Raw genomic sequence first — 288,358 nt, forward strand, 5'->3', positions numbered from 1 at the left:
TTATCTCAATAGATGTAGAGAAAGCATTTGATAAAATACAAAACTGTTTCATGATGAAAATTTAAGCAAATTGGGTATAGAAGGAACATTTCTCAACACAATCAAGTCAATTTTTGGGAAACCTATGGCCAGCGTCCTATTGAATGGGAAAAGTTGGAAGCATTCCCACTGAGATCTGCAACCAGAAAAGGATGCCCACTGTCACCATTGCTATTCAGTACAGTCCTGGAAGTTTTGGTCAGAGCCATTAGGCCAGAAAAAGAAATCAAAGGGATACAAATTGGGAAGGAGTAAGTCAAAGTATCCCTATTTGCAGATGACATGATTCTTTATATAAGGAATCTAAAAGACTATTAAGACTTGGAACTCATAGAAGAGTTTGGTAAGGTCAAAAATACAAAATCAATACAAAAAATAAACAACCTTTGAATACACAGACAATATCATGGCTGAGAAAGAACTTCTAAAATCAATCCCATTCACAATAGCTACAAAAAAAATCAAATACTTTGGTATAAATTTAACCAAGGATGTCAAAGATCTCTATGATGAGAATTACAAAGCATTAAAGAAAGAATTAGAAGAAGATACAAAAAAAAAAAAAAAAGGAACAAACTCCCATGTTAATGGATTGGAAGAATGAATATCATCACAATGTCCAGTCTTCCAAAAACAATTTACAGATTCAATGCAATACCAATTAAAATGCCAAAGACATTCTTCTCAGATATAGAAAAAATGATGTTGAATTTTATATTGAAACAGAGGAGAGCCCAAATAGCTAAAGCAATCTTATATAACAAAAACAAAGCTGGAGTCATCAAAATACCATATTTCAAGACATTCTACAGGGAAGTTATAAGCAAAACAGCCTGGTAATAGTACAAAAACAGATTGATAGATTAATAGAACATAATAGAAATGCTAGAAATCAATCCAAGCATCTATAACCAACTTATATTTGACAAAGAGCTAAAATCAATCCCAGGAACAAGGACAGTCTCTTCAACAAATGGTGCTGTGAAAACTGGATTTCCACATGCAGAAGTATGAAGCAAGACCCCTACCTTACACATTACACAAAATCTACTCAAAATGGATTAAAGACCTAACTCTATGACTTGACACCATCAAATTATTAGAGACCATTGTGGAAACTTGGAATGACATTGGCAAGGCAAAGACTTCTTGGAAAAGACTCCAGAGGCACAAGCAATCAAAGCAAAAATTCACAATTGGGATTATATCAAATTGAGAAGCTTCTGTACTGCAAAAGAAAATACTCGGGAAAGTGAAGAGGCAACTGATATAATGGGAGAAATTATTTGCAAATAATGCAACTGATAAAGATTAATAATCAGAATATATAAAGAGATCAAGAAACTTCACAACAAGAAAACAAACAACCCACTTACGAGATGGGCAAAGGACTTAACACGCATTTTTCAAAAGAGGAAATCCAAATAGCCAACAGACACATGAAAAAATGTTCAGGATCACTAGTCATCAAGAAAATGCAAGTAAAAACCACACTGAGTTTTCACTTCACCCCAGTTAGAATGGCTTTCATACAGAAATCAAGAAACAACAAATCCAGGAGAGGCTATGGGGAAAAAGGTACCCTAATCCATTGTTGGGGGCAATATAAACTAGTAAAGCCACTAAGGGAGACAGTATGGAGATACCTCAGAAATCTGAACATAGACTTACCATATGGCAAAGCCATCTCACTTCTGAGAATTTACCCAAGGGAAATGAAATCAGCATATGAAAAAGTTATCCGCAGCCCATGTTTATTGCAGCTCAATTACAATAGCTAAGAAATGAAATGAACCCAAATGCCTGTCAACTGAAGACTGGTTAAAGAAATTATGGGGTATGTACACAATAGAATACTACTCAGTGATAAAAAATGAAAATCAGTCATTTACAACAAAATGGATTTATCTGGAAAACATCATACTTAGTGAAATAAGCCAGTCCCAAAGGGAGAAATACCACATGATCTCCCTGACCTGTGATAACTAACAGAGCACCTAAAAGGCAATCTGTAGAAGTGAAATTGACACTTTGAGAAACAATGACTTGAAATGCCCTTGTCTTGACTGTTGAGGAACATTTTTTATACTATTTGTTGAACTCTTTAATTAACATGCAATTAAACATATGTGTATGTAGTCAATTGAAAATAGATCTCAGTAGAAAATAAAGTCAGAATAAGAGAGAGAGGAGGAAGAGGGGTTGGGAGTTTGGGTGGGTGGGTGGGCATAGTGGGAAGAATCACCATTTTCCTAAAGTTGTAATTATGAAGTGTATGAAGTTTGTAACTATAAAGCTGTATAATTCTGCATACATTCCTATAGACTTACTTCTAAGGGTACAGTTAAAAAAGTTGCCATGGAACCTCAAATCCCCTTAAGTTGGGTGGTAAAAATACCATCTTAAGTGTTAAAGTGATCATATGTATTCATTTGACAGGATTAAGGGTCTGGTAATAATAATAGATAGAATTAAATAGGAGTGAATGCTCCAACATGGGAAGAAGTCCACACAGTCAACTCATAGGATGACAATCATGTTAAACAGCACTCTAACCTCAGAATCAGTCCTTCAGGCATTCTAGTCTGGCTGAAAAGCCCACAAGAGCATTTCAGGCATGAAAAGCCAAGACATTGAGGCAAAAAATGTCCTGCATGAAGAATCTTGATGGGTGAGACCCCAGTGGAAAGAAATGGTCATCAAAGAAGGAAGTGCTTTTCTCCGAAGGGAGGAGAGAACTTCCACTATGCTTATGGCTCTGTCTAAATACTGATGTAGTTTGTGCATTTAAAAGGCTTCCACAGCCTAGGCAGCTCATATCAAGAACCTCAGGTGATCACTGATGTCATACATAGCAGTATTAAATGTTACATTAACAACAAGAGTCATTGTGCACTAGGTTCCCATGCAGGACCTCTATTCTCAGAGTTGTATTATTACTGTGTCTAAGTGTTCCCAAAAGATGTATCATTCTCAGGTGTTTCATTAATGTTAATTCAGCTTCTTAAAAAAAAAGAAGTGAAATTAACTTGAAAATGCAATGACTTTGAACAGCCCTTGTCTCTACTGCTTAGGTTTTTTTTTTTTTTAAACTAAGCAAATTGTTGAACTCTTTACTAGTACAGAGTAGGTCTTCTGTGTATAAAGTTAATCAAAAATTGATCTTAGAGGAGAATGGGACTGTGAATGGGAGAGGGAGGAGGAGAACATGTGGGAGAGTGAGTGGGAGGGCGGGTATGGTGGAAAGAATCACTATATTCCTAAAGTTTTACTTGCGAAATGCATGAAGTCTGTATTCCTTAAATAAAAGGTTTCTTTGGTGGGAAAAATAAATAAAAAATAAATAATAAAAAAGAACATCCAATCAAATGTGTGCAGATAACCATATAAGGGAGACAAAGAGGCTAAAACCATATATAAGGGAAAACCCTTTTTTGTTCAGGGCTCAGAGTTTTGGATAAGTAATTCCACCTGTGCCTTATGCCAGCATAATAAAAGACTACATCCTGTTAAAAAACAAAACAAAAACACCATGTCAAGGTGGGGGAGGGAGTCTCATCTCCACAGGGAGCAGGGAGGTGACTGCTTTCTCAATTCAGCTACACAGAGCAGGCACCTGTTTGAACCACAAAGTGTCTACACTATGTGTCTTAGCAACAGAAAATCACAAATCTATAAATTATTAACAAAGCTCCTTTCATTCAGGCCACTGTCCTCTTATGATGCCTGGGTTTTACCTGTGTCTACCAATTTAGCATTCTCTTTTGAATTTAAGTCAAATGGTAGTGGTCGCGCCACATCAAGTCGTAAATGTTGTGTGCTACAAGGTAGCCCAGGTATTTCTCTTTGTCTTCTAAATGGTTTCAACTCGAAGGAAGGTCTGGGGAAATATTTTGACCTCTTTCTTTTCCACAGGTATTCTTCCCTTGATGGTGATACTCTGGGTGCAACTCTGACCTGCCTCCCTTCCTTTGGTTTGAGTCTTAATCTGTCCAGTGATCTTCTCTCCTACCTTTTGCCACTTTTGAGTGATTCTCATCTAAACTCTTAGGTTGTCATCCTAAAATCCCAAATGGCTCCTTAGGCTATTGGGAATGCAGTCTTCAAAGATGATTTTCCAGCTTCCCTTGGGGCAGGGCACTGGCTTAGTTGAATGAGAGAGGGAATCAGTACCATGCAAATGGAATTATACTGGCTTTGTTCTTGATTATTTCTTTTCCTTGTTAAGTCCACTAGACTAAGTCTGGTTTGGGACATTTTCCCTAAAATCAGGGGCCTCTGGGGGTGATTGTGAGTTTGTGCCAGGGATATTTTCTCGCTACCGTCAAAATCCTGGTGGAGCTGGTTGTGACTCTTCCCTTCCCTGGCTCCCTTTCCCTGACTTCCCAAAGGACAGGAACTCTCCTAGCAGCTGGGAGATTTCTTATCACACAAGGCTGTTTCCTTTCTCTTCTATGGTGAAGATTGGTCAAACTGTGCATTTCTGTGGCTACTCACCTTTTTATTATAATATGATCATTTCTGTCCCAGGCTTAGAAATGCTGGAAGAGCAGGATTTGTTTTCCTTCCACTCTGATTTTTTTTTTTTTGGTATTTTGATATTTTCTTGGGATTATCCTTCAATAACTGTATGAGGCTGTCTTTCATTTCCTTTTGGTATTAAATAATGGTGGCTTCATATTACAAATATAATGTTATAATAAACCAAATAATCATTGACTTAGGTATGGGTTGCATAAGGGAAACCAGTCAATCTTGGCAGTAAGGACCAGATTAGTTGATTCAGCCACACTGATGCAGCTGAGCAGGGTTTCCAAACTATAGCAGAGTTTAGTCACCATGCTTCCTAGGACAAAGGATCAGCCTCCAAATGGGGCGTTTCCTCTAAATACAGTTCACATTGTCCCTGGAAGGTTTCTGGATTATCTGTATACTTCACAACTGTTGGGCAGGTACTTGAAGCCTACCAGTAGATTTCACTTAGGAGTGGTAAGTTTTTTACCACCGGTATCAGGGTGGTGTCAGGAGCACATGTCCCAATCTGAGGCTTGCATAAGCTCAAGGTTCTAGAACCAGGGTGAAAATAACCGACATTAATCACACACTATAGGAATTCTGTAATTTTAGTGCAAGTAGAAATTAAAGAACATACCACAATAGCTAGGCTATTTGAACACTTACATTTATATGAGTTTTATTTATATTAAAAGTGGTATATTTTGAAGGGAAAACAGGTGTCTTTATGAAACATGAATAGTAGAAAGAGTTATTTTAGACATGGATTTAAGACCGACTTGCTTCAAAGTATTTGCATAGTTAGATTCCCAGGAACAAACTTCAATATTCAGCAAATATGCAGTAACTTAGTAAATACATGAAAAAACCAATCTTTGTTAGTTTTTGAAGAATTCCCATGGGAAAATCGCAAAACCTATTAAGTTCTGCAAATAATTCCATTACACACAGATATGTCACTCAATGGCTTGATAAATATAAACTTAGGAAATGTTAAGGAGAACACTTGGGAAGGAAGCAGGCACTTGACACATCTATAAAACACACAAGTCCTTGTCTAGAATAAAGTTCTCTTTTATACACAAATGGGCTGTAAAAATATCTTGCCAAAAACTTGAAATCCTGGAATCACAGGGAATGGTTGTGCTTTGTACGACTTTTTGTAATGTGCTTTGTTTTGGCCCTTATAGAAATCATCTTTTATTCTTACCAGGGATTATCTTTCTGTAGTTCAAGATATTTTTATTATAATGTCTTTTATTTTGAATATTAGTTTAAGAAATTAATTTTTTTTCAAGGCACAGAACATTTGAAAAAAATATCCATAGCAGAAATTCACTTGGTCTGTTTGATAATGTAATCAGCATAGTCACCATCTGGCTAATAGAAAAAGAGCACTATACATTTAATAATGAGAATTTTAAAACTTCAATACTGTTAACATTTTGACAACTTATTTTGCCTATTTATTTCATTGCAAGGAATGTAATCCTCCCAAAGAACTTTATATATATATATATTTACATATATATATATATAAAATCTTTGACTTTTTATTCTTAACTCAACTAGATCCTTAAAGGTATTTTTAAAAATACTTTAACTGCCAATGTTGACTCTCCACTGAGAAAAAAATTAAGGTCCATCCTGTTATATTCTTCAATATGGTGTTTTCTGTCTTTTGTAGGAAACTCATTTTTCTTTCATTCCAAAACCTTAACTTGTTATACAAAACGGATAGTTCTCCAATGCTGCATGAACTCACCAACTTTCAGATGAATGTGAATGCTAATTGCATAGTGAAAGTGGTAATGGTTTCAAAAGAAAGCAGGGGGTATTGCTGGAAGAATGAAAAACAAATCCCAGAGATTAAAAATCCTAGTCCATTAAATTAAAAGAAAGAGAAAGAAAGCAAGCAAGAGTAGATGTCATGGCAGGAGTTTTATGTTTGTTTGTTTTCTTAGCAAAGCAACTATTGGAAAAAAGCACACATGAAAAGGAATATCTTGGGGAAGATAAAAAGAGAAAATAAAAAAATAAAAAAAAACAAAAACAAACAAAAAAACTAAAAAAAAAGAAATATCTGGGGAGACAAACTAAATGTACTTGGAAGATAGGTGAGAAAACAAAACTGAAAATTTTATTCTGTGATTTTTCTCCCAATAAAATTAAATCAAAAAACAATCACTAGTATGTTTTATTTGAGCAACTTTTGTTCAAGAGTGAGAATTGACTTTCTTTCCTTAGATAAATGCTTTCTATGTAATATTTCTGGGAGAAACTGAAGGAAAATATCATGTTTTTCCATTATATGCAGTACGCAAAGTCTTTTGTTACTTATCATGAAATGATATGGAAAAGGATAGAAAGAGATGGATTGGGAGGGGAGCATATTGTGGCCCTATGGATAATAGTTCTTGAAACTTTATGTCATTATGAAAACATCTTAAGGAAATACAATAACCTTTGAACTAACTCCCACGATAGTATATTTCTGTAATTGACCTTTCTGCTGACTTTCTTAAAAAAAATCTTCATATGAGTCATTTGAGTTAGAACTCTGTGCCTTTAGGGTCATCTCTTTCTGGAAATGAGATGTCTGGTTGTTTTTATATGCTGTGTGTGTGTGTGTGTGTTAACATTGTTTTTATAATGTTCTGTGAAAGTACACATTTCTGAACCTTGGCAAGTCACATTAATTGGCAATTGAGTCTTGTTTATTTGTTACTCGGTTGTTGAAGACATTTGTTTGTATCCTTGTATCGGCATCATGGCTAGAAAAATGAGTTTCAAGGAGTAGTAACATGCTTGTTTTCAATTTAACACAATTACGAAAACTTCAAATCTGTAAAATATTTGTGTCCTTAAAATTATTTTTTCATTATCTTATTTATTCAAGTCAGTATTAAAGAAATAATTTCAAAACAGAGTTTCCAACTTTTAAAATCTAAATGTTATTATATTTCACCCTACAACTGATATTTTAACATTGGCTAACATGGGACTATTTTAACTCTTAGCATTTATTTGTATGAGAAAAGACTGTCATTTTCATACAGATCCATTTTCATTTTTAATGCTGACCTTGGAGGTGGAACCCTGGAAAATAATTAGAGATAAAATGACCTGTTAAGAATGCTCTTTTGCTGCTCACAGAAGATTCTCTTCACGTTGAGCCTGGAGTTGGTCCTTCTTATTAACCCACTCTCCAGTGGTGTGGCAGCAGGATTCTGGTGGACCTGTACACACACAGTTCCAGCATTGTGGACACTTGAGAGAGGTGGACTTCAGGGGTCTCTGGACATTAAAGGGCTAGAAGGAGAGTTTGTGTACTGAGGGAAGTGGCCCCTCTCCTACTAAGAGAAAAGAAGCTGCAGGGGCACCCACAGTGATACAGTAAGCTTCCTGTCTGAGGGTTTGTGAAGATCAAGTCCACTAAATTATGGGTTTGAAATATTTTGTATTAAGTCAGTGATCTGTAATATGTGAAGTCTTTTAGATGCAGGGTGAACTCTACTCCTGGTGTTCCAGAGAGATTTTAAAACTAGAGTTTACAAATATACCTGGTGTATTTTGGCTTCAGGAAAGAACCTAACACAAGTCCTGACTATTTATTTATTGATTTTAAAATTTTTCCTTATTTGAGAAAGATTGAGAGAGTGAGAGTGCGCAAGGGAGACGCTAGAAAGGGCTTGCCTCTACTGGTTCACTCCCCCAAATGCCCACAATGGCCAGTATTGGGCCCAGCCTGAAGTCAGGAACCAGGAATGCAATCCAGATGTTCCATGTGGGTGATGGGAACACAATTACTTGAGTCATCATCGGGGCTTCCAGGGTCTGCATTAGCAGGAATCTAGAATCAAGTAATGCAGGTGTCTTAATGGGCAACTTAACTGCTCAACCAAAATGCTCACTATATCCTGACACTTTAATTCAAAGAAAGAGCCAAATTCAATTAAATCTGCATGAGGACAGGAAAAGCAGCTTGGTTTGTACATAATTACAGAATGGCTAATTCTGGATGAGCATTTGGTAAATTAACTGAGGGAAATATGCATATAAATTGGACCATCATATGTATTTTAATGCTTCATGGTTCATATGCTTAGAAGAGCCAAGCATGGTAATATTTACTTTTAGTGTTTGGTTTACTATGTAATATCAGCAGGCTCTTGTTTGAGGTCAGAAGCTACTGAATATCTAAGGAGATATTATTGCTTACATCCTGTTTTTTACGGGAAGTTATTTTATGTGTTTGTTCAGATACCAGAATAGATCTCTAAAAACAAAATATTGCAAATAAGGGTTTGTTTTGCTTAACAAATTTTTCCCACTGAAAAGAGTTTTTGAATAAATGATGTATGTTGAACCACATATTTAGTGAATAGGTAGTAAGAAAATGATGCAAAGAATCTAAGTACCTTATACTTAAAAAAAAGCCATATCTACATATTAGCTACAGATACTCTCTTTTTTTTCAAGGGAATAAAAGGAAGGAAGGTTGGAGAAAGATAAGAGATGGGCAGAGAGGGAGAAATTTCTCCTGATTTGGTAAGGATATACATGTTCTGTACTTTATAAGCTCTTCAATTTATAGACAATAACCTCATTAGAACAACGCATTATAGAGTGATATTTTGTACAAAACTATTCTGACCCAAAGGTTCAAAATAGACCATGGTAATGATGCTCTGTATTCAGTGACAGACATACAAAGATTGCATAACAGTCACGATCTGAAGTTCTTAACTGCTAAAGCATCAGAAAGACTATAGGGAATAGCTGCTCTAATAGTCTGCATACATTGAACCCAAATCTAAGTAGAAAAAAGTCCATGTACTATTTGCCGTCACTTAATTCCCACGTAAATGATGAGGTAGCCAAAGAAGTAACTAAATCTCTGACAGAAGGTAAAGCAGAAGAAAGGCTAATTAAGAAAGTACCACTCTATTTTGATGGATGAACTCCTGGGTTATACAGTACTTTCTATTCATATGAGTCTTTGAGGAAGGACTTTGAGATATAGGTGACATGTATAAATCATCCAAAAGGAAGGATACTACAGTTTATTCTTTTAAGAGATTTTGAGAAAATGTGGAGTTGCCTCAAAGAAGAGAGGCAAGTATTAAACACTTCTGACCTTTTTCCCAGTGCCTGTGCACTCCCTTCCTTTACTCAATGAAGAGATGGCTTGTCCTCACAGACCAAATCAAGATATGCAGAGATGATCTGAGAAAGCTTGTCTTCTGAAATACCTCCCCTGCACCAGGATATCCAGCATGGCTAGGTTATGTCTTGAAGTGAAAAAGGATTTCACATAGCACTTGAGGGTTCATCTTTAGGCATATTCTAACTGTATTTTGGTTTTCTATACATTTAAATGCTTTTGGAAGACTTGGCATTCACCTAACAATGTTTCCGCTTTCCAACTCAAATTCCTGCCATTTGGTAAAGATATATTTGTTCAGAAAGGCAATGGAAGCCACACTCAAGTTCTCTGGTTTTGTGAGGTGAATGATATAAATTATATTTTTAGATACTGTGAAGTCCCAGATTATGGACTGAACAAGACCATAGAGGGATGTTTATTACATGACCAGTGATGCCGGCCACCTCCAAGACCATGTCTGGAGTGACAGTTTTAGGAATTCTTAAGGTTTGGACCAAAGACTGATTAAATGGGTAATAAAATGCCCATGGCCAATTTAAGCTCTCAACATTATTGTGTGACTGCTAGTCTGAGGGCTAACCTCATCTGTCATGTAAAAATGCTCTATTATTCCATACTGTATACATAAGAAGCACTGTGGTTATACATACTATATTATAAATACCACTTTTTCCCTTCACCATCTGTAATGATCTTTCTCATTATCATTTATAGGTTCAATACTGCAAATATCTAGGCTCAGTTCTCAGAGAACATTGTCTTGTAGTGAATCTAATTTTAACGAACTTCTTTGTCATTAACCAATCCTCACATTTCCCATGGATATTGAACATCAAGAAGGTATATTATCATGCAAAAGCGATACTGTTACTCAGTACATGCCAGAACAGGGCAGTCTCTCTTAAAAATCTCTTCCAGAATTAAAATACTCTTTGGTTTAATTTAATATTAAATAAACAAATAAAGCAAGGAGGGTTTGATGAGAGTGTGAATCCATTAAAATCCAGGTGTGTGAATTTCCTTTCCTCTAGCTTTCCTTCCATTTGCTTCGAAATAGTAGAAAAGGTTACGTGTGGGTTGAGCTACCCCTTGTCATAATCCTATGCTGTCTTCATCCATTAGAAAACTTGTTATAATAAGCAGTGTGTTCATCACTTTTCCGAACTACCAATTAGCATTTTTCTACTGATAATCTGTAACACAAAGAGTCTTCAGAAAGTTAATGGAAAATGTGTATTATGAAAAGCTCTGTGTGGATTTCAAAGTTTTTTGCACCAAAGCCAACTTATCTTTTAATTCTATTCTTTCCATAAACTTTTTGAAGTACCCCTATACAGTAGATAAAAAAATGTGATAATTGCACCTTCGACATTCTGGGATAACAACAGACTCCTTTTAAACTGCTGAGAGAGTCTTTAGCACCGTGGAACAGGTTCATTTCAGTGGGGAGATAATGGGTCTCCAAGGTGAGGCCCATTGCTCGCTGTTCATCTATGGCTCTATGAATGCATGAATACATAATTGCTGCCCTCTGGGCAAGAGGGAAGATATGGTCTGGAAGTGTCCTTTGATACATGAAAGAGTATATTAGTACAGCAGGTCCTCTGAGCAGCTTCATCACAAAGTCACCCATTATCTGTGGTTTACCAGAAGTACTGGGCATTCTATTGTCTTTTTTGAGGCACTTGTGAAATTAGAATTCCACCTGTGGCCATCACACCTCTGAGCTGTCGTTGTGTTGGCTCTGTGGGAGCACCATGGGCTCTCTGCTGCTGGAGCCCTTTGGGTCATTCTTCTCCCTGCTGTTCTTCTTACTCTTGCACATCACCGCCGCAATGACAGTGAGGCAGATGGTGAGTAATCCCACTGCGATGCCTCCAACGACAGTGATTAGGCTGACTTCAGAGCTGGGGCTGTTAAGCTCCCATGGGAGGCTGCCATCGGGAGGGACTCGCCCATGGGAGGTCTGCCTCTTGTGGGTGCGGTCCAGGGCAATATGCTGGATGTTTGTTCCCCGGTTGTTTTCAGCACCAATTTCCCGTGCCAGTGGGGGTGTGCTCTGGATCTCCCTCTTTCTCCTGCTGGTGGTAGCTGCCTGGGGCTTCCCCTGATGCACCAGAGAGTGGTACTGGTTCTCCACACTTCTTTTGCCAATGCCTCGATTGACATTGTCTTTTGATCTTACTGTATAGATTGTGTGTATGTACCACTCTCGACCCAGAGCGACCTGGAAAACACAACCCTTATTTGTTAGGGGATCAGATATCATGGCAATAAACTCATGATTATTTCCAAGTGAAATTAATACCAGAGATAACAACATGACAGTTTGACTTAGTCTGTGACATTAACTTAACACTTTTGAGGATGTAGTGTATGCAAGGCTTTGTAGGAAGCATTCCATAACCTAGTCTGTACAACTGTTAAGGGAGCATGTGCCAGTAAATATCTGGCACTTATAGTTACAGAGTGTGAGTGCTTCAAAGAATTTAGATATTACACAATCTACTTTATCCATTAAACAAATGAGTAAATAACACATCACAGTTTAGTGCCTGGTGAAAGTCATTTAACTACGTAGAAGAAAAGACAGGACTATAGCCTAAAACTTCTGAAGTTCAGGACTTTTCCAGTATGTCTTTCTACTTATGTACATATAAATTTTTTAAAATTATTTACTTGAAAGGCAAACTGACAGAGAGAAAGGGAGAGACAGAAAAAGAGAGAGATCTTTCATCTGTTTGTTTACTCCCCAAATACCTGCAACAACCCGGGCTAGACCAGGCCAAACCAGAAGCCAGGAACTCAGTCTGAGACTTCTATTTGGGTGGTGGGAATTCAAGTACTTGCCTCATCATCTACTGCCTCTCAGACACATTAAAAATAAGTTGGCATGGAAGCATGTAATAGCCAGCACTTGAACCAGACACTCAGATTTGGCATCCCGAGTGGTGACTTAACCCACAGTGTCACAACACCCACCTAAAGGAGACATTTTTGATAACTCTTTGTAGTATTCAGGATTCAGGAAGCTCAGATGTTTCAAGAGTTAAAGGTAAAACTCAAAACAACAAATACGATACTTTATCACTTTGTTTGAAAATATCCAGAATAAGAAATATACTCTCTTAATCATCTTCCTTAGGTTTAACAAGAGTAACACATTTTTCCAGTCTACTATCTCTGGACAGTTTTCAGTAAATATCCTAAAGGGCACATTTGCTCATGCAAGGATTCACAATGTAAACAACATTTCCATATTTGTAGTGTTTGCTGCTCAGTGTTGTCATGGCTTCCCATGACCCTCCCTGCCTCTGTCTCTGAGTCACAGAATTTCTCTCTTGGTTTACAGTGTCTTTGAGAGTGGAGGTTTTATGTGCTGTGCACAATTGTTTTCTGAGTCCAGCAGTTCACACACTATCACTCTAAAAAAATGCTCATAAAAAGTCTACAGGAAATTTTAGAAAAAAGAGCAAACTAACCAATGGTCACATTTATATTCATACATTATTTTAAAATAATATTAATACAAATAATAATAGCTAGAGTTTATTATCTTCTTACTATGTGCCCAGAATGGTGCCTTGTGGTCTACAGACATTCCTGTATTCAATGTTCCTGTTAACTACATGCAATTTTACTCTTATTGCCATTTATATGTGAGATATCTGCGGTATAGAAATGTGAAGAAACTAGCTTGTTTTTGGCCTACCTGAAAGAGTGGTGTTGAGTCTACTTTAAATCCATCAGATCCAGGTTGATTCACCAGGAGAATGGCCTCTGGGTCATCTGCTGCCAGTTTGGCATTGAACAGGACATTTCCGAAGCTGGTAGCTTGAGTCTCTGGCTGAGCTTTGTCCTTTAGGCAATAAGCAAAATGATAATTACTGCAGATAATTCCAACTTTCAAAGAGGGTACCCTGTTTTCCTATTAGTTTTGCACATTGACAAATTACTATAAAATGCCACCATTTGGTTTAATTTCAAATGACGATGTTGTTTTCACCATCATGTTCAAGGTTTGAGCTTGAAAATCAGTCTAGTTCACTGTTTGGATTGAAGCACTCACCACAATTTTAAATCTATATAAGAGTGAAGGAGAATCAGCTAAGCAGCCATATTCCGCGTTCATTGGACTGTATTTGGGAACATAGCCATCGGCTCCAGTGCATAGGAACACCTTCTCAATGCTGCAGTAAAAGGAGTCACCTAGATTCTGGACAGGATCTACCATGACACGACCATAAATTATGTCACCTGAAACAGATGAGGAAATGTTATTTCTGTTGTGTGATATGGTGTGCCAACATAGTGCTGCAAATAGGTATGACAACAATGACACATATTATTTACTTTGCTCCCTAATCTGCTATCAAATGTTGAAAACCTGTCTGTTGTTAGCTTTAGGATCTGTTCCCCTTCTAGGCCTCAGAAAAGATGACTTTAAAAATGGACCACAAAATGACTAATGATTTATTGAGCCTCAGGTGCTCATCCACTGTTGGGAATAATCTCAAGGTCTGGGGTTTAATTTGACATTTGCAGCATCCAATTGTGGTTCAAGTTCAATTTCCATTAATAAATTAATTTGTAAGTTGTAGGCTTGCTAATACAATCACACTAAAAAGAAAACATCAATAAAAAAGGCCAAATTAACTTTATTTGCTGTTAAAAGAAGGCTTAATGAAACCCTCTGGTTCTTGATCACTTGTTTCATAGCTGTTACTAAACCCATACCATGTATGCTGGGTCTTTTGCTGGGTGCTGAGTTACACACCATTGGTTAAGATAGGGAAAATCTTTGCCTGCAAGGCATTTACAGTCTCATGTCACTGCAGCATTTGAGTCCATGAAAAGTGAAAAAAATCTAAGAAAAAAAATCCAGACTTAATTCAAAAGCTATTGAAGTGAGGGAGATAGAGAATAAAAATCTGAATTAAAAAAAAGTCCAGTACCATATACCTAGTTTCAAGGACTCCTCACATCTGCCAAAGTGAATCTCGGTCATATCTTCAAAACTAAAGAAGTAGTTATACTTTCCTCCCTCAAACTCAATTCTAATAAAGCAAAGTATAGCATATATACATAAAAACCAAATCACTGGTGAAGTGATACCTTCTGCAAAAGCAACATCACTCTCTTGCCCGAATCCCATGGATCCATCAGACAGCCAGAGACTCTTCTTGGAGAGCAGGTACATTTGGGTGTTCAAGCTAAACTCAGCTGCCACCGGATCACTGACCTAAAACCAAGTGTGAAAGCTCTGTTATGTGTAGATAGTTCTGATGGTACACAAACATACTTTCATGATACACACATGTATTGTATACTGATGTGTGGAAGAATAGATACTGGACTGTGATTTTCATATCTAATCAAGCCAATGTAAGGAATTATAACATTGGTTTTGTCCTTCTTGAAAAAGTAAAAGGGGCTGTTTATTTATTTATTTGAGACAGGGGTGGGGAGAGTAAGAAGGAAAGAGGGAGGTGGGGGCTCTCTTCTACTGGTTCATTCTCCAAATGACTGCAATAACCAGGACAGGGCTGGACCAAAGGCAGGAGATGGGAACTGAATCCAGGTCTCCCACATGGGTAGCAGGAACCCAATTACTTGAGTCATCACTGCTCTCTTCCAGGGTATGCATTAGTTTGAAGTGTGTATCAGGAGCTGAAGCCAGGTGTCAAATCTAGGTTCTCTAATATGGTACTCAGACAACTTAACCAGCATTTTAGCCACTGAGCAAATGCCTGCCCCTAATTATTTTTTGAATGGAACTAAATAACATTGCTTGAGCTTATTTTCTCTACTTTATAGGGATATATTAAGTATTTATAAATATCATGGTCAGTGGAAAGCCAACATTTAGTGTAAGTTCTGGGACAAAAGGTGCTATCCTATTTCTTTTAATATACCATGGCAATTAGGAATTTTGGGGTGACTTGAACTACAGAATTTTTATTCTTCTTGATGAGTAGTAATAAGACAAATATTCCCAAATCTCCAAGGCAGTAAACTCCAGGAGACAAGAGCAGATAAGGAAATAACAATTACAGAAAGTTAACAACAGATAAAGGGCAATTCTTAGTCTTTCCTCCCTTGTTTCCTTTCTCTCTGGACCTCCTTCGCTCAGTCATATGTGCGTGAGGAGAAATTGTATTTTCTTTGCTAAAAATAAGCCATAACTTTAGCAAAGTGGTATGATAATTCTGTGAGACACACCTGTTGGAATCGGATGTCAAGGTCAAAGGTGACAGGCTCTCTGGGGTTGCAGAGGACTGGCAGGTGGTACTCCTGATTGGATGGGGTGGTGCATGGCACAAGTTTTACAGTATAGGTCCCTGAGTAGTCCCGCACCTTTGAAAAGAAAAACAGCACGTACAGTTTTCATTGAAAAATTGAAGGTGCAGTGCTTACACAGCAGAAAAAAAAGCTAAGTCAGAGTCTTGGTCACTTACTGCAAAGTCAGAGACAAAACTCCATTGCTGGATGGGCTGGTTATAGGTCGGCTCGCTCCTGATGAGGCGTAGAGAGAAGGTCAGGCCCGGATGGTCAGCTGACATGACCATGGAACTTGTAAAGGATGCTGCAGAGGAGCCCATCGGAACAAACGAATGATGGTAAAATTTCAAAAGTATCTTACAGCTTAAGACTTTACAAGGTACCTTATCACATGTTATTTGTGTTCATTCTTATAATAAGCCTGTAGAGTATGCATGCTGGTATAATCATCTCCATTTTACAGAGGAAGGAACAGGACTGAGAGTGACTCTGCCAAGACCACATGGATTGGATGTGGGACTTTTAGTTTCTAACTCAGCGCCTTTTCCACTCTAAAATTCTGTCAAAAGATAACTGCAGAAATGCTCAAACTGTGCAGAGCTCCTTTGCAGGGAGTCAGAGCAGTACAATAAAGACTGATGTGAATGCATTTATTGTACACCAAAGCTGTTGAACTTAAAACAGTCTGTTAGCATCTACACAGCTGGGCAAACTCAATTTATGAATGGAATCTAATTTTAATTTGACTGCCTGTAATTGTGGCTAAACAATGATCCAGTGTACTGGCAAGGTAGACATGTGGTAGAGTACTATAAAGACCAGGAAATCCTTGTTTTCCAAACGTGTTAATTACAATAAAGCAAAACATTTCTTTCTGGTTCTCTAGTTCTTGTATCTCAGTCTCATAAAAATACAATGAACCCTTTTTCTTTCCTAAATCTTCAGCTTTTATCTCCTTTGTTAGAGCTCATACCCTAAATAGAAATGGCACGGAGATAGGGAGTGACAATTTGGCATTCTGCTGAAACCTGCAAACCAGTTTATTATTATGGGAATTAAAATAAAAATAAACTATTTTAATGAAGTAGCCTTCATAATAAAAGCAAAGTTAGACATGGGGAATTAAGGACCGTTGCTTCAACGCACAGTCCATCACAGTAAAATTGCCTAGCCAATACTTACTACACATAATTAGTTAACATTTGAAATGTAAGTATGAGAATGAAGTGCCACTTCTGACTCTATTATAAAGGTTTCTCAAAGTACCCAGAAAGCAGTTGTGAATACAGAAGTGTTTATTGAATGCACCTCCTGAAATTAATCTTTTCTGAACAAGGGAAGCAAAGCACAGGAAGGAATTATGATTCCCAGGCTTTCAATCTAAAAAAAAACTCCACTTAAATGAACTCTATAGAGACTTTAGAACATCTTCCTCTAATTATTTTGCATCTTCTCTAAAGGTCTTCTACTGGTGATTTTAATGAATTATATGAGATGAAGCTGAACAATAATACCGCCCTCATGGCGATAACTGCATAATGCACTTTGAACATCAGGGCATCAGAACTAATAGGGAAGTAAGACAGGACATGCGTGAATATGGAAAAACTATACACTTTTTGTGTGTGGGGAGTCTGTTAATGGCTACGTGGGCTTACCTGGATGTGACAGTACAAATAAGCCATGGAACTGAGCCTCTGTCTTGAAGTTCACTGCCAAACGCCCCTCCTCACCAATGCGCATGCTGGTTGGGTAAAGAGAGCCTACATTGGGGAGAGCACACAAGGTGGAAATGTAAGTGGTCAGAGACTCATCATGTACAGATTCCTTCCACAAATTAGTTTTGATTTGCATTGTCTGAAACTATTCTAGGCCAAAGGTATTATCAATTGAATTCTGAATAAGAGAGGCGGAGTTTCTTTGTTTTCTTTTTTAAGGAGAAAGATGTCTTAAACGCAGGCAAAATGAATTATGAAATACACAGATTTACTGTAATAGTTCAACTTTCTTTTTTTTTTTTTAAAGTTTTCAACTGGAAGAATAAAACAGTAAGTTGAGAGACATGATAAATGAATGTGTCAAAATTGTGGCAATTTGGACACTTAATTGGAAATGGGTTTGAGTCCTCCAGAATGATCCAAAATTTGATAGGTGTATAAAAACCTTTGAAGCCTTCCCAAGAATTATAACAGTTTGACAAAATTTGGCTACAGATGTAAGAAAGAAGTAACCAATCTTTCCATGGAAGTTAAAAACACCAAGGACCACAGGAAAGATCCTCACTCAGATTCACTTAAATATTCACCTAAGGCAGGATACGGAATGAAAACATTTAAAATAAGCTGAAATTGTTATTCAGAGTGACAGCATAACCCATCACATAGCTCTAAGGTAATTTTACTCTGCTTAAGATAGTGGATCTTTATCAGAGATGTACTGTTAATTCTATCTTCTATCTGGCCGGTAAAACGTAGTGCTGGCATGAAACTACAGACATGCATAGTATCAGAATGGTAAGGAATGTCTGAAAGCAAAAAGCACTAATTTTATGAATGGATGAATGAGCTCCGTGCTGTGGACTGTGACTATGACTGACATGGAGACTGAAAGGTGTTGTAGATGCTGATGTGCCGGACAATCGCATTCACTACCAGTCTCCCAAGTTTCCAGTAAAGTAGAAGACTAAGAAGTTTAAAATGGAAAGAGATATTACTTTTATCTGTCATCAGAGGAAATTAAATCCTAGAATGATTAAACAACATGCTTGAGATCACACAGCCAGTTGGTTGTAGAATCAAAATTAGAATCCAGAGCATGACTTATACTGGACTTGATAATGCACCTCTCATTTTAGGAAACCAAAATGAGAGTTTTCCCCTTGAGTTCACTCCTTATTTTCAATTGGAACTTCCTTTAGGAAGAACTCAGAGAAATTAATATTTTGTACTGCATGGCACATAATGATCAATTACCCAAGACAGACTGTAAGACAGAAGGAACCATGGAATGTAGAATTATATTTAATAGTCACATATTATGCAAAATTTGAGGCACTAGTATGCTTTTGTTAAAATAGTTTTTCCATTACAAAGCTGAAATGATATGATTGCATAGAAAAACAAAAGAGATCAAAAGTTTCTTCTTTTATTTTTAGCTGCAGTAAAAAAAAAAATCCTCCTATGCAGATAGGTAAGAAAATTAGTATTTTCCAAGTCTGATAAACCTACCTTGGAGTTCGGCCTCTGGTGGACTGCCAATCCCATCATTCCACAAGATGGCAGTGTCATACACAAAAGTTAGACGGAGCTCCGACTTCAAGTCAAAATGCTGCCAGCCTCCTACCCCCACAGGTGAATGGAACACATATGAAACATACAGAGGGACTCGAAGGGTCACATAGGACTGTACTAGGTTCAGCACCTAAAACGATAACATTATATTTATTAATACTATTGAGTATTAACTAAACAAGCCTAATTTTGTACAAACTATTTTTTCCTTTGACTTAACTGAAGATTTTGAGTAATTATTGAGGAAAGAAAATGATAGTGTTTTACACTATTTCCTCCTCTGCATTTAATTTGGGATCAATTAAATACTTGTAAATACTACCCCCATTTGCAACAAAGGATATTTACTAGAAATTAAGATAAACCGTATTACTTGGAGCATACTATACTCAGTTCTTTTTATTTTATTGCAGCTTTATTAAGATATATATATATATAAATGTCATGATAGATATATATTTTGAATTATATATATATGTAGTTCATAAACCTTATAATTCACCTATTTAAAGTGGACTATTTGAAGGTTCTTAGTATTTTTAAGTACTTGTACAACCATCATCATAATCAATTTTAGAACATTGTCATCACCTCTAAAAGGAACTCCATACTATTAACAGTCTCCTCCTACTTCCCACGTCCACCAGTCCCTGACAATCACTCGACATACTTGCATATTCTGCACATTTCATATCGTTAGCATTATACAATATGTAATCTTTTGTGATGGACTTTTTCAGTTAGCATAATATTTTCAATGAGTAGCCATGTTGTATTATGCTTCAATATTCCATTCTCTTTTACTACTGAACAGCAGCCATTGTATGGATGTATTACATTTTATTTATCTACTTAATTGTTGATGGACATTTGAGTTGTTTCTAGTTTTTGACTATTATTGAATAATGAGGAAGATTAAAATAGGAAAGTCCAGAGCAAGTAGGTTTAGTAATTACATGTAACATTGAACAAATTTCAGGAATAATTAGCTGAAGTAAAGTGTCTTATTTTGAATTCTGTATGTTCCTTCTTTAGGCATTCAACAGATGGACTTATGGTAGTACAGAATATACTAAAGTTTATTTACTAAATACCTACACTTTTCAGACATGGCACTAAGTTACCAGTAATTTAATGTTTTCACTCTCCTCCATAATTATACTTACAGGTACAAGGGTAGTTCATAAAGTTCATGAAAAAAATGGAATAAACTTATTTGGGTACAAAGTCATTTCAAAATCCATGCAGAGTCTTTTCATAACACAGCTTTTCCATGAACTTTTTGTAGACCCATCTATGTATGGATTTAAATTTTTTTGTGTTAAAATCTTTTCTCTTTTAATCCCATTTTCTAGGAGTCTAGAAAATGGATGGATGGATGGATGGATGGATAGATGCTGGATAGAAAAAAAATACATTTCAGAGAAATAAAGCAAATTTCTCGTAGAATTCTTTACACCTTCTGACTGCCAATATTAGAACCCAGCTTTGGCCTATGTCTTTCTCTCTCTCACAGTTCATCATATTCTAAATAAAAGTGAGGGCAGTTTTAAGATCATTGAACAAAGGCTATATTTAATTCTCATAGCTCTGCAGAATAGAAGTGCAATTAAAATTAGCTGCTTTTACACAGGAGGAAAAAAACTTAGCTCAGAACACCCACACTCCTCAGTTGCCTGAGTTGGGCTATCTCAGTTTTCTAGTTCTCTTTACACACTGAGCTGAAAACTAGAATAATAAATATGAGTTAATGGCCGGCACCGTGACTTAACAGGCTAATCCTCCGCCTTGCGGCGCCAGCACACCAGGTTCTAGTCCTGGTTGGGGCACCGGATTCTATCCCGGTTGCCCCTCTTCCAGGCCAGCTCTCTGCTATGGCCCGGGAAGGCAGTGGAGGATGGCCCAAGTCCTTGGGCCCTGCACCCACATGGGAGACCAGGAGGAAGCACCTGGCTCCTGGCTTCGGATCAGCACGATGTGCCGGCCGTGATGGCCATTGGAGGGTGAACCAACGGCAAAAAGGAAGACCTTTCTCTCTGTCTCTCTCTCTCACTATCCACTCTGCCTTGTCAAAAAAAAAATGAGTTAGTAAAATATTTAAATCATGAAAATTCTAATTTATATTACCATGGAATTAAAGGTTAACTCCTTTTCCATTTCTTGGCTTTCCTGAATAGTGTTGCAATAAATGCAGTAGTGCACGTACCTCTTTGACAGCTGATTTAATTTCACTTAGGTATAAAACCAATAATGGGGTTGAGCTGTATCTATTTTTAGGTTTTTTTTTTTTTTGAGCAACGTTCATAATTTTTCCACAATGGCTGAACTAATTTATATTCTCACATGTGGAAGAAATATAAGTGCCCATCCACCGATGAATGGATGAAGAAAATGTGGTATATAGACACAATGGAATTTTACTTAGCCAGAAAATAGATGAAATCTTGTCATTTACAACAACATGGATGCAACTTGAAGTCATAATGTCATGTGAAATAAACAAAGCACAGACAGACAAATCACATGATGTCAGTTATATGAGGAGTCTGAAAATGGTTGATTTTTTTGAAGTTAAAAGTATAATTGTGGCCGGCGCCGCGGCTCAATAGGCTAATCCTCCTCCTGCGGCATCGGCACACCGGGTTCTAGTCCCAGTAGGAGCGTCAGATTCTGTCCCAGTTGCTCCTCTTCCAGTCCAGCTCTCTGCTGTGCCCTGGAAGTGCAGTGAAGGATGGCCCAAGTGCTTGGGCCCTGTACCTGCATGGGAGACCAGGAGGAAGCACCTGGCTCCTGCCTTTGGATCAGTGCGGTGTGCCGGCTGCAGCACGCTGGTCGCAGAGGCCACTGAGGAGTAAACCAATGGCAAAGGAAGACCTTTCTCTCTGTCTCTCTCTCTCTCTCACTGTCCACTCTGCCTGTCCAAAAAAAAAAAAAAAAAAAAAAAAAAAGAGTATAATGGTGGCAACAGGAGCTAGAGAGAAAAGGACAAAAATAGGGAGGAAGAAAGTTTGATTAAGGGGTATTATAGGAGTAAGAAGTTCTGGAATACTATTTCACAGTAGTGTCACTATAGCTAATACTGATGTACTGAATATTTCTTTATATAAAAAAGTAGGAGGTAATATTTTGAATGTTTTCACTATAAATACATATTTGAGGAGACAGATATAATACCCTGGATAGACATTACTGAATGTATACATTTTTTTTTTTTTGACAGGCAGAGTGGACAGTGAGAGAGAGAGACAGAGAGAAAGGTCTTCCTTTTCCATTGGTTCAACCCCCAATGGCCGTTGTGGCCAGTGCACTGCGCTGATCTGAAGCCTGGAGCCAGATGCTTCTCCTAGTCTCCCATGCGGGTGCAGGGCCCAAGCACTTGGGCCATCCTCCACTGTACTTCCAGGCCACAGCAGAGAGCTGGACTGGAAGAGGAGCAACCGGGATAGAATCTGGCACCCCGACTGGGACTAGAACCCAGTGTGCTGGCGCCACAGGCGGAGGATTAGCCTATTGAGCTGCGGCACTGGCCTAATGTATACATTTAATGAAATGTCACACGGTACCCCATAAATGTGTATGTATAAATATGTAAAATTTTTATGTGTCAAGTTTTACTTAAAATAAGCAATTCATAAAAATGGTGACCTGAATCACTGACAAAAAATGTGCATGATGAGAAACATCAACTAAACTAGTTATTTAATTCCAAGCTATGTAATAGCAATCATTTCCCTTTACCTGCTAACCTGGCCAGCAGAAGAGCCTTGCAATAAAATTCCATTGAGATAATATTTTCCAAGGTTGGTAATTATTCCTGTCATTGAAGAATTGGTTTTAAAGTGTAGTGTTAATACTCTGGCAGTGTCATAGAGAGTAATTATGTCAATCCATATGTCACTGGTAATTGATATTAATATTTCATCCTGTGATTTTAAGAAACCATTATTTTTTAAAAGAAAATTAAGCTTCAGGAATAAATTTCCAGTTAAATTTTTACGAATGAAGAGCAATTTTTGCCAATGTTATTCTCTATTTATCAAATGTTATAGAGTATACTATATTCACATCTTACAAATAAGTTACTTGCTGTATATTTCCCTCACCAATTTTTATTTGAATTCATTTGATTTTTGGAGTAGAATCTAATCATTCCTGAGGAAAGAGACAGCATCTTATAATATTTTCTTATTATGCAGGGCCAGGTCTTTTTCTGTCTGCCTAGAATCTCTGTCTAGAAGACTGAGTCTAAATGGAACTAACTAAATCATCCTGCTCACGTACCTGTATATTCCTCCCAAACTGAAGAATGAAATGTAATAGATTTAACACCTAGATGTCATCTTAAAGAGCACTTGATTTTCTTTCCACCTGGGACACAAGACTTTTTAAGGTATTTATTTACACTAGAGTAAATTTATGCCAAAAAGAAACAGAGACACAATGCATGACTTCACATGTCCTTATTCATGTTTGAAATTTCAGCAACAAAAGAAAACAATACGTTAAATTCCATATTTAATGGGAAAGTGTAAAATGCAAATGTCCTGGAAAAGGTGACACAAAATTACATTAGTACTACCAGTGGCAAGTATATATTTAGGAAGGGTATTATCTGCCCAAGGGACATGAGATTTGCTTAAGGGACATATGAAAACCTGCTAATTTGTGTGTGACATAGGTTGAAAGAGAATAAACAGGAAGAAAGATGAGTATTTCAAAAGAACAATTTTACTCTTTGGTGATAACTAGTGTTTAGGAAAATTCCAGTAGATTCATTTCTTTACTTATTTGGGGCATGCACTTGTAACTATCCAATTTACATATTATGTTATTGAAACTTTAAAATTCATATAGAAGTAGGCTATATAAATTCACACACACATATATGTATAAACAAATCTAGATTTACCTTGTTCTTTTATAACTTTCACTTGACTAATGGTATATTTTACAATTGGGGAACTTAAGCCAGGGAGAATGTAATTGACTTGCCCAAGATTATTCAGTATAATCAAGATTAATGTCCAATTATCTAGTCCACTGCTGCTCAATAAATATAATGCGAGTCACATATATAATTTTAAATTTTCTCTTAGCCACAGTTAAGGAAGTAAAGAAAAACAAGTGAAATACATTTTGATAATATAGTTCACTTCATCCAGAATATCGCACATTACTTTTTTTTAAAAAATTTTTTTGACAGGCAGAGTGGACAGTGAGAGAGAGAGACAGAGAGAAAGGTCTTCCTTTGCCGTTGGTTCACCCTCCAATGGCCGCCGTGGCCGGCGCGCTGCGGCCGGCGCACCGCGCTGATCCGAAGGCAGGAGCCAGGTGCTTCCTCCTGGTCTCCCATGGGGTGCAGGGCCCAAGCACTTGGGCCATCCTCCACTGCCTTCCCGGGCCACAGCAGAGAGCTGGCCTGGAAGAGGGGCAACTGGGACAGAATCCGGTGCCCCGACCGGAACTAGAACCTGGTATGCCGGCGCCGCTAGGTGGAGGATTAGCCCGTTGAGCCATGGTGCTGGCCCACACATTACATTTTAATATGTAATCAATATAAGCTAATTTTGAAAAGATATATTCAGTTTAAGTCTTTGAAATCTGGTATGTATTTTATATTTATACCTCATCTCAATTCTGCCTAGCCCCATTTGGAGTGCTCAATAGCCACTATTAAATGGAAGACCATATATTAAGACTTCCATACCAAAGATCTTTCAAGTAGACTAAGCATATTGAAACCAACAATCACTTAAAAATATTTTACCAAAACATGTATACCCTACTTTATGTGGAATATGTGGTTGGTGCTTATATCACAGATTGAAAACTGATCCAGAGCGGTCAGAATTTTAGCGGAGGGCTCCCACTAGTGTATGTGTCCTTTTGTTGCAACATTTGTTGCCAGAAGCATGCTTATGTCATCAAGATAGTAGTGTTTGTGAAGGTGGTATTTGCAAAGATGGCTCATTGATCTCAATAGTTCAAGATCTCAATAAAATGTTTACTTTGCCACTTAGTTGAAGTTGTTTTAATAAGTGAGAATTCTTAGTCAAGTGTTCTGAAAAACAGCAGGCTACATATCCAGGAACATGTGCAGAAAAGAGAACTTCTGAGGGTCTGTGGCTTAAACAGGGGTCAATATTAGCTCACATAGTCATTATAATTAAGGTTAACTCCATGGGGGTATTTTACAAATATATAAATAATCTAAATAATCAATAATAGACGGAGGATTAAAGTAATTATGATAGTATGCTCACAAGGGGATCTTATATAAAGATCAAAAGTCATGTACTTCAAGAATATTTCTTGGACAGAAGCAGCCAAGAGACAGAGCAGACAGCAATTTGGAGATGGAGGTGAGACCAGACTGCAGCAATCCATGGTGATACAGACAAAGGCAGAGCATGGTGTGAGTAAGGCCTGGAGCCCTAGGGGCTAGTGTTAACTGCAGACCCAGTGGAAGTAAAAGGAGCACATTTATCTCACCCCATCCTCTTCACAATGGCACCTACTGCCCAGCTGGGAAAGAACAAGAGCTATTTTGGGCTTGGGAAGCAGCTGCAGAAGCCTTTGTGCATGTGCACAGCTACTGGCTGAGACAGGACGCCGTCTTCTTGGTAGTACTGGTGGCAGTGGTGGGTAGAGGGCAACATTTGGCTGTTCACTCCTGTGTATGCGTGTGATCCAGAGATCCTAGTTGAGGGAAAAATTCATAGTCTCCACTGACTTTGAGTTGGCTGGGAGGATTGACAGGTATCTGGGCACATACATAGAACTGTGAGGTGTCCCCAGCCTCCTAACTTACCATAGGCTCTGGGGCTCAAGCTGCCTAGGTGGAGCTGGCTCAGGGAACATTTGACTCTCTGTGGACAGGACAGGATGGCAGGGCAGAACAGAACCTCCATATCCAGCAACTCTGGGAGCCTTGTCTGCTAAGACTGAGGGGACTGGGTGGCTGCACAAGAGGATTCAGGGTCTAGATGGGTCTCCAGACAACCACTGGGTATGGCTCCACATACTTGGAGCTCCTTTGTTGCCTGGGGTGGGTCACTGAAGGGGGAACCATGCTCAGAGTGAGGACTGTGTAGATCATTTATGTGGTTCACACAGCAGCATGGATGAGTGCTGAATCCACTGGGGATTAAGACTCAGGCACTGCTTAGCTTGGAGGAGAGGAGGTGAGAGGATGTTCACACCAACAGAGATGACCATTACCCTCCTTCTGTTAACAAGAAGAAGTCGATCAGGCCAATTTGGGTGTTATCCTGGATACTCACCCCACCCTGACCAGAGCTCCCTGGCCACATTCACCACACACCTCTTGGTATTCATTGAAAGTGCAGACATTCCACTGAGCCACAATGGAATAGTTCAAAGATAAAAACCATCAGAGGAAAAAAGCTAAGAAGTAACTCAACAAATGCCTAAAAGTAAATGAAGAAATTAAAGAAATAAAAATAAGGAAGACATCATGACACCCACCCCCAAAAGGAACACAATGACATTTCAATATTAGAAGGTGAAGATGAAGAGATTGATGAAATGCTGGAAATGGAATTCAGAAGATTAATCATAGGATTACTCAAAAGCATTCAGGAGCAAATTCACAAACTAGAGAGAACTGTACATGATATGAATGAAAAATTTTCCCATGGAGTTGAGATTTTAAAGAGAAATCAAAATGAAATATTACAAATGAAGAATTCAATAGATAAGAAAAAATGGGTGGAAAGCCTTAAAAACTGAGTTGATGAGGCAGAAGAAAGAATTTCTGAGCTGAAGACAAGTCTTTGGAAATCATACAGTCAGACCAAAAGAAAAAAAAAAAAGAAATTAGAAAATTAAAAATAGTGTTGGAGATTTATGGGATACTATCAAATGACTCAATGTGTGGGTCTTAGGAGTTCTTAAAGGTGTGGAAAGAGAGAATTGTCTAGAAGGCCTATTTAGTGAAATAATTATAGAAAACTTCCCCAATTTGGAGAAAGAAAGGGACATTCAACTACAGGAAGCAAATAGAACTCCTAATAGACATGTTTAGAAAAGAACTTCACCACAACACATTTAGTAAAACTTTCAAGAGTGAACCAGTCATTTTGAATGTAAATTGCTTCAACTCTCCAGTTAAAAGATATAGACTGGCTGAAAGGATTAAAAAACAAGACCTATCTATTTGCTCACCAACAAAGAAACCTGCAGAACAAAAGTGAACGGATGGAAAAAGATATTCCATGCTAATGGAAAGTAAAAGTGGGAAGATGTAGCGATACTAATATCAGACAAAATAGACTTTAACACAAAAACTGTTAAAAGAGAAGAAGGGCACTGTGTAATGATTAAGGGATCAATTTAACAGGAAGATGTGAATATAAAAAATGTATATGCACCCAATTACAGGTGCCTGGCTATTTAAAAGAAATGTTAGTAGATCTAAGGGAGACATAGACTCCATTACAGTAGTAATGGGGGACTACAATACCCCACTTTCATAAATGGACATTTCAAATAGAGATAAAATCAACAAAGAACTAAGCTAATCAACACTTTGGACCAAATGGAACTAACTGATATCTACAGAACTCATCAACCACAGTTGCAGAATACACATTCTTCTCATCAATGCATGGAACTTTCTCTACAATAGGTCACATGATAGACTACAATGGAATTAAGCTTGAAATCAACAATTCAACAATGTCTAGCTCATATGCAAACATATGGAGACTGAACAGCACGCTCCTGAATGAACAGTGAGTCATGGGAGAAATCTAAAAAGAAATCAAAAAACTTCTGGAAATGAATGAAGTAGGCAATACATTATATCAAAACTTATGGGATATAGCAAAAGCAGTGTTAAGAGGCAAGTTTATAGCAATTGGTGCCTACATGAAAAAAAAATTGGGAAGGTACCAAATAAATGAGCTATTAGTGCATCTCAAGGACCTATAAAAATTACAACAAACCAAATCCCTAGTCAGTAAGAGGAAAGAAATAATTAAAATCAGAGAAAAAATAAACAAGATTGAAACATCACCTAAACCAGAAGAAGCTATAATAGAGAAAAAAACTATAGATCAATATTCCTGATGAACATTTGTAAAAATCCTCAACAAAATATTAGCTAATTGAATCCAACAACACATCAGAAAGATAATTTACCTGAACCACATGGGATTTATCCCTGGTATGCAGGGAAGTTTCAACATTCGAAAATCAATGTGAGACATCACATTAATATACACTGAAGAACAAAAACCATATGGTTATCCCAGTAGATGTAGAGAAAGCATTTGATAAAATAAAACATCCTTTCATGATGAAAGGTAGAGAAGGGTATAGAAGGAACATTCCTTTACACAATAAAAGCAATTTATGACAACCCATGGCCAATATCCTGTTGAATGGGGAAAAGCTGAAAGCATTATCCCCTAACATCCAGAACCAGAGAAGGATGTCTACTCTCATCATTGCATTTAATATAGTCCTGAAACTTTTAGCCACAGCCATTAGGCAAGAAAAAGAAATTAAAGGGATATAAATAGGAAAGGAGGAAGTCAAACTATTCCTATTTACAGATGACATGATTCTACATATAGGGGATCCAAAAGACTCCACTAACAGACTATAGTGGCTTACATATAAAAGAGAAGTAGTGTAGTGAGTGTACAATAATGGGATAAAAGAGATGACATCTAAGTATATTCTACTTCAAATATCCATGTTTCTAAATAACAAACAGTAAAAGGGAGGCAATTTTTTTCCTCAAAGCAACTATAATAATACGTTTACTTTTCCAAAAGCATACAGTGCCTCCTCACAAACAGATTGCGATTTCAAGTTTAGTTAATTTTTTAAGTTTAAGTCTCACTGTTGTCTCCTAGGGTCTGCATTCACAGAAAGCTGGAGTCAGGAACCTGGTCTAGGAATGGACTCAGGCAATCCACTGTGGGATGTGGGCATCTTAACCAGCACCTTTAGCTCCAGGTCAAATGTCCTCCTCATAATTTCATGTTTCAAGTGCAAACTGTAATTAGGGCTGCAGTTTATTCATGCACATGGAAAACCGTTATCAGTTGCTGTTTATTTAACAAGGTGAGAGTTGGGATTCAGACTTTGCAATACAGCAAGTGAGGCTGATGAATGGTGACATGAACTGCAGTCTTGTTTTCCAAGATTGTTTTCAAAAGAAAAACTAACAAAACTACCCAGTGTATTTTTTATCTTTTTCCCCAATGGTTCCAAAAACTTAGTTTACCTTCAATAACCACTTTTACACCAAAAGTATTTTTATTGCATACCCAAACAACTTTAAATTTTATTTACAAGACATGTTGTGCATAAAGGTGGAGTAAAATAATTTATTTAATCTATTTTTCTTTTCCTTCTATTTATCTGCATTTCTATTTCAGAAGCCAAATATTTAAAATGATTTTAGAGTTGAATATCATTTAGATAAATTCCAAACGTCTTTTACTTGGTAAGAAAAGCTCTTAACTTCCTGAGAGTGATTTGACTTGTAAAACTCTACTTTGTTGGCATACAGAGTTCATGTCTGTTGTCCATGTTATGATTCCTGGCATGGAGTGTTTATTAAATATTTCTTAAATGAATGAATGTACAAATGAGTAAGAGGGTAAAAGCAGATATATCTCAATACCAACCAATGCTAACTGGTCAAACTGTATAAAACCTTATCAAACTTCATTGCTGGTAATAGATAACTCCTGGATTGTTCAGGTGATTCTTTCCTCTGAGAGTTCTTTCTTACATATTAGATAATCTGAATTGAGAGACTGGGGAAGACATAAAACTCTTTTAGGATGTCAGAAACATCTGCATTCACACACACACACACGCACACACACTAGCAACGACCTGGCAATATTGGATGGAGCTACAAAGAACACATAGAGAAAAACATCAGTCTCCATCATGTTGTTCCTGGCAGAAGCAATTAGCAGCTAATAAAATTTGTTTGCACAGGGATTACATGCCAAGTCTAGGAACTCACTAGTGGAGGCACAGGGCTCTGTGGAATTGCAGAAATCTTCAAGCTGGGGCCGACAGCAGCTCCTGCAGGTGCAGTAGACTGGAGTGGTCAATGAAACCACAAAGCTGCTCTGAAGCACAGATAGCCCGTGCTGATGATTCATCTGTAATTTTTCCCATTTTCTCATTTAAATGCATAGTTGTGAATGTTTGTAAGACTCTCACGAAATTCTAAAGTTGAATCAATTTACCAAGCATTTGGTTTGCTTTTCTTCAGTTGCCATCTCATGACATACACATACCTTTAAAACTGATCTGCTGGGGTGCCATGGGTTAAGCTACCACCTGAAATGCTGACATCCCAATATGGGTACCGATTTGAGCTCTGGCTGCTCCACTTTGATTCCAGCTCCCTGCTAATGCACCTGAGAAAGCAACAGAAGATGTCCCAAGTGCTATGACACCTGCACCCATGTGGGAGACCCAGATGGAGTTCCTGGCTCCTAGCTTTGGAGCTCCTAGCCATTTAGGGAGTGAACCAGAGGATGGAAGATGTTTCTGTCCCTCTTTCTGTAATTCTGCCTTTCAAATAGATAAACAAATACTTAAACAAAACCGAACTGCTGTACCTAGATGAAGCTATAGACTCCTGCTATTGGGATTTGAGTCTTCACTGCTTTACCAACAGTGGATATGGATGCCATCTGACACATATTTTCTTTTTCTTTCTTTTTTTTTACAGGCAGAGTGGATAGTGAGAGAGAGACAGAGAGAAAGGTCTTCCTTTTTGCCGTTGGTTCACCCTCCAATGGCCATCACGGCCGGCACATCGTGCTGATCCGAAGCCAGGACCCAGGCGCTTCTCCCGGTCTCCCATGTGGGTGCAGGGCCCAAGGACTTGGGCCATCCTCCACTGCCTTCCCGGGCCATAGCAGAGAGCTGGCCTGGAAGAGGGGCAACCGGGATAGAATCCGGCGCCCCAACCAGGACTAGAACCCGGTGTGCTGGCGCCGCAAGGCGGAGGATTAGCCTGTTAAGTCACGGCGCCTGCCTGACACATATTTTCACTACTGCTGTTGTGTAGCATTCTTGTAGGAGAGCATCAACAGCCATGGGGAGAATCAATGTTTAAGCTACAGGAAGCTCATAGGAGAAAATGGGATGGACGTTTCCCTAGCTTAAGTTTCACTCCAAGAGAATAAGCAGTATGTTTCATTAGCTTGTAGTATCATTTAGATTATACTGAGGGTTTTAACATTTATAACAAGATCCTGAAATCTCAACAACTGTGAATTTTGTTACCTTTGTGCTATTGGTTATCATGATTATGCTATTCAACTAATTTTCAAGAATGCAAAACGAGAAAAATTATTTTAAAAGGAACTCATGGAATGAGTTGGCCATTGCTGTTCACCAAGAAGGCACGGAAGGCGAAGGACACTCCTGCCCCCTCCCAAAGCCGAAGTCAAAGCAAAGGCTTTGAACGTCAAGAAGGCATTGCTGAAAGGTGTTTACAACCATACTAAAAAGAAGATCCACATCTCACTCACATTCCAGCAGCCCAAGATACTATGCCTCTGGTGGAAACCCCAAATATCCTCAGAAGAGCTTCCCCAGGAGAAATAAGCTTGACTACTATGCCATCATCAAGTTTCCCTTGACCACATAGTCCGCTATGAAGAAAACAGAAGACAACACCATGCTTGTGTTCATTGTGGATGTCAAGGCAAACAAGCACTAGATCAAAAACAGGCTAAATATATATCTTTTCACCATAAAACTAAGAAAATGAGCTGGCCATCTACTTAAGAACGTAATACAAACTACTAAAGAATTAAATTGTTCTTAATACTCTCTCTTAATTTAGTGTCATGTAACATAAGGCCTTTGGGCAATGAGATTTAACTGAAATCTGCAGTTGCCAGTTTTTAGCTAATGGAGCAGAATTGTTGGCAGCTCAGCTACAGTAGCCAAGCAATGACATCCCTGCTAGCAGAGGTCATGGGAAGAACAAAAATAATTTAATAGTCCTCTAAAATAAAAGGGTGCAGCCACATATGGTCAGTTTTGCTGAACATTTTATATTCACATTTAGTCTGAGGAGTTAACACTTTAAAGAGCAAGCTTTGCATGCAAAATGACCTTGACACATTGGAAAAGGGGACAGGTATAATAGGATAAAGCTGAGAGAGAGCAAGAGAATGAGAGAGAGAAATCTTTTATCATCAGTTTATTCCCCAGATTCTCACAACAGCTGGGACTAGGCCAGGATGATGCCAGTAGGATGGGACTCAGTCTGAGTCTCTCACATGCATGGCATGGACTTGAGCACTGGAGCCATTACTGCTGCCTCCCCGGGTACACATCAGGAGGAGACTAGAATCAGCAGGGGAGTGAGAACGCACACCCAGCCACTCCAATTTGAGATGTGGGCATCCCAAGCAGCATCTTTGCAGCTAGGCTAGCTGCTTGCCCTCAGAAATGTTCTTTATAATGACAATGGGCCATAAACTACACAGACCCACAGAAGAGCTCCTCTGCATGATATGATTCCAATAAAGGAGAATTGAACTATAATGTGATCCTATTTATATATCCAATGTAGTTTATGACAAACAGATTGTGAGACTTGGGAAAGTCCCTGAAAGAAGAGCAAGCAGAAAGAAAATACATATGATTTAACAATGGATTGAAAACAGGCTCTGTGAGGGAGCACTAAAAAACGAGTGACATTTGATCCATAAAGGAAAAGACTGAGGGTGATTTTTCATAAAGTCTTTATTTTAATTCTGGGGATAGGATGCTTATTTTTCTGATGTTTCTTTCATGTAGCAGAGACAGGTTGGGGAGGAAGGGCATGAAGAGTTAATGTCATGAGGGCTTCGCAAGTTGGTCAAGGACACATTGCTAGAAAATATCACAACAAAACTTGCGTCTGTATTTGCCCGATTCTAGTATGCAGAAATGTGCCAGGGGATTCCAACACAATCCCATCAAGATGGCATGTACCAATGCCATCGCACTAGTCCAAGTGATCAATTTCAGCTCACAATTGATAGTTCTGATAGGTCTAAGAGTCAAAGAGATCACACAAACAAGACAAGTATCTGCTAATACTAACTGATAGAATCAAAAAGGGAGAGAAAGATCCAACATGGGAAGTGGGATACACAGCAGACTCATAGGATGGCAGATGTCCTAAACAACACTCCAGCCTCAGAATCAGCCCTCAAGGCATTCAGATCTGGCTGAAGAGCCCATGAGAGTATAGCAGGCATGGAAAGCCAAGATATCATGGGAAAAAAAAAAAAGACCTAAATGAATGATCTCTGTGAGTGAGATCCCAGTGGAAAGAACGGGGCCATCAAAGAAGGAGGTACCCTTCTCCGAAGGGAGGAGAGAACTTCCACTTTGACTATGACCCTATCGGAATAAGATCGAAGTCAGCGAACTCTAAAGGCTTCCATAGCCCTGGCAACTCATGACTAGAGCCTAGGGAGATTACTGACGCCATGAACAGGAGTGTCAAATTGTTAAATCAGCAACAGGAGTCACTGTGTACTTACACCCCATGCGGGATCTGTCCCTAATGTGTCGTCTAAAGCGAAGTGATGCTATAACTAGTACTGAAACAGTATTTTTATACTTTGCGTTTCTGTGTGGGCACAAACTGATGAGGTCTTTACTAATTATATACTGAATTGATCTTCTGTATATAAAGAGAATTGGAAATGAAAAAAAAAAACAACCTGGTGTTAAAATGGAAATGGCATAGAAAATTAATTAATTTGAAAAAAAAATTATGTAGGATCTCTGTCTTTAATGTGCTGTACATTGCTATTTAATGCTATAATTAGTAATCCAATGGTAGTTTTTTCACTTTGTGTTGCTATATGGGCAAAATGTTGAAATCTTTACCTAATATATACTAAACTGATCTTCTGTATACAAAGAGAATTGAAAATGAATCTTTACATGAATGGAAGGGGAAAGGGAGCGGGAAGGGGGAGGATTGCGGGCGGGAGGGAAGTTATGGGAGGGGGGAAGCCATTGTAACCCATGGGCTATACTTTGGAAATTTATATTCATTAAATAAAAGTTAAAAAAAAAAAGAAAATGGAAAGTATAAAAAAAAATATCACAACAAAACTTGCGTCTGTATTTGCCCGATTCTAGTATGCAGGCTCTTTCTACCATTTCACATTGTCTTTTTGTTGGCATTTCTTGGGGGATTTTTACTAATTTGTGCAAATTACTGAATATTGCTGTCTTTAGAGGAAGCTGTTAAGATAATGCCTCATGACATAAGCGTCCTATAGTTTCTGGAGAAAATGTGTCTGCTCATTCAACATCAACACCAACTGAACTTTTGATGTTTCAGAGCTTTGCTGTGGGGTTAAACTGATAATTGATTATCATCTACCTTTCTCCTGTAATTGTTTTATATTTTGACTACTAGGAATATAGCACAAATTGCTGATTATGCTGATTTGCTCCATACACATTGCATACATTTATTGAATAATGACACTGCATTCAATAAACATGTATAATTATTGCCAATCAAAAAAAAAAAAAAGGAATATAGCACAGAAAAAAAGATTTGCTTCACCTTGGAAAAATCTTGAAAGATGTGATGTTTCTGCATGCCATTCAATGATTTAATGCACGAGCCTACTTAGATAATTCCTTATTTAGTCAAGGTAAGAAAGACTTGCTTTTTAGTTGAAATGCTTATTATAGTTTTATACTATAACATATATGTTTTAGATTCTCTAATATAACCCCAAATGAATACTTTGCTTTCTTATCATTACAACAATTTTTTTGTGATGACGATAGTAACAGGACAATTTTTTTATGTGTGTGTCTTTTATATGTAAATATCTGTGCAGTATGAACAAGAATTAGTAACTGTAGTGAGGAAATAAAAATAAAAAGTCTGTATATACAAGATGTATTATATTTAAAAATATAAGCTATTCGGCCAGCGCCGCGGCTCACTAGGCTAATCCTCCGCCTTGCGGCGCCGGCACACCGGGTTCTAGTCCCGGTCGGGGCACCGATCCTGTCCCGGTTGCTCCTCTTCCAGGCCAGCTCTCTGCTGTGGCCAGGGAGTGCAGTGGAGGATGGCCCAAGTCCTTGGGCCCTGCACTCCATGGGAGACCAGGAGAAGCACCTGGCTCCTGCCATCGGATCAGCGCGGTGCGCCGGCCGCAGTGTGCCTACCGTGGCGGCCATTGGAGGGTGAACCAACGGCAAAAGGAATAACCTTTCTCTCTGTCTCTCTCTCACTGTCCACTCTGCCTGTCAAAAATAAATTAAAAAAAAAAAGCTATTAACAAAAATACTTTCAATGTTGGCGATGAAGGAGAAAAAACAAAGGGATCAAAAGAGGAGAAAACTAGAAAAGAAAATGATGAAAGAGAAACAAGGATGTAGAAGGGGAGAAGGAGGTTAGGGAAAGATGAAAGTATGGAGGCAGAAAACCTAAACTGGTGCTCAATCTCATAAATCCTTACTTGCTATGGTGCATAACACACTATCACATGCATCTGGGCCCAAATAGAAGAAATAATGGCATATATTTTAAAGGGAAATCAGTATTTGCATTTTTAAATCACAATAGATTTGGAGTTTAAGGCAATAATTATATAATGTCTTCTTTTTTTCTTTTTTAAAAAGATTCATGTATTTATTTGAAAGGCAGAGTTACAGAGAAGCAGAGGCAGAGAGAGAAATCTTCCACCCTAGTTCACTCCCCAAATGGCTGCAATGGCTGGAGCTGGGCTGACCTGAAGCCAGGAGCCAGGAGTTTCTTCCAGGTCTCCCATGCAGGGGCCATCTTCTACAGCTTTCCCAGACTACAGCAGAGAGTTGGATTGGAAGTGGAGCAGCCAGGACTTGAACTGGCATCCATATGGGATACTGACCCTGCAGGCAGTGGCTTTACCTGCTATACCACAGTGCCGGCCCCTGTAAAGTCCTCTTAATACGAAGACAGAGTTACCCACTGTTCAAAAATTTTTATATTTTGAGACAATATTCTAGAAGTAGGCATGGATTCTCACCCCTCCATGTCAATCATCTGGTTCCTTTTGTTACCTACATTGCTGAAATTGGAGGTAGGATTCAATATAAATCTAGGTAACAGAACAAACTCATTGGTTTATGTGGTGAAGAAAGCTCAGATGTGAAAAACCTGTACCTGTCCGTCTGTTCCAATGGAGCCTCCGCAGTCGGTGAGGAGTTCTGACATGTCGTAGTAGCTGACAAACTCCCACAAACAGGCCTCCAGGTTTAGGTTTCGGTAAAAGCGCAAGGTACTGGAGCCTCGGATGGATGAGCTGTACTGGTAAGGAAATGTCTCTCCAATCACTTCTGGATTTTTGGTAGCATCCGTCAAGAAACCATGGTGGGTTTTCACTTCAGTATAATCTAGGAGGTTGGAACACCTGTGGTTCCCAACTCTTGTACCATCAGGGCTGAGGGTCAACTCAAAGTTGGAGAGCTCTCTGGTAGAGATCACAGGGAGCATGCCTGTGGGGAAAGGGAAGTGCTGTTACCTTCTTTCAGGCAGTCAAGACCTTTGAAGTCATTAGAATGACTTAATCTTTTGAGAAAACAGTGTTACAAAGTATCGCACAGCAGTGATGATCAAAATGGTGTTTGGGAATCCTGGGGTTCCCCAGGATTTTTTACAAGATTCATGATATTAAAGTTATTTTCATATGCTGTTATTTGGATTTTCCACCTGCATTCTCTTACAAGTACATAGTAGAGTTCTTCAGAGGCTATTAGATGTGACAGACTGCTATAGGTTGAACACAGAATCAGATATGAGAATTCAGTTACCTTCTTTTGAGACATTAATGATGCCTTCAAAATATAAAATGATGCCAACCCTTTTTATTTCATAAATTATAGTTATTTTTCTTACAAACTTTTTATATCAATATGTAATAAATTTTCAGTTTTTAATGAATGAGTAGATAAATATTTAACAACTCCTTAGTTTTAACTTCAAATTTAGCATATATTTTTAGATAGAACCCACAAACACAAAATGTCTTTGAGATCCTCGATAATTTTTAAGGTTATGCTAAAATCAAAAATTTGAAAATTGCCCATATAGACTAAGCATTGGCAAACTATGCGAGGACTTGTGGACCCTGAGGTTCCATGTCAAAGCTATTCAATGCTGCCACTCTAGAGAGAAAGTCTCTACTACATAAAAGAATGGATATAACCATGTGCAATAAAGCTTTATTATGGACAATGAACTTGAATTTCCTCTAAAACCCATAAAACCCATTCCTAGCTTGCAGACCACACAAGAACAGGCAGCAGATTTCCTGTGGGCCATAGTTTGCTGACTCCGCAAAAGTCTACACCAGAGCTTTTGAGCTGTCCCATCACTCCCTTGCAGATTTCCTCGGAGCAGAACTATGGCCCTGCAAAGGACTGGTCAACCCCTACCTTGCTCCTGGGAGAGCTGTTGTATAGAACATCACAGAAAATGCAAAGTCAAACTCTGTTGGTGGTAAAAGGGATCCCTTCTCTATTAGGAAGAAACTGTTAGAAGTCTGGTTTCTCCTCATGGGTCCCTTGTCAGCCGTTTGAGTCTTAGAGTCACACTCACACCTGGGCTTATAGAAAGCATGGTCAGATGTGGGAGCAATGCTTTGCTGTAAAGAGATGCAGAATCTGATCTACCTTTCTCCTCTCTCAGAAATACTAGCTTGGGTTTGTTAATGAGCAGACAAAGCAGGGTGTTCTTGTTCTTGGAGAGGAGGGTTCTACCTTGCCATTCCTAATGTTGCCTAATGCTTCCATTTGCTCAGATGCATAAAATATAAGATCATGTAGTAAAATTAATATTAGCCATTTATTTCATGTACAGAGTGAATTGAACGGAAAACAACTTGAAAATGCCTTTTGATACATGGGAAAATGTTCATAAAGCAACGTTTCTTTACTTGTAGAAAATGAACACAAAATATGACCCCTATTAGTATCACATTTTATTATATTTTAATGTATAAGACATATCTTAGTTATAGGATCAATGTTGAGAGACTTATAAAACCCCAGTTATGAAAGTCAGTACATGTTGAAGTTAAACGTTGATAAATCAAGTCCAAGTTCAAGTCTGAAGACATATCTGTGCTCTTTCACAGTAAACTAGCAAATAAAGAAAGTTTGATTCGTTGTCTTTGGACACAGTTAGACTTATCTAATTTGAAAGACTATTTCAAGGGTCAGAACTTTAAAAACTGAGTAGAAAGAAAGTAGAAACAGTTGAAAGACATAGGGCTTTAATTTCTAGTTGCAAATGGAGCACTGATCTAAACATTGTTTTTCAGAAGATTAAGCAAAATAAACCATACCATGAGGAACCCAAACATGTCCATGGACTGGCTTACCCAAGTCACCTACCATCTATGTGTGGCATTGTGACAGTGAGTTTGATGAGGTTTGCGAAGTCTGGATCCTCAGGGCCTGTGTAGCGCAATTTAGCTGAGAACGGCTCTGCTCCCACTACCCCTGGCACACGCGGCTGACAAAGACCTCAAGGAAAAAAAATGAATATTTATGCTAAAAGAAGATAATAGAGGTCACCTACAGAGTATTTTAAAAGTAGGTGCTATTATTTTTCTATGTACTTTAAATTATCTGTGGATTGGGCAAAGCTGAGTGTGTACTACAAGGAAGCAGGCAGCACAGTGTGGAAAGTCATTCCAGCAGACGGCTCAGTAGCCGTCAGAGATGTTTCAGAGATTGAGAAAGAGTTATTACTCAATGTGATTTCATATGCACTGGTCATTCTAGGTTATGATCGTATTCACAAAATCATTTTAATTTAACTGTGAGCAGATATGGTAAAAAATGACCGAAAGTCAATATGGAAATTTAAATATAATTTTATTACATGAATTTAATTTTTACCCTAGAATGATATACTTGAGTAGTTTAAAAATATGCATTATTTATTAGTGTGTAAAACTAAAAGTGCACTAATTTTAAAAGCAAAAACTAAATCCAACAACAAAATGTAGATAGTAGATTTTTCTCTGTTTCTTAACAGAGAAACAGTCATGTTTCTTTTTATTTATTTCCTTCCCTCCCTCCTCCATCCCTCCTTTTCTCTCTCTCATTCTTTTCATTTCCCCTCCATTTTTCCTGCCTTCCTTTTCTCCTTCCTTCCTTCCTTCCTTCCTTCCTTCCTTCCTTCCTTCCTTCCTATCATCTATCTAAAAGATATCTCTCAATAACTTCTAATAATTTTGAAATGAAACTCCTCCTCCAACATTTTCTTTAATAGAATGTTGATATCTTAATTTATCATCATGGAAAGGAACAATATGCTGGATTATAATTTTAAATATTGGGAAATGTGTAATTTCTATTTGCACAAAATAGAAGAAATAGGTATTTATTAGAACAATAAAGTCAAAAGCAGGCCCCAGCATCTTAGTTGTCTGCTTTACTAATAGGAGGACTCATTTTAGGGCATTGTTTAATAGCTTAGGTTTCACCAGAAACTAAAAAATCATATATTTTAATTCTAATAAAAGAGCATTTTTATTACATATGATATTCACAGATATTTGACATTGAATACACCACGGTGGTGATGAACATATGATCTTTCTTTATGTAACAAATACACTTCTGAATGTTCAATGCAAATGAATGTTTTAGAAGTAGAATCACATAATATTATCTTTAAAAAACTAATCAAAACTTTTTCTGCAGAGCAAAGAATTAGTTTACAAAGTGGATTTCCCGTCTCTAGCCACATCCTATTCTCCACCCTCAGTATATCCTTGACTCCAGCCCCAAGCCTTGTAATACCAAGGTAAGAGCAAGTGCACATTTGTATCTGTCCTGACTGTCCTTCCCCACTTGTCACAGACTCCTGGCTACCCAGCAACCACTGAACTCCTCCCAGGTCATATGGATGCCCGTCCACATCTGCTCCCTGCATTCCATCTCCTGGTTCTACTTCTCCCTTTCCAGAGCTTCTCTATTTCTTCACTAGTGTGTTGTGTATGGAAGATTCCATGTTCTTCCATGCTTCTATCAGTCATTGCTCATTCGTTATTTTGCTCGACCATTGTCTAATTTCAGCTGAAGCATCTCCTCTTTTATGAGCCTTTTCTGACTCACTCAGGGTGGAACTAATCACTTCTTTTTTTAAAACTTTTATTTAATGAATATAAATTTCCAGTGTACAGCTTATGGATTACAATGGCTTCCCCCTCCCATAACTTCCCTCCCACCTGCAACCCTCCCCTCTCCCACTCCATCACCCCTTCCATTCACATCAAGATTCACTTTCAATTCTCTTTATATACAGAAGATCAATTTAGTATAAAGATTTCAACAGTTTGCACCCACATAGAAACACAAAGTGAAACATACTGTTTGAGTATTAGTTAGAGCATTAAATCAAAATGTATAGCACATTAAGGACAGAGATCCCACATGAGGAGCAAGTGCACAGTGACTCCTGTTGTTGACCCAACAAATTGACACTCTAGTTTATGGCGCCAGTAACCACCCTAGGCTCTCGTCATGAGTTGCCAAGGCTATGGAAGCCTTCCAAGTTTACCGACTCTGATCATATTTAGACAAGGTCATAAAAGACAGGATGAGGATAGTAACCAATGATCCTAAGAGTGGCATTTACCAGGTTTGAACAATTATACAGCATTAAGTGGGGAAGAGGACCATCAGTACACACAGGTTGGGAGTAGAGCCATTGGTGGTAGAGTAGAGGTTATGATTACAAAGGAATGAGGCCCAAGTGTGCTAGACAGGGTCTAGAACAAAGGACAGAGTCATTATTAGAGGAGCTAAGAAAGGTGCTGTCTAAGCTACAGTTAAGTTTTCTGACTGAGAGGCAAATAGAACCTGATAGAAGGGGCTTGATAATAATCTGTTGGGCTTTAGGCCTTGTAAGTTAAGAGGCCCAGACCTATCTATCTCTTCACATGGGGTATATCCTAAGGGAGGTGTGAACCTCCTAGGGGAAGGCACTCTGTTGACTTTCATTACTTGGCTGGCCTGGGAGAAGAGCTGGCCAGGTAAAGGTAGGTGACATCTCTAACAAGAAATTTACAGTTCTGCCTGCAATGTTGCTGACCCTACTTGACCATCCCCTCAGCTGCAGTGGTCACTTTGGAAGTTGGGCTGAGTGAAGGGCTTTTCAGCTTAGAGCCAATAAGATCTGTGGCTCTGACCTGGGCATCCTTCGACTCCAGGGCAGGTCCATTTCCAGTGATCCAACTCTTGGCAGAGCTGCCAGGGCTCTTCACAAGCTGACTTCTGCTGAAGCCCAGGCTTACCACATTGAAAGCCACTGCAGTGGATTGGCCTGTTGGGTCTCCTTGAGGGCAGATCACTGTACAGATCAGCCATTAATAGGCCTGCCACCCATTGCTTCTGATGCCGAGCTTTCTTTTCCTCCTGGTTTTTGTTAAAGCAGACCAGAGGATGCAAGTCAAGGGAGTGCCCAAGTCCCATCTCTAATCTTTGGTGGCCTGAACTACAAGTCTATAGTCACAGGCATGTTCTGTAGTAGTTTTTCTAAGGTAGACAATGCCCATGAGGAAAATTATATTCTCACTTTAAAACTTTCTTTCCCTTTGGTCTGAAAGGGAGGTTTTTTCTATTTACTGTTTACTTCGCTGATGGTGAAGTAAATCTAGCTATGAGATTATTATTTAAGCTCTTATTTTGGCTATGCTGTTACAAAAAAAATGTTAGCCATCTCTTTTATAAGGTCTAAAGATTAAATTGTGCATCCTACAGATTCCTTTATAACAGAATTAGTTTCCTACCTTGAGGAGAATAGAGAAATGAAAGAACAAGTTGGGCTTCGAATAGAGAAATGAGGGAGCAAGTCCTAGATCGCTTGCTGACAATAGCAATATCACATGAATACTTAGCAAACAGTTTCAACCATTAGATAACAACTTAAGAAAACATTTACCAGAAGGTCCAATGCCTTCTATAAATTTTAAGAATCATGTATTTGAAAACACCTCTTAAATATCTAACATGGTGTAGTTTGTTTAACCAGTAAACTTAAGCACAACCATATAAAATGTTTTTAGTTTCTTTCTACCAACAAGTATAAAACATATGATGCAGAGATTCAGGTCACACGAATTAAAATGTATCTTTGATTAATTTTAGCAGCTTAAATTTATGGACAATCTTATCTATAAGCCAATTAAAATAAAACTCTTAATAAAATTTTCCCATGTGGACATACAATATGTACACACATATAAAATAACATAATAGACCAATATAGCAATTTTAATAATAGCTTTTAAAATATTTAACTCTTTTTGTAGATTGCCAATTGATTTGAATTGCTTTTTCTTTTTAGTAACCTCAGTTAACCATACTTTCTCTCAGTTGGTACTGTTAATACATTATTGGCTTCATCTGTTTACAGAGCCATCCCAAAGTACTGAATACAATAGAAGTGGCTGGAAAAAGTCCATAGGAACCTATAGGAGGACAGCTAAACACAGAACCAACAACGCTTTAGTTTTATGAGCAGCACATCATATATAACTGTGGATGACAAAAGACTTTAAGTTGCCATGTTTAAAATTATAAACTCATCAACCAACAAGAGGCACTTGCTTACTTCACAGTATTTTTGAAAGCACCTGCAGGATTTTACAAGTATTTAACCCTTTAGGCCTCTGGGGCTTTCTCATTAAGATAACTATCATGTCTAGTAACACAAGATCATTAGACTTTTTAATTCTCAAACATTTGTATTAATAGCATTTTCCATTATAGAAACTTAAAATTTGGTACCACGTCACATCTTGACAGTACTTCTAATATAATCCAAATAGCCTGATTAGTTGGTGTCTCTATAAGATGAGAGACATAGGTCCTTCAATTTTTCAGTTGGGCCCAAACTGGAAAAACCAAAGTCGAAGATTTTCTTTATGTTTCACTGTGGTGAGTTTGATTACAACATGTCGTGGTGAGGATCTCTTTTGGTCATGTTTATTAGGGGTTCTATAAGCTTCCTGTACTAAGATGCCTCTTTCCTCTCCAAACCTGGGAAATTTTCTGCTAGTATCTCACTGAAAATGCCTTCTAATCCTTTCTCCCTCTCCATGCCTTCAGGAACTCCTAGAACCCGAATATTAGGTTTTTTAATAGTATCCTGTAGATTCCCGACAATATTTTTTTAGATTTCTAATTTCTTCTTCTTTTCTTTGGTTTGCCTGTTTCCTTTCCTGTTCTCTGTCTTCTAAGTCTGATATTCTCTCTTCTGCTTCGCCCATTATGTTTTTAAGGCTTTTTAATGTGTTTGTCATTTGATCTATTGAATTCTTCATTTCATTATGATTTCTCGTCACTATCAGAGTTTCTTGTTCTACTAGTTGTTTCATTTCATTTTGATTCCTCCTTAATATTTCACTTTCACGAGAGAGATTTTCTATCTTGTCCATTAAGGATTTCTGTAGTTCAAGAATTTGTTTTTGAGAACTTCTTAATGTTCTTATCAATTTTTTGAGATCTGCTTCTTGCATTTCTTCTATCTCATCATCTTCATAATCTTGAATTGGGGTGTCTTTTTCATTTGGGGGCGTCATAGTGTCTTCCTTGTTCTTGTTATCTCGGTTTTTGCGTTTGTTGTTTGGCATGTTGGAGATATTTGGTTTCTTCACTGTGGTGTTTTTCTTGTTATACTATGGCTCTAGGTTAAGTGGACTGTCTGCTTTCAATGGAGCCTTAGAGGCTTGAGATGAGTGTGGCCTGAGAGCTGTGTTTGGTTCCTCAGGGTTGAGGGTGTGTCAAAGATGACACTCCCAGGTTAGGCATGGTAAATCTCTCTTCTTTCCTTCCTTCCTTTCTTTCTTTCTTTCTTTCTTTCTTTTTTTTTTTTTTTTTGATTCAAAAGGGAAGTAAATCTGCACAGCTGAACGTAATTGGAGGTAGTTAGCAGGCGAACGATATACCCACAGGAGCCAGAGATTGGAAGCTCTTTCCCAAGGACCACACAGGGAATCTGTGCTGCCCTCAGTGTGGGCTCCAATTCTCCTGCAGTCTCCCACTGGATTGCCAAGTTAGATGCTAATCTCCTGTTATTTCACCCCTCCCCCCAGAGTCAGGTTTTTCTGCTAGGCTCAGGGATGGTGCAGACCTGAGGTCGCCCTGCTTATGACGTATTTCCAAAATGGTGCCTGCTCTTTGTCTTGCTCGCCTTTGAGGGGTGAGTGGAGGGAGAGAAACTCGTGTCCGTATTGGTCACTTTTTTTTTTTTTCTCTCTCTTTTCTAGTTAGCCTGGTGAACTTTTCCCCACGGAGTTTCAAGCCTCATTCCCTCTAGTCTCCTCTTTCCGCTTGCCTGTTGGTGTCTCGGGCTATTGAGGTTCGGCTCACCTCGAGTTCCAGCGCTGGTGTGTTGAGTCTGCTGCTGGTGTCCCGAACTTGGGCTCCCACGCTCTCCATGCAGGTCCACTGTGAATCACTAGTTCCGGAAGTGTTTCCTCTGCTGTTTCTTCCCCTACTCTTCCTTGACCCTGCAGTATCTCCACTGTTATTAAACTGTGTCTTCCTGGACTATCTTTGTGCTCCCTTCCTATTCTGCCATCTTGCCACTCTCTGGAACTAATCACTTCTAATTCTGCATTTCTGTGCCCTATTCATGCTAAAATGTATCTGTATCTTTAACTTCATTATGAATTGCTCAAGGTCAAGGATACTACCTTATTTTTCATATTTCCTTTTCTTATTTTTCTTATTTTTCCAATTTCTTTAGCATATCATAGTTGCTTAAAAATGTGGAATGAATAAATATGTTTTCCAGTGAATAATTTCATAAAAATAGATTTTCATTTTTAAATACAGACAGAATATTATGAAACACATGGCATATGGAAACATTAATAGCCTAAAATCAGACATTTGCAATATTCCACGGGATTCCAGTGATCATTTTTGGAAAATGTCCAGGTCTTACCTTCTTCCCTGCCAATGGTTACAATAGGGCTCATCAGTTCCAGGCCTTCATTCCCGTCAGTGTTCACGGCACGAGCTGCACACTGCACTCGGGAGCCAGGCTGAAAGTATATGGAGTCTAATGTGATCATCTTTGATGATGTAAAAAAGGTGTCAAAGTCCACTTCCCTCATGGGGCTGGTGACACCATCAGGGCTAGCAGGAGCGCTAATCAGCCATCGGTACCGCGTCAAAGTGTCATTGATGTTCTCACTTGCACAAATAGAGCCTGTTTTGTCGTAGTCTGAATATTTGGGGTTGCAAGCCTATGGAAAAGAAACAACTATGTTAGAACCACAGTGTAGCACAATATGGAATTTACTCCTCTCAAGTTCTATCATAGTGATGTACGTGTGGAGATTGCCAGCCCCTCCTTGCAACCATCTCTGTGCCACAGCCCTCTCCTGCATTGCCCAACACCCCTCTGACCCTTCTACCCATACAAAATCCCTACGGGTTCCATGATTCCAGTGCTTAGAACTGGCAACAGCTGAAAACAATCAACATGGCCACCAGTTGTGTCCCTGTGATGATCTTTAGCTCATTATAATGTCATTACAATAAAATTGCCATGGCTGGCACTCCCATTTCCATCATGCACCTGATGTCGTGACACTTCTGAGATTTCCATAAAAGAGCAAACTCTACCACTTGTGAATATTCAATTCAATCCCACCCTAGACACTATCCTCTATGCCTCCAGATTACTGAGTGCAGCTCTCTCTCGAGTATGCTCACAGTCAAGGAGAGTGTACATTTGCTTTGCATGAAAATACCTTGAACTTTTTTTTTTTTTAAAAGATTTATTTTATTTATTTGAAAGAGTTACAGAGAGAGGCAGAGACAGAGAGAGGTCTTCCATCCGCTGATTCACTCCCCAGATGGCTGCAATGGCTAAAGCTGCGCCAATCCGAAGGCAGGAGCCAGGAGCTTCTGGGTCTCCCACGTGGGTGCAGGGGCCCATCTTCTACTGCTTTCCCAAGCCATAGCAGAGAGCTGGATCTGAAGAGGAGCAGCCAAGACTAGAACTGGCGCCCATATTGGATGCTGGCGCTTCAGGCCAGGGCTTTAAGCCGCTCCACCACACACCAGCCCCAACTTTGACCTTTCATTCTCAAATTCTTTCTTGCATTGGAGACAAGAACCTGGATTCAGCCACCCCACAAAAATAGTGTTTTTACTACAGGTCTTTTTTCTCCCAATTTGTACATGCTGTTCACACAGTTTCCAAATTTCTGCTTTCATGAATGAACTCCAAGCTTGAATTCAGTTTATATATTTTTACTTCTAATATGAATAAAATTGTTAATCAGATAATTATCTCTTGGTTACTCAGATTTGCCAGTTATCCTGTTCTTTCTCTTTTCCTTGTCTCTCTCCTTCCCTCTTCCCCTTTCCTCCTCCCTTCCATATCCAGTGGGTTAATGAATTTGGTTACTATATTACAATGTTTCCTATTCTGGTCCCTCTCACCACCATCTGCCTGCTTAATTCCAGGCCTTTTCTCCCTAGCCAACTGACACATACTGCCCTGTTATTAGCACTCCTGCCCTGTAAACACTGCAACATAAACCTTTTGATTGTGCCATATTTCTGTGCGAACTCTGCTGCCCAAAAAATGAAGAACAAACTCCTTAATATAGCACTTAGATTCCTGTAATCCAGCACCAAAATATTGCTACTGCCTTGTTAATCCAATAAATGTTAATTTAGCATATAGGTAGGTCATTGCACTAGTGTTATTATGGTTAAAAACAAGTAAATAATAGATTTTCTCAAAAGAAGCTTAAAATTTGGAGTCAAGAGAAGGAGAGCCAGCAAAGTAGGATAATGAGCTGTTTCTTCTGCTATTCCTTTAGCTGTTGCAATTACTTCCTTCTGGAACTATCTTCCCTTATCTGACTCTTTTTACTAAAGACTTATCTAGTTTGTTATTTGAAAGGAAGAACTACAGAGAGGCAGAGATGAGAGAGAGAGAGAGAGAGAGAGAGAGAGATCTTCCATCTATTAATTCATTCCCCAAATGCTGCAGCAGCTGGAGCGGGGCCGATCCGAAGCCAGGATCCAGGAGCTTCTTTCAGGTCTCCCATGTGGGTGCAGAGGCCCAAGCACTTAGGCCATCTTCCACTGCTTTCCCAGGCTATAGCAGAGAGCTGGATTGGAAGTGGAACATCCAGTACTTGAACTGGTGCCCATATGGGATGCTGGCACCACTGCAGGCAGCGGCTTTACACACTATGCCACCGCAACAGCCACCCCCTGCCTTGTCTGATTCTTAAACTATTCAAAGCCACCTGACCATCACAAGTCTTCCCACACACATTGAGCAGCAGCTCTGGCTTCCAATTTTTATCATTTGTATAGTGACCACATCATGCCCTATTCTACAGTTACTGATTCCTGTATATTTTCCTCTTCCTGAAGTTTAAATTCCTGTGTGCAGAAGTCCTATCTTGTTTATTTTAATCACTGACAGTCTCTGCGATAACACACTACATAACATCAATTAATCATTGTTGGATAGGATAAAGAGAAAACTGGGAGTTTATTTAATTAATGTTGTGTCTTCCTTTTCAAAACCAAATCTTAAACCTTTCAGTATTTCCCACACTTTGTGATAAGAACAGTACCATGTTGATTAAGGTTTATAATTATTTACAATAGTTATCTCACAATTTCCTTCAGCATTGGTAATTTGCTACTCACTGTGATGCAGATGACAGGATAGCCAGACACAGGACCAGTTCCTTCCTTAGCTCTGGAAGTGTCATCATACATCAGCAAGGACATAACTTGGGGGACTGAGGGAAAAGTGACATCTGCCATGCTGTTCATTTCTTCTATATACACAATGGCTTTGGTCATCTGGAAAGGAAAGATGATTAGCAATAATGAGTGAAAGAATAGACTTTTACTGCTTCCATTGTGTAGGATCACACTCATGATGCCTGGAAAGTCTATGGTCTTCCTTTGATGAGTTTTGTTAATGCCCAGAGCCCAACAGAGTGACTGGCCCTATGTGGTTTGTTGCTTGTGACCCTGGCCCCTTGTTGATATGGCCCCAGGAGAGGGTACACAACCTAATCCAAAGGTTGGCTAGTGGCCCACAAGGTATTTGGGCTCTAATGTTATTTTCCAATTGTGACAGTCATTGCTAAATCTGTCTTGCAATTGTGATGTGGAAATTTTATGAAAAAGTTAGTGAGTTGGAATTGGGAGGAAGCTGAAAGACACATTGAGAGAAGTAAGAACATAGAGGTCATGGGATGGTGTGGGCCATGATAAAATGCATGCTAGAGATGAAACTTTAAAGAACAGAGGGCAGAAGGCACCAGTTAAAGCATAGGTAAAGGGGGAAGTATAGCTCCAGACAGAAGAGGAATCTGTGAACGTCTGCTGCTGGGTAGGCAGCTGGAATACCTGCTGTCAATTATCCCTAGTTTCTGAATAATCTTCCAGTACTTGACTACATATTACTGTTTCCAACTTATATTAACATGTACATATATGACTTGACTTAAAATGGAGTTATATTCTGATAAACCATTATAAATTGAAAATATCATACGTTAAAAATGCATTAAATAAACCTAACTTATAGAACATCACAGCTTGGCAGCACAACACAACGTAGTGTTGGTTGTGTCCTCTTGTGACCATGGTGGTAGCTTTGAGCTGAAACAAGTGCTTTTGCTCAGAATGAAGAGAGAGGTTCAGATCTTGTAACACTCGCCTGGGAATGGTCCAAATTCAAAATTTGAGGTATGCTTTCAAAATTTGAGGTATGACTATTGTTTTTGCACCACATAAAGTTGGAATATCATTAAGTAGAACCACAGTAAGTCAGGGATCAATGCATATTTTAAAAGAAGTTTTTTTTTTCCCCTGGAAGTGATTGAAGTGAATCTCTGTTCCTTTCACCCAAGAGTTTCATATATTACTCCATAAAAATCAAAATAGATTCATCTTTATGTGATCAAGACCTAAAAATAGATTTGGTAAAGATTCTGCTCATATTTCTTAAATTATAAATTTTACCCAGAAAACACCATCAAATAGAAATACTATCAAGTTATAAAGATTATAAAACAATAAAAAGACTTAAGGAAAAGATTTCCCTAATTTTATCTCATAATGATGAAACAAATAAAAGCAATATGATAAAATTTTGCATAGTTATTATAGAAATTGATCTGTTCCTAAAATGACATGCACTTGAGTTTAATAAATTATCTTCAGTGTAAAGGTCAAAAGTCTATGGATATTCTGTTTATCTTGAGGAAAATCTTATTTATTAAATGATATTAATAAATAAACAGAAAACATGTTTCAGGACTGTTATATTTCGGTCATTAAGACTTAAGACTTTGGACATCAAATTCTGATAAAGCTAGGAGGAACAGGTGGGGCTTTAAAATATTTTTGTTTATTTATTTGGAAGGTAGAGTGACATAGAAAGAGGGAGAGACAGAGAAGAAAGAGAGATTTTATTCACTGGTTCATTCCACAAATGCCTGCAACAGCCAGAGTTGGGCCAGGCTGATGCATAGAGCCTGTAACTTCATCCAGTTCTTCCACATTGGTGGCAGGACATAAGCCAACATCTGCTATCAATATGGAATGCGGGAGCCCCAAACAGTGTCTTAACCAACTGTGCTACAATGCCTGCCCCTATGTGGGCATTTTGAAGGTTAGCAAACTGTTTTGTAGGTTAAAATGTGTAAGGATACATACAAAATTTGGTGAAAAATATAACTAAAGGATATATTTATTCAGGTGCAAAATTACTTGGAATCTGGTTTTAAAAGAGGTCCTCAAAAATATTCACAGAAAATGTGTATTATGAAAAACTATGCATGGATCTCAAAACATTTTTATAACAAATGAAATTAATTTTTATTTCCATTTTTCCACTGATGTTTTGAACTGTCCTATGTTGTAATGAGATACAGTGCTGAATTAATTGTCTCATTTTTGTGCTTTCTTTGGAGAATCCAATCCTTACTGACTGACATGGGATAATGTGGGGCTGGGGGACTCCAAGCCTTGAGTTTCTTACATGCGGTTTTTCAAAAAAGTGATAGGAGTTTCTTGATTTTACTATAAATGGAATAAAACATATTTGGGCAATGAAGAGGGATCGTGTATTCCTTTCATGTATGTAAGTCTTACACAAAACCTCATTACGTTCTTTCATGTGATAGGATTTCTATATGCATTTTCTATGATACAGCATGCATCATGAATTTATATACACACTGTACCACTTACCTGTGTCTCTGCTATCATATTTTCATCAGGCTTCAGATGGACAGTGAAGGCCTCTCTCATCTCTCTTACTCCATCGAAGATAACTTCAATTTCAACAATGTGTTGGGTTTCTCCTTCCTTGAACTCAATTTCTACAAAAGCAACATCACAGAATTAAATCTGTGCATGTAAATGTGAGTAGCATTTGTCAAGCTTTTGGGAGTGTTGCCTACGATGAGAAACACATTTCATATTTGTATGTGTGTGTGTGTATATGTACATTTTTGTGTGTACAAATCAAAGGGACTCAAGAGTTTAACAAATATAACTTATTCTTACTATATATATTTGGAATCTAATATTTTCTATTCAATTCTATCTTATTCAAAAACATTCTAATCATAAGCAGCTATTTATGATTTGTTGAGTCACAATTTGAAAATATGTTGAGTTGTGGAACAGTCAAAATTCTAAAACCGAGAATCAGATAAACTCTCCTGTCATTCCCCAGAATTTATAACCAACAGGACCTGCCAATTGAATGGGATCACAGTTATAATTGAGTGTGAATGGTGTTTACATTATGTGTATATGTAGAAAAGCTGGATATAAAATTATTGGTTTTCAGGTGAAATTAATAATTTGGAATTTTAGTTCCCAAAGACTTCTTTTTTTAAAGCTTTTATTTAATGAATCCATTTTTCATAGGTACAACTTTAGGAATATAGTGGTTCTTTTCCCCAAACCCACCATCCCACCCTGACTCCTGAACCACCTCTTACTCCCTCTCCCATCCCCTTCTTCATTATGGTTCACTTTTACTTTGATTTTATATACAGAGGACCAAATTTATGTTAAGTATAGATTTCACATACACACACACACACAACATATAGAGTACAGTTTGAGAACAAGTTTTGCAAATTTTAATTTTCATAGTACAACTCATTAAGGATGGAGGTTCTACATGGGGAATAAGTGCACAGTGACTTCTTTTGTTCCTTTACCAATTATTTATGACATCAGTGATCACCCAAGGCTCTTGCCATGGGCTGCCAAGGCTATGGAAGCCTTTTGTGACCACAGACTCCATGAGTATTTGGACATGGCCATAAGCAAAGTGGAAGTTCTCTTCTCCCTTCAGAGAAAAGTACATCCTTCCTAAAGACTTCTTTTTGTTGTTGTTCTTGGAAATAGAATTATTTAGATAAATGTTAACTAGTTTTCCCCTCACTCTGTCACTTTTCAGTTAAAAAATTGCTTCATTGTTGTGAAAATTAAATCCAATTATCAAAATATTTTTCTTAAATATCATCCCCAAATTGCCAAAATGTTCAAAATTATTGGATTTTATTAAACTCATGATTAAGCATGACTGTGCTGCTAAGCTTGGACAAATTATTTTGGTGGTTTTACTATAGCTTTCTAGAAACAAGTTCAGAGGAGAAAATATAAAAAGTATAAAGCATAATTATTTCAATTGGAGGAGATGGCAGATGTTAATTTCTGTTATAATTGCAGATAAGTCATTCTAATTCTAAATTCTAAATCCTGGAATTTGGTAGAATAAAATGCACCTTCAAGTGTGTCTATTTTTCTACTTCAATGCTTTTATTATAGATTACAAAGAGGGATTTTTTTTCTTTAAAATGGTGTTAGTAAACCACACTTTATAATTAGTTCTGTTTCTGGATATAATAGTCATTTTAGACTTGGCATATGTTTTGAGTTCATTAGATACTTTTCATACTCAAAAAGAACTTATAGTTCTTATTCCAGAGGATGAAAATAACTGATCATTTCTGGGCTACTAACTTCTAAACTTTAAATAAAAATAAATTTGTGTTTAATTTATAAATATAATTTCATCACTTTTTGTGTCCTGTGGTCATGCATAACATTCTAGCTTTAATTTTAGATTGTTAATTTTAGATTATCTCAACTAAAATTGATAATCACTCTGGCAATTATGTACATTTTTCAATGTAAAAGAAAATTATAGGAAAATTATCATCTAATATCTGATTACCAAAGGTAAAATCAGTAGAAATTAAAGTAGACTCAAAAATAAAAGGTCCCTAACTCCTGACACATGTACTCTAGGAGTCAAAAAAGAAAATGCCAGAAATAAATTCTACTGTATTTGTGTTGCTGAAGGTGATGGATGTAAAAGGTGTTTTTTTTTTGTTTGTTTCAGTTGGATGTTTCTCTTCTCTTTCTCAAGGGCGCACGTACTAATATTCATTGTTGGCACAATCCTCTTGGAGGTGGGCTCTGGGAAACTGTACCTTCCGATACGGGGTGATAATCTTCTCCTGACGTGGCTGAGCCATCCTTGGTGTGGACTCTCACAATGGAAACCTTGGAGGTGTCTCCTTGGCGAATCACTGGAATTTTTATAATCACTGACTCTCCGTGTTCCTTGGGTTCAGTGATGATAAATTTGGTCTCTCCAAATTTAATAATACTCTCTAAAATTGCAGTAAATACAGGCAAATTAAATCGTTAGTAATAGGAATGCATTTTCCCCATTTCTAATGCTTCTTTCCATATGGAAAGAGCTTAATGACTATTACACTTTGTCCTGTCACTCCACGTAAGGTGGTGAATGCCGAAGGAAAAGTTTACATGTGTGGCCCAGCTTCTCCTGGGAATTAACCTGACTCCAAAGAGCATGTGCACCAGGATGATCCTAGGTACACTAAATTATTCAGGAGGAGGATCCTTACAGGGAGAGGGAAAAGAGGAAAACATATCCTAGGACAGCCTGTACCTAAGGGTGTTATGAGGCAATGGGCTAGGAGATGGGGGGCAGGGAGCAGGTCAGGTGTGGATGTTTGGGATTCAGTATTTAGACGAAAGCCATATTCCCCAATATAAATTTGATTAATTTTAAGGGTTTGTTTTGTTCCCCACTTGTCCTAGTTTTTTTTTTCTCAGTTGCTTTAAAATCTCAGTCAGATAGAGGAATTACTTAACCACCTAAAACTGCAACAGGGATGGATTTGAGTTCCAAATTTACAGCAGAGCATAAAAAATGACTTCTTACTATCAGCATCATCTAGGATCCTTATCAGGGTTTCATTTTGTTCGCCAACTGCAGCCCCAAAGGGAGAGCTGCTTTGTGGAGTGCCCAGAACCAAGCGGAGCTCCTCAACCTCCTCATAGAGTGTGTCATCCATCAGCTCCAGAACGCAAGGTTTTTCAGTCTCGCCTGAAACAATAATAACCATGGTGAGTCAACCACATTCCACAGGCCAAGAAGGATACATTGGCAACTAGAATGCAAATACCACAAGGACCAGGATGCTGTTTTTCTTCCTGTTGTTGTCTTGCGAAAAATAGTGTTTGGCATGGAAAAAGCCTGAACAGATATCTGCAAAGTAAGTGAATAACTGTCTGAACACAGATAATGGCAGGCCCCTATTTGTACAGAGAACTTATTTAATATCTCTAAGTTTTGTCATTCACATTGGAAAAGAAGGAAAATACAACAAATGTCAATTTTGTTTGTAAAATTTCTAACCTTAAAATTAGGAAACCAACTTAGTGGTCTTAGACTTTTTGTTCACTGTGGACTTAACAATAGCAGTTTCTAGGGTTACTGACTTTTGATGTATTGAGCCAAAACAATCAGGTCCTAATCTCCAAAGAATGAGACCAATATCATATTCTCAACTTTTCTGTCTCATGAATACTCTTTAAAACATTTTAATGGCAAAAAAACACACCATCAATTGGATGCTCAAATAAATAATTCTCAAATTACTGATTACTCAAGTTATTTTCAATCTTCTATATAAGGAAAACTTTCTGTACATTTATGACTCTTTTTTATTGGAATATATCCTCTAAGTACAATTACTGGTTAAAACTGATTAAATATTTTAAGGAACTGTATACATATTAAAAATCTGAGATCCGTTTCCTTTCCTTTCCCTTCTGTTCACTTAAACATTGTTTAATTCCAGGCATTGTGAAATCTGTTCGATATGCTTCTGTCCAGTGAAACATTTTGAATAAATAATATAGCACAAAATTAAAAAGTTAATACAGAAACCAAGAAGACATAACCTGTTACAGTCTACCTCAGCTTACCGTCATTTATTGTACATAAAACTATGTAATTAGCTAGATGAAATCAAGCCATTCATTTTTCTGATATATATTTCTCAGCAGACACTGAGGTCTCATAAGCTCATATGATGATCTCAAGATCAGACTTACCAGGGAGAAATGTGATGACAGAGATGTCAGTGTTTGGCCGTTCCTCAAAGTCCATCATCACCTGCGCAGACCCCTGCCGCGTGTAGCATCTCACTGAAGATTGGAACTGGATATCTCCACTCCTGTGGATTACTGCAACTATTTGCCCATCATTTTCACTGCCAGTGTACATTCGCTCTTTGAATTGCATCTTAGGCACTGAGAATCCAAATACACACACAGATCAAAGCAAACAGAAATTTCCTTAAGGAAAACTGCATTTTAAAAATGTAGTTTAGTAGAAAGAATTACAGAAAAGAAGTGAGGAAAAATTGAATTCCAGTTTTCTTAATGTCACTTGTCAATATTTTGACCTTGAGAAAATCAAGTTTTGATTTCTTTACCTTTGAAATTTTGTGGAAAAAAAGATATGCTAAAAAATTGATAAAATTAGAGAATTTAAGGTATTTGTATCCATATACGTTGCCTAATCATGAGCTTTTGAAGAACACTGCATGCTGTGTATTAATTATAAAAAGTTGAAACAGGCATGCTGGAAAAGTTGACAACGTGTGTGTGTGTGTGTGTATAATTTTTTAAAATTAATTTATGGGGTCGGTGCTGTGGCACAGTTAGTTAAGGCTCCAGTCTGTAGCTCTAGCATCCCACATGGGTGCCAGTTTAAGTTCTAGCAGCTCCACTTCCAATCCAGCTCCCTGTTAATGTGCCTGAGAAAGCAGTGGAAGATGGCCCAAGTCCTTGGGCTCCTGCACTCACGTAGGGGACCTGGAAGAAGCTCCCAGCTCCTGGTTTTGTATTGGCTCAGTTCTGGCCATTGTGGCCATTTGGGGTCCAAACCCCAGTAGATGGAAGACCTCTCTCTCTCTCTCTCTGTCTCTACCTCTCTCTATAACTCTATCATTCAAATGAGTAAAATAAATCTTAAATTAATTTATGTATTTTATTTATTTGAGAGGCAGAGCAACAGAGGCAGAAAGCATTCATGCTCTGGTTCACTCCCCTAATGCCTATAAAATTCTGAGCTAGACCACACTGAAGTCAAGAGGCTGGGTCTTGATCTAAGTCTCCCATGTAAGCAGCAGGGGTACAACTACATGAGCCATCACCTGCTGCGTCCCGGGGTGCACATTAAGGGGAGGATGGAATCAGGAGCAGAGCTTGGACTCAAACCCAGGCACTCTGAATATGAGTGTCCCAAGTAGTGCCTTAATTAGTAAGCCAAATGCCTATCGCTTTATGTGTGTGGAGATTTTCAGGTGACTCTTGAGCTGGGTCAATTAACTATACATCTCATTGATAACAGTTTAGACTGCACCATCAGAATCCTCGTGGTTGAAGAGTGTTCTGAATACACTTGTGATGGGTATCAGAAAGTCCTGTCCAGCAGAGAGCTGACTCAGAACACTTCTGGCACCTTGTTGGGGAAAGCTGAGGAATATCTGGGTGAATGAAATGACAGAAAGTGTCTTGCATTGAGAAATGAAAAAGAAGTTTTGATACTCAAGGTCTGCACCATATATATCTTTTTAAAATTTGTTTTATTTACTTGAAAGGCAGAGTTACAGAGATAGAGAGAAATATATTTTCAATCTGCTGGTTCACTCCCCAAATGGCTGTAACAGCTGGGGCTGGGACAATCTGAAGTCAGGAGCCAGAAGTTTTATCTGGAGCTTTCGTTTTATCTGGCCTTCTTCCGTTGCTTTCCCATGCACATTTGCAGGGAGCTAGATTGGGAGTGTAGCAGTGGGGACTTGAACTGGTGCCCACATGGGACTCCGGCATTGCACACAGCTTAACCTGTTAAGCCACAATGTTGGCCCCTGAGAACTCAACCTTTTATGGAGAGGGAATCCTTGCGGCACACTCAAGACAGTAATGACAGTATCAGTTTTCCTTTAATATTTATAAAGAAGTTTAAAAATTTTCTTCTGAAACTGTCAAAATGATCAGGATGAAAAAGCAAAATTTAGTCAGTTAAGGTACTGTTATGGTTCAAACTGTGACCATCTGCTCAATCAAATGTTGAATTCCTAACCCCGAGTTCTTGGGAATGTGAGGTAAGGTCTATACAACTCAAATGAGGTCATTAGGATGGGCCCTAATCCAACATGACTGATGTCCTCATAAAAACGGGAGAGTTGGACAAAGAGACTCAAATAGAGGTAAGATGATGTGAAGAGACCTGGGGACAAGATGAGCATCAACAGAGCAAGGAGAGAGGCCTGGAGTATACTTCCTTTACCACCCCCAGGAGGAACCAACTCTGCCAACACCTCGAGTTTGGACTTTTAGCAATAACTATGAGACAGCAAAGTTCTGTTGTTTAATCCCCCCAGTCTTTAGTACTTTATGATGACAGCCCTAAGAAATGAATAGAGTTTTCAACAGTCATTATCATTTCACATATCATTTATATGAGCTATACTGGAAAATTAATAAACACTCACGATCGGAGACAGAGTCATTTATGGACACAGTGGCTTTGCTGGGCTCGCCAAGGGCTGCATTCATGGGCATACGAAGCACCAGTTCAAATTTCTCAATTCCCTCCAGCACTGGTTGTCCCAGGTCATCCAGAATGATAATGCGAACAGTCTGCATGTTGGCTCCAGGGGCAAAATCTAAGTGACGACTGATTCCCACATAGTCTGCTCCAGCTGTATTAGTGACAAAAGGAATATTCAGTTGGGGACCAATTAAATTAAATATAATATGAGAAATAAATGATGTGGATACATTTATAATTATCTTTCAAAAACAGAAACCAGCCTAACAATTCAGAAAAGTACAATTAATGAAACACATAAGATTAGTATCTCTCAGGATTTTTTTAAGATTTATTTATTTATTTGAAAGTCAGAGTTACACAGAAAGACAAGGATAGGCAGAGAGAGAGAGAGAGAGGTCTTCCATCTACTGGTTCACTCCCCAGTTGGCCGTAATGGCGGTAGTTGCACTGATCTGAAGCCAGGAGTCAACAGCTTCTCCCGGGTCTCCCATGTAGGTTCAGGGGCCCAAGGATTCGGGCCATCCTCCACTGCTTTCCCAGACCACAGAAGAGAGCTGGACAAGAAATGGAGCAGCCGGGACATGAACCGGTGCCCTCATGAGATGCCAGCACTGCAGGCGGCGGCTTCACCCACTACACCACAGCACCGGCCCCATATCTCCCAGGATTTTGAGGTGGTAGATCAAAGACTGGGATCTGAACTTTATCCATATCTACTGGTTGGACTTTGGGTTAGCTACTTAACTTTCTGTGTTAAGTTCCTTCTGTTTTTATTTCACAATCTTCTAATAAAAAACAAATCTGAAGAAATCAGCTCAATAGTCACATAAATGATTATTGAAGATTAAATGAGAATATCTCCAAAAAGCTCTTAAAATATATATGTTATGAAAAATTATGAATGATTTGCAAAAAAATTTATAAAAATTAAACTTGCCTTTCAATTCCATTTTCTGCAACCTTTTTAAAGTACCTTGTTCATGAAATATTTACATTTAAAATTTTATTCACATTATTTAAACATCTATAGTTTTTGAAGTAGCTACCATAGTACATTCTATTTAGGTGTCTTGATTAATGCAATACATTTCTTTTTTTAAGATTTATTTTATTTATTTGAAAGATAGAGTTACAGAAAGAAGTAGAGACAGAGAGGTTTTCCATCTGCTGGTTCACTCCCCAGATGGCTGCAACGGCTAGAGATGTGCCAATCTGAAGCCAGGAGCCAGGAGCTTCTTCCTGGTTTCCCATGTAGATGCAGGGGCCTAAGGACTTGGGCCATCTTCTACTGCTATCCCAGGCCATGGCAGAGAGCTGGATTGGAAGAAGAGCAGCTGGGACTAGAAGTGGCGCCCATATGGAATGCTGGCACTTCAGGCCAGGGCTTTAACCTGTTGTACCACAGTGCTGGCCCCTGCAATACATTTCAATAAAGAGCTTCTGTCCCACCTACTCCACCCATAAATGTCTAGGCAATGCAATCAAGCATCTATTCTCAAAGATGTGCTTGATTTTTGATTTAACATTTTTCAATCCAAAGGGTATATAACTAGTGTTGACACCTCCATTTACAGTAGTCCTCCTTTATCCAGGAATATGTTCTAAGACAGATAGTGGATGGATGCTTGAGACTGTGAATCATGGCAAACTCTATATAATATTTTTTCCATACATACATGCCTATTATAAAGTTTATTTTTTAAAATTTATTTGAAAGGCATAGTCACAGAGAGTGAGAGGGAGAGATAGAGAGATCTTTCATTCACTGGTTCACTCCCAAAATGGCCACAATGGCTGGGGCTGGGCCAGCCTGAAGCCAGGAGCTAGGAGCTTCTAGGTTTCCCTAGAAGGGACGCAAGCACTTGGGCCACCTTCCATTGCTTTCCCAGGCAACTTTATCCATATCTACTGGCAGGAGCTGGATCAGGAGTGGAGCATCCAGGAGTTGAACCGACACCCATATGTGATACTGGTGTCTCAGGCAGCTGCTTAACCTGTTACATCAAAACCCTGCCTCCTAAAGTTTAATTTAAAATTAGGGACATTAAGATATTACAATAATAATGACTAATTAGGACAATTGGGGCTGGCGCCGTGGCGCGGTAGGTTAATCCTCTGCCTGCGGCGCCAGCATCCCATGTGGGTGCCGGTTCTAGTCCTGGCTGCCCCTCTTCCAGTCCAGCTCTCTGCTATGGCCTGGGAAAGCAGTAGAAGATGGCCCAAGTCCTTGGGCCCCTGCACCCATGAGGAGAAGCTCCTGGCTCCTGTCTTTGGATCAGCACAGCTTCGGCTGTTGCGGCCATTTGGGGAGTGAACCAACGGAAGGAAGACCTTTCTCTCTCTCCCTTTCACTGTCTGTAACTCTAACTCTCAAATAAATTAAATAAAATCTTAAAAAAAGGACAATTTTACTATAAAAATCTATATAAGTATAGCCTCCTCCCCCTCAAAAAATATTTTATTGTGCTGTGCTAACTCTTGTGGTGATATGAGATGATACATTGCCTATGTGATGAAATGAAGAGAAAAGATGACCTAGGCATTTTGATGTAGTGTTAGGTTACTGAGTAAGAGTTACTTGAACACTGCACTGCAGTGTCATGACAGGCGATCTGATAACTGGGAGAGCTACTCAGTAATTAATGGGCAGGCAGTGTATATAGTGCAGACACTCTGGACAAAGTGATAATTCACGTCCTAAGCAGGAGAGAGCGGGATGGCAGAGGATTTCATCACGTTACCTAGAATGCCATGCAGTTTAAAGCTCATGACTTGCTTAGTTCTTATTTAAAACTTTTAGATTGTGGTTAACTGGAAGTAACTGAGACTGTGAAAAGAGAAATTGCATATGAGGGTGCTACTGTATATCTCTAAGTAGTTAAAATGAAAACTGTCTTTTGATCTTTAGTCATTACAATCATGAAGACTGAAAGTGGGGTGATGAAAGTTCACTATGATTGCTTCTTTCCTTGTTTTCATAACTTTTGCTCTTCTGACTCTAAATTTTGAATCAGTTTTTCTTCTTAATAGGCAACTATGTTTGGGTGTATCTTTTTTTTTTTTTTTTAGATTTATTTATTTACTTGAAAGTCAGAGTTACACAGAGAGAGAGGAGAGGTAGAGGTAGAGGTAGAGGTATAGGTAGAGGTAGAGGTAGAGGTAGAGGTAGAAAGAGAGAGAGAGAGAGAGAGAGAGAGAGAGAAAGGTTTTTTATCCGCTGGTTCACTCCCCAGATGGCCTCAATGGTTGCAGCTGCGCTGATCTGAAGCCAGGAGCCAGGAGCTTCTTCTGGTCTCCCATGTGGGTGCAGGGGCCTAAGGACCTGGGCCATCTTCTACTGCTTTCCTAGGCCATAGCAGAGAGCTGGATAGGAAGTGGAACAATCGGGTCTCAAACCGGTGCCCATATGGGATGCTGGCACTTCAGGCCAGGGCATTTACCCACTGAACCACAGCACTGGCCCCTGAGTGTATCTTCTTAATTCATTTTTAAAAAAAGATTCCTGTATCTCCTTGTGTTTCTTTTTCTAATTTTCCCTCCAATATTTTCCTTTTATTTTCTTTTCCTTCTCAAAATCTCTGATTTGAATTGTTCTTTTAAAAACAACTAATCTGGCTACATAAATGATTACTGGGCATCTACTGCATGCAAAGCTCTGTGTTCGTTCTACTGCATAATAAAAGTTAAGACCCAGGGGCCAGTGCTGTGGCGTAGTAGGCTAAGCTTCCGCTGTGGTGCCAGTATCCCATATGGGTTCTGGTTTTTGTCCTGGCTGCTCCTCTTCTGATCCAGCTCTCTGTTTATGCTTGGGAAAGCAGTGGAAGATGACACAAGTGCTTGGACCCCAACACCCATGTGAGAGACCTGGAAGTAGCTCCTGGCTCCTGGCTTTGGATTGGCCCAGCTCTAGTTACTGTGGCCATCTGGGGAGTGAACCAGCGGGTGGAAGACCTTTCTCTCTGTCTCTCCCTCCCCCCTCTCTGTAACTGTCTTTCAAATAAATAAATAAATAAATAATCTCCTTTTTTAAAAATGTTAACATCTAAGAATCAGTTTTTTTATAAAGATTTTTATTTATTTATTTGACAGGTAGATCTACAGTGTGAGAGAGAGACAGAGAGAAAGGTCTTCCTTCCGTTGGTTCACCCCCAAAATGGCCGCCACAGCTGGAACTACGCCAATCCGAAGCCAGGAGCCAGGAGCTTCTTTCCTTGTCTCCCATGCGGGTGCAGGGCCCAAGCACTTGGGCCATCTTCCACTGCCTTCCTGGGCCACAGCAGAGAGCTGGCCTGGAAGAGGAGCAACCAGGACTAGAACCCGGCGCCCATACGGGATGCAGGCGCCACAGGCAGAGGATTAACCTAGTGCATCACTGCGCTGGCCCCTAAGAATCAGTTATACAATGGTATCACTTCTGTTTGCTTTGTGTGATGTGTGTATAATATGCATGTGTGTATTTATGAAAAATATTGTTGGTAACTTAGGAAAAACAAGGAAAATTTGAATCCTTTCCTTTCCTTCAATTTTATGATCAACTTGTTGGAGATGTAGAGCCTGAAATAAAAGGCAGGGTTGGGCCGGCTAGGAAGGTTTGTATAGCTAATTGAAGCATTTATGAGGATGCTTGGTTAAGATGAAGAGGGAGCCAATCAAAGGTGCTTTTTTGCATGACACTTAACTATCATTAGATTTCTGTGAGGGCAGTCACCGTGATCATTTTCACGCACATTCCCCAATTTTAGATTTGGCAGGAATTGAGAACAAATTCACGCAAACATAGGTGTAAGAATTCAGTCTTCATGTCTTACATTTGCAACACTAGTCTGTGTTTCATGGCCCTTTAAATGTACTTTCCCAGAGTAGTAAATAAAGCCCAGATTTATCGCCATATAGAAATAATTGCAGGAAAAAAAATTTCATCCAGCTATAATGTTTTAATAGGAGTGAAGTACTTTAGCTTTAAATTACTTTGTGTCTTGTAAGTTGAACACTATAGAACAATCGAAAGAGTTGATGCAGGAAACTGCTTACCCTCTGCAGAGGGAGGATCTGTTTTCCGAGATCTCACTGTGACACTCGAAGACCTGGACAGGTCGGTGCCTGTCCTCCACACTTGCACTTCCACGTAGCCAGCGCTCTCATCCACAGAGTACTTGACATCACCAAAGTAGAAGACAGGTTCTGTTAGGAATAGGAACACAACAGAAATTATTTTTGTTCATTTCTTTTCCTTGAAGCCCCATTGCTGTGATTCTAGAGAAGAGATAGCTATGTCTTATCGATTTACTTATTTATTCATAATTTTGGGTATGATAACATCTTTTTTTTTTTTAAAGATTATTTACTTATTTGAAAGGCAGATCCACAGAGAGGCAGAGACAGAGAGAGAGAGTCCTTTCATCAGTTGGTTCACTCCCCAGATGGCCACAACAGCCAGAGCTGCATTGATGTGAAGCCAGGAGTGAGGAGCTTCCTCCGGGTCTTCCAAGTGGGTGCAGGGGCCCATGGACTTGGGCCATCTTCTACTACTTTCCCAGGCCATAGCAGAGAGCAGCTGGGACCCAAACTGGCGCCCATCTGGAATGCTTGCACTGCAGGCGGTGGCTTCACCTGCTACACCACAGCGCAGGCACCAGATAACATCTTTTTAATGTACTTATTTACAAATTTTCAGGTCAGAAGTGCTATTGTTTAAAAACAAAAATGCAGGTCAGCGCCGTGGCTTAACAGGTTAATCCTCTGCCTTGCGGCGCTGGCACACCGGGTTCTAGTCCCGGTTGGGGCACCGGATTCTGTCCCGGTTGCCCCTCTTCCAGGCCAGCTCTCTGCTGTGGCCCGGGAAGGCAGTGAAGGATGGCCCAAGTCCTTGGGCCCTACACCTGCATGGGAGACCAGGAGAAGCACCTGGCTCCTGGCTTCGGATCAGCACAATGCGCTGGCCGCAGCGGCCATTGGAGGGTGAACCAACGGCAAAGGAAGACCTTTCTCTCTGTATCTCTCTCACTGTCCACTCTGTCAAAAAAATAAATAAATAAATAAAAACAAAAATGCATAGAGTAGACTGCTTCATGGATCCTTCTCATCCTGAGATATGAGCCAGTTTGTCCCTCAAATGTGGGATTATAAATGATCTTTAAATATATCTCCTTGAAGCTGGGCTGTAAAAATGGAACCAAATGGAAAGAAAAAATACAAATGAGACCAAATATTTTTAGGTTTGGTTCTGCTATTCATTATATCATCTCCTGGCATGGTGAAACAGAAAACAGCTATAAGATACTTTAAAAAAAATGAAAAAATGGAAAGGAGTTAATTTTGGTGCATGAAATTTTTAAAATCCATGCATAATTTTTTCATAATGCAAATTTTCATGTTTTATGAAAAAAATATTTGCACCAAAATTTTGTGCCAAGACCAACTCATACTTTTATATTTTATTTTTTTAAATGTTAATTAATTAATTTACTTATTTGGTAGGGAGAGATAGAGATTACAATTGCCTGCTCATTCCCCAAATGTTCACAACCACAAGGCTGGGCTGTTGTCAAAATTAGGAGCCAGCACTCAATTGAGGTTTCTCCTATGGGAGTCAGGAGCACAATTACTTGATCACAACTGCTTCCTCCCAATGTGCACACTATCAGGAAGCTGAAGTTGGGAGGGGAACAGGATTCGAACCTAAACACTCTGATATGGTATGTATCCCTAGAGGTGTCTTAACTGCTGGGTTCAATGCCCACCCCAAACTCATACTTCCAATTTCATCTTTCCATAAACTTGTTGAAATATCTCATACTTGCACTATGCCATCTTCTAGGACATTAGATTTAGGTTGAAGCCAGTGTATTTGGGTTGGATATAACCAAAGGGTTAGAACATCCTGGTATAACTAGATTGAATCTGTACAATTACCAGTCCTGAAGACTTTAGGGAAACAGGGCCTCATTTCAGGGTATGTGCAGAGATTGGGGGATGCTCTACACCAGCTGGGGTTTCACTAAAGTGACTTAGGTCACTATCCTAGGGCAAATGCTCTGGGACTTTGTGTTTTTCTCATATTGGTGATTAATTTGAAACAATCTAGTCATCATCGTTTCCTGTGTGGTTCTACCTTGAGTGTCAGTTTGCTTTGTGCTACAACTGCTGAAGTCTGAGGTGTTTGTGGAGAAGTCAGCTATGGACTCACTTTAAAAAGGGAATATATTTTGAAAAACAGGAAATTTCAAGAATAGTAGAGTATATATTTTCCCCACTGTGAGCTTATTTTATAAACAATCATTAACAAAGATATATTAATTGAATGTACACACATAAGGCAAGCCAACTCCTTGGATTGAAACAGTCTAATCATTTGCCTATGGTTTTACAAGATTCAAAAGGACTGGGGCAGGTTGGGGGTGGTGGTGGTGGTGGTGGTGTGCAGAAGGTTAAGCCGCTGCCTGCAATGTTAGCATCCCATATCAGAGTATTGGTTTGAGTCCCAGTTGCTCCACTTCTGATCTACCCCTATGCTAATGCTTCCCAGGAAAGCAGCAGAAGATGGCCTAAGTGCTTGGGCCTCTGCCACTTATGTGGGAGACCAGGATGGATTCCAGGTTCCTGGCTTTGGCCTGGACCAATCCTGACTGCTGTAGCCATTTGAGGAGTGAACCAACAGGTGGAAGATTTCTCTCTCTCTTCTTCTTTCTGTCACTCTCTTTCAAATAAATAAAATAAATCTTAAAAAATTCAAAAAAACTGAATATAAAAGGATATGAAATGTGCATTGTTACTCCTTAAAACATAAGGCCATTAAAGAGATAGCATTATGTTTCAGAGCATGGAACTGAATTCCCAGACCCACAAAATCTACAATGGTTCACAAAGCCAAGAGAAATCTATTTTGTGACTTCTCCAGTTGGGGATGAATTTTTGGTTTTCCTGTCTCAAATAAATTATCTTTATTAAAACTGAAAGAGTTTGTTTTGTTCCTTCATGTGGTGGGCATGATAAGTAGCTCCCTAGGACTCTTGAATAATATGAAACTAGCCCTGGGGATTTTGTTTGCATTTTTTGTGGATCAAGGGGTGATAAATCTGTCCACAGCATAGTTCATCTCCTTCCCATCCTTTCAACTTGGACAGTGCTAGGGTATGTGAGTGAATGTGTATAGAAGAAGGTGTTATCTTATTAACCTCAGTCAAAGCAGACCTCACCTACAGCCGATGCATTCCTTACATTTCTCATGCCTAAGCAGAGGGCAAAGGTGAAGACAGAGAGCCCTGAAAGCACTTATTCTGACCAGATGGCCAAACCAGTCATGCTTGCCTGTAGTTTACGAAGCTTTAAAATTATCACGGAGCCTCAATCATCTGTCTCCAACAAATGATGTCTCTGAGTCTCTTCACATTCTTGGCAAGCAGTATTATCACAGAAATTAAGTTCCTGAGTTGTGATAGTGGGTTGTGAAATACAGTAGGGAAGGCTCTCTGATACATATATACATACATACATATAAATACTAAATATTAATGAATGAGAGCTAAAGAGATTATTTTGATTTCAGTTTCTCATTTCAAAATCTCTAAGCTTTGAATATTATAATTGTCAGTATGGTGACAAAGCTGTATGTAATGTAAATGAGCTAAAACTTCTTCAAACAGTGAATTGAGTTACAGATGTCACTTAAGAAAAATGGAAAGATCTGTATATAAAGAGAATTGGAAATGAAAAAAAAAAAACAACCTGGTGTTAAAATGGAAATGGCATAGAAAATTAATTAATTTGAAAAAAAATTATGTAGGATCTCTGTCTTTAATGTGCTGTACATTGCTATTTAATGCTATAATTAGTAATCCAATGGTAGTTTTTTCACTTGATGTTGCTATATGGGCAAAATGTTGAAATCTTTACCTAATATATACTAAACTGATCTTCTGTATACAAAGAGAATTGAAAATGAATCTTTACATGAATGGAAGGGGAAAGGGAGCGGGAAAGGGGAGGGTTGCGGGCGGGAGGGAAGTTATGGGAGGGGGGAAGCCATTGTAACCCATAAGCTATACTTTGGAAATTTATATTCATTAAATAAAAGTTTAATAAAAAAAAGAAAAATGGAAAGATATTCTTTGAACATTTTAGTGAGTACCAAGTAAATAAAGAAGGACAAAAGGATGAAGAATGTCAATGGTTGAAGTGTATCTGTGTGAAATTCAGAACCTGATTTGTTATAACAAATAATTATTATTTATCAATAATATTTTTAAATAATTTCTCTTTGGGAAACTTTGTTTTTATGACTATTAGACAGATCAAAGAAGTCTGTAGATCAGTTGTGGAAATAAACGTATTATGGGGTTGCACTGTAGTACGATGGGTTAAACCCCTGCCTGCATCCCATATGAGTGCCAGTCAGAGTCCTGACTGCTCCAATTCTGATCCTACTCCTGCTAATGCTCCTGGGAAAGCAGTGGAAGACGACCCAAGCACTTGGGTCCCTGCCAACCATGTAGGAGACCCCAGTGGAGTTCCAGGCTCCTGGCTTCAGCCTAGCTCTGCTCTAGCTGTTACAGCCATTTGGGGAATGAACCAGTGGATGAAAGATCTCTCTCTGTCTCTCCCTCTCTTTGTGTCACTCTGAATTTCAAATAAATAAAATAAATATTTTTAAAAAGCACTGAAAAAGAGAAATATTTGTGTTGCAACTTGAAGTAAACTTTAAAAAGCTTATTTAATTCTGTAGTTCAATTCTTTTTTTTTCCTTTTTTTTAAAAAGGTTTATTTATTTATTTGAAAGGTGGAATTACAGAGACAGAGGCAGAGAGTGAGAGAGAGAAAAGTCTTCCATCCACAGGTTCATTCCCTAAGTGGCTGCAACCACCAGATCTAGGAGCTTTTTCTGGGCCCCCTATACGGGTGCAAGGCCCCAAGGACTTAGACCATCTTTTGCTGCTTTCCCAGGCCATAGCAGAGAGGTGGATTGGACGTGGAGCAGCTGGGACTTGAACTGGGATCATATGGGATGCTGGCACTGCAGACAGTGGCTTTACCTGCTATGCCACAGCACTGGCCCCCAGTAGTTCAACTATTAAACACGCAGTGTTCCAATGTAGCTCAACTGAAGTTCACAGGCTTACTGGGAAAAATGTAAGTGGCTAGTATTATTAGTTGAAATTAGAGGATGATCTAGTAAAGTAACACATCCTGCCACCACTACCCACATAATACCATCAAAGAGTCATTCCTCATCACTCCACCACCCTCAGATGGCACTTCAGAATGCATTCCCCTGGCAGAAGAATGCCAAGTTACATCCAATGTGTATGAGAGGAGCCCCAGGGGGATTTTCAGTTGGCCTCATAAAAGAGTGTGAAATTCATTAAGGGCAGAAGAAATGCATTCTCTGTCCTTCCTGGTGTCACACTGTGAAGTGAAGGGAACAGAGCAAGACACTGACTACAGCAGAGTCTACTTGAGCTCATTAAACATTAATATACTGGTCATGGCTGGGGACACTTTATACCCCACACAGATATGATCACATTTGTTTTCTACAAACATAAGAGAAGATAAAGTTTGGCAAGTTACATAGCACACACACCTGTAACAGACAAAGGTAAAATCATTTAAGTTTGCCGCCCACTTTGAAAAAATGAACTGTGTGTGTGTGTGCATGCCTAGATTGATGTTCACAATCATGTTATGTGTTATGAGATGAAAGGGAGAGGTACCCATGGTAATTGCTATCTGGACCCAATCTTATTTACTCACATGAATGTGGACTATCAGTCAAGTAAGCCTTTTAGAACTCACATGTTTGCTTAGAATTCAATGAAATAAAAGCTTTTATGTTGTCTTTTGGTGTAGTGCTGAAAATAATATAAAAGAACCTTCTAAAACTGTTTCCCACTCAGATCTGCCTTGTGAGCTTAGGACCTTGATAATTCACTGTCTACTGAACCCACTTCACAAAGGCAACTCAATGTAAGCTTCTCCAAACCAGAGTCAATATAGTTACATCCACTCCTCATTCTGCAGTTTCTCTTTTTCTTACTGCCACTGGATGGCTGGGTTGAATGGTAGGGTTATGTTCAGGTTTCTGAGGAATCTCCAGACTGACTTTCATAGTGGCTTTACCAGTTTGCATTCCCACCAACAGTGGGTTAGTGTCCCTTTTTCCCCACATCCTCGCCAGCATCTGTTGTTAGTTGGTTTCTGTATGTGAGCCATTCTAATTGGGGTGAGGTGAAACCTCATTGTGGTTTTGATTTGCATTTCCCTGATTGCTAGTGATCTTGAACATTTTTTCATGTGTCTGTTGGCCATTTGGATTTCCTCTTTTGAAAAATGTCTATTGAGGTCCTTGGCCCATCTCTTTTTTTTCTTTTTTCTTTTTTTTTTGACAGGCAGAGTGGATAGAGAGAGAGAGACACTAGCACTGTTGCTAGAAGAGAATGGTAAAATACAGTCCAAGTCTGATGAGTAAAAAACTGCCAACAAAGAATATTGTACCTGTCAAAACTCTCATTTAAGAATGAAAAGACCTTCTACAACAAACAGAAATTGAAAAAAAAGAAATTGAAACAATTTGTTGCCACTCATTCAGCCTTACAGAAGATGCTTAAGGTGTGCTACACACAGAAACACAGAAAGATAGCCATCCTTATGACAGAATATGAAGGCAGAAAATCATCCAGTAATAGTACAAAAAATCCAAAATAAAAAATGGGAATATTTATGGAAAATCATTAGGGCAAAGTTGTTATTTACATGAATTGGAAGAGTCAATAACAACAAAATGTCCATGCTACTGAATGGAATTTACAGATTCAATATGATCCCAATCAAAATACCAATGATATTATTCTCAGATATAGAAAAAAATGATGCTAACATACACAGGGAAACACAAGAGACTCTGAATAACTAAAGCAATCTTATACAACAGAGGCATCACGATACCAGATTCCAGAATACTACAGGGCAGCTATAATCAGAACAGTCTGATATTTGTTCAAAAACCATTGTGTAGATCAATGGAACAGAATAGAAACACCAGAAATCAATCCACACATCTACAACCAACTTATCTTTGACAAAGGAGCTAAAATCAATCCCTGGTGCAAGGATAGCCTCTTTAACAAATGGTGCTGGGGAAACTGGATCTCTGCATGCAGAAGCATGAAACAATACCCCTACATTATCTTACCAAAAAATTCACTCAAATTCACATCAAAAAAGATGAGAGCCCCAAATTTATGACCTGATACCATCAAGTTTCTAGAGAACATTGGAGAAACTCTGCAAGACATTGGCATAGGCAAAAACTTCTGGGAAAAGACCCCAGATGCACAGGTAATCAAAACCAAAATTGACAAAAGTGATTACTTCAAGCTGAGAAGCTTCTGCACTGCAAAAGAAACACTCTTTACAGTGAAGAGACAACTGACAGAATGAAATAAAATTTTGCAAACTATGCAACTAATAAAGGCTTAACATCAGGAATCTATAAAGAGTTCAGGAAATTCAACAACAACACAACAAATAATCCAGTCAAGAAATAGGAAAAGAACTTGAACAGGCATTTTTCAAAAGAGAAAATTCAAATGGTCAACAAACACATGAAAAATTGCTCAGGATCACTACCCATCAGGAAAAAGCAAACTAAAAGCACAAAGAGGTTTCACCTCATCCCAGTTAGAATGGGTCTCACACCAAAATCAACAAACAACAAATGCTGGTGGAGATGTAGGGATAAAGGTACCCTAATCCACTGTTGGAAATATAAACTGGTGCAGCCACTGTAGAAGACAGTATGGAGATACCTTAGAAATCTGAATAAAGACATACCATATGATCCAGCCATTCCACTTCTGGGAATTTACCCAAACCAAAATAAATCAACATATGAAAGAGTTATCTGCATCCCCATGTTCATTGCAGCTCAATTCACAATAGCTAACATGTGGAATCAACCTAGATGTCCATCAACTGTTGATTGGATAAAGAAATTACCATACACACACACACACAACTATGGAGTACTACTCAGCTATAAAAAATGAAATCCTGTCTTTTGCAACAAAATGGATGCAACTGGAAACCATTATGCTTGGTGAAATAAGCCAGTCCCCAAAAGACAGATAGTATACATTGACCTTGATCTGAGGTAACTAATAGAGTATCTGAAATGTAATGTATTGGAATGAAATGGACATTTTGAGATTTGATTATTGTTTACAACACTTGTCTCCACTGTTGAGGAATAGCATTTTTTTTCTTCATACTATTTTTAAACTCTTTTACTTAGTATAGGGTCAACTTTAAGATCATTAAGTAAACTGAAAGATCTTTGTAAATATTAAGAGTTAGAATGGGAGAGGAAGGAGGAAGTGTGGATCATGGGTGGGAGCGAGGGTCGGTTGGAGAGTATTATTATGTTCCTAAATCTGTATATGTTAAATACATGAAACTTGCATAACTTAAATAAAATAAAAAAGAGATAAAAAGTAATGACAGGGGCCAGTGCTGTGGCACACTAGGCTAATCCTCTGGCTGTGGTGCCAGCATCCCATATGGGTGCCGGTTCTGGTCTTGGATGCTCCTCTTCTAATTCAGCTCTTTGCTGTGGCTTGTGAAAGCAGTAGAAGATGGCTCAAGTCCTTGGGCCCCTGCACTCGCATGGGAGACTAGGAAGAAGCACCTGACTCCTGGGATCGGCACAGCTCCGGTCATTGTGGCCATTTGGGGGAGTGAACCAATGGAAGGAAGACCTTTTTCTCTGTCTCTCCCTTTCACTGTCTGTAACTTTACCTCTCAAATAAATAAATAAAATCTTAAAAAAAGTAATGACAAAAATACATAAAGCAAAAAAGAGCAGAATTACAGGAAAATACTGACTAACATGCAGTTAAGAGGGTTTCATATTGTGCAGTCCCCAGGAAATCATGGAAGAGACACAGAAATTCAGCAAAAATACAGAAATAATAATCTGTCTAAGGCATTTGTGTATCCCTGTCTTCCCTCCCCTCACCAAAAGGAAAGGCTAGGATCCAAAGCAAGTAAAAATTTCCATTAATCTATAACAAAAGTTTAAAAGCAAATGGAAAAAACTGGAAACATATAAAAAAATCTCAAAAAGAAACTTGTGTTGTTATATGTAACTCATCTCCTAGTCAGAGAAATGAAAAGTAAAACAACAGTGGGATACCACTTGATACAATATTAAAACACCTAAACAGTTCAATAATATGGAACAAGAGAGAGTCAGGTGCTTCCAGTGAAAATGTAAATTCGATCACTTTGGAGAGGTTAGGACTAGAAATATCTTGTCAAATTGAAATGGTTCACCCAGTGTGATTCAGAAATTCTACCTTTAATTCTCTAGAGAAGTTCCACACATGTATACCCCAAAAACATTTACAAGGAAACTTATTGCAAATTATTTGTTTATGCTTACAAAATCAGGGGGAGGGAAACAAATGTATCAAAATAACCAGAAATTAAAGTATAAAACTGATTTTTTAAAACAAGAAATAAAGACATTTTCAATTTATGATCATAGATGCTCTTGAGACCTAAGAGTAGTTGAGTGATATTAAAGGGGACTTTGATTTTTATGGGTAGTGTTTGAATCCTTTAAAAGATCTTAAGCAATTAGGAAAAGTGCTAATGTAGATTAATTTTACATACAACACATTGATACTCAATTACTTTTCTATTTTTCTGTAATGCTATTTTTACATGATTGTTATGGAATGGTATTATAAAATAATTCAATTTTATTAAATTATTATTGCTGCAAAGGAAAGGAATACTGCTAATTACTTATTTTGTAAGGGTAGGATTATGAAGAAATTTCACTTCCTTTGGTAGACATTTTCTTTTTTATTTATTTATTTATTTATTTATTTATTTTTTTGACAGGCAGAGTGGACAGTGAGAGAGAGACAGAGAGAAAGGTCTTCCTTTGCCATTGGTTCACCCTCCAATGGCTGCTGCGGCCGGCGCATCGCGCTGATCCGATGGCAGGAGCCAGGTGCTTCTCCTGGTCTCCCATGTGGGTGCAGGGCCCAAGGACTTGGGCCATCCTCCACTGCACTCTCAGGCCACAGCAGAGAGCTGGCCTGGAAGAGGGGCAACTGGGACAGAATTCGGCGCCCTGACTGGGACTAGAACCTGGGGTGCCGGCACCGCAGGCAGAGGATTGGCCTATTGAGCCGTGGTGCCGGCCTTGGTAGACATTTTCTACATACATTCATTTGCAACATATTTAACAGATTTTTTTTCCTCATGTATTTTATGTTACTTTTGTAAAAAAAAAAACAAAAAAAAAAAAACAAAAACAAAAACAAAACCAAAGCAAAGAGGGAAAAATTTTCTGGTGAACTCTCATAAGCAATATCTTCAAAAATAGTTCTAAATAATTTTAACCGGGTCTTTTCCCCATTTTTCTTTCAAGAAATACTTTATAAGCATACAAGGGTACAACAGAAAACTGGAATAAAAGATGTTTATTTTAGTTAAAAAAATTGAAGCCTATGCCTTTTTTCAAAATACATATTTTCCCTGAACTTTCTGAAAAGTTCTTCTAATTTTTAACAAAGACCCATATCTTGTCTTCTAAAAACATTTACAAAATTCTTGTTGCAAAATTAAAGTTCAGATGTATATTTAAAAGAACATTTTAAATGTATGTATCATTTACAGACATGTTTTGACATTTCTTTTCCTTGCCAGCTACAATTTTGTCAAAGAGAATAAAGAAAAGTCAGTGCATGCTTAGAATGCTGATAATTTAACTACTGAACCTTCCCAGGACTTTAGTAGTTGAGAATATGTTGTGAGCTTTGCTCCAAAAATGATAATGTTATCAGAAATTCTGTCAATTTCATCTAACCCAAAAGTTTGGTCTTGTCTTTTTGAGGGGAAACTCAGGTTTAAAATAAAATTTAAATGTCACAGTCATCAACATTTTCCACCATATAGTAACAGATGGAGAAATTTCATGACTTTTCTTTATTCAACAAATATTGCTGCACTCCCTGCCTTCTAGAAGAGTGTTTTTTAAACATTTTTTTTTATCCTACATGATACCATACCATATAGTTGTGTGTTGGGGGGTGTTGGAAAGAATAAGGAAAAATAGATCTTGACCTACTAATCGCTTTCTTAGCCAAATGGGATACAACATATGACTTCCTAAATATTGTATTTTAAGGCAATTATTCCAAGATGTGATCACAGATCTGCACCGTAAGTCCTGAGCAATTTTTAAAATATGTATTTCTAGAGTTCCTCCCCAAAGCAAAATAAAAACTTATAAGAGTCAAATATTAGAAACTGTCTTAGATAAGCCACAACATACTAGAGTCTGAGAGTCAGACACTCTCTTCTGCTGCTTGTCTGGGAGGGCACAGGAGCTCAGTGGTCGCACCAGGTATTAGCCGCTGTGGTGCCAATGGTTCCAAAAGGATGGGCTTCCAAAGAACAGTGGCCCAGAGCTGGGACTTGCATACTGAACTGAGAATGGTTGACAGCTGCAAAGGGGAAGTATTTCAGGCAGAAGAGTGAAGAGACAGGAAGAAATCTTTGAGTGCAAAGTGGGTTGGGAAGTCATGTGGCTGAAAAACAAGGATCTCTGGGGGAGGGCAAAAAGTGTGGGGGGGGGGATGTTGAGAGGCAGGCTGCAAATCTTTGCATTCCCTGAAAGGAACTATAGAAAATGGGAATCACTGCTGGATTCTGAGTTGGAAGTGACACAAGCAGAAGTTGGTGCGTCAAAAGAGAACTCCAGCAGCATGTTCGACTGATGGCAGCAGGGTGGAGCTAGATGCTGGGGAATACTTAAAGGAAAAGTGTTGTCCAGGGGAGCAGTGAGGTCCTGAGCTGTGGTAGCAGAAGAAGGAAGACTGAGAATCCAAATTTGAGAAGTGCCTTGAAGCAAAATAATGGTGCTTTTCGGTCCTTGACACATGGAGGATAAGATCAGAGAGTACACTTAGGCCATATCCAGCTTGGTCAACCTGGCAGTATTTTAACAGTGAAGGATATTCATTCAGTCTTTCATTGTGCCATTGCTAACCCATTTCTCAGAGACACAATCATTTTTCTCACTTCTGTTTGCTATCTTTCCCAGTACTGCTGTGTAATATATATATTTAAAATTATCTGAGTAAGAATATCTAGTTATAAATATACTCTGTCCTCACCTACGAGTACTTAGGGCAGTTGAAAATTTTAAATTCTTCTTTGTGTTTAAAAATATAGACGGGAGGGGCTGGTGCTGCTGGGCAGTAGGTTAAGCTGCTGCCTGTAGCACCAGCATCCCATATGGGTACCAGTTTGAGTCCTGAATGCTCCACTTCTGATCCAGCTCCCTGCTAATGCTCCTGGAAAAGTAGCAGAAGATGGCCCAAGTTGTTGCATCCCTGCACTCTTGTGAAAGACCCAGATGAAGCTCCTGGCTTCGACCTGGCCCAGCCCTTCCTGGCCGTTGTGGCCATTTGGGGGAGTGAACCTGTGGATGGAAGAATTCTCTCTCTACCTCTGCCTCTTCTTCTCTGTAACACTGACTTTTAAATAAATAAATCAATCTTTTAAACAAAATGCAGATGGGAGCATCCTCTAGATTTTTGCAGAGATTATATATATATATATATATATATATATATATATATAATTAAACCTAAGGTTATACATACAATAATTTGGGCAGACTACAAAAATAATATATATATTAATATATTATTTTAAGGGACAAAAGAAAAGACAAAAGTTGCAGAGAAACAACTGTTGGGAATTAATCATAGATGGAAGGTGGTCAAATTATTTCATGTGGGTAAAATAAATATTTTCCAAACTGTGTACTCCAATTGTATGTTTCAGTTTTCAGATCCCACTGTGATGATTCACTTAATCAAAAAATGAATGAGCTCTATATTCACTTAGTGGAGGAAATTAACACATTGAATATCAAAACTGAAAGATGAATAATGAACATATTTCATTAATGTGTTCACTCCTATGGTATACTATAGTGTACTATAAGTCCCTAAATACTATTTGTGTACTGTACTGTTTGCACTTTTCTCTAATATTAATGATAAATGTTTGCCTTTGTGTTAGATCAAAATATTAAGCACAATGGATAAATTTTCCATAAGGTAATACACTTGATATTAGCCAAAAGGCTGAGAAGCGATTCCCTAAGGCAGTAAAAACATGTGATCTTTCTGTTGCCAAAATTCATTTAGAAAGAACCTTAGACAGGATCATTTTGCCATCACTGGCTGCATAGCCTTATTTCTAGACTTGCTTCATGTCATCAGATGGTGACTACTAAGGGGTACAATACGTTCTGTCAGAAACTCTTACAAACCATATCTAGGAGGCATAGCTATGCAAAGTGAATTCACCATGGATATCTTTTCATGATAAAATAGTTTTTCTTGGTAAGACTGCCTCAGTTCCATCTTCACTAAACTAATTTCTAGCAGCGTGGTCTGGAGCAAGTTGCCTGATGTGTCTGTGTCTCAATTCTTCATTTGTAAAATCGAGGCTAGTGATAGGGTCTGCCTCTTGAGTTTGTTGTTAAGACTGAATGTGAGAATACATGGAAAATGCTTGAAGCAGTGCTTGGCATGTCACAGGCTCTCAACACGCATTTGTCATTACTGTCACCATGAAATGTAGGAACTTCCTAATTGTGCTATATATCTTGTCACACCTAAAACTGAATGTAATGATAGAAACTATGTAAATAAATGGTGTCTTGCTTACACAAAAGAGTTTTTTACTACAACATGTATATGATAAGATATAAGACCTGAAAATGACCAAAGACATCAACAAGGGATTGTTAAATATGTTGTAGTAATACTATGGAAAATTGGATAGCCATTAAAAGAATGAGTAGGGTTTGTATATACTGACATGGCAAGTTGTTCATAACACGTTATGTGAAATAATTATATCATAAAATAATATGTATCTTATCACATAATAAAAACATTTATCAAGTACTTTCATTATTGAATGCTCAAATTATTCTAAGCTCTATATATCTATATATTAATGCACTTAATTTTTCTAACATTGACTGTTTTAAAAAAATTGATTGAAAGGCAGAGCTATAGAAAGAGAGGGAGAGAGAGAGAGACAGAAGAGAGAGCTCTTCCACCTGCTGGTTCACTCTCCAGATGGATGCAATGGCTGGGGCTGGGTCAGGTTGGAACTCCATCCAGGTCTCCCACGTGGGTGGCTAGGGCCTTCTACTGCTGCTTTCCAGGGAGCTGGATCGGAAGTGGAGGGGCCTGTCATGAACCAGCACTCCTATGGGATGTCAGTTCAGCAGGTGTCTGCTCAATCCACTGCATCACAAGATGATGCCCCTAATAATACTTTGAGGTAGGTACTATCATCACTTCCACTTTACAGATGAGGAAACTGATCCAGAAGCAGGAGATCAATAGCTAATGAGTGGACAGGAAGTCTGACGGCCTGCCTTGAGAAAATATGCTAGTTGCCACTTCACGCTGACAATCCAAGTGAAAAACAAAATATGTGCATGTAACTGTATGTATGCAAATATTCACATCAAACTAAAATGACCTTTGGGGAGACTGTAGCTTTAACAAGGGAGGTGATCCGACTACTGCCATAATTTGTATTAAAAATGTTATATTCAATTAGGACTAATCTGCATAACCTATTTCCTTTAAACATAGTCTCAAAATATTAGATTTAAGGAAATAGTCCTCTCTTGTTAAGACTTTTAAAACAGTTTTTTACTCTGAATAGGTTCTGGTATCCTTGTCAACTTGCCGCAGTATTTCAAAGTGTTGTGGATGACTACACTCCACAGGGAGTTGAGTAGCTATTGCATTAAAAAAAATCATACCTAAGAATTCCAAGGTCTTGTAAAGTTTGACTTTCCATTCTTACATAAAGCCTAACTTCCAAATGACAATTGTTGATGCAGTCCTGGCTTCTTACACTTCCAACATTGTGCGCTGCATGCTAGATTCAAAGGAGCCATCCATGTATCCTTCTCCACCACTAGACAGAGAGCACCTCAAAGACAGGAAAAATGTGTTGTTCATATATAAACTCCAGTGAGGAGCACAGAGGCTGACTGATCGAGGCCATCAAAAAAAAAAGTGGAGACAGACATAAGATTGGAGAATGCTTCCGAAGTCTCTAATGAAAACTAATCATATTGGCTGTAAAGCTGATACTGCACGTAGGGACACACTAATTAACATCATCACTAATGTAATATTAACATTCAATATAATGTAATGGAGGCATTTAATGAGAGTCTACCTCTGAAAGTCATGGCAGGGTTTCTAGAATTCTTTTTATATTGCCTTTAGTGCTTACAATAGCCATACAAAGTCATTATTCTTATCTGCTGTTAATATAATTGAGACTCAGATTAAATAACTTCCTCAAGGTCACAGAGCTAGCATGTGGTAGAGGCAGGATTCAAGTATAATACATTAATAATGCAAAATCGAGACTTTTTCCAATTAAAGTACTACTTTCTCTGAAAACAGTTAAATAGCTGGACAAGTGAACATTCTTAGATGTCTAATTTTAGAATATTTTATTTCAAGATGGGTGATGAGAGTGTGCTGGAGAGAAAAGGGGGGAATACAATATTCTTTATGAGAAAATTAGAACATCTTCTATTGATCCATATTGCTAAATTGTGAAGGTGAGTTTCTTAATTAAAGCACAAGGAAATGCCCACAGAGGAACAAGGAAAGAAAATGGGATTTCACTTTATGCCTATACTCACTGTAGTCTTAATATTGTTCCTGGTCTAAAAAAATCGCCAGTCAGAAGTTACATAGGTACATTCTTTTTTTATTGCTGTTGACTAATGTGAATTTGTTAAGCAAGATTTCGGAATCATCTGAGACTTTGTCATCTGAGTGATTTATTTGGGAATCCCAACAGCTGGAGGAAGAAAGTCTGCAACTAATAAAGTGTTAGACACAACCCGTGTGAGGTCTCCGGAACACAAGCATGTGGCTGACACTGGAAAAATAAATACTCCTGGCTACACACTGCTGAACCACTGACACTTGAAACATGTCTGCAGGTGGCAAAGTGGGACTTCAGAATGAAAAGTGAAAGCTGCTCCATGTCTAGTTGAAAGGAAATTGCTCTTCTATTGTCAGAAGCCTTCTCCCTTGGGTACCCTGAGTGTTTCTCTGTAGCTGCAGTACATTCTATTGCATGACTTGGAAAAAATCACCATTCTAACAAAAGTCCTGTGTGCTAGTTCCCTCTTGGTCACTTATGTACTGCTTGACAATGGGGAGATCAAGTTCTCTGTCTCTTGGATTTCTGGCCTGCAAAATGGGGGCAATTTCCTTGGGCCTAGGTGAAGTGAGATCCCAAGCTTTTAGATCTATGCACATTCTTTCAGCCCTTTTTTGGAGATCTGTGGTGTTCTTGTTAATATGATATTAGCACGCAGCTGTTTCTTTTTTTTAAATTATTTATTTGACAGGAAGAGTTATAGACAGGGAGAGAGAGAGAGAGAGAAAGAGAGAAAGGTATTCCTTCCGTTGGTTCACCCCCCAAATGGCCACTACGGCCAGCACTGTGCTGATCTGAAGCCAGGAGCCAGGTGTTTCTTCCTGGTCTCCCATGCGGGCACAGGGCCCAAGCACTTGGGCCATCCTCCACTGTCTTCCCGGGCCACAGCAGAGAGCTGGACTGGAAGAGGAGCAACCGGGACTAGAACCTGGCGCCCATATGGGATGTTGGCGCTGCAGGAGGAGGATTAACCAAGTGAGCCACAGCACTGGCCCCAGCAGGCAGCTGTTTCTAATGTTCATGCTGACCATTTGTGCTTACTGTCTGCATCCTTTTTTAATTTTTAAAATTTATTTGAAAGGCAGATTTACAGAGAGAGGGAGAGAGAGGGGGGGAGAGAGAGAAAGAGATCTTCCACCTACTGATTCATTCCCTAAATGGCCCCAATGTGCCAAGCTCAAGCCAGGAGCCAGGAGTTTCATCCCAGTTTTTTATGTGGGTACAGGGGCCCAAACAGTTGGGCCATCTTCCACTGCCTTACCAGGCACATTAGCAGGAAGCTGGATGGGAAGTGGAACATCTGGGACTTGAACTGTCTCTCATAGGGGATGCTGGCATTGTATATGGCAGCTTAACCCATTAAGTCATTTTCTGCAGCTTTTATTGGAAGAACAATGGTTGCTTTCTTTCATGTGAAACAAGAGTTAGAAAACTATTTTTAGCTCTTAAATAGTTTGTGACTAAGGGGAAACCATAAACCAAGATGATAACAATGTAAGCATTAAAATTTTCATATGACTTTTCATACTTGGATAAAATTCACTCAGTAACATGCATGGCTCTCCTGGTTCCATCACTTAAGCTTGTGTTTACTTTTACTTCATAGAGAATGCAAAATTGTTTAGTTTTTTTAAAACATGTTATTAAAAAGTAAAGCTGTATGTTAAAAAGAGCACCCTGAATCAGCGTGATGGATGGATATGGCAGAGCCTTAGGAGATACAGTGTTAAAGAGGAGCTCAGACAATAGAATCAGAGAGCTAAATAAATGTCCTATGGGGGAAACTTAAAAGTCAATTTAAGGCTTTTAGTACTCAGATAAATATGTCACCAGGAAGCTGTTTAGCATTTCTACTCTAATAGCCGATAAAAGCTGGAGCAGGCGGAGCTTTCCATAGCAACAACAATGCCCACTGTAGCCTGAAGATGGGAGACTCAGCACGGATTCTCAGAGGAAGAGCTCAGAAAATTCCAGTAAGCTACAGAGCTTAGGTTCTATGGAACACTGATAGTTTATGAACACACTAAATATATTTTTTATACATAAAGCTCTATACTTTTTGTTTGACTGTTTTCTTGTTTTATGAAATCCGAAAGTAGTACAAAAGTATGAAGACAGGTAGCCCTGACCAGCCTACCTACCTCCATGCATTCATCCATTCATTTCTTACCTACTTACTAACCACCTGCTTTGGGTGAGGCACTGAGCTCCATGTGGGGAACACTGATAGCGACACAGTTCTTGCCTCTGACGAGTTCTTGGTCCAGCAGTACAAACATAACACAAACACTGGCTCCCTAGACAGTCACCTTGTCCATAATACTAATGGCTGTTCTAAGTGCTTTTCATGCAATAATTGTTTATTCTTCACAACAACACTATGAGATAGGTATTATTATGAGAAAATTGGGTGTGGAAAGGTTAAGTAATTGTTCCAAGATCATACGTCCTATAAGACAGAACCAGGATTAGACACCAGGCAATGTAGCAACGTAGCTTTGTAATTAGATTCTACATTTCCTGTATTTGAAGGGATTTTAACATCTTGGACTCTGTTACTTTATTTTACCACATTATTTATGTTACAAAACTGTATATCTCTATTCCTTTTGCTCTATTTTAAATTACTTAGTTAGTTTGAAAGACAGAGAAGGTAGTGTGGAGACAGAGGAAGACAGGGAATCTTGCATGTGGGTGTCAGAGACTCAACCACTTGAGCCATCTCACCACTACCTCCCAGTGTGCACATTAGCAGGAAACTGGAGTTGGGACTAAAACCCAGGCAACTCCCATTTGGGATGCAGGAGTCCCAAACTGTATCTTAACTGCTATGGTAAGCATCCAGCACTTCCTCAGTCTTCTCAACTTAAAATCAACCAGGCTTTGTCTCAAGTCTATCACACTTCCACCCATCGCTACCATCACCAGTGTTTGATCTTAGTTTCTCCTGTCTTCCTTTCCCTTGAAATACACCTTGAGAGACTGTCTGCTTATCTTCACATTCACAGCTTCTGTATATTTGAAACTCATTGAAAATGTTTCATTCTTCAAAACACTCTAGAAATACTCTCCAAGTAGACTGATGTCTTTTTCATCGCAAACACCAACAGCATGGCGCAAATCTCTGCCCATGTCCACCTCTACAGAACTTCACACTGTGGGGTGCACCTTCTTCCTTCAATATTTATCTTTTCCTTCTATGATACCACTCTCTCCTGTTTCTTCTCACATGTCTCTCATTTCCTCTTTGTTCATTAGTTGCATTTTCCTTTAAAGAAATATAAGTGGATGACCCTCAAGCACTTAGCACACTACTGGCATATAAGGACTGCTCAGTCAGCATAAGTTGTAACCCTCAGCAGCTGGTGTTTGAGCCTAATAGTCAGGAGAAGGTCCCAGAGGTGGCATGAGAGGACTTCCCAAACAGAAGAGACAGCCCAGAGACAAACAGGGGACAAGTAGTCAGCCTTGCAGATTGGGGGACTGCAGTGCTTGGCGTAGTGTTGTGTGCTGATTGGGTCAGGAGTTGAGGTGATCAAGGGCAGCAGGTGGCCACAGGCAGGCTATGTAGCACCTTGTGGTTGAATTCTTGTCCAGGAGCTGTCAGGTGACAAGTGTGCCCAGAGTGTTCAGGGACATGATGACATATGAATTTAGTGGTCTGGAGGATGGATGGGTTGTCAGGAGGGGAGGCTGGCAAACTGGAAACAGAGAGATTGGTCAGACAGAAAGTGCAAATATCTAAGCAAGACCTGATGCTGGCTTAGCTAAGATTGTGGTAGTTGAGGTGGGGAAGACAGTAAGATTGTAGTATTCAGAAACATGGCAGGGGCAGAATTAAATATCTGAGGTTGGAAATGAAAATAGTCTAGGACTGGAGGAACTATTCCAAAGATTAGGAAAATTACAAGATTAGAATAGATCAAGCACTCACTGCTCTTACACATTTAATTTCTTTGCTGATTTGCTTTGATTAATTTCAGAATCTGGAGATTAAGCCCAGAATGTGCTCATATTACTTTTCGTTCACTGATTAAAAAGAAGAAAGAAATAGTTTCTGTATACAACAAAATTATTGAGTCTTCCAGAATTATAACACAAATGTTTGATGGATTTTTTCATCTCACTGAAATGTCAAAGGACATGTTTTGAACAAGGTAATGAACTTTCCTCAGAGAATTAATCAAACATCTTCTCCACTAATGGTTGATTTGTCCTCTCAATATATTGAACTAGATCCAGTACATAGTACTATTTAGATGCACTGACATTTTAAAGAATTTCAAACTACGTATGAAGATACTTCAAAAGATTTATAAAAATGGAATTGGGAGATGTTTATTTTGGTGCAAAATTCTTTTAAAGCCATGTATAGTTTTTCATAATACACATTTTTCATAAACATTATGAAGACCCCTTATATGCATGAGTTATAAAATATTTTCATCAAAATAAACTTACATTTAAAAATTATTTATATATTTGAGAGGCAGAAAAAAAACTGACACAGAGAAAGAGAGCTCCTGTCAATTAATTCACTCCCCAAATGCCCACAATGGCCTGAGGTTGGGCTACAGCCAAAGCTGGGTTGGGGAACTCAATCCAGGTCTCCACTGTGGAGTGGTAGGAACCCAACCACATGAGCTATCACCACTGCCTTCCAGAGTGTGCCTTAGCTGGATGCAGGGATTAGGAGATAGAAAGTATCGAACCTAGGCACTTCCTGGGGGACACAGGCATTTTAACTGGTATCTTAACCCTTAGGACAAATGCCTGACTCTAAACTTACCTTATTCTGTTTTCCATGAACTTGTTCAGGTACCCTCACAAGTCTGGACCATCAGTGAAACATGCATGTTGGATTCCATAGGAGAACAGGGCCTCCCTGGGAAGTCAGTCTGTAACTTTGTACCTCTTCCACCACTGCTGTGTAGGTGGACAGTCCATCGCCAGTTTACTGAAATGAAGCTCCTATACACTAGAACCCAAGTGTAATGACAACATCTATAGAATTTCTAGTGTAATCTCTCACTCACAGGATCAACTTGCAGCACTGGGACTGTGGGGCACTCTGAGGCTTTGGCTTTTTAAAGCTTTTGCTGGCACTCAGTGTGGTCCTGAAAATGATCCCTCTGAGTAAGTGTGATTTTTAAAAAAAGAAAGGGAAAAGAGAATGAGCTCCCTGTTGGTATTGTGACCATGCAGCGTTGTTTTTGTGTACACTTCCTGCGACTGTGAAACAGACTGTTTGTGAGACACCCGGAGGGAAATTGAAGCTGAGATATCTTTCATTCCTATAAGGTGTAAAAAGGGTGCTATTTTTCTTGCACAAAGTCATTATTCTCACTTTTCAAAAATAAGTACTTGCTACCAGCCATTTTACTTTTTTTCCACAGGAATGTGTTTAAATGCAGGGACTGCTGGGGCCGGCGCCGTGGTGCAGTAGGTTAATCTTCCACCTGTGGCGCCGGCATCCCATATGGGCGTCGGTTCTAGTCCCTGCTGCTCCTCTTCCAATCCAGCTCTCTGCTGTGGCCTGGGAAAGCAGTAGAAGATGGCCCAAGTCCTTGGGCCCCTGCACCCAAATAAGAGACTGGGAAGAAGCTCCTGGCTCCTGGCTTTCGATAGGCACAGCTCTGGCCAGTGCGGCCATTTAGGAGTGAACCAGCAGAATGGAAGACCTTTCTGTCTCTCCCTCTCACTGTCTGTAACTCTGTCAAATAAATAAATGAAATCTTTAAAAAAATTAAATAAAGGCAGGGACTGCTGATCTATGGTTTGACTTAACTCATCCCAAATCATGCAGTTGTCTTCACAATTAGGGGAATGGCACAGCTTACGGGACAAGTAACAATCTACATCAGTTCAGAAACTGCCAATTTACCTGACTCAGTCTTCTCAATTCATTATGTGGAGGAACTCAAGGCCAAGTTGTATGGCCTGAAAGCTCCCAAGACAAGAGGAGCCTGCCAGTATCATGTGCCATTTTGCATCTGCTTGTTTATTCATTGAGATTCTCTATAGACTGGTGCCTTGGGGAGTGCTAGACTTAGTAAGGGTTTAATAAATATGTGAAATAGGGGGAGGACAAAGCCTTTGTCTGTGTTACCTCACAATAGCAACAGGAACATTAGAGATATTCAGCAAATATTTTAAATGAATAAATGTACAAATATACAGCACCCCTCAGTATCCACAAGTATTGGTTCCAGAACCTTCCAAGGATACTAAAATCCCTAGAGGTTAAAGTCCTCACATTAAAATGGTGACTATTTGCATACAAGCTACCACATCCTTCCATATACCTTAAATCATCTCTAGATTACTTACAATAACTAATACAATGCAAATGCTATGTAAATAGGTGTTACACTGTGTTGTTTAGGCAATGATGATAAGAAAAAGGCTTGGAGGCCCACACAGTTGGTTAAGCCACATCTTGTGACACAGTCATCCATATGGGCACGAGTTCCAGACCCAGCTGCTTCACTTCCAATCCAGCTCCCTGCTAATGGCCTGGGAAAGCAGTGGAAGATAAGCCAAGTGCTTGAGAACTTGCCACCCATGTGGGAGAACCAGATAGAGTTCTAGGTTCCTGGCTTTGGCCTGGCGCAGTCCTGGCCATTGTGGAGTGACCAAGTGGATGAAAGCTTGCTTTCTCTCTCTCTTTCTCCCTCTCCCTCTCTTTGTAACTCTATTTTTTCAAATAAAATAAAGTATTTTAAAAAAGAAAACAGTCTGTATATGCTTAAGACAGTTGCATTTTTTCGTGTATTTTTGACTAACAGTAAGTTGAATCTGGTGAGGTGGAGCACATGGATACACAGGGCTGACTATATTGTTGCAAACGTCTGTTTCCTAATGAAAGGATGAAGAGGATGCTTTCTTTTCCCAGAAGCATGAAGGGAAAATTTTAGCCAGAATTTTAAGTGTTTGTAAGTGTTACAAATAGCCTAAAGAAAGAAGACACTTTTAGGTTTAGCTAAATTTTATAATCCTTATATAGATTATTATGATGATCTTTTTTTATAGCATGTTGCAACTCACTAGTTTTAGCAATCTTGTATCTCTTTAGGTAGCAAGGTTCTGTATATAATTTTTGGAAGATTTAAGACCAATTGAAAAACAGGGTGGGTAAGATACATAAAGTAGGTAGAAAGGAGGGTACAGAGGATCAAATGACTGATTCAATCAGACAGGATGGAAATCTGCTTCCCTATGGAAAGATGAGATCTGTCTGCTGCCTGTGAAAGGTTTAACCTCTATCTGCCAAGAGAAAGGAGGCACACAGAGAACCTGGGGACATGGTAAGGACTCTTAATTAGAGAATACTGGTTTTGTAAGGAGGCAAACCAACAAGATTTCACATCTCTACAATGACAAGTGATGGAACACAGCATGTGAATTCCAAAATAGTTCCCTTAGCTTTTCAGTCTAATTCCATAGATGGAGATTCTGCTGGTTGGTAATGGATTTTATTTATAAAGCATACCTGATTTCAACAACAGACCAGAGGCAGGGAGTGCATTGTGTGGACATACTAAATAAATAATCCTACCCCTGTAAATCCATTGTAACATTTCAGAGACCCAGTCCTCTTTTAAGTTCCCTGGGTTGGGCAGTCCAAGGCTTTGAAGAGCTCTGCTTTCAGTCAATTTCTAGCTTTTGGTTTAGCATCATTTTCATCATGTTTTATGATTTCAACAAAAGGATACACCAGACTACTATCTGCAACATTTTAATTATTCTAGGATAGTACTCAGGAGTTAAGTACAAGGTATATATCTTGTCAAGTTCTTCATGAGAGTGCCTAATGATATTTTCCAGTATTGCAGTGTAGAATCAGAAGGCAGTTGTGTATGTTAAATACATACTTGCAGGATGTATACTCAGGTAATCTACATAGTGATTTATGCCATGGGTTCTTCAGTCAGAGTGGCTAAATGCTTACTAGCTCTTCCTTGACCACTAACATAAAAAAAAAAAGCTAGAAGCTAGCTCATACTTAATTTTAGTTCCCACAAATAAGGGAGAATGTGCAGTATTTGTCTTTCTGTGTGTGGTTTATTTCATTCAGCAAAATAAAAAAAAAAAAGAGAAAGAAGTATCTGTGTGTATTTTTTCCACAAATGTTTTGTCAAACTTTGCTTTAAATCTTTGTCACATAAACTTTTAAGAATTATATACTAGTGCAGTTATAATGAGCTATTATTATTTTGAAATTTACTGCATATGAGTGAAATATATATCTTTTCATTTGGCTATTAGTTATAGTCTATGCCTATTTTCCTGCCAAACTATCATTTGTTGAGTTCTTTATTTAGCAGAGCATTAAACCTTTAAATATAATGCAACTAGAAATATGCTACCTCTAATATTAAAAAAATAATTTAAAATAGAACCTTGCTCACAATTGTGTGTGTGTTAAATGAAATAATTCCAGTAAAAGGATTAGTACAACTAAGAAGGTATACTCATGTTATCTATATTTATTTGAAATATATGATACTTAAGAAGCCCTGAAAAAAATCAAGTCATGAGTTAATTTAATATTGTGAACGGCATGATCTTATTCAATATCACATCCTTAGTATCCTAGAACCACCCCAACAGGCTACATAACCTCTAAATGGATCTGAGAGCTCATTTCTAAGTGAACTGGCCCCATGTCCTGGCATAGTTCCCCGTGCTCAGTTTCTTGTGGGCAGGAAGGTCATTCTTCATTGTAAATCATACAAAAGAGCTAGCTGTTCTCATCAAGAACCCTGGAGATTTTGCCTTTTCTGGTAATGGTGGTGCAATGTTTTCATGTGACTGGTAGGAGAGATTCAAGTGGCTGCCTGCCAAGCTCGTGTGTGTGCAGTGGAACAAAGCTCCTTAATACCTTTCCTGTGGTGAGCAGTGCATTGTATCAACAGTTTCAAAAACACAGGGAGAGCCCACAGCAGCAGAGCAGCACAGAAAAGTCCTTTGGAGATATGGACCATAGCAGGCTTAGTCAACTGTACTCCCATGGCTAAGGAACCAAGGAACCCACTCTATTAGTTTTGGCTCTTGCTCACTTGCCCTTGTATTATTTAAAATGAAAAAGTAATTGATATGTGACGTCTTACTTGTGTATGGAGTCTAGTATTAAAATTCAGTATATTGGCCTTTATTTTAATCTGTGCTCCACACTGCCATCCATACTTGTTGAATTGTTCCTCTAAACACCTACTTTCTGGGCTCTGAATTCTGGTCCAGAATCCTGGAAAGAAGACTAGGAATTAGGACCCTGTGGGGCCACAGTTCCTCCCTAAGTCTTACTTCTCTTGTCTCTCCTACTCATCATCCTTAGTGAATGACACATGAGCACAAATGCTTTTTCTTCCTACCCTTTCCCACACATGGGTTGGTTCAAAATGAATGAACACTGTAATTTTGAAACTCCTCTCCTGAAAGTAGCACAGTGAAAACAAAAATGATGTGGACAGACGTGATCAGAAATTGGTTTAAATTTAATTGGAATGATTTAGAAAGTTAGTAAATTAACCTACACTATTTTAATTATTATTTTAAAATAAAATTTAAAATCATTATGGACATGTACAGGATTAGGCACTTTCTTGTACTTATAAAATAATAAGTACACCTTTAGGCCTTTTAAACAAACTGATTTTAAAATAAAAAAGTCTGAATTTTGTCCGATAGGGAGTACTGGAATTTTTTGAACAACAGAAAAGATAATGAGTACTATTTGGAGGCTATTAATAAAATAATAATGTAACTACTCAAAACTTGTGGTTTTTTTTTTTTTTTTTTTTTTTTTTTTTTTTTTGACAGGCAGAGTGGATAGTGAGAGAGAGACAGAGAGAAAGGTCTTCCTTTGCCATTGGTTCACCCTCCAATGGCTGCCGCGGTAGGCGTGCTGCGGCTGGTGCATCATGCTGATCCGATGGCAGGAGCCAGGTGCTTCTCCTGGTCTCCCATGGGGTGCAGGGCCCAAGGACTTGGGCCATCCTCCACTGCACTCCCGGGCCACAGCAGAGAGCTGGCCTGGAAGAGGGGCAACCAGGACAGGATCGGTGCCCCGACCGGGACTAGAACCCGGTGTGCCGGCGCCGCAAGGCGGAGGATTAGCCTAGTGAGCCGCGGTGCCGGCCAAAACTTGTGTTTTTAATTCTGCTCCTGCTTCCTCCTTACATGAGGCCCAAGTCATGTAAGCTTTTACAGTGAATTATCTCCTTTCCAGCCCCACCTCCTCAACCTATAGTTCCAATTCCTTTTTTGGTTTCAAGTTTTGAGTAGTTACATTATTATTTTATTAATAGCCTCCAAATAGTATTCATTATCTTTTCTGTTGTTCAAAAAATTCCAGTACTCCCTATCAAACAAAATTCAGACTTTTTTATTTATTGAAGGCATCCAAAATGTGCTTCAACCCTGTATTTCCAGACTATACTGCCAAGAGTTCTACTTTCTTTCCTCTTTTTTTTTTTTTTAAAGATGCATTTATTCATTTTCACTTGGAAGGCAGAGATTGAGAGGGAGAGAGCAAGAGAAGAGAGAGAGTCAGAGAACATGCAAGAGCAAAAGAGAGAGAGAGAGAGAGAGAGAGAGAGAGAGAGAGAGAGAGAGATGAAGCTTTGATCTGCTGGTTCACTCCCTAGATGGCCTCAAGAGCCAGTCTGAGGCAGGCAGAATTCAGGAACCAGGAACTCCATTCTGGTATACCACAAGTGTGTCAGGGTCCCAGGGACTTGAACCATTAGCTGTTGCTTTCCCAAGTGTATTATCAGGGAGCTGGAATGAAAGTATAGCAGCTGGGATTCTAACTGTCACTCCAATATAAGAGGATGATGTCGCAAGTGATGCCTTAATCTGCTGTGCTGCAACACTAGAACAGAGTCCTACTTTTCTTTTGTTTAGTCAGTTTTTAAAGTACTTTCATACAGATCATGTTATTTGGTCTGCACAAATAGGTGAGGTATTTGGGTGATAATATGCTCATTCTTCAAAGGAAAAAGAAACAAGGTGGATTAGTCACCTCTCCCCTAACCTCAGGCAGACAGCGAGGAGTAAAGCTTCATCCACAAGCAGTAGGGCAAGAAGTGAGCTCTGGGCTTTGGCTTGAAGCTCAGTGCCAGTCCCACTGCGATGAGATTTAGCACCAGAAAGAGACTGGAGGTCCCTAGCCACGAGCCAATATTCACAGACAGGTCTTCTAGATCTGCCCCAGTATCTGGTGAAGACCTATGCCCTGGTAGATCGGAAAAGTGAGTGCATCACTCCCAGACTTGTCTGGGCTTGGTTTGCACCTGCAAGACAGCAAGAGCCTATAGCTGGCCGGTGCCGCGGCTCACTAGGCTAATCCTCTGCCTGCGGTGCCCCGGGTTCTAGTCCCGGTTGGGGCACCGGATTCGGTCCCGGTTGCCCCTCTTCCAGTCCAGCTCTCTGCTGTGGCCCGGGATTGCAGTGGAGGATGGCCCAAGTGCTTGGGCCCTGCACCCACATGGGAGGCCAGGGGGAAGCACCTGGCTCCTGGCTTCGGATCGGCACAGTGCGCCGGCCATAGTGGCCACTTGGGGGTTGAACCAATGGAAAAGGAAGACCTTTATTTCTCTCTCTGTCTCGCTTTCTCTCTAACTGTCTAACTCTGCCTGTCAAAAAAAAAAAAAAAGCCTATCTGCAAGACTCAGCTGCAACTCAGTTTCATGGCAGCCTGGTGAAGCAAGGAAGCAAGGGACTGTCTTCAACACCCTTTCCCAGACATGGGCAGACAGCAAGGAGCAAGACTCCAGCCACAGAGGAGTAGGGCATTAAAATAAGCACAGGACTGTTTCTTGGATCTGGTAAAAACATCACTGGGAAGATCTTGAAGGTTCCTGTTTCCAAGCCAATGCTAAGGATGGAGTGCCTGGACCTGCTATCCCCAAGTAGAAACTCATGGCCTCCATCAACTAAATTATATTCTTGCCATATCACTTGAGATTAGTTGCAGTGGCTTCAGGCCCATTTCCACATCAGATGGCTCATAGCAGGGCTATTCCCCACAATGTGTTGGTCTTGGTGTCTGTGGGCTCTAGGTATGAACTAGCACTAAGTGTCATAGTACTGCTCAGTGTATTTTCTCCCAGCCCAGGCACCATTACATACGTTAATTTTATACTTGGGGAAAAATAAGGGGGTGGATACCAAGACTCAATGTAGAAACCTGGGACTAGCACTGGGGACAATCATTATCCCCTCTGGACTTTGACCCAGTGCTAACATGACTATGACTATGCTGCTGCCAAGGTGTGTATATGAGTGACCCCGTCAGAACTCTGGCCCACTGTTTCCACAATCCCAGCCACAGTGGACTGAAGGCTAATGTCTTTGTCAAACTGAGCCCTGTCTCAGGCTACTACTGAGATTCCATATCCTTGCTAGCACTGAGAGGCATACCTTGCACCTCCACAGAGCTACTGTCTTCAATTACTGTGGAAGAAGATACAGGGAGATTATGCTAGAATATGCAACTGGAAATAAAGCCAAAATAGCTTATCAAACCATCCTAGAGGACATGTTTTTAGAAAAAGGCTTTTTTTTTCTATGAAATATGGTCATTAAAAATGAAACAACCAATCCATCGGGTGCACAAAGTAGGGAGAAAGGAAGTATGAAAAAGCAATACAATATGATAAGCCCTAAGAAACACAAAAATACTTTAGTACAGAATCGAAAAAAAAGGAGGTTGACAAAATTCCTGACAAAGAGTCCAAAAGAAAGAAGTGAATACAGACAGACAGTTGAACAAAGGCAGGAAAACAATGTATAAAACCCACTTGGAAAAGAACAAGGTGGGGGCAGTGCTGTGTATACTGGGTAAAGCCATCATCTGTGAGGCCAGTGTGACATATGGGCACTGGTTCACGTGCTGGGTACTCTGCTTCTGATCCTGCTCCCTTGCTAACAGCCTGCAAAAAGCAGTGGAAGATAGCCCAAGTGGTTTGGTACCTGCCACCCCTGTGGGAAACGCATATGAAGCTTCTGGCTCCTGGTTTTGGCCTGGCCTAGCATTGGCTATTGTGGCCATATGGGAAATCAACGAGCAGATGGAAGATCTCTCTCACTCTCTGTAATGCTGACTTTTAAATAAACAAATAAATCTTAAATAAAAAACTAATGATATTCAAACTAAATGTGAGATATTTTTTAAAATGACAGGCTTCAATGCTTAATTCTACCAAACTTTAAGGAATAGTCAGCATCAATTCTTCTCAATCAATTTCCAAAAGAAAGGAAAAAGAAAACCTTCTGAACTTATTCTACAAGGTTAGAGTTAAATTGATTTCATAGACAGATAAGATTACAACAAAAAATAGTACAGGCTAATATCGCTGATTAAAACAGATGTGAAAATTCTCGGCAAAATATTAGCAAATCATCTTCTATCAGGGTTCCAAGATGACTGAATAGGGAAAAGATGTGCTGATTTTGACTAGGGGAAAATAGCAGAAGAAAAATGAAATGTATTCCCAGGGGAGAATTGGAGAGAAGTTTGCAGGAGAAATTCCTCAGAAGGATGAAGGGCATGGTGGAGCATCGTGGAAGGTGCAGATGCGCAGCAGCAAGTGGCAGCACCACACATGTCCTGCAGCAGGGGGCTGGAGGAGATGTCTGCAGCTGAGACTGAGGTGAGATCAGACTGCCCAGCCCATGCCACTGGTGATATTGCCTGAGGAAGTACCTTGCAGACTACATTGATTTTGAGTCTGCCCTGGAGCCCTAGTCAAGGGGTATGGTACTTACCTAATCCAGGAAAGAAAAGCACGTTTCTTCTCCAACCCCTGCCCTGCAACCAGTGGATATAAGGCACCATGTTAACACCAGTAGAGGCTGTGGTGGCTCTCATGTATGCCTGTGATCAGGGGATTTTACAGAGGAAAAAAAATCCTCATTTCCTGCTTTGAGTCTGGTTGGAATGGTTGACAGGGGCTAAGCACCCACATAAGACTGTGAGGTGCTCCCAACCTCTCAACATATTACAGGCTCTGGGACTCAAACAGCCAAAGTGGAGCACCCATAGGCAGCTGGATCTAGGACTGTCTCTATTGTCTCTGTGTCAGGGCAGGTTCATGGGGCTGAACAGATACTTTGTAACTTATGTATGTGGAAGCTTTAAATGCCATGTCTATGGGAATTCTTTGTACAATAAGTTATAGAGTGTAGCTGGGTCTCTGGGAAATCACTGTGTCTGGCATCAGTGGCTCAGACCAGCCTGAAGGCCTGGGATGGGTCATTGCAGAGGGTTCCTTGCTCACACTGTGAACCACATAGATCCTTTGTGTGGTTCATACAACAGTGTGGATGGGGGTTGTGTACCTGTTGTGGGATAGCCTTGGGAACTTAGAAGGAGGAAGTGAGGCTGTGATTAGGCAAATAGTCATGCTCATACTCTCTCCCCTGCTGAAAAGACAGGAGCTCTATCATGCCCAATTGGGTATCCTCTTGGATTCTCACTGTATCCTTGAGCACTGATCACAGTTCCCTGGCCACACCAGCACATACCTCTGGGTATTCACTGAAGGAACAGACACTCATTTAAATCAGGTAGCCATAGTTCAAAGATAAAACCCGTCAGAGGAGAAAACCAAGTGCTTAAAAATAAACACAACTTCCACAAATGCCTAAAAATAAATGCAGAAATAGGAGAAACAAGAACAAAGAAGAAAACATGACTCCTCCAAAGGAACACACACTTAAATATTAAAATGTGAAGATGAAGAGATTGATGAAAAGGAATTCAGAAGAATGATCATAGGATTACTCAGAAGCAATGAGAAGCAAATTCATGAGTTAAAGAAAACCATATGTGACACAGATGAAAGTTTCCCATGAGATAGAGATTTTGAAGAGAAATCAAACTGAATTATTAGAAATGAAGAATTTAATAAATCAAATAAAAGTACAATGGAAAAGTGTAACAGCAGACTTGGTGAGGCAGAAGAGAGAATATCCAAGCTAGAAGACAAATAATTGTAAATACCTCAGTCAGACAAAAAAAGGAATAATTTAGAAAAATTAAAAATAGTATCTAAAATTTATAGAATACTATCAAATGACTCAACATATGGGTCTTAGGAATTCTATGGTATGGAAAAAGAGAATGGATTACAAAGCCTATTCAGTAAAATAATTACAGAAAACTTACTTAAATTGGAGAAAGGCAGGGACAACCATATACAGGAAGCATATAGAACTCCTACTATATATGAACAGAAAAGATCTCGACCATGACACACTATAGTCAAACTTACAACAATAAAACATAAAGACAATATTCCAAAATATGCATGAGAGAAATGCCAGATTACCTTCAGAGGATCTCCAATGAGACTCAGCTGATTTCTCATCAGAAAGCTTACAGGCTAGAAACAAATGGAGAGGCATAGTGCAAGTCTTAAAAGAAAAAAAAAAATAAACTGTCAACCCAGAATACTGGACTCTGCAAATTGCTTGATTATGACTGAAGTTGAAATAAAGACTGTCCATAACAGAAATTCAAAGCATTTGTTGATACTCATCTAGCCTTACAAAAGATGCTACACACAGAAACACAGAGAAATAGTCATCATTATGAAATAATGTGAAGGATGAAAATCTACTAAAAGTACAGATGAAACCCAAAGAAAACAATGAGATATTTACAGAAAAATGGCAGGGCCTAGTCATTATTTATTAATAGTAACCTTGATTATAAAATGGCCTAGATTCTCCATTTAAAAGATATAGATTGGCTGAGTGGATGAAATACAAGATGCATCTATTTGCTGCCTACAAGAAACACACCTCACTAACAAAGATGCATGCAGACTGAAAGTAAATGGATGGAAAAAGAAATTCCAAGATAATGGAAAACAAAAACAAGCAGATGTAGCCATCCTAATATTAGCAAAGAATGGGCTTCAACACAAAAGCTGCTGAAGGAGACAAAAAAGGTGATTATGTGATGGTTAAGGGATCAGTTCAACAGGAAGATGTGACTATTATAAATGTATATGCATCCAATGTCAGGGAATGTTTCTATTTAAAACAAATGTTAATGGACTTAAAGGAAGACATACACTCCAATACACTATTAATGGGAGATGTCAACAAACCACTTTCATCAATGGAAGGATAAACTAGACAGAAAATCTAGAAATAACACAGCTAATCTACACCATGGACCAAATAGATCTTACTAATATTCACAAAATATTTCATCCCATAGTTGAAGAATAAACATTCTTTTCAAGAATCATTGAACTTTCTGTATGATAGACCATAGACTAGACCATAAGCAAGTATCAGCAAATTCAAAAACATTGAATTTATGCCATGTATCTTTTCTGAATACAATGGAATGAAGCTGGAAATTAACAACCTAAGAATCTCTAGAAAATATACAAACACATGGAGACTGAACAACATGCACCTGAATGAACAATGGGTTATAGGAAAAATCAAAAGGGAAGTAAAAAATTCCAAGAAATGAATGCGGATGACAATACAACATATCAAAATTTATGGGATACAGCAAAAGCAGTGTTAAGAGGGAAGTTTATAGTAATTGTGACCTATGCTATGAAATTGAAATGCATTTCAAGGACCTAGAAAAAACAAGAACAGTCCCAATATCAAAGTAGGAAGAGAGAAATAATTAAAATTAGAGAATAAACAAAATTGAAATGAACAAAAAACAAAAGAAACACAAAAGATCAGTGAAATAAAGAGCTGGTTTTTTGGAAAAATAAGAGTGATACACCATTAGCTCAACTAACCAAAAAAAGAAGGAGAAGACCCAAATAAATAAAATCAGAGATGAAAAAGGAGATATAACAATGGATACCACAGAAATAAAAATAATCATCAGGAATTACTACAAAAAGCTATATTCCAACAAATTGGAAAATTCGTAAGAAATGGATAGATTCCTTGATACATACAATATACAGAAATTGAACCATGAAAACATAGAAAACTTAAACAGAACAACAAGCAAGAAGGAGATTGAATCAGTAACAAAGACCCTCCCAACAAAGAAAAGCCCAGGACTGGATGGATTCACTGTTGAATTTTACCAGCCTTTCAAAGAACTAAATTAAGTTCTTCTAAAACTATTTAAACCAACTGAAAGATAGAATCCTTCTAGATTCCTGCTATGAGGCCTGCATCACCTTAATTCCAAACCAGATAAAGATACAACAATGAAAGGGAAGTATAGACCAATGTCATTGATGAACTATATACAAAAATCCTCAACAAAGTAATAGTTCATCTAATCCAACAACTCATCAGAAATTCCTTCAGCCAGACCAAGTGGGATTTATCCCTGGTAGACATGTATGATTCAACATACACAAACAATAAATGTTATATATCACATTAACAAATTAAAGAATAAAAACCATATTATTATCTCAATTGATGCATAGATAACATATGATAACACGCAACATCTTTTCATAATATAAACCATAAGGAATTGCAAATAGAAGCACTATTCCTCACGACAATCAAGGCAATATTTGACAAAACCACAGCATATTGAATGGGGAAAAATTGGAAGTATTTCTTCTAAGATCTGGAACAAGACATGGATGCTCACTTTCATTGTTGCACCAAAACATATTCCTGGAAGTTTTATCCAGAGCCATTAGGCATGAAAAAGAAATCATAGGAATACAAATTTGAAGGAGGAAGTCAAATTATCCCTACTTGCAGATGACATGATTCTATATATAGGGGAACCAAAAGACTCCACAAAGAGACTACTGGAACTCAAAAGAGTGGTAAAGCTGCAGAATATAAAATTAAAGCAGAAAATCAATAGCCTTTGTATACACAGACAATGCTATGGCTAAGAAAAAACTTGGAAGATCAGTCCTATTCACAATAGTTACAGTAAATTTAAATCCTTGGAATACATTTAACCATATCTACAATGAAAAAAATTTTTTTGACAGGCAGAGTGGACAGCAAGACAGAGAGAGAGAGAGAGACAGAGACAGAGACAGAGAGAAAGGTCTTCCTTTGCTGTTGGTTCACCCTCCAATGGCCACTGTGGCTGGTGCGCTGTGGCCGGTGTGCTGTGGCCGGCACATTGTGCTGATCCGAAGCCAGGAGCCAGGTGCTTCTCCTGGTCTCCCATGCGGGTGCAGGGTCCAAGCACTTGGGCCATCCTCCACTGCACTCCTGGGCCATAGCAGAGAGCTGGCCTGGAAGAGGGGCAACCGGCATAGAATCCGGCGTCCCAACTGGGACTAGAACCCGGTGTGCCGGCGCCGCAGGCGGAGGATTAGCCTATTGGGCCGCAGTGCCAGCTACAATGAAAATTTTTTTAAAAAATTAAAGAAATAGAAGACACAAAAAAATGGAAAAATCCTCCCAGTTTGTGGATTGGAAGAATTAATATCATCAAAATGTCCATACTAACAAAAGCAATTTACAGATTCAATGTGATCCCAACTAAAAATCAATGACATTCTTCACAGATCTAGAAAAAACTATGCTAAAATTTATATGGAAACACAAATTTATATGGATACCCCAGAAAGCTAAAATAACATCTACCATATGACCCAGCCATTGTGGAAGACAGTATCGAGATAGCCCAGCCATTCCACTACTGGGAATTTTCCTAAACGAAATGAGATTAACAACAAAAGTGTTCACTGTACCCCAATGTTTATTGCAGCTCAATCCACAATAGCTAAGATATGAAATGAACCCAGATGTCCATCAACTCCTGATTGGATAAAGAAAATGTGATAAATACACACTATGGAATGCTACTCAGCCAAAAAAATGTAATGCTGTCTTTCCCAAAAAACTGAATGCAACCGAAAACTACTATACTTAATGAAATAAGCCAGTCCCAAAAAGACAAATACCATATGTTTTACCTGATCCTTGGTAACTAATAGAACACAAAAAATGTAATGTATATGAGTGAAACTGACATTTTGAAATTCAATGATTGTTTACAGTCCTTTTCTTTTGTTGGGGAACAATGCTTTCTTTTTCTTCTCCTTACTACTTCTTGAATTCTTTACTTAGTGTAGGGCTAATCTTCTGAGTATAAAATAAACTGAAAGTATATCACTGTAAATATTAAAAGAAAGAATAAGAAAGGAAGTAGGAGGGAGGGTGGAAGAATAGGCAGGATGGAGGTTAGGGTGGGAAATATCACTATGCTCCTAAATTTATATATTCAAAACAAATGAAATTTTTCACATGAAAAATAATAGCAAATCAAATCAAACAGTACAATAAAAGGATCATTCAAAGTGATTTAGTGGAGTTTTTCCCAAGGATGCAGGATCAGTTCAATATATGCAAATCAATACGGATAGAATTTCACATCAATAGAATGAAGGATAAAAGTACATTGAAATCATTCAATAAATTTCAATATCTACGCAAAGTACATAGGGAAGGAATGTACCTCAAAATAGTAAAGGTTTTGATATAACCAACCCTAGACAACAACATATTGCATGCGGGAAAAGATGAAAATGTTTCCTCTAAGATCTAGAAACAGATGAGAATGTTCACTCTCTAAGCTGCTATTTTATGTAGTATTGTAAATATTATCCTGAACCATTAAGCAACTGAAAGAAATAAAAACCATAAAACTAGGACAAGAAGAAGCCAAAATATCCCTGTTTTCAGATGACATGAATTTATATACAAAGAAACCTAAAGACCCCCAAGATGCTATTAGAACTTAAAAAAGAATTCAGTAATGTTGTTGGATACAAAATCAGTATGCAAAAATCAGTAGCATTATAATACACCCATAATGAACTCACTGAAAAAAATAAGAGCAATCCATTCACAATAACTATAATAAATGTAAAATATCTTGATTAAAAACAAGTGAAAGCCATCTGCAATGAGAATTGCAAAGCACTGATGAACAAAATTGCAGAAGATCAAAAAAGGAAAAGATTTCTAATGCTCATTGGAATTAATATTACTAAAATTTCAATGTTACCAAAAGCAAGTTAGCAGTTGAACACAATTTGAACCAAAATACCAATGCATTTTCTACAGAACTTGACAAAATAAACTTAAAATCCATACAGAAACATGAAAGGCCTCAAATTGTCAAAGTGATATTGCACAAGAAGGACAAATTTGGAGGCATCAAGAGTACCATATTGTGGCACAGTGGGTTAAAGCCCTGGCCTTTAGTGCCAGCATCCCATATGGTTCTAGTCCTAGCTACTCCACCTCTGATCCAGCTCTCTGCTATAGCCTGGACAGGCAATAGAAGATATCCCAAGTCCTTGGACCCCTGCACCCATGTGAAAAACACAGAAGAAGCTCCTGGCTCTTGGCATCAGATTGGCTCAGTTCTGGCCATTGCATCCATTTGGGGAGTGAACAAGTGGATGGAAGATCTCTCTCTTTCTCTCGCTTACTCTGTCTCTCTGTAACTTTGCCTTTCAAAAAAGAAGTAAATCTTAAAAAAAAAGAGTATCAAATTTCAAGATACAGTACAGAGTTATTGTAACCAAAATAGCATCATAAATACATAAAAATAGATATATAGGCAATAGAGAGCAGTGGTCCCAAAAATTAATGAAGGCATCTACAAACAAATGAATTTTGACAAAGGTGCCAAAAACATTTGCTGGATAAATAACAATTTGTTTAATAAATGTTGCTGGGAAAATAGGATATCCATACAGAAAAGATTGAATTCTCCATTACTCCAAAGTCAAATCAAAATGGTTCAATTAAAAACCTTAAACTATGAAAGAACTATAAGAAAACAGGGGAAAGACATTGGCTTAGGCAACATTTTTTAAAAGAAATCCCAAAAAGCAAAAGCAATACAGTAAAATAGCAAATGGGATCACACCAACCTAAGAAGCTTTGGCACAGTAAAGGGAACAATCAAGGGTAAATAGACAATTGACAGAATGGGAGAAAAATTGCAAACTATACCTCTCATGACTATCTATCCACAATATACAAATAACTAAAAAAAAAAAAAAACAAAAAAAAACCTCAACAACAACCACCACCACAACCATCAGTCAAGAAATATGCAAAGATCTGAAATGACATTTATCCAAAAGAAGAAATACAAAATATGTGGAAAAAATGCTCAACATCATTAGTTATAAGAGAAATGCAAATTAAAACCACAGTAAGGCATCATCTCACTCCAGTTAGAATGATTATAATGAAAAAGACAACAAACAAAAAACGCTGACAAGGAAACAGAGAAAATAGAAACTCTTCACACTGCTGCTGGGAATGTAAATTACTATAGCTATTATGGAAAACAGTGTGGAAGTTCCTCTGAAAACTCAAAAAACAAGCCCATCATATGACCCAGCTATCCCACATCTGAATGTATATCTGAAGGAAACATAATTAGCATATGAAAGAGATGTCTGCATTCCCCTGTTCATTGCAGCACTCTGTAAAATGGACTAGATATGCAGTCAATCTAAGTGTCATTGATGGATGAATGGATAAAAGAAATGCGGTGTATATATGCAATGGAATATTACTAGTCAGACATAGAAAACCAATATTTGCAGAAAAATGGATGGTATTGAATATCATTATGTTAAATAAAATAAAACACAGAAAGACAACTATTCTATGTTCAGCTCTATATTCAGTCTCATAAGTTGAAATTAAAAAAAAATAGTTCATGTGAACTTAAAATAGTGAATATTAGAGGTAGTTACTCGAGAGAATGATGAGAGGAGGAAGGATAGAGGCAAGTTGGATAATTACCAAAACACAGTAAGAGAGAAATAAGAATTTCTAGTATTTCATAGAACAGCAGGGCAATTATAACTCACAAGAAAATATTATATACTTTATAAAGAACAGTGAAAATGTATGGAATGGAAGGCTAATTGGCTAGTTTAGTAGGATTGTTCTGTGAATAAGTATTGGGATATTGCATTGGACTCCATAAAAATGCTCAAATATTATATGTTAATAAAAATTTTTAAGAAATAAATTTAATAAAAATAAATAAAATGAAATTTTATAAAGAAAAAAAAAGGTGAATCAGTCAAGAATAATTGACCATAAAGCAGCAACATTGTAGCTACATCCCACGACTGCCTACACCAGATTCAAGGAATTAGACGTAATCATTTCTCCTGAAAAGTAACCTGGCCAAATCAGACTTCCCGCTGCTACCACAAGCTTTCCTGTCCCTCAAGCTTCCACTCATGCAATCTTTTGAATATGTTACCTTTTTCCCATTCATCTAAATCCTTTTCATCTTTCAAAATTTTCATCTGCTCTTCCGCTGACTCAGAATATTTCACACAATTGCATTTAGTCATATTCTGCCTTCTTAGTCTCCTTTCTACTGGTTCAAATGCTTATTAAAATAAATTATTTTCATTTAATGTTTTAAACCTAATTTTTTCCTCTGGATTAGCTCTTAAATATTGTGAAACTCTGGACTATCTTCTAAATGTCTTTGTATTCCCCACATGTTATGCTTAGCAGGTGTAAAATAAATATTTGCTGCAAGTGTATGGCAACTCAGATTAGATTTTTAAAGTAGAAATATATTTCATTTATAGTGTCTTATTTTATTTTTGCTTTCAAAGGGCATATTCCTATATCACTATATCTTGTATCAGTCTCAAGTGGAAAACTGATACAATGTGTATGATTATTTGCATTCCTTCAATGCTTGTCATAGAATAAGGACTCAAACACTGGCTTCCACTGAATTCTTGCATCATCTTTTAAATAGTCTATTAATGGCTGAAATGCATTAATATTTTGAACAGTTAGAAGATAATTCTTTCATTTCTTGATTTCTAATATTGCCGAACTCAATCAAAATAGATACAGAATATAAGATTATTTTGTCAAGTTGTTCCTTTAATGGAATCTGGTCATTCCTTACTTTGATGGCCTGACATTATTTAATTGCAGCCAACGCTAACGCAAATAATTGTTTTCAAGATGAAAGAAGATAGTGAGTTGGTCTCTCAGTGCAGCACAAATGAATAAAAAAATTGCACCCACACACTACTCCATAATGTGTTTTTCTAGCACTAGAAATGCTTTCTTTTCTAAGGTACTCCTGCTGTTGAGAAAGCTTTTCTGATGTCAGTATGCTTTTGAATAGCACTGAATTGAGTTACGCTTCCCATAGAGCTCACTATGTTGCCTTTTACATGTCTCTGGCTTCTATCTAACATGGTAATTTTTCCAGGGTGGTCAGGAAGCCTGTTGCTTTATTTAAAACCCCTGCAGGTTGTCACACAAAAGCAGAGAATGGATTCAACTTGAATATTCTTTAATTAACTCCCAAAGACTGACAGCAAAGATTAGTGAAATATTCTTAGCACTGAATTAAGACTCCTTTTAACGAACCAGTATTGTGGCATTAAATTGCAACCTTACTGAAGAGCTGAGGACTAAAGACAGGGATGTAGAGTGTTTAGGATATCTGCACATAATGAAGGCATTATTCTTAATGTCAGTAACGTTGCTGATGTTTACATTCTGTTTTCTTACAAATACAATGAAAATTACAGCTGTTTCTTAAAGATGTAATGCAGATTTTATTAAAACATATTTCTATATTTCTAGAGCCATTACTGTGCTTTCTTACAGTTAGGAATTAATCTGCACACAGAAAACCTGGTTCCCAGCTCAAACTTTCAGACCTCTGTACCTGAGAGAAGTCACCAGCAGTACAGAGATTAGTTTTCCACTCTGCAGGTGCAGAAACATCCTTTTATAATTTCATTGAAGAATATTCTAAACTGAAGAGTCCATTCACTTTTGCACAAGTCAGCTCATCCTAAAACACAGGGATTTATTTCTTTTAAATTAGGAAATATTTGGTTGGTTGATTTCTCATCTAGTATATCCATTGCCACAGAAATGAGCAGACTAATCAGACCAACATGTGTTAGAAAGCTGTGCAGTGCATTTCATCTAGACTGAGCAACAGGCTTGAACATTTTCCTTACTTCAGTTTCATAATTTTTAGTGATTGAAAAAATGGTCACCCAGAAGTAGTATCTCCCGTTTGACAAATATTGCCCTGTAGTTGGGTTACTGTTTTCTAGATTCTCTGCGATCTTCTCCCTTCAGCCTGACATTAGGTATTTTAGCTTGATGACACCTAGGATTCATTACAGTCAAGTGCTAAAGCATACCACTCAGTTAGATAGGTCTAGATGAAGGACAAATACTTAACACTTCACAGCTGTGTGATCTTAAGTATTTTCTTAGCCTGTCTCAGTTTTTCATGTATCTAGTGGAGCAGTTCTCTATATTTCATATAGCTGTTTTGAGGTTTAACTGGAGTTCAGATAAAGTCCTTCAGATAAATTAAGTACTGAAAAGTGGTAGATGTTTTTATTTGTATGTGTGTTAGCATGTATGAATGAAATTTGACTTTCCACAAAACTGGACATTCTTTGTTTTCTCTATGATGAATTGGGGAAAGTTTAAAGACTATGGCATTTTATAGCTAGTAGTGCATTTTTCACTTCTAAACTATGTACATGTCAACCTCTAAAGTGAAAAAAGATACATAAATTAGTATCTTCATTTTAAATTCATAGTAACAGATTTGGAGACATTAATAAAAAGTAGCTAAAAAGTTAGTTAAACAAGATGTATTCCAACAAATGTAATCTCAATGAAGATTCTTACCAGATAAAGTTGAATCTATTTCTTATCATTCAAACTATTACTGAGGGGCCTCAATGTGACATAATGGGTTGAGCCTCCACCTGCAATGTCTGCTTCAGTTCCAGCTTCCTGCCAGTACACCTGGGAAAGCAGCTGAGTATGGCCTATGTCACTGGGCTCCTGCCAGCCATGTGGAAGATCCAGAGGAAGCTCCTGGCTCCTGGTTCAGTCTGGCCCTTCCCCGGCTGTTGGGCCTATTTAGGGGAGTGAACCAGTGGATGGAAGATCTCTCTGTTTCTCTCCCTATCCCTCTGTAACTCTGCCTTTCAAATAAACAAATATATCTTTAAAATAAAAAATAATAAACAATTGCTTAAATATTTACATTTGGAAAAAATTCAGCTGCCTCCCCACTGCCAGCCTAAGAAGCTTAAAACTTCTATACAGAAGGAAGCACTCAACAAAATGAAGAGGCAATCAACAGCATTGGATAAAATATTTGCAAACTATGCAACTGATAAAGGAATAGGATCTAAAATATATAAGGAGCTCAAAATATCTAAAATATATAAGGAATTCAAGATCCTCAATAACAACAAAACAGTCCAATTAAGAAATGAGCAAAGAAAATTAACAGACATTTTCCAAAGAACAAAATACAAATGTCCATCAGACACATTAAAAAAATGCTCAGGATCACTAGACATCAGGGAAATGCAAATAAAAATCAACATGAGGCTTCACCTCACTCCAATTAGAATGGCTCTCATTCAAAAATGAAAAATTAACAAATGCTCGTAAGGATGTGGGGAAAAAGGTACCCTAATACACTTTTGGTGGGAATGTAAACTAGTATAACTATTATGGAAGACAGTATGGAGAGTCATCAAAAATCTGAAAATTGATCTACCATAAGACCCAGTCATCCCAGTCCTGGAAATTTACCCAAATAAAATGAAATCAACATATGAAAGAGTTATTGTTATATGTTTATAGCAGCTCAAGTCACAATAGTTAAGATATGGAATCAATCAGACATCCATCAACAGATGGTGACTGCATAAAGAAAATGTTATACACACACACACATCCATACACATGATGGAATACTACTCAGCCATATAAAGAATGAAATCCTATATTTTTCAACAATATGGGTGCAACTGGAGACCATCACACTTTGTGAAATAAGCCTAGACAACAAAGACAAATATCATATGTTTTCTGTGATTTATAGCTAATATACAAAGTACAAAAAGTGTAATGAAATTGACATCTTGAAATTTGATTATTGTTTATAGTCCTTGTCTATGTGGCTGTGGAATGGTGTCTTTCTGCTTTATTTCTTTTTTTAATTAAAGGTCAACATATTTCATGTATTTCACATATATAGATTTAGGAACAAAGTGATACTTCCCACCTTTCCTTCCTGTCTATACTCCCACCCTTCCTCCTCCTTCCTCTATTAATTTTCGCAATGATCTACTTTCAGTTTACTTATACTCATAAGATTAACCCTACACTAAAGAGTTCAACAAATAGTAAGAAGAAAAATACACTGCTCCTCAAGAGTAGAGACAAGGACTGTAAACAATCCTTGTTGAACTATTTAGGGAAGGATTAACATTTGACTATTAAGCAAACTGAAAGTATGCATCACAAAAATTAAGAGAAAAAAAGGAAGAAAGGAGAAAGGATGGAGGGAGTGAGGGAGGGTGGGAATTATCTTCATGAGCTTAAAACTGTATACATGAAATCTGCTCTCTTTAAATAAATAAAAATAAAAACAAACAAACCTTTTAGTCAGCAAATTTAGAAATTTAGACAGTATCCTAAATTTCCACTTGCTAGATACTACAGATTTAGGAATGTTTTAGAACACTTTACACTGCAATGTGTCTGATTGTTAACTTATTTTTAGCACCTTATATTTTCTTGTTGTGATTGTTGCTTCCTTATACTTACTACTCCCCTATTTACCATTTCCCACTCTGTTTAGCATTCATGAAATCCATTTGTTTCATGTAAAATTTGTCCATTGTTCTACATCATATGAAGGTCATTTTAAATGTCTTCAAAAGCAACTTTATCTTTTCCCAGAACTTTCATCAATGTCCATGAAGATAACTTATAACAACATCTAGTGCAGAAGTCCTAATCTCCAGACATATATCACCAAATGTTGACTTGATATTCAGCACTTGGGAATAACACAGCCTCTCCAAATTAACACGCACTAAATGAACTAATTATTATGTCCATAAATCAATTCTCTGAATCTCCCTATCGTAGTGACATGGACCACTGTTAACTCAACTTCCTTAACTACAAACCAAAGTATCCTCTTTCAGTCTTCCATGTCCTTCATCTCTTACTCTCCAATCAATTACCATGCCATGCCCATTTCTCCTCAGCACTATTGCTCTGATGCTTTCCTATCTCTGCATGTCCATAGAATCACCCTGGTCAGGCCACTGTCACTTTCACCAGTGTTCCTTCAAAGACTTCCTGCTTTCTTCAATCTATTCTCTGTGCTGCATCCAGGGCAGTATATTTCTAAAATGAAAAATCTGAGTCTGTCATTCTATTTAAAATCTTTTAGCAATTTACTGTTTCTATTTCAAGAATAAAACACAACTCCTTTATGTGGCTACAGAACTGTATAAAATTGGTTCTTTGCTTGTCTCTCCAAATTTCACTTTGTTATTCACTCTTTTGAGGTCTAGATTTTTGCCATATCCAAGCTTTAAGTTCCTTGGGTGCATCCTGTCCGTTCAATCTTTGTACTTGTGGGTCTCTCTCTCTTCTAGAAACAAACTTTCCTTCTCTCTTCACTGAGCTACCCTGATTTCAGTTTCAAATTCCAGGTAGGGAATGCTGTTGCTAGACAAGACTTTCCGGAACATGGGTTGAGAAAGACATTCTTTCCCTAGCACAGCACTAATCACATTTATTTTGTGCTCTCAAAGTGTCTCTCAAAGTCTGAATGCCCATGAAGGAAAAGGTAGTAGTTTTCTTGTTCACTATTGAAACCTTAGTAGTGAGCAGTGTGTAGGTACAGGGGTGCTAAATTCAGAGTTGTGAATGAGTGAATGATAAGTAAATTCACAAAACTTTTTTTTTTTTTTTTGACAGGCAGAGTGGACAGTGAGAGAGAGAGAGAGACAGAGAGAAAGGTCTTCCCCTTGCCGTTGGTTCACCCTCCAATGGCTGCTGTGGCCGGTGCACTGTGCTGATCCCAAGGCAGGAGCCAGGCGCTTCTCCTGGTCTCCCAGGGGTGCAGGGCCCAAACACTTGGGCCATCCTCCACTGCACTCCCGGGCCATAGCAGAGAGCTGGCCTGGAAGAGGGGCAACCGGGACAGAATCCGGCGTCCCGACCGGGACTAGAACCCAGTGTGCCGGCGCCGCAAGGTGGAAGATTAGCCTGTTGAGCCACGGCGCCCGCCAAATTCACAAAACTTTTTTGTGAGCAGATGAATAAATATTTATGTAACTGAAAGGTATCATCATTCGGATAGTGCATCTCATGATTTACTCGAACCAGGAAATCTTTATAATGTCAAGTATCTTCTTCCAGAGCTAAATTTGTGCTGTATATTATTAAGTTCAAATTCTGACAATGTGAATTTATGTAAAATAAAAGGCATTATTGTATTTACTTGTACTTAATCATGTATTTTCTCTGGAATTTATTGCCTGGTTTGTTTTTTGTTATCTTTAGAAATCTTGCTATGGTAATTCCCACACTGTTGTATCTCAGTGATGAACAACTAAAAGAAAAAGAAGGTTCCCAAGGATCCAAATCTAAGAGCTTTGCAATAATGGAGGAAGATTAATTCTTTTTAATAGCAAGTACATATCCCAGAGACATTTTGAGCCATGGGAGCAGGGGAGGGATATTCTTGTATCCGTGTCTCTCTTTGTATTACTTGTGTAAAGTATATGGTAAAGGTATTGAACTAACCTCCAACAAACAAGCAAAAGAGGTGTCTTACTCAATGACAAAAATTACAGCATGTAGGGCAGCACAGCTGCTAAGGGGCCACTTGTGATGCCCCATCACATGTCAGAGTGTCTGGTTACAGTCCTGGCTCTCTGTTTCAGATGCAGCTTCGTATTAATGGACACCTTGGGAGGTAGCAGGTGATGGCTCAAGTACCTGGATCTCTGTCATCTATGTGGGAGACCCAGATTGAATAGTAGGCTCCTGGGTTAGGCATGGCCTCGTACTGACTGTTGTAGGCATTTGAGGAGTAAACTAGTGGATAAAAGACTGATCTTTCTCTTTCTCTTGCTGCCTTTCAAATAAAATGAATACATTTTTCTTTTGTAAATCAAGTATGCTATATTATAGTAGCAGTAGACGAAGGGCATGGGGGACAAAAGATACTCTTTAGCAGAAGTATATTCACTTTGTTAATTGAAGACAGGTTCTAGCCTTGAGAGTCAGGCAAGTGATGAAGAAAGCAGACCCCACATGAAAAATACAGTGTGGTTATCTCTGTTTTGCATTTTACTTTTATTTTTGACACATATGCAGTTTAAAAGATGATAATCAAGGTAAGGAAAAGAGGAATAATCAAGATAAGAATCAGATACCTTGACACAGGGAATTCACATGTAGAAACTGAGTCACTTGACTCTTTCACTTAAACATGTCACCAGTTGTGTCCTGGACCCTTTTCAACTTAGACACCAAAAAAAGCACTGGTCACAGGAGAGTTTTCCAGAAAGTTTCTGTATGATGGTGATTCAAAAAGTTTATGTATAAATGGAGTTAAAAGATAAATTTAATTCAAAGACAAATTCAATTTTTTTTAAAAGATCCATGCTGTTCCAGTAACTTTTGAAGCACCCTCATGTTTGTAAATGTGCTCTTGGGGAAGCATTGAATTTTTTATTCAGGGGTTCCTAAGTTAATGTGTTGCTTCTCCCCTTTATTTTGTATCAATCAGTGGCTGAGAAGTGAGCTATTTCAGTCATGACCCTATTTTCTTTCTCCATCTGTTCAGTGCTCCTCTCTTCTTGACATGGACATGGATTTATTGCTGACACCTTGACTACAAGATTATGTCCACACAAGAACTGTATTGTGGAAAACAATACACTTAAAGCAATCAAAATAATACTTGAGATAACCTATTATGTGCTGGATTTGGATATCTATTAATATTATAAAAGCAAGCCAGGGTCTTCTTGGTAATTAAATCACTATGCCATGAAGATCATGCCCAGTAGTCAAAGCTCTTAAGAGCAATGTATCTCACAAAAAGAAGTTAAAAAAGGTTTGAGGTAACCTATCTCTATCTATCTCTGACTCAGAGTGGTAGCTCTGGAATGAGAACTCCATTTAAATCACAATCTAGTTTTATAAGAGAGCAGTCTACGATTGCCAGAGAACAGAGGTACATGTATCATTTTTACCCAATATAAGATTTTCTAAAGAATTACAGTGACAATATTGTGAGGGTACTTGAAAAACTTCCCTTCATGAATGCTATACATGATAAATATTCTTTTAAATATGAATTTTGCAATAAAAAATACATAGTCTGAAGAAGACAAACTAAAAGAAATAAAAGCCAGAGGCTTAGATAAATGAGCTAATACTATGGCTACCCCAAGATAGAAGGTAGAAATTTCAAACTGAAACTCCAGGTATAAAGCAGGGATATCAAAAGATGTGTGTAAATGTAAATCGATCTTTTAAAAGAGGTGGTTGTTTTTGCCTGAACTCTGGAAGGGGAAAAAAGTTTCAATTGGTCTTTCTTTCTGTGTATATTTTAGGCTATAATTCACACTATAATAATCAGAACTATCAGAGAAATTGACCCTTTTTTGAAGGCTTAATTCCTGAACCCAAGTTATACAGATTTATCATATAAAAAGTTCCATTAAAAATGATTCCATTATCCAATGGAGCTGAAGCAACATACATATTTTAAGATGATAAAGATTTGTATGACATTATTAAATAAGATTTTAATATTTTACGCAATAAAATTATACAGCAAAGGTTATAAAATAAATGTTTAAAATATTTAATACATAAATAAATTATATAAAGAAAAGAAAGAATCAGGATGAAAATTAAAGGGGAAATATGAACACTCCACATGCAACTTCTCAAAATGAGAGTATACTTATTGAAATGAAACATCTCAATGGCTAGGTTAAGTAGCAACTTAGACATAGTTATAGAGAGAATTATCCAACTAGAAGGTAGAGCCGAATGGAGAATAGAAATTAGTGAAGTAATAAATTAAAGTAGTAGAAATTACCCAAAGGAAAACAGAGCTGAAAATAGTTGGAAAAAACTAATAAAATATCAAACTTCTGAATAGATTGAGAGAGAAAGGATGAGAGAAGGACAGGGAGGGAAGAAGGGAGGGAGAGAGACTATTTAAGCATTATTAGTAATAAAAGACATAAATTAGTTAAAATATGATAAATGATATGGAAGTTTCATTAGGGAAAAATACCTAACCAAAACTAATTTAAGAAAGAAAAAAATAAATTCAACATACATATAAGCAGGTAGGATAAATAGTTTTACTAAACCTGCAGAGTCAAATCTGCTCACTCTTAGATTCCAGAAGGACAAAACAAAGATAGTACCCCAATTCATTTAATGAGACTATTATAAACTTGATTCTAATAAAAAATATAACAAATCTAAGGCCTCATATCATTTAGAAATATACATGAAAATAATAATGGAAATATCCTTAAATTTAAACTAGAAATTTATTTAAAAATCATGGGTGAACCAACGGCAAAGGAAGACCTTTCTCTCTGTCTCTCTCTCTCTCTCACTATCCACTCTGCCTGTTCAAAAAAAAAAAATCATGAACAAGTAAATCTAAAAGTATCCTGCGTTCCACCAACATATTAAAGGAAAAAGACTAAATAATTTAAATATAGACTTTTTCATAACATTTTATACTTATTCTTGATAAAAATCTTGCCAAACTAGATATTTCCCTAACAATAAGATGTCATTAGAAACCCCTAGTATATATCATTATAAGTGGTGAGTCATTGTAAGTTTTTTTTCAAGTTAGAAAAAAAAAAAAAAGAGGACTACTCCAAAGATGCCATATAACTCAGTAAGGCAAAAGAAATATATTAAATAATGTTGAGAGTTAACAAAGAAAAATAGCACAGTGAGAGAATGAAAATGAATGATTGAGCTCCATGTACAGGTCCTATGGATGAAGGGTCACCATTATCAATATTATAAGGTGTAGCATCTATATATTAATCAAGCATAAGAAGATCTTTTGAAGTGTCATAACTCATCCTTTGGCCAGTGGAATAGTCTGACATACTTCAACCAAAAGATTTCTGTAGGGGGGCAGAAGAGGTTATGGCAAAGTATATAAACCACAACAATGAGTTCTTACTGAATTGAGCACCAGGTTGAGCATCTGCAACTTTAGCTTCACAGTGGAGAAGATGAAGCCTTGGGGTGTACTTGGACTATTTGCTGTATTATGTGGTCTGAGGAACAATTCCTTCTGATAAGTCGTAATGATCTCCTAGCTGAGCTGCTCCACATGTAAAAATAAAGCACTTGCAGAGCTTCAAAATGGATTTATTTTGTTAATGTTCAAAGAACTGTATCTAAGCCATATTAAAGAGGACAAACACATAAGTGGGTACCAGGATATTTCAGAAGTGGTTTATCCACAGCGGAGGCTCTATTGGGACTGTATCTCATCTATTTTCCATATCATCCTTCCCTTTCCTCATTGGATATGAGGGTCTTTCATCTTCTCCTATAATCCTTTGGAATATTTGTGTTCTTATTCCTCAGCTTGTCTTTGATCCTCTCTCATGAGTTCTATCCCATTCTCTCTGTGTCTTCCCCTGTGTACCTCTTCTTCTGCACCTGTACTTCTCCTTCTGAACCTGGGAAAGCAGCAGAAGATGGCTCAAGTCCCTGGGCTCTACACCCACATGGGAGATCTGGAAGACACTCTTGGCTCCTGGCTTTGGAACCTCCCAGCTCTGGCCATTGTGGCCATTTGGGGAGTGAACCAGAGGATGGAAGATCTCTTTTTCTCTCTCTCTAGCTCTCTTTCTCTGATTCTGCATTTTAAATAAATAAATAAGTCTTTTAAAAAATAATGTTCTTAATTAGGAAATTATTTTGCAGCAAAATAGATGCAACTGGAAAGCATTATGCTTAGTAAAATAAGCTAGCCTTTGATAAGAGGCAATTAATATAGAATACAAAAAAAAGTATATAGGAATGAGACAGACATCTTTTGTTATGGTTGGTGTTTTTGGCTCTTGTTTATATTCCTGTGGAACTTTGGTCTTCTTACTTTTTACTTGTTGAGTATTATGGCTAGTGTTGAATTAAAGCCTGTGATTATAGAGTGGATTAAAATTATGTCTTTGCAAAAATTAATGAAAAGAAAAGAAGGGAGGGAAAGAGGAGGATTAGTGGATGGGTGGGGAAAGGGAGGGAAGTACGATTATCTTCTTAGAATTGTACCCATGAAATGTATGAAATCTATTCTCTTTATATTCATAAAAATAAAAAATAGGAAATTAATTTTTATAATTTCTTAACCACTGTACCACCATGGCAAATTAAACAATACTTTTTCTGTGGTACATCAATGGTTCCTGTTTGGAGAAGGGGAATGTGCCCAACCTCCTGACTATGGTCATTTTCTGTCAACAGATTCATGTTTTGTTCTGAGGAAAGGCATGGTATGAGTCAGATAAAATTTAGTCAGGGGCCAAATGAACCAAGGTTTGGGTGGAAGTGGGATGAGGTGTGGGACCTGTGAAGAGTTTATTTTAATCCACATATGAAATGACAAAGCTCTGTTTAAAATAGCAGAGTACTGTTAAAAGTGGAGGGAAAGGAGACATGAAAAGGACAGAGAAGAAAACCAGGAACTGATCTATTGAACATGGCTGGGGGAATGAAAGAGGAGTGTTGATAATTGTTGACAGCATCCCTAAGAAAGAGTGGATCGGCGCCGCGGCTCACTAGGCTAATCCCCCGCCTTGCGGCGCCGGCACACCGGGTTCTAGTCCTGGTCGGGGCACCGATCCTGTCCCGGTTGCCCCTCTTCCAGGCCAGCTCTCTGCTGTGGCCAGGGAGTGCAGTGGAGGATGGCCCAAGTGTTTGGGCCCTGCACCCCATGGGAGACCAGGATAAGCACCTGGCTCCTGCCATCGGATCAGCGCGGTGCGCCGGCCGCAGCGCGCCTACTGCGGCGGCCATTGGAGGGTGAACCAACGGCAAAGGAAGACCTTTCTCTCTGTCTCTCTCTCACTGTCCACTCTGCCTGTCAAAAAAAAAAAAAAATTAAAAAAAAATTAAAAAAAAAAAAAAAAGAAAGCGTGGACCCAGTGTTTCCATGGTACTTGGAAATCTCAAAATAAAAATCCATCAGCCATGTATTCTGGGGTGAATAACCCTCTGAGTTCTGGCTGCTCCACTCCTCTTTTTTTTGACAGGCAGAGTTAGACAGTGACAGAGAGAGTCAGAGAGAAAGGTCTTCCTTCTGTTGGTTCACTCCCCAAATGGCTGCCACGGCTATCCACTCTGCCTGTCAAAAAAAAAAAAAAAATTTAAAAAAAAAAAAAACTCTCTCTCCCTCTCTCCCCTCTTCATTTCAAATAAATAAAATAAATATTAAAAAAAAACTAAAGTTACATTTAAATACCTTATGGTAAGTAATATAAGCAGAGTATCAGCTATGCCTAAAAAAAGACTCTTCAATCTCTTCTTAATAAAATCCTATTAGCATCATTTTAAAATGGATATTAATCTATATTTCATAGGATTTTAGGGAAATGGCACAAAGAATAAGCTCACAGACCCACTAACACCCATCATCTCCACTTTCTTCCTTGGCACTTAGCTAGCAAAGACCTTTTCTGGTAGATTATTTTCAGCTTCCTGAGTTTTGAGATTATTTGGGATTGAAGTTTTGATTCTCTTCCAACTGGTCTTTTAATCGAAAGACCCATCTCAGCTTTCTTTTCTTTCATCTTCCACAAGGAAAATTTCCAGGGGGAAATAAAAACAGTCTAGTGTTGGAGGATCGGTGGGGAGGGGCGGTCTGATCTCCCAGTTCACTGCTCTCTGCTTTGCTTACAAGATTATTTACAGTCTTTTCTTCTGTGTCTTTTTTTTTTCTCACAAGAAAGCACAAACTGTTTGAACTGGGGCGATTAGGACCCCTTTGCTCTTTTTTCTGTTCAGGAAGGAATTATTTCACGGTAGTTTAGCTTCCCTGGAGAACAGTGGTCTTGCGTATCCGCTCCCTGCTCCAGGGCGGAAAGCTGCTTATTGAACTTAATTTTCCATATAACTGGAATATATCTATATTACATCTCCAGTTATTCATTTAACAGCCACGTCTGATGAGTTTCTTTGAAAAAGAGGTCAAACATTGTGATTAAAATATAAGCTTTTAAAAAAAAGCAAAACAAACAATAAGGAACATTAAGCTTATTAAAACTGCTTCCTCATGAATTTTTAAGAGTTTAGTCACCTAATGATAAATGGCATTGTGCAAAGAAACTGGAAAGACTAAAAGACACACAAAGGTGTTACTTTTTTCCTGTAAAAATATTAAATCAAGAAAGAGAAATTGGTTGATTTAACCAACTTTGAAACTTGATCAGACTATAAAAATCAAGCATAAAATAAATGTGCACGTTCTAAATCTTTTAGACTTCCATTTTTTTCCGTCTAGGAAGTTGTGTCTGACATTAATCTTCCTGATAAGAATTTTCAGGTAACTTAGTACTTACCATCGTCTTTGTCAGGGACAATTGTAATCTGAGCCCCTGGGAACTCTGATCCGAGTCTTCCACCCATAGGCATACTTAGAAGGACATGGAATGTTTCCTCCTCTTCATACAAGGAGTCATCAATTACAACAATCCGGCACATTTTCTCCTGTTCATCTCTGTCAAAGCGGACAACGCTGGTGTGGTCCTCAGGCCTGGATATGTAATCAGAGTAAGACAGCACGGAAGTCGGCACGGTTCCAGTCGCTGTCCCTGAAGGCCGTGAGAAGACAAAAGGTTTTTAATGTAGACTATAATACCACAAAGTCGTTTCCAGAAGTGATCATCTTCACATGCAGCATTGTCTTGGACATCTAGAATATAAAGACACTCCTGGAATTGCAACAGCATCTACATACTATTCTAGTACCATGAATGAACTATCCTCAAATTTGCTATAATGAATGGGCAATTCCAAGTGTTTTCTCTTCTTTCTTGTCAATCAACTTTTAGATCAACATAATATTACAAAATAATATCTCCTACTGCTCAAGAGCTTACTGTGTATAGGCAAAATGCCAAGTACTTTACATACTTACCTCATTAATCTTCTCTTAACTACTCTATTGAGTTTTACATACTTGGTAACTGAAGTTTACAGAAGTTAGGCCATTTGCTCTGGGTTCCATAGTCCAAAGCTGCTCTGTGTTAAATCACTGTGCTGTACTGACTTTGAAATCATATAAACATAGGGGTGGGAATTTTAGCAAAAGTCAGCTCAGATACTAATAGCACATATTATTCTTTTGTTTGCATTCTTCAAAAGTCTACTTGTTTCCTGCACACAGATTTAGTATATTAATGAATATTACACACAACTATTAATTTTGCAATGATTTGCACCTTTCATTGGATATTAACTCATGAACAAGATGCATATTTTGAAATTTGTTTGAAATGAGATTCAAACTAGTTTTATTATTATTATTATTTAAAGATTTATCTATTTGTTTATATGAAAGTCAGAGTTACAGAGAGAGAGGAGAAGCAGAGAGAGAGAGAGAGAGAGAGAGAGAGAGGTCTTCCATGTGATGGTTTACACCCCAATTGGCTGCAAGGGCCGGAACTGCACTGATCCAAAGCTAGGAACCGGGAGCTTCCTCCGGGTCTCCCACGTGGGTGCAGGGGCCCAAGGATTTGGACCATCTTCTTACTGCTTTCCCAGGCCATAGCAGAGAGCTGGATCAGAAGTGGAGCAGCCGGGTCTCGAACCGGTGCCCATATGGGATGCTGGCGCTTTAGGCCAGGGCATTAAACCGCTGCGCCACAGCACCGGCCCCTAAAACTAGTTTTAAATCAGTTTACTATTTTATGTATCTATTTATCTTAACTTTAGTTAAAAGGCAGAGTGGGAGAGAGATAAACACAGAGATTTTCAATCTACTAGTTCACTCCCCAGGTGCCCAGGACTGGACCAGGCTGAAGCCTCAGAACTCAGTCCAGGTCTCCCATGCAAATTGATGCCAGGGATCCAACTTTGGTTCATCACCTTGCCTCTCAGGGTGTGCATGAGCAGGATCCTGGAATTTTAAATACAGCTGGGACTCAAACCCAGGTACTTGCATGTTGGATGCAGCTGTCCTAAGTAGTGTCTTGACTGTTACACAAAATGGCTGACCCTGGGACCAGTGTTGTGCTGTACTGGGTTAAGCCTCTGCTTGCCATGCAGGAATCCCTTATGGGTACTGGTTTGTGTCTCAGCTACTCTGCTTACAATCCGGCCCTCTTCTAACGTGCCTGGGAAAGCAGTGGAAGATGGCCAAACTTCTTGGGCTCTTGCTTCCACTTGGGAGACCAGAAGAAGCTCCTGGCTTCAGCCTGGCCCAGCCCTGGCCATTGCAGTCATTTTGGGAATGAACCAGCAAGTAGATCTCTCTATATATTTCACCCCCTTCTCTGTAACTTTAAAAAAAAAAATCACCTGGCAAAATTCAACACTAGGCTGGTGCTACGGCTCACTAGGCTAATCCTTTGCCTGCGGCACCGGCACCCCGGGTTCTAGTCCCGGTTGGGGCGCTGGATTGTGTCTCAGTTGCTCCTCTTCCAGTCCAGCTCTCTGCTGTGGCCCAGGAAGGCAGTGGAGGATGGCCCAGGTCCTTGGGCCCTGCACCCGCATGGGAGACCAGGAGGAAGCACCTGGCTCCTGGCTTCGGATCGGCGCAGCGCTGGCCGCAATGCGCTGGAAGTGGCGGCCACTTGGGGGGTGAACCAAAGGCAAAAGGAAGACCTTTCTCTCTCTCTCTCTCTCTCTCTCTCTCTCACTGTCTAACTCTGCCTGTCAAAAAAAATCAAAAAAAAAAATTCAACACTAGATATGGTAAATATACTTTTAAAAAAAGCCTAACCCTTAAATTAATTTCTTTACCTTGGGTATACAGTCCCCTTATCTCTCCCTCCCTTGCTTCTTCCTTCCCTCCTTTCTTCTCTCTCTTTTTCTCTGATTTAGAAATCTAACTCCCTTCTACTTGAGCAGTACAAGAGGGTTTGAACTATTTTTGGATTGCAAAGTAGCGAAATGATGTCATGAGTCCAAGGTGCTCTCAGGAAATTCTCAAAGTTGTAACACTGAACAAAGGCTCCTATATAAATGCTTTTTGTATTTATACAAAAATCTAATAAATGCTTCTTGTAGCAAAATGTTATGTGCTCAACATGTTAAAGACACTTATTTGCTTACTTACATCTTTTGGCCTGAATTTTATTTATTTATTGATTCAGATTAAGCTACCTTGTCGTGTGTAACAGATCACCATTAACTCCCGGCTGACATCTCCAGTTCTCCTGATGGGAATAAACAGTTCACCAACGTTTTCTTCAACAGAGTATTCAGGGTGGGGGATAAACACAGTGGATTCTAAAGAGAAAACAAACAGGGTCACTGTTACTTTTGTTTGAGCTTCATATCTCTGACACAATCCTATACAAATTAAGATTCTCTAATGATTGATTATGCATATTCTTCTAGAATAACAGTGTGAAGGGAAGGAGGGAGCAGAGCTGAAAAGAAAAGTAGGTATAAAATACAGAGGCTCTGGAACTGTCAATTGTCAAATCTAGAAACAAGCATGGCTTTTAGCATCAGTAATCGCTTTTTCCTCAGTAATTCCTGCTGACACTGTTTCTTCAAACCTTGTTCTCCTGGCACAGATGAAGACCCTCCAGTGGAGTGGAGGAGGTAGAAATAACCTCAGAAATGCTGTCCCACTGCATCTTTTACAATGAGGAAACACAGGCTCACACAGTTGAACTTCTTTGCCAAGGTCAAGTCAGGATTAGAATTCAGATCCTATAATGGCTACTCTGTCATTCTTTGCACCCAAAGTATGTGCCTTTTGGATGATTCATGATACAAAAATATAATCATACATTGTCTAACACCTTTTAAAATAGCTATTCTTAAAATCTGGTTAGTATATTTCTCAGTTGTAAGGAATATTTTTGCATTGTCCATTGTCCTCTGGTAGAAGAGCAACCACATTATGCATACAACATTATGTTTATATGATATTATATGTTTCAATGATCCATAATTTAATTTATTTGAAAGGTATGCTAAGTAATAGAAATGCCCTAATCAGATGAACAAATATAGTTACTATATAAAACAATTACTATCATTTAGTTCAATAGTTTGACACTGAAAAACCCGAACAGATATTCTGGTATTTGACTGGGAGTCCATTTCATGGAAAGCCCCACATCCGCACAGAAAACGCTTTATGATTATTTTTAAAACATAAGCCCCACTGTCTTTGATGATAATAAAAGATGCTGGAATAGCGGATATAGCTTTTGAGGGCCATACTCCACCCTGCTCTGTGCTCCAGGAGAGGACTAAGGGCAAACATATCAAGTGTTTCCCTTGCACTCTGGCCTCCGGTTGGGTCAGCCAAACAGGAATACAGGAAGGAGCGTGGAAGGCAATAGCAGAGGAGGTTGGGCATTTATTGCTTGACTCTGAGATTTCCAGCATGGACTACACCCCCAGATCACTGACTAGGCTTAGCCAGTCTCTCCTCCCTAGGACTCCTCTGGCCTTCATGTGGGGATCCTGACCACCTTCTCTAGTCATGGAGCGCTTTGCTGTGCCTGGGAAGTTACACATTGTTGCTGTCACCTGTATAAAACAGTCATAAATTATTCATTTTGGATGTGCCACTTGTCTTCTCCTGGAACCCAGATGTACTCATTTTTAAAATATCCCTATTAAAAAATCTATGAATATGAATATACATTTTCATTTAGGAAATACTGAGGGGGTAACTTAAGTAGTCAAGCACTGTTCTAAGCACAAGGGATACAAAAGTCAACAAAATCCTTGGCCTTATGGAGTTTTCATGTCAGTTGGGGGATGTGGAGAAAGAAGAAGATAATTAAATATATAAGAAAATGTACAGTGTATTAGGGATAACACACGATATGTGCTGGGGTGACAGAGTGTGCCTGGGCTGAGCATATGGAAGCTATAATACATAAAGCACAGCAAGCATCTCTGATGGAGGCCCATTTGAACTGAGATTGAAAGGTGAGAGCAAGATGCTATATTTGAGCAACCTAGAGGAGAAAATTCCAGGCAAAAGGAGAAGCAAGTGAGAAGGGTTCAGATCAGGTGGTGCCAAGTAGATACAAGGAACTACTAGGAAGCCAATGAGGGACACTGGGCAGGGAGAAGATGGAAAGACCTGAGACTAAAAAGGTGGTGATCCTGGGTAGTAGCCAAATCACAGAACCATCAGGTGTACGGGAAAGACTTTGCTGTGTACTCTTAAGAAATGATTGGGAATAAATGAAGACATCTGAATTTGATGAGAACAAGAAGATGTTACTTATTCAGAGCTTGCTGTAGCAATGTGTTTTGACAGACTTAGAGGCGGGCAATGAATGTCATTGTTTACTATAGAAAAAAGGAAGGTTTGTGGTGTGCTGTTATTGGAGGCTGTGGTGTGGGAAAACCATAGCAGGCTAACTAGACAGGGGCATCCTATGTGTTTTGTTAGGGGATCATATTTGGATTTCTCTAGCTGATCTGATGCCACTATCAGAGCAAGTCTTGAGTTTATGTTGATTGCAAATAGAGGCTCGGCTTGGTTTCTGGGTTGCTATGGGTTGTGAGTCAGACATGCATTTTAATGTGTGGTTTGCACCAAGAGGCAGCAGCAAGAGTGATACAACATGGTTGTGAGTAGGATGCATTATAAAAGAAGAGGCAGAAGTTTTCTGATGGATCAGATGTGGTATGTGAGAGGAAGCAGAAGATTCCAGGATTACTCTGAATTTTGTTGTCTTGACCAACTGAAAAGATGAAATTGCAGATATAAAAGTGAGGAAGGTAGACAGTAGGAGACTCAAATTCAGGGGTAGAAATCTGGAGTTCATTTAGGACATATTAAAATTGAAATGCCTTTTAAATATCCCAGCTGAGATGTTCAAGTAGCTAGTGGGCACAATTATGGATTCCCGTGGGGAAGTCCAGAATGGAAATGTATACTTGGGAGTCATTGCCGTGTGGACAGTACATAAAGCCATGGATCAAATCAATAAAATCACAAAGGGAGGGCTTGTAGACGAATAAAAAGTGGACCCAGGGACTTGTCTCAGATATTTAGAAGTCACAAAGAACAAAGAGGTCAGGAGGGAGTCCCAGAGTGAGGCAACCATGAGAATGTGGATACAGGAGGCCAAGTGCAAATAGGGCATCAGGGAAAAGGGAGTGATCAATAGCTCAAAGCAGCTGTCAAGTCCTGTGAGTTGAGAACTGGGAGACCAAACATAAGTTTTTACAAAGGGAAGCCACCAGAAATTGATTGCCGTTATCAAAACTGTTTATGTGGAGTAGAGTGGGCTTGAGAGAGAATGAAAGGAGAGGTGCTGAGGACAGCATACAGTCATTTCCTTCAAGCAGTTGTTTTAATTGGAACAAAGTGGCATCTAGAGAAATGCATTTGTAGGTTTATTTATTTTCCTTTTATTTGCACAAGGAGGGAGAGACACAGATCTTTCATCTGCTGGTTCACTCCTCAAATGCCCATAATTGCCAGTGCTGGGCCAGGCCAAAGCAAGGAGTCAAAGAACTCATTATGGGGCTCCCATGTTGGTGGTAGGTATCCAAGTAGTTGAGCAATTGCCTGTTGCCTCCCAGGCTGTACATTAGCAGAAACCTGAAATTGGGACTAGGTAGAACTCAAACCCAGACAATTTGATATGGGGATGCATGTATCATAAATGGGCATCTTCACCTGCTGCATCACAATGTCCAACCCATGCACGTGTTTTTTTAAAAGATGTATTTATTTATTTGAAAGGCAGAGTTACAGAGAAGCAGAGCTAGAGGCAGAGATTGGGAGAGAGAGAGAGAAAGAGAGAGAGAGAGAGAGGTATCTTTTCTCTGCTGGTTCACTCCCCAGATGGCTGCAATGGCTGGAGCTGGGCCAATCTGAAGCCAGGAGCCAGGAGCCTCCTCTGGTTCCCCCACATTGGTGCAGGAACTCAAGGACTTGGACCATACTCCACTGCCCTCCCAGGCCACAGCAGAGAGCTGGATCAGAAGTGAAGCAGCCAGGACTCAAACTGGCACCCATATGGGATGCTGGGCACTGCAGGCAGTGGTTTAACCTGCTATGCCACAGTGCCGGCCCCAAGCAGGTTTATTTTTGAGTAGAGTTTAGTAAAAGAAGAGTTGTACTTACAATTTTGAAGGAAGATATATAAAATTTAAATATAAAATATAAATACAAAATTTCAAATATAAAATTTCAGCATGGAAATTATAAGACTTCAGTACAAAAAGTATGCATAGTGCCATAGAATATTCAACATTCCATGAGTTTATTTTCATTAGCTTTTGGAAATTCAGCTTGGTGTTATTAGGTTTTGGAAGTTTTCAAGTCATGTATTCCATGGTATTATAGAAAACTATGGAAAATTTGATTTGCTTATTAGGATTTGTTAAAGAATGACTATTCCCATTCTCCTAAAATTTGTGTGTTGGATCCTGAACCCCCAAATTTATGGCATCTGAAGATGGGGGCTTTGGAAGATTATAAGTCTTAGATAAGATCATGAGCATAGATGCCTCATCAGGGGACTAGTGCCCGATAGGAAGAGGGAGACAGAGACTTCTCTCTGTGAGCAAGCAACAAGGAAATTCCATGTAGGGATACAGCAGAAAGGCAGTCATCCACAAACCAGAAAGTAAACCCCACCAGTACTGAATCTATCAGCATTGTGATCTTGGTTTCCTTAGCCTTCAGAACTGTGAGCACTAAATATCTATTGTTTAATTGGTCTCTGTCTGTGACATTTTGTTATAGTAGCCAGAGTGACTAGGACAGGCAAGGCTGATCATGCATAATATTCATTCTATACTGCTAAACTATGCTGGTTGACTATTTTGTAAGTTACTCATAAAAAGTCCATCCATACGTTTTTAACTTAATAAACATCTTTGAAATTTAAACCTTGAATACTTGAGTTTTGGTTCCTCCTACACCCTATGAACTGTTTAGGGTTGATTAAACAGGCCAGGACCTCTTGCCAGAGCCAGTAGATTTAAATTCTGAATAAAGAAGAAAACTGGGTGTCCAGTACATGCCCTTAGCTCTGGAATTCATTCTGACAACTGATATGATGAAGGCAAACAGTCCTGGTATCAAGTTAGGTCTTCTGTTGACCTAACTTCTCACAGAAATGTGTTGTCTGTGGGAGAAACTAGAAAAGGCTACCAGAGAGACAAAGAAAGTCTTCCTTAGTAGATTTTTCGGTTGACATTGTTTTTCAACTTCACTCTCTATACACAATAGAAGTGTATATGTAAACTGCCAGAGGAGGCCAGCTCTTTAAGTGTAAAATTCTTAAAAGTGGCATTCCTCTACTGTCCTTAAAAATGATTAGCTAATACATGCAGGTTATTACTATTTGCTAAGCACTATTTTAAATACTTGTACATGTAATGGCTAGTTTTGTCCTTGCAGAAACCTTTGAGATAAGAAGTATGATGGCTGTCATTTTACCTCTGAGAACATGGGGCAAACGGAGGTTAAATAAGCAGACGGATGTGAGGTTGGTAGGTGGTGGTGCTGGGATTTGAACCCAGAAAGTTCACCTTAGAGGCCATGTTCACAGTCACTGTGCTTTACTGCTGTATGAAAAGCTATCAGGACAATGGGAAGCTTCACCAGCATTATAGAAAACTAAAAGATGAAACACAGGTTATAAAGCAGAGATATAAATACTAAGGCAGATGGCAAGCACAGGAGAGGCAGAAAAAAGCTAACAAATTAGAAAGGAGTATTTTTGAGAATTCCTTTAAATATCCAATATTTCTGTCAAAAATTATATGTATTATATATAGTTGTATGTATACAAAAATTATTTTGTCAACTATACAGTCTATACAGTCTATATTAAACATTAACAATTATACAAGTAAAGGTATGTAAAGGTATGTCATATGTATAACACATATTAGTACATAGATAAAATATAAGTACATCATATACAAAAATCTATATGTCGATTTTTTTTAACACATTAGATCAAAATGTCAGCAGGCTTTGTGAAGATGTTCATGGAGAGAGAAAGCAAGGCTACATTACAGAAATAGTGGACTCTCACTAAGTGAATACTGATCCTTAGAGGGGACAAGTGACTGCAGAGTCATCCTCTCAATATTAACTATGGTTATTCCTATGTGGGAGAATTACAAATGACTTTTTAAAAAAATTAATACTCTTTCTGAAAAATTTTTTGGTTTATAGGAAAATGAGTAGAAAATAATAGAGTTTCCATATTCCCTGTTATTTTCCACTATTATTAACATCTTGCATTGGTCTTTTAAAAATTTTTAACAATTATTTTCTTTTAAGAAAACTATGTTATTGATTTCCATTTTATTTGTAAAGAAGAGGGAGAAGGAGAGAGAAAGAGAGAGAGAGAGAGACACCATTCACTGGCTCAGGAACACAAACTAGGTCTCTCACGTGGAAGGCAGGGACTCAGTTACTTAAATCATCATCACTGCCTCCCAAGTTCTGTACTTGGCAAAAGCTGTAGTCAGCAGCAGAGTTGGGAATTGAACTCAGGCACTCCAATATATGATACAGATGTGTCAAATACCACCCGTGCATTTGTCTTTTTGACAATGAACATGTATTATTTTATAATCTTAGATGGGCTTCATTATTCTTTATTTTGAAAGATAAAACTCAATAACATGAATACTTTCTTCATTAGTCAGTGTGACTACATTGCAATGAGTACTTTGATTTGCAACTGTAGTTTTTATTGTTAGGTTTTGACTGTGCTGTCAATTTAGTGAAAAATGACTTCTGCTCTCTGAAATAAAGTCACGGTAGCTGCATTTGAAAGGGAACATGCTGCCCCCTGACTCAACTGCACTATGCACATGAAATAGTTCAAACTCTGCAAAACACATGATAGAACAAGATATCTTTTAAGGATCTACTACAATAGAACAAGGAAGGGAAAGAAAGTACAGCACATGGATGAAGGCATGGAGTGTTTACTGCCTTTAAATAGTCTGGCATATTCAAAAACAACTCAGAGAATATTCCGGAACATCTTCAGGCTACTGTGGTGCCCTTGGTTTGGCCAAAAAGTAGAACTGAATGTGGAATCTGTCACTGATACTGATGTGTTTGAACTTGTGTAGCTCTCTAAACATTTGTAAGATATTTTTAACCTCTAAAACAAACGAAAAATAGAGATTAATTTTGGCAAGGGTTTGAAACAGAAACAAATGCAAATATACCTAAACCACATACAAGTTCACAGCAGGATACCATGAGGACTAGAAGGTACCCTTGGTTACAATTCAAACTCTAGGTTAGAGGTAATCTTTGGGAAATCTTTGTTTATGTTGTTAAATGTCTTTCTTTGAGGAATGTAGAAATTTTCAGAAATTTTTCTGTGAGCAAAAGTTTTACTTTGTACTTTTTTTAATCCATTGTTTAGTGTCAGAAACAATGTGCCATACTCTTAACACGTGGCTGACATTCTACTACCAAACAAAACAGACTTCAACACAAAAATTGTTAAGAGACAAGGAAGGGCATTATGTAATTATTAAGGGATCAATTCAACAGGAGTATGTGTAATAGTAAATGTAAATGCATGCAAAGCCAGGGTGCCTGGCTATCTAAAACAAATGGCAATGGATCTAAAGGAAGACATAGACTCCAATACAATAGTAATGGTGGACTTCAACACAGCACTTTCATGAATGGAAAGGTCAACTAAACAGAAAATCGACAAAGAAACAAAAATGCAAGTCCACACTATTACAAATTGCCCTTACTGATATCTACAGAAATTTCATGCCACAGTTTCAGAATACACATTCTTTTCATCAGTGTATGGAACTTTCTCTATGACAGCTCATAGGCTAAGCCACAAAGTAAGCCTAAGCAAATTTAAAAAAAAGACTGGAATCATACCATGTGTGTTTTCTGACCTCAGTGATATGAAGTTGTAAATTAACTACTTGAGAAACACTAGGAAATATGCAAACCCAAAAAGAATGAACAATACATTTCTGAATGAAGATTGGCTCATGGAAGAAATAAAAAAATGAAATAATAAAATAAATTATCATTGCATCTCAAGTACCTATAAAAACAGCAGAACAAACTCCAAATTGGTAGGAGTAAAGGAATAATTAAAATTAGAGAAGAAAGAAACAACATTTTGAAACCAAAAAAATATAAAATATCAATGAAACAAAGTACTGATTTTTTGAAAAAATTAACAAAAATGATGCACCAATGGACCAACTAGCCAAAAAACCACAAAACTGGGGTCAGGGGAGAGAAGACTCAAATCAATAAAATTAAAGAGGGAAAAGGAGAAGTAACAATGGATACCACAGAAATTATTAGAGGAGAACATTGAGGAAACTCTATAAGACATCAGCATAGGCAAAGACTTCTTAGAAAAGGCCCCAGTAGCACAGGCAATTAAAGATAGACAAATGGGATTACATCAAACTAAGAAGCTTCTGTATTGCAAAGAAACACTTAGCAAAGTGAAGAGGCATCTAACAGAATGGGAGAAAATATTTGTTAGCACCACATCTGATAAAGGATTAATATCCAGAATCTGTAAGGAGCTCAAGAAAACTCAACAACAACACAACAAACAATCCAGTTGAGAAATGAGTAAATCACATGAACAGGCATTATTCAAAGCATAAAAATTGAATGCCCAACAGAAACATGAGCACTGACCATTAGGGAAATGCTAATAAAAGCTACAGTGAGGTTTAACCTCACCACAGTTAGAATAGGTGCTATTCAAAAATCAAAAGAAATAAATGCTGAGTATGAGGGGGAAAATGTTTCCCTAATCCACTGTTGGTGGGAATATAAACTAGTACAACCATTATGGAAAACAGTATGGAGATTACTCAGATCTGAAAACAGATCTACCACATGACCCAGCCTCCCTACTCCTGGAAATTTATTCCAAAGAAATGAAATCAGCATGTGAAAGAATTATTTGTATCCCCCTGTTTTTTGTAGTTCAATTCACAATAACTGAGAGATGGAATCAATCCTGATGATCATCAACTGACGACTGGATAAAAAAATTTGGCATACACACACACACACACATACACAAAGGGATACTACTAGCCATAAAAAAAGAATAAAATCTTGTCTTTTGCAACAAAATGGATGCAACTGGAATCTATTATGCTTAGTGAAATAAGCCAGTCTTAATAAGAAACATATTGTATCATTTCTCTGATATGTGGCAGCTAATATAGAATACAAAAAATATGTAGGAACGAAATGGTCGCTTTCAGATATGACTGTCATTTCTGGCTCATGTTTATATTCCTGTCAAACTGTGGTCTTTATAGTTCTTTACTTGTTGAATATTATGATTAGCTAATGCTAAGCCTGGGAACATAGAGTGAATTAAAATTATGTCTTCACAAAAACTGATAAAGAGAGGAGAGGGCGAGAGGTAGATTGGTTGAGAATAGGGGAGTGAAGGAAGTATGGTTCTCTTCTGGGAACTGTACCTATGAAATGCATAAAATCTGTCCTCTTTACATTAATAATATTTTAAAAAAACAAGTGGCTGGTTTTTTTATTGCTTCTTGTAAGACAATGACTCATGCTTCCTATTGATAGAGTAAAACAAATTAGAAAGTGTTTTGACTTTCATTGAGGTTAAAGCTCTTGCATGCATTCTTTATCATTTCTCTGTCTTCAGCTGTAGTATACTGTTATTTCATTAGTTATAGACTGAACTTTGGCACACTTCTCTCAAAATATCAGCTACACAGTATCTCCCTATATTAGCCTTGTCAGTGATGTGAAATTTCAAAAGCAAGAGTAAATCTTTGGATTTAATAAAATAGTCAGTATAATCTGAATTCTATTTCATGAAATGGGTTTGGTTCACTCAGAATACATATTTATCTTTTTTGTATCTGTTAATATTAGGATTGTTTTGAGGTAGGTTAAATTCTCCTTAGAATAATAGGTTGGTTCATTATTAAATATCAAATAGCATTAATGACATATGATCCCACCAAAAATGATTACAGAAATAAAAATATTTAATCTAGCTCATGGCAGCATTTTAGTGTCACAGAAATATCAGAATGACTTTATTTCAATCACAAGTTTGCACTGTAAATTAATACATAAAATATTTACAGACTTTAGAGATCTCTGATATATGTGTATATGTATATATGTATATATGAAACAATATGATTCTAAAATAGTGATTCTTAGAGGTTGAGAAAGGTTGCAGGATGGGGGAGATTGGACAACAAGTGCCAGTATGGATTCAGGTGAACGTAATGGGTTCTAGTGTTCCATAGAACAGTATGGTAACCATTGTTGACATAAAGGAAATAAAAGGGCTAATTGCCTGGTTTGATTTGTTTATGTTGTTTTTACATTTGTCACAATATCACACTGTTTCTCATAATATGTTTAGGTATTTGGTGTTAATCCAATAAAAATAAATGTAGAGAAACAAAAGTAAAAATAAAATAAACCAAACTAATAAAAATGACTTTCATTCTAAAAATATTTACCAGGCTATGACTGGGTTAAATATTTCTTTCAATGGGCTGTTTTTTTTTCTCTTATCCTAGCACATAGCATTTGGTGTTGCCCATTGTAACAAGTTAGTGAAATATGATCTCCTAATTAGATGATTCCTAGATCTTAGCAGAATTCCTGGCAGACAGCGGAAGTTCAATAAATATTTGTTGCACAAAATAGATACAAGAGCTGATATGATCATCATTATTTTCTTAGATCACTTGGTGGGTTTTATTTTTAAGGTTTACTTATTTGAAAGAGTTATAGAGGGGGAGAGACAAAAATGGAGAGAGAGAAAGAAAGATGGAGTAAATCCACAGGACTCCCCACAGGTTCACTCCCCAGACGGCTGCAATGGCCAGGGCTGGGACAGGCCAAATTCAGGAGCCAGCAGCTTAATTTGGGTCTCCTTCATTGGTTTCAGGGGTGCAAAAATTTGGGCCATCTTCTGCTGCTTTTCCCAGGCCAGTGTCAGGGAGCTGGACTGGAAGAGGAGCAGCCGGGACATGAACCAGGATCCATGTGGGATGCTGATGTCATAGGCAGTGGCTTTACACGGTACACTATAATGCTGGCCCCAGATTACTTGGTTTTATTCACTTAAATGTTTGAGAGTTGATACAGAAAGATAAAAAGCAATAGAAAAGAAGGAATAAATTATTTTGCTAATATTTCCACATAGCAGGATTAATGAACAATATTGTTGTGTAGCAAAGTATTTTGATTAATTATGCTTTGGTATATTCTTTGGCAGGTATGTACAATAATAAAAGACTGCAAAACTCAGTGGAAAAGGAAGAGCTTCATTCAATATATATTACATACATATATATATATATATATATATTTCCTTTCACACTTATTAGTAAGGGTATTGAGGAAGCAGAGACTGTGAGCCATAGATATCTCATTTGCAGGTTGATATGCAAATCACAGTTATGAACATAATATTTAAATGAGGTAAGATTGCAACTGATGTATTAAATGGAATACATAATTATTTAAAATATTTACCTAAGGCATAACTATATAATTTAAAAGAAACAAATGGATAAAGAGCATGAAAAGAGTATAATTATAAACACAGGAGAAGCTAGGATGTATATGTATACACAGATATGCATATGTTTGTGTGTGTACGTCTGCATGTGTACAGAGGGTTTATATGAAAAGTTTTTTTTGACATACAATTTGAGAACTAATGTTCTAAAACTTGTCACATGCAAACTGAGTTTCCCATGAATATTAGTAAAATTTCTAAAATGGTACTTATGATGGTCTTCAAAAAGTTCATGGAAAATGCATATTTGGAGAACTATGCATAGTTTTCAATTTTTTCACTAAAATGAACTTATCTTTTAATACTATTCATCCATGAACTTTAAAAATTACTTATTTATTTTCATTTTCTTAAAAGGCAGAGAGATCAGACAGAGATTGGGACAGAGCTAGAGCTAGAGATAAGGATAGACAGAGAGAAGGAGGACAGGCAGTATCCTCCAGTCACTGGATCCTTCCCCAAATCCCTGAAACAACTGGGGCTGAACCAGGAGGAAACCAGGTCTCCCATGTATGTTGTAGAGACCTGAGTACTTGGGCTATCATCTGCTGCATCCCAGGGAGCACATTAGCAGGAAGCAAGAATCAGAAGTAGGGCCAGATCTTGAACCCAGGCATACCAATAGGATGCAGGCATTCCAATGGATGTCTTAATCACTACACCATATGCTGTCCCTTCTATGAATTTTTTAAATACCCTTGTATGTCTACAGGGTAGTGAGGTAAAAGAGACTGAATGAAAGAACATACCTAATGTGCTAATAATACTGGTGAATAGTAAATGCTTTCTGAGTTTCCATTATTAGCATTATCAGAAATAAGGTTAGTAAACTGTTGGGAAAGTTATTACTTTACATGTATTTAGACAAGCTGTCTAACAAGTAAAAGTAGCTCCTATTCCAAAATACCGCAAAATTGATTAAAATCTGGCTTTTACAACACTATTTTCATACATTGTCTTACCACAACACATTCCGTTGTAATGACTAATTTATAGATGATTACCCCTCTCTGATAGTCTTTGATAAAAGAAATTATATTCTATTAGCTTCACACTGCCAGTTTATAGTGCTGTATCAAGTACACAGATGAGCTGGATTTATTTTTAATGGATGTTCAAAAAATAAAATCTCAAAGTGTCCTAGAATGAACAGAGAACAACAAATGAATTTATATGTGAAGAATTGGGAGAGAGTATAGAAAGAACTAATCAAAATTTTGAAATGGTTGATTTGGTCATACAACTAGAAATAGTAGAGTTGGAATCAAATCCAGGTTTCATAATTTTTACCTGATTTTCAACAAGACATGGAACATACTAGGATTATGGAATACTCATCAGTTACCAAAACAGGATCATGACTTGGAAAGAATAGGGCTGAACTTGATTTAGGTATTCTAAGATAACTTAGATAATCATTGATAAGAAATGAACTTATAATGAAATTGGAATATAGTCTATACTAGGCACAGATTATATAAGGCATTATGTATGTATGTTTTATTTTTAATACCTCTGTTACGACATATCAGGGGTAGGGCCTGCACTGTGGTGCAGTGGGTTAAAGCTCCAGCTTGCAGTGGTGCCAGCATCCCATATAGGCACCAGTTCGAGTCCTGGCTGCTTCTCTTCCAATCTAGCTCCCTGCTAATGTGCCTGGGAAAGCAGTAGAAGATGGCCCAAGTCCTTGGTCTCCTGCAGTCACGTGGGAGACCTGGAAGAAGCTCCTGACTCCTGGCTTTAGATCAGCTCAGCTTTGGCTGTTGTATCCATTTGGGGAGCAAACCAGCAGATAGAAGAACTTTCTCTCTCTCTAACACTTTCAAATAAATAAAATACATCTTAAAAAAAAAGACATATCAGAGGTAGAGAGTGTCCTTCTGGGTCTATAAACAGGAAGGCAGAAGTGAGTTTTAAGGCCTTATTTCTTAAAGTAACACATAACAATTGCACAAACTGGCAAACAAAATATCAATAAATGGCTTCTAGCTGTAACTAATGGATCAGTTTAAACATATTTTAGTGGTCATAGGTATATTTAAAGGAAAAAGCTTTATTTTTTGAACATATTCCAAAAACTCAGGACCAAAACAAAGTTTAATTACTTATATCTAGATAATGTAGATAACAGTAAATGTAATTACATGCTAACTGTCACTTAATGGGAATTAAAAACATAATTAAATTTCATATTTAAGTAAAGGCAGAGATGTTGGCTAAACAAATGATGTTGGAGTTCCAGGTTTCTTATCCTCTCCCTTTAATTATGCTCGGTCTTTTAACAGGGATTTCCACATGCATCTCCATTTCATGTACTCAATAGATTGTATCTTTGCAGACCATTTAAGAGTTTTCTGACTGACAAAGTAAGTAGACTGGCTGTTTAAAAGAAAGTCACGTCTGGCTTCTGACAGCTTTAGAAGTCTCTGCAAGGTTTGTCTAAGTGCCAGCCCTCAAAAAGCCATTCAACCCTTTTTTCCCCCTAACTACATCGAGACAAGCCAAGACTGTGGATGTATGGCAAGGGAGTGGGAAAAGGTCAGATTACAGACAAAAGCAAGAAAGCTTGCTTTTACCAACACCAGCCAAGGCTGTGCATTGACAAGAAAAAGTAATCTAATAGAAATTAAGGGCACTGATTCAAAACACTGTGTAAGCTACAGAATGGGCATGATTTGGGTGGTAGTTGGTGGTGGGGCTGGATAATATATAACTAACCGGGAAACATATGGTCCAATGAAAAAATTTGGCTGATAAATATAATGAAGGAAATTTGAGTAACTAACTGTTACATGGGAAAACAAATTATGTCAAAAACGGTTTAACTCTTAAACTATTTAAAATATATCTTAAGATATTTAAAAAAGCTTTAAGAGGCCGGCGCCGCGGCTCACTAGGCTAATCCTCCTCCTTGCGGCGCCGGCACCCTGGGTTCTAGTCCCGGTTGGGGCGCTGGATTCTATCCCGGTTGCCCCTCTTCCAGGCCAGCTCTCTGCTGTGGCCAGGGAGTGCAGTGGAGGATGGCCCAAGTGCTTGGGCCCTGCACCCCATGGGAGACCAGGAGAAGCACCTGGCTCCTGCCATCGGATCAGCGCGGTGCGCTGGCCGCAGCGCGCTACCGCGGCGGCCATTGGAGGGTGAACCAACGGCAAAAGGAAGACCTTTCTCTCTGTCTGTCTCTCTCTCTCACTATCCACTCTGCCTGTCAAAAAAAAAATAAAATAAAAAAATAAAAAAGCTTTAAGAAGTTATTGATTAAAGAAAAAAACAGGTAAGCAATATTGGGTCTAAAGGATGGAATTGTAACAGAAAGAACATGTTGCTAATCCTTCAAAAATATAGCTTCCAGTCATTCCTTTCTGGTTTTCCTTTTTCCATCAGGATTTATGAAACTATCAAACCATCCATCTAGAAAGTTCTAAAACTTCTCTGTAAGGTATTTTTGTCCTAGAAGTCCAACTGTAGAAGCATAAATAAGATGCCAGTGATGCTTACCATCTCCAGGGTCAATGATCTCCACTGTGGTGGCTGCAGGAAATTCAAGAGCAGCCAGCACAGGCTCCGAGAGAACCACCTGGAAGGTCTCAGACTGCTCGTGCTCTCCATCACCCACAATGCGCACTCGCCATGTGGCTCTTGTCTGGCCCGGGTTGAACTGCACTTGTTTCTGTGCTTTGCCCTTGAAGTCCTTGTCTTTTTCTGCAGTCCCATCTCTTGTGCCAATGCCTTTAAAGAAACATATAATTTTCTTAGTTCCATTTTCACTGTATTAATGATTTCCTTATGAAACTTAAAAATATATATTTGAGAAACAGAGAGAGAGAGAAAGAGAGAGAGAGCAAGTGAGCATGTGAGAGCAAGCTCTCTCACCCCCTGGTTCACTCCCCAAATGTCTACAATGGCTGGGGCTAGGCTGGGGCCAAAACTGGGAGCCAGGAACACAAGCTAGGTCTTCTCTGTGGTTGGTGGGAAACCAATGATTTGAGCCATCATCACTGCCTCCAGTATCTGCATTAGTAGGAAGCTGTAGTCAGGAGCTAAAGCTGGGAATTAAACATAGGTACTCTGATGTAACATGTGGACATCTTAACTGCTGGCTTAAACACCCACTCCCTTCCTTAGTAACTTTTTATGTGTCATTTCATCCTGGGAAGAAAAGTGAACCCTGTTTTGATTCCATGAAGTGAGTAACTGAGAATGGGTGTGATGATGAAAAGTGTTCTACTGCAGTTCAATAGTTTCTACTCTTGCCCCAATTATGGTTTTGCTATATGTTCTTTGGGCTAATTTTTGTTAGAATGTGTTGTAAAACAAGCAAGTTTATATTCATATTGTAAAATATCCTTACTTCTACAAGTTCATACAGTCTTAAGGCTCCTCACATTTACTTTTTTTTATTTACTTGACAGGTAGAGTTATAGACTGTGAGAGAGAGAGAGAGAGAGAGAGAGAGAGAGAGAGAGAGAGAGAGAGAGAAGGTCTTCCTTCTGTTGGTTCACTATCTAAATGGCTGCAATGGCTGGAGCTGTGCCGATCTGAAGCCAGGAGCCAGGTGCTTCTTCCAGGTCTCCCATGTGGGTGTAGGGGCCCAAGCACTTGGGCCATTTTCCACTGCCCTCCTGGGCCACAGCAGAGAGCTGGACTGGAAGAGAAGCAACCGGGACTAGAACCCGGTGCCCATATGGGATGCCGGTGCTGCAGGTGGAGGACTAACCAAGTGAGCCACGGTGCTGGCCCCCTCACATTTACTTTTACTTGCTTTGCTGCATACTATAAAATTATAAGAGAAATTGTCTAATTAGAAAACATAGGCCAATAAGGGAGTGACTCAGAGAACTTTGATAATCTAAGTCACAATTAGCCAAGAAGAATTAATAAATAGGATAGTATTCTTTAAATCATTAATGGAACTAGAGTCCTTCAGGGAATCTAAATCAGTTTGTCAATATGTTCACTGCCAAATTTTCTTTGTGGAACACCCCAGAACTCCACAAAAGCATGATAAAGAATTGGAGAGGTAAACTTATATGGTTACTCTGAGCGGTAGACACAGCTTACCCTGATGACTTACTCAAGGTATTTTTCAATGAGCTGGGGAGGTTGGAGAGTCTGAGTCTCTAACCACATCTCAAGATCTTTTCATTACTAAGCAGGTACTCAGACTACATGCTATATCAGTGGACTTCAAAATGTTCACGGAAAAATGGAATTAAAAGTTTATTTTGATAGAAAAACAAATTTGAAATCCATGTGCTTCTCATTACCTTTTCAAATGCCCTTAATAACCTTGGATTTCAACATTTTTTTCTACCAAAGTAAACTTAAAATTCCATTTTTCATAAAATTTTTTGAAGTACCCTCAAATTATCCAAAAAGCAGGAAACAAACTCAATGTTATAAAAGAATGATAAAACTGTAATAGCACTCATACCTGTATATCCTTAAGTACTGAACCAAAACTTTTTAAGTCACATTAACAGAATAATTTTCAAATATACTCTATATCGGTATTTTCAGAGAAGTTGGTAGGAAAGACAGATTTTAAAGAGGCTGAAATAAAGCCTTACAACTGCTAGATTTTGTAAGTATTAAAATAAATTATTTGTAGTATTTTTTCACTTCATTGAGGAAATTATCATAGTTTTGGAAAACTCCTTTTGTTCCTTAAAATAGAAATGAAACTATACCAATTGGGCATTAATCCCACAGAAATTCACCAAGTACTGACCATGTGTGAAGCTCTACCCTACATTCTGGGTCTGTATCTAACAACAAGGCAAAACCCCTAACCCTCATACTGCTTACATACAACATTAATATGAATATTCTTCATTTGAATATATATCACCAGCTGTTAAATCTTTAAATGAGGATGAAGATAAAGGTTGTATTGAGATTATTTCAAATTTATCTCAGAAAATAACTGATATGTATAAATATTGCATTGAATTTGTATTTTTCAATAGGAGGTAAAACATGATTTATTGAATGGCAAGAGAAAAGTGGGAATAGGAATTACAGTGCAGCACTTCTTCTTGAATGTTGCAGACTTCCTGTTAGTGCTCCGGTTCCTAACGCACCCAGAGTGGTTGTCAACACCTCTTGGATCCACCACAGTTCACTGCCAGGTGATGATGAAAGGTTCCAGAACACATGCTGCTCACTGACCCAGCTATCCCCAGAGGCAAGAAATCTGTTAGTCTGCCTCTCTCTGATAGCTACTGCCTGCCTTTCTGTTTTGTTTCCCTTTCTTTCATCAGCAATTCATTATTTTAACGGAAATGCAAAGGCAGTTCAGAATAAAATAGAAGCAGTATAAAACAGGGAATGTCCACTCATTCCAACTAGTCATCCTTACAACATGACAGTCAACTCACCCAACCTGTGAACAATAAGTTGCAATAACAAATATCAAAGGTTGCTGCTAAAACACCCGTAATTTTTTGGCAGATCTTACAAGAGAATCCCTGTGAAATGTGAACTAGAAATGGACAATATCCCTGGAATGAGATGATGGATTCTGTACTCATTTGGCCATACAACAGCTATGGCATTGCAAACAAGTTATTAACTACTCTCAGTTGATGAAGATTTAAGAACTGTGCATCATCGGTTAAAGGTGTAGTTGCTAAATCCAAATCTCAGCTCTGCTCCCTACTGGCAGTGTAACTTTTAATATGTTTTTGAAAATATTTACTTATTTGGGAGGTAGAGACACACACAGATAGCATTATATATATATATATATATATAGAGAGAGAGAGAGAGAGAGAGAGAGAGAGAGGGAGAGAGAGAGAGAGCAAAAAAGCGAGAGTGAGAAAGACAGAGAGAATACTCCCATCTGCTGGTTCATACCCCAAATGCCTGCAATAGCTTGGAACAGAGTGAGCTGAAGTTGAGAGCCAGGGACTCCAGCCAGGTTTCCCACTTGGGTGACAGAAACCCGATTATGTGACACATCACTGCTGTCTTCCTGGGTTTGCATTAGTAAGAATCGAGTCAGTAGTTGGAGCTGGTGCTCCTATGTGCGATATGGGTGTCTTAATTGGCAACTTAACTACTAAGCTAAAGGTCTGTTCTGGCTATGCAGCTTTGGACATATCATGTCCCCATTCCATGGGGAATATAGTGGCACCCTTCTCCTGGAGTTGACCTATGTGGGTTATTGGTAACTAGGTTTGGCATAGAGTAAATACTCAGTAAATGTTAGCTGCCACTGTTACTCCACAGTCCATTACTCAACACAGTACTTGTCACAGAAGTTCTTAAGGAAATAGCATCATTTCAGTGAAGAATGGTGGTTGTAAGGAGTAAAAGAGATAGGAAAAGTGCTTATGGTGCTTAATGAAGTGTTTTGCCTTTAATAGAAATGTTTAATAACCAGTAGCAATAAGAGCTTTGAAATGCAAATACTTTTGTGAAATACAAATATTTGTGCAAGTTTACCAGCAGGTTATAATGGTTGTAAAATGAATAATCATCTTTTGGAAATATGTAAATTTCATGTAATTCATGATTTACTAACTGTGCTCAAGTGATATGCCTTTCAGTGTAAGTGATGTCCTCAGATATGATGTAAAATATCTGTTATAAAAGATTGCAAATGAAAGAAGAGTTTGTAAGGCTGCAGTTAGATGAAATGTATTCATTGTGGAACTTCTCTGAGGCTACTCTTCACTTTCATTGGACTTCCATGCCAAACCCTAGTGGGAATTCTCTCACCATCTTCAGTGGGGGACAGATGTGGGCCACACACTGAAGCCTTTCCAATTGTCTCTGCCCCAGGTTACTAAGTAACCATGTGAAGTTAGCCAGGCAAAGCTGTAGAGCCTTTACAGAATTGCTGCTAGTCTCCACATTTGGAGAAAATAGCAGTTTGGTGAAAAAATGCCCTTCAGGAAAAAGAGCTCTTGTTTGACATTTCAGCTCAGGAAATAAAAAAGGAAACAGAGAGAAACATCTGAAAAGACAATTAAAAAAAAAACTTTGTCACCTATTAAGTTTCCCAGTGCTAATCACATACTAGTTGAGTATGAGTATTGACAAATACTCCTTAAGAGAATAAAATACAAATAGACGAAAACATCTTTAACAATTGTTCTCTACTTTTTTGTCAGTTTTTTTTTCTTTTTTTTGCTGTATTGTCAAGCACAAAGAACAGTCAAGCCTGAGCTCGCATCAATAAGACAGACAGACTCTGCAGAGTCTTGTGTGGAGAAAGAGCCTATATCTGAGAGCTGTAAGAGTGTTCTCTCCACCCCAGGCCCAGCAGGTTAAATGCAGAGTGAGTGGAGGCCACATGGCCGCCCACACAGAGCAGGAAGCAGCCTCACAGGTATGCAAAGTGGATCCACAGGTGAACTAAGCCCCTGGAGCCAGAGGAGCTGAAGGAATTGACAGAGCATAGTGCGAACAACACTCTTATAAATAAAAAAAAAGTGTTTTTTAAAAAAGAGGCAATTAATTTCCAGAATCCAAATGTATCAGGGAAAATTGCAGGGGTTGTGGCCTGAGAAAGGTATTGAGTGTGAGTGTAGTGTGTGTGTGTGTGTGTGTGTTGGAAGGAATCTACTATTTCAGGCTTTTGAAGTTCATGGACCAGTACGATATCAAAGAGCTCATCATTTTGAAGACAGACAGGGTTATTTTTTCTTTTGCCAATGTTTTCCTAGATGTCTAACTTAATTGATAATCTCACACAATGGAATCTGTTTCATTCCATGCAAATTCTACTGGCCTAATTGTAAAACATATGGCACTGAAAATAATATAATTGAGTGCTTTTGTTTTTCTCCTTAATTTCAAATATTTTGTGCCAATTAGATTACTGCTTGAAACTACACATAAACCTGCTTCTCTCTATGTATGCTTATATGAAGTATGAACTTGAAATGGGGTAAAGAAAGGTTTATCTGTTTGATTTAGAGTCAGTTTTATTTAAAAGAGGCAAAGCAAAAGAAAATCATTAGTATTTAACACTTACTATTGGTTACAAGCAAAAATTACAACATGTATCTTGCATTAAATTGGCATTTCTGAAACTTAGTGAGCCAATATTGAAATTTGACAAGTAGATATTAAATTATACTTTAATGTCCAATAAATTGCTGAATAGCCTTTTCCTCTTTGATTTAAGAAGTTTCACACTGATGTTTCCACAGATTTTTATCTTACAGATAAATTACAGATTCCCTAAATTTATTCTAAGATCGAATGACATTTGTTTTCATGTTTGAATAATTACTGTCACAATTTTGTAAAGTCATTTTATTTTAGAGATCACTCTTAGATAGAAGGCCAGAGAGGCCTGTAGCCTTACATGAATCTCTCAGCCTGTTTCTTTAGCAGTTAAAGAACTTTTAAATGTCAACATCTCCCTGAGCTTCTAGAACTAAACCAGTGAACTCAGCTGGTATTTTAATCCCCATAAAGAAATTAAAAACCGTGGCTGGAAATAAAAAGATTTTGAGACAGAAGTGAAAGTTAAACTTACTTATAAAAGATGTTTCTCCCAAGTAACCTCTGCGTTTAAGAACAACATCTAAAAATTTGGAGTCCTCATTGACCAGGTAATATTCTTTTTCAAATGAGATCCATGCCCAGTTCAGACGGAAATGCTGGTTGGTTAACTTGTTTCCCCCTGGAAAACAAATGAAGACCTAAGTCCATGCCTTTTAGAATGAATGACCTTCCAAATTCCATAGACTACTTTAATGATGTAATATTAACAATCAGTACAGCAACTTGGTTTGCTACACAACTCAAGCACATGTCTACAGTGACACAGCTCACTCTATTGTGACTGTTACACAGACATATAGTAGCTGGCATAATTCTGTACATATTTCTTGCTCAAGGAAGGAATTGCTTCTTCCTTGCTTTAGGAAGTGAACTGAGAAAGAGTTTGGAAGAAGCACACAACTACCCTAAGCAATGTAGTTTTATTTTTTTCAAAAAGTTTTATTTAAGGTATACAAGTTTCATGTATTTCATATATACAGATTTAGGTGCATAGTGATGCTTCTTACCCTACCCTTTTTCCCACCCACGCTACCACTCTTCTTCCTCCTCTCTCTCCCATTCTCACACTTAATTTTTACAGAGATCTATTTTTTTATTTTGTACTCATAAGATTAATCCTAAAGTAAGTAAAGAGTTCAATAAAGAGTAGGAAGAAAAAAAAAATTGTTCCTCAAGAGTAGAGACAAGGGCTGTAAACAATCATCAAATCTCAAAATTTCAATTTCACTCCAATACATTACCTTTTAGGTACTCTATTAGTTACCCCAGATCAGGTAAAACATATGGTATTTGTCTTTTTGGGACTGGCTTATTTACTAAGTATAATGGTTTCCAGTTGCATCCATTTTGTTTCAAAAGACAGGATTTAATTTTTTTATTGCTAAGTAGTTTTCCATAGTGTATATATACCATAATTTCTTTATCTAGTCTTCAGTTGGTGGATATCTGGATTGATTCCATATCTTAGCTATTGTGAATTGAGCTGCAAGGAACATTGTTCTAAAGCTAGTATTCAAGCTGCAGGATGTCGCACTAACCACAAGGTGCCGCAAGAGAGCAAGTGTTTCCATAGAGAGGTCTGAAGGCCTCTTTCGCGAGGCTTTCTTAAAGACACACAGTTTCACAAATACCTTTTTCTGGTTCACGGAGCAATTTGGGGGAAGGCTTTAATTATAACCACTTAAGGAAAAACAAATATCCCCTCTCCGCCTCCCTTCCCTATTAGATTCCACCTCCATTCCTTAGAGCAAACAACTCCTTTTTTTCCATTGATTTCCACTCTACTCTGCAGATAAGGTTTTCTCCTCCCACCTTCCCACCAAAATGGAACTGGTTGTCCATCCGGAGAAATGTGTGATCTCTAGTTAAAGCAACTATGCCAGGAAAATGAAAGGAGAAGTGGTTATCAGCTGAACTCTGCACTGTCCCCTCTGCTTCTTTTGATCTACACCAATTATTTCAAAGGCATCAGTAATTCCTTGTAAGTCTTTCTGGAAAATAGTAGAAAAAGTCTGAATAATAAGTACAGCTAGAGGCACAATTTTAATTCTAGTTTCTTCTCTGAGAAAAAAAAATGAGACAAGAAAATATTAATACTTTATTAGACCAAGAGCAAAAAAGTTGACACAACAGGAAATGTGAGTGAATAAACACACAAAAATACATTTAATTTTCCTGCATTTTTTAAAAATAAAAATTACAAGGATACTGAATTCTCAATTGACACATATTAACAATGAAAGACAACATGCAGTACAGGTGAGATTATTTAAGGAAATTGGTTTTCTTGTTTATTATTGACTTGTAAATCAACATGTTTCTTAGACAGCTGTAAGGCAATGTGTGCAAGAGGCAAAAAAGTAAGTGTTCCTAACACGTGATGTTGTAAATTGGGTAGAAGCAAAAATACATTTGTAAAGAACTATTCATTGGAATATTTTCTATAATACTCCAAACCTACAGAACTATTTATTGATATTTATTATATCAATAAATGTTATTCAACCGCAAGACAAGGGATATGAAGTTCTCATTCAAACACTTAAACCACTTAGAAACACAGAGACAACGGCACTGCTGCTGTGAACACAGTGTGAAGCTGCTTTCTGTTTTAAATGGATGGGATTATGGACTTTTCAGTTTTTTGATTATCAGATATAAAATATAAAGGATTGGAGAGCAGTACTTTTGTGCCATTTAAAGAAAGGAACTCATTGCAGATTTTGTCCTTATGACTTGTTAAGCTTCACATCTGCTGGCCTGGGTGCCCCCTGCTCTGGAGAGGAGATGTCATGGCTGGAGGCTCCTCTGACCAGCTTCACTTTTTAGCAGCTGTCTGCTGTGAGAAGGTTGCTTCCCTGGACCTTTGCCTCCTCTTCTGGAGAATCAAAGGAAGAGTGATGTAGTTATCGCCTGTGATTGTTTGAGGTATCAAGTGAGATAACCATAGTTTGTGTCGGTCCATAGCTAGCATCATTCAAAAGACGCCAGCTCACTCTGCCCTGGCATACCACACCAACTCAAATCCATCCTGCATGTCCACTGCCGGGCCACTCTTCATCTGCTGTGGATTCTCTTGGGCTCCTTTGCACAGTTCCCTTGCAGCTGTTGCCTACAGCAAGCCAATCTGCAGATTTCGGGTTTATGCTGATCCACCCTGATGATTTCCATTGCTCCCTAATCTGCCCCACAGGGAAGTCAAGCCAAGATTCTAGCAGGTTCAGAGCATTTATTGCACCTGTCACCCATTGTCCTCTTGCCTAAAAGGACGACCCCTGTGGTTCTTTTGCTCGCACTTTACACTTCCTAAGGCTCACTTTCTCCTCTGGGGAAGCTTCCTGCAGCTCCCTGAGGTCTCCCATTTCTTTGTGATTCTACAGCTGTTCACTTATCATTGCTCACTCTGTATAATTGTGCATGTCATGCAGTTTGGTTGTACTAATTTACCAATTGTACTAAATTGCACTAATTTAAATCAGAAATTGAGATTATCTCTTCTATTACTGTCAACCCTCAGTCTTATTGCCTTTAAAAATTCTAACAGTTCTTGTATTTATATTCTATTACTGGCACATCTACAAAGTAATAGGAAATAAGTCATAGAATAATATCTAACTAATTACATTAATACAAAAATCAGCTCTGATTTCTAAATGATTATTTACATCGAAACAACATCATGCCACATGTGTGTCCCATTTTGAACGTAATCCCAAGCAAGCTTGACTTTTACTCCATAGTTCTTGTCATGCAGTCCCAAACCATTCCTTGTCCTTCCTCCCACCTGCAGCTCCATATTCCACTACTTAATTTTCCAGAAAGAGATTCACACACATCTGCTTCTCATTGCTTTCATTAAAGATAGAGCTTTTGCAAGGACTTTGCCACCAGAGCACATTTACTTGTACTCCTTCAAGCAATCTCTGTTTTTCTAAATTTTCAATTTTGAAGGTATTGTCTGAAATATCCCAGAAAACATTATTTTTTCAAAATATTGCATTATATTGAGTCTGAGAGTGGTTCTCTCAACTCTTCATAACAGCAAGCCCAAATGAAAACCCCAGTCCTCCTGAGCCTCTTTATTCTGGTTACTTTTCTCTACAGCACTTTCCACAAGTTCATCTATAAATAGCAACTCTTGTTTGCTCATTTTCTGTCTCCCCCACTTGACATATGACACAGGAGAGCAGGGAGTTCGTTTTGCTTATAATTAGAACAATGCGTACTAAATGAATTAGAAACTTGAATGTCTTGGTTGAAAGGAGTTCAGTAGGCCATTTATTGGGCAATATAAATTTCCTGAGTAAATGTCATCTATCTCTTTCAAAACTGCATCTTTTTACTTAAAAAATAATTGTTTTTAATGATACCCTTTCTAAAACACTCTGCATACTTGCCCACTGAATCAAGATTTTAAGTGATTTTCTACAAATGTGAATTATTGGAATTTGTATTTACCTAATTGACACCTCTAAGGATTCCTCATGACTAAAAGGGTATCTCATCCTTCTACTCCATTATGAAGTACATGTCTGGCTTTGGGGAAAGCTAATTTCATCTCTGCTTACAGATCGGTGTTTATTTTCTGGGAGGATGAGGGTTCCAGAAAAGGTGCCAGGTTACTGGCTAATCAGAGGTCTTGAATGAACACAGGGACCAAGTTTACCGGTGTTAACCACGTCTACCCACTACTATGAGGTTTCATTTGAAATAAAATTCAGAAACAATATCAAGAAACTGTTTTATAACATAGTGAGATGGTCCAGGTTATTGAAACTTAGGATTTACTCAAAAACAGGAACTTCCAAGTAGATATTTAATTAGAGAACAGGAAGTTAAGTCTAGAATGCTTAACTCTGAATACAATTAAATACACATAATTCTTCTGAATCCTATTGAGTTTCAGAACTTGTAAAATCTCAGGTACTCATTTATTATGCAAAAGTGATGTAGGGATTTGAGCCACTAAGCTGTAGTTTATTGTAATTCCCTTTATTAAAACTGTCACCTGCCACCATTGAACTCTGTAGTTTATCTAAGAATGGAAAGACACCTGACTTACTGATTTACTCCACACCATGTAAATTCCACTGAAAACCTCAATAAATAGGAACACTGTTGATATTTCACAAAAACTAAACTTTAACATTCAGTAATTTAGCAACTTACGAACCTCATACATCTTTAGTTAAATGAGATTTGTTGCTTTTCTAAAACAGATTCTGTCATGTATGGTGCCTGAGCAGCTATTCTCAGTGTCTCATTGGAAACAAATGAAAGTCCATAACTTGTGCCATAAATCCACACAGCAGGTGCCAGACAGCTGATAACGACACTCCTAAGTGCTTTGTCCCCATGCCCTGACACTAAAGCCATTAAGGTTTTGATGAAAAGACCTCTTTTGAACTTTTCCAGCTGGCTTTTAAGCTTCTTCATTTTCTTTTCCAATTCTAATTCTACAGTTCTTTTTTTTTTTTTTTTTAGGATAACAAAGAATCCCAACTCCAATTAGCCCTCCCTAAAAGCACAGGGCTGACTGATTTCTCAAAAGACAAAGCACACTTCTTCAACAATGTGAAACTCATGTCACAGCTTTGACTTGTGCTACACAAAGGTGGGTGTCCCTTTAGCTTTGATGACACATTTCTTCTTTGACAACAATTTGATACCAGTTGACAAGATTCTTCATATTCAATAGCTTGTAAAATTTAATTTGCTCAGAATGAAGTTCAGCCTGGGAACTGACCTGGAAATTGAAACTTCCAAGGGTCGTGATTTAAAAAGAAATTATTTTGCCCTATATTTATTTCTAGGATGAGGGGAAGATGACAATTTTGCTTTCTTATGTGACTCTTTTTGAAAATGTCCAGTAAGAAGTTCCTCAAAAATAAAACTTTTACCCTTCAAAGGGAAAAAAAAAACTGGATATAGCCTTTAAATCAACAACAGGAATAGGAAAGACTAAGATAATAGTTCCTGATTTATTTGGGACATTAGATAATTTGATCTTTAAGAAATCTTGTCCTCTTAGTGAATAAGGACAGTGATTAGCAACTTACAACTACCATTAGGATCAAGGCTAGTATTTATGGTAAAAACTACAACTAAAAATAAGATAATTATTTCATTGCCATTTCCATGATAAGATGATCTCCTCTTAAACTTATCATTGCCTTAGAATCTTCCATAGGAAAATCTCTGCAAACTAGTGGAATCCTGTCCTCTGGCTGTTAAAGTCAGGTTGACTTCACTGTTTATTGAAAACCACCTGGTGCAAAGCTGAGGCCAAGTTGGCTCTACCGGCCCCCAGGAGTTGGCTAAAGGGAGATGGTACATGCACACAGATAATGTGCACAAACTAGAGACTGGAAAGTGCTATGAGAGACACGCTGATAATGAGCTGTCGAGTTCACAAGAGTGAGGGATTACTTTAACCTGAGGGATCAAAGACAAATTCATGGAAGAGATAGCATTTAAATGGAGCCTTAAGTACAGGGTGGTATGTGGACATTCAGAGAAATGGAAGGGAAGGAATTCCTGGAAGATTAAGTATAAAAAAGAGATAAGAAATCCTGTAAGAGAACTTCAAAGAATTCAGTTTGGTAGGAGCTCAGGGCATTTACTAAATATTTATTTCATTCTCCCTTTCCTATCTATGTGATTGGATATTAGAGACAAAGAAGGAATGGTCAAGATGCATCCTACATCTGCCCTTGGGAGGGGAAAACACATTCATCTGAAATCACCTGAATACCCAGATACAGTGAATCTTGACCTGAGTGCAAGTGTCTGTGTGAGATATGGCTCCTGGAGAACTCTGAGGAGACAGACTCCAAAAATCATCAATAGCTTTTATAATTTTGTAGACAAATTAATAATTTCAATGATTACTTTAAAGCCCAATAGTAATGCATTCAAACAATGTTGCCATATGTGTTTTTAATGTTTGATAGATCATTTTAGCCTTCCATTCTGTATACCCCTACCCCACCATTCTCAGTGCCTTGCACATTCTGAAAAAGAGAAAGCATAGAACTCGGGGTCAGATCCAAAAATATAGAGAATAGGTAGAAAAGTATGTAGAAAGAGAAGTGGCAGGACAAAGACCTGGGAAGTGGGGAAAATTAGGCATAGTGTACCTTGACCTTATTGAATACACATGCATCCATGGGGTGATCTTTTAGGCTGTTCTAAGGAAAGACATGTAAAAGTGCACCATTTATAGCCAAAGGAATAAGTGGAGCTGTGATTTTGGCAAACGTCACATGAACTATATTGAATTGAGCTCAAATATGGGTTATTTCATGCTATACTCCTTTTTAAAAATTTATTTAACAGAGTTAGACAGTGAGAGAGAGGAAGACAGAGAGAAAGGTCTTCCTTCTGTTGGTTCACCCCCCAAATGGCTGCTATGGCTGGCGTTGTGCTGATCTGAAGCCAGGAGCCAGGAACTTTCTCCTGGTCTCCCATGCGGGTGCAGGGCTCAAGCACTTGGGCCATCCTCCACTGCCTTCCCTGGCCACAGCAGAGAGCTGGACTGGAAGAGGAGCAACTGGGACTAGAACTCGGCTCCCATATGGGATGCCAGCGCTGCAGGCAGAGGATTAACCAATCGAGCCATGGTGCCGGCCTCTCCTTTGTAAAGTCTACTAATAAGAAATTATGTGGGAGTGGAAGTGGAGACTGACAGACATGAGGCTTTGTTCCTTGGGGATGTGATTTGCTCACATATATAACCATAATGGATGTATGATGGGGGGGGATATAATTGGCAGTTGTCCATGAAGTTCCAGAGTTAAATTCCTGTTCATCTACTATCGCAAAGGTTGATATACAGTCGATCTTTATTATTCTTGCATTTGATACTTGAAAATTTGTCTACTCTTGAAATTTATTTGTAACCCTCCAGATTAATCCATGCAGTGTTTTGCGGTCATTCTTGGATACAGCAGAGTGGTGTTAAAATTTTTGGGGCATCTGACACGTTGCCTTCTTGCTTTCAGTTCCCATACTAAAAGTGTCATTTCCATGGTCTATTTAGTGTCACATCTATCACATTTATTGCACTTTTTGTTGGTGATTTCACTGTTTAAAACGGCTCCACACATAGTGCTGAAATGCTGACTGGTGTTTCTGTGTACATGAAGGGTGTGCACAGAATCAAGAGTTGGCATGTCTTATGGAGAAAATGTATATGTTCACCAAGCTTCCTTCACATGTGACTTATAGTGCTGTTGGCTGTTTGTGCATTGCTGATGAATCAACAACACATCAAATAAGGTGTCTTAAAGAGAAACACACAGCGCAAGATTATTATTGACTAATTGATAATCAAAGGTTTAAAAGAACTAATCTTGCATTTTCTTTAGAAGAAACCATTCAGAATTTGTTAATTCAGTATCCAAAGTGATTTCATGATTTATGCTGTGAATAGTGAAATCATGCGTTCTTCTTTTGGAATACCAAGAAGTGGAGTACAGAGATGAGTGACTGTTCTGTTAGATACATATTTCCTCTCCCTTGACTCAGTCCTTCGACATGAAAGGAACTCTCCCTGTGATCTCAGATTGGCAGCCCTGGCCTCCTTTAAGCCAATTTCCCCTGGTTATGACAGCGATGGGATGCAAACATGCTGTGGCTCCTTTATGAAGGATGTACTGGCTCCTGTTACCTGCCAGAAGTGGAGAGTGTATGAAGAGAATTCATAGAGTTGTTGTTACTCTACAGGCTAACATACCAAAATAACGGAATGAATTCTGATGCAGAATCATTCCAAATTTTGCTAGAGAATTGTAGAGTCATTCATTCTAGGATCTCAGTTCAAACAACAGCTGACATGTGAGGTTCAGTATATCTTGCACATGTGGGAATTTGTGTGACAAATTTAATGGAAGCTGGTTTTATTGGACTATCAGGGCTCTTTGGAGAGAAACTCATCATAAAGAGATCTCAAGAACAACAATGGACTCCACACTAAGTTTTAATCATCAGAATGAAGCAGATGTAAGTGTAGCATAAGTTTATTTATATAGGGCTGTCATTGTGACATAGTGGATAAAGATGTCACCTGAAATGCCAGCATCCCATATGGGTGTCTGTTCACATTTGGATGCTCCACTTCTGATCCAGCTCCCTGTTAATGGACTGGGGAAAGCTGTGGAGGACAGCCTAGGTGCTTGAGCCCCTGTTACCCTTGGGGGAGACCAGGATGAAGCTTCTGGCTCCTGGCCTTGGTCTGGATCAGCCCAGCCATTGTGGCCATCTGTAGAGTGAACCAGCAAAATGGAAGATCTCTCTCTTGACTCTCCTTCTCTCAGTGTAACTCTGACTTCCAAATAAATAAATACATTTTTAAAAAAGTTTAGTTTACTCATCTGTAACTCTTATCCAGGTTCCTGGATGAATTTTCAGGTCTTTAGGAAGGGGAATGCCGTAAGTGTAAATTTAAAGAAATCCCTAATGACTCTCTTTTTCACATCAGGGTTTAAGCAGTACAGATCTGGATTCCCTCATCCTTCAACACAGGATAACAGAAAAGATCAGCACATAGCTATGGGACCCTCTCCAGGATGCTTGAAGCCACAAGACAGGTCCCTGCTAAGAGGGAGCAGGGAGTAGCTGCTAGGATTCCTGGTAAGGCTGTGCTGACATTGTAGAACCAGGTTCATTGAGGGAACATATAAGCTTGGGGAAAAGCCATGTGGAAATAATCTTTACGAGTCAAAAACATGGACTATGACCAGCCAGAATTGCACAACACAGGCATTGGCCAACCAAAAGACACTCATCAAAAGCAACTGGAACTGGAGTGCAGGTGTGAACTGGCTGAATTCAGTTCAGCCTTGGGAGCCTGAAAATGCATTGAGATGACTGGACAGGTTGGGGACAATGGTCAGCATGGCTTTGATAATATGTACATTATTTTAATAATAAGTTAAACATTTCGACATTCTATGGATGAGGTAGATGACTGTGACGTTAAATTACCCACTTTGAATTTCAACAGGTATAGTGTGAGGAAGAACTAGGATTGGAATCCGGTTTTCTTGTATTCTTTCTAGGCTTCCTCTGAGTAACCAGATGGCTTCATTTAGATATCAGTGTTCTATTTCTAAATGGTTTTAGTATAATTTCAAGTCGCTTAGAATGCATTAGTACTATTGAATAAAAGCAAAACTGATTATCTGAATGATTTTGCTTCTACTGTGAGGAAGTACCTTTTTACTAGTAAAGTGAGGCCACCAAATTAAGAACCAAATGAAAAGCAAAGGGCATGAAGGTCAATACTTGAGATAGAAATATTTAAAAAGTGACACAGAATAAGGGCTAAAACCCTTTTTGTTTTATGAATGAACTTAGAGCCACAGCTGAAGCCAGGGAAGCTGGAGGGGAAGCCTGATCTCAGGCTGACTGATGTACATGAGGCCACATCTGGGTCAGGGTCTGCAAGCCCCAGCCTGCAGGGACCTTCTGCCTTCTCTAAGCACAGCCTCCTCCCCCAGCTCATTCAAATGAAAGAGGCTGCCTTTATTTCCACCCCTTACCACCAAAAGAAAAGAAAAGAAAAGGGGGAGAACCAGAAGTTTATATCACCTCACCTTGAGTTTAAGTATATTTCCTAAATCAAACCTGATGCCACTGTGAAACATTCTACTTTCTTAATGAGAAGCTACACCAGTGGAATGAATGTCTTTACTCTTGCTGTGCGTGCCCAGGATATGGAGTTCAGGCAAACATCTTCCGATAACAAGGGCAAACCAATGTGTAATTGTAAGGTGATTTTACACAATGTGTAATTGTGTAAAATGTAAGGTGAACTCCCATTTATGCCAGGTACCTTACTGTACTATTACTGGGAGTCTAAATTAAAAGCTAACTTAGTCATCTTAATGCTGTGAATGACAGAGGAACTTTTTTCCCCTGAAAATGCAAATGTAACCCAGTATTTTAAAGAAGAACACAAACTAATTTAAGAAATCTGTTGGCCAACAACAAAAATGAAGATTATAAGCATTTTAGAGCAAGAAAGAATGTTGGATTTCATCTTTTCTCACTCTTGCATTTTACCAAGACCCAGAAAGACTGTTTTGAATAAAATTACAAAGAACTCTTTGCAGAAAAGGAATAAACTCCCAAGGATTTCTCACTCCTGCTGTAGTGAGCTTTCCATTTAACAGGCTGTGATCTAAAATGCTGTTCTTAAGTGTAAGGTCAAAAAATTAACATAATCCATAATTACATATGTTTCTTTTTTTCTTTTAAGGGTTTTGAGAGATTTATTTCTTCTTTGTACAGCAGCTCAGAAATAATTTGCTCTCATTTATTTCCATTTACAGATAGAAGCAAAAAGTTGAAAATAAAACTCACCCTACTTTCATAGAAACAATAATTGCTTTACCAAGAGCTAGGTTTGTCAGGAAGATCCACACCCTCATCTCCCTCTGGGGAAAGGAAAAAATACAAAACAAAACACCTGGTACAGCAAGACTTCATGCATGCATTGCCTGAAGCTACAAATAAATTTATTAGATCTCTGGCAACACATTCTTAAAATAAACTTAATAGCTTTCAGGTCTCTGTTCAAACCAGAGCCTAATTCCTTTTGTGGCGCCAGACATCTCCCCCACCCCAAGGAGACGGAGCAAAAGAAAGGCGCTGGCTCTCTGCACCTCTCCACGTCTCTGGGTAACCGGTTTTGCACCATTTGCTGAACTCCCTGTGAAGTGAGGTGATTTTCTAATTTCTGTTTGTATAGCAGTACCATGTACATACAATGACTATACATGCACTTATTATAAGACACTGCCACTACAATTAACATGCATTACAGTCAGAACTATATTTTGGGTTATCCTTTGGTAATGTGTATACTCACTTAAGAGACAAAACTATACAAGAGGAAAAAACAAAAGCACCTTAACTTGCTAAAAAGAAAATAAAAACCTTCATGCTAACTTGTTTCCATTATTACTGAAATTACAATTCATAGCTGGGATGGAGGGAAAAGGTGGGATCGGAGCACACCAGTGATTCTATGAGCTAAAATCTAAAATATTGCAAGTGATTTTTAGCTTAGAATCCTAGGAATTAGTTAGAACTAAAAGAGAATTTGCTGACAATATTAGCTTAACTTGTTCTTGTTTTAAAATATGAGTTGGTGACATGTTCTCAGCTTTATTCATTATTTTCTCAGCAGCAAAAATCAAGATGTAAAAGTTTTAGATTTCTAGACTTAAAAAGAAATACATGGAATTATACACTACTTGGCTATTGCTCCCAGGACAAAAAAAAGAAGCTTCTCATTGATTTCTGACAAGGAAGGAAGGAAAAAAGCAGCAAAGGACAGAGGAAAGGGGAAGGGGAAGGAAAGAGAGACAGAGAGAGAGAGAGAGAGATCTACAGAGACAGAGGATGAGGCTGCATGGGACCAATGTCACATATATTTTTTACATTTTTGTTTCATTTATTTCAGATTAGTTTTTGCAAAGCTAGCTTTTGTATTTAACTTACAATATTATTTAATTAGCTAAATCCTTTTGCAACTGCTCTGGTCCCTTTAAAATCATGCCAGAGCTACAAATGTGGCCCTCCTTTGGTGATTTTACTACAACAGATTAATATACAAGCTGATCATTTACATACTTAGCTGCCAAAAACGGGGGAGGGGGAAGAAACAAGTACAGTCAGTTAGTTTGGTCTTAGAGCTCCAAATCTTATTGAAAAAAAATTTTAGATAATATACAGCAGTTTAACTCAAGGCATATTTTTGAAGGAAGCACTTTGCAAAGCATAGATATGAACAAGTATACGCATGGTTCACAAAGAATCCTTGCTGCAAAACTTAGACCCAGTAAGGAGAGTAACACATACATACATGATAATGTAAAACACAAACTTAATAATAATGTAAACAATGTAAAAACAAAATAATAATGTAAAAATAATAATGTAGAATGCAGGGGAAGACAGTGAACATAAAGAACCCGGGGCTCAGAGGATGATGGACTGGGTGTAAGGGCTGGGCACAAGGGCACAGTGGAAGGACACCAAAGGATAGTGACACTCAAAGGAAAGAAACAGCAGGAAAGCAGGTGTGAGACAAGGATGGCTGCATCTGTGTGGCAGGCATGAAACAGTCTGGTTCGGTAGGCTCTGTGGAAGGAACAGGGAGCTGAGATAGCAGGAAAGCCAGGCTGCCTACAAAGGAAGCTTGGGATAAGCAGTGACATTGTCTACACTTTAAGAAATGCTAGTTTGGGTATAACAAGAGGCAGCAAGGATGTGGAGAAAAGATGAACACTGCATACTGTTGGTAGGGATATAAATTGGCATAGCCATTATGGACAATAGCATAGATGCTCCTCAAAAATTAAAAAAAGAAAACCAACAACTGATCCAGCAACCCCATTTCTGGGTATATATCTAAAAGAATTGAAATCAGGATATTGAAGAGATATCTACACTTGTGGTATTACTCACAATAGCCAATACCTGTCAATGGATGACTGAGTAAAGAAAATGTGGAGTACACCCAGGGGGTTACTATTCAACCTTAAAAAGACGGAAATCCTGTCATTTGTGAAAACATGGATGAGCCTGGGAGACCTTAAGCTGAGTGAAGAAAGCCAGGTACAGAACAACATGAATACTACATGATCTCACTCATGTGAAGTCTACAAAAGTCAATCTTTGAGAGGCAGAGAGTAGATGTTTGCCATGGGCTGAGAGGTGGGGAAAACAGAGAGACATTGGCCAAAGGATATAAACTTCCCATTGTGGAGGATGAATAAGTTCTGGAAATCTAATGTACAACATACTGACCGTAGTTAATAACACTGTATTGTATACTTTAAATTCACTGAGAGGAGACCTTACTAGTTCCCACCACACACACACACATGCACACACACACAAATGGGGTAACTATGTGAGGTGATGGATATGTTGATGAGCTTGATTTTGGTAATTATTTCAGAATGTATACATGTACCAAAACATCACATTGTATACCTTAAAATATCAAATTGTTATTTATCAATTATACCTCAATAAGGCTGGGAAAAACAAAGCATTGATTTGGTAGGAGAATTCAGGGATTCATTATAATAAATAAGGGTTGGAGTTAAAGATTTCTGTCTTAAAACTCCTGTTAGGTTTACTGGATGTGGAAAACTATTATGGTATAAGTGGGTCTACAGATATCACTAAAGGAAGAACCAAAATTTTGTTCATAAAAGATAGGATTCTTTTGATTTTTTAAAATATTTTATTTATTTATTTGACAGGTAGAGTTACAGACAGTTAGAGGGAGAGACAGAGAGAGAGAGGTCCTCACTTCGCTGGTTCACTCCCCAAATGGCTGCAACAGCCAGAGCTACGCCAATCTGAAGCCAGGAGCCAGGTGCTTCTTCCTGGTCTCCCATGTGGGTGCAAGGGCCCAAGGACTTGGGCCATCATCTACTGCTTTCCCAGGCCACAGCAGAGAGCTGGATTGGAAGAGGAGAAGCCGGGAGTAGAACCAGCACCCATGTGGGATGCCAGCGCTGCAGGCGGAAGATTAACCCACTGTGCCACGGTGCGGCCCTGGATTCTTTTGATTATTAAAATGTGCTCATGGGGAATGAAGACTGGCTTCACACTCTCGCCCTCTGCCAGGGCAGGTTTCACCCCTACTCATTTTACTCCTCTCCCTTTTATGTCCCCCCTAAAATAAAGTCTTTTCTACTTAAAAAAAATACACTCATGAACAAATAAAATGGCTAACCAAAAATATCCTCCACAAGCAGCTAATATCATAAGTATTTGAATCTTGTGCACATCACCACAGCACAGAATTCTTATGAAGATTTTCTGGCCATTCATTTTGATGATGGACATCAAGTAAAGAAGGCTCTATTCACCATTGAATTGTAGCAAGAGTACACATTCTACATCTTTTCCTAAGCATATTTTAGAAAGATAGTGCTCTGTGTGAAAAATAACAAATTATTTTGCATGCTTGCTTTTGAATTAAAAATAGTTTATAAATTATCATGCATGCTTTCAAATTAAAAATGCCTTTTCTGGCCGGCGCCGTGGCTCACTAGGCTAATCCTCCGCCTTGCGGCGCCGGCACACCGGGTTCTAGTCCCGGTCGGGGCACCGATCCTGTCCCGGTTGCCCCTCTTCCAGGCCAGCTCTCTGCTGTGGCCAGGGAGTGCAGTGGAGGATGGCCCAAGTGTTTGGGCTCTGCACCCCATGGGAGACCAGGAGAAGCACCTGGCTCCTGCCATAGGATCAGCGCGGTGCGCTGGCCGCAGCGCGCCTACCGCGGCGGCCATTAGAGGGTGAACCAACGGCAAAAGGAAGACCTTTCTCTCTGTCTCTCTCTCTCACTGTCCACTCTGCCTGTCAAAAAAAAAAAAAAAAGAAATATGAGTAGTGAAAATTAAACTTCCTAGCAGAAAAGGCATTTTTTTTTTTTGACAGGCAGAGTGGACAGTGAGAGAGAGAGACAGAGAGAAAGGTCTTCCTTTTGCCGTTGGTTCACCCTCTAATGGCCGCCGCGGTAGGCGCGCTGCGGCCAGCGCACCGCGCTGATCCTATGGCAGGAGCCAGGTGCTTCTCCTGGTCTCCCATGGGGTGCAGAGCCCAAACACTTGGGCCATCCTCCACTGCACTCCCTGGCCACAGCAGAGAGCTGGCCTGGAAGAGGGGCAACCGGGACAGGATCGGTGCCCCGACCGGGACTAGAACCCGGTGTGCCGGCGCCGCAAGGCGGAGGATTAGCCTAGTGAGCCACGGCGCCGGCCTTCACTACTCATATTTCAACAAATTTACTTTTTTTTAAAAAAAAGATTTTTTGATTCATTTGAAATGAAGATACATGCAGAGAGAGAGAGAGAGAGAGAGAGAGAGAGAGAGAGATCTTCCAACTGATAGTTCACTCTTCAAATGACCACAGTGGCCAGGCTGAAGCTAGGCGTTTCATCCAGGTCTCCCAAGTGGGTGGCAGCGGCCCAAGCACTTGGGCCATCTTCTGTTGCTTTCTCAGATGTATTAGCAGGGAGCTGGATTGGAAGTGCAGCAGCTGGAACAGGAACTGGTTCCCATATGGGATAACTACATCACAGGTGGCATCTTAACCTGCTGTACCAGAATACTGGCTTCTGCAGTAATCCTTCAATGACATTTTGGTTTAAAATTTTAAATAAACATTGCCAGCAAGTCTTAGGAGGAACTGTCTTAGATATTATAGGCAATAAATCAAGATGGGAAATTAAGATATTGAATCTAAATAAAGATATTACATGAAATATAGCCAATGCCATTTCACTAGTCCAAGCGATCAATTTCAATTCACAATTGATCACACTGATAGATCTAAGAGTCAAAGGGATCACACAAACAAAAGACTAGTATCTGCTAATACTAACTGATGGAATAAAAAAGGGAGAGAACGATCTATCATGGGAAGTGGGATACACAACAGACTCATAGAATGGCAGATGTCCTAAACAGCACTCTGGCCTCAGAATCAGCCCTTAAGGCACTCGGATCTGGCTGAAGAGCCCATGAGAGTATTTTAGGCTTGGAAATCCAAGACACTCTGGAAAAAAAAAAAAACAAACAAAAAAAACCAAACCAACCAAACAAACAAAAACAAAAAACCTAAATGAAAGGTCTCTGCGAGTGAGATTCCAGTAGAAAGAACGGGCCATCAAAGAAGGAGGTACCTTTCTCTGAAGGGAGGAGAGAACTTCCACTTTGACTATGACCCTGTCGAAATAAGATCGAAGTCACCGAACTCAAGAGGCTTTCGGCCGGCGCCGCGGCTCACTAGGCTAATCCTCCGCCTTGCGGCGCCGGCACACTGGGTTCTAGTCCCGGTTGGGGCGCCGGATTCTATCCCGGTTGCCCCTCTTCCAGGCCAGCTCTCTGCTGTGGCCAGGGAGTGCAGTGGAGGATGGCCCAAGTGCTTGGGCCCTGCACCCCATGGGAGACCAGGATAAGCACCTGGCTCCTGCCATTGGATCAGCGCGGTGCGCTGGCCGCAGCACGCCTACCGCGGCGGCCATTGGAGGGTGAACCAACGGCAAAGGAAGACCTTTCTCTCTGTCTCTCTCTCTCTCACTATCCACTCTGCCTGTCAAAAAAAAAAAAAAAAAAGAGGCTTCCATAGCCTTGGAAACTCATGACTAGAGCTAGAGCCTAGGGAGATTTCTGATGCCATAAACAAGAGTGCCAAATTGTTAAGTCAACAACAGGAGTCACTGTGTACTCACTCCTTATGTGGGATCTCTGTCCTTAATGTGTTGTCCAATGTGAAGTAATGCTATAACTAGTACTCAAACAGTATTTTACACTTTATGTTCTGTGTGGGTGCAAACTGATGAAATCTTTACTTAATATATACTAAATTGATCTTCTGTGTATAATGATAATTGAAAATGAATCTTGATGTGAATGGAATGGGAGAGGGAGCAGGAGATGGGAGGGGTATGGGTGGGAGGGAAGTTATGGGGGGGAAAAAGCCATTGTAATCCATAAACTGTACTTTGGAAAATTACATTTACTAAATAAAAGTGTAAAAAAAAAGAAATATAGCCATTATGTGTACTTAAGGATTTCAAAACAAAGTCTTATTTAAATGTACAAAAATTCTGAGTTTCTAACAAAGTTTTAAGTACTTTGGAAAATGAAACAAAGGAAGGTACTCTAAGAGCCCATTTGTTTTGAGTAGTGAAAAGAGACTATCGCTGAATTGGCTTGGAGGAGTTTTGGAGCTGAGTGTCTCTTTAGTCAAAATCCAAATGCATACCATAGGTAAGTTATGAATCACTCTCCCTCTCAACTAAGATGCAAATGAAGATCCCTGTGACAATTCTCTATTAGGCAAAGATAAGCCACATTTTTCTTCACGTTGTTAATATATAATGCAGGTGTCATTTTGTGAACATGATGAGGACTAAAGACAATGATTACTGCAGAGAATTCATACTGATTACATGTAGACAGTTTTAAAGGACACACTTGGAAGGCAAATACATTGACTTTATAAATCACAATATGGAATAGAGCAGAATAGGGAGGACCAATGACTTTGCCCTTGGGAGGACAGACATTTGGAAATGTCCAGACATTTCCATTATAGCTATGGTGGGACACTGAGAGGTTATTACTGACATGTAGTGAGTAGAGGCAGAGAGATTCTACAATGCTCAGGGAAGCTGGGCACTCATTCTTCCCCAAACATACAAAGAATTAGAATTATCTGGTGCCAAATGTCAGTAGTGCAAGTGTGGAGAAACTGTTTAAACCTCATTAAATTGAGGCATACCAACATATATAACAAAACAAAACATATTTTCTGACTTCCATGTTTTCTCATAAATTGCATCAATAACACATAGGATCAAATGATAGAACTACCTCCTTCTCTTACACAAATACACAGAGTTTTGCAAATTCACCACTGATGTAGAAAAGTTTCCAATATGAAGTGTTTATTCTCTTTGTGCAGGAAATAGTTGAGCCAGTAGTTTTCCTATTCAGTCCAAATTCATGGCTAATCCTATGAGCAGTTAAGGTTTAGAAAGGATCTTGAGAAATGTGCACTGAACTGTATCAAAGGGATACTATATGCATGATTTACATTTTAGTATGAAATCAAATCTGGGGACAGTGATTTCCATTCTAGATCTTTTTAGTGGATTAGGCTTTACCAGAGCACCTTGAGGTTGAGAGCATGAAGCAGAAGGACTTCCTAAAGTCATCATAGTTAGAAAAAGCTGGGCATTAAATACATGTTGTCCAGTTTCTCATGACTTCTTTGTAGCTGAATGGAGAATACTGTTATGTTCATATGCATGTGCTTTCAAGTGTGTATGTGGGTGCATGTGTGTATTAATACACACATGCTTGGGCACCCTTATGTTTGCTTTTGTGAAGAATGACATAATTTCAGAAACACTCTCCAAACCTATAGAACACACAGAGCTCTTTGCATGATTTCTACTGAACAATTTAAAGAAAGATTTACTATGATATGTTTTTTGGAACCTTATTTTGCCTGTTAGTAGGCATTGTACTTATAAAATCAGTGCACCAACCAGGAGAGAAATATACTATATTAAGCTATGTAAAGAGAATTATTTACTGTAGTGATTCTTAGGGATTTTACTATGAGATTGTTCACTGAGCATGTACAAGGAAGGGAACAGAGCAAACATTTCTCAATCTCATTTCACCAGGGAACCCTCTTCTTATGGTATAATGTAAGACTCTGTTCTACAGTGTGTACTTTTTTATAAGTTGGCTTTGAGTATAAGCTAGTTAAGATACAGAAATGAAGAGAGACTTGCGTTATATTTATCATATTTAGATCACATAATTTCCAACTGCCACATCTGTCAGCAACAGGTGGAACTAAATTTCATACCCTGGAGGAAAAAAAATCCAATGAAATTAAATGATTGTTTCCATAGCAGCTACACAAATTCTGGCTCAAAGTATTTCCATTTACTAACTCAAATGGCAAAGGAAGTATGTTAGTTTATAGAATGCCAAGAAAATTAAGCCATGTTCAAGTAAACACCACTGACTACTGACACACTGTTCCATTGTGACTACCTATATTATTGGAGACATATGATCTGTTCTCTCTAAATATAAATTAAATATAAATATAGATATAAATATAAATATAAATATAAATATAAATATATATTTAATGTACCTGAATATTGACCCAGTCCTTTTTTAATTAGTCAAATGTAGGATCAGATCTCAGAAAGGACAAAGATTAAGATATTGGTGAGTTCCAAAAAACAGAGCTAAAATCACCAACAATGTACAATGCTTGTATGTTAGCCTCCTATTTTCACTTGGATCTCACTCCCTGTGGATATTTGAACCCTCTGATCTGCTCAACTCTGATAAGGGATTTAAAGGCTTACTGTGAAGAATGCTTCTGAAGCCATTAAAACAACCAGCACTGGAAGCACAGACTAAGTCGGGTTTTGGAAAGAGGATAATACAACGTAAACTTTAAGGTTGATAAACAGATAGAAATTCTGAAAGCACATTGTTCCCTTGTCTGCACTTCTTCCTCAGAGTGATCTACAACTGCTTCCCATGAGAAAACTAATAAACATGAGCTCGGTACCCATCAATTTTTGAAGAAAGTAAGAAGACATTGAGTGATTGATTCACATTTCAACTGTTTGCTGTAACAATATTAAGACTTTCAACGGCGATTGTCTTTTGTTGACTGAAGAACCAAATGAGGAAGAAAATGAAAATTGTTAATTAACCCTATTCCCATGTTATAAATGTGCACAAAAATATTCACACAAATACACACACACACACACACACTGAAACACACACTCAACTCAGGTGATCTGGAGGTTTATAACAACAGATGAATATATATGCATTCATCCATATGAGAGTGCTTCAAAAAGTACATGGAAATGGATTTATATATATATTAATTTTAGTATAAAAATTTAGGAAATTCATGCCTAATTTTCATAATACGCATTTTCATGAATTTTTGAAAACTCTTCACATGCATGGATTTTTAAAAAATAACATCATTTTTATAATTTAATCTTCTATGATTTTCTATGACCTTTCTGGTGTACCCTCAAATATTCATGTATATGCACAAATACACCAACTTTGTGCCCTCTAGAAACTCAAACTGAAATTTTTCATAAGAAGAGAAAATCTACATACACTGAAAATCAGACCATGAGAACATTTTAAAGAAAATAGTAAGATTATAATTTTGGAATATAGAAGATTCTAACAATGTGTTCTTAAGAGAGGAAACTCTTGTGAATATCTTTGTATGCCTTACTAGTAACAAAGTGAATTAAACTGTGGAGAACATCTCTATTCTTCTCTTTCTTATTCTCTTGCCTCCCTTTTTTCAACATGGAGCAGTAGGATAGGTGAGGGAGGGAACTGAAACAAAGAAATAATCTGATAGAATTTATAGAAGCTATAATCTGAACAAGGACATTGAGACTAACTGCTTTAGTCAGTAACCAGTTCTGAATTAAGACATCTGGATTAGTTAGAAGGCTACAACTAGTCCAATATTTGGAACTGTGCATTGGCATCACAATATAAGACTTCACAGCATACTACAGGACAGTTATAATCAAAAGCAGCTTGTTACTGGAACAAAAACAGACAGGTAGAGCAATGGGACAAATAGAAACACAGAAATTAATCCACATATCTACAACCAACTAATCTTTGATAAATGAGCTAACATCAATCCCTAGAGAAACAAATGGTTTTGGGAAATTTGGATTTCCACATGTAGAAGTATGAAAGAAGGCTCCTATTTTTATTTTATAGAAAAAATCACCTCACAATGGGTTAAGGATATAAAATATGTGACCTGAAACCATTAAATTATTACAAGAAAACATTGGGGAAATTTGGCATAGACATTAGCATAAGCAAAAACTTCTTGAATTAGACCCTAGAAGTGCAGGCAATAAGAACAAATACAGACAAATGGGATTACATGAAGCTGAGAAGCTTCTGCACTACAAAGGAAACAAACAAAGTAAAGAGGCAGCTGACAGAATGGAGAAAACATTTGCAAACTATGCATCTGACAAAGGATTATTATCTAGAATATATAATTAGCTCAAGAAACTCAACAACAATAAAACAGGAAATTCAGTTAAGAAATGGGCAAATGACACGAATAGGCATTTTTCAAAGGCAAAATACAAATGGCCAACAAACACATGAAAAAAAACTCAGGATCACTAGCCACTAAGGAATGCAAACACATTACAATGAGGTTTACCTGACCCCAGTTTGAATGGCTACTACTGAAAAAAATAATAAATGCTAGAAAATATGTAGAGCCAAATGCACCCTGATACACTGTAGGTGGGAATGTAAACCAGTATAACCATTACAGAAGACAGTATGGTAATTCCTCAAAAATCTGAAAATAGATCTACCAATTAACCCTGCTATCCCACTCTTGGGAATTTACACAAAGGAAATAAAATCAGAATATGAAAGTTATCTGTACCTCCATGTTTACAGCAGCTCAATTCACAATTGTCAAGTTAAGGAATCAACCCAGAAGTCCATCGACTGATGACTGGATAAAGAAAATGTGGTATACTTACCTGGCAGAGAAGATGCCATAATCACCAAGAAAATGTGGTATATATACACAATGGAATACTACTCAGCCATAAAAATGAAATCCTGTCTTTTGCAACAAAATGGATACAACTGAAGACCATCATGCTTAGTGAAATAAGCAAGTCCCAAAAATATGTTTTATCAGATATGTAGTAGTTAATATAGAATACAAAAAAGTATAAAAATGAAACTTAGATCTTATGATTTGATTATTGTTTTTAGTCCTTGTCTACATTCGTGTGTAACAGTGATCTTTCTAGATGTTACTTGTTGAACTTTATGGTTAGTGATTATAAAGTAAATTGAAATTATATTATTGACGGCCGGCGCCATGGCTCAACAGGCTAATCCTCCGCCTTGCGGTGCTGGCACACCGGGTTCTAGTCCTGGTCGGGGCACCGATCCTGTCCCGGTTGCCCCTCTTCCAGGCCAGCTCTCTGCTGTGGCCAGGGAGTGCAGTGGAGGATGGCCCAAGTCCTTGGGTTCTGCACTCCATGGGAGACCAGAAGCACCTGGCTCCTGCCATCGGAACAGCGCGGTGCACCGGCCGCAGCGCGCTACCGCGGTGGCCATTAGAGGGTGAACCAACGGCAAAAGGAAGACCTTTCTCTCTGTCTCTCTCTCTCTCTCACTGTCCACTCTGCCTGTCAAAAAAAAAAAAAGAAATTATATTATTGAAAAAATTAAAGAATTAAAAAAGGAGGGAGACTCAGGGAGGGAGAGGGGGAAGCATGGTTATCTTCTTAGAATTATATCTATGAAATACATGAAATCTATTCTGTTTATATTAATAAAAATATTTAAAATAAAATACATGTTATATATCTCTTAAAGATTTTTTATAAATGAGGAGTTTCATAACATCAAGTCTCCTAGTAGAGGGGCCATTTTTTCAATATTTATTTATTTATTTTGAAAGTCAGAGTTACAGAGAGAGGGAGAGGCTGAGACCAGGACAGGCAGAGAGAGAGAGAGAGAGAGATGCCATCCACTGTTTCACCTCCTAGAAGAGTCAGAACCACCAGGGCTGGATCAAGCTAAAATCAGGATCCAGGAGCTTCATCTGTGTCTCCTACTTGAGTGAAGATGCCCAAACATGTGGGCTATCTTCTTCTGCTTTTCTCAGGCATATTTGCAGGGAGCTGGAACTGAAGTGGAGCAGCTGGGAATCAAATTTGCTCCCATATGGATGCTACTGTCATAGGCAATGGCTTTACCTGCTAATGGTCAATGATGGCCCATTTTTTAAAAGATTTATCTTTTATTTGAAGTCAGAGTTACACAGAAAGAGAAGGAGAGGAAGAGAGAGAGAGAAGTCTTCCATCCTCTGTTCACTTCCCAATTGGCCGCAACGGCTGGACCTGTGCCGATCTGAAGCCAGGAGCTTCTTCTGGGTCTCTCAAGCAGATGCAGGGGCTCAAGCACTTGGGCCATCTTCTGCTGATTTCCCAGGCCATAACAGAGAGCTTGATTGGAAGTGGACTCCAACCGCTGCCCATATGGGATGGCGGCACCGCAGGCAGCAACTTTACCCACTACACCACCGTGCCAGCCCTAGAGGGCCTATTTTTAAGCACTAGTATTTCAGTCATCTTTGCCCTTTACAATTACTCTTAGCTAATGTTCCAGGTAGTTAGTTAATAAAATCATATGGCTGGTACACATCATCTTCCTGACATCCACCCTGTAACCACTCCCATCCCTCGCTTGCATCATTTGTAGGAAGGCAGTTTTAGATTGTAAGAGTCATCAAGGCATTGTGATTATAAATGTAGTCATTTTTGTGTATTATGACACATCTTTTTTAGAACTTTGCTTTCACTCAACACACAGAGACAATAGTATTGATCTTTCACTGTGGATGGACTGAAGGCATACAATAGCTTCATGTGCACAGGTTCCTCTACCTTTGGGTTCATATGAATGCCACATCAAAAAGTTAAATAGGGCTGAGATGCTATTATACAGAAAAAAAGCTCATTGTTATCCAGGCTCTGTTTAGAGTTTCTACTTAAGATTTTAGGTATTAATTTAGGATATATGAAAAGATATGTTTGCTGTTCTACAAAAACATGTACTTGTAACTCTAATAACTGAATTTTCTGCTGTGTTCTATGGGAAAGGACTTCCTAATTTATGGAGTACAGAGCTCATGACAGTGAGAAATAGGTTTAGATTCCTCATATAGAGGAATTATATGGACTAGTAGAATGTATTACTGTGATGTGAATTTGGTACAGGGGACAAAACAGGCTCAGCTGTGAGGAGTTTGGATAGGACGAAGGAGAAATCAGGGAGGCAAACACAAACTGAAAATCCATAATTTTATTCCTAAATCTGCTGTTAGCATGTGCATATACATGGACAATAAACCAGGACTAACTGTCACCTTCTTGGTCTCAATATGTGTTCATGAGATTATATGTATAGATTGAATATCCTCTGTTCAAAATGCTTGGCACCAGAAATGTTTTGGAATCAGATTTTTTTGGGACTATTTATATATACATAATGAAATATCATGGGGATAGGGCCCAAGACTAAACATGAAATTCACTTGTTTCACATATATCTTATACACATAGCCTGAAGATTACTTTATAAAATATTTTAATAATTTTATGCATGAGCAGTTTCATGGTATGGAATTTTCCACTTGTGGAAAATACATACATTTTGAAGCATGCCAGATTTTGGATTTTTTTTTTGGATTAGGAACGTTCAACATGTATAATTACACACATATTCAAATGCACATAAATGTGTGATACATAATCATTTTATTTATCCATTGACTCTACAAGGCATTATGAGTATATGGAATAAGTACTGTGCTAGTGCTGGGGAAATGGACAAACAGAGACAGCTCATGGCGTGTGTGGTGGGGTAGATAGCAAAGAAAGAAATCCTTCCTGTTCTACCTGGTAAGGATTAAGACAGTGAAGAGTAAAGGTTCTACGGTTTTTGAGAGCAGGAACACATAGAGACTTGATGACTCCAGAGCATTATGAAATGCTGTTATTACACTTCTCTGTAATATGCTTCATGGCTTATGGAGAAATAGAAGGCTGTCTGTACTCACACTAAATAGCCCCCTTTGTGCCATTGAGGTTTCTGGGCTTGTTGTAAAATAGATTTTATCTTGCTTTCATTACTTTAAATTGTTAGTTATCACTTACACTGTTAGGGATCCTGCATTTTTAGAGATGCTCTATTCTCATCTGAATATTGTTCTTGAAATACACTGAGGGTTTAAAATAATGAGACAAACTGGATTCCACAGGTTCTGAGTGAACTAAATATGAGAAATCTTGTTGAATATATTTCTTTGGAAAAAATAACATAATGAATAGGAATGCACTATCCAGAATGAGCAAAATCTACATGGAAAACTTGAACAATGTTTTTAAAATATTTAACTGACACATAAAAGTTGTACATATCTATAGGCTACCATGTAATGATATGATACATGTTTACACTGTGTAATGTCCAGTTGGGTAAACATTACTGTGTCCTCAAACATTTAGCATTTCTTTATCATGATCAAGTATGGCCAGAACAAAGTTGGCTGGAGCTCTACTGGGATGTATATCTCAAGGCCCATTTGAACAAGAAGGGGCCCCACCTAGGGGCTTACCTGTTGTAAGGTGAGAAAGTGCATAAACTTTGTGACATCAATTTCATTCAGTAAGGGCTTATTTCTTTTTTGCTTTGTATTATCAATGCTCCATGTAGATAAGATTGCCAGGTAGGTTGAATTTTAGAAATATGAAGTATTAACTGTATTTGCAGTACTAGTTCAAAATCTTAATTAGTCCAGAAACCCTTCCTTCCTTCCTTCCTTCCTTCCTTCCTTCCTTCCTTCCTTCCTTCCTTCCTTCCTTCCTTCCTTCCCTTTCCTTCCTTCCTTCCTTCTCTCCCTCCCTCCCTCCCTCCCTCCCTCCCTCCCTCCCTCCCTCTTTCTTTCTTTCTTTTTTTCTTTCTTTCTTTCTTTCTTTCTTTCTTTCTTTCTTTCTTTCTTTCTTTCTTTCTTTCTTTCTTTCTTTCTTAAATTTACTTGAAAGGCAGAGTTACAGAGAGATGAGGAGGTGGAGAAGGAGGAGCAGGAGGAGAGAGAGAGAGAGAGAGAGAGAGAGAGAGAGAGAGAATCTTCCATCTGCTTGTTCATTTCCCCAGGGACAGGCCAAAGCCAGGAGCTCCATCCAGGTCTCACACATGAGTGGCAGCATTACAAGCACTTGGGCCATCTTCCACTGATTTCTCAGAAGTATTAGCAGTGAGTTGGATCAAAAACAGAGCAGTGAGGACTCAAATTGGTGTTCATATGGGATGCCATCACAATAGGTGGTGGTATAGCCTGCTGAGCCATAATGTCAGCCCTACTATTGGACTATTTCCGCCAACTATGTGATTGCTGTTTCCCTGATAATTATTTAACAGTGACAATAATTTACATGTTGTAGGTTATAACCGAGGTAGAACGAAAGGGACCAAGCTAAATCTTAACTCCAAAATCCACTGGAGTGACTACTGTAGTGTAGTAAAAAACAGGGTTTATGAGTGGGTGTTTGGCCTCTTGCTTAACATTCCTGCATTCCACATTGGAGTGCACAGGTTCAGCTTCCTACCAATGCAGATCCTGAAAGGCAGTGGTGATGGCTCAAATAATTGGGTTACTGCCACCCATGTAGGTCTCCTGGATTGAGTTTCTGGTTCCCAGCTTTGACCCCAGCCAATCTCCAGCCTTTGTGAGCATTTAAGGAGTACATCAGTAGATAGAAGTTCTTTCTCTGTCTATCTCTTCCTTCCTTCCTTCCTTCCTTCCTTCCTTCCTTCCTTCCTTCCTCCCTCCCTCTCTCTCTCTCTCTCTCTCTCTCTCTCTTTTCTCTCTCTTTTCCTTCCTTCCTTCTTTCCTTCCTTCCTCTGCCTTTCAATTAAGTAAGTAAATTAAGGGAAAACAAGGCTTAAGACTCATAGTTACAAAATTACACCCTGAACGCATATAGATATTTCTACACTCATTTGGAAGCGCTACAAAAAATTAAAACCATACAAATAATATAATGGCATAAGCCTCCAAGAACAAACAAAATAGAAAATCATGATCAATAATTTGAAATATGGAAATCAAACAGACAACTGAATAAGCTTAGAATATTAGAGAAAGTGAACAATGAACTCAACGTTGGGAAAAACTCAGTGACAAACTGATTTGTACTGAAAGAGGCATGGAAATAATGAAATAGGTCACCCTTTGTGGCAAGTTTTATTTGTCTCTCATGTCACATTCACAGTCCTATATCTTTCTAGTCCATGTAATTTCTTTATGTAAACTATATAATCTCATTTCTTACCTTCATGGTCCTCTATCTTATAAATTAGGGAATCTTGACTCATGGAATACATCAGATATATTCATTATTCAATTTGCAAGTTGCTGTCTCTGTAGAACTCTTATAGTTAAACTCATTTTTACTCCTCTGTTCTAAATTGTTTTTAAACCACTTATGCTAAATAGGAACTCTATACATAGGCTCAATAACTGGTAGAGATACTTGAAACATGAGTAGTTTAAGAGCACTTTAAGAAGTATTGACAGGCCGGCGCCGCGGCTCACTAGGCTAATCCTCTGCCTTGCGGCGCCGGCATACCGGGTTCTAGTCCCGGTCGGGGCACCGATCCTGTCCCGGTTGCCCCTCTTCCAGGCCAGCTCTCTGCTGTGGCCAGGGAGTGCAGTGGAGGATGGCCCAAGTCAGGTTGGGTCCTGCACCCCATGGGAGACCAGGAGAAGCACCTGGCTCCTGCCATTGGATCAGCGTGGTGCGCTGGCCGCAGCGCGCCTACCGCGGCGGCCATTGGAGGGTGAACCAACGGCAAAGGAAGACCTTTCTCTCTGTCTCTCTCTCTCACTGTCCACTCTGCCTGTCAAAAAAAAAAAAAAAGTATTGACAAACAGGAAAATGGCTGTCTAATTGGTGCTCTAGTTTATATGTCCCTTTGCTTTATTTTAGTTCAGTAATTCAAAATGCACTTTTATAAGTTTACTCATAATGTATTTCTGGTCTCTGCCAAATATGTGTTTTTTTTCATTGTCAATACGAGTACTAATCAGATGAAAAACAATGAGTAATAATCAGAAAAATTTCTGTGCCTCTTCTATTTCCAGACGAGTATATTAGACTTAAGCCCTAGATTTATGAACCTGTGATTTGGAAAAGGTTCCACTGCTGTATTGATGAAATGATTGCCAATTTCCCAGCCTCACAAACATCCACGCCTAGCAAAATGGATGCTTAAAATTTGCCTTCCATGACTGAGGAACACAGCTGCTTCAACTCAAGTAAGGGAATGAAAACAAGCTTTTCAAAAGGTTAAAAGGTTAAGAGTTAGGAAGCCTATTAACTGTAGAGTTAATGAAGTTATAACTATCTCAGATTCATGATGCTTCCAAGCAAAAACTAATATCAAACATATCCAGTACCTTAATTGACTTCTAACAATGGCTTAAGTGGGACAATAGCAAGATATCTTTTATTTTTTGCCACATACTATATTTTGAACATTCAAGGGCTGACCTCCAGAAAAAAAAATCCCTGTTTGCAGACTTTTAGAAACTTTTTTACAGCCTCTCGTTTTATAATAATTCAGTGATTCACTTTAGGGTACAAAAGAACGTCTTCATTAGGGAGAAAGTCTGCTTGTTTGTGACTTTGTGGGTATAATATTCCTTCCATTATTTAAAATATGTTAAAAGAATACATGGTAGTGCTGGCACTGTTCTTTATAGTTCTGAACATCTAATACTGCTTCTTCCACAGTTCCCTCCAGTGTTGACTGAGCCATTCACTTCACTTCTGTCTTTTATACTTATACTACTCTTGGAGGCAGGGTGGTTTAGTGGAACAAACTTGTGCTTTGGAATTAGATCTGACCAAGGTTTGAATCCCAGCCCTGCCATGGATTCTGTGTGACTTGAGACATCTTATTTAGACTCCCTGTGCATTAGTGTCCACCTTGTAACATGGGGATACATGTAGGGTTAGGATCTGGAGTCAATAACTATAAAGAAAGAGTATTCTTTAATATTAGTATTATTATTATTAGTGTGTGTGTGTGTGTGTGTGTGTGTGATCTGAATGTACACAGAGGAATGTATTGTATAATAGTGAAACTTCTTCATTTCCCAGAGAATCCCTTCTATTCATCACTATTAGGGAGGGAAAGGAGTTGAGAGTTGCAAGTCAAGTCCTCTTGCATATCAACCTCTAACAGAAACCACCATTCAAGGGTAAGCTTCCAAATTAATGTCATGAATAAAACTTTCCAAAAGCTTTAATATACAAGAACACAATTGTTTTTTAAAAGCGATAGCATACAATCGTGTTTCTATTTGCAATTAAAATTTTAATGATCATCAATATTTATTGATGCCCTCAGGGTTAATAGTGCTCTACTAAATTTTTCATCATGACAGGTGCTGTAATGAAATCAGAGAGCAGAATAAAGAATGATCCATTTGTTTCCTTATGGGGAAATAATGATTGCAAATAGGGTACTGTAATTTTCTTGGTCTCTTTTGTTCTTGAAATGAAGAATAGGAGAGAGAGAGCAAGATGATCATTAGATTCAACTATTAGCCTCAATTAACCATTTCAACAATAATGCATTTTCAAATTCATTTCAGAAGCTGTATTTCCTCATAGCACATACGTTGTTAAGGCTCCATTTTGAAAAGCATGTGTTTAAAATCTCATTGAGTTTGCTCTCACTCTCACTTCTTTCCTCCACTACCAGTCTTAATGTTTATAAAGTGAGGTAATATATTTCTGGAAGATGAAAGTGAAGTAAAAAATAAAATGTCATTTAAAATATTTTCTCTATAGCTTTTTAAGTATTTGAGCAACCATATTCTACTGCTTATATTACATCTACTTGTTTATTTATATAAAACCTAATTGAGAACATTGTGAAATAGATTATAACTCATAACTGAAGGTTACCTTAGAGTTTATATAACACAGTTAAAAGTTGTTATACAAATCTGATAGTTTCTTTTGAATTGCCATCCAGATTCAAATGGTTAAATTATAAGAGGAAATAACTTAATAACTGTGGTCCATTTTGTTATTTTAAAGGAAGTAAAATATGGGCTCTCTAAATTGAAGAATACAATTTTGCTAGCATCAGTAGGTAACACCCTTCTTTGAGTGCTCTCAGACCATAATTATGTATATAAATTTAGATTCTGATGTCAATATTACATTTTCTAAGTTAATGGAAAGAATGACCTTAAATGATGTCATAATATGTTCCATCTACTTTATTATCTTCAACAAAACAAGTTCCAGTTATATGTTACAAAACCATATAAGACCATGAAACAGATCCCTGCTCTTGGAGGCACTGGGTAGCATCTCTAGGGGAAATAGAAGACTAGCATGAAATGTGTTCATATTCAGGTGATATCAGGATGCTACACAAATGAACAGGACAAGCCAGTGAAGTATAGGCACTAAGAGGAGACTTCCTGGAGAAGTTGGGAGTGTGGCTGAGTTTTAGAGAGAAGGTTGATCAGGACCAGCTCAGGTTTTCTATCAGAGGGACAAACAGGGACAAAGGAAGACAACTATAAAGAAGGGCCGTGTTGTAATAGGCTAAGGATGGTACACCTCATTGCTGCCTCATTTTCCCCTTTATAATAAAAGTCAAAAGAGGACTCCTCATAAGCAACCCCAGTTCCTTCAGCTTCATTGACACTTTATTCACATGCCAGTAGACCTTATCTTCCCACTAAAATTCGATTTATCAAGGTCACCAATGAAGTGTAAGTTGTCGAACGCATTGGCCAGTTTGGCTGTTTGTCTTCCTTTTCATTTTACTGATATTTGACAATTTAAAGTCAATTGGTTTTGGAAGTTTTTTTTTTTCTTTAGCAAAAATAAAATAGTGACAATGATAATCATTATTGTCAGTATTACAGCTCTACTATTTCTATTATTACTGATACTTTTTCCACCAAAAGCACTTGCCAGGTACTAACTGTTAACTAGGCACTGTCAAACATGCCACATTCTGATATCCCTAGTTCTTACTGTGAGATTGATTCTGTTCTCATGATCATTAAAAAACAAACAAAAAATCTTTGTCTTAGAGAAGTTAGTTACCTTGCTCAGGGCTATATGGTAAGTAATTCTGAAACAGTTCAAAACCATATCCATCTCACAGAGAGTAACATGTCTTACAGTGTGATATCACCCCTTTTGGTTTCATTCTGGGGTTTCTAGATGTCTTTTTCTGGTTTTCCTCATAGGCATCTCTTCCTCCAGAGTTCCCTTTGTTACTGCTGTTCTCCAGGGGACAGTGCCCTACAACCTGCTCACCCAGCTAGGCTTTGTATGGTATCATGGCCCCAATTCCCTTTTGCACACAGATGACTCCAGGCAGCTCGAATTCACATACATTCACATCTGAATTCTTTATGATTATTTTTCTTCATGAAAGCCATTTCTTTTCAGTTCCATATGTAGAAAACAGAGCTTTCTTCCTCTCAGCTACCAAAGGAGAACATGAGGAGTCATACCCAATTCTCTCATCTCTCCTTCATATCTAATCAGCAATTGAGCCCTAAATATCACTGGAATTCATTCCCTCACTGCCTTTCTGTGCTGTGGCAACTTCCTCTCTTCAGCGCCATGTAATAGTTCTGCAGTGGCTTTCAAATTTTTTAAAGATTTATTTTATTGATTTGAAAGACAGAGTTACAGAGAGAGGTAGAGACACAGAGAGAGACGTCTTCCTTCCACTGGTTCACTCCCCAGATGGCCGCAATGGCCAGAGCTGTGCCGATCTGAAGCTAGGAGCCAGGAGTCAGGAGCTTCTTCTGGGTCTCCCACGTGGGTGCAGGGCCCAAGGGCCATAACAGAGATCTGGATCGGAAAAGGAGCAGCCAGGTCTCGAACCAGTGTCCATATGGGATGCTGGTGCCTCAGGCCAGGGCTTTAACTTGCTGCGCCGGCCCCTGTAGTAGCTTTCTACTTGGTGTATCAACCTTTCATTTCACATCTTGTGACTTCCATCTATCCTCCATTTAATTTTCCAGTAGCTTTCATAAACCTAGCCTGAATCATACTATTTCCATCTGAAAACCCTTCACTAAATCCCTGTTGACTTGAGCATTATCTGTGAAACTTAGAACAACAGACCCAAACCACCCATGATTTGTGGTCTTTTATCTTCTCAGTCCCATTCCCTCCCTGTGCCTCCTCACCAACCACTCATGTAAATCATGCCGAACTGTCTACTATTCCAGTCTCTAAACACTTCATGCCATTCTAGTCAATAGTTAGTGGACACTTATTACATACCAAGCACTGATCTGGGCTGTTCTCTTTGCTCTATCATTTTTTCTTGCACATTTCTTGAGAATTTCTTAATTTTAATTTACTCTTGAGTTAAAACTTTTAAATCAGAGCTCAGAATAGGCATGTACTCCATAGATCAAAACAAAGTTTTCCTGTAGTTTTATGTATCCTAGATCATTGCTAGCAATTTGTACTTTGCCATAGATATTAAAGAGAAATATGCTAACATGGGTTCATTCTTTCCTTCAGGTGTCTAGGATGCAGTTTTTAACTGACAGAATATAAACAATAAAAGCATGTGTATTCCATTAATCTGGTATTAAAATAAAAATTTGGAGACCTTCATGAGTTCCTAATTATTCAAAAGCTATTTGCATTAATTGTTTATTCATTTAATCAACAAATTTTGGAAATAAGCAATGCTCTCAGACTACATCATGGGTGGAAGATACAAAAAAATGAAGGAGACACAGTCCTCTAAGTTAAGAAATACCAGCTCCCAAAACACTCACACTATACACACACACAGACACACATATCATTCTGGTATGCCGAGGAGCACAGAGAAGTTGCTTCATTGTTAGTGATGGTTTCCAAGAGAAAAGCTATACTGAAGCATAATCTTAAAAAACAGGAAATTTTGTTGAAACAGGTAAAGGAAGTAAGGATATTTCAGCCAGAAGGACTACCAAATGTAAAGGACACTAAAAGTGAGCTGAGAGAAAACAGAAATAAAAAAGAATCAAGGAAGTATACATAAAAATAAACAGTTCGTATGTGAATTCTGTATCTGTGCATCTTCTACTAAAAAGTGAGCATTACCTACTCTTTGATGGAATTCCCATCAAAGGCTAATGTCTAGTGTTTTAACATCAATATGAACTTCTCTATTTCTTTATTTAACTAGAAATATATATGAATTATTTGCTTTGTCTGTGTAGCACATGATGTTTAGCCATGAATTGGTGGGTCTATTCTCCTATAAGCCTCAAGTGCAACAGTCTGGCTATATAAAGCTATTTCATATACCTGACAAAGAATAGAGAGACTACATTGCCTAAAACAGACATAGACATTGGAGGGTGCATGAAAAAAAAAAGCATTTAATTTTAAATCATCAAAAAGGTTTAGTATTTTGGAATAATATCAAATCATACATAAAATATAAGAACTTTCACTAGCTTTTCATCAACAATGCCCATTCTTTGGTTACAGAGAGGAAACGCCAGTTCAGAAAATCATGATACTTCTGAGTTCCTTTCCCAGATTGGTCTCTCAACCCCAATTTCCAGCCCTCTCCTTTTAGGCTAATTTGTTTCTTCCTGAAACCATTCTGTAGTTCCCTAAGGCTAGAAAACATATACCAGTCAGAATCACTTGCTAAAAATCATTCTTACAAATAGGTTACTTTCTAGTTAAAAATTATCCCTCAAGGTTTGAGATAGCTTGTATCATTAAGTGAACCTCTGAGGCAGAGAAAAGCTTGACTGAATAAACAGTGCAATCTAGCCTGGGACTGAGCGACTGTGCTGGGGGAGGTTAGGATACTCTGAAGCTGGTTTAATAGCCCAAAGGCAGCTCTGCTCTGCACCTGCCACCCATTGGATGATTGTGTCCTCCATTGTGCCACTGATAACACCCTACTGTTTCCTAGAAAAGAAGGTACACCAACTTTCACATGAACAGCACCTTTATGATTGCAAGGAAGGGGTCACAAAAACTAACCCTACCCTAATCATGGGGAAATAGGGCTGAAGATGACTCCTCAGATAGAGGCAGGGGAGGCAGTCATTGTTATCTTCAGGCTCTCAACTCTCCTCAAGTGTTCTCTTGTCCAGAGCAGGGTTTTCAGAGAGCAGAATATCAGCTTCTGTGTCTGCTCCACAAGCCACTTACTTCATTCTCTGACTAACCAAGATATTTTGGGGTTCTCCACTATGTATGTTAAGCTTTTTTTTTTTTTTTTTTGGCAACAATCATTTAAGTTTTCCTATGCAGTTCCTGAATAAGCATTTTTAGAAAACACTTGCTATAATTTCCTGCTGTGATGATGACCAGTAATTACTATTTTCATAAACGATTTTCTTTTACTAAGAATGAAAACTGAAAATGAAATGACAAATGAGTGGTTATCTCTTTCAAAGATGTAATCAGAGGGCATTGTCAAAGAGAACAGATAATTCCTTTCTTTAATGAACTTCACTTGCAAACAGGGGCATTACTGGATGTATATGATGCCCAGGGGGCTCCGGTTTAATAAATCCAACTCATAGTTTCTCAACAAAGGGGGACACTTATCTTTTGGAATGTGAGGATTGTTGTAAAGTAGAATAATTTTACAACAAGGGTGAGCCTTGATTTTTTTTTTTTTTTTTGACAGGCAGAGTGGGCAGTGAGAGAGAGAGACAGAGAGAAAGGTCTTCCTTTGCTGTTGGTTCACCTTCCAATGGCCGCCGCGGCCGGCGCACTGTGGCCGGCGCACTACGCTGATCCGAAGCCAGGAGCCAGGTGCTTCTCCTGGTCTCCCATGGGGTGCAGGGCCCAACCACTTGGGCCATCCTCCACTGCACTCTCTCTCGGGCCACAGCAGAGAGCTGGCCTGGAAGAGGGGCAACCGGGACAGGATCGGTGCCCTGACCGGGACTAGAACCTGGTGTGCCGGCGCCACAAGGCGGAGGATTAGCCTAGTGAGCCACAGTGCCAGCTTAGAGCCTTGATTTCTAATATCTAAAAGCAGTATAGAGATAAAGTGCCTTATCAAGAGGAGAGCTAGTGAGGCAAGGTTTTCTTGACACCAAACAACTGAACTGATCCAGCACCACAGATTAATGCAGAACCAGACTTGAGAATCTAGCTGTCTGCTATTAAACCAAACATTTTAGATATTTCTAAAACTGTACAACACTGACACTCTTCTCACTAAGATTTCTATTTAGGAATATACTATTTCTGTTAATAATAATGCTATTTCATATGCTATGAGTTTTTTCTTTTTATATTTAATGAACTAATCAATTAATACTTTGAATTTTCTCACTTTAAATCATGGGGTATACCAATTGACACACCCCAAACAGAAGCACTTCAAAGTCCTAACATTTTTTAAGAGTAACAAAGATTCTGTGTGCAGAAAGTCCAAGAAATGTTGCAGCACCATGAAAATCAACAAAAAGTTAATCACAATATCTCCAGCAGTGTTAAGGAAGAAATCTTTTTAGTGTATATATGTCTATATGCGTGTATACATATAGACATACACACATATGTATGTATATATATGCATATGTATGTGTATATATATATATTAATTATGTGGATACATAAACCTTAATACAATGTAACTATTGAAATAAAATGAGATAGGGAAACACATGCTGTTTTTCTGCAAGTCAAAACTCTTTAGGACTGGTTCATTTTATGTGGTTGCCCGCTGGAAATGACTGTTTGTAACGACATAAGAGATTCAATTACAAGGCGACCTAGTTTACAATGTAAATAACTGCTTTCTCTCATTAATGTATGCAACCCATTTATTTCCTAAACATCTGTTCAAAGGTGAACTACTTTTTCTGACTTGAGCCTGGAAGATTCATTTTTATAATTAATTTAGTATTAAAGACTGTCCTATTTAAGACATTCCATCAAATGCAGGGAAATTATGTTTCTAAAAAATGATTATCATTGATATTTTGCCCAATAATTTTTGGGCAAGTGTAAAAAAAAAAGAATACAACAAAAGAGAGGAATCTTCCTGTTTCAGTCATACTATTTGCCAGGTAGGCACATGTTGACTAAAGATTCTTGAAAACATATTTTTATTACAAAAATTCTTTCTTAAAAGGCTTTCTTAACATATTCCACTATAATGGTTAGTGAAATAAAATTTTGGTCATTGGGTTGAAACCAAGATTTCAACAAAATGAATAGACTAGAAAAGGTCAGTTTACTGTGGAGAGTAAGCACAAATACTATTTCAGGCAACTTACTGTGCTCTTTAAACCACTATTCCATTAAAGCCAAATATTTCCATGTATTTGAGCTTTTCTGTAGTCTTCTCCCTCTTGGCCTCTGTTGGTCTTAACATCAGAAAAAGCCACTGCCCTCAAGTGTTGTGCAACAGAGCTTGCTCTGTGCCTTCTCTACCCTTTGAAGATGATGAGACAGCAGTGGGCTATTTTGTGTAGAAACTGGTGGATCCATTGCCATCTCTTAAGACCACTTTCCCACTCTGAATGCTACATTTTACAGTAGACCTTTACGACACTCTTTAGTTGATGACTCCAGGAGCTAGCTTACACTTTTCCTGTCATTTGCTGCTATCCTCTGTCTAAGCAATTAAAAAAAAAAACAAAACACTCAAACACACCCATAACAACTGCCATCCACTATTTAAGCAAGAAAACACATGAACACACACACACATACACACCACCACCACCACCACCACAAAGAGCAAAACCTCCATGATGAAGCCATTCACTTATTGTTCATGTCAAGAATTCTCTTCTGGTATCATTTTCATCCCTAACAGTCCTTTAACAGTTGTCAGTTACTGAAACAATTTCCTAGCAATATAATTTAAATATCTCACCATTCACCAAGCCAGAGTGCCTCCCAGGCTCCTAAGTCTGCTAGAGGTTCCACAAACCTCATGTGATAGTGTTCTCTCCAGATCCACTATCTAGTCACTACTGAATCTTCCTTGGAATTTGGTAATTCTTTTATCAGTTTCTTCTTAACTCCCCTTTCTGTTCATGTTAGGATGATTCCTTATTTCCAGAACTTTTTGTTCATCAGTTTCTTCAGCTATATTTAGAAGGACTGCATAGCAGGGGACCCTACGCATAGATTATGGAATTTGAACTGAGTTCTGTCTGGCTCCAATGTCAGTTCTTTTGCCCATTTCTACCTCACTTTTTGGCAGGTGGTGACATCTCCCTGATCTTCCGATGATTATATAAGGCCCAGCGTGAAATCTAATAAAGAACTAGATCTCATTGATACTTGCTGAATTCATACATAGTACTGTATGAGAAATAATGACTGTCACTACCAAAGTTGTTTATTAAGTAAAAATCAATCATAAATTCTAATGAATGCACAGTCATGATATTTTATTATTAACAGAAGTTAATAATAAATTAGCAACATCATGGATTAGCAAAGTCCAATTAGAAATTTGGCAAGATCTGATGCAAAATCTGAGTTCACAAGTTCTGATATGTTTATGGTCTTAAACATTAAAATCTAATAGTAGGGTTGAACTCTGCTAATCCATGGAACTTCTTTGCAGTAGTGAAATTTTCTTCCACTGTAATTCTTTGCTTCCTTTCTACTGTACCTTGAAGATCATATTTATTTTTTGCAATTTTCATGGACCTGAATAGAAGCTGCTTGACTGAGACCATTTCTCTGTAAATCACTCCTTCTGGGCATATATGTATTTTTCAGCTGGTAATGCAGGTATGCTCCAGGCAGGCCAGCCTGTATGGCCTGTATGTCCATCCACAGTTGTTTTTTTATGGCTGAGAGCAGTATAATAAATATAATAAATAATGACAAAATGTGGTTATAGAAGGGTTTTCTATTATTCTTAAGAAAACTCATAGTTTGGTCATTCTTTCTGACTTGTCCAAGACTGCCCTGGTTTGTGTAGGTTGTCTCTAAGTCCAGTGTGAATAGTTTGCTTTTTTTCAATCTAAAGTATCCTGGATTGAAAATAAATCAGTCTATCTGATTCTTCAAGGTAATAAAATATAAGGCCTATTTACCTAGCCAATGTATTCAACTAGTTCTCTAGACTTGCTTCTAGAGAACTCTTCAGAGGTATGTTATAAATTTAAGGAATCCCTAGTTTTATCTATATATTATATTTAAAGCCAAATTTGTCTAATAATAACCTTTAGTCATTTATTTTTAATTTTCTAATTATTGTAATCTTGATTTAATGGATAAAATAGTCATCAAATAAAGTCAGGTAGGCATATATTCCTTTTTCTCCATATTTTATAGAAATTAATCAAGACTTCTCAAAGTCTTTTTTTTTATTTATTTTTTTATTTTTTGACATGCAGAGTAGACAGTGAGAGAGACAGAGAGACAGAGACAAAGGTCTTCCTTTTCCGTTGGTTCACCCCCCAATGGCTGCTGCAGTTGGTGCACTGCGCCGATCCGAAGCCAGGAGCCAGGTGCTTCTCCTGGTCTCCCATGCGGGTGCAGGGCCCAACCACTTGGGCCATCCTCCACTACACTCCTGGGCCACAGCAGAGAGCTGGACTGGAAGAGGGGCAACCGGGACAGACTCCGGTGCCCCAACTGGGACTAGAACCCGGTGTGCCGGCGCCACAGGCAGAGGATTAGCCTATTGAGCCACGGCGCTGGCCAAGACTTCTCAAAGTCTTTCTTAAGAATTTTTTTGTGTCTCATATGGAACAATTTTCAGACATAAAATTTTAAATGAAATACTATTTTGGAAAAAAAAAGGCAGACAGACATTAAATACTGTTTGCTTTTGAATCACATCCACTAAAGAAAATTGTAGATTATTTCCTTTGGATAATATCCATAGGTACATGAATATTTTTCAGCAAAGACACAGGTGAGACTTGTAGTAAAGAAAAACTTACAGAAAACTAAGTTTCACAGAATTTTTATAGCCATTTTATGTATTTGAGAGCAATGTTTCACACTTGAAATGCTTTTTTAACATACAAACAATTATAATTCTGGCTATTTCATCTTATCTATACCTATAAAAGGAAGGCAATGAGCCTTGTCTAGAAGACAAATCACAGTTAATAAAAAGCATTTCAGTCTTGCAAGTATAAAACTATGAACACATCTCCAAATACATAGGTGCAAATAATAGGTTTGAAGGAGGGAGGGGAGAGAGTGTGAGCTGCTGGAGGAAGAGGTCAAATATAATTCTTTCACTTTCTCCTTGCAACTCTTTCCAAGAAAATGACAAGTCTTAATGAGACTCTCCAGCAATCCAGCATTCCTTTCTTCCAGAATGGGATATGGATTCACACTGATAGAACAGCAGAAGGTCATAAAGCTCCCTCCACCAAGCATGTAACTTCCTTTAGTAGTTGCCAGGGTGCCATGTTTGCATTCCCTGTGCATATTCCTTACGTGAAGTTCTTGGATTCCATTCGTGTGTTTACCATTGAATGATGGCTAACAGACAGAAGCGCTTTATAAACAAAAAGAAATATCATTTATAAAGAAGTTAAATGTATAACAAATCCATCTACCCCAACTTTTTTGAATTAAATGTAGCAGAAGCACAGGGGGCCCCTCAGCAGACAAAAACAAAATTCCACTTATACTGAAGAGCTCTTACATTAAACTAAACCTAGGGCTACCATGAGATGGTGTGATAATGGAATATTTGTTTATTTAACACTAGATAAAGGCAGTGTTACAATACTGTTTCTGATATCTTAATCATGAGTTCATTCTCCTTAAGCACTCTAAACAACTATTCTACTAATTTTTTATTATTTATTTTTTATTTTTAAAAGTTTACATAGTTTTTAACAGATTCAAAATAGTTAATAGATACAATTCTTTTTAAAACATTTATTGAAGGTATACAAATCTCATATATTTCATATATACGGATTCAGGAACATAGTGATATTTTCCACATACCTCCTGCCATTGCTCCCGCCATTTTTCCTCCTTCTTCTCCAAGTCTCATTCTTATTTTTCACACAGATCAATTTTCAATTAACTTTATACTCATAGGATTTACCCTACATTAAGTAAAGCGTTCAACAAATAGTATGAAGAAAAAAAAAACATTGTTTCTTAACAGTCCAGACAAGGACCATTAAGAACATAATGATATCCCCTTCCCTCTCTCCTTTTTTTCTTTCTTTCTCCCACCTGTCTTTCCCCTCCTTCCTCTTTTTCTTTTGATAGCTTTAGAGATAACATATTTTAAATTTATATTATAGTGAAGCTTAATGCTTCATCAGATAAGAAGTTTAACAAATAAAAAGCAAAAGAATCCTAATTCAGTGGGAATATAGGCAATGGTTATAAACAATAATTGAATGAAAAATAAAAAAACCACAATTATTCCTCAAATGTTGAATTTGTCTCATTTATCTACTTCATAGATTATAACTTTATCCTGAAAATTGTTTTTTTTTTAACAAATATGGCTAACTCACATTTAGCCAACATAAAGATACTTTATTATGTTTTCAACTGAACCACATATAAGGCTATGATTTCTCTTGGTATTACTAACATTATACAGAACACATGTTTAAACATTATAATTATTTGACTAATTTACCATAGTCTAATCATTCATGTTGAACTAGATATAATAAACCCATATTTAACATTTATGGAAAGTCTAAAGATAGCCTCAGTACGTGTATTGTATGTGTTGTGCCTCTTGTATTCATCACTGACAAATGAGTGTCGGTTCGTTAGAGAATTATGTGCTGTGAAGAAAGTTGAGTGCAAGTTAATCTCCAGTTTAGTAAGACTGAAGATTTCAAAAGAAAACTTGCACAAATTTCTAGTGAAGTCAAGAATTTAGTGGTACCTCTTAAGGTAAAATTTTAAAAATCACAACTCTGTTGGTTTTGCAATAATGAAAGTCACATGATAAAGGACTCCTGAAGCTATTATCAATTTACATTATTTTTGAATAATAATATGTCATTGCTCTCAAGAATGACACAGAAGTCCTTATCTTGATACTATTTCATAAATAAAAGAATTCAACAGAAGATCATACACACAAAATAATTCATTATTCTATTTCATCAAGTACATCCTGAGCTGTGTTATTTGGAAAACAATTTCCATGGGATACTAATTGGTATTACTCGAAAAAGAAAATGTGTGTTATCACATAAGTGTGGGGAATACAGGGTTAGAGGCTTCTTTTTTTCCAGGACTCTTTACTGTGGATCTAGGAGAGGGATAAAGTATTTAAACAGATTCACCATAATGCATGCTTGAAAAATTAATGGAAAATTAAATGAAAAGTCAATGCTTATTTGGGTGTAATTTTTCTCATAATACATGAGAAATGTACATTATAAAAAAATCTATACATGGGTTTCAATTTTTTTTGCACTCAAATAAACTTATACTTTCAAGTCCTCTTTTTTTTTTTTTCTTTTGAAAGTACTTTCCTATACTCACCCCTAGTGTGCTAATCCTGCTAGGTGAAAAATAATAGCAGTCCTGATGTTGATAACAGGTATCTGGTACCTATCAAAGACTCAGAAAACAACCAGGTAGAGGAAAAGAGAATATACAGGTCTCTGCATTGTTCGTGGTACATTGTATTCACCAGGACAGAGCTCACCTGCTAACTAGTAGCTAACTGCATGCATTTGAACACATCCCAAACTGCTACTTGCCTTGTATTCTCCATCTCAGAAATGGGTCAACCTATATCCAATATGTTTTTGTGGGATTAAATATAACGGACCAGAAAGTGTTAATGATACTATGGTTGTGAAACTAGCTGACCTCTAAGCCATGTGTGGATTAATTTGTAATTATAATCAACAAGGAATGTAATTAATATTAGAGTTGTGTTTTCCCACCTATTTTTTCCATCACTTAAAGTACACATTGAAATTATGATACATTATTGCCAAAGCAAATCAGAAAGCAATCTATTGAGAAGTAACATATTGTACACAGCATGAGAAGATGGCAACACCAGCCAGCATTGTAACATATTTGGTATACATTCATTCATTTATTCTTTAGATGTTTATTGAGAGCTTACTTTTCGCAAGCACTGTGCTAGATGCCAGATAAAATAATGAGAAAACATAATCCCTCCCCACCCCTCATTCAGCTTGTAATATTCTATTTATAAAGGAAAAAAATTCAAATACAAAAATATTTGAAGAGCAGTTTATTTGCATTTTATATAATTTTAAGTAAGTGAATAAAATAATATGCCCAGAAGGACTCTTTAAAAATTAGTTATAAAGATGAAATAGTAAAGATTTCTACATCCTAGACTCAAATCTAAAATCTAAATACCTATGATTTAGAGGTATTTTGTTGAAATAGATGAAAATTTTTGGTTTAGTACAGCTGCAATTGCATCAAAGCCATGAAAACTATGTCCAATAAGCTTTGGGGGAATTAAAACAATACTTTCTTTGCACTTTAATTAAACTCAAGAAAGAATCTGACTTTGTCAGGCCCTACAATCACCACCTTTCATTTCAACCATTTTAATTAAAATACCTAGCAACTTGGCAGAAGTTGTACTGATTAACTGAACTACCACTTAACTCTTTTAGAAACATCTATCAGATTCCAAATTAGGGAGCACCAACAGTGTAATTTCATTACATACATAATGGGTAAATATTTTTACTTCTTCCTCTCACAATAACACACCTAGGCTAAAACATCACATAAGAAGAATTTGGGCAACAGGACAGGGAGTGGGTGATGGGCAAGTAAACACTATTTCTTTCTCCCTTTGGCCATGATCTTTAATAGTAGAGGAAACAAAAAACAATACAAAGAAAGAATATTTTCCAACTCTTGCGAATGCACTTGTCAGCTTTTTGATAGGGCTACAAGGGTAGTGATTCCTTCTCAGCCTTTTCATTCCCCTTCAGCATCATTCCCTGTGCTACACACAGGATAGACATCGTTTGCAAATTCATACCTCTCACACTGTATTTTTTTTTTTTTTGACAGGCAGAGTGGACAGTGAGAGAGAGAGACAGAGAGAAAGGTCTTCCTTTGCTGTTGGTTCACCCTCCAATGGCCGCCGTGGCCGGCGCGCTGCGGCTGGCACACTGCGCTGATCCTAAGCTAGGAGCCAGGTGCTTATCCTAGTCTCCCATGGGGTGCAGGGCCCAACCACTTGGGCCATCCTCCACTGCACTCCTGGGCTACAGCAGAGAGCTGGCCTGGAAGAGGGGCAACCGGGACAGAATCCGGTGCCCTGACCGGGACTAGAACCCGGTGTGCCGGTGCCGCAAGGCGGAGGATTAGCCTATTGAGCCACGGCACCGGCCTCTCACCCTGTATTAAATGTATCTTATTATTTCCCATATGCTTTAATATTTTATTTATTTGAAAGATACAGAGAGAGAGGAGGGAGGAGAAAGGAGACTAAGAGAACAGGAGGGAGACAGGGCGAGGAGACTGAGAGAGATCTTCCATCTGCTGGTTCACTCCCCAAATGTCCACAACAATAATTATCTGGACCAGACCTAAACTGAGAGCCAAGAACACAAACCAGGTCTCCCACATGGGTGGTAGAAACCCATGTCCTTCAGCAATCATCTGCTACCTCTGATAATGTGTATTAATTAGCAGGAAGCAGGATTGGCAATGGAGCTGGAACTTGAACCCAAGGACTCTAATATGGGATGCAGTCTCTTAATTTCTAAGTCAAATGCCTGCCCCTATTTTCTATATTATTGATGCTCTTACATCTGGAGCCTTGCTGACTCAGCCTAAACTGACATTCCCTTCTCAAGGCTACGTAATTTCTAGAGGTGCAGATTAGCCACTGTGAGTGTGACCTTCAAAGACAAACCAGGCAATTCAGAGCACATACTCCAAATTGTCTTCCCCATCTGGCTCCACCTATCCAGGAGGCAATATTCTTCTGTCCCAAGGTACCTGACAACTAAAGGAAGCTCTTGACCTTGGCACCTGCTGTAATTCTTCAGCCTGGTTATCCTGCCTTGCCTTTCCCACAGAAACCACAATGCACACTCCTGCTCGTGCTTTCTTCTTGCTCCCTCTGCTGCCTGGCCTATGTTGGTGGTTCTGCAGGTGACCCTGTGTGTAATGCTATGACCCCTTGTCTTGAGCACTATAACAAATATCTTTTCAATGGCAATTGTCATCCTTAATCTGACTGAACAATATTAAAGCTTACATTTTAGAACAGACCCAGACTTTTATAATTTTTTACCCCTACATGAAATGGCATGTTTATCATCTCATTCAAAGATGCTGGGATTATGACATATCTAATTCTCAAATACATAGGAAAGCTTGCCATTCCTTTAATTTCTTGAGCCTGAACCCCCAGATTCAGTTCCACAAAAGGAAATTAGATCACATCCCCTTTGTTTGCAGACCTTCTCTGATGTGCACTGCAATTGAAAGGGACCTACTGACCTTGGGAGGAGAAAGGGCACTGAATCATTGGGTTTACGATCAGTGCCTCCACTTTCCACTATGCTTCTAGTTCCCTTTGCTTGAGCCACACTGGACTTCTGAATTCTGGACAAATGAAGTTCTGTTCTACGAGACATTTGCAATGTTCCTTTGCATGGCCCACTTTCTTTGAGCTCATTCATTAGGGCTCAGCTTGAACACAGCTTAACTCAAGCATCTCTGGCCAGGCTTTGACAAGGTTAAATCCCTTCTACAGTTAATCATCTTTCCCCATTCAGTTGTTTGCTTTATGTTTTAAAACATCCATCAAGAATTGCAACCATTGAAAAAACTTATTTGTTTACTTGTCTGCTATCTTTCCTCATGTATATGATTTTCTTCATTGCTCTAAATCCTGCACATCATATTGGATGTAACACAAAATTGGCAGATAATGAGCCAGGAATTAAAGAGTGAATGATAAATGAATATGTGTGCATGCACTCCTGTTCACATGTGCAGATTACTGGCTGTGGCTTATATTAGAAATATATATATATATATTTATAAAACATTTAAAATTTTTCATTCCAGGACATATTTTCCTTTCCCCTAGCAACATCCTTGGCTAGAGGAATGGAGCCTGTAACCCAAATCTGTCCATTAAAGAATTTTCTGGTTCATGGATGGGCATTCGATCTTACTTGGCAAGTCTCAGATTTTTGTGAGAGCTATACAGCAAAGGGTTTGCTTGTTTCATTGGACTTGGCTGTATTGTGTGTAGCTAGGGAACTGAAACCACCTTGCTACCATATTGACACACGACAAGGATGAACAAAGGTGAGCTGAACCAAACCAAGAAACAGAAGCCCCCAAGTTCTCATGCTGTGGGTTCTAACTAAACCTGAAGTCAGTTTTCTCTGACTTCAAATGAATTTATTTTTTGTTTTAACAAATTACAATGATTAATTTTAGAGCACTTTCACAGAAAGAGTCCTAGTTGACACAAGTGAGTGATGATATTATAATTTATATTTTGCATAGAAGTTCATTTAAACTCTTTAACTCTTTAAATGTCGTCACATATTGATAGTGATGAACACATGTAAATGTGGGGCTTTAGAATCCAATTCCACAAGCTTGTGTGAATTCTAACTCTGTCATATGCTGGCTGCAGGTTCTAGGTTAAGTTAATTTATTCTTCTGAGTCTCTGTGTCTTTAAGCAATAAAATATTTTGTCTTAGAATGCACTAATGGGATTGAACTGAGAAAATGCATGAGACTCAGGATAGACATTAAGCCAAGGATAGCTCCTTGTTATATTCAGAGTTGATTTATATCTGATGGCCATTCTTCCTTATTGGACTTCCCGCTGCCCTCTGCAACTATTTTAGATACAACATAACATATTGGATAGAAAGGGTAGTAATCTAGGGGAAGGGATTAAGCACGGAAGTGCTGGGTCATTTGACTCAGAAACTGAGAAAAATCTAAAGGAAACACAAGTCTAAATCCAGAAACATTTGCGTTGTCATTAACCTGGGGTAGAAGAGCAAATAAGAGCATTGGTTGTAGTGTCAGATTACTCTTGGCTTGCATCTTTCTCTGCTATTTACTGTATGACCCTAGGACATTATTTGGTTGTGCATCAAATTCCTCACTTGCAAAAATGGGAGGAGAGAACTTCCACTTTGACTATGACCTTGTCTAAATATGATCAGGCTTCCATAGCCTTAGCAATTCATGACAAAAGCCTAGGGAGATTACTGATGCCATAAACAAGAGTGTCAATTTGTTAAGTCAACAACAGGAGTCACTGTGCACTTACTCCTCATGTAGGATTTCTGTCCTTAATGTGCTGTACATTGTGATTTAATGCTATAACTAGTACTCAAACAGTATTTTACACTTTGTGTTTCTATGTGGGTGCAAACTGTTGAAATCTTTACATAATATATACTAACCTGATCTTCTGTATATAAAGAGAATTGAAAATGAATCTTGATGTGAATGGAAGGGGAGAGGGAGCGGGAAAGGGGAGGGTTGTGGGTGGGAGGGAAGTTATAGGGGGGAAAGCCGTTGTAATCCATAAGCTGCACTTTGCAAATTTATATTCATTAAATAAAAGTTAAAAAAATAAATTTAAAAGTAAAAAAAAAGAAATGAAAAATCTTAGGATAGTTGTATGGGTTAAATAAATAACAATCCACAGAGCACTGGGAGCAATATTTAGATTCTAGTCATATAGGAAACGATTTCAATATTATTTTCTCTAGTACAACTAACTAGATACATAGTTAGGAAGCAAATTCATTTCATTCAATAGATGCTTTGGGGCATCACAGATGAATTCTCTCCTGGAATTCTGGTTGAGGAGAGATAGATATAGAAAGAGCTCTGGCCAGCGCCGTGGCTTAACAGGCTAATCCTCCGCCTTGCGGTGCCGGCACACCGGGTTCTAGTCCCGGTTGGGGCGCCGGATTCTATCCCGGTTGCCCCTCTTCCAGGCCAGCTCTCTGCTATGGCCCGGGAAGACAGTGGAGGATGGCCCAAGTCCTTGGGCCCTGCACCCACATGGGAGACCAGGAGAAGCACCTGGCTCCTGGCTTCGGATCAGCGCGATGCGCCGGCCGCAGCGGCCATTGGAGGGTGAACCAACGGCAAAAAGGAAGACCTTTCTCTCTCTCTCTCTCTCTCTCTCTCTCTCACTATCCACTCTGCCTCTAAAAAAAAAAAAAAAGAGCTCTATAAATATTGGCAATTGTTGGGTTCTCTTTAGAAGATAGTGGAGGAATAATTACATCCCAACTCCCACACAGCAAAGATACTAAAAATTCTTTTCAATACTTCTCTACTAGAAGTTCCTGCTCCCCATCCATCAGTTCAGCAAAAGCTTAGTTGCTGGTTTAACTAATAACTGAAACTTCCTTTTTATCAGCAGGTATAGGGGAAGAAATGCAAATACCCTGAATTCCATATTTTGAAAATTATTCTTACCACATTGATGAAATAAAAAATTGTTGAACTGTGTTAACTCAGTCTATATAGTGCTTACTATGTGCCAGTCACACATATTAACACATTATGGAGTAGTAGACAAATTGACTGGAATATACCACCAGTGGGTCTCATATCTGGTTTTGAATACATCAATGTTTAAACATTCAACTCCTTCACCTAGATTTTTCTGTAAAATTCCTCACTAGTTTGTCATAAATGGGTAGTATAACATCCTATGTTTCATATGAACTCTAGGCTGTAGATTGAATCTGAGGTCAGGCATATAGGTAGTACAGTGGGAAAATGTTACCAGATATAAATTTTCTTGATCATCTTTACACTACCTTGTTAGAACACTGGTTCTCAAAATGTTCCTGCAACATAAATAGCCTTGAGGTCATCCATCTGTGTTTTATTTATTTATTTAAAAATTACTTACTTATTTGAAAGGCAGACTTATAGAGAAAGAGAGACAGAGACTCTTCCATCTGCTGCTTCACTCCCTAAACGCTGCAATGGCCAGAGGTAGGCTGGGCTGAAGCCAGGAGCCAGAACCTTCATCCTGGTCTTCCACAAGGGTAGCAGGAGCCCACACTTGTGAGCCATATTCTGTTGCTTTTCCCAGGCACATGTGCAGGGAAGTGGATTGGAAGAGGAGCGGCTGGGACATGAACTGGCGCCCATATGGGAAGTTGGTGTCACAGGCAGAAGCTTTGTGCCGCAATGTCAGCCCCCAACCTGTGTTTTAGTAAGTGCCTCAGTTTATTTTTATGCATGCTTATATTTGAGAAACACTGCTAAAAATTATAGACTTAGTTAAATCAGTATTTTTTAAAAAAGATATCAGGAAATCAAAGGTTTTCAATCGTGGCTGCATGTTGAAATTACTTGAGACAAAAAATTACCAGTGCTTGTTCCAGAGCCCAAATTCAGATTCCTGGGATGGTCTTGGCCTTAAACATTTCTAAAACATCTCCAGGTGATTCTAAGAATTTGGAACCTATTCTCTGTAGGTAGTAGGATGGAAACTGACATTATCTCCAAATTTCATATTATCAGCATTTTAACTTCTGGCGCTAATAGCTTTTGCTACCATCAAAACATAATGAGGGACCAAGGCTGTGGTATGGCAGGTAAAGCTGCTGCCTGCAGTGCCGGCATCTCATATGGGTACCGATTTAAGTACTGGCTGCTCCACTTCTGTTCCAGCTCTCTGCTATGGCCTGAGAAAGCAATAGAAGAGACAGCCCAAGTCCTTGGGCCTCTACACCCACGTAGGAGACATGGAGGTAGCTACTGGCTCCTGGCTTCAGATTGGCCCAGCTCTGGCTGTTGCAGCCATTTGGGGAGTGAACGAGCAGATGGAAGACCTCTCTCTCTCTCTGTCTCTCTCTCATTCTCACTCTCTCATTTACTCTGCCTCTAACTCTGCCTTTTAAATAAACAAATAAATCTTCATACATAAAGAAGAAATAATGAGACTACATTTATTCCACTAGAGTGCAAGGATAAATATTACTTAATTTATGAGTGCTGCTATACTATTTGGCACATTTAGTCAAGATGACTGGATTCATCAGTGCTAAAATATTTTCCAAGGGTTAGGCTAGCCTCATAAATAAGAACTTTGAAATAGCTAATAATTTTTGCCTCAGGATCACAATTTGTTCACTTGAGAATGCATAGCCTGGCCAATCATTCTTTCTCATAAAGCTCATTATGAACCTAACCTTTGGATTGGTATCAGTAGATAACACCTCTGATAGACACAACTTCGGTCTAGCACAGGTTATAGGACTGTTATGCATTAAGGATCAGCTTGCCCCTGTTGGACAACAAATGCACCCACTGAATACACCTACTGGTGTTGTTCTCAACTTTCTCTGGTGGCTTCTTTACCAATCTGCTCTCTTGGTTTGCTCACCACATCCACAGCTGCTCCTTTGTACAGTGTTGCTCTTTGTCTCTTTCTTTCTCCCTACCTATGCTCACCATCACTCTCTCTGATATCTTATTACTTTATCTCAATCTCTTCAAGTTCAAGTGACATCCAGACTCAGTTTTAGTGTCTTTGCCAACTGAAGAGATTCCCACCCCCCCCCCCGGATCTACCCAACACAAAATTACTTTAATCTTTTTCATCTGTCATTTCATTGGAAGTCATGTGCAGAAATATCTCTGCCTACTTCCACTTTTGATAATATCCTGAACTCTCGAAATGGAGGAGACTAGAAGACATTGTAGAAACAGTACTCCTTCTTAGACCCCAACCCTCTGGTCACCATAACATTTCCCTCCTCACCTCACTGAGGTCAACAAGACTTTTGTTTATATTCAGTGTTTTCCCTTCAATTTTGAACATCATAGCTTTGTCCTGATTGCTGCTATTTGGTTTCATGCAGTATTTTCAAAACACTTCCTGGCATCTTCAATTGACAAATTCAATTAGATTGAAGACTTCAGTTTTCTGCCCCTTTGGTTGTGTGCCAGAATTCTGCCCCTTCCCCTGGTCCAGCTCAGATTCTCTCAGAAGGCCTGCTTGACATCTGATTTAAAAGGGTATGATTCAGACTATAACTCTGATTTGAATTTGTAAATCCAAGCTTTCACATGCCAGAATCTACCCAGAAGGACTGACACAATTAGAATATGCCAGATCATGTATAAGCTTTATAGCTTTAGGCAATGTGGCTAAGAATTCAATGAGTATTTGTCCAACTGAATTGACTATACCAAGTGTCAATCTTTATAGACAAACTTCCATCTCCATTCTAGATGATATAGGGCCAGTTGATTTTCTTTAAGCTGTCAGCTATCAAAAAGGTAGCAATAAGGATTAATAGATCAGAAATTACAGACAACTAAGAGAGATTACAATATGGTTTGTAAATGTTCATATAAGCCTAAGTAAGGGGGAAATCTTACCACTAAGACTGGCTCTTGGCCAAGTGATGTAACATGTGACTTTTATTATATACCTCATACCCCTATTCCTCCTCCTGAAATGTTCCTTGTGTACTCAGTAAGCTCCTGATAAATCTCCTAAGGACTTGTAATGTCAGAATTTTGACTGTGAATTCTTGGAGACATTTTCTTATAAACTTCAAAAGCACTACCTAATTTTAATGATGCAATTTCAGGTATAATGACAGACTGTTGGTTATATGTTTTTATATAAAAAGACTTGTCTTGTGCACTTGTCTTTCAATCAATAGGTGGACTAACTTGGACTTGACACAAGACATGGCTCATTTCTTACAAATATATGACTTTAGTAGGTGATACAATGGCTCCCCAATGATACCTACATCCTAAATTCTGAAATGTATAAATTAATTTACGTAGTAAAAGTAAACTGAGTTTGAATATGGAAGGTTGCCAATTAGTTCATGAAGTTAGGAGACTATCCTGGATTATCTGATTAGCCCAACATTATCACAAGTTTCTTTTAGCTGAAATAGGCAAGCAGAAAGTTAGCAATACAGAGAGATTTAAAGATGCTACACTACTTCTATTGTCTTTGAAGACAGAGAAAGGGGCCATGAGCTAAGAGAATTGAAAATGAATCTTGATGTGAATGGAAGGGGAGAGAGAGTGGGAAAGGGGAGGGTTGCAGGTGGGAGGGAAGTTATGGGGGGGGGAAGCCATTGTAATCCATAAGCTGTACTTTGGAAATTTATATTCATTAAATAAAAGTTTAAAAAAAAAGAAATATAGGAAGACTCTAAGAGCTTTCATTGACTGGATCAATAAAGAACAGAACCCTGCTATTAAGTTGTTTGTGTTCCTTACATAATTTGGATGTTAGCCCATCCCAGTCGTATGGTTCACAAATATTTCCACACAAGTCATAGTTCTGTCTTCACTCTACTCATTGTTTCCTGGGCTGTGAAGAGGAGTTGCCTTGATGCAGTCCCATTTATTTACCTGTATTTTTCTTTTCCATGCTTCTGGGGTTGTAGTCAAGAAATCATTGCACATACTAATGTCAGGAAGCTTTGTCCCTGTGTATCCTTCTAGTAGTTTTGAGCTTAAGGACTAAGGGTCCAGTCTTGTTCTTGTGCATGAAACACCATTTATTGACAACTCCCCCACTGTTTGTTCTTGGCACCAGTATTTAAAATTGATTCATGGTAAATACGTAGGTTTATTTCTGCACTTTCAATCCTTTTCTACTTGTTAATGTCTCTGTGTTTACACCAGTACAGTGCTGTTTTGATTAGAATGGCTTTGTAATATATTATGTTTACTTTAAAATTTTATATATTTTTCATCTGAGAGAGAGAGACAAGCAGACAGACAGAAAGACACTGAAAGAGAACTTCCATCTACTGATTACTCCTCAAATGCCTACAAGAGTCAATGCTGGGCCAGATTGAACCTAAGAGCCCAGAACTCCATCCAAGTCTCCTTCTTGGTTAGCAGGGCCCAAGCATTAGGCAGTCATCTAGTGCCTCTTGGATATATTATCAAGAAAAACAGATCAGAAGTGGAGAAGGCAAGACTTGAACTGTCATTTTAATATGGAATGCAGGCATCCCAAGTGGCAGTCTAACACTCTGCACCACAAGATCCACTCCTATAATATATTTTAAAATCAAGTAGTTTAATGCCTCCCGCTTTGTTGTTGTAATTCAGGATTATTTTGGCTATTTAAGATCTTTTCTGATTCTACATGAATTTAAGGAATTTTTCCTATTTCTATGAAAAATAATACTAGAATTTTTATAGGAATTGTATTTCATCTGTAGAAGCTGGGGGCTGGGAACTCACTCCAGGTCTTTTACATAGATGGCAGAGGGTCAATTACTTAAGCCATCACTTGCTGTCTCTCAGGGTCCAGATTAACAGGAAGCTGGAATTGGGAGCAAAGCCAGGACTCAATCTCATGCCGTCTTATATGGGACACAGGTGGTTTAACTAATGTCTTACTTACCAAGGCCAAACACCTGCCCTAAAATAGATTTTTGATGTTCTTAACACAATGATAAATTAGTGAAGTGATGAATATATTAATAAGCTTTATAAACTCTTTCTATAATGGATACATAAAATAAAATATCACATCATAGCTCATAAATTAGCATTTATAAATAAAAATTAATGTTTCTAAATTGATAAATAAATTAAAAAATTAAATAAAGACAGATTCTTCCCCCTCAGTTTTCAGATGAAGATGGTTCTGCTCACACCTTGAATTTGGCTTTGTTGGACTTATTTTGCATTTCTTTTTTCCTAATGATCGAAAATGTTTGTTTATTCATTTTTATTTACTTGAAAGGCAGAGGCAGAGACAGACACACACAGGGACACACACACATGAAAGGAGGGAGAGAGACAGAGAGAGAGAGGGAGAGAGCAACCGAGCGAGTGAGCAATATTTTCCATCCATTGGTTCAGTTTCCAAATGCTTGAGATAGCAAGAAATTGGCAAGGCTGAAGCCAGGAGCCTGGAACTCAGTCCAGATTTTCCACATCTGTGATAATGGCTTAAGTACTTGATTCAACACCTGCTGCCTCCAAGGGCGATATTAACAGGAAGCTGAAATCAGATGGAGCCAGGGCTTGAATCAAACAGTTCAATATGGGATACAGGCATCCCAAGCAGAGTCCCAATCACCATACTGAATTCCTACTCCTAGTTTACACTTGTGACGTCTAAACTGTAAGACAAATTTGTGTTGTTGTAAGTCATGAAGTTTGTGATAATTTGTTATAACAACAATAGAAAATAAATACAGTAGTTCTGAGAAATCGATTTTAATTATTTGAGTCCCAATTTCTTCCTGTGAGGAAAATAGAAAGCACCGACGGATCCTGTAATAATCATATGCTTTTATCTGTGGAAGTGCTGGCCACTTAGGAAATATTCAACACATTATGTTCCATTTACTGGCCACCAACCAACTTGCCATCATAAATCTTGCACTTATGTCTACATTTAAAACTGGCAATATGCAATTAATAGAAATTAATTAGAGTTATTAAATTATCTCTCAAAAGTATTAGTATAATTTTTACACTGAAAGAGAAACTGGTAGAACAAGAGCCATAAATAAATACTAAAGAAATGTTTATGTACAGCTTATCACTGCAGGATATAAAATGACTTCTGAGCTAATAGATGTGCTGAATAAGCATGCCAGGAATTCCAAGTTCAAAAGATCATTATAAACCACACTTTCTTTCCATTAATAATAACAGGGAGAAGGAATGGTAAAGGGGGTCACAGTATCAGTAACTCTTTAAAGCAGCAAGAATGCAGCTTAATTCCACCTGTTAACATACTTCCAGAGTATGGGTGCCATAATTAGTAATGATAACTGGATTAAAGTCATTTAGCTCATCTCTTAAAAATACAGAATTCTCTAACATATCTGCAATTATTTAAATACATTACAGAGCACAAAGCAACCATTAAAAACAACTGTAGGGTAAAATTCACTGTTTTAGACCTGCTATGAATTGTGAAAGCCAAGTTTCAGACAAATATGTTATGCCTTATTTTGCTTTTTTTTTAATATAAAATGTAGGATATAGAAGAAGATACAATTAAATATTAATTGTAATTCTCCTTGGTTAGTGAGTCCTTTTTTGTTTTAGATTTGCTAGTTCTCTTATGAGAAACATGTAGACTTTGTAAAACAGAATAGTAAATAAATTACATTGAAGAAAATTCAGTGTAATAGTCTTTCAGATAATAAAATGGCAATATTTTTGTAATTATTAAGATGGGGCCTTAACCATCTTTACTTGAAAGATTATTTTCTCAAGTGAGATAAATCCCAGAAACATATAATTAATGTGTAGCCCAGTCTCTTATCCCTCTTTAAGAATCAGTTTTAACACCCCTGAGAATGGCTATTCAGTCCTGACTTGAATATTTCTAGAAACTGAGATTATTGTCACTTGAAAGCTCTTTAATTTCAGGCAGCATTTGGTAGGAAGTTTACGCTCCTTAGCTAGTCAAATTATAACTTCCTTGGTGCCAAGTAAAGTTAGTTATAGGTGTTCACAGCATCAGCTGTCTTTACCTGAATGTATAATATTGGGGAAAAAACGAAAAGGCGTCTGACTCAGACTTGTGTGTATAGATGAGGATATTTCAAAAAGTTCATGGGATTAAAAAAATAAAGACAGGGGAAAGACGAAGGGTAGGAAGTGGGGGAGGGAGGATGAGAATGTCATTATGTTTTTAGAATTGTATATACAAAGCACATTGAATGTGTTAAAAACCAAAAATTAAAATTAAAAATTAAAAGTTCATGGGAAATGGGATTAAGAGACAAGTTTACTTTGGAGCAAAAGATGTGAAATTCATGCATGGCTTTTTTGTAATAACTATTTTCACTGAACTTTCTGAAGAATCCCTCATATATGTGGATTCTAAATGTATTGTACTCAAACTGCTTTTAATTCCATTTTCTATAAACTTTTTGATGTACTCTCATATGTAGTCACTCACACACACATCAAGCATGTGTGTGCCTGTGCACATGTGTGTGGTGTGAGGACAAGAAGGACCAAATGATTTCTGAGCCAACAAAGTAGAGGTAGATGAAGGATATGGGCGATAAGGCCCAAAAGAAGGGCAATGTTGAGAATATGCCGTGTTAATGTTCTGGAACCATAAAGATGTGTCTCAAAGACCGTGGGAATGGGACTAGCTGGATGTAGGTTGATTAAATATTGTTTTGATTGAAAATAGCAATGCATATTATATAAATGGTAGGGGAGAGATCACACAGGAACCAGCAAAGGATGGTAGTGAAGAAAAGGTGGCCAACATTGGAAAGGTCTTTGTCATGATTGAGAAAATGTAGTGTACATGTATCAGTCATGTGGAAAGAGCACTTTTTTAGGTCTCTTAAGGACTTACTTATCCCAGTGTGGCAGAAAAAAGGGAAGAATAGGACCATATCTCCTGAATATCCCCGAAATGATTTTAAAATTACATAAATACTTTGTTCTGTTGTTTATGCCCTGGCTTAAATCAACTCTTCATGTACTATGTAATTCTTGTGCTATTTCTGCTTCCAATGCAATTTCCTGCTAATGCATCTGGGAGGCAGCAGATGATGGAACAAGTACTTGGGTTCCTACCACCCATGAAGGAGATCCAAATGGAGTTCCTGGTTCCTGGTTTTGGCCTGACCCAGACCTGACTATTGCAGGCATCTGGGAAGTGAACCAGCAAATGGAAGATCTTTTTCATTGTGTGTCCAATTTCCCCACCCTGTTACTCTGATTTTCAAATAAATAAACAGAAAAAAATTTAAAAGAAAATTGAAGGTCTTTAGTAGGTGAGGGAGCAAAGATATATTCCTAGAAAAAGTATACATTACATGTTCATTAGATTATGTGTTCACATTCTATGTCATACAGTCCTCATAACACTCCTCTCTCTGTCTCTCTCTTGCTTCATTTCTAGCAAAAATAAATAATTTTAAAAAGCTGCAAAGCTGAGAGTTAGACCCATGTTCTCAGAGTTCAAATCCTAGTGTTTTCCTATTGACTTACAAATGCAGAGACTTCCTTTGTGAAGCACTTTGTTCAGGAGGAATTCAAAGTTGGGGAGATAGGAGTGGGAAGACTGTTCAGAAAATTACCAGAATAATTTAGTAACTCAGGGTATTAGGGTGGTGCTCAAAGAATGTATGGAAAAGAGATGTTGCTATAGAAGAATAACATTGTGAAGACTAGTTACCTAGGGGTAAGGAAGAAGAATTAAAAATGCATGCATGATTTTAATAACAGATATGCCATTAAAGGATGGCAGAGGTATAGCAACCAACACAGTCATCCAACTACTATGAAAATCAAATGCTGAACCAAGTTACCAATTAGGAGTGATTCGGAATGTAATAAAATGCTTTCAGCCTTTCTTGTAGTGTTAAGAGACTAATTTTGGTACTACTACCGGGAAAATATTATTAACTTATTAAAAACTGGTTCTTAAATAGTGACCTACTGGACCACACAGGAAAAGTCTGTGTGAGTATGTTTGTGTGTAGGTATCTACATACTTTCGAGTAACCAATGGGATAAAAAGACTTGTACACAAAATACTTTCTAAATTCTGATTAATAAAGATATTAGTTAATCATGAAAGAGAAGAGGACCATGTGGATATATTATTCTCGAAGAAAAAATAAGAATATGAAAGAACCTGTATTATGTTATCTTGGTAGAGTTAAAGGAGGCTTAATCATGAGTTCAGTTGTATCTACTACTTACAGAAGAAAACTTGGGCCAAGCAACACAATCATTCTGGATTAAGTAACTGCCTAACAAGGCAGAATCTCGGTTTTCTAGTGTATTAGAGAAAAGCCCTTAACCACTTCTGGCAGGTGCACCCTATGCTTACTTTCTGCTCTGCTTGCACCTAGTTTTTAACTCCTAGTCACAGAAATCCAAAAATAAGACAACGGTTACTGTCAATGTTACTGTCAACTTGTTTTGGTCACTGTTAATATTTATGAGGGTTAATAACAAAGCATTAAATACTTTTTAATCCAGCTTTTATAATTTGCCTGGATTTAATATCCTTCAATTTTTCCATGGAAAACATTAATAATTCTAAAACAATTTTAATAGTAATAAGACTTAAAAATTATACATGAATGCAACAAACTTGTGGTTTGATGAACACATTACAACTTTAGGACGCTTTCATTTTAAAGATGATGCTTTCTTTGAAGTCTCAAATGCTGTATGCTATGCAAAATTCTAGAGTCCATGTCACAGGATCTTCACCACATATGCTAGCAGTACACACGTTCACACACTATTCAATCAACAAGTGAAAAAATAGAAACTAATACAGATGTGCATCTTAAAAGTGATCTATTTTGGCTGGCACTGTGGCTCACTTGGCTAATCCTCCACCTGTGGCACCGGCACCCCAGGTTCTAGTCCCGCTTGGGGTGCCGGATTCTGTCCCAGTTGCCCCTCTTCCAGTCCAGCTCTCTGCTGTGGCCCGGGAAGGCAGTGGAGGATGGCCCAGGTCCTTGGGCCCTGCACCCACATGGGATACCAGGAAGAAGCACCCGGCTCCTGGCTTCGGATCAGCACAGTGCTGGTCGTAGCGGCCACTGGGGGAGTGAATCAACGGAGGGAAGAACTTTCTCTCTGTCTCTCTCTCACTGTCTATAACTCTCTCTCTGTCTTCCTCTCTCATTGTCTAACTCTGCCTGTCAAAAAAGAAAAAAAGTGATCTATTTCCAGACATTTTTACTTCATCACATCATTTATTTAGAGAAATCTACAGGAGAAAATGGTTTGCTAATCCTTTCTCTCTTACGTTGTTTCCATTGTACCGAATGAAAAGAATTATAAATAGACTTTCTAGCTTTTCCCATAGATGCTTTCTTTTTTTTTTTCTTTTTCTTCATTTTTTTTTTTTTGACAGGCAGAGTGGACAGTGAGAGAGAGAGACAGAGAGAAAGGTCTTCCTTTGCCATTGGTTCACCCTCCAATGGCTGCCACGGCTGGTGCGCTGCGGCTGGCGCACCGCGCTGATCCGATGGCAGGAGCCAGGTGCTTCTCCTGGTCTCCCATGGGGTGCAGGACCCAAGTACTTGGGCCATCCTCCACTGCACTCCCTGGCCACAGCAGAGAGCTGGCCTAGAAGAGGGGCAACCGGGACAGAATCTGGTGCCCCGACCGGGACTAGAACCCGCTGTGCCGGCGCCACTAGGCGGAGGATTAGCCTATTGAGCCGCGGCGCCGGCCCATAGATGCTTTCTTTTACCACACACCTGCACCTGCTGGCCTGAAGAGGAGATGGAGATGGGAAGGAGAAAGAGAAAGGGCTGGTGGTTCTTGATTTTATTGACATGATGTAGAGAAATTAAGAGTGAAATGAGCCCTTTAAGGGAATGGCATTGTGGTGCAGAGGGTAAAGCCACCACCATCAGTGCCAGCATCCCATATGGGTGATGGTTCAAGCCTTGACTGCTCCACTTCCGATCCAGCTCTCTTCTATGGCCTGGGAGAGCAGCAGAAGATGTTTCAGGTCCTTGGCCCCCTGCACCCATGTAGGAGATCTGGAGGAAGCTCCTGGCTCCTGGCTTTGGAACAGCATATCTCCAGCAGTTGTGGCCACCTAGGGTTTGAAACATTGGATGGAAGACCTCTCTCTCTCTCTACCTCTGCCTCTCTGTAACACTGCCTTTCAAATAAATAAACAAATCTTTCAAAAAAAAAGAGATGAAAGTAAAATCTCACTCCTTCTTCAACGATGTCTAGAAAATAAACTAATAAGGCTTAGTATACTTAATAATAATTAAGTAAAAAATTCACAGCATCTACAAATACTGAAATGTCTAGAAGCAAAATCTGCAGATCAGAGGCATAAAGGCATATGCATCTAAGAAGAGCACTTCCATTTTATAACAAGCAAAGTATTGCCATGTCACCATGGGAATCTACCCAAAGAACAGCAAGAAAGTAAGTGTTCATAAACACCTATATGTACTTGAATGCTATCTCAAAGTAAATACACACTTCTGTTTATTTCACATTATGTAAGGCTATTCTGTTTTCCCTTAGATTCTTCTCTTGACTTCTGAAGTTACTCTGACACAATTTTTTTGACAGGCAGAGTTAGACAGTGAGCGAGAGAGAGAGAGAGAGAGAGACAGAGAGAAAGGTCTTCCTTCTGTTGGTTCACCTGCATGCTGCACCGATCTGAAGCCAGGAGCCAGGTGCTTCCTCCTGGTCTCCCATGCAGGTACAGGGCCCAAGCACTTGGGCCATCCTCCACTGCCTTCCCGGGCCACAGCAGAGAGCTGGACTGGAAGAGGAGCAACCAGGACAGGATCCAGCACCCCAATCGGGACTAGAACCCGGGGTACCAGCGCCGCAGGTGGAGGATTAGCCTAGTGAGCTACGGCGCCAGCCCGACTCTGACACAATTTTAAGAGGAAATGGAAATCAGCAGTTCATGTATGCTCTGTACTGATTCATGACTTCACATGCATACACTAACCTCCTAATAAGTGCCATGTGGTGACTCAGCACTGAATAAACACGAATAAAGCACCTGTTGCCATTGAGAAGCTTTGTGGACTCAAATGTACAGTAGAAGGAGGAAGGGGTGCCTGACCCTAAGGCTATGAGTAGAAAGAGTCAGTGAGAATTTGTGCTCTCTAGACTGAATCTCATGCAGAGGTAATAGGTGTTCTGGAAGAGAGATATGCGAGAAGTAGGAGGAGGGCAGTAGTAGAACTCCTGAGTCAGCACTATGGCTGCACAGGTCAGACCTGGTCAGTTTGTGACTCAAGGAGATGAGTCTGAATTTTATCCTCTGAGTAAGAAAAAACCATGGAGACATGTAAAGATGTCATCAGATTTGCAGTTTAGAAAATTAACTATGGCAAAAGAATAGAGGGAAAAAAGTTTTTGTTTTGTTTTTTAAAGATGCAAAGCAGAGTTACAGAGCAAGCGAAAGAGAGATACAGAAACAGAAAGATCTTCCATCCACTGGGTCACTCCCCAAATGGACACAACAGCCAGTGCTAAGCCAGGCCAATGATAGAAGCCAGGAACTTCATCCAGGTCCCCTTGCTGGTGACAGGGGCTCAGGCACCTGGGCAGTCTTCTGTCGCCTCCCAGGCACATTACCAGGGAGCTAGATCGGAAGTGGAGCAGCCAGAATTTGATCTGGTGCTCAAATGGTGTGCGGGAATGGCAAATGGCCAAGTAACATACTGCCCAAAGTACCAACAGCCAGCCAAGGAAGAATTTTTTTAAATGATAATTTAAAAATCACAGATGTATTTTTAGGTAACTATGGAAGGTAGGTATATCTGAATAAGAGGGGAAAGCAACAAGAGACAGAGAAAATCATTAGAAGAATTGCATTGGAAGACATTCATTCACTCAATAAATTAAGTACTTATATGGGCCAGGTAGTAAATGAAAAACAGAGATAAACATCTTGGCCCTCACGGATATCACACTATATTATGGTGAAGGAAATGGTTAATTCTTAGATAGCATTTATTTTAGGCCAGTCATTTTAAGCAGTTTACCTCTATGAAGTTATATAATATAAATCTAAACGTGGTTCTAGCAGAAACAAAAGCAATGGAATTACTTGAAGGAATCTGATAGGCAGAGGTTTAAGAAGCAGGTCAAAGAGCAAATTTAGTGTCTGTGTGGATCCGGATGGTGAAACAAAATAACTTTGAGGTTCAGGTATCGAAAATACCTTAGGAAAATAATTTAAAATGGTTAAATATACCCTGACAGCTAATTTTAGAGCAATTATGCAATGCACTCAATTTTCATGTATTTCTGCATAAAATAAAGCAAGAAAAGAATTGTGGGAACACAGAATAGTTCTTTTCTGTCTCCCAGGTTTCTGAAGTCTACCAACCAGTTTCACCACTTTATTTTCAATTTCTGAAGTGGCTCTCTTGAACTATACTTGAAAACACTGTTTTCAGTGTTCTCAACTCATACCTCTAATAGTTATATAAGTGGAGCTAAAGGTGGCAGGTGGCAGATTACCAAGATGAAATGAGTAAACCTTTCTGTACTGAAGAATCCAGCAAAAGAGTGGAGAGCAGACGCTCCTGCTCTCAGTCTGGAAGAATGTAGCCAGAGCTCTCTTGGAACAAAAAGAAGAGAATTGTGTCCTGGGTTCTTTCATCAAAAGAATCCATGAAGGGTGTTATTTTCTAAGCTTAGCTCAAAATTAACATGAAGAATAAAACACGGTTCTAAACTGAAATCCAAACATAGCTATATAATTATTCTTTTAATCTTTTTATTTTGTTTTCTTTGTTCCAAGAATACTAATGCTCTTTGCAAAGCATAAATCTTATATTAAGTGATAATTACTTATGGCCGAATAATACATGGTAGAGGCTTCTCCCCTAACAACCACACAGGAATTCTAAATGTAAACCATCTGAAGAAACACTATTTCTTTAACATGATGTTTATTCCCTCAATGAAAAATTGCTGATACACAGCTACTTGGCAATTGACATTTTTTTTTATTATCGGGGGCAGAACCAGATGCATTAGTAATCTCAGTAAATCGACACTAACTGCTGTAAAACAGAATGTTAAGAAAATATTTTTTTGCTCATGTATGCAAACATCTTTCCCCTTAGGAAATAAATGTAACATATAAATCAATTTACATTTGTGAATAAAGAACAAAAGTAGCTATATTTTACTCATGTGAAGCTTGCTCACTCATCACTTCTTCACAAAGTTAAACTTCAAGAAATCATATTTTTCTGTATTTGCAATGAGGATTAAGCATGGAATTTATTCCTTTGACCTCATTGGAGTATTGCAGAAAGACATATGGCTTTAATACTTTTGAAGTAGAAAATTTGTTATTATAGCTATTGAATGAAATCCTTCTACTACTCAATTGTTATTTATAAATAAGAACTTAAGAATTACAAGATTTAAAGAGCAGATAGTTTTCCTATGATATGGGAAAATAAGATTTCACATTTTCATTACAGGAATCCAGAAGTAAGCAGCAAAGACAAGTCATTTCTGTGAGAAACATTCAGTCTTTTAAGGAACATGGTTAGCATATTACAAATACACAGCACTCATTTTATGATGACTTCAATAGAGAGTTTCAAAATGCTTAAATTTGCTAGCTTTCTCTATGGTGTAATTATTTACTTGTTTTTTTTTCCTTTATAATATTAAATAAATAGGACATATGTCCACTGAGGCTACTACAGTATTCTATATATCTAAATTTTAGAGTGATTCTATGACTTGAAAAAAAAAAAAAAACAAACCATGATATATTTTATCAGTGTCCCCAGCCTGTTGGTGACTTGGTTTATCAGAAGTTTGCAAATAAAACTATGCTTTGAAGTTCATATTTGCTAAATCCAGATGTTTTGGAGTGCTACATGTTGATAAAATCAGGTTACTATATTTAACCTTCAAGCCTATAAAACTTATACTTACAGTCATTAAAAGGGAAAATGAAACATGCAAGTTGAGCTCAAGAGGTAGAATGTTTTGCACTTCTGTTATGTGGTCATAGGAAAAGCTCTTTATTATTATTTTAGTGAAAATTTTAGTAAAGCTCCTTAGCAACTGTAACCTCCCATTGGAAGCCTCCTTGGCCTTTGAACTCTGCATTACAGCAGAGTTTATCACCTTTCCACTTTTTATCCTGTATATCCTCCAACTCTCCACTAAGAACAAATACACAGTCACAGGCGTAGACAGCTGCTGTGAGAAAGATGAGAAAGGAAGAAGACAAGAAAAATGAGGGGGCAGGGAATAAAAAAGAAAAGGAAAATAAAAGAGAAGGAAAAGAAAAATTAAAAACCTCTGGAACCCCAGAGTAGAAATCACAGTTGCAGTACCTGCAGTTCTTTACTCTGTGACAGGAACTGTGCTGCATCAATGATCCTAGTTCAATGAATTATATTATTAAATCTTCAAAAGAATCCATTAGCTAGGTACTATATCATCCCCTTGGTTTACAAATGAAACTGAGACTAAGAAGGTTGCAGCCACTTGGCTCAGGGTCACATCGCCGATGATGGCAAGGAGAAGCACCATTTGTTTTAGTTACAGCTCCAAAACCTGTGCTCCTAACACACAATGGGAGGGAAGATGAGTTTGCTCAAGAGATTGGCCTCCCTAGGTACACAATTCAAATAGGCAAGATGTCTCATAATAAATAGAATCAAAATGACTTCTTCATTTCCTTCACTAAACCTATTCTAGGTGCATCCAAAATTTTCCATCTCAGTAAACCACTATTCTCTGCTGGTCATGAAACCTAGAATCATGCTTGTCTTTTTTTTTTTGCCAGGCAGAGTTAGACAGTGAGAGAAGGAGACAGAGAGAGTTATAGACAGTGAGAGAAAGACAGAGAGAAAGGTCTTCCCTCCATTGGTTCACTCCCCTAATGGCCACCACGGCTGACACTGTGCTGATCCAAAGCCAGGAGCCGGGTGCTTCCTCCAGGTCTCCCATGTGGGTGCAGGGACCCAAGCACTTGGGCCATCCTCCACTGCCCTCCTGGGCCACAGCAGAGAGCTGGACTGGAAGAGGAGCAACCGGGACCAGAACCTGGGGTACCGGCGCCACAGGCGGAGGATTAGCCAAGTGAGCCATGGTGCTGGCCCATGCTTGTCTTTTTAAATTACCCTACAGTTTAATCCATCAGTGAGCTCTACAGACATAGATTTAAAATTATAGCAAGTCTACCACATCTGTTGACTGAATCAGCCTCATGTTAGTCTCCTCGTTGCTCTCTTGCTGCATGCAGTCCCATGGTCTCTTACTTTAAATCACTTAGTGGATTTCCGATTCCCCTAGATCAAAATCTAAATCACGTGCTTGGGGGGTATAAGGCCTTGCACCATATGGACCAGTGTAGCTCTCCAGCCTCCCCATATGTCCATGTCTGGTTTGTCTCTGAGCTCCAGGCATACTGGTGCTCTTCTGGCAACTCGCCCACACAAAGCCAAGTACCTCTGCACACGGTTTTCCTTCTGTGTGGAATGCCTCTTCATCCCTTCTTCCTGCGGTGGTTTCATCTCAAGTCTAAGCTTAAATGTCACCTTTTAGAAGCCTTTCCTGACAGCTGCACTTTTATCTTGCTTTTAATTATAACCTTCAGAATACTTAGCACAATGTACAGATATTTTGTCTACTGCTTTATCCTGAGTTTGAATCTCAGGTGAAAGATCATGACCGGCAGATTCATCATTGTTTTCCGAGGTCCCAACAGACACAGACACCTCAAAAAGCGGGTTCTCCCAGAATATCTGAGGAATAATTAAATTCATAAATTATATTTGGAAAATAAGTTTCTTCTGACTCTTCTCTTACATCACATTCTGGTTTTCTGTTGCATTTTCACAGCATCTAGCAAGTTTAAGAAGACTTCAAAAGGTTCATGGAAAATGGAATCAAAAGGTAGGTTTATTTTGGCACAAAAAATTGAAATCTATGCCCACAAAGCTTCTTCAAAAAGTTCATGTAAATGCATATTATGGAAAAAAAAGGTAGGGATTTCAAAATTTTTGTACTCAAACTTGTCTTTTAATTCCATTTCCCACAACCCTTTAAAAGTATCCTTTTGTAGTATAATACCGATTACAAAAGTGTATTTGGTCTTTGAGAAATGACGTTCTGTTTCTACAAACCACTCACAGAAAACTTAAAGAGATGAAATAGGCTATTATTGAAATAGGCAACATATATTTTAAATAAATACTTGATTTGAGATTATGGTATTTTAATCATCCATCAAAGATTCATTTAGTTTTTAAAAGATGACTGACATTTGTTCTGTATATAAATATGGAATCATGGAGAATCTCTGGACATGTGCCCATAAGGACTCATGGTTGCTTGAATATTTAATAACTTAAGAAAAGTGTCCTCTGAACCAAGGCCAATAAAAACAGTATATTTATATGCTATGTAATTTTGGAATGAACTTAAAGAATTTAATAATAAACAAATCTTAGTTTATAACTTTCTATCTAAAACACATATCTTCTCATATGAACACAGCTCAAGTACCTTAACAGAGACATACTGTCAAAGGCAGAGATGTGGCACAGAAAGATTTTGATGACTTGCACTGTTACTGCTCAATGAACAGAGAAAGGCTCACATACATTCAGCCATAGATGCCAACAACCTTTCCCAGGCTCTGTTCTCTGGCAGACTTTGTGCACTCTTAGAGATTAAAAATATTTGTATCAGTGCCTGACATGACTTAACCATCTTATTTTAACTCCCTACAGCACTAGTATCTTTCCTCTAGTTCTCATGTCACTAGCAATTAATTCTACTGCCAAGAATGCTTGCTTTTTTTCCTCTAAGCTGAGTGTCTGTATAATCTTATAATTCTTGTACTCAGACATCATTTTCCAACTTAATGTACTTATTTATATATTTTTCCAGCCCTTGCTTTAAATTCAAACTAATTATCAGTAATTATTTTGCCTTAAATCCTGAAGTTACCAGTCATCTTCAAGCAAAAACTTGTACTCCTACATAAATGCAGAGCTTCCAGTACTCTGTGTATTCAATTCTCAAATAGGTAATAAAAATTCAAAAGCCTTGACCTTAACTGACATTTCATAGGTAGAAATAAATGACTTTGCAGCTTCTTCTACTATGTCAAGATGCTATTTATATCTGTCAATAGCATATGAATTAAGGATCTTGGCAGATGGAAAGTTGGACACCAAAAGGCGCAATTAAAGACAGCAGCAAAAAATATCTGGCTATGGACCGGACCCTGACAATGGCCACTGCAGATATTATGTCTGCTGCCCCAGTTTCAATGCCAAGATGATCAGGCAGAACTCAGAGTGCATGCCCATGTCAGATGAAAGCTCAAATGAGGAAACACCAAACCGGTTTTCATAATGAAGAAAAAACTAAGGCCCCTTCCCCTCAGTAGATCAAGCCAGGTGATCACATATCCTAATTCTTTTTATATCCATCAGGGAATATCTTGGATCTGATGCTGAGGCCTCGAGACTTGAAACAAAACATAAATCTAATAAATATTTACAGGGTGCCTTTGTAACAAGGAGTAGGAATAGTTTATACAAATCTAACTTTCCACTTCCTTACCTTTTGTAATGTTGGATCATATCATCACAAGAGGGAATACATTGAGAAAACTAAAAATATTTATGATAGTGCTGGTCAAAATTTTCATGACTTGCAAAAAATATCTATTTTTTTTCAAAGTTTAATTTGTATAGTTGCCTATATAGTACTCTGATTTTTTGTCCCTGAAAATAATTCTTTAAGAATAATATGAGTGGGGCCGGTGCTGTGGCATAGTGGGTAAAGCTGCTGTTTGCAGTGAAGGCATTCCATATGGGCAGCAGTTCAAGTCCTGGCTGCCCCATTTCTGATTCAGCTCTCTGCCTGGGAAAGTAGTAAAAGATTGCCCAAGTGCTTGGGCCCCTGCACCCATGTGAGAGACCCAGAGGAAGCTCCTGGCTCCTGGATTCAGATTGGCCCAGCTCCGGCCATTGCAGCGATCTGGAGAGTGGACCAGCTGATGAAAGATCTCTCTTTCTGCCTCTGCCTCTGTTCCTCTGCAACTCTGCCTTTCAAATAAATTAACAAATCTTTTTTTTTAGAAGAATAATATGAGCTCTGAACTTGTGGTTATTATGAATCTTTTCAATCTTAAATATATTTCACTGAAGATTTTAAAGGAATTTTCACAGCAGTTGGTTTGATATATTTACAAATGTGAAAACTTTACTAAAAATCCTTCTTGGTGCCACAGGGATTAAAATTAAGGCTAGAGTAAAAGCATGTGCTAAAGGAATGCAAAAGAGTCACTGGAAATTGCTTACAGAAGCTCTTTCTAGAATACTACTTAATTGATCATTATATGAAGATTGAGAATCTTTTCTCCCAATTTTTTTTTGTTTTTATTTTTTGAGAGTTAGAAAGAAGACACAGAACTCCCATCTGCTGGTTCACTCCCCCAGAAACCTGTGGCAGCCAACTGTGAACCAGGCCAAAGCAGGGAGCCAGAAATGCAATCCAGGTCTCCCATGCAGGTGGCAGGGACCCAAATAGTTGAGCTGTCATCACAGTCTCCCACAATCTGCACTAGCAAAAAGCTGAGGTCAGGAGCCAGAGCTAAGAATGGAAGCCCAAAGACTCTGGTGTGGAATTTGGGTATCTTAACAGCTAGGTTAAATGCCTGTCCCCTTTAATTCATTTTAATATCTACTAATTATTGACCAGTTGCTCAACTGAGAAAGCAGTTAGGCACCAAGATAAGTGATAATCTTTTTGGATGTGAAGGTTGCCTTCTCTGCTAACAGGAGTCTTCATATTAATCAATGATCAGAGTAAGAGCTTCTTTTTGTAGATGAAGTCAGGGGTAAAGCACAAAGAAGGGCATGACTGACTTTGTCATCATGATACAGGGAGAAACTCTGGAGAGGAAGTGACATTTGAGCAAGGTGCTCAATAGTGATTAATAGCCATTTTGGGCTGAGAATGGGACATAGATGGAATACTTATGTGAAACTGGCTTTCATATCAGTAAAAAGCTAAAGGAATTCCATGGATAGAAAACTAAAAAGGGACTGAAATACCACTTTCACGTTAGAGTATCCCACAGAAAAAGCTTAGGGAGGTGAACATTAAAGAGGGATCAGATAAGACTATGCTCACCTATGCAATGGATTAAAGGATATATGCTTTCTTCCCCCACAAAATTCCAGAGTACTTGATCTACAATAAGAATTCAAAGAGGCCATCATCAAGGGAAGATGTAATTCCATGGTTTGTAGGATTATTATATTATGAGCCACTTGTTACAAAGATTGAAAACAAAAAGAGATGGAAGACAGTTTAGCTCAAGCATAGAAGATTGGGGACAATTCAAAAAGTTCATGGAAAATTCCCATTATGAAAATAACAGTACATGGCTTCCAAAATTTTTGCACCAAAATAAATGAGTTTCAAGTCCATTTTCTCACAAAAATGAAGTACTCTTTTAGGAAGAAGCCACAGTCAACTGGAATACACTCCTGACATTCAGGGTTTGACTTTACAGCTTGTACCTATACATGCACGTGTGTTGGCTGACCCCAGAACACTGGATGAATGGTCTACTCTGACATAAAATTGTCATACTTTTCACTAGTATTCCAGTTGGCCTATTTCTGATAGGCTGATCGTTTTAAGAATTACACTTAAGATGCCAGAGAAGAGTACTAAAGTTCACAACATTAGACTGTCAAAGTGTTTAAAATAAAAATACTCATTCCAAAAGACATGAAATATTTTATGTGCCTTATCAAATGATGCCACTTTGACTTTGCTCTCATCTGTTAAACATCCCAAATCCTTGCTCTTGGAGGTCTCGGAGAAGTACAGTAGCTGTCCTTCCTCTTACATCCATCCTGAATAAGTGCAGAAGTTATCAGTTATCTTTGGGGAAAAGAATATGGGCTTCAGAGAAACCCTTTGTTGCTTTGTTGTGAAAGTTGAAGGACTATTACTCACTTCTGTGACTCAGTTTTCTCATCTTCCAAACAGGAATAATACTGACTTGTATTCTAGTTGCTTCACCAAACTCAGAGATGCTATGAAAGCAAACTTGCCTAAGTAACTAAGTAATATATGGAAGGTTTAAAATCTAATTGAGGGGCAAGCATTGTAGTACAGCAGGTTAAGCCACAATTTGGGATGCTCACTTTCCATTTTAGAGTGCTGTTTTGAGTCCCATCTCCTTTGCTTCCAACCCAGTTTCCTGCTAATACACTTGGAGGCATTAGATGATAGACCAAGTACTTGGGTTCCTCTCACTCATGTGGGGGACAAATGGAGATTCTGTTTCCTAGCTTTGACCTGGTCCAAATCCAACTGTTGTGTGCATTTGGAGAGTGAACCAGCATATGGAAAATCTTTCTTTTTTCAGTCTCTCCCCCTGTCATTATGCCTTTCAAATAACTAAATAAATTTTTTAAAATAAAGTAATTAGTATATACTAAATTTATCTTCTGTATATAAAGATAATTGAAAATGAATCTTGATGTGAATGGGATGGGACAGGGAGTGGGAGATGGGATGGATGTGGGTGGGAGGGAGGTTATGGGGGGAAAAAGCCACTGTAATCCAAAAGCTGTACTTTTGAAAATTATATTCATTAAATAAAAGTTAAAAAAATTAAAAAGTAAAACCTAATTGAAAAAACTCCAAGGAATAATAACCCTATGGATCTCCGGGTTGTGTTCGTGTGTGTGCGTGTGTGTATGCACGTGTGTGTGATACCAATCAATACTAAGTTCAAATCCAGTAGAATTCCCTGGAGGTGAAAATCCTGACAATATCTGTAGATAGGGTCCTCTTTACTCCTATCATTTGGTAATATCTCGGAAGTGATCCAAAACCCCAAATGCAGTAAGTGTGTCCTCAGCACCATACCTTTAGTGGTGGGTAGTGTCAATTCCATTAGTATATCAGGAGAATTCTGTGCTCAACAGGCTCTTTTTAAAAATATTTAAGTCTTTTGGAAGAATTATCTATTTTATCTATTTGAAATGCAGAAAGACAGAAAGAAAGAGCTAGAGCTAGAGAGATAGAGATAGATAGATAGTGATCTCCCATCTACTGGTTCATGCCCCCAAGTGCCCACAGCAAATAGGGCTGAGCCAGGTTGAAGCCCAGGACCTGGAACTAAATCTGGAGCTCCCATGTTGTGGCAGGGAGCCAAGTACTTTATCCATCATGTGCTGCCCATCAGAGTGTGCATCAGCAGGGAGCTGGTAGGTACAGCACAGTCAGGGCTGAAACACAGGCATTCCAATATGAGCTGTTTGTGTCCTAATCAACATCTAAACTGCTATGCCAAACCCTCACCCCTAGCTAGGTTCTTTTGATAATGCAATTAAATCTGAGACAAGAGATTTTTAAACTTTTGTTCTCCTCAATTTATCCTCTAATTCTTGGTCTCTAAAATCAAGTTACATTTTATTCTATTTTTTAAAGAAAAATTTTAAAAAAATATTTAAGTTATACAAGTTTCATGTGTTTCATATATACAGATCTAGGAATATAGTGATACTTCCTACCTTATTCTCCCTCCTGCCCATGCTCCAACCCTTCTTCTTCCTCCCTTTCCTATTCCCACTTTTTTTTTTTTTTTTTTTTTTTTTTTTTTTTTACAGGCAGAGTGGATAGTGAGAGAGAGAGACAGAGAGAAAGGTCTTCCTTTTTGCCGCTGGTTCACCCTCCAATGGCCGCTGCAGCCGGCGCATCTCGCTGATCCGAAGCCAGGAGCCAGGTGCTTCTCCTGGTCTCCCATGCGGGTGCAGGGCCCAAGGACTTAGGCCATCCTCCACTGCCTTCCCTGGGCCATAGCAGAGAGCTGGCCTGGAAGAGGGGCAACCGGGATAGAATCCGGCGCCCCAACTGGGACTAGAACCCGGTGTGCCAGCGCCGCAAGGCGGAGGATTAGCCTGTTAAGCCATGGCGCTGGCTCCTATCCCCACTCTTAATTTTTACAAAGATCTATTTTCAATTTACTTAACACTCATAAGGTTAACCATACACCAAGTAAAGAGTTCCACAAATCGTATGAAGAGAAAGTCACTGTTCCTCACCAGAAGAGACAAAGGCTGTAAACTAAATCAGCAAATCTCAAAATGTCTACTCACTCCAATACATTACATTTTAGACACTCTATGAGTTACCCCAGATCAGGGAAAATACATGATATCTGTTTCTTGAGGACTGGCTTAATTTGCTAAGTATAATTGTTTCCAGTTGTATCCATTTTGTTGCAAAAGATAGGATTTCATTTTTTTATAGCTGAGTAGTAACACCCCATAGTGTGTGTGTGTGTGTGTGTGTTATTCAAGGATTATGTTTGCCCCAATAACTTTCTTAGTGTCTTCCTAAAGCCAATCTTCTTGATTTGAAGAAAGTGAATTTAGTGGATCAGAAAGGGAATTGGGAGGACAGGGTTCTTATTAGGTGTTTTTGCCTTGATTTGTTTTCCAGAGGTACAATAAAGGAAGTCAATTATATACTTCATGGGAATGTTTTTATGGATGGACTTCTTATCACTCTGTAAAGCAGACAATAGATAGATCACCATAGCTTATGCTACATAAATTTAGATGGCACTGCACTGCTCAAAGCTTAGAATAGTTACATGATGATGCAAAAATGTTTAGAAAACCCAAGACTCAGCTCAAAATAATCTTGAAATGTACATGTGACTTCTCATTCTTTAATCTTGTAATTCTGTTTTTATTCTGTCAAAGTTTTCTTCTATCCAGAGAATTAAGAGAAATTTTGCCAAAATCTGCCTGTGCCCCTTTAGTAAAACTATGCCTGTGAAGAAGAGGGTAAAGATTATCTCTGGAATTTCTCTCTCTCCCGAAACTGCAGCCCTGAAAAGCCTCCTGAAGTGACCTTATTCCTCAATATATTTTAAGCAAATCCAGAAATAAACCTAGCCTTTTTAGTTAGTCAATCTTCACTTAATATTTTTGAAGTATGATAATGCATAAGGTTTTCCAAAGTTTGAAATATAAATCAAATTGTTAAAGGAGATGCTATCATTCCACCCAGCTAAGAGTGTGTGCAATAATGGTGCGTGCGTCCGTGTGTGTATGTATGTATGTGTGTGTGTGTGTGTGTGAAAAAGCAAATGTAAAAAACAGTGCAGGCTAAAATGTCTAAGAATAATTATAGCTACTGGATATTGAACTTCTAAAAATAAATTTAAAAGAAAATGAGCATTTTGGTATTCAATTATTCAAAGAGATAAACATGGTTTCTTGAACCAGTACTTAAATGACTTCAAGGTCTCCTGCTAAAGTTTACTTAGAGTAGAATTTCCCCTCAAAGCAGCAAGATTCAACAACTATATGTTTTTATAAATGTTGGTTTTAATTTTAGAACTTTGCTTCTTGCTAGCATTCCTTTTATCAATATATGGAATACTAAGCTATGATTTGATTCCTCTAAAATAAAGGAGTTCTCTTTATTAAACCTCTGATTCATACAAGTAATCAAACAGTTGAACCTCTTAACACACATTTTTGCTTGTCTGGCACACATCCCACTCATGGCCATTTTTTAGAACCCGTGATAATAGTATGTGTTCAGTGATATTTTAAACAAGCCTGTTTAGTGCTTCAAAAAAACATAAGGGGTAAGGATGTTATATGACCTAATAATGTTCCATTTTTAAAAGATTCAAAAGGAAACGGCTGGCTGAGTATAGGCTCTCTCTGCTCTCCTCTCTCATATATGCCTTCACTTCTTGCACCCTGTTCACAAAACACAAGTACAGGCTGAGTTTCTTTTGCTTCTTGTGAGGCAAAGAACAGAAACAACTGCCTGATCAATCTAATAGTGATGAGTTTTCACTCAAGACTATAGGGTTAGATGAAGAGTGGTCAAGATCTGAAAAGAATGTGAGTGATCATTGGTTTTGTGGGAGCAATGATGATAATATTGCCCAAGAGACTTAGACAGTGTCATATCCTGAAGTAGTCTTCATAATTTGTCATGGAAAACTTTGAGATAGACTGGGCCACCAAATCTCCAAACTAACAAAATCATCAGATAGCATACGAGTGGTGAGATCAGACAGATTTTATTTAGCCTTCATGTTCTGGTGAATGCAACACGTTGTCACACCAGCATTAGTTCACATGTACAGATGAGGAAAAGGCTCCTCCTTTGGGCAGATACAACCAGTTGGGCACATGGTTGTGAGTGGAGCTCTACTGGATTCCAACATCCTCTTGTCATCTCAAGTAGGAAATCTCAGGCAGGGTGTAAAACTGAACAACTGGACATAGAGATCCTATTTAAACAGATTCTCTCTCTCTCTCTCTCTCTCTCTCTCTCTCTTTCTCTCTCTCTCTCTCTCGTGCTTTACAAAGCATAAGACAAAAATAATATAACTAGATCATCTATCTATAACCATGACAAAGTAAGACTCTTGATGGTAGAATTTTCTATAGCAAATACCACATTCATTGCGCACAAACACAGGTGAGCATGAAATGATACCTATAAAGATTCCTTGTCAGAGAACAACCAAGAAAAGTCCCTCTTCTGGTAATTACTACCAGCAGAGTTGAATACTTACCACCATCTTCAACTGCAAAATGGAACATATCACTTGTGGCATTAACTCCTTTTCTTAAGACATAGCATATTTTCATGTCATCAATGTCAGCTAGAAAAGAACCAAAAAACAAGTGATGGAGTAAGACTTGTGACTCATTTTTGTGGGAAATCCTACTGGTTATGACTTATCTGTCAACATATTTAGATCCTTTCCTCCTCCTAAGAGGAACAGTGCTATCAAATGTCTCGGGTCCCTAAGCCCCTTGATTTCAGCTGTCCACTGGAAATATGATCCTTTATACAGACAGAGTGCAAGAGTTAGGTTATAATAATAGCAAGGTGTTGCCCCTCCCAGTGGTATTTGCATGCTCATACACCAAAGGAGTGACTATCTAAATATGGAATGTCAGACACCATGACAGGTGGAAAGGAAGATATTTTGAGTCATGGCAGGTTTCCTGGACTCTTGAAATCACATCTGCCTCCCTAGAGGACTGGCCTTCAGAGGAAAGAGACTCTTCCTCTGCACTCTGGCTCTTCTGCTTCTGCTTCTGCTTCTTTTTTAAAGCTTTTGTGGTGCAATAGGCTTCTTTGAAGTTAATCAAAGTTTAAAGAAACAATAAAGGAGATATTGTTTTAAAAATCCCACTGATTGCAATAACTATTGTGACTCAGTGTTAAGAAGAAATTAGAACAAACAACAACCAATAAAAGTGGAAATTCTATTCATTGTAGAAAATTATGCTACCTACTCTAGCAAATTCACTTAAAAAGTTTTGTTTTCATTATTGAAAAAAAGTGCTTTTTAACATTTATTTATCTATTTTACCAGTTACTCTTATTAATGATGCCACACAGACAATACTAAAAAATACATATTTTGTTCCCTGATATAAGATTATGATTTGATCTGGGCCAATTAGAGAGCTTTGAAGGCTACATAAAATCAAGATCATAGCTAGAAATAGCTTCAACAATAGTATGTAGTGTCTATGTAGTATCTGTTTGTGTAGACATCAGATTCTAGTACATATCCTACGGTTTTCAATTTCCTAAAGCTGTACTTATTTCCTGATGTGGAATTCAAAGTTATCATATATAAGATAATGACTTCAGGAAGAATATCCACAAGTGAGGCACAGTATTAGGATCAATGAGTTAATTCCTTGAATTTTTATAGTTCGACTTCACAGATGTGAAACATGTGCTCTTTCCTGGCTTATACGGTTTGAAAGGTGATCCATATGCCACCAGAAATACCTTGGAAGGGGGTGGGGTGGGGTAGTAGTGGTGGTGGTGTTGTGTGTGCTTATCTGATTTGATAGCTAATGTTACTTTCTTGCTAACAGAGTACTTAGAGGTGCAGAAAGTCTCAGAGTTTTTGCTTTTCTTTATCACTCCATGTCTAACTCTATAAAAATTTCCCAGACCTTCCTTCTAGTGTCATTTTAATCTTTCTCTATGACTATCTTTGCTAGTAGACCAAACACTTCTGGGATTTTTTTCTTCATCTTAATTTCCCACATCCCTGTGCCCAAGGTCTATAATCATCAGTAAAGGCTTGACTGTTTCCTAATTTAAAAGGAAAGAGCTGAGTGGCCTGGTACATCACACACAAATCTCTGCCTTGAATGTGTAATGTTTCTATAGGGGCCAGCACTAAAGCCCCCAAAACACTCTTTACCTTCTCATCCTTACAATGCTTAACTTTTACAGCCTTGACTTGATCAGTAAAGAAGAGAGTGAACTTTGCTGACTACACATCCTGGCCACAGGGACAGTGACCTCTGGCCTTGGGGGGAAGATCTTTATCTAGCACTTCTATTCCTTGTTAAATGTTATAAGAAAATATAAAGGCTGAACAAAGAGAAAAGAACAAAAAAACTGTAGAGTACACTCATTATGTGTAAATGTTTTCTTAATCAAAAATACAGCATCATTATATAGTTTCATGAAAATAAGTTACTGCTTCAAAAGTGATTTCTATGAACTGTTCCTTAAGGTAAAAAGAATACGAACATGTTTTATGACACCCAGCTGTCAAATTTCTCCTCCAAGTTAGGGCATGCAGCATTGATTAGTGGCAACATGCTACAACCCTGCTCACTTTCCTTATAACTTCTTAAATACTAATTCATAGTCAAAAAAGAGACTTTTTTTTAATAAACCTCAGATAATGCTCTGATCACAATACTTATACATGCACTCTAATAATAACACAAACATACTATAAATACATTTTTACATTAGCTTCCTTAAGGCATACAGTATAATGAAGTTGAAAAACTTATAGCCAAAACATTATCTTCTTTAGGCAAATATCTAAGAATTAGTACTTTTGTTCTAATTGTTGAACACACATTCATTTAATCTATTTATCTATACAATTATTATTTTTTAAAAAAAATCTGCATTTATTAGCAGACCTGGTAACTACACCTGACTCAAACTCTGGTGGGAATTTCTGCTCCCCTGGAATTGATTTTTAAGGTATCCACCCAAGATATCATTAGGAAAAAAATAATCCAAGTACTTGAGACAAGTGATTTAGACCCAGGGATTGGGTATAAAACTAGTATTCAAACAGTACTTTATACTTTATGTGTCTTTGTGGGTGCAGTCTGTTGAAATCTTTTTTAGTATATACTAAGTTGATCTACTGTATATAGATATAATTAAATATGAATCTTAATGAAGAATGGGATGGGAGAGGGAGTAGGAGATTGGATGGTTTGCAGGTGGGAGGGTGGCTACAGGGGGAAAACCGCTATAATCCAAAAGTTGTACTTTCAAAATTTATATTTATTAAATAAAGTTAAAAAAAAATAAAAAAGAGATGAAGTTTGGAATAACCAAATAACTTTCCTAATTCTACATTGTTAACTTTTCTTAATAATGAATTTAGTAAGTTTTTAAAAATGAGTGTTTTTCTGGTAGTAATTTAGTCATTCAATTTAGGAAAAACTTTCTCTATCAATGCTAATTTGACTTAATTCAGTGCATCAAAAATCCATCAAAATATAATTTGGCATATGCCTTCCTTTATAAAGTGACAAAACAGCAAAAAAAAAAAAATCTGCATATTCTTACTCTAAACTCTGCTACCATTTCTCCTAACAGAAGAGCAGCCACAACAGCTCTCTGATGGAGCTTTCTCCATTTTAATCACTTATCTAATCTCCATAAATAACTACTCTGAACCAAACTCTAGCCTCAACTTGTTCCAATGAGTGCTGCATGATTTTTCTAGTCAATATTTGGGTTCATATTGGAATGTGACAATTTCCCATAAAAGCTAATTTTTTAAAAGATATCATCACCTTTTATGATAAACTTATAGCTACCCTGCACTTACCAATAACATAAAACATCTATATTACTCAAATCCATTCAGAGAAACAACAGCCTACAATGAAATAGCATAATTTTAGGGTTCAATATTTAACAAGCATTATTCTAATATTTTGAGCTGCTGGACTTAGACCACAGAATTTAAATGAAATTCACAGGTCTGTCTGCATCCAAAAATTCCTTTGAAATCTCCAAGCTCAGATTCCTTTTTCGAGTCAGAGGAGTGATTTGAAGCACCCTTTTCTATGTTCTGATGTATTCCTTTCATCCTCTTCAGTTTCCATGAAAATAAACCAGTCTAAGATTGCATGGCATCTCTATCCTCAGAAAGCTTCACACAAAAGTTTCCTGCTGGCCTGGCATGACATTTGGCACTCAGGTTTTCCTGTCCCTGCAGGCCTTAGGATATATTCAGGCTTTCAGCCAAGAATCAGGAGGTTGGGGTGTGGGGCTATTTGCCAGCATCTAAACAGAGAAGCAGTTCACTTTAACACTACATTTCACTACATCCATGTTTATGAAAGCATTTGTTATCTAAGAATACACCATGGTTGCAGGAAAAGAACACCCCCTCTGGGATATACTTGCCTGCAACTTCATCTCTACTAACAGAGCCCGCATAGAATAGATCTAGTTTCCATTCTGACATGGTGCGATTTTCATGAAAGCAACCAAATCCCTTTGTGATGAAAGTTGCACATTCTAGAAACACAGCTCTAACTCCCAAACCAACACGCTGAATGGGCTTCTCCCTTCCGTCACTGAATAACCCTGCACAGGTCACCTGCCCTTCCTGTCTCAGACTGTGTTAGCACACAAAGAAAACTGAGGGTAGAAAACTCTGTTCTCTCAAGAACGCAGGTGTTTGAGGCAACTGGTATTTGTTACTGTCTTTGCAACAGGAAAGAAAGCAGGTTGGAAATGATGAAAAAATGTACTCTTTCTGCTACTAATCTTGTTTACACATCTTCAGGTTCTTAATGACACACTGGAGGTAGGTTTTGGAGATGAGCATATTGTATTTTCATATCTCATTAAGAATTCTCTCCTTTTTTGTTTAAACTATGGAAGCACGCCCTTTTTTTTTTTTTTTTTTTTTTTTTTTTTTTTTTTTTACAGGCAGAGTTAGACAGTGAGAAAGAGAGAGACAGAGAGAAAGGTCTTCCTTTTTCAGTTGGTTCACCCCCCCAAGTGGCCGCTACGGCCGGCGCGTTGCGACTGGCGCACTGTGCCAATCTGAAGCCAGGAGCCAGGTGTTTCCTCCTGGTCTCCCATGTGGGTGCAGGGCCCAAGGACCTGGGCCATCCTCCACTGCCTTCCCGGGCCACAGCAGAGAGCTGGACTGGAAGAGGAGCAACCAGGACAGAACCTGCACCCCAACTGGGACTAGAACCCTGGGTGCCGGTGTCACAGGCGGAGGATTAGCTTAGTGAGCCGTGGTGCCTGCTAGAAGCACGCCCTCTTGACATCATCATTATAACTCTAGATAAGACTTCTGTTTTTGGACAGGTATTGCCTGTGTCATGAAATATTACAGAAGAATTTTTTTTTTAAATCTCAAAGTAAATATAAACAAGCCCTTATTTTTCTTTTAGCTACAAAATCCCTAACAATTTTAACAGTAACAGAACAGTGCTCTTAAAATTAACCAAAGTAATATGAATTTGAATACTTTCTCTCTGAATTGCAATAGATAATGATAACACTGTGAATAAATACAATTTAGGTGTTTGAAGGTGCTAAGATGCTTCATGAACTATATGCAGCATTTGAAACAAAGAATTCTCAGGTTTCCTAGCCAATATTTGGGTTCATAGGTATGGCAAATGCAGCAGGATTGGAATGCCTGCTGGTTTTAATTCACCAAAGCCTGGCTCCTGCCTTGACAGTGTACCTTGTCATTGTCAAAACACTTCTATCACTCTGTAATGACATTCACTGTAGTGGGTCATACAGTGTTAAGGGGTCTGTCCTCCAAGGGAACTCAGTCTGTGTGTCCTCCCCTTACCTTCCCTGGCCCCTCTCCTTGACCTCTAATTTTATGCATTCTTTGTATGGCTTTCAGTGGCAGCTATCTTCTCTGGAATGCCCACTGGTTATAAGGAAATTGATACATACCTTGGGTAAACTGAGTGATGCTGTGGTTGCCTTTGCCCAGGTTGAGGAGATAACCATGTTGAGGAGCTTCTGTCACAATAAACCTGAGAGAAAAGTGTTGGCTGTCTCTGTCCACCACTCTCAATACTTTGTTTGTGATCATGAACCCCAAGTGGCCAGTGGCTAGTGTGCGAAGTGTAGAGGCCCCTTTATTCACGGCAATTTGGGGGACACTATTGTCAACTGCTAAGACTTGGATCTTCATCACTTGGGGTCTCCTTGTTTCAAATACTGTATCAGGAAAGACATAGAAGTCGGTGTGGGTACCGTCTGTTACTGTGAAGGAGAAGCTGTCTTCACTTGACTCAGTGCCATCATGTTTGTAGCTGATTAAGTTTTCATTCAAGTCTTGCTTGGTAAAAACCATGACAGGTCTGGTATTGTTGAAAAGAAGATGACCATGAACAGGCACCTGGGTGATAGTGAATTTCAGGAGTCTGTCAGGTGTATCTCTGTCTTCCACTGTGAGTTCAAAGGGAGTGATCAGCTTGTTTTCATTTTCACTGACAACCAGGTTATGGATGGTGACCACTGGCTTCTTGTTGTCCACATCACTAATGGAGATACGGAATGTCCGGAAAACAGGGTTGTGTCCATCAGTGACTTGAAACTCAAAACTGTCCATCTTCACCTCATCATCGGCTGTGTGGATGTAGTAGATTTTGTTGCCAGCCAGTTGTAATTGAGTGAAGGACATGACGGACACTCCTGGTTGATCTGTGCACTCTAAGTGACCTCTCATGGGGGCCCTGGTGATGGTAAAAACTAAATATTCATCAGGACTATTCAAGTCACTGGTGCTTAGTAGGTCTGTTGTTAGAGTGACTTTGCCACCTTCTTTCAAGGACACTCCCTTACTTATCACATCAGGGAAGACAATGTCAATGCTCCCAATGGACACATAAAAGTAGCGATCTATGAGAGCGTTTATCCCATCAGTCACATCAAATTTAATTAAGTCACGAATGCCCTCTTGCCCAGTATGGACATACTGGATTAAGTTTCTGTCCACTTCCTCCTGGGTAAAATTCATGCCCAGGGTGATGTTTTCAAGGGCACCCATAGGTCTCCGTCTTTGTAGTAAGCCATGTCTGGGCCCATAACGAATAATATAAACCAAGTATTTGTCTTCAGAATCTAAGTCAGTTGCCATTAGTATCTTGTTGGTGATGATTTTTGTTTCCCCAATTTCTATTTCTAGTCCATTATTGATGGTCATTCTGGGAGTCTCATCATCTACAGGGATAACCATGATGAGGACCATCTTCTCCACAGAGTGCTTGCCATCAGTTAGTTTAATTATAAAACTGTCTTCCTGTGTCTCAGAGTCATCGTGCTCATAAATAATGCTGGAACTCTCTACGATCTGGTCCAAGGTAAAGCTTTCCACCAAAACTGTGCCATTTATCAGCTGGTTCATGATGTGACCATGAGTAGGAAATCGCGTAATAGTGAAAGTTAAATCATCTGGGGGAATGTCGGCATCAGCAGCATTGAGGATGGGTGTATCAATGACCAGACTCATGCCTTCCATCACCATAAATTCTCTCATAAACATTTCTGGTTGTTCATCATTGGTGGGTATGATCACTATGGGAAAAAAATGTCTCTCTGAGAAATTAATGCCATCAGAGCAACGAAATATGAATCGATCTTCCACGGGCTCCACACCTTGATGGACACTCTGGATATAGTTAATGTGACCCTGCCTGAGGTCTTTTAGAGTGAAAGCACTTATAGCAATACCTGCTCTTGATTTTTCAGAGCCTGGTGCTGGAGAAATATTTTCAACATAACCTGAGGTAGGCTGAATAATTATAGTACACAAGATGTCATCATTCAGGGAGTCAATATCTTGAGCACTTATATGTGTTGAGGTTATAACACTTTTATCACCTTCCAGTACCATGAACTGTTCACCCACAGATATTTCTGGAGGCTGGCTGTCCACAGGAAGGATGGTCACCCACACAGTAACTCCTTGGATTGTATTGCTGCTGATTCTCCATTCTTGAGATGTATCTGACAGGCTCAGGTTAAAAGAGTCTGCTTTGGGCAATAGGCCTATCTCACCACTGGTGTGGGCATAGACAACAGAGCCTTCCAAAATGTCCTGTTGGGTAAATTGCTCTGCTGGAGCTCCATTGACCAGGATTTCCCCATACAAGGGTGGATCTTCCAAAACGAAAGTCAACATCAAATCATCAGTGCCCTCATTGGTCCCCTTAATAACACTGGCAGTGATTTCAGTAGCCCCATTTTCTAGGACATCTAAATAAGACTCCAGAGTGCCAGCAGGAAGGTTCAACATGGGTACCTCATCATCCACTGGCCGGATGTTCACTCTCAGAGTTATGGGCACCACATGGTGTCTGTCGCTGACTTCCAAGGAGCAGCTATCCGTCAGGGACTCATCTCCATTATGTGCATAGGAAATCCGACCCTGTTTGATGTCCTCCAAGTGGAAGATCCCTCCAACATGCAGGATCTGCCCAGATACTTGCACCTGGCCATGCTTAGGTGCCTGTGTGAGAGTGAAAGAGATATGGGCCTTATCAGTGTCCACATCATGGACATGTAACTCAGTCTCATTCAGGATATGGTGGCCCTTCTCCTGAATGGTGAAGCCAGTGTTTAGGATTTCTGGTGGCTGGTTGTCCACTGGCTGCAAGTAAAAGGTGAACGTGCCTGGAGCCACATTCCCAGCCTTGTCCTGCACCTGAAACTGGAACTGGGCCACTCGAGCAGCCACTCCTAGTTCTTCACTGGGAGGTCTGTAAGCAATTTTATGATGGTTGATCTGGGCTTGGGTAAAATGCGTCACCATGACTGAAGGGTTGTCACTCAGGACCAAGGTGCCCAGCGGGGCTGGCGAGTGGTTTTCATCTGTGTCCACAGGGGGCTGGGTAACTGTGTAACGCAGTTCTCGGTCATCTGTGTCCAGGTCTGTGTAGCGCAGCCACTTCTTCCTCAGTGGTGTGAGCTGGGATTCCTGCACCACCATCCGAAGAGGGCAACCACTGCCCAGCTCTGGAGGCAGGCGATCCACAGGATGAATGCGTATCACAAACCTCTGCAGCCCAGACTGATTAGGGGGATCGTTGTTATCCTGGACTCTGAATGTGAACTGGTCCATGACTGGTCCAGGACTGTGGGGCCCAGAGTGCCTATAGAACAGCCTTCCCTCTGTTATGTCCTGCTGCCGCCACTCTGTCACTGGTCGCTCATAAAATGCTCCCTGCTTCTTCCATTGGCCCCTGGTAAGCTCCTCTTCCTCTTGGGGGGGATGAGTTTGGCGGAGAAGCAGGTGCCCTGTGGTTGAGGAGGGCGACTCCAGCACAAAAAGCAGCACAGCATCATCGGAATCCATGTCAGTTGCACTCAGCTGAAGGGGCAGGATGGGCACCGTTTCCCCCTCTGCCAGCGTCAGTCCAGTATTGGCATTGAGGACCGGTGGTTGGTCATCCACAGGCACTAAGGTGATAGGGAACAGGAACTGTACCTGGTGCCTGCCTCCTCCATCCATCATGCGAAGTACCAGGTTGTCACTCAGCGAGCCATCTCTGTCATCATGCTGGTAGACAACCTGACCAGCTGCCAGCTCAGTCACGGAGAAAGTCTTTGGAGCAATGCTATCAGAAGCACCCAAAATGACAAGGTGACCATGTCGGAGCCCAGCGACCACCTCCAGCTGCACTGCCTCTAGGTCATCCTCATCACTGATGACTAGGTTTTGTGATCCACTGTCTGCAGGCCCAGTGAGGGGCCGGGCCTGACCCTCATAGAGAATAAGACCAGTGTTCCGGGTGACCACTGGAGCCAGTGTGTTCATGGGCTTCACCACGACCATAAAGGCGAAAGGGTCTGAGGCTGCTCCTTCTGGGTCCACTACCTCCAGCTCCAGCTCAAAGAGACGCTCCTGGTCCGAGTCCTCAGAGGGGGGCTGGTAGGCTATTTTCAAGAGGCGCAGATCCCTCTGAGTGAAGGAAGAGAGTGGCAGGCTGCGGTCATCAGTGCTCACCAAGTAGCCCTGGCCAGGCTGGAACGGAGAAGTGAGGTTGAAGATCAGCAGGTCAGGGGCAGATTCAGCATCCTCAGCTGCCAGCATGTCTGGGGTCAGGGCGGTCAGCACGAACTGGTCCACCTCCATCATCATCATGGCCACAAAGCTAGGCTTGGGGGCGGTGTTCTCAGCCCCTCCTCTGATCCTCACCAGCACCTGGAAGTGCTCCCGTTTCAAAGCAGGACTGCCCACGGGAGCCCCTCGCGGACGTAGCTCCACCACCATGGGCACCCAGTCCCTGTTTGGTGAGAGGCTCAGGGCTGTGTGGCGGTAGCGCACGCCCAGCTCCTGGAAAGCTTTGCAGTCCATCAGCAGAGGCTCCGGGGCGCCTCCCTCTGTGGCTTCTCCAGGGACCTGCGGATAGTGGAGCAGTTCTCCATAGCGAGGGAGCCCGCTCAGGCCGGACAGGATGCCCACGCGGCACTCTTCCGTCTCTGGCTCATAGGCAAACTCCAGGCTCCGTGCGTCCAGAGCATTGCTGGTCCCCAGAAGTTCTTCCACGACCAAGGGCAAATTCCGAGTTACAACCTCCAGCTGGCTGAAAACCACCTCTACTTGTAGCACCAGCGGCAGCACGAGGGCCCCTCCCGGCGCGTCATAGCGCAGCTGCAGCCTGACGCGGTCCCGCGACGGGCTGCGCGCGCCCAGGTGTGAGTAGCGCACCTCGGTGGGGCCGAAGTCGCAAGGAAAGCGCTTGGGACTAAGGCGGCCCGGCCGCTGGGCGAGCGCGTCGTTGTCCAGCACAGTCACTGCGCAGCGGTCCCCCGGCTGCACCTGCAACACTAGGTCCTGTAGGGGATCCAGCCATACCTCACGGCCAAACGGAACGCGGAGCCCGCGGTTCTCCAGCACTATGGCTTCTTCAGCAGGGACCCCTGCAGCCCCAGAGAGACCCGGGGACAGGAATGCCCGGCCGGGGTCTGCGGGCTGTGCTGGGACGCGGCTTACCAGTGACAGGAGAAGCATGAGCAGCAGCCGCTGCCGTGGTGTCCGGCGTGCACGGGACTCGATTCCTGGGGTACCAGCGGCGTGCATGGTCCAGGTGTTGGAGTTCGGGCAAGACAGCCCGAAAGCGTGCAAATCTGTCCCCAGGCTGGCAACCAGAGACAACTTCGGAAAAGTGCCAGGGACTCCGCACGCTGCCTGGGAGGCGCTGCTGGAGCCGAGGTTGGGTCCCCAGGATGGGAAAGTTCGCGCGGCGCAGGCGGAGCTGGAACCACAAGCGAGGAGGGAAGCCCTCGCAGTCGGTCCGGCTCCACCGCTCGCGGCTCAGTGGCGCGGAGAACTGAGCCCCTCCACTCCTCCCTCTCAGGTCCCGGGACCCTGGGCTTTGAGGGAAATCCCTCCTCTCGCACCCCCTTTCTCCAGGCGTCCGGGGAGGCCAATCGCTGGTCCCGGTAGGAGGCCCCGGCTCAAGGGTTGGGTAGTGATTTCTGCCAATCAGCTCGGAGGGACCTAGGCGGGGAAAATGCGGAGAGGGGCGGAGAAGGGAGGCACGGCAGGTTGTCTTTTTGAGTATGGGGAGCGGTGGCCTGGGCTGCCCACGCTCGCTCGCACGGGGCTCCGCGCCGTTGGACGCGGAGCTGTAGGCAGAGGCGGCCGCGCTGGGCTCCCTTCCTAGTGCGCCTGCGGCAGCGTATCGCCCCGAGGATTGCTGAGTGGCCACCCTCTCCCCTCCCCGCCCGCTCCGTCCGCTCAATGAAAACCCGCGCAGGGCAAGGTCTTTGCTCGCGCAAACTTGCCGACTAGCGAGGAAGGCGAGCTGCAAAGCCGCTGGAGTTTGAATTAGGAACCCAGTGAAGTTTGAAAAGAATCTTTGGGGGGTCGTATTTAGAAAAGCAGGACAGCTGCAACTCACAGCTAGAGCAGGTGTCATGGCCCGGCCCCAGGCTACCTTCTCCATAACTTACCAGGGGCTCAGTCCTAGATGGGTGAGTTCTTAACAAGCCCCTCCTTTGCAATCAAAGTTCACGGCGTAGAAGGGGGGAGGAAACGGGGAAAGAGGGCGTCTGGAATGCGTGAGAAATGCAGTCTGATCGGAATCGCGAGTCTCGCACCGGGGAGCATAGCTCCAGGCGCCCCCAAAGCCGCCACTGGACTGGGAGCTGTCAGGAGGGGACGTTCCCATTCTCTTCGCGGTTGTTAGCCCAAGCACCGGACTAAACCCACTTGTCAGCATCACGTTTCTCTGCGTGCCGGGAGAACTTACAATTATCCCCGAGGGAGAAGGAAAAATAGTTCCGACCCCGTCTGGGTCTGTGGGCTTTGGTTCGCGAGCTTGAGCGCTTCCCGCCCCCTGGTGTTTGCCGGGTTTTAGAGGCCTGAAGATTCCTCTCCGTTCCCCCTCCCCCAAATTCCCCTCGGAAGTACAGCCCAGCCGATTCAAATGGTGTCCTGAGAAATCTTGCTTGTCAGATTCAAGCATGATGTATTTTAGATAATGGTCTTTTTTCCTTAATAATATGAACCTGAATTTTTTTTTTTTAAGATTTAGTTATTTGAAAAGGAGAGCGATTGAGAGAGAGAGAGAGAGAGATCCATCCTCTGATTATTTTCCCAAATAGCCAATGGCAGGGCTCAACCAGGTGGAAGCCAGGATCCAGGAGCTTCTTCTGGGTCTCCTACGTGGGTTCAGGGGCCAAAACGCTTAGGCCATTTTCTGGTACTTTCCCAGACATATTAGTAGGGAGCTGGATAGGAAGTGGAGCAGCTGGGACTCAAACAGGAGCCCATATGGGATGCTGGCACTACAGATGGAGGCTTAACCGTCTACAGCACAAGCACTGGCTCCACAAATCTGATTATGATCAGGAATATAGAACTGGAATTATCTACGGCTTGCTATTTTCCTGATTAAACGTATTTTGAAAAGACAGGGGGTGTAAGAAACTGCTAAAGCGTCTTTACATTGCAACCTAAACGGAGGGTAAAAGGTGCATTTGTGGTCATTTCAGTAACAAGTGCCTATCCTGTTATCAAGTGCCTATCCTATTATCCCTTTTGTGTTTTTAGATTGAGCTCTTCTGGACCAGGATATTCATCCCTGCCTGAGACTTTCAGAGCTGTTTTTCTATGCTCCTGCACAAATTCAGCATGGAGGTACAACTGAGATGATGTGGCAAGAAGTCCATGGAGAGTCCACCGTGTAAAGTTCTGACATCATTCAAAAGGAAGCAAGAGATTAATTTAAAGGAGCCACTAGACCAAGCAACCAAACCAACCACGTTTAGTTAATACACTATTGAGTTGATTCTATACACTCAGCACTGTTTGGGAATGATGCTTAATTCCTACTTACAGTTGAGGGGTACATTTCACAATTTATTATGAGGTGAACTCCAGGGACATGGAAGGCATCTGGCCAATACTTTAGACACCTGAGAAAAATCCCATTCAACTCTTCACCTATTTCTGAATGTCTTGGGTACTATTATTTTGCAGCACACCGTGACTATTATTGCATTCATAATTCAAATTTCAGAGACATGGCAAAATCTTACTATTTCCTGTTCACAAATAGAAAGGTGCCAAGTGAAACAGAAAATTAATTTCAGACCATTACGTTTAGAATACTCATTTCTTTATAAGTTTCTTTATATGTTTCAAATCTTGGTTATGTGATTTATTGAAAAATGTCAATGGGAAGGCAAGTGGCCTTTATCCTGTCTCTGTGACCCAGGGTGAGTTCTGACTAGGGCCAGACCAACAGCCTGACCCCTGGTGCTTCCCAGTGGCTCCAGGGTTTTCCTTTCTTCCTTTTAAAGTCCAGCTCTGTTTGACTTGCCAGCCATGATAAGATCAGCATTTGAAGTATGGTAGTATGCCTGAAGGGCAGAGAGTTCAATATTTTGTTTCATGGTGAGAAGAATACAGGCCTACATTTATTTTTAGCCCAAGGAAATCAATAAACTATAATCTTTTTTGACTTTTTCATTTGGTCTGCCTTAATTGAAGTGATAGAAAGATTCTTAGGCATTTTTCTTTCTTTTTTATTTTTTGTAAATGCCTTAGCTATTTTTAATCAGATATAAGACAATACATTTCAGAATTGACTCAAATATGTTTTGAATTAATGAGAGCAAATATTATTAACAAAGATCATTTTTCTTTGGTAATAGTTCAATGATAAAAGATCTTTATAAATTATTAAGGAAATCTTTTCTGGTTAAGAGTCTCCATATCTTAAGGAATAAAGTAATTTAATAAATGCATAATTTTTTCAAAAATCTAAACTTTTCAGTTCTTATTTGAGGCTTTTAATACTTCCTATTCATCCACATGGCAAAATACCCTTTGTTTACTATTTGAAAAATCACACCAAAATATCTCCTCAAAACAAGTTAATATTAAACTTATTGACTGATGAAATGCAAATTATTTTTACCCAATGAGCTAAGGTGATGAATTTGATTCAGGTAAAATATTCAGGTAGAAATTCAGGGTTAGTCTTCATCTTAAAAGTCACATGGAAGTTAAAGATACATCTGGTTAATCTTTTTCACATGCACACACCACTTAATGAAGAAATGCATTTCAATGAATAAGGTGAACTCCCTAATAACACACATCAGCACAGTCAGAACTCTGAATGCACTCCTATCCATCAGACACACGTGATCTCCCACCCCTGCGCAGTCTGGGATCTAACCTGGGATCTAACTGTCTTCCTTGCTTACCTTTATAGTTTTATCACTCAGGTATGCATCCTTAATGTAATTTAGTGTTGTCTCTCTCTAAACTCTGTATGAGTAGGATTGAACGGTATATATTCTTTCATCTTTTTTTTTATTCACCCATGCTGCTATGTATAGCCATTAGTTTGCTCATTTTCCTGACTATGTAGCATTTACTTGTGTAAACATGCCTGAATTTATTTATCCGTTCTAGTGGAGATCACATATGGGTTATTTCCACCTGGTTAAATGTTGAGTATTACAGATTTCATTATAGACTTTATTTCACTTTCCTTATGTTCTCTGCTTGTTCATAAGACACTCATGGTGGAGATTTCTTCACAGACTCTTTAAAAATATGTTAGTCACCCCTCAGTGTCATCAAAGACTCCTATTCCTTCTCACCCAGATACTAAAATTCAAGGATGCTCATGTCTCTTATATAAAAGGGTGTACTGTTTCAATACAGTTTGCAAATCCTCTCACATTAAGTCATCTTTAGATTTCTGATAATACCTTAGACAATGCTGTGTAGAGGGTTGTTATGCTGTATTGTTTAAGAAATAATGATAAGAAACGAATGTTTGGACAGATAAGTTTTTTCTAAATATTTTTATTCCACATTTGTTTGAATCCAACCTGCAGACATAGAGGACCAATTGTATATACAGAGAGTTTGGTGATTGCAGTTTGGTGCCAAGTGTCTTTATTAGTTTTCAACATAGTTTTATTCTTCAATAGCTTCAAACCCATGCATTGCCTAAAAACATAAACTTGATTGAATTCAGAGCAGCACAGTAGGGGTGAAGACAAACAACCCTGAACTAATTAACCAGGAACTGGTACAGCCTTGGTGCTGAAGTCCACTAACTATATGACATGCGGACATTCTTTGTAGGTTTGTAACTGCTGCATCCTCAACTCTACACGAAAGGAAATTATTAATCTTTTCAGGCAAGTCCTTTTTGAGTTCTGATAGGCTGGGGCCATGAGATCCAATTTAAGAATGACCTGCTATTTTCCTCCCCAGTTCTGTGGTTACCATTGTTTCCAGAAAGGTTGCCTCTAATAATAAAAAATATATCAGGGCTACTAAATGAGAAAACTGGGGAATCAAAACGCATGCCCTTTGCCAATGGATAAATTAATTATTCCTTATTTTCCAATAGTCTTCATTTTAATTTATTTTAAATTTAAAGTTTTAAAGTCTAATTTAAGTTAAATTTTTAATACAGAACAAGGGTGGACATTTGACCTAGTGGCTAAGACACCTGTGAAGACAATCACACCCCTTTTGGAGTGCCTTGGTTCAATGCCCAGCTCTAGCTCCCAATTCTAGCTTCTTGTCATTGCAGATCCTGGGAGGCAGCAGTGATGATATCGGAATATGGGGTGCCGTGCGTTATTGCTGTGAGCTTGTTAATAAATTCCCAATATTGATGAGCCTGTCTGCATTCTTGCCTAATATTCAGAGAATTCTGAATACTGGCATAAATGAACAAGGCAGCATGATAATTTTAAGCTTTTTATTCAGTGAGAGAAATGCATAGGAGAGTGAGGACCCTATCTAAAAGAGAGATAAATCCGGATCCATACAGAGTATCAGGAGCTAGCCATGTGGAGGAGCATGTAGGCCAGGACGCATGGGGTGGGTGGCCCGAAGGCCACACGCCCTGGAGGCGCAGGGCAGGGGCAGCACAGGCTGCAATGGCTAAAGGCCAAAAAGAAGGAAAAAGGGCTAGGCACACCATGTCCCAAGTTTTTAATCCACTTTCAAAGGGGAGTGGTTAATTAGCCTGATTGGCCCATGGGCGCACAGGTGTGGCCAGGTAGGGGCATGAGATCACACAGGGGCGTGGTGAAGGCGTGGTCTTCCAGCTCACAAAGCTAATCAATTTTATCCTGTATGCCTGCCTACATCACTGACAGATCACCCACATGAAAAACCTGGATTGAATTCCCTGCTTCTAGCTTAAGCCATGGCTGAGCCCTGGGCATTTCAAGCATCTGAGGAGTGGACAATGGATAAGAGTGCCCCTCTCACCGCCACCCACCATGTAAATATATGAAACTTCTAAAAATAAAATATATGAGGCAACACTTATATTCATTGATGTGGGCAAGTTGAATTATTTTTTCCATGACATTCCACTGTTTTATTTGTTTGCTTATAAATTTATTTATTTGTATAAAAAGAACAGATTTCACATATTTCATATACAGTTTTAAGAACATAACGAAACTTACTACCCTCCCTCCCTCCTTCCCATCCACTCTCTCCTAGATAGCTATTTTTTATCTAAAGAAAAATGGAATGAAAATTACTGGTATAAAACTAAATTAGACTCATAATGAGGATATGCAAATTTTCAAGATGCCTCTATTGTTAAGTGATACAGATGGCTTCACAAGCACCCAGACTTTCCAGACAGAGCTGTGTATAGATGGGAGTCTTCTAAGAAGAAAGAACACTGGGATGTGAGCCAGAAAATGAGGAAACTGCTTTTGCCACTTGCTTCTTTGGAGCTCAAGACCATTCACTATATCCATCTCTGAAAATGTGTTATCAGAGAAGGGGGAATATATACACAAATATAAGACATATTTGTTTTTATGCATACTTACATACTTACATAGCCAAAGTGGAAATTAAGAGAAATTGTCATTGTTTTCAAATACCTTTCTCTCTTTCTCATTTTTCCAAACCTGTATCTTAATGCCTTACTCATGATAAATTGGAATATTTGATTATATTTGTAGTAAATGACTATCTATTAATTACATATATTAATTGTTCTCCCACTTGTATTTTCAGTGTTTGTAGTTACTTCTTCTTTGATTACAATCATGCTTTTATTTTGTTATTTTGTAGTAAAACAATCTCCCTCAGTAGTGATACAGTCTTTTTTTTGGGGGGGGGCATGAAATTAATATAATCTTTTTAAAATTTTATTTATTTAATAAATGTGAATTTACAAAGTGCAACTTTTGTACTGTTGTGGCTCCCCCCCCCAACCTCCCTCCCTCCCGAGGCTCTCCCCTCTCCCACTCCCTCTCCCATCCTGCCCTTCATCGAGTCTCATTTTCAATTACCTTCATATACAGAAGATCAACTTAGTATATACTAAGCAAGGATTTCAACAAGCTGCACTCACAGAACTGCACAAGGTATAGGGTACTGTTCGACTAGTAGTGTTGTTTTTAAGTTTCATAGTAAAACACATTAAGGACAGAGATCCTATATGGGGAGCATGTACCCAGTGACTCCCGTTGTTGATTTAACAATTGGCACTCTTATTTATGACGTCAGCAATCACCCGAGACTCTTGCCATGAGCTGTCTAGGATATGGAAGCCCCTTGAGTTCACCAACTCTGAACTTGTTTAGTCAAGGCCGTATCACAGTGGAGGTTCCTTCCTCCCTTCAGAGAAAGGCGCCTCTCTCCTTGATGGTCTGTTCCTTCTGCTGGGGTCTTGTTCACCAGGATCTTTCATTTAGATTGTTTTTTTTTTTTTTCCACAATGTCATGGCTTTCCATGCCTGTGAGACTCTCATGGACCTTTTAGCCAGGTCCGAATGTCCCAAGGGTTGATTCTGAGGCAGGAGTGCTGTTTTGGGCGTTTGCCATTCTATGAGTCTGCTGTGTGTCCTGCTTCTCCTGCAGGATCATTTTAATTCTATCCTTCATTATTTGCTTACACTGGTCTTATTTGTGAACTCTCGTGATACAGTCTTAACCTATGCACACATCTTGATCTTTTTGAATCTTGCTGAATAATCTTTATCTGCTTTTTCAACTTTCTCATCCAACTAATTTATGAACATCTTATAAGGTGACACTCACCCTAGAATTCCAGTCATTCTCTACAACCCATCATTAAGTTGAGGAGAATTGCTCTTCTCTCCACAGTGTCTTCCTCTACAGTCTTCTCTTTTCATTCCTGTTGGATCATCACCTCTCAGCTCCTCATTATTTTTTGCTGAGGATTCTTCAAATCCTAATCTCAGTACAGAGGCTTCCATCCTTCATATTGGTCTAGTAAAGCAAAAACCACTTTTTTTAAGATTTATTTATTTATTTGAAAGTCAAATTTACACAGAGAAAGAAGGCAAGGTAGAGCAAGAGCAAGAGCGAAAGCGAGAGCAAGAGAGAGAGAGAGAGAGAGAGAGAGAGAGGTCTTCGATCTGCTGGTTCACTTCCCAATTAGCTGTGTGATCCGAAGCCAGGAGCCAGGAGATTCTTCTAGGTCTCCCATGCAAGTGCAGGGGCCCAAGGACTTGGGCCATCTTCTACTGCTTTCCCAGGCCACAGCAGAGAGCTGAATTGGAAATGGAACAACCAGGACTTGAACTGGCGCCCATATGAAATGCCAGCAGTGCAGGCAGCAGTTTTACCCGCTATACCACAGCGCTGGCCCCGTCAAGCCCTTCTTTTGTTCATAGAATTTTTGTTAAAATCTTTTCTGGCTTCCTCTTGCCTATCTGTTGAAATGTATTGTGTTCATCTTTATATTCCACACTATACTACCTGTTGCTCTGTGTCTGAGTGTGCTGTCTTGTTTCTAGACCTTTTCTTGTCTCATACATTTTTACATTTACTTCATAGTTCATCCTGATTCTCCTATTGCTCTCATACAGATCTTTGAGAATCAATCAGACCTTTTATAACTCTAAGAGCCTCATAGGCCATTTATTCTAACTTCCTTGTTTCATATGTAGGGAAGCTGAATGAAGCGGACTAAAACCTGGGCATTGAGCTGGAGCGGAAGAGAATTTTTTTTTGTTGATCCTGAGGTCTGTGTCTATATTCTGTATTATGCATCAATCCAATGTTTAAGACACTTCCTTTCCCATGGAATCTTGTTCATCCACACAGCTTAAAATGAGCTGTGCTTCTTTTAACTCCTTTTGCCATTTTCTTCTTTCTGCACATATGCCTCTGCTTCTATTTCTCTTATGAGACCACTCTTACCACACATTTTGTTAGGCTCATCTCTGTTCTGTGTCTCTTACTCTTTGGAAAGCATCTTGAGCTCACAGCTGAACCTTGCTCATACTTCACATCCAAAAAGCCTTAAGAAATACTCGTGACATTAGACTCCACAGTCGTAGTTACTTGCAATAACTCAGCCACACTTCACAGCAGCTTCACATGGTATCTGAGTATATTGCTCAGTTTTCTTAGTAGCACTCAACAGAAACTCATTTTAGCTAAACTAAGGAAAATGAAATGAAAAGATATTAGATCACTCTGTATTTTCTGTTATGATTTGATACCAAAAACCGAGGCCACCAGAAGTAAACATACGGCTTGCTAATGGCTTAGTTGTGGTGGCACTCTGGGCACTGCTGGACGCTGGGCCTGCAGGTAACCTGGTGCTATGGCTGGCACCCAAAACAAATCCACAGTCCTGCAGTCATTGGCCATGTTGCTTTGGACTCAGTATATCACTGGAGTTACAGACTGAATGAATTATTCTCTTTCCATGTCCTGGTGAATTCAGAAGTCTGGGTATGACAGGATTCTCCAAGCTGAAGTCATAGACTCAAGGACAAGATCATGGGGAAATAAGCATCTGTCCCTTTAGGCCTCCTGGGGTTGGGTGACTTCCCTTCTTACTAAGAGTCCTACCATGGGGATTCCACCTGCAGAAAGAGGTTTATTTCTGAGGGAGCCAAACACATAAGCTGCTTATAGTAAGTAAGTAAGTGTCAGTATCACCACTTTATGTTTGAGAAAACTGATACGTTGCAGGGTTCAATGATTTTTCTCCAGTTTGTGTAGTTATTGACCAAATTAGAACTAAATAAATTAGCTAAAATAGCATCAAATTGAAATAATTAGAATTGAAATAACCTAACTACAAGTTGGATATCTTTTATTTGAAATGACTGGGACCAGAAATGTTGGATTTTCTAAGATTCTAGAATATTTGCATAATGAGATGTCTTGGGGCTGGAGCCCAAGTCATAGCATGAAATTCATTGAAGTTTTATACATATATATATATAAAGTTTTATATATATATGTATACACATAGCCTCAAGGTTATTTTACATACTACTTTTAAAGATTTTGTTTATTAATATTTCTTTAAAGGCAAAGAGACAGACAGACATAGATCTTCCATCTATTGGTGTACTACCAAGATGCCTGCCACAGCCAAGGCTGGGCTAGGCTTAAGCTGAAGATGGGAACTTAATCTGGGTCTCCCATGTGGATGGCAGGGCCCCAGTCACAAGAACCATAACTTACAGCATCCCTGGATATGTATTAACTGGAAGCTAGAACCAGATGTGGCATCAGACTCACAACTAAGGCATGCTGATATGAGATGTGGATATCTTAGCCAGTGCCTTCACTACTGCACCAAATTCCTGCCCTGACAGAATTTTTAGATCTCAGTTTTGACTGTGATCTGTCGTGTGAAGTCAGGTGTGAAATTTCCCACCTGTGTTAAGTCTGTGCTCAAGTACTGTCATATTTGGGAAAATATCAGGTTTTAAAATTTTTGATTAAGGATTCTTAATCAGTACTACTTTACTATTGGTCTGTACCTCTATATCCTGAAATATACCTTTTACTGTCAAGACCATTTGGCAAAGCCTTCTTATTTTTTTTCTCACACAGGCACAAAGTGAGTGAGTACCACACAGAAGACGATGAGAATTCTTGGCAGCCTCTTCTTCCGAGAGGCTTTGGCTGTGGGGCTACAGGGAATTCACAGTTGGAAAACTTCTCCATCCAGTGTTGAAACCTTTTTAGTTGAGGCAAATCACAAAAGGAGGAAGGGATGGAGTGAGGTCAGGTCACTGTGACTGCAGAAACTGGATGGGACCAGCAATAAAACTCAACATGACCTGAGCTACAGCATCAAAGCCTTGATGTTTGATTTTACCTTAAGCTTTAGAACCAATGACTTTAGGGACATTAATATTCATAGATTGCAGGTTTTCAAACAAAACTTGTAGTAAAGGAGAACTTAAAAGTAGTTCTGGTAAGAAAACACTACTCAGTTGGATCCAGAAAAACTAAACAAAGAACAAATGGGGAGGAATCACTTGATTTCATGGGATTTAAAGTTAAAATAAAAAACTGATTAATTTCTTTCCATTTATTAAAAAGGCAGACACATACACATGCATCCACACACACATGCACACATACACACACGTAAGAGAAAGGGGGAAGTCTTACATTTGTTGATTTATTTCCCCAAGTGCCTGCAACAACTGAGGTTGGGCCAGATTGAACTCCTGAACTGAAAATTCAGTATGTTCCTCCTATGTGGGTTAAAGGGACCCAAGTACTAGAGCTGTTACTTGCTGCCTCTCCAAGTGCACATTAACCGAAAGGTAGACTAGGCAACAAAGATGGGACTTGAACCCATGCACTTGAATAGAGGTTGTATGTGTCCCACATGGCATCTTAGCTGCAACATCAAATGCTCACTTTCCCACTACCAAATTTTATGAGAATATTTCTGTAAATTTTTTAGAGCAATTCTATTTTGGGTTATTACTAATAAGCTTATGTTACAGGATCCACAATATCAGTAAGCTACAGAAAGATTTTTAACAAAAGCCCCTCTGAAGCAGAACACTCTCTCCCATTTTTTTCTTATGTAATGAAATTTTATAGAGTAATTTAAGAGATTTTTTATATCTACATAATTTAATGTGAGACTGATATTGCACATATTTCTTCTTCCATTTTATTTATTATTTATTTATTTATATTAATGTTATTTAAGTTATACAAGTTTCATGTATTTCATATATACAGTTTTGGAAACAGTGATACTTCCCACCCTATCCTCCTCCTGCCCATGCTCCAACCCTTCTTCCTTCTGCCTCTCCTACTCTCACTCTTCATTTCTTACAAAGATCTATTTTCAGTTTGCTTTACACTCATAAGGTCTACCCTACACTAAGTAAGGAGTTCAACAAATAGTATGAAGAAAAAAATACTGTTCCTCAATAATAGAGACAAGGGCTGTAAACACTTATTTTAAGTTTCAAAACAGAATTATAAGGACACAACATAAAGAAACAGTCACAAATTTATTTTCAGGAATTGATGTTTAAGATGAATCAGTTCTTGAGAACAATTTCATTGGTTGGTCATTTAACATTCTCCTCCTCAGTATATTTTTCATTAGTTTATGAATTAATTTTAGTCTGACTTTTCAGCAGATTTCCAGGTCCAACCTGGAATGATGCCTGCTCTTATTACACTGGTCCCCTCGGCAGGATCTCAAACAGTGCTCCCAGATTTCTTCTGTGAGGCTAAACTCTGTGATCTTTTGGAAAGCTTCCCAAATTCCACTTCCCCACGTCCTGCTTTCCAGTCTAGAACTCAACGTGCGATTCTTGCCGACCAGAATGAATGGTGATTTGGCTGCTGCCAGAATTCTTCCAATGACAGAAAGCTTGCTCTTCTTGGTAGAAGTCAGTCTCATTACTGAAAAACTATCATTATTATTCAAAGTTCATCATGTCATAAAGCCCAAAACCGCCTCCTTGTGATGTCCATCTATCCTCTTCTCTGGCACACAATGGATTCTACTGAGCTCCTCTTCCAAGTGACAGCTCCTTAGGTATTTCAACTCAGTGGTCTTGTTGCCGCCATGTTGTCTTTTCTCCAGACTAAGTATTGCCACTTCCTTGAGATGTGTTTTTCAGAATCTTTTCCACTTTATTTGCTCTTTTTTGTGTGTGTATGCATACCTTTAAAGGCGGCACCAAGAACTAAGCACAACAGCTTTCCAGAGATTGCATAAGTGAACCACAGTAGGATAGATTCAGTGATTTCAACAGCTTTATTTAAAAAAAAAAAAAGATTTATTTTATTTATTTGAAAGACAGAGTTACAGAGAGAGGTAGATACAGAAAGAGAGAGGTCTTCCATCCACTGGTTCACTCCCAGATGGCCGCAACAGCCAGAGCTGCACCAATACTAACCCAGGAGCCAGGAGCTTCTTCCAGGTCTCCCACGTGGGTGCAGGGGCCCAAGCACTTGGGCCATCTACTGCTTTCCCAGGCCATAGCAGAAAGCTGGATTGGAAGAGGAGCAGCTAGGATTAGAACTGGCACCCATATGGGATGCTGGGGCTTCAGGCCAGGGCTTTAACCTGCTGCGCCACAGCGCCGGCCCCAGCAACTTTCTTGTGATTGCATAAGTGAACCCCAGCAAGATATTCAGTGATTTGTTCTTCCATCCTAGATACCCCTGTCAACACTGTTCCTTTGCTGTTTCTGCTTCAGATATACGTCAAAGTATGTTAAACATATTTAAGATGTGACAACTAATTGGAAAGATCGCCAGATTCTTTTTCATCTCTTAAAGTCTCACAAAACAAACAAAACAGCTAATACTAAAAGGAAAAAGAAAACAAAAAGTAGGAAGGCCAAGTTATAGGGATACAAACTGTTAGCAGACTCGTTGAGAAGGAATTAGTTATTATTAGTATTTTAATTCGCTCCCAGGGAAAAGAATATTTTTATTCCTTTGAAATAGTTACTGCAATTTCAAGAACTTATCCTAGGAACTAATCCAATTTGTAATGAGTGCTATAATAAATAAAGATATTTATGGCAACATTGACAGAAGAAAAAATCACAAAGAAATGCTAAGTGTCTAAAAGAAGATATAATGATAAGTGAATTTTTAAACTTTTATTTAATAAATATAAATTTTCAAAGTACAGTTTATGGATTACAATGGCTCCCCCCCCCATAACTTCCCTCCCACCCGCAACCCTCCCATCTCCATTTCCTCTCCCATTCCATTCACATCAAGATTCATTTTCAATTCTCTTTATATACAGAAGATCAATTTAGTGTAAATTAAGTAAAGATTTCAACAGTTTGCACCTACACAGAAACACAGAGTGTAAAGTACTGTTTGAGTACTAGTTATAGCATTAATTCACATTGTACAACACATTAAGGACAGAGATCCTACATGAGGAGTAAGTGCACAGTGACTCCTGTTGTTGACTTAGCAAATTGACACTCTTGTTTATGGTGTCAGTAATCTCCCTAGGCTCTTGTCATGAGTTGCCAAGGCTATGGAAGCATTTTGAGTTCGCCAACTCTGATGTTATTTAAACGAGGTCATAGTCAAAGTAGAAGTTCTCTCCTCCCTTCAGATTGACTCATTCTATCAGTATTTAAAATGATAGTTATGTGAGAATGAGGAAGGAATAATGAAATTTTACAATATTAAGTATTAAGTATTATGATTACAATATATACTCATTAAAGTAAAAGGTGAACAAGATCTAGAAAAATATTCAAAGAGGAAAATCATTACTGGGCTACACTGAAAGACATGACATTTTTCTTTTAATTTGTGACTTCTTTTTTAAAAATAAAAGACATTTTCAAATTAAAAATCTGTGTGTATTTGTGTTAACAGCTGTACCATGGTTGGTGTTTGGCCCAGCACTTAAGAGCTACTTGGCATGCCTGTGTTTCATATTGGAGTCTGAGTTTAACCTCAGGTCTGCTCTCCTTTCCTGTTTTCTGCTATCATGCTCCTTGTGAGGCCACAAATGATGACTCCAGTAAATGAGTCCGTGCAATCTAAATGGGGTACCTTGACCAGTCCTGGCTGTTGTGGGCATTTGGGGAATGAAATAACAGGTGAAAGATGGATCTCTGTCTGTGTCTGCCTTTCAAATAAAACAAAATTAGAAAGCTGTACCAATCTTTGTGGACTTCAAATTGTATATATGGAACACATGAAATTTTTTATCTTTATATAACCAAATTTTTTTTAAAAGAAAACAAAAGGTTAGTAGAAACACCACTCTGGAATTTAATTTGTACAACAGTTCAATATACTTAAGTGCAGTTATCAAGGTAGATACTGATCATACTATAAATTTTAATAATTTCTTTTCATTCTCTTAAGACTTTGTTATCACCTGAAAAAAAGTTGTTATATGAAAACAGCCCATAGAATGTGTTTTATCAATCAGCTAGATTATGATCTATTGCATACTAGGAATTTTTTAACCTATTATACTATCAGGCTGCATCAACCTCATTTGTAAGACTTACAATATTAGGAGGTGAAAAACATGCAAAATGAAATGTGGTAGTTACTGCTTTATAACCAATGTTAATGTCCCTATATTTTTGCCAAATAAATATATTATAAACTAGTGAAAGTTTTTTAAATAATAAGCAGAATCAACAACGGGAGTCACTGTGCAACTGCTCCCCATGTAGGACATCTGCCCTTAATGTGTTGTACTATGAGAATTAATGGTAAAACTATTACTCAAATGTACTCTATACTTTGTGTGTCTTTGTGGGTGAAGTCTGTTGAAATCTTAGTATATACTAAGCTGATCTTCTGTATATAAAGATAATTGAAAATGAATCATGATGAAGAATGGGATATGGGAGATGAAGAGGGAGTGGGAGATGGGATGGTTGCGGGTGGGAGGGAGGTTTTGGGGGGAAAAGCTGCTATAATTCAAAAGTTGTACTTTAGAAATGTATATTTATTAAATAAAAGTTGAAAAGAAAAAAAAGCAGATTCAAAATATTGTTACATATCAGATTTTTAAAAAAAAACATAGATTATTTATATAGCACACTATCTTCAACATGAATTTGGAAATTACTTATTTAGTTATTTAGTGATTTCATTAATTGAGAATGAAAAGGCTTATTGCATCTCATTTAACTCCCAGGTTTATATCCAAGTGTGTGTGCGTATGTGTGTGTGTGTGTGTGTGTGTGTGACATTAAGGAAGTAACTTTTATTCTGTCCTGCATTTTCATGGGTTTTTAAAAGAAAAAAAAAGTATCAAAATAACCTTATGGGAGGATTTAATATGTTTGTATATTTATTAAAGTCAGAGGATGTTTTAAAAGATTTGTTTATTGGAAAGTCAGAGTAACAGAAAGAGAGGGAAAGGGAGATAGAGACACACAGAGAAAGATCTTCCATCTGTGAATTCACTCTCCAAATGTCTGCAACATCAGGTGAAGCTAAGAGCTGAGAACTCCATCTGGGTCTCTCACATGGCTGGCAGCAGCCCAAGCACTTGGGCCATCTTCCATTTCTTCTCCAAGCATATTAGCAGGGAACTGGATCAGAAATGGAGTAGTTGGGACTTGAACTGGTGCTATCCCCTGCTTCCTGGACTGTGAATCTTTTTTTCCCCTAATATTTATATATTTATTTGAAAATCAGAGTTACAGAGTAGAGGATAGGGGAAAGAAAGAGATTGATTTTCTATTGTTGTTTCACTCCCCAGATGCCTGCAACAGCCAGCGATGAATCAGGCTGAAGTCAGGAACAAGAAAGTGCATCGAGGTGTTCCACATGGGTTGTAGGGACCCAAACACTTGGGGCATTTTCCACTGCTTTTCTCAGTCCATTAAAAAGGAGCTGAAGTGGAAATGGAACAGCAAAGACATAAACTGGTGCCCACATGTAATGCTCGTGTGTCAGGTCGCTGCTTATGTTCTACATCCCGGACTCTGAATCTTGACTATGGATGAAAGAGCATTACATATTGAACATTGATACAGTGGATTTACAGTCTTCAAGAGAGCTTGTCTCACCCTGCAAGACATGCCTCTTAGCTGGCGCAGGAACTGAGTCTTCAAAAAGCCATTCTACTGTTCTACCAAGCTGTGGTTTCAGGATGGTCGGAGACCAGCTAAGATCAGAAAATTCTTCTTCTTCTTTTGAAAGTCATAGTTACAGAGAAAGAAGGAGAAACAGAGACATTCCATCTGCTGGTTCAGCTCCCAGATGATTAAAACAGCCTGGACTGGGCCACTCTAAAGCAAAAGCCTGGGAGCCAGGGGGTTTCTTCCAGGTCTCCCTTGTGGGAGCAGGGGCAAAAGCTCTTGGCCCATCTTCTGGTGCTCTTCCCTGGCCATTAGCAAGGAACTGGATTGGAAGTGGAGCAGCCAGGACACTAACGGGCACCCATATAGAATGTCAGCATTGCAGGAGGCAGATTACTGGCTATACTCCAGTGCCAGCCCAAGACCAGTAAATTCTATGAGCCTGCGTCCATTGCCATACTCTTTTTTGCTGGAAAGTGAACTCTTTGATCAAAAGCTGTGTGAAATATCCTTACAATTAAAAAGGCATCTGAAAGTCTACAGATTGTGGATTTGACAGACGCATTGTGTATCAGGAAGGCAGAGGGTCTACGCCAGTGAGAGAAAACACTGTCCCTTCCGTGACAGAAGCATTTCAGGGTAGTTAACCTATGATCATATGACTCACTGATATTCACAAAACAGGTTCCAGCTGATTATTAAAATCCTCTTCTGCTGGGGTCACTCTCTGGTGCTCATTCACGTGAGACACAAGTATCTTTACCCTTTTTTCCCAGTCCAGATAGGTTTATTCTCATCTAGTCATCAAATTTCCTTGTCACCCACTTTCCAGTCATGTTCATTCCAAGTGCTGGCCATCCAGCTGAATCACAGCCCATAAAGCAATGTATGCTTCACCATTTCTCCTTCCAAGCAAAGTGAAAAGCCAGTAGCATTGCTTGAAATTCTACTCTCTGAAGCCACTGCTTGTGATATTGGCATCCCATATCAGAGTGCCAGTTTGAGTTTTGACTGCTCCAATTCCAATCCAGCTCCCTGTTGATGTACCTGGGAATGCAGCAGCTGATGGCCAAGTGCTTGGCCCTTACCACCCATGTGGAAACCCAGATGGAGTTCCTGGCTCCTGGCTTCAGACCAGCCCAGACCTGGCTGTTGTGAACATTTGGAGAATGAACCAGCAGATGGAAAATCTCCTTCTCTCTCCCTCTCTCTCTCTCTCTGCTATTCTGCCTTTTGAATAAATAACTAAATCTTTGGAAAAGAAATTCTGCTTACTGGTAAAGTACACCTTCACTATCATCTTTCTGGTATGCTGCAGCTGCCCACCTTTGGTGGTACCTACAAATAACACAGACTATCTATAAATCAGGATATTTCTTTTTCTCTGACAACTGATTGTAAGGAAATCTCCATGAGACTGTAGGTGTGGGCTGGAGAGAGTAGACAGTGTAGCAAGAGCAGAGACAATGGAACACTTCATGTGAGCTCCTTGTACTTTCAGGCCCTCTCATGCTCACTCATGCATATAACACTTTGTACACCTACCTTGATGGCTTTGTAAGCTAGAAAATACGAAGTTCATGATGGACAGCTGAAGTTATATGGAAACTTGGTGAGCCATGGATAAGTGTTCAGTCTCTGATGAGGCCTGGTATCAGGCCAAAAAATATTTCTTAAAAGGAGGGTAGTTATCTGTAGGGAATCACATGGGTTTTCTTTAATATCCTGAGGATCTGTGCTGTGATTCACCTGTGGGGGCCTGCTGAAACCTCCGAACGGCCTCCTCTCATCTGTCGTTACTCGACAAGCACCGCTGGATCTGCAGGCTCATGTGGCTCAATGCAGAGAAGCTTGAGCAGTTGCCTGAACCTGTTGCAGAGCCCCTCTTACGTTGGGTCTCATTCAAAACTGTCAGTGTCTTAGGCCACCTGGTAAAGAAGCCAGAGTAACACATTCAAATTAGGAATACGTTGCCTCCTAAATCCAAAGTTGCCCATTAAACCTCGTGTCTCTTTCGTAGTCATTGGAGGGGACGTGTGCAACTTTCCCCTCACCTTCAAAGGGATATCTGGACATTACCCACACCACCTGTTAGCAGACCCCTGAGTTTTTGTCCAGTTTATTTCCTAATCTCTGGTATGCAAATGTATTATCAATAAGCTTAGAGTGGTTGTTACTTCTTTCTTGCTATGTCCAATCAGCGTAATGTCACTGATGTAATGGACCATTGTGATAATACTGTGGAAGGGAAAGGCAATCATAATCCCTGTGAAATGAATTATGACATAGGGCTGGACAGTTAATATATCCATGACGTTGAACTGTGAAGGCCTATTATCACCATTTCCAACTGAAAGAAGAAGAAAGAAGATTCAAAAGAGCTATATGATCACAATGATCTGCTCTTTGCTTCCATGAGTTCAACTTTCTTAGATTCTACATATAAGTGAGATCAAAGAGTATTTGTCTGTCTGTGCCTGGATTATTTTGCTTAACATAATATCCCATGATGTTGAGCTGTGAAGGTCATCCATGTTTACACATAAGCAGAATTTCCTGTCTTTTTTAAAAAACAAATCATCAAGGATGCAAGAAAAATGAACAATATTCCTTGTTGATGCATTGGAAGAATTAATATTGTTAAGATGTCCATACTACCTAAAGCAACATATATATATATATATACATATATATATATATATATAATGAAATTCTTATCAAAATTCCAGTGACATTCTTTATGGAATTAGAAAAATTGGTCCTAGAATTTGTGAAGAACTACAAAGATCCAGATTAGCAAAAGTATTCCTGGGAAAGAAAAATAAAAAACCATGAAGGCACAACAATACATGGTTTCAAAGCATGCTATAAGCTATAGTAATTAAAATAGTATGGTATTGGCCGGCGCCGTGGCTCACTAGGCTAATCCTCCGCCTTGCGGCACTGGCACACCGGGTTCTAGTCCCGTTCGGGGCACCGGATTCTGTCCCGGTTGTCCCCCTTTCAGGCCAGCTCTCTGCTGTGGCCAGGGAGTGCAGTGGAGGATGGCCTAAGTGCTTGGGCCCTGCACCCCATGCGAGACCAGGAGAAGCACCTGGCTCCTGCCATCGGATCAGCGTAGTGCGCCGGCCACAGCACGCCGGCCGTGGCGGCCATTGGAGGGTGAACCAACGGCAAAGGAAGACCTTTCTCTCTGTCTCTCTCTCTCTCACTGTCCACTCTGCCAGTCAAAAATTTAAAAAAAAATAGTGTGGTATTGTAGTAAAGACAGATATGGAGATCAATGGAACAGAGAATCCAGAAATTAATTCATATGCATATAGCCAACTGGTTTTTGACAAAGGTGCACAGAGCATATAATGGAGAAAAACAAGTCTTTTTAGTAAGTAGTGCTGGAAAATCTTAATATACCTATGCTGAAGAATGAAATTAGATACTTACCTCTCACCATATATGAAAATCAACTCAGGGGACCAGTAGTGTGATGTATTGATAAAGCCACTCCCTGCAATGCTGCCATCCCCTATGGGCACTGGTTCATGTCTTTGCTGCTCCATTTTCTATCCAGCTCCCTGTTAATGACCTGGGAAAGTAGTGGAAGATAGCCCAAATGTTTGGGTTCCAGTCACTCATGTGGAAGATCTGGATTAAGCTCCTACTCTTAACTTTGGCCTGGCCCAGGCCTGGCTGTTGCATCCATCTGGGCAGTGATCCAGTGGGTGGAAGATCTCTCTCTGTCTTTTCCTCTTTCTCTGTAACTCTGACTTTCAAATAAATAAATACATCTTTAAAAAACATCATCTCAGAATGAATAAAAACCTAAATGTATGAACTGATCCTTAAATCGCTAGAATAAACCATAGGGGAAACACTTTGACACATTGGTGTAGGCAACGATATTTTGGTAGGACACCAAAAACCTACACAACAAAAACAAAACTAGACCATTGGAATTTTATCAAACACAGAAACTTCTGTACAGAAAAGAAAGCAGTAGACTGAAGAGACATCTGACAGAATGAGACAAAATATTTGCAAGCTATTTATCAAAGAGTTAATATCCAGAATATATCAGGAATTCAAAAAACTCAACAACACAAACCAACCCGTGCAATTAAGAAATGGACAAAGGACCTAAATAGGTAATTCTCAAAAGAAGAAATACAAAAGGTCAACAATTATATGAAAAAAGCACTCCATGTCACTAACCATTAGCGAAATGCAAATCACAACCACAGTGAAATCATATGTTAGCCTTGTTAGAATGACTGCCATAAAAAATTAGAATGTAATAAATGCTGATGAGGATGTGGAGAAGGAAGAACTCTTATACATTGTTGCTGGCAAAATAAATTAGTACAGGCATTGTGGAAAATAGTTTGGAGATTTCTTAAAAAACCAGAAGTAAAACTTTTATATGACCTAGAAATCCTACTACTGGATACACATCCAAAAGACATGAAATCATGTATCAAAGAAACCCCTGCTCCACCATGTTTACCACAATAATCATGATATTGAATCAACTAAGGTATCCATCATTAGATGAATTAATAAAGAAATTGTGAAGTATATAGACAATGGAATATTATTCAGTCATATAAAGGAATGAAATTCCATCATCTTCAGAAAAATAGGTGGAACTGGAAAGCATCATGTTAAGTGCAATAAATCAGATGCAGCACTTCATATTCTCGCTCATATGTGTAAGTTAATAAAGTTAAACAAGACTCTCAATTTAAACACAAATGGTGATTGTCAGAGTGATGGGGAATAGAGTGAGTTTGGATAATGGATACCAAACCAGAGCTAAATCAAAGGGTTTAGTTCCTATTATTGTGCAGCATACTGGAGAGACTCATTTCTGATAACCCTGTGTATGTTGTATGAACAAGTAGAAGAAAGAAGCTCCAAGCGTAAAGTAGTTTCAATCAAGAATAAATGTTTATTACTCTGCCTTGATCAGTAAACATTGTTTGTGTGTATTAAAATATCACATAGTAGCCCATAAATGTATGTAATTTTTGTCGTATATGTGTATACAAATTTTTATTCCATGAATACATTGATGAACCATATATATATAAAACATATAAAACATTTTTAATCCATGAATCCACTGTTGGAATATATATATATAATTTTTTTCATTAGTTTGTTGATGGACCCTTCATTGTTTCCTTATCTTGGCTATTGTAATAGTGCTGCAGTGGACATGGAAATTCAGATATCTCTTCCATATACTGATTTCAATTTCTTTGGATATATGAGGGTACTTCAACAGGTTCAAGTAAAATTTGAATTAAAAGTTAATTTTATTTTGGTGCAAGAATATTTTGAAATATACACATATCTTTTTCATAATCGGCATTTTCAGTTAACTTTTTTCATTTTCAAATATTTAAAATAATACCAAAAATATGAAGAAGAGTTCAAAGGGAACATGTAGATTTAACAATTTCTAACATTTTAAATTTTTGAAGATTTTGTGTATACCCAGAAGTGAGGTTGCTGAATCAGGTGGGAATTCTATTACTTTAAAAAATTTATTAATTTGAATGACAGAGTGACAGAGGAGGAGAGGGAGAGAGAGAGTGAGAGAGAGAGAGAGAGAGAATGAATCTTCAAACAGCTGGTTCAATCACCAAATTACCACACAAGTTGGAGAAGGATTAAGCTGAAGCCAGGAACCAAGAACTCTATCAAGGTCTCACATGTGGATAACAGGGGCTAAGTATCATCCTTTGCTTTTCCAAGTGCATCAGCATGGAGCTGGATCTGAACCAGAGCAGCTGGGACTCAAACTGGCACTCTGATATGGGATGTTGGCATCACAAGAAGTGGCTTAACAAACTGTGCCGTAATCATTAGTTTCTTTTTTATTTATTTTTTCCCAGAAAACTATTTAAGGTATACAAACTTGATGCAGTTCATAAATACAAAGTTAAGAACATAGTGATTTTTCCTACCATATCCCCCCTTCCATCTGCACTCCCACCCTTCTTCCTCCTCCCTCTCCTATTCCCATTCTTTTTTTTACAAAGATTATTTTCAATTAACTTTATACAGATAAGATTAACTGTATACTAATTAAAGAGTTCAACAAATAATACGAAAAAGAAAACTTTTCCTCAACAATTGAGACAAGTGCTGGTCAAAGTCATCACATCTCAATGTCAACTTCACTTCTATAGATTACCTTTTAGGTGAGTTATTAGTTATCACAGATCAGGATGAATATATGGTAATTTTCCTTTTGTGACTTGCTTATTTCACTAAGTATGATGTCCTCTAGTTTCTTCCATTTTGTTGCAAATGACAAGATTTCATTTTGTTTTACTGCTAGGTAGTATTCCATGATGTACATATCCCATAATTTCTTAATCCAGTCTTCAGTTGATGGACGTTTGGGTTGATTCCATATCTTAGCTATTATGCTTAGTTTTTTGAGAGACTTCCATACTGTTTTTCAAAATGACTGTATCAATTTACAATGGAGAGGGGCATGAGATGTTGATCAAGGGATACAGAGTTTTAATTAGACAGGAGGAACAGGTTTGGTGATCTGTTGACCAGCATGGTGACCATAGTTAATAATAATTTTAAAGTAGTCACAAAAGTGATTTTTAAATGTTCTCACTATAAATAAATGATAAGTATTTAAAGTAATGGGCATATTAACTGGTTGGATTTGATCATTTCAGAATGTATACGTGTGTCAAAACTTCATATTGTATCCCACAAATAGATGCAATTATTATTTGTTTATTAAAAATCAGGTACTATGTCATAAACAAAAACACAGATTTATGGCTTTTTAAAAAGATGCATTATTTATACATTTGAGAGGCAGTTAGACAGGGAGAGAAAGATGAGAGAGAAAGGGAGAGAGATCTTCAATTTGTTGGTTCTCTCCCAAAATGGCTGCTATATTGAGGCTGAAGTCAGGAGCCACCAGCTTCATCTGGGTCTCCTATATAAGTGCAGGGGTCCAAGCTCTTGGTCCATCTTCTATTGTTTTCCCAGGTGCTTTAAAAGGGAGTTGAATCAGAGGTAGGCCAGCCGGATGGAATTGGCTCCCGTAAGGAACACTGGTGTTGCAGTCAGCAGCTTGATACGCTATGTCACAATGCTGGCCCCAAGGCTTATGGTTTATAATTTGAAGACTAAAAAACTGATTTCACAAGGAACATAAGTGGAACTGTCAGAGCTCTAATATACCAGAACTATGGGCCCAGAAAATTGGAACTACATGATCTAAACAAGAGAATTTTGCCCCCATTTTTTCCCAAACAGTATGCATTAATGTAAGTGTGTACACACCCACCTACATGTACTATCTTATCATCAAAGGAAGGAGAGCAATACTGTTATATGCAAATGTAGTTAAGTTTCTTTGATACATTCCTGGTCTGAAACTATTATGTTCAAAGATGCTCAAACTGGCCTCTGGTTATGGAGAATAGCTGCAACGTCTCAAACTCCAGTGAGCGTTTTTCTTCCTGATCTTTGCTCTATTATTTTAGACTTTAGAATAATGTAATTACAATATTTTAAAATGCATATCTTATCATTTTGATTCTAGAAATAACCTTCTTTTAATTATGTAGTGAGAAAAGATTGTTAGGCACACTCCTTATTATTCCTAAATCCTTAAGAGTCCTACATGTTGATGTCTGTCTGTGTATTTGAGAACAGCTTTACTGTCTGGGTGGGTGATTTTTATAATTATATGTGGTTAAGCTGAATGAGTCTTAATTCAGGAAAGAAAATATGTTCTTGAATTGTATGTTTTATCCAGAAATACATTGCTTTCATAGTTATATTGTTATAAACACATAATGCAATGGGAAGGCTAATTTTTCCTCTTGGTCATGGTGGAATATCTGACTGTAGCTGCTCATTCTTGGTGCTCCCCGGAGTGTTTAGTTCACAGTACTCACAGTGTATCATGGTGTTCCTAGACAATGCTGGTCCCTGCAGGAGAGCTTTAAAGGAGTAATGGAAATTCATACATATGTAGAAATATTTAAAAGTTTTATAAAGCATTTCTTATTTTTATTACTATGATGTCACTGGAGAGTTCATGTCACTGAAAATACTGGTGTATGACACCTATAAATATCAACATATTTCACAAGTGTTCTAGATAATATTAGCTAGGGGAAAACCAGGCTATTAAAAGAACTAATTCTTGTCTCCAAATGAAAGAAGATTCTAAATATGATTTCTTTCTTGGAATGTGTTTTATATCTGTAATATTGGTGATATGAATAAAGAAAAAACAAATATGGGGATATCAGAATGAATTTGACTCCTCCAATATAACACAATCATTTATTTTTCAAATGTTACTGCAATGAAACATTGAATTTTTACAATATTAGAAAAAATCTAGCTCCCAATCATTTTATGAGGTATAATGGCCCTAAATTACATAAGTTCTTAAAAACTAATAATAAAATCAGGCAGTGCAGTAGAGGTATATTGAATAAAATATTCCACTTTGCTGGTGGCATTCTTTGTAGGTGACTCATCAGCAGAGTCCTATATAACATATGTAAGGGTAATCAGAGGGGCAATGACTCTGAACACCGTGCTTGTCCTTCCCCAGCCTAATTTAAATTCCAACAGTGCTCAGGGCCATACTGAGTTTATGTGACAAAAAAATCCATCACAGTTTCATTTTTCTTGGGAAAAAGATTTATCCAGAGCCCATTGCAGGGGTATAGAAACCCTTAAGGTTACAGGGTGACTTGCTCTTCTCAAGGACATGAGAAATAACAGCCTTTTTTGAGACTGGATGGGGAAGTATCATCTCTCCTTATTATACATGAAGATACAAAAGCATATTATGATTGAGGTATATAGTAGGTGGTTCATAACACAGGACTAAGCAAATACTCATTTGCTCTGATTCATAGCAAGCACTCACAGAAATTCTGTCCAATGAATACTGTATATGTGATTTAGATGCTTAAGTCAAAGATAGAAACACAAATGCCCAGTTTAATAAGCATACCATTTCACTAGGGAGACTGGCAAGCCAAACAGCAGTGAACAAACAATATGGTAAATATTCTAACAGGACCAGGCCCTGAGTGCATCGAAGAAGAGTAGAGGTAAACCTCATCTCTGTTTGTAGAGAGAGCTGGGTAAGAAGCTTCAACAGTAAGGGTGAAAAGTCAACTGAGCAAGGAGGAAAGGATTCATCTACATTTATCAATAGGAGGGAAGGAGGGGAGGGCTTTTCATTGATGCACCTAAGTCCACCTGACTGATTCAGATTGTTACTGCTGAAGCTTAACTTGACATGCACCCTGCTGAGCTCCTAAACACAGAAGAAATACCTTAGAGAATGTTTTCAGATTCTTTTTGAATCACTACAACTGGTGCTCTCTCTCTTCCTTTCTTATATACTAATGTCCTACTTTAAGCTTTGTTTGCTAGACCCCAATTTTTCTGAGCTTTGCTCAAGTTCTACCTAGCTATAATTCCTGTTCTGAATCAGTTTTTGGGAAAACTGGATTTGTTTCACTTTCTCAGTTTTAAGAATAAGAGCTTATGATAATTTTCACTGCCAGAAATTCCCATAGTAGTGGGTTCCCCATGACTTGAAAAACACTAAGTTTTAGGAGGAAATGCAATTCACTGAGTTAGAGGCATTTACCTTTGCACTTAAAACAATGAAAAGGTGCATATTTTTGTGCTCTGAATGAATGTTATCATTGATATGATTCTTACTGGAGAGTTAACCATGAATTCTTTCTTTTAGAAACCCCTTTCCCTATCTCACAATTCAGAAAATTATCCACAGACTCTGATCAGTGACTCTCATGGCCAGTGAACATTGTGGGTGCAAAACTTAATTGACCCTCACCAGTGCTTCTTGAACCCGATCATTTGTTCCGTACCAGGGGTAATTTGGCTCCCAAGGGACATTTGGCAATGTTTGGAGACACTTTGTGCTACTACTTGTATCAATAAGTGAAGGCCAGGGGTGCTGCTGAACTGCAATGTACAGGATGTCCTCTGGATAATAACGAATTTTCTGGCCCCAGAAGACAATACTGGTGCAATTGAGAAACTCCACTCTAGACTTGCACAGGAAATGCTATTGTTGCCTTTTACAGATCTCAAAGATACACCTATCTCCCACCTGCTGCGAACATTTATTGATACCACTCACATCTTCTCCCTTCTCATAGAATTTCTCACTTCTTTTTTTTTTTTTAAGATTTATTTTATTATTTATTTGAAAGTCAGAGTTACACAGAGAGACTGTGTATTGGTTCATTCTCCAATTGGCCTTAATGGCCAGAGCTGTGCCAATCTGAAGCCAGGATCCAGGAGCTTCTTCTGTGTCTCCCATGTGGATGCAGGGACCCAAGGACATGGACCATCTTCTACTGCTTTCCCAGATCGTAGCAGAGAGCTGGATGGGAACTGAAGCAGCCGGGACTCAAACTGGCACCATATGGGATCCCGGCACTGCAGGCGGTGGCTTTACCTGCTACGCCACAGTGCCAGCCCCAAATTTCTCACTTTTTTTTTTTTTTTTTTTGACAGGCAGAGTGGACAGTGAGAGAGAGAGAGAGAGAGAAAGGTCTTCCTTTGCCGTTGGTTCACCTTCCAATGGCCGCCGCGGCCGGCGTGCTGCGGCTGGCACACCGCGCTGATCCGAAGCCAGGAGCCAGGTGCTTCTCCTGGTCTCCCATGGGGTGCAGGGCCCAATCACTTGGGCCATCCTCCACTGCACTCCCTGGCCACAGCAGAGAGCTGGCCTGGAAGAGGGGCAACTGGGACAGAATCCGGCGCCCCGACCGGGACTAGAACCCAGTGTGCCGGCGCCGCAAGGCGGAGGATTAGCCTGTTGAGCCACGGCACCAAATTTCTCACTTCTAAGAGGAGCTACCTGAATGTGGAGGATAAGATCCCTGTACTCAACCACTATCAAACCAAAGCCAATGACTCAAATTCTCAGCCCCTTGCCTCAAAGTGGGACCACACTTTAGAGTAATTAATGCTTCAGAACTACCTCCTCTGTTTATACTGAGGCTAATCTATAGTTAAGACTACATTGTTGCTTAACTTTATTCTCCTGCACTATCCTGTTTACCTTGCTTTGAACTTCCTGAACTATTTCCCAATAGATTACTTAAATAAGAATCTCTATCTTGGGCTGTTTTCATGAAATTGAACCTAAGACAACTTCAGTTGAATAAAATAAAATGTTCGAGTATGACTTCCAAACTCAACTCTCTACATGGGTTGGTGATGGCTTATTGACTTTAACGGTAACCTGAATTTCTTTAGGTCACACATGCAAAAGGGCACAAATTTGATTATATTTCATTGAACTATTATTTTTGAATTATCCTCTCTTATTCTCTAGGAAAACTGGATAAAAACCCCATCAAAATTTACTTTCAGTTATTTTCAGAATCTTTGTCATTGTCAATGTCTCACATATAATCATTATTGCTTTATAAAGGATCTTTTAATTACCTTTGCTATTTGTATCCTCTCATTATGAAACCTTAGATTCTGCACCTAGAGTGTCATCTCCCATAACATTCCAGGTACTAGTATGATTCTGTTTTTCACCAACTCATTCATCCATTTACCTATCTTCCCAACCATGCACACATTCACCCACCCATCCTTCCATCCAGCCATTCTCCAACGCATGCCTGCATAAATTCTCATACTTATTCAACAAGTGGGATGGATTTGTTGTTTGCTATAGTAATGGAGAATTAGGTTGCTTTGGCACCGTCTGTCTGAGGAGCGCAGATTATTGACAGGGTTTGGAGGAGAACAGTGTGTAGAGTTTGGCAGATTTTCAGAAGTCAGCTGGCATCATCTGTGGAAGCATAGTTATTCAGAAGCGACTACTCTGGATTGGTTGACACTTAAAGGCAAGTTTGGAGGACTCAGTCTGAGCCTGTTCCTGCCTGTTTGACTCCTGATTGATGAGGAGCTGTTACTGATTGCTGGCTTTCAGAGAAGTGTTCCCTGAGGCAACTTATCATTGATTAAACTGAACTTAAACAAGTTCTAGTGGCCACTCATTACCATGGCTACAGAACTAGTTGTATTTTTCTGGGAATATAGATTTTAAAGTTCCCAGATGATATTTATCCCATGATGGGATAACATGTTTCTCTGTCCTTGGTTTTTTGTTTCCTGTGTCTTGATTACTGCTGTACAATTTGCATTAAAAAATAAGGTGAGGGTTTTCCTTTTGATTACTTAATTCTAAAATCTCTTTATTTTTGAAAGTAATTATATTACGTTATTTATTTGAAAGAAAGGAAACAGAAGCAGACAGACAGAGATCTCCTGTTTGTTGATTCACTGCCCAAATGCCTACAGCAGCTGACTGCAGGCCAGGTGGAAGGCTGGAGCTAGGAACTCAACCTGCAAAGCAGGAGTCAGCAACTCAACCAACCAACCTCTTCCCACGTGAGTGGTTGGGACTGAACTAATTGAGCCATCATCTGCTGTCCATGAGGGTGTATATTTGCAGGAAGCAGGAACTGGGAATGGAGGCAGGACTTGAATCTATACACTCTGATATAAGATGTAAGCATCAAGGGGCTTACGAGTAAAGCCACCGCCTGCCTTGTTGGCATCCCATATGGGCGCTGGCTCAAGACCTGGATGCTCCACTTCTGATCCAGCTCTATGCTATGAACTGGGAAAGCAGCAGAAGATGGCCCAACTCCTTGGGTCCCCTGCACCCATGTGGGAGACCCAGAATAGGCTCCTGTTTCCTGGCTTCGAATCAGCTCAGCTCCTGTCATTGCGGCCAATTGGGGAGTGAATCAGCGGATGGAAGACCTCTCTCTCTCTCTCTCTCTGCCTCTCCTTCTCGCTGTGTAACTCTGACTTTCGAATAAATAAGTAAATCTTTTTTAAAAAAGATGTAAGCATCACAAGGAGTACCTTAACCACTACACCAAAGGCCTTCACTCATGAACAGCTACAGCTAAGGGTGGGCCAGGCTGAAGCCAGGAGCCAGGAGCTTCTTCTGGGTCTCCCATGTGGGTTATGGGGCCCAAGGATGTGGGCCATCCTCCACTGCCTTCCCAGGCATATTAACAGGGATCTGAAGTGGAGCAGCAGAGACTCAAACCAGTGCCCATAAGGGATGCCAGCACTGGAGGCAGCAGCTTTATCTTCTATGCCACAGTGCTGGCCCCAGAACAGACATTTTGATAATATTTATTCTTCCAATAAATAGATGTTTTTCTAGATTTTTTTTAAATTTCTTTCATGAACATTTTTCTAATTTTCAGTGTTTTTATCTTTCACCTTCTTGGTTAAATTTATTCTTAAGTATTTTTTTCCTTGATGCTTAAAGTTAAACTTCAAATCTGTTGCTTTGTCACAAAATCAGAACAGTCTCTCCACATCGCTTGGTGGGTGGCAGTGTATGTCTTTGAATTTCAGGGGTTTGAAGAATCAAACTTTCTGATACCACTGCAGGCAAAATACCATTCATACATATTTGACATAATTCAGTCTTAGATTTTATTATGCAAACAAAACAATGATACACCATCACGTTTGAACATGTAAAGTACAATAATTGTCTGTCCACCCCCTGCATGTCTCTTTCGACCTTAGTCTGAGGAAAAGCAACGTTGACAGCTTGCAAAAGACACATGTTTCTAAAGGGAGACAAAATACAGCTGTACCACACAATGTATGGGATGCAGTAAATCTTTGTCCATTAATTGTTGGTTTACTTCCAGTTCACTGGTTACAAAATCAATTCTTGTTTTCAGGAATCAATCTTAAGTTAGCATCATTCATTCACTCAGGTGTGTCAGGTTCTGAGTGTCTGTGAATGGTGTTCGAAAATTTAATGGAAAATGCATATTACAAAAAAAGTGTACATGGATTTCAAAAATTTTTGGTGCTAAATAAAATTTTAATTCTATTTTTTTTCATGAGTTTTCTGAATTAAAGTCAAGCCAAACAAAAGAACCAAGCAAAGCACATGCTCACTGCTGTAGATCTTACAACTTTGTCCAAGAAAAATGATATAAAGCAAATTACAAATGTTATTAGTATTATAGAAGAAACACAAGTGGCTCTCAGTATCCTACTGTTCTTAATTTTAGTAAAACTTTTTACACATGTATGGGGAAGTGCAATGATGTATAGATTTTTAAGAACAGATTCTATAAATCACACATAAAGAAAATATTTTTGCACATTGTTTTTTTCATGTGATTGATAAAAATATTATTTTATTATTAATATCTTCCTATCAACATGATATACATATACATATTTAAGCAGTATAATATGGTAACCAGATATATATATATATATATATATATATATATATATATATACAATGTTATAATCAAATGAGAGGTAATATGATTTTCATCTCCTAAAACAATAGTCATTTCTATGTGTGTGAATCTTCAATCTCCCCTAGTTATTTTGAAATATGTCCCTTACTTAGTCTTTTTTTCTGCTGTTTTGGACACTAATGTTCAATGAGTGAGGAATCATGCAGAGTTTCAGAGCAGTGCAATTTTGACATCAGTGACTAGGGGAGGAGGACACCGCTTCATAAGTGCAGTGGAGAGATTTCATTACTTCAGACAAAAAATTGCAAGTGAGTCAAGTCAGAGAAGGGTATCAAGGATAGATATTTTCAGAAAAAATGTTTTTAGTGAAGAGATTTAAGAGAAATTGGAAAGGTGAATTATTGTGTATTTTCTTTTTGAATTATTGTGCATTTTAAAGTACTGAGAAAAGTTAGTGATTGTTATTAATTTCTCAGTTTTGGTTTCTGGGGACTTGGACATTCATATAAGAAAATAGGAGTATGGAAGCAGAAGGTGGCAGAAAAGGGAGGAACTCTGATTTCCAGTGCACTACTAACTTAATTCTCATATGATATTCCTTATGCTATTCTAAATTTATGTCAAAGACCAATCTGTTCATTGAAAATTGCATTCCTTTGTAGGAGGCACTGGGAAGTTATGGAAATAAAAGAAACTTGATTTTCTATGACTTACCTCTGTTATATCTTAAGTTCCTAGTTTGCTCATGTCAAACAGGCAGTTGTGAGAATTAAAAGAGGTAACCAGTATAGTGCCTGACATGGAGTACAGATTAGGTAAATACTGCTTCCATCTGTTCCCTCCTTTCTTGTTAAAGACACCATCAATGCATAAGACCCATACTGGCTATGCTGGTGTTATATATAAATATGTGTGGTTATGTCTGTATGTGTGTGTGTGTGCACATTTCACACATATAAATTCTCCCTTGAGAAGATTGTTTTTTCTGTTTGTTCCAGAAAAGTGCCTGGCATATAGTGCTAATGAATATTGTTGAATTAAAGAATTGTATTTAGTTTTATGTATATATGTATTTATTGTCATAAACTACAATAGGCAACTTTAAGGATTTCTCTCTATCCTTGTACAATGAAATGAATGTCTTTCTTTGAAAACTGAAATGTATGTACGTTTCCAGGTTATTTAACAGTGTACTATGGTTTTATATCTTGACTTGCCTGGTACATCTTTCAGTTCTGGAATATTTATGTCTAAGCACAGTATCTTCGCACTGTGCTATATTGCTGCTGAACTAAATGTACTTTTCCCCACATCTGGGGCACTGGCTTCAAACAATTCAGTTCAGTACTGTTACCTTTAATTTCACCTTTTCTTTCTTGGTAGTTGGTAGTACAATTATGGAAAAGAAGCACATTGCATAGAAGCTATTGGTAGTTCAGTGGAGGTTCTTGTAAGATGTGCTATTTGATGTTTTTTTTTTTGTTTGTTTTTTGCTTTACTGCTTTTTAAAACCAGTAGCATTGTAAATGTGTGCCCCTTATGTAGTCATTTTACTTTTGGTAATGCTGGTCTAAGTCCATTTAATTGTTAGAGACTTACAGAGCAGGTGCATTGTAGATATCCTAAAACACACTTCCCCTATAATGACTAACTATTACATGTAATTACATAATGCTGCTTATTTTTTTTTATTTAGTTGGGCATTGTGTTTTAAACATAGCCATTTCTTTTTTTGAATTAAGAGTATATTATTGAGATAGCAATTTAGACTGTTTTACTTTTCCTGGCTGTAAAATTCAGGACTAGGTTTGAGGTCAAATTTTGTTCATAATTGGCAATTTTATAAGAAGCAACTAAGAAATGGAAGGCAGGTGAAGATATAAAACCCTAGAATGCTTAAATGTACTGTAAAACTATTGTAGATGTCACTGGATTTTACCAAGTATTATCCGTTCTTTTTTCCATCTACTGTGGCTTTTCAGTTAAAATTTTGTTTATGAAAGGAATTTACTACAGCTCTAAAAAAAAAGAATTGTATTTAGTTTTATTAACAAATTCTTGTTATTGACTTTCTCACATTCTGAATTAATCCAAACAAGAAAAAAGCAAGCAAAAAAAACCCCTATTGGTATTGAAAGTGAGACGTGACAATATCATCCCTTCATAACCTAGAGTAGCTAAATTCTTGTACTGGGCAAAGCTAAAAAGCATCCATAACATAAAAGTGCTGACATACAGCCTGTTCTTATATGTGTCCTGCTGGTGTTACAGGCATTGCAGGATATTTAGCATGTCTTTCAGAGATAGTTGGAACATGAGGTAAGAAGAAGCAAATACATGAGTGTGAGAAATGCAATGGGGGAGTTAATGAAGAAGGTCTGCCACTATCCAAGGATACAGGATAGTGTGAGATGGAAAGATCAGTTAGAGTTTATGCCCCTGTCCCATCGTTGGACCATACATACACCTGGGCAAGAGGACAATTGTGGAATTGGTTTGCATCATTTTAAAAGCTGAAAGCCCAGCCAGTTTTACCTGGCTGTTACTCTACACAACATTCCAGGGTGGAAGCCCAAAGGAAGTTGATCTTGTCCCAGGGCATTATGAAAAAACTTATACTCCAGATTTCTTTGAAAGAAGGAAGGGGTAAGTCTTCAGAGGAAGGGAAATCCTTCTCTGGGATGTCATCATAGGAATTAAGTCTCTGAATGGAAAGAAATGAGATGAAAGTCTTACAGATCACAAAAACAAAATCAAGCTCCTTTTGTCCATTTTATCTTTCTGTTCCAAGAACCTCAAAAAGTGTCAGACACACAGTGCACAAAATTTTTGATTGAATGAATTTCACTCTGTAGTTTCCACTTGCATGTTTGACTTACATTTTATGCTACTCAGGTAAAATCACAAGCAAACTATGAAAAGCAAAAAGAGTTATCCTTTGGCATGCATTTGAGATAGATTCTAGGATACCTTGCAAACAGCAAAAGTCATGGAAACCCAAGTCCCTCATAAGAAAAACAGTGTAGTGTTTGTGTATAAACTATGTCCACCTCCCTGTAGAGTTTATTTTTTAATGATTTATTTATTTATTTGATAGTCAGAGTTACACAGAGAGAAGGGAGGCAGAGAGAAAGAGATAGGTCTTCCATCTGATGGTTCATTCCCCAATTGGCCACAATGGCCTGAGCCATGCTGATCTGAAGCCAGGAGTCAGAAGCTTCCTCCAGGTCTCCCACATGGGTGCAGGGGCCCAAGGACTTGGGCCATCTTCTACTGCTTTCCCAGGCCATAGCAGAGAGCTGGATCGGAAGTGGAGCAGCTGGGTCTCAAACCGGCACCCATATGGGATGCCAGTGCTTCAGGTCAGAGCGTTAACCCACTGCGCCAGAGCATTAACCTGCTGTGCCCCTCCCTGTATAGTTTAAATCATGTCCAAATTACTTTTAATACTGAATACAATGTAAATAACCTTATACTGCATTGATCAGGGAATAATGTCAGGGAAAAAAGGTTCTAACAATATTCAGCACAAATGCAATTTTTAAAATATGTTTTTAATATGTTCAATCTACTCTTGGTTTAATCTGCAGGTATAGAACCTGTAGATATGGAAAGCCAATTGTTTCATGTTGTGAGAGCCCTCTACAATGCAAGTTGCTCAAAACTGTCAAGATTTTAATCTAGAGTTGACACTTGCAATAAGAAAAAAGTATTTTTCATATATTCTCATTGAGAAAACTTCCCATCTAAGCTTTGATACAAGACAAAATTGATTTTCGTATCACTTCCAGAAAGAAAAAGGTTAAACTTGCTTCTGCCTAGGTTTTTCTGTGTCGGCTTGTTTTTTAATCTCAAGCTGTAAGAGTTACTGGCTGTAAACAGCTGGGGTCCTGCCCAGCTCTTCAGTTCAGTGATTCATACCAACTCTCATAGTAAGAAGAGGAATTGGAACTGATTTTGTAATCAACCCCCTTTCTTCCCTAAGCATGGTTGGCAGAGAAAACAGAGTGCTTGGAAAAGAGAAAAATGGAAACTTCCGCCCTCTGCTCTCTTCTTCCAGAAAGAATAGAAAGAAAAATATTGCATGCCTGTAGTTCTTGAAGCATATTTTGAGAGCTCCTTATGGAAGAGGTCAGAATGTAAGACTATTTTACTTTACTTTTAAAGTTTCTTTCTCTAATCTATCCAATGTTAAAAAGCAGAGCTCAGAATAAGATGCTGAGTTTCCAGATTTGGAAAGTCAAGACAAATCAAGATTTAAAGGAGGCAATTAAAGTGCTTGTTAGTGCACATTTTTTCCATTCACCACCCTTGTCCTCACCTGTTTTTCATGAAGGTAATAAAACATGGGAAACCTCAGTCTTGTTATTGTTGTGATCAAAATTCAAGGTAGCTCTGCAGACAGTTATAGGAAAAGAAGAATCTGGATTTTTGGATAGTTCCTCTTTTTAGAGTGTAGGGTGAAGAATCACAACATTGACTCTTAACTTTTTTTTTTAAAGATTTATTTTATTTTATTTGAAAGGCAGAGGCAGAGGGAGAGAAGGAGAGAGAGAGAGGGAGAGAGAAAGAGAGGGAGAGAGAGAGAGAGGGAGAGAGGGAGAGAGAGAGAGAGAGAGAGAGAGAGAGAGAGGTCTTCCATCTGCTGGTCCACTCCCCAGATGCCCAGATGGCCACAATGGCTGGAGCTGCACTGATCTGAAGCCAGGAGTCAGGAGCTTCTTCTGGGTCTCCCACGTGGGTGCAGGGGCCCAAGGACTTGGGCCATCTTCTACTGCTTTCCCAGGCCATAGCAGAGAGCTGGATAGGAAGTGGAGCAGCCAGGACACAAAACGACGCCCATATGGGATGCTGGCACTGTAGGTAGCAGCTTCACCTGCTATGCCACAGCATTGGCCCCGACTTTTAACTTCTAGTTAGAGTATAAATTGTAGGTTCTGGGTGAGGCCCAGACACACATACACACAAAGTTTATTTTGTTTTATGTTGTTTTTCTTTCTTTTGTATTCCTAGGGACTAAAAAATGAGTACATATGGAGAATGATTTAAGGTGATTTGTATTATTACATGTTGTCTTTCTCTTTTCCAAAATGATCTGCTTTTACATACTCACATTATATGTTTTCATTTTCCTCATTTTATAGTGCCATTATGACCAATATACATGAAAATAAAATATTAGAATGACTTCTGAATGTGGCTCAGTGGGGAAAGCCACCACTCAACACAGGCATCCCACGTAGCAGTGCCTGATTAATTCCCAGCTACTCAGTTTCTGATCCAGTTCCCTGCTAATGCACCTGGGAAAGCAGTGGAAAATGGTCCAAGTGGAAATGGTCCAAGTGGAAATGGTCCAAGTGGAAATGGTCCATGCTACTCATGTAGGAGACTGGAATGGAATGCCTGGCTCCTGCTTCTACCTGGCCCTGCCCCAGCCATTGTGGTAATTTGAGGAATGAATCTGTGAATGGAAGATCTCTCTCTCTCTCTCTCTCTCTCTCTCTCTCTCTGTCTCTCTCCCCTCTTTTTCTTTGCTATTGAATTAAAAATATATCTTTTGAAAATCAATCACTTTAAGCTTCTTTTTTGTTTTCTATTTACCTTAGCCTTTCTAAGACCTTAATTATAACCAGTCTGTTTTATGTCACATCCATGCCAGCTTCAACCTGATAATGCTGCAACTTCAGCTAATGGCCTGCTAGTAAAATGAGGAATTCAATAATGCACAGTTGCAGAAGCAGTAGAAATATATCCATCATAGACTTCATTTTCTAGTACTTTAGTTCAAACTAAAGCTTCTAAAGAACTAGCAAATTTCATTTAAGTTTAACAAGAGTCAAGTCAGATACTAGAACCTAGGTACAGTACATGGAATTTCAGCCTAGAATTTCCTTCAGTTCTAAATTGCAAAATGGAGACATAAGCAAGCAGCAACCCAGGTATATGGACTGGGTAGATACAGAAAGTATGTGTGTGTATGTGTGTGTGTGTTGGCAGGCGAATGGATGGATGAGAAATGGTGCAGGTACGAGACATGCTTATACTTAAGAAGAAAGATTTAATTATACCCTGCTGTTGCACATTGGTGTGCTTAAGCCTGTTGGAATGCAGACTGCTTCATGAGGACTGCCTCAGTATTTGATCTCAGTAAAGCCTGAAAGTTCAGTAAAGGTTATGCCTAAAGATGAGAGGAACTGGAGAAGTTAGGTACTGATTTACCCACTTTGGAAGCAACCTAGGTCAGAACATGTGACCTAGAGATGTGTGTCTCTGGGTATGTATGAAATTGACCTTTTCCTCATTGATTTGAACAGCCTTCAATCCTCTGCACACAAGGCATATAAATATATACCCCTAGTGTGATAGGACATAAAACACCAAAACATGGTACTTCATGAAATAGAGAACCTTGCATTTGGTTGTATTTGTCTTGCGAAAGTGTGAACAGCATAGCTTTTTCATCAAGATAGATGCTAAGAGTCACTAGATGGGTATATCTTATGCTCTTGTTTACTGTGACTGAATCAACCCATTCTCTTCAAATTATGAATATTTATGTATCTTTCTGTTGGGAGATGTTGTCACTTACATTCTCTGAGGCTACTGGCCAGTATACTCTAAAGAAAATAGCTCTGCTCTATGGTGAGGCTCTGTGATTGTCAACAAATTTCACATTTTCTCTTGTTCAGATAGAAAAAGCACATTTTGCAACATCCTTTGAAGTTAGGTGGTGCCATCTGACTGAATTTAGCCCTAGGATATGGGCAGAGGGGATGTGTATAATTTCCAGCTCTGGGGGAAGACCCCATGTTAGACCTTCCTTGTGTGAGGCCCTCCAATCTCAGCTACTAAAATTTATGGATTGTTAAGCCTACACTGGAGTCAAGAGGCATTGTCTCACTTGTTGACGGGGGAGTTATACAAACATAATGAAATCAACTCAAAATGAACTCAATGACGTTCTTTGAGACCAAGTGGAAAACAAGAGATATGAATATTTAATTAAAGTGCAAATAACTTCAACTTTCCTATTGTATCAGTTATTTATGTTTTACACAAAAGTTACCCTAAACTTACTGGCTGAAAACAACACACATTTGCCATCTTTGGTTTTTGTGGGTTGAAATCTGACAGTGGGTTAATTGAACTTCCTAGCCTAGTTTCTCAGGTGAGGTTACTAGCAAAATGTCAGTCAAGAGGCAATCATCTATGGACTTCTTTGAGGCTTGAAAGATCTGATTTCATGAAAGTTGTACTCTCATGGCTATTGGTGCAGGTCTTAATTTAACTCCCATGGAATTCTCCAAAGGATTGTTCACAACAGGGCAGCAAATTTCCTTCAAGGAGAGGGATCCAAGAGATATAGGCAGAAGTTACACTGTTTCTTATAGTCTACTCTTTGAAGTGACACACCATATGCAATTGTGACTCTGTTCCCAAACTAGGTTAAATTTCACAGACTAAGGGCACAGTCTTCTAGAATGTTGCCTTCAACCTCAGATACCAGTTGCAAATTTTGATACTTCTGACCAATTATCTATAAATTTGTGAGTTCTAACTACTTCTTGAGATTCAGTAATTCTCTTGAATACTCATAGAACTAAGAAAAAATATTCCCATGATTTCAGTTTTATTACAAAGGATACAGCTAAATGAAACAATCTATAGAGAAGGAAGGGTCTCAAATTCAAAGCCTCTGTAGCCTCACATCATCCTAGAAATACATCATTGCATATCAATTCCCAGGGAGCCAATCTGTTAAGTGTGCAGGGTTTTTGTTAGGTTTTCATTATGCGGGCAAGGCTAATCGCCCCATTGGCCATATGAATAAATTAAATCTTGCCCTTCCTTTTCCTTTTATGAGGTCAGACTGATTTATAACTCAAAAATAAAACTTCTGATGACATGGCTGATCTTTATAGCATAAGCAGCCCTCATCTTGAAACTATCTAAGGGCCCAGGGTGAGTCACCTTTACGCTCTGGTCTGGTCTGATGGGCCCACCTTCTAAACTTTTGAGAAATTCCAAGGGTTTAAAAGTTGCCTTCCAGGACACATAGTTAAAAGACAGTCAGATTCTCTATTATACAAGGCCATACTTCTGCTATATTCTATTTTCATCAAAGCAACCATGGTACTATGTGGGAGGGATATGAAAAAATACAAACATGGAAAGCAGAGCTTATTGGGATCTCTTACATAAATAAAATGAAAATATTCCTATTGTATATTTGATTTCTTGCTAAATAATATAAGAATTATTAAAGAATTTCATATAGTAGGCATTCAATAAGAATTTCTCATATAAGTTGAAATATTGCAGGCAAAACTAAATTTTTGATCTGTAGAAATGAATTATGTTCAGTTGAAAGTTAGTATTAATTTCACTTAGTACACAGGAATCACTACTTTAAAAAAGAATAATGAACATGTGAATTTCTACTGATCAGGCAAAACTTTTTCAACTACTGCACATATTACATTGAATACAGGAGAATGATTTATTAAGAAAGCTTTGTAATCTACGGTAATATAAAGAGAAACAGAGACTATAATTTAAAACATCAAGAATCCGGAATCTTGGCTTCCATTTTCCCTAATTTTTAGATGATTATGATTGAGTTAGAAAAATATTTCTGCTTGATGCCACCAATTTTCCTCCTTTCCTAATTTGACAGAGAAATTAACTTTAACTATAATCTTTCCACTTAATTACAAAGTAAAAAAAAAAAAAAACTTAAGGAAAGTTTAAGAACAACCAAAATTAATCTTTAACTATAGTTAAAATAATGACTCAGTCATATGGCACAGTAATGAATGAATATAGTACATTTTACAAATATATAATATCTTTTATTTCTTTAATTGAAAATTTAAAGCAAATGACCATGGATGCTATCATATAACATACTTGCACAATTTAACTAAGTATGTCCTATTGGAAGATTAAAGATCCCTGGTTGAACTTAATTTTCTGCCTGCTCATATCCTTCAGTAGTATTTTGAACTCATTTTTTCCTCATTAAATCATTTAATGATTTTTTTTTTTTTTAATTTTTGACAGGCAGAGTGGACAGTGAGAGAGTGAGAGACAGAGAGAAAGGTCTTCCTTTTTGCCCTTGGTTCACCCTCCAATGGCCGCCTCGGCCGGCGCGCTGCGGCCGGTGCACCCCGCTGATCCAAAGCCAGGAGCCAGGTGCTTCTTCTGGTCTCCCGTGGGGTGCAGGGCCCAAGCACTTGGACCATCCTCCACTGCACTCCCGAGCCACAGCAGAGAGCTGGCCTGGAAGAGGGGCAACCGGGATAGAATCCGGTGCCCCAACCAGGACTAGAACCCGGTGTGCCAGCGCCGCAAGGTGGAAGATTAGCCTGTTAAGCCACGGCGCTGGCCAGGAGTACGCTATTTTATAGAAGTTATTTATTATTTTTACCTTTACTTATGAATATCAAAGTTATTTTAAAGTAAAAACAATGCATGTATTTTGGGGCTTTTATTTCTTTGTGAAATAAAAGGAAATATGCAATGTAACAGAAATCTCTCAGGAGATACAGCTTTAAGATTTTGAATTGCTTTTTAGGGAGTAATCTAAAAATGAAGTCTAATTTGTTTTTAAATTATCTTGGATTAAATTTCAGTGATTGGTAGCAAAGCTGAAACATGGAGAGAGGACACTAGGGGATCAGTAGAACCTCTGAGAATTATTTTATTTATATCCATGAGAAGACAAAAATCAGGGATATTCTAAAATGAATCAAGCATGCAGTGAGAGAACCAGGCAATTATGACTTGATGACAAAAGAGCATTTTCTTGCCTGGATATTTGGATGATGGATTATGAGGTCCCAAGAAGACAGGATTCAAGCACCAAAGCTTCTGAGCTGAGCTGTGGTCATTGAAATGTTCACACTGAGTTGATCCTGCGGTATATTGCTACACACTGCTCTAAGATTTCATTGCTGGAGACACAAGGAAATTCAAATCCAGGTTCAAAAATTTTAAGATCTGTGGAAAATCTTTATATCCTTCATCACTTTTCATTCTGATGAAATCTAGGAGTCTTCACAGGAGATAGATAAGTTCACAATGGCATGATAGCTTAACTGGCAGGAAATCAAATAATGCTAAAAACGATTTTAGAAGAAATCACATCTCTGGGCAGGAAGGCTATTTTCAGAAGACTGGATTAAGTGATGCTATCTGTGCCCAGGCTCAGATCATTGAAGGAAATCATTGAAACCGCGGTGCCTCTCTGTCGATCACATACTCCTGATAAGTTTATATAGTCTGCTTAATGAAGAAGTAAAGAGCAATAAAAGGCATCTTTTTATACTCTCAAAGCATTTAGACAATTTATGAGCAAAAATTGGTAGAGATAAAGTAAAAGATAGTGGAAATGTCACTAGAGTAAGGAAAGATAAAGTTTGAGTTAATCTCTAGGGAGAGGGATTTTGAAGGAAGAGAGGAGACGTCTGAATAACGAGGGGAGAGAGAAGATGTTTAAACCAGTTTGATTGGGACATGGGACTTTGGAGGAGAGTAGGGGCCAGAGACAGCAAAATCACATTTGGGGGCCAATTGTAAAGGCCATGTATAGAAAGTGAAGGAATTACTTAGTGTGTTTTAGTGTGTGTGTGTGTTTTACTTCAGAAAATAATTCTCAAAGCTATGTGTTTCAGAAAGATTAATAATCTAGTGATCTTCAAAATGAACAATAGGTAAGAAAATGAAAGTGTAAAAAATAAGAGGCTACTGGAATAGTTTGTGGTCAGCAGGACTGGAGAGGCAGGTGTTTGGCCCAGCAGGAAGGATGCCAGCATCTCACATCAGAGAGCCTGGGTTCGACTCCTGACTCTAGTTCCTGAATCCAGCTTCCTGCCAAAGACCTTGCAAGATAACAGATGATGACTAAAGTATTTGAGTCCCTGCCTCCTTGCTTGGGATACCTGGTTTGACTGACTTCAGTTTAGCCTGGTCCCAGCCATTGTGACACTTGGGAAGTGAACCAGCATATTGAAACTCTTTCTCTCTCTCAAATAAATTCAAAATAAAAAGGTTTGAAGTTTTGTGATAGGAGTCATGAAGTTCTCTAAATATAACCATTTTAATCATATATAGATAGCAACTTCATAAGATTCAATATAATAAGATGAAGGATAAGTAACATTTAATATTTGAACCAAATATATCTCAGTAACTTCGGGAAAGGTGCTATCACAAGCAGAAATAAGAAAAACATTACAGATGAAAAGCCAAGTGCTAGATGTGATCAAGTTACAAAGTTCAATCTGAAAAATAGTTTGTTTGAAGTTACAAGTGGAAATGTCCATTGCAGTAAAAGACATAGAACTTGGAGGATGGAGATGTGGATTTGGAAATTGACCATATATTGATCAGTCTTTTGAGGACAGGAAAATGAATAATATCTCTGAAGATAGAAGGATAGGGTAAGAAATCAATGAGTTCAAAGGCCCAATTTAAAACTGAAGGGCAGGGGCAGGCATAGTGAACTAAGCCGACACCTGTTATAGCGGCATTCCGTGTTGGAGCACCAGTTCTGGTCTTAGCTGTTGTGCTTCCAAACCAGCTCCGTGCTGGTTCATGTGGAAAGGCAGAGTAGGATGACCCAAGTATTTGTGCCCTTACCTCCTATATGGAAGACCCAGATGGAGCTCGAGGTGCCTGGCTTCAGCTTGGCTCTGTCCTGAGTATTTTGGTCATTTAGGGAGAGCCTGTGGATGGAAGATCGATCTCTCTTCTCTCTCACACTCTGCCTTTCAAACAAATAAATAAGTCCTTAAACAAAAGTGAGAGGCAGATGGAGAAGATGTGGTCAGAAACAGGAGAGGAAATGAAACAGTTCAGTGATATCACACACAGGAATGAATGCCAATCATCGGATTTAACAGAGGATAATTCATATCTTTGGGGCAGCCAGATTAATAATGAGACGGGAGTGAAGTCGGGCTGTTTAGGATAAGAGAGCATGGATAAATGAGGTCATGGCCTTCTATGAGAAAGAGGACAGTACTGGGCTCCAAGTTAGGCTAGTAAATAGAAGTTAAAGTTAAAACACTCACTGATTTCCACACCCTAAGAAGAATGAGAGCTAGTCTCTTGCTCTTGAATTTTGTTTGTGCTTGTACTTCTCCATGGTATTCAAAATCTGCCCTCTTAGAAAACTCCAGAATATAAATAGACAAAACTGTCTTAAAGATGTTCCAACTGATAAACAAGAGCCATGTTTATCAAATTGGTGTTAATTTTGTTCTTGTGAATTCCCACTCCCATTCAATTGCAGGCCTGAAGCATTCCCACCCAGGTGTAGGGCCTGTGGATGAGGCTTTCCTGCTGTGAGACAGCCAAGGCCTTTGGATCAGGCAAGCAGGTAAACCTTACAAAAGGTGGCACCAGCATGGTTCATGGTTTTCATGAACCAAAATAGCAAAATAGCAGAACTTTTGTCAACTGTTATTCATAGCAATTGTGATCCAGATATCAGTAGACACCCATGTCCCACACTGGAGTGCCTGGGATTTATCCCCAGCTCTGGTTCCTGATTCTAGCTTTTTGCCAGAGTCTGGAACACAGAGGTGACAGCTTGAGTGGCTGGGTTCCTTCCACTCATGTGGGAGAACTGAAATGCGTTTCAGGCTCCAGCTTTAGCCCTGGAACAGCTCTAGCCATTGTGGATAGCTGGAGAGTGAACCAGCAGATGGGAGTTCACTTTCATTTCTCTTCTCTACTTTTTAAATAAATAAACAAAAAATAAAATAAAATTTAAAATTATCTAGTAATTTTAACATATAATTTTCATAAGGCATTTATGTTTTGATTCCATTTTTGTTATCTATGTGTGTGTGCATTCGATTGCCTTGCCTTATTATAATAGAAAGTACATCAACACCACCATGTAGAAATTATACAGAAAGCTTGTCACAATCTGGAGAATATAAGAATGACAATAAGGACATATTCTCATTGCCATGTTCAATTGTACATTGGATTCTAATTTCCATAGTTGAAATCTTCATAGTGAACACAATCCTGATGTCTAGTGACAGTTTCATAAACTGTTTTATCATGATTTTAATATGGTTACTGTTGTAACTTTAATATTAAGCTAAACTTCTAATTGAGACTCAAATAAAACTTTAGTGGTGCATTAACAGAGAAGTTTTCTTCTAGTTGCCATCATACAGAGAGTAGGATTCCAGTCTTTTGGGCTGTAATGCATATTACACATTGTTAGGCCTAAGCACCAGAAGACTACATGCCTGGGCAACAGAACCACACTTAGAATTTTTTTTCTGATCCCCACTGTTAGCAAAATGTCTTAGGACATGTTTGTCAGAACTGGGAGGGGAGCAAGAGTGGCCGAAAAGCATCCTTTCATGTGCTGGTGTGAATTACATTGATCTGATCCAATCTGTTTTTCAAAGACCTTTATGGCTATTTCTGATTTTCAGCAGTTACTGCTATTCCTCATTATTGTCATTATTCTTTCTTCTTAAAAGGCTTATTAAATTTTCATAACTTTATTGACAGATGAAGAAAGTGAGGTATGAAGGACATAGAGTTTGCCTTTTCTTTACATGAAAATAAAATAAGTTAGAGATTGTGATTTGGCAGTTTAGCGTGGACAGTGTCATTGGAGTCAACAATTGCAAAGAGAAATGTGAAATCAAAGTTCTGATGTCAAAGGATTGACCCTGGTTCTCGAAGAGGGCCTGGCCACAATCCATCAGTAAGCACAAAAGTCATTGGAATAGTTGTTATGGTAAGGAAAAATGCATACTAGCAGAAAAAAGCACTAATATATCTTTCAGTGGGGGACCACTAATCATGATTGTACAATCCAGTCAACAGAACCTACTGAGTGCTGGCACAGCTCTAGGCACTGGGCAAACAGCACTGGAAAATCTGTACCCTCATGCAGTACAACATGCTCACCTCTGTTGCACCTGCTATCTGCTGGACATTGTGCGAAGCAGTGGGATGCAGAGAAGCAAAGTCATCAGCTTTAAAATCACAGACCAAAGGAAGACAGATATCTAAACACTTCAAGTAGAGGAAATTTTAGGTAGATAATAAGTTATTATTGAGAGACATGTATTGAAGATAGTGCTTTAGGAAAATGAAGATGGTAAAAATATTCAAACTAAAAGCTTGAATGATCAGAAACATATATGGTATAGGACTCTGACATTAACTCTCATTGTTGTTTCCATGTGGAGGTTGGCAAAGTGAAGTGCAATGAGTGACAGATACCCCTGTAGCCTAAGGAAATTGTTAGAATGCCTATGAAGGATTTCTGTTTATATTTCTCATTGGACAATGTTAATTCAACTGTTCTGAACTGGTCCATTATTTTCTTTATTTGGCCTGTGTTTAAAATTCTCTCTATGAATAACAAATGGAGAACTTAGTTTTATTCCCTGCACTTGATTATTGGAAGATCTTTTTCTGTCCATTATGGTCATGCCAAGTAAATAGTCTTTTTACAACATTGCCATACCAGAGGTTTGGGTTCCTTGGTTCTTTTGTATATAACCAAAGTGCTAATTATTTCCAGAGAAAGGTTGATTAAACCATCAACAATTCATGCTGTTTTGATCACACAGTCACTCATCAATCTCTGTAGTTAGACGTAAATGTCTGCCTGAGTTTTATGTAGTATGTATCAAAGAAGAGACCTAACATCATAAAAATGCTTTCTGACCTTTTCTTCCATATACTTCAAACAATTCTTTTAAACAGTGTTTGATCTCTTTTTCTGGTAAAGCTCCCCAAACCAAATAAAAACACAACTATGCTAACTGTACAAAAGGCATCTGTAGTCATTGCTTAGTCTTCACTATAATTTTAGAAAACAAAACAAGTGTCTTGGTTATAAGAAACAGCTGCCACTGGAAAAGGAGGGGCTAGTGTTGCTTTGTACTCTTGGAATCAGATCAAGGTTCCCATTTCTTTCTCCAACAACTTTTCTCACTGGATTAAAGAGAAAAGAGGAAAACCATTGTATAATAAATAGTGGTTTGTTGAATTACCTTTTTATTGGTCTACTGGCAGATAGTTAATAGACAAAATTTATTTTGACAATGTTACTTTTATTTTCCTTTTTAAAAATTTGTTTTAATTTTAGTTGAGAGAGAGAGAGAGAGAGATGGAGAGAAATTTCCTATCCACTAGCTTATTCTTCAAATGCCAACAAAACCCAGGGCTGAGCCAGGTGGAATCCAGGAGCCTGGAACTCAATTCAGGTCTCCCATGTGAATAGCAGTGACTGAAGTACTTGAACCATTATCTGCTGCTTCTAAAGTGTGCATCATCAGAAAGTGGATCAGAAGTGAAGCTGTTACTTGAACGAGGCACTCTGATGTGTGATGTGTGTATCCCCAGCGGCAAACTAGCTGCTGTGTGAAACACCTACCTTACCTTTTGTTTTTTTCCTTTCTTGTGTAATACTATTGGTTGAGGTTTCTCCTCATATACTACATTGGGTTTTTGCAAGGGACAATCAAATCTGCAAGGTCAGAAAAGAGCCATTCATAACCTAAGACAGATTAAAAGTATTTTTACACCCCCAAGAAACTTATTCTCAAGCTGTGGTCTACTAATATTTGGGCTTCTTGACACATTTGGAAGGTTTATTTTGCTAACAGATATCAAGACATTCTTTGCCTCTTGTAATGTGTTAGCATTTATACTTTTGGGAAAAAATATCAGCCGGCAAAATCTTGTTGGCTTAGCACATGTCATCACAGAGCACCAAACTCTACTAACTAGCAGGCATTCTGTTGCTTACCACAGACACACATACAGTTTAGAATATCATTGATGAAGCACTATAAAATATTAATTTTGTTTCATCTAAACCCTTGAGATTTATTTATAGTCTGAGATGAATGGGAACTATGTATAAGCACTTCTGCTCATATCAAAATGTGATACATGTGTTGGGCTAAAGGATTTGTGTAGTGAATTGTGTTGCAAGATGCGTGAGCCGCTTCTTTTGTGGAACATTGTTTTTTAGTTGAATGAATGGCAGGAAAACTATGTTTGGATTTGCATATTTGACAGATATTTTCTTGCAAATGAACAATATGGGACTGTTGCTTTCAGCAATAGTTGCTGCAAATGCTATAATTTGAGAGTTTAATAAAAAATAGAATGAAGACTTGTAACTAACAATTGTAATGCTTTGATATTGGGAGATGAAGTGTGTCAACACTTGTAAGATCCATATAACTTAGTGAGCCAGGATTTTCCCAGTGATGTATGCACAATGTTACAAAATCATTCATGGATTAAAAATCCATCTATTGTTGAAGACAGACTAATGGATTTTAATTACATAGAATATAAAACCTCCTCCTTTAATATAGTTTGATTCCTCATTGCAACTAATTTTTAAGTGGCTACACTTTACTGAGTCTTAGTATCATAATAAAAAGCTTATCCATAATTATTTGAATCAGACTGATAAAATAACTTTATTGTTTCCAAGTGCGTATCTGTGTGAGGCCAAGTTATGTTTATATACTTTGATTCAACAAAAGATCATAACAGATTGAATGCACAAGCATATATAACATTCAGCTGTATTTTATTATGTTAGACATGGAAAGATTTGCCAGAAATGCAAAATATCGTCTATTCTTTTATCATTTTTCTGAAAAATAGTTACTCATAATAAAAATATTTTACTTATGGTAGCATCAATGGGTTGTATTTAAAGTATATTAATGAGGATACCTTTTAAATGTTTCTCAAAATTAATCTATGATATACTATTTATATAAAAATATAATCTGTTTTAACAGAATATCTATGAGATTCTGAATAAATTTAAATGCTGTGAAGGGGTCATGAAGCCAAAAAAATGTGTGGGAACTGATTTTTACAGGGTTATGCCTTTTTGTGAAAACAAGCAGGAGTAAAATTACAACAAACCAAAACAACAGAGAAAAGTGGGAAGAATCTTTACCTAGTGATATGTCAAGATTGTGTAAGTAACAAGATAGTGCTTAGAATAACATTTTTATGCTTTGCTAAGAGTCACAACTTGCTGAAGCATAATTCAGGCTGTAGAGATATTGGTGTAAAATTCAGAAAAAGAATGCAAGTGAGCTGATGTAGCCTAGTGTGATACTATGGATGTTGGAGTAGAAAACTTGAATGTTCCCTTAAGCATATACTAGTGTTCTCATGGTGCAAATTATTTTATCCTTCTCATATCAGTTCCTTCACCTATAGAAACAAAAATATTAAATTATTGCTTAGCTAAATGGTTATACCGGTGAGATGAGAGGAAGTGTGACTGTATCTGTTCATGAAATGTTTTTCATTATTGTGCTTCCTAACCTTCAATCTTCCCCACTTCCTTTGTCCCCCTCTCTTGTTTTGGTATCTACTGTTAGTTGATCACTTAAGTAACAAAAATGTGTCTCCCTCTCCCTTTTAATTACAGAAACATTTCTTCTCTAAATGCACTGTAAATTGGCATGTAAGTACAACCACAGGAAGTTTTCTGTATGACAGTAACTAATGCTTGAGATAAACAAACCTGGGAATTCCCAGCATGCTGATTCCAATAAAACAACACCAAGTGAAATATGCCTAAGGAAGTAACACACACATCAAATTAATTAGCAGGGAGACCATGTTTAATACATAAATCTTTAATTTTTTTAATGTTCCTAATTCTTGACAAGTAGGTTAGGGCTGTGAGACATTTTTCTTTTATTAGGGAATTTTTGGAAACCATCCAGGATTTGTAATACCAGAAGAGTAAAATTCTTCATTGGTGGCAAGGATAAAAAGATTAACATAGCAAAAGGGGATTTTATTATGAAGGTTTTCTATGTTTGGGTTTACATTAAACTAACTGGATATGTGCTTACTACTTTTCTGACTTTATTCCCTGTATTCTTTTGGCACATGTTGGAGGAATTAAATGTTCTGATTGGGAGAAATGAACATATGGCTGTACTTCATGCCAGAGGAGGTATAAGGAGAGAGAATAATCAGAGGAAAGGATTCTTATGACTTTTTGATATCATTCTGCTGATTTTTCTTGCTTCACAGAATTTTCCGCAAATCAATATTTCTAGCACAAAATCTGCTGCTAGTTTACAAGGAAGAAAGAACAAAATTGTAAGCATTGTGATGAGAACAGATCTGACTTCAGAGGTTCATTGTAAGATCTGAGGTAGTTAATTCCATAGATAGGTTACATACATACTTGTTTAATCACGTGTATTAAAAGGACTCTTTAAAGAACATGTTGAAAGGCATAGCCTGGCCTGGTAGGCTCCTGGGTCTCCAACACATCATTTCCTTATGTGAACGTTAGCTTAAGTGTTAGACCCCTCCTAACTTCTAAGAAGGGAAGTATGAATGTATCCTATTGTGATTTTCAATGTTATTAAAGAAATATATTTGGGTTTGGATAACCAATGCTCTTGCCTTAAGTTTAACAAAACTTCAGGTAATCTTCCTCTTACATAGTTAATGAAAGAATGAGACAAAATTATAAGATTTGTTACCATACAAACTTCTCTACAGAGGTAAAGACATTTTTCTTTTTTCAATTTTTAAAAATTTTATTTAAGGTATACAAATTTCATGTATTTCATACATACAGTTGCAGGAACATGGTGATTCTTCTCACCATAGCTTTCTTCCCACCTATGCTCCTACTCTTCTTCCTGCCCTCTCTCTTCTATTCCCACTCTCACTTTTTACAAAGATCTATTTTCAGTTTACTTTATACTCATAAGGTTAATTCTACATGAATAAAGATTTCAGCAAACAGCATGAGGTATATATGCCATAATTTCTTTATCCAGTCATCAGTTGATGGACATCTGGGTTGGTTTCATATCTTAGCTATTGTGAATTGAGCTGCAACAAAGACAGGAGGTACCTCCATATTGTCTTACGCAATTGGCTGCACCAGTTTATATTCCCACCAAAAGTGGATTAGGGTACTTTTATACCCACATCCTCACCATCATTTATTGTTTGTTGATTTCAGTATAGATTAATTCTAATTGGTGTGAAGTGTAGCTTCCTTGTGGTTTCAGTTTGCATTTCCCAAATGGGTAGTGATCCTGAGCATTTTTGTGTGTTTATTGGCCATTTGAATTTCCTCTTTTGAAAAATGCTGTTTGAGAAGAGAGGCGCCTTTCTCTGAAGGGAGGAAGGAACCTCCACTGTGATACGGCCTTGACTAAACAAGTTCAGAGTCGGTGAACTCAAGGGGCTTCCATATCCTAGACAGCTCATAGCAAGAGTCTCGGGTGATTGCTGACGTCATAAATAAGAGTGCCAATTATTAAATCAACAACGGGAGTCACTGGGTACATGCTCCCCACGTAGGATCTCTGTCCTTAGTGTGTTTTACTATGAAACTTAAAAACAACACTACTAGTCGAACAATACCCTATACCTTGTGCGGTTGTGTGAGTGCAGCCTGTTGAAATCCTTGCTTAGTATATACTAAGTTGATCTTCAGTATATGAAGGTAATTAAAAATGAAACTCGATAAAGGGCAGGATGGGAGAGGGAGAAGGGAGGGCCACGGGAGGGAGGGAGGTTGGGGGGGAAGCCACAACAATACAAAATTTGCACTTTATAAATTCACATTTATGAAATTAAAAAAAAGACCATAAAAAAATAATAAAAAAGACATCATGCCCCCCCCCCCCCCAAAAAAAATGCTGTTTGAGTTCTTTGCTCATTTCTTAACTGGATCATTTGTTTTGTTGTTGAGTTTATTGAGCTCTTTGTGGATTCTGGATGTTAACCCTTTATCAGCTGCATAGTTTGAAAATATTTTCTCCCCTTCTGTCAGTTGCCTCTTCACTTTGCTGAATGTTTCTTTACATTGCAGACGTTTCTTAGTTTGATGTAATCCCATTTTCAATTTGGTGTTTGATTGGCTGTGTTTCTGGGGTCTTTCCTGAGAAATCTTTGCCTATGCCAATGTCTCATAGGGTTTTCCAGATGTACTCTAGTAATTTGATGGTATCTTGCTATAGATTTAGATCTTTGATGCATTTTGAGTGGAATTTTGTGTAAGGTGTAAGGTAGGGACTTGTTTCATGCTTCTACATACAGAGATTCAGTTTTCCCAGTAACATTTGTTGTTTATTGTCCTTGCCCCAGTGATTGATTTAGCTCCTTTGTCAAAGATAAGTTGGTTGAAGATGTGTGGATTTTTTTCTAGATTTTCTATTCTGTTCCACTGGTCTACAATCAGTTTTTTGTTTTTTTTTTTTTTCTGTTTTGATTATAATTGCCTTGCAGTATGTCTTGAGTTCTGGTATTGTGATGTCTCCAGCTTTGTTTTTGTTGTTTAAGATTGATTTAGCTATTATGGGTCTTTTGTGTTTCCATATGAATTTTAGCATAATATTTTTCTAGATCTGAGAAGAATGTCACGTTATTTTGATTGGGATCACAGTGAATCTATAAATTGTTTCAGTAGTATGGACATTTTGACTATATCAATTCTTTTAGTCCATGAACATGGAAAAATTTTCTGTTTTTATGTCTTCTATTTCTTTCATTAATATTTTGTAATTTTCACCAAAAAAGATCTTTGACCTCCTTGGTTAATTTTGTTCTGAAGTATTTAATTTTTTGTGGCTGTTGTGAATGGAAATGATCTTGAAGTTCTTTCAAAGCTGTGCCGTTGTCTATGTATAAAAAGGCTATTGATTTTGTCTCTTAATTTTATATCCTGTCAGTTTACCAAATTCTTTTACAAATTCTAATAGTCTCTGAGTGTAGTCTTTTGGTTCCCCTATTTAGAGAATCATGTCATCTGCAATTAGGGATAGGTTGACGTCTTCCTTTCCAATTTGTATCCCTTTGATTTTTTTCTTGCCTAATGGCTCTAGTTTAAACTTCTAGAAAACTTCCAGGACTATATTGAATAGTAATGGGCAGAGTGGGCATCCTTGTTCGGTTCTGGATCTTAGTGGAATGATTACATCTTTTCAGAAGTAAAAATTTTAGAACTTTTTTGCTTGAGTGACATTTTCCTACTATTCTTACTATTGTTTCTGTATTTTACTTATTCTCTCTAATCTCTTTCTTACTTCTTTCTATATTTCTTTTTCTTTGTCACTTCTCCACCCCCACTCTGTTCACTTATTTATACCTCTCTAATTTTATCATCTATGGTTGTATCATAAATGCTAGAGAAATTTGTTCTTTTTTCTCCTCTCATCTATCCATTAAATTGTAATTACCCATGTTTAGTCGTAAATACTTTAGAAGCAGAATATCATTAGAAAGGGAATTTAAGAATGCTTTCCTCTAGTTTACAAATGAAAAATATATCTTAAGTTAAAGAAATCAGTTTTATTTGAGTGTTATTGGGAGAAATTTTCTTTCAGAATATAAATACAGATGATTTTCCCATTTCTAACATTCCTTAATAGCCATACTTATTTGAATGTTGATACTCATTTTTGTATTTGAAATTTTTGTAAGCAAATAATCAAAACTTAGTCATAAAATACTGACATTCCTAGAAATTAATGAGTATTTAATAAATGTGTGAACTGAACTGAATTGCCTATTGAAATAAGAACAGAAATTCTGCAGTGACGGCCTTCAAACATACCGCTATCTCAAAGCTGCAGTTCAAGTTTCAAATACAGAGACTTCAACTCAAATTGAATGATTAATGGTTCTCATTGAATAAATAAATGTTAAGAATGCTGAACTATTACTTTGGGTACAGACCTAAAATCCTAGGGAGGTAATGAGCTGAAAAGTCTCTACTGTAATTTTCTTACTTGACTATTGTTCATATATTACTTCAAATGAATTAAAGGACATTTTTTTGTTATGATTTTCTGGTAACAAAAATGTCTTGTTTAAAATATTTGAATAGAAAGCTTAATCTCCCTGTAATGCAACACTCTCTTAATTGATTTTAAGTGAATTTATTTATTGAAAAAACTCCATGTTCTCAGGGGATTTCTACTCAGTAGAACTACAGCTAGTTCTTTGTCACTGAAAATGATTCTGGCATAGAAGTTTAATAAGAGATTTTACCTAACAGTTGTAATGCATATATGGTATCAGATGGCATTCGGTCAGGGGAGCAGAATGGGTGTGGGGAATACAGTAAGTGGATTGTTGCAAGGTGTTTGTTTACATGATTATGGGGACAACTAGGTGAGTACATTCTCCATAGGGCAGAATTAGGGCCTGTAGGCTGGAACTCTACAGCTGAAAAACTGTCATCATCCAAAGATGCCGGTGGGATGTCTGCCTCTTTAGGGAAAACTGGCTTCCTTTTTATGGTTTTTCAAAGGGTTGAATCAGGCTTACCCAAAATTATTTAGATGATATCCCCTATTTAAATTTGACCAATTATGAACTTTAATCACATCTACAAATACCTTTACAGCAACAGCTGAATTCCTATGTGATTGGATAAATGGTGATTGTAGTCCGGTTAAAATGACATGAGAATACCACTACACCTAGAAATGTTTTTGTTTTTTATGAGTTCCCACCTCCCTTGTTTATTGCCTTTTAGTGTTTTTTTGTTTTTCCTTTTTGCAGTTCTTTTTTTTTTAATTTATTTTTTAAATTTATTTGGCAGGTAGAGAGAGAGACAGAGAAAGGTCTTCATTCCTTTGGTTCACCCCCAAATGGCCGCTCTGGCCGGTGCTATGCCAATCCAAAGCCAGGAGCCAGGTACTCTTCCTGGTCTCCCACATGGTTGCAGGTACCCAAGCACTTGGGCCATCCTCCACTGCCTTCCCGGGCCATAGCAGAGAGCTGGGCTGGAAGAGGAGCAACCAGGACTAGAACCCAGTGCCCATATGGGATGCCAGCACCATAGGCGGAGGATTAACCAAGTAAGCCATGGCGCCGGCCCCTCTGCAGTTCTGTATTACATTTATTTCATGCACAGTGTTCCTCCCTTTTTTCCCAGACAAGTTTATTTTACCTAACAATACAGGTGATGAAAGCCTGATTATTGCACACATAATACTGTTTTTTGTCAGATTTTATTTTTTCCACTTTTATTTAATAAATATAAATTTCCAAAGTACAACTTTTGGATTATAGCAGTTTTTTCTCCCATAACCTCCCTCCCACCTGCAACCATCCCATCTCCCACTCCCTCTCTCATCCCATTCTTCATCAAGATTCATTTGCAATTACCTTTATATACAGAAGATCAATTTAGTATATACTAAGTAAAGATTTCAACAGTTTACATCCACACAGAAACACAAAGTATAAAGTACTGTTTGAGTACTAGTTAATTCACATAGTACAACACATGAAGGACAGAAATCCTACATGAGGATTAAGTGCATAGTGACTCCTGTTGTTGATTACACAATTGACACTCTTATTTATGACATCAGTAATCACTCGAGGCTCTTGTCATGAGCTGCCAAAGTTATGGAAGCCTTTTGAGTTTGCCAATTCTGACCTTATTTAGACAAGGCCATAGTCAAAGTGGAAGTTCTCTCCTCCTTTCAGAGAAAGGTACCTCCTTTGATGGCCCGTTCTTTCCACTGGAATCTCACTCACAGAGATCTTTCATTTAGGCTTTTTTTTTTTTTTTTTTTTTGCCACAGTGTCTTGGTTTTCCATGCCTGAAACACTCTCATGGACTTTTTAGCCAGATCCGAATGCCTTAAGGGCTGATTCTGAGGCCAGAATGCTGTTTAGGACATCTGCCATTCTGTGAGTCTGCTGTGTTTCCCACTTCCCATGTTGGATTGTTCTCTCCTTTTTAATTCTATCAGTTTGTATTAGCAGACACTAGTCTTGTTTGTGTGATCCCTTTGACACTTAATCCTATCATTATGATCAGTTATGAACTGAAACTGATCACTTTGACTAGTGAGATGGCATTCGTACATGCCACCTTGCTGGGATTGAATTGGAATCCCCTGGCACGTTTCTAACTCTACCGTTTGGGGCAAGTCTGATTGATCATGTGCCAAACTGTATGTCTCCTTCTTCTCTTATTCCCACTCTTATATTTAACAGGGATCACTTTTCAGTTAAATTTAAACACCCAAGAATAATTGTGTGTTAATTACAGAGTTCAACCAATGGTATTAAGTAGAACAAAAAAATACTAACAGGAATAAAATAGTAAGTTGTTCCTTGACAGTCAGGACAAGGGCTGATCAAGTCATTGTTTCTCATAGTGTCCATTTCACTTCAACAGGTTTCCTTTTTGGTGCTTCGTTAGTTGTCACTGATCAGGTGAGAACATATGATATTTGTCCCTTTGGGCCTGGCTTACTGTTTTTTGAGTAGTTTCCATGATTATTAGCCCAGACTGTCACATTCTTCTTAATAGAGGTCAATAGAGTCATTTCTATTTTGAACCTTATTATCTAAGAAAAAAGTGAGTGTATAGAAATACCTAAATTCAATAAATGGATGAAATTTATCATTTTTATAAAGGACTTCATGCATGTATCTGAAGAGTAAATAAAGGCTCGCATTTATTAAACTTTTACATTCTTAGGCTGCTTCTTGAGTTAACATAATGACTGACAATCTAAACTTAATCAGTCCTCAAGTTTAGTGAATATTTATAATGTATAGAATTTGGTTCAAGATGTTTAAGGATTTAGGGAGGGAGGGAGACAGAGATTAAAAGAGATATATTTGTTAGAAAAATATGTAAGAGTGAATTCAAACACATGCAAATAAAAGCAAATACTAATTTCCTGCACCACTGTGAGGTTATGTTATAATGATATGGAACAAGGTAACAAGGTGAATAGCACAACATTGTTTAATGTGACCAGACCCAGAAGGTTTTTTTTTTTTTTTTTTTTGACAGGCAGAGTGGACAGTGAGAGAGAGAGACAGAGAGAAAGGTCTTCCTTTGCCGTTGGTTGGTTCACCCTCCCACGGCCTCCGCGGCCGGCGTGCTGCGGCCGGCGTACCGTGCTGATCCCAAGGCAGGAGCCAGGTGCTTCTCCTGGTCTCCCATGGGGTGCAGGGCCCAAGCACTTGGGCCATCCTCCACTGCACTCCTGGCCATAGCAGAGAGCTGGCCTGGAAGAGTGGCAACCGGGACAGAATCCGGCACCCCGACCGGGACTAGAACCCGGTGTGCCAGCGCAGCAAGGCAGAGGATTAGCCTGTTGAGCCATGGCGCCGGCCTGTTTGTTTTTATTTTATGAAGCATGTCATCTTTGGAGAAAACATGAAGGGCATTTTTTTTTTTTTTTGACAGGCAGAGTGGACAGTGAGAGAGAGAGACAGAGAGAAAGGTCTTCCTTTGCCATTGGTTCACCCTCCAATGGCTGCTGTGACTGGTGCGCTGCGGCTGGAGCACCGTGCTGATCCGAAGGCAGGAGCCAGGTGCTTCTCCAGGTCTTCTGTGGGGTGCAGGGCCCAAGCACTTGGGCCATCCTCCACTGCACTCCCAGGCCACAGCAGAGAGCTGGCCTGGAAGAGGGGCAACCGGGACAGAATCCGGTACCCCGACCGGGACTAGAACCCAGTGTGCCGGTGCCGCAAGGCGGAGGATTAGCCTGTTGAGCTGCGGTGCTGGCCGAAGGGCATTTTTTATGACCACTATTGTGCCTATTAGTGGTGAGGATCATCCAAGGGCAGAAACTCAAATTATTCACCCACAATCAAGTCAGCATATCATATACAAAACTGAGGACAGAAAATATGAACCAGAAGCACTTACAGTTCATTTAAGCTCTCTGTGTCTTAGGAATTTGCTTGAGAATTTGAGACATTATTACTTAGCATGTACTCAATTGATTCTATAGTTATTTTGATTCAAATAAACACTATTTTTATTAAGCAATGACTAATTCTGTATGCTTCACAAATTACACTCTGTTTCATACTTACTTTGCTCCCTAAACGTGCACACACACACACACACGTGTGGTCATATATACACATATACACATGGATTGTTCATGCCTCTTGTACCCTCTGTCTTCCATGTCTTCCTAATATTCCCTATAGTTCTTCCTTCTTCACAATTCTGCTGAATTCACTTCTTCTTTTTTATTATTATTTTTTATTTTTAAAAATTTATTTATTTATTTTTATTTTTTTTGACAGGCAGAGTGGATAGTGAGAGAGAGAGAGACAGAGAGAAAGGTCTTCCTTTTGCCGTTGGTTCACCCTCTAATGGCCGCCGCGGTAGGCGCGCTGCAGCCAGCTCACCGCGCTGATCCGATGGCAGGAGCCAGGTGCTTATCCTGGTCTCGCATGGGGTGCAGGGCCCAAGCACTTGGGCCATCCTCCACTGCACTCCCTGGCCACAGCAGAGAGCTGGCCTGGAAGAGGGGCAACTGGGACAGGATCGGTGCCCCGACCGGGACTAGAACCCGGTGTGCCGGCGCAGCAAGGCGGAGGATTAGCCTAGTGAGCCGTGGCGCTGGCAAAATTCATTTCTTCTATGAAGTATTTACTATGATGATTTTGTATACCATTGCTCTATTTTACATTAATTCTATGGATTTATATTTGGATTTAATTGTATTTTGGATTTTTGCTTCACTCACAAAAATAGAAGTACACTTATATAAATTCTTCCTCTGATAAAAATATTTAATAAATGCTGTTAGTGATGATATTTTGGTTTAAGTTCCATGTTAAAATTACTACTGTATATTTAGGGAAACTGCTAGCTCATGCATTGTTTGTGCATGTTTTTAAACACCATTATCCTTGCTTGTGTACTTGCTGATACATGTCACAAACCAAAACATAATAATAAATAAATAGCAATAATTAATACCAGTTTCTGAACATGAAGGGAAAAGGGAACTTTTGTGAGGTTACTGACACATTTCATCTGTTTGAGTATACTTTACATATAAACTACAACTTTTACTTTATTACATGTACATAACATCTTAGTAAAATTTTGCAAGTATTAAGGAGTAAGGGGCCATTGCTCTGGCATAATAGGCTAAGCCTCCGCCTGTGGTGTAGACATCCCACATGAGTGCAAGTTCACGCCCTGGCTGCTCCTGTTCTGATTCAGTTCTCTGTTAGTGGCCTAGGAAAGCAGAGGAAGATGGTCCAAATGCTTGTCCCCTGCATCCGCATGAGAGACATAGAAGCAGCTCTTGGCTCCTGGCTTTGGAGCAGCCTAGCTCTGCCCACTGCAGCCATTTGGGGAGTGAACCAGTGAATGGAAGACCTTTCTCTCTGTCTCCTGCTCTCTGTCTGTTATTCTATCTCTCAAATAAGTAAACAAAATCTTTAAAAAAATTAGAGAAGTATGAGAAGAGTTAAATAGGAAAGGCCATAATCGTATACAAATGCATACTATTAAGCTGTTCCTCTCTTTGACATGGACCAAATTTAGAAAGACACTAGAAAGTGATTTTTAGATTAAAATGATGTGGGTTTCCAGTTTTCCATCTGGCATGGTAGGAATGTTTTATTCTTATTTAACAATTTTCTTCACTCTTTTCACCAAAAATATTGAGGAACTCTTTGAGCAGAAGAAATCTATCCAGGATATTTTGGAAAACTAAAAACTGGGCCCACTGATTTTGATTTTAAGAATGTTTATTTCATAAACCATATTTTCCTTTAATATTATATCTGGTTGCTTGCATATAAAGTATAGTAAAATAGACATTTATAATCAACTAACATCATAACAAGTTGTAATTTTAATAAATTTAAATTTTTTATTAATGTTCAAAAACTAGGGCAGGAATATTTATAGCTACAAGACATCTATCTTTATCCTTCTGCCTAGAATAATTTTTTCTCATTTCTCCTTCTGGAAAACTCTTAATCATTCTTAAAGACACAGAAAATATTACTTTTTTTAAAAAAAGAAATCCTAGATTTCTCCTAAAGTAACAACTTTTTTCCTCCCAAAGAATTCATCTACCTAATAGAACACATATCATATTTTAGTATAATTACTTTAGTTACCTTTGCTTCTCCAGTTGAAAGGGAGAATGTATTTTGCTTACTAATTTGTATTACTATAGATCTGTCCATAGATGTATTTATCTATCTTTCTATCTATTTATCTTTTTATCTATGTGTGCATATATATGTATATATATATATATAAATATATATAATTCTTGACACAGAACAGATGCCTTAAAATAATAGTTGGATAAGTGATCTTTTAGTTGAAAACCATATTAATAATTACTTTATACTCTTTCCATTAAGCAGCATTAAAATTTGTCAAAATGATAAATTTTGGGGCTAAAGCTTTATATTTAAAGTGAATGTTTTCTCCTTGGGTCAGATTATGAGAACTATTGATTGATAATTCATTTTAAAAAATATTCATTTCGATGTTACAGATTTGTCCTCTAAAAATATGTAATTTTTTTCCCTTGACATTTTTCACCCTGAACTCCATGCTCTAAATCACCAGACTGAATTCAGTAGGCTCTCATGGTTTTCAAATATTGCTCTACCCTTCTCTGGTTTAGCAACTCCCACTAATTCTTTAACAAGACTGAGCACAAATATTTTTTTTCCTTATTAGTTCCCCCTGAATTAGTTACCTGTGTCCTCCTTTATTATCCAGTAGTATTTGGATATCTTTCTGCTATGGCCTTATCTCTGCTTTTCATTGTTATACCTATCAGATGGTAAGTATTGCAAAGTTCAACAACTATTTTTTTACAATTTGAAGAAAGAAGTTGATAGTAACTATTTTCACTTCCAAAATGCAAAATAAATAATGAGGAACTGAAATGCATAGCAGGATAAAGATGCTGTCAAATATATGTGAATTAAAAATAGAGCAAGAGCTGAAACTTGAATATGATGATATAAACTAATTGTGATTGCTCTTTGAACTACAAGACCTTCCCAATTTGTTGTATTCTTAGAGGCCAGCAAAATATTTCACACATAGCACAGATCAATAAATAGCCACTGAACTAATAAATAGGTATATACAGATAGGGGTTTATATCAAATGTTGATTTGTTTTTTTTTTTTTTGGACAGGCAGAGTGGATAGTGAGAGAGAGAGACAGAGAGAAAGGTCTTCCTTTTTGCCGTTGGTTCACCCTCCAATGGCCGCCTCAGCTGGCGCGCTGCGGCTGGCGCACCACGCTGATCCAAAGCCAGGAGCCAGGTGCTTCTCCTGGTCTTCCGTGGGGTGCAGGGCCCAATCACTTGGGCCATCCTCCACTGCACTCCCAGGCCACAGCAGAGAGCTGGCCTGGAAGAGGGGCAACCGGGACAGAATCCAGCACCCCAATCAGGACTAGAACCTGGTCTGCAGGCGCTGCAGGCGGAGGATTAGCTTGTTGAGCCACGGCGCCGGCCTGATTTGCTTTATGATCCTGTTTGCCATATCACCATGGTGTGCTAAAGGGCTTAACATGTATTTGACTGTCAGTTCTACCATTGACCTGCAAATTTTACAGAAATAATGATTAACCTTAACTAATCGTTGGCTCTCCAACAATTACGGGTAGTCATTAACTGTATATTTAGTATTGTTGTGTGTTGAAGTTCTATGGATTTGTAGAATGCAGTTATGATTTGCTGGAAAAAAAAAGTACTTACATTTTCCCCGATAATTACCTAAGTTATTACTATAATAATGATTAAATTTGGACTAGTGTTGTAGTAGGGCAGGTAAAGCCATTGCCTGCTACACTTGTATACCATACGGGTATCTGTTCAAGTCCCAGAGGCTCCACTTCCAATGCAGCTCCTTGCTAATATGCCTGGAGAAAGCAGCAGAAGACAAGCCAAGTTCTGGAGCCCCTGCTACTGCATGGGAGATCAAGAAGAAGCTCCTGGCTCCTGGCTTCAGTTTGGCTCAGCCCTGGCCATTGCAGCCACCTGGGGAGTGAGCAGGCAGATGAAAGATCTCTCTCTCTCTCTCTCTTTCTCTATCTCTTTCTCTTTCTCTCTCTCTCTCCCCCCACCTTCTGTGTGTGTGTGTATGTCTCCCTCTCTATGTAACTCTACCTTTCAAATAAATAAAATAAATCTTTAAATAATTATTAAATTAATTTGAGCCTATTAAGTGATTCATTTGAATTGTTGAGGCAGGTAAAATAATATTTCCAATCAGATATCTTCATATTCACATACTGAAATAAAGCATAATGTATTTAATAGCTACCATATTGGACATCACAGTTCTAGATAGCCCCTTAGTTTGCAAAATATTTGTGTCTCTGTGAAACCTGGTTTGTGAGTTTACTAGGAAAAACAGGATTGCATATTTGCATAAACAGATGCTTTACTCAAATAATATTTTACTCCTTTATACAGATAAGAATAGAGGATTTGGAAAAACTTAAAATTTCCATAAAGTAATTAAATAGAATTTCCTATAATTTGCTGGAACAAAAGATGGTTAGACAGGTTTTGAGAAATATTAAAATGTTACAAAATACCCTTTTGAACACAAAGCTACTGGTTACTATCACAGAAATAGAGTTAATCAAAGGAGTGTCTGCAAGGTGTCCGGCGCATAACAAATCTTCCCAGGCAGAGGAATCAATGAATTCACAGGCTTTTATTGGGGTCCCCCTCCTGGGCGAGGTTCCCCGGTCCCAACAGAGCAACAGAGCAGTGGCCAGGGAAGTCGTGTGTCAGAGATTGGGAGAGCTCCTTTTATAGATTCAGGGCATGGGGGTTAAAGGTTGAGGCGGGTCTGATCCTCATTGGTTGACCTTTAGGCACCCGCAGGGACCTTGACAAGGACTTTCTTCCCCGGAAGTAGGCCTCTCCATTCCCGGAAGTGTAGGCCTTCCCTCCTTGCGGATCCCAAAGCTACCAGTGTCAACTTGAAAGAATCCATTTTTGGGTTTCCAAACTTACAATCTACTGTTCATTTGGCTATTTTTGAGCTGTGGTTGTTAAGGTGATATAAGAAAGCAAAGTTTCCTAAAGAAACAACTACTTCCCACTTCACATGCCTTTGAGTATTTCATCTCTTTTTTTCTCTTTTCAATTTTTATATCATTTTTAATTGTAACTTCAATTAACTTTTAGCAGATTCAATAAGATTTTTTTAAAAAAGATTTACTTTTTTATTTGAAAGGCAGAATTACAGACAGGAGAGAGGGAGAGAGATGGAGAGAAAGAATGAAATCTTTCATCTACTGGTTCACTCCCCAGATGGCCACAACAAATGGAGTTGGGCCAATTTGAAGCCAGGAGCCAGGAGCCAGGAGCCAGGAGCCAGGAGTCAGGAGCTTCTTCTGGGTTTCTCACATAGGCGCATGGGCCTAGGAACTTGGGCTATCTTCCACTGATTTTTCAGGCACATTAGCGGGGAGCTGTATTGGAAGTAGAGGAGCAGGGATTTGAACCTACGCCCAGATGGCATGCTGGCACTGTGCTTGTGCCTCAGGTGTTGGCTATACCAGCTACAACACAGAACCAACTCCAGATTCAACATGATTTGTAGATACAAGTCTGGAAATATAACGACATTCCCTCCTTTTTCCCTCACTCTTTTTCTCTCTCTCTCTTTCTCTCGTTCGTTCTTTCTCTCTCTTTTTTTCTTCCTTCCTTCCTTCCTTTCCTTCCTTCCTTCCTTCCTTCCTTCCTTCCTTCCTTCCTTCCTTCCTTCCTTCCTTCCTTCCTTCTTTGTTTTTTTGAGATAGCGTAATAAAAATTTACATTGCAGTAAAAGGACTTAATTCTTCATAGAATGAGAAGTTCAGCAAGTAAAAAACAAAATGATCCTAGTTTAGTGGAATTATAAAAAATGATTTTAAATAATAATTGAATAGAGGAATGACTGTTTCACCCATAAACAGGGTTTTTTTTTGTCAATTAGTCATTCATAGTTTCTTTCAATGGAATAGGACCAATGACAATGTAACATCTAAATATTTCCTATGTGGTTACAAGATATTTATTAAGTTCAATTAGAATATAACCCATTTCCTCTCAACAGTTTATGCACAAGAATGATTTTATGCAGATTGTAATATAAATGATTGTACATTATTCTTTGTACTCTATTATTAATTAACACAGATCAGGGCAAACATAAGGTATTTGTCTTTGGACTAGATTATTTCACTGAATATAATGGTTTCCAGTTGCATCCATTTTTTTTAGTTGAAAAACACAGAATATCATTTTTTAGGGCTGAGTGAAATTCCACAGTGTATATATAGATCACATTTTCTTTATCCAGTTTTCAGTTGATGGACATGTAGGTTGATTCCATATCTTAGCTATTGTGAATTGAGCTGGAATAAACATGGAGGTACAGATAACTCTTTCATATACTGATTTCATTTCCTTTGGGAAAATTCCCAGGAGTGTGATGGCTAGGTCATATGGTTATCTGACTATTTTCAGATGCCTTTCAGAGTTAGACAGTGAGAGAGAGAGACAGAAAGAAAGGTCTTCCTTCAGCTGGTTCATCCCCAAATGGCTGCTATGGCCAGTGTGCTGCGCCAATCTGAAGCCAGGAGCCAGGTGCTTCTCCTGGTCTCCCATACAGGTGCAGGGCCCAAGCACTTGGGCCATCCTCCACTACCTTCCTGGGCCACGGCAGAGAGCTGGACTGGAAGAGGAGCAACCAGGACAGAATCTGGTGCCCCAACCGGGACTAGAACCCGGAGTGCCGGCACCGTAGGCGGAGCATTAGCCTAATGAGCCGTGGCGCGGGCCCCTCAGTCATGTGTCTTTGTGTACAGTGGCTATTAATTTTTGTGTGTTGATTTTATATCCTGTAACTTTACCAAATCATCTTATTAATTCCAATAGTCTCTTAGTGAAGTCTTTTGGTTACCCTAGATAAAGAATCATGTCATCTGTAAACATAGATAATTTGACTCCCTTCTTTCTTATTTGTATCACCTTGATTTATTTTTCTTGCCTAAAGGCTCTGGATCAAACTCCCGTAGCTATATTGAATAGCAATGATGAAAATACTTGTCTGGTTCCAGATCTTAGAAGAAATGCTTTCAACTCTTCCCCATTCAATATACTGCCGGATGTCAGTTTGTCATATATTGCCTTGATTGTGTTGAGGAATGGTCCTTCTATACCCAATTTCCTTATTCATTTATTTTTTAATAATGAAAGGTTGTTGTATTTTTTAAATGCTTTCTTGGCACATATAGAGATAGTTATATGGTTTTTATTCTTTAATTTATTCATGTGATATATAACATTTATTGATTTGCATATGTTGAACCATCCCTGCCTATCAGGGATAAATCCCAATTGGTCTAATGTATGATCTTTCTGATGTGTTGGTTGATTTTATTTGCTGTATATTTTGAAGAATTTTATATCTATGTTAATCAGGGATATTCGTCCATAGTTCTCTTTCTTGTGCCTTCATCTGGATTTGGAATTAGCATGATACTGGACTTGTAGGAAGAGCTTGGGAGGATTTCCTCTCTTTCAATTGTTTTGAATGATTTGAATGAATCGGAATTAGTTATTTTAGGGAGTTGGTAACATTCAACAGTGAATTTATCCAGTCCTGTACTTTACTTTGTTAAGAGGGCCTTTATTACTGACTAAGCTCCATCTTGGTTATCTTGGTTATGGTTTTGTTTATGTTTTCATGGTCTTTTTGCCTCAATTTTGGAAGATTATGTCCAAGAATCTTTCTATTTCCTCCAGGATTTCCAATTTTTGACATAGAGATGTTTGTAGTAATTCCTGATTATTATTTTTATTTCTGCATTATCCATTGTAGCAACACCATTTTCATCTCTGATTTTATTGAATTGGGTCTTCTCTCTCTATTTTTGGTTAGCTGAGTCAATCATGTAACAGTTTCGCTTATTTTTGGAAAAAAAAAACAACTCTTCATTTCACTGATATTGTGTGTGTGTGTTTTCAATTTTATTTATATTTCTTCTCTAATTTTAATTATTTCTTCCTACTAATCTGGGTTTTGTTTGTTGTTTTTCTAAGTTCTTGAGATGCACTGCTAGTTCATTTATTGCATCTCTTTCCAATTTTTTGATGTAGGTACTACTTGCTATAAACTTTCTTCTTAGCAATGCTTTTTTATTATATCTCATAATTTTTATTTTTAAAAATTTTTAAAATTTTTTAAAGATTTATTTATTTATTTGAAAGTCAGATTTACACAGAGAAATAAGGAGAAGCAGAGACTGATACATAGAGAGGTTTTCCATCTGCTTATTCACTCCCCAATTTGCTGCAATGACCAAAGCTGCACCAATCTGAAGCCAGGAGTCAGAAGCTTCTTCTGGGTCCCCCATGTAGGTGCAGGGGCCCAAGGTCTTGGGCTATCTTTTACTGCTTTCCAGGCCATAGCAGAGAGCTGGATCGGAAGAGGAGCAGCCAGGACTCAAACTGGCACCCATATTGGATGCCAGCACTACAGGTGGCAGCTTTATGCAATATGCAGCACTGGCCCCTCCCATAAGTTTTGATATATTCTAATGTCATTTGAATTTCTTTCCAGGAATTTTTTATTTACCTTCTGATTTCTTATGTGAAATCCTTGGGAGTGTGTTTTTCAATCTTCACGAGTTTGCATATTTTCGGGAGATTCTCAGGTTGTTAATTTCCAGCTTCATTCTATTGTTATTAGAAAAGATAAATCTTATGATTTCAATTTGTTTTGAATTTGCTGAGACTTGATCTATAGCACAGCTGTAAAAAGAGTTCCTAGAGAAACTTCCAGGCATTGATGAAAAGAATGTGTATTGGGGCTGGCGTTGTGGCATAGCAGAAAGGTCAGTCTTCCATCTGCTGGTTCAATCCCCAGATGGCAGCAATGGCCAGAACTAGGCTGATCTGAAGCAAGGAGCCAGGAGCTTCCTCTGGGTCTCCCATTTGGATCCAGGGGCCCGAGGACTTGGGCCATTTTCTACTGCTTTCCCAGGCCACAACAGAGAGCTGGATCAGAAGTGGAGCAGCTGGGACTTGAACTGACACCATTCTGGGATGTTGGCACTGCAGGTAGTGACTTTACCTGCTATACCACAGTGCTGGCCCCAAGGTCTTGTTTTGTAATCCATATAACCAGTCTGTATCTTTTGATTGGAGATTTAGGCCATTTACATTCAAGGCTACTATTTTTTTTAACTTTTATTTAATGAATATAAATTTCCAAAGCACAGCTTATGGATTACAATGGATTCCCCCCTCCCCATAACTTCCCTCCCACCCGCAACCCTCCCCTTTCCTGCTCCCTCTCCCCTTCCATTCACATCAAGATTCATTTTCAATTCTCTTTATATACAGAAGATCAGTTTAGTATATACATTCAAGGTTACTATTGATAAGTAATGACTTGGCCCTGCCATTTTTCTGTAAATATTCCTATTGTTTTCTTTGGATTTCTTTTGTACTTTTTCTAGGAGATTTTATGCCTTCACAATCTTTCATAATGTCCATCTTTCTGTGTTTTTGTGTGTAGTACATCCTAAAGCATCATTTTAAGGCTGGATGAGTGATGACAAATTCTTTCTTTCTTTATTTTTTTTTTAATTTTTTGACAGGCAGAGTGGACAGTGAGAGAGAGAGAGAGACAGAGAGAAAGGTCTTCGTTTACCGTTGGTTCACCCTCCAATGGCTGCTGTGGCCAGCACACTGTGGCTGGCCACCGCACTGATCCGAAGCCAGGAGCCAGGTGTTCCTCCTGGTTTCCCATGCGGGTGCAGGGCCCAAGCACTTGGGCCATCCTCCACTGCACTCCCGGGCCACAACAGAGAGCTGGCCTGGAAGAGGAGCAACCGGGACAGAATCTGGTGCCCCGACCGGGACTAGAACCCGGTGTGCCAGCGCCGCAGGTGGAAGATTAGCCTATTGAGCCATGGTGCCGGCCGACAAACGCTTTCAATTTCTGTTTTTTTTTTTTTTTTAATGGAAAGTCTTTATTTCACATTTATTTATAAATGAGAACTTTGTGGGATAAATACAATATTTTGGGGGACAGTTTTTTTTTTCTTTTCAATGACCTATGTTCCCTCCATTCTCTTTAGCGTGAAGGGTTTCTGATGAGAAATCCACTTTCAGTCTAATTGATGATCCTCTGAAGATAATCCAGCATTTTTCTCCTTTACATTTTAAAGTATTTATGTTTTACCATTGAAATTTTGACCACAATGCATTGTGTTAAAGATCTTTTCGGGTTATATATATTAGGCATTCTCTATGCTTCCTATACTTGGATGTCCCTTTCTTTCTTCAGACTAGGGAGATTTTCTTTTATTATCTCACTGAATAAGCCTTCTAATCCATGTTCTCTTTTAACATCTCCAGGAACTCCTAAGACCCATATGTTAGGTCATTACAACAAAAATTGTTCTAAAAGTTTGAAGTGTTGCTGTGTTCCTTTGGGGAAGTCATGTTGTCTTTCTTGTCCTGCTTCCTGAATTTCTGCCTTTATTTTTAGGCATTTGTGGAAACATTTGATGGTTTTTTCCATTGATGTGTTTTAATTTGAACTTTTCTTCTCACTTAATGGAGCGTCTGCTTTTTCAGTGAATATCCAGAGGTGTGTTGGATGGGGCCAGGAACTCTCGCCATTGCTCTAGTGTAAGACAAGAATGCAGAATGACACCAAAGCTGGGAGGAATGCATCATCACACCTGCTGATGCAGTCAACAACCTCACCGCCTCTCTTTGAAGATGATCAATGTCAGGGTTATCCCACATTGGATACAACCCTTTCCCTCTCTGGTGCATGACCTCTATGAAGGGTCTGTGTAGTCTTCAATGTGAGGACAGTCCTACAAGGATGCACAGCCCCCTGACAATCCTCCCAGTCAGACTAAAAGTCAATGGAAAATGCAGATTTTTCCCTTTGGTAAAATCCCCTGGTGGCACATGTGACATCCACCACAGACTATTGGTGTCAAGATGGAGCCTTTTTCTCGCTGGTTGCCAGGCATCATTGTGATAAATAAGGGCATAAAGAATCATTCTTTTCCTTTGTTGGATTAGGTGGGTGCCCTGAAGCCCCCACTAGGCCTTCAGACTGGACTCCAAGTCAGTGTGGCCCACAAGGTTCTCCCTCATGCAACATCTCCGGCAGCACAAGTTGCTATTTGTTTAACATTGTATTCTTAGAAATGCCCTTTGAATGAAGGCCTGATGAAC

The 288,358-nt window shown here is 38.6% G+C and overlaps 1 protein-coding gene across 1 annotated transcript; it reads right to left on the reverse strand.

Annotated features, from left to right (window-relative positions):
* Positions 1-11,438: 11,438 nt before the first annotated feature.
* FREM2 (FRAS1 related extracellular matrix 2) lies at positions 11,439-221,570 on the reverse strand. Its single transcript, XM_062195175.1, has 25 exons — positions 221,023-221,570; positions 215,566-220,877; positions 210,116-210,205; positions 137,276-137,422; positions 131,278-131,508; positions 116,363-116,488; positions 113,596-113,847; positions 62,360-62,509; positions 57,267-57,476; positions 54,820-55,017; positions 53,642-53,806; positions 52,881-53,063; positions 50,614-50,744; positions 48,049-48,207; positions 45,305-45,608; positions 38,731-38,862; positions 36,500-36,831; positions 19,234-19,426; positions 17,665-17,769; positions 16,183-16,310; positions 15,947-16,081; positions 14,840-14,966; positions 13,794-13,981; positions 13,437-13,583; positions 11,439-11,951 (listed from the first exon to the last, which is right to left on the reverse strand). Exons 1-25 carry the CDS (start codon positions 221,568-221,570, stop codon positions 11,439-11,441), a joined length of 10,206 nt encoding a protein of 3,401 aa, XP_062051159.1.
* Positions 221,571-288,358: the final 66,788 nt, after the last annotated feature.

The sequence above is a fragment of the Lepus europaeus genome, chromosome 6 (genome assembly GCF_033115175.1).
Source record: "Lepus europaeus isolate LE1 chromosome 6, mLepTim1.pri, whole genome shotgun sequence".
Lineage (NCBI taxonomy): Eukaryota > Metazoa > Chordata > Mammalia > Lagomorpha > Leporidae > Lepus > Lepus europaeus.

Coding starts and splice junctions, on each gene's coding strand:
- FREM2 (XM_062195175.1), bottom strand. CDS start 221,570: ATGGAGAAGGTAGCCTGGGGCCGGGCCATGACACCTGCTCTAGCTGTG. Junction 62,510..113,595: donor TGTCCCTGACAAAGACGATG/GTAAGTACTAAG, acceptor TATTCCTAACAG/AACCTGTCTTCTACTTTGGT. Junction 17,770..19,233: donor ACCAGAGGCCGAACTCCAAG/GTAGGTTTATCA, acceptor TCCCCAATGTAG/GCTCTCTTTACCCAACCAGC.